Source organism: Homo sapiens, chromosome 11 (genome assembly GCF_000001405.40).
Source record: "Homo sapiens chromosome 11, GRCh38.p14 Primary Assembly".
Taxonomy (NCBI): Eukaryota; Metazoa; Chordata; class Mammalia; order Primates; family Hominidae; genus Homo; species Homo sapiens.
The window spans coordinates 38,115,455-38,403,812 of NC_000011.10; the positions used below are offsets into that span (position 1 = coordinate 38,115,455).

The 288,358-nt window shown below is 35.1% G+C and overlaps 1 long non-coding RNA gene and 1 pseudogene across 1 annotated transcript, besides 3 other annotated features; one reads left to right on the forward strand and one right to left on the reverse strand.

The window, feature by feature from the left end:
- Window positions 36,893-37,612: an enhancer, noted in NCBI's record as "OCT4-NANOG hESC enhancer chr11:38173897-38174616 (GRCh37/hg19 assembly coordinates)". NCBI's record gives its function as "activates a minimal SCP1, AML or CMV promoter by ChIP-STARR-seq in primed H9 embryonic stem cells {active_cell/tissue: H9 hESC(primed)}" and the evidence as "EXISTENCE:reporter gene assay evidence [ECO:0000049][PMID:30033119]".
- Window positions 53,665-54,864: an enhancer, noted in NCBI's record as "P300/CBP strongly-dependent group 1 enhancer chr11:38190669-38191868 (GRCh37/hg19 assembly coordinates)". NCBI's record gives its function as "activates an origin of replication core promoter dependent on BRD2, BRD4, P300/CBP, MED14 and CDK7 cofactors, with strong dependence on P300/CBP, by STARR-seq in HCT116 cells {active_cell/tissue: HCT116}" and the evidence as "EXISTENCE:reporter gene assay evidence [ECO:0000049][PMID:35650434]".
- LOC105376634 (uncharacterized) lies at window positions 75,688-221,841 on the reverse strand. Its single transcript, XR_931202.2, has 3 exons — window positions 221,383-221,841; window positions 209,721-209,815; window positions 75,688-85,594 (listed from the first exon to the last, which is right to left on the reverse strand). It is a non-coding gene; the product is annotated as an uncharacterized LOC105376634 (long non-coding RNA).
- Window positions 95,935-97,345, forward strand: DNAAF11P1 (DNAAF11 pseudogene 1; annotated as a pseudogene).
- Window positions 135,129-135,632: an enhancer, noted in NCBI's record as "H3K27ac-H3K4me1 hESC enhancer chr11:38272133-38272636 (GRCh37/hg19 assembly coordinates)". NCBI's record gives its function as "activates a minimal SCP1, AML or CMV promoter by ChIP-STARR-seq in primed H9 embryonic stem cells {active_cell/tissue: H9 hESC(primed)}" and the evidence as "EXISTENCE:reporter gene assay evidence [ECO:0000049][PMID:30033119]".
- Window positions 221,842-288,358: the final 66,517 nt, after the last annotated feature.

A 288,358-nucleotide genomic window follows, 5' to 3' on the forward strand; every position in this document is an offset into this window, starting at 1 on the left:
CTTCCTATCAAAAATCCTTAACCCAGCCGGTTTCCTAACAGGGGATCTAAATCTTAATTACCATACAAAGATCTGACCAGACCTAGGAGGAACTCCCTTCAGGACAGGACGATAGATGGTTCCTCCTGGCAATTAAGGAAAAAAGACACAATGGGTATTGAGTAGGTGATAAGGAAACTCTTGTAGAAGCAGAGTTAGGAAAATTGCCTGATAATAGGTCTGCTCAAACTTGCAAGCTGTTTGCACTCAGCCAAACCTTAAAGTACTTACAGAATAAGGAAGGAGCCATCTATACCAATTCTAAGTTAATATGAACTGAGCAAGGTCTTATTAATAGCAAAGAATAATTAAAATCCCAAACGTACAAGGTTTTCAATGAAAGTAAAGTTTGCTAAAAGTTAACAGTATAACATGAATTATTCTAACTTCTAATCTTGAGGAAATCAGACCCTATCAGTAGCCCTCAAAGCTTAAGTCCATCAGCACAGAGCCGTATAACTAATACCCCTACTTATAGGGTTAGGAATGGCTACTGCTACAGGAACTGGAATAGCCAGTTTATCTACTTCATTATCCTACTACCACACACTCTCAAAGGATTTATCAGACTGTTTGCAAGAAATAACAAAATCTATCCTTACACTACAATCCCAAATAGACTCTTTGGCAGCAGTGACTGTCCAAAACTGCCAAGGCCTAAACCTCCCCACTGCTGAGAAAGGAGGACTCTGCACCTTCTTAGGGGAAGAGTGTTGTTTTTACACTAACCAGTCAGGGATAGTATGAGATGCTGCCCAGCATTTACAGGAAAAGGCTTCTGAAATCAGACGCCTTTCAAACTCTTATACCAATCTCTGGAGTTTGGCAACATGGCTTCTACCCTTTCTAGGTCCTGTGGCAGCCATCTTGCTATTACTCACCTTTGGGCCCTGTATTTTTAACCTCCTTGTCAAATTTCTTTCCTCTAGGATCAAGGCCAGTAAGCTACAGATGGTCTTACAAATGGAACCTCAAATGAGCTTAACTAACAACTTCTACTGAGGACCCCTGGACTGACCCACTGGCCCTTTCACTGGCCTAAAGAGTTCCCCTCTGGAGGACACTACAACTGCAGGGCCCCTTCATCATCCCTATCCAGCAGGAAGTAGCTAGAGTGGTCATCACCCAATTCCCAACAGCAGTTGGGGTGTCCTGTTTAGAGGGGGGATTGAAAGGTGAAGCCAGCTGGGCTTCTATGTCGGGTGGAGACTTGGAGAACTTTTCTGTCTAGCTAAAGGATTGTAAATGCATCAATCATTGCTCTGTGTCTAGCTAAAGGATTGTAAATGCACCAATCAGCACTATGTAAAAACGCACCAATCAGCACTATGTAAAATGGACCAATCAGCACTCTTAAAATGGACCAATCAGCAATCTTTAAAATGGACCAACCAGTAGGATGTGGGTGGAGCCAAATAAGGGAATAAAGGCTGGCCACCCAAGCCAGCAGCGGCAACCCACTCGGGTCCCCTTCCATGCTGTGGAAGCTTTGTTCCTTCGCTCTTCACAATAAATCTTGCTGCTGCTCACTCTTTGGGTCCGCACTACCTTTATGAGCTGTAACACTCATCGCAAGGGTCTGCGGCTTCATTCCTGAAGTCAGCGAGACCACAAACCCACTGGAAGGAAGAAACTCCAGACACATCTGAACATCAGAAGGAACAAACTCCGGACACACCATCTTTAAGAGCTGTAACACTCACTGCGAGGGTCCGCGGCTTCATTCTTGAAGTCAGCGAGACCAAGAACCAATGTTTATACAAAAGATAGAGCTTCTAAATGTAAAATTTCAGCCCTGGATCTTCTTATTAAGCATTACAGACATCTTTAGTTTTTTTCCAGAGATTTTGTTTTGCTTGTATTTGTCGAAGTCACTCAACAGTATTGAATTTCATTAATGCAGAGAAGAAACTCCAGATGCATCTTAACATCTGACAGAACAAACTCTGTACACACCATCTTTAAGAACTGTAACACTCACCACAAGCGTCTGTGGCTTCATTCTTGAAGTCAGCAAGACCAAGAATCCACCAGAAGGAATAAATTCCAGACACACTAGGGCACTGCCTAGTGAAGCTGTGAGAAGAGCTTCTCCAGACCCCAGAAAGGTAGATCCACTGACAGCACCATGCACCTGGAGAAGCTGCATGCACTCAATGCCAACCTCTGAAAGCAGCTGGGAGGGGGGCTGTACCCTGCAAAGCCATAGGAATGGAGTTGCCCAAGGCCATGTGAGCCCACCTCTTGCATCAGCGTGACCTAGATGTGAGACATGGAGTTAAAGATCATTTTGGAGCTTTAAGATTTAATCTCAAAATTTAACGCTGGTTTCAGACTTGTGTGGGGAATGTGGCCCCTTTGTTTTGGCCAATTTCTCCCATTTGGGATGGGAACATTTACCCAATGCCTGTATCCCCATTGTATCTTCAAAGTAACTCACTTGCTCAGGCTCACAGGCAGAAGGAACTTGCTTTGTCTCAGATGAGACTATGGACTTTGACTTTTGGGTTGATGCTGGAATGAGTTAAGTTTTGGGGGACTGTTGAGAAGGCATGATTGGTTTTGAAATGTGAAAAGAACGTGAGATTTGGGAGGCGCCAGGGCAGAATGATACGGTTTGGCTTTGTGTCCCAACCACATCTTATATCAAGTTTTAATCCCCACGTGTTGAGGGAGGGACATGGTGGGAGGTGATTGGATCATGGAGGCTTTTCCTCCCATGCTGTTCTCATGATAGTGAGAAAGTTCTCATGAGATCTGATGGTTTTAAAAGTGGCAGTTTCCTTTACACTCTCCCTCTCTCCTGCCACCATGTACATAAGACAAGCCTTGATTCCCATTGACATTCTGCCATGACTGTAAGTTTCCTGAGGCCTACCCAGCCACACAGAACTGTAAGTCAATTAAACCTCTTCTTTATAAATTACCCAGTCTCCGGGAGTATCTTTATAGCAGTGTGAGAACAAACTAATACACTACCTGAGACTGGGTAATTTATGAAGAAAAGAGGTTTAAACCATCAGATCTCATAAAAACTCACTGTCATGAGAACAGCATGTGGGAAACCTACCTTCATGATCCAACAACTTCCCACTAGGTCCCTCCCCTGACATGTGGGGATTACAATTCAACATGAGATTTGGGTGGGGGCATAGAGCAAAACCATATTAGAAATCTTGCCTAATATTTTAATCATTACACACATCTAACACTTTGCCTCTGGTTTCTGAGGCACACAGTCAGTATAAGGTATACTTCTTTGAAACTCAGGTGTAATTAAAATTTTCTACTATCAATAATAAAGTATAATTCTATCTTTTCACTTTACTGATTAAAATTGAGACTTAAAAGTGAATTTAAAATCACTATTAAACTTCTTTCATAAAGTAAAAGAAAATTTAGAATTATATTGAAATTATAACATCTTTACCAACAATTAACTGGTGTGATATTTAGCTAAATATACAAGTTCAAACAGAACATGAATAGAGTAAAATTAACTCAAAAATATGAATAAAAAGGAAGAATATGCAAATCTTGTGATGATATAATTTATTATTAAAATAATGTTAGATGAATTTAGCAAGTACAATTTATTCAAACTTGTGAAAAAGTTAGTGAGGTTAACAGTAAATCTTTAGACCAGGCATGGTGGCACACACCTGTAATCCCAGCACTTAGGGAGGCTGAGGCAGGTGGATTGCTTGTGCTTAAGAGTTTGAGACCAGCCTGGGCAATATGGTGAAACCCCATCTCTACTAAAAATACAAAAATTAGCCTTGCATGGTGGCACACATCTATAGTCCCAGCTACTTGGGAGGCTCAGGTGGGAGGATTGCTTGAAACTGGGAGGTCAAGGCTACGGTGAGCTGAGACTGCACCACTGCACTCCAGCCTGGGTGAAATAACAAAACTCTGTCTCAAAAAAATACCATATCTTTAAAAACATTGCTTAAATCAAAACAATGATAAATAAATACAAAAAGGCATAAGATGAAGTTTTCATATGTATAGATAAGAACTAAACAATCATAAATGAAAATCAAGTAAATAAAATCAGGAAAAAAAATATTGTAAAGTAATATTAGCAGAACCAGGGCCTTAGAAAATCAAATTGAAAACAATAAAATGATGGGAAATGAATAACAAGGGTAATTGAATTCAAGATAACAGGAAATAAAAGAAGACAATTATAATTGGACACACAATGACAAGTGCTTGCTTCAAAAATGATATGACTTGGATTTGAGATGATGAAAATGTAAACCATAATGACCAAAATGAAGTGAAAGATAATATAAAATGATGTTGTAGTATCATAAGTGAATGGAAATAATATGCACTAAGATCAAGACACAGAAATGAAATAATTTGGGCAATGGACCAATGCAGGAGGCTGCACAAAAAAGGCTGGAATAGGTTTGAGCAAAATGAAGAAGGATGAATCCATATTGAAGTAACATAAATGGATCATATATCCTAAGAATTAAATCTATATATGATATGGCATATCTAAATAATGAGAAATAAGATGCCAAAACTTTAAGTGCCTGATGCCAATAAAAGCAGAATAAATACTGTTTAAACCATAGTAAACAATTCTCTCAGTTACATTGTTAAATATAAGATGTGATTAACCAAACAGGAAAACAAAACATTCTAGCTAAAACTATATTTGGTGACGTACTCAAAACTTCAAAGCCTCGTATGACTTAAATATAGTAAATTGCATGGGGAAAATATGAGTCATTAAGATATCTACATAAAGCAATTTAGTAAAATAAAGAAAATTATGGTGAATCACAGAAAGTAATGTTTCAGTAGTATAAAGAAATATGGTGCAGCTATAATGTACATATTCTGTTAATCAAGCAGGTATACATATTTTTGGTTGTTTATCTGGATTAGTTTTGAATTTACAATATTTTTAGTTTTTCTTTACAGTGTAAATCAAAATATTAAAAAAGAAATAAAGAGAAAAAGGGAAGGGGTGAAACAGAGAGGAATAAAATAAAAGGAAGGAAAGAAGAAAGAAAGGAATTAAGATAGTTTATTAAAATAAAATGTGTACATTGAGCTCTGCTGTGTGAATCTTATAGAGCTCTGTTAAATGCAGATCAACACATTTTCTACACTGTCAAGTCTGTTAGAATATTATATTATACATTTAAATAACCTCCTCCAACAGAGATATCTTTTCTAGGTTTTTCTGACCAATTTCTAGACCTTTCATTCTGCCACATTGTTGAGACTCTGTTTAGCCTCTATTCTAGAAAATAGTCCTTTACTCTAAGGGATGTCTTGGTTTTGGGCCATGCTAATTTATATTCCTTAGTGTTTTGTCTTTTTTGGAGGGAGAATATCCTTTAGCACATTCTGAGTACATCTACATGAGAAATAATTTTTGATATTTTTAAGGCTTACTTTTGAAATATCAAATCCTCTCATAAATTATTTTTGCTTTCATGAACTAATCTCACATTAAGTCTGCATATTGAGTAATAAATTACTGGGCATTTTAAGAATTCTTTCATTTTGAATACCCTTTTAATCACAGGCTGTCTGGACTGCTAAAGCACTTAGAATTCTCATGGTAATATTCTTAACAGTTAAAAAAACAAACATTAGCTTTGAAAATGCTCTAATTATGTCTATAAGCTAATTGCTAAATAAGATGCAAGTACAATATTGATAATAATATGCATTAACTTTTATTGAGTGATATAATGTGATAGGCATAGACATTTTGTATTCTCTATATGACTTCCTTTGTATCACTCTGCCTCCCTTTAAATAATTGCACCAAGTGATTCTAAGCAACTTGTTAAAGTGACTCACTATCACCAAAAGCAACCTTAAATTTGGCTAAACTGGGAGAGGAGTTGTGATCAGGAGTGGAGGGTCCAGTTAACATCAGTGTAAAGGTAAAGTAAATATTGCTGCAGGGACGCGAGAAATGTTCAATATCAAGCCAATGGTCATCAGAGAAGGTTTAGGATAGCTACAGGAATATGGCTCCAGCTTTAAAATAAAAAGCAAAATGAGGATCTTACACACAATTTCATTTAAAAACATAGGTAGATAAATTTAGTGAAACATTGGTCTTGAACAAACATGTGTTTGAATCTTGTGTAACTGAATAAACAACTTAAGTTTTATAAGGTCCAAATCTAGTTTCTCCAACTGAAAAATGAAGGTAACATACATCTGTTCCTAGCACCATGGAGATTCCCAGCACATGTTACTCCTTATTTGACTGATCTCTTATTCTTTATACCTTGATTTCTTGCAATTAGATGCTATAATTATGACTTTAATCTATGATTCAAATTTCATTTAAGTGTTGCCTCTACATTCAGAATACCAAATTTATGCTATCCAAAGTATGAAAAAAGGGTCCTCAGCAATCACAATTTTAAAGCCATTTAAATCTTACTTAATATTATACAAGTTATTTAGATGGATATTAAGTTTTAATTTTATAATTCACAGTGGTTTTATGAATTATCTATGAAAATGAAAATGCTTCATTCATTAGTTAATATGTAAAAATTCCTTGTTCTTCCAAGTCATATGGTGAATATATATATTTTTCACACACATACATATATATATCAATATATGTGCATATATTTATAAATAAATGTTTAATCTATAAATGATATCAATAATAAAGAACACAGGCTAGTTTTTACTGGTATATTATTTATGAATAAGTGATTCTTAATTAAGTTGTATAACTCCAATAATAAAAAAATCTATTAAGAAAGAAAATATGCTTTCTTAATTATTTGCAAATATTTTAGAGAAAAGAAATTATTATAAAAGAAATTACCTATTCAAATAAGTGGTTTGCAAATTTGCTATTAGGCACTTCCTTAACTTGCTTGAAATTACTTTATATCATGAGCAATACAGTATCTTTGCACTATGGGTTCTACACTTCAGCATTTTTGCTAAATGCTCAAGAGCTTTTTATTTTCCTAAAAAATCTAAATGGTGAGTTAATTAATGCTAAAAATTTAGATATCTAGAAGCTCTTCCAAAGCCCGTAATCCTTAGAAGTACAAAATACAAAATCACGTGTTCTTAGGATATTTGTCTGATGTAGCAGTACTTGGGCAAAATGCAATAAGACACAACCATCTTCCACCTAGTTGTCACGTGTTTTATACCATTGTGGTATATCGTCATCCTACCCTCCTGCTATCATAATAACCCATGGTTATCAGGCAAGGGTCAGCCTATGAAAGGCCCTCGTCTTCCAAATCAGAGGTGTGTACCGGGGAAGATTATTGCTATTTTTTTCACTTTGAGCTTTTGCCATCTAGCAACATTCTGTGTGAGAGTTTTCTATTTTAGTATTCTTTAATGACCATTATCAAAATATCAGACAAATGTTTATAAGTTGTACACATCTAAAAATGCAATTAGGATAATAGAAATATATGTGAAGACAATGAAATATATGCATGTTACCTTTGTGACGCTTTTTATGGTGGTTTTAAAATATATTTTCAAATCCTTTAGCATTCTTCTCTTTGAATGTTGGTCTAATTCCTTTCCTCTTGCATATGGGAGTCTAATTCCTCTCCTCTTACAATTTTCAATGCCTAGCATCTAATGAATAGAATGATTCAAAAATGACACTTCATTATTTTCAGGGTTAAATAATAATAACAAGCCACTGTTGTTGTATGCCACTAAGTTCAGGGTGGTTTTTATTTGTTTGTTTAATTCATTAGTAGATAATTCAATCACTGTTCAAAAGATATAAAATGTAGGCAATGTAGTACATCTGCACTATGGGATCTAATATCCTGTATCAAATGTTAAGTGAGATAGACCAGTCATAAAATAGAAATCTTGTGTAATTTCACTTATATGAGGTTACTAAAGTAGTCAAATTCATTGAAACAAACAGTAGAATGGGAGTTTCAAGCGATGAGAGTGGGTGCAGGAAATGGAGAGTTGTTGCTTACCGGATGTAGAATTTCAGTTTTGTTAAATAAAACATTATGGAGATTGGTTGCATGACATGTAAATACATTAACACTGATGATGCAGGATTTTTTCTTGACCCCTTCATGGGACTCGTAACAGAGGTGCAGGGGTGCCTTGTTTACTCAGCCCACCCCTGTCTATTTCTCGCAGGAGGGAGCATGCGAGCAAACAAGTACAGGAACCGGAGAAAGCTCTTTGGGCATTGGCAGGAACAAACTCCATTTACTCTGCTCACCACTCTCAACCCCTTGTAGCAGGGAGCGCATAGGCAAGTGAGTATGAGATCCAGCCAGTCTCTTTTGGGCACTGGCAGGAGCGAACTCCATAGGGGCCCTGCAGCGTCCAGGTAGGACTGCCTGTGATCCCCGAAGCCCCAGAGAGCATGCTACAATGCTCTTTCAGCTCTGCTGTCCACGGATGACTTAAGTGTTAATAGCTCAGTAAGCCCTTTGCCTCGTCATGTAGGGCGGCTGTCTTCTTCCAGTGAGGGCAAAGAGCCAGTGTGACAGCCTTTTAGGGTACCTGAAACCGGTGCATTTCAAACTCCTGTCCAGTGCCCAAGAGGAATGAGATCACACAGATGAATTGAAGGATGGTGAATACTGAGAATTTTATTGAATAAGGAAAGCAGCTCTTAGCAGAGAGGAGAGTTAGAAAGGGGATGGGAAGGGCAGTTCGCTCTCTCCTGAAGTCAAACTCCCTCTCTGCCTCTCTCTTCCAAAGTCAAGTTGCCTCTCCCTGACATCCAGCCACGTCTTCCTGACATCCAACTGCTTTTTCTCTCTGCTGCGGTCTTTATAGGCACAAGATGGGGGACAAGGTGGGCCATGGGTAGTTTAGGAAAAGGCAACATTCAAGCAGAAAAAGGACAGAAGTTCTCACTTTGGGCCGTGGGTTTCAGGCTTTTGGCTGGAAGGTGGGGTTTTGCCAGGGACCCACCCCTGTCTGCATAGAATATCTTTGCCTCCTCCCTCTATCATTGTATCACTACTAAACTGTATACTTAATCATGGTTAAGAGGGTAAGTTTTATGATATGTGTATATTACCACAATTAAGAATAATAATACTTTTTAAAGAGGTTTTTGATATTACTTAATCCAAAAGTATAATGGTATAGAATTAACAATAACCTGCCAGATTCTGATGGATTCATCTATTAGAATTTGGTATTTAAGTAAAATTAAAGAAAAATCTATATAGAGTCTTAGCATGTTAGAACTGGAAGGGACTCTAGAGACTGAACTCCCATTTTCTGTATTTAAGAAAAATAAAATACAGATTAAGTTACAAAAACTTAATAGAGATGAAGACCAACCCCAAGGTTGATTATGGTTTTCAGTAAATATTAACAGGGAACAACACATCGATTGATATACCTAATAGGCAGCTTTTATCAATAAATGCAAACTAATGAATGTTATTTAGAAGAGCAAACAACCCCAACGATATATTTTTCTGTCCTTTATGTATGTGAGATTGTGAAACTGTTTATTTTGAATTATGTTGTGCTGTTGCTTTCCCCCATGATACAGCAAAGCAGCCAGACCATATTTCAGCAGAAAGACTATGGAAGAAATGAAAAATAAACCTTGATGAATTTGTTGACATGGATGTCTTCTTTCCCACTCTATTGGAATAATTCCACCTGCTTCTAACTCTAGTGAAATGAAACCTTCAATCCTAGGCTTTACTGAGACTCTTAACAAAATATTGCTACAAGATAAAAAAGAATGAAAATGACTGTAAGAGTCTCAGACCATGTGGTTACAACCTGGATTTATCATTGTGGAAAACTCACACAGTTATTCCTTCCTGCACTTATTAGCAGATGTTTAAATATGTGGATATACTATAGAAAACAATGAACAAAATTAATCACTTTAGTAACTCTTGGCACGTCAATTATCTCAGAGTTCCCTGACTCTGATAAGATGCTACCTTTCTTAATTAGATAAACAAGTTTCTCTTTTCCTTTTGCAAAATATTAAATGAACTCTCTAAAAGGACTTGGGGAGTTACATTTCAATGTGTCATTAACTTTGCTGCTTTGCCTAATTTCTAATAAAATATGTCCAATTAAGAAGTAATTTACTTTCAAATATGTTTCCAAATGCATAGAGATTGTTTGCCAAAATATTATTGGAAGTCCTCTTTGGATTAACAACTGTTTAATTTAGAATGCTCTTTTACCTGCATGTGCCTGCAATTAGGGAATCTTCCAGCAGATAGATTTCCAAGTTCTATAGATGGGTAAGTCTCTTGGTGTAGATATTGATACGTGAGGAGATAAGATTAACATTTAAAAATGCCTGTCTACTAGTTGTTTCAAAATATGTATATAATACAATATATATTCAAATAAATGCTCATCTTAATATGTTGTGTAGAAAATCACAATTATATCAATTCAAAGCATGTATTTATAATGGAATATTTCCCCATTATTTTGAAATGACTATGACTAAATGCTATAATACTATTTGCCTAATATCAACTAGTATCTCTCTTTCTTTAGGGCACTTTGCTGTCTTTAATGTTTATCAAGAGCATCTGGAATATGCATTAAAGAATGAGCTTCCCTAGTTTAAAGTGTTGTGATTATAAATACACGATATTCGCAAGAATTACTTGTAAATCAGAAGAAAAAGTTCAGAGAAATATAACATCTGACTTGTAATCAGAAAACTTGAATATAAACTCACCTCTGATGTTTATTTGTTACCTTTTGTTCATTAAGGATACAAACTTCTTTTAGCCTCAATAACTTTGCTTATAAAATATGGGTAACCATTCTACCTTGAATGCTTGTAATAAAGACGGTGTCTGTAAATATCCACTTAACTCATAAAAACATGCCACAAAAATGTAAGTATCATTAATATAGAGCAAGTGCCAAGGATTTCCTTTCTTATTACATGGCTTTATTGAGAGCATAGTAGACCTATCTCTAAGAGTTTTTCTTTTTAGAAGTGACCACTACTTCTGCAAGCTATTATTATAGTTTATCTTAACTGCACAGGAAAATACTATCTGTGATATGTCTGAAGTTACCTCTATTAGCTGCTGTAAAATCATAGAAAATCTAAAATGTTGTTAGGTATGTGACTGCTTCAGTCACCTTGTGTGTCTACTATCGCCTCATATGACTGTTTTCACTTTCTTACACTTTTGATATTTTTACACATTTGGTAGTAACTTTGCTGTCAGTAGTGGTCTCTAAACAGCAGCCTTTTCTAATGCAACAGTTGTTCAAACTGTCATCTTTTTATTAACCATTAAATATTCAAACTTTAAAGAAAAACTATGAAGATTTTTGTTATTTAGTATTTTAACAAAATAACTAATTATTTTTCCTATGCAACTTTAGTAATTATGAACATTTTGGGAAACACCTCTGATACAGTTTCAAGCCCTGACTTTGGTTTTGTTATATTAATTTATTCATTCAATACATATTTATGGGGCTCCTAATATGCACCGGTGTTGTTATGGGCTCTCGAAACTGAGCAGTGAATTGAGCAATTCCATACAGTTTGGAATATTTGTTCTAAGCTCCAAGGTATGAATATGAATAATGTATAAATATTACTAAAAATTTTTGAAAAATGTAAGAATGTAGACAATATAGCACTCCTATATACCTTTTTAAAATTAGAAAAAAACAAAAGAGTTCTGGACAAAATCCAGACAAAAGTATATGGACAACAAAGATACCAGAGATAAAGCCATTAAGGTAAAAGAACAGCTATTGAGCATTTTATCCATATAAATGTAGAATTGAAACAACTGGGAAATTATTGTTACAAGAGCCCCCACAAATAAAACCTACTAACGTTATGGAAATGGATGGTTTGGGAAAATGGAGTATGAGGAATATGTGTTAATTTCTTAAATACTGGTGGTATCTAAATTCTAAGTGTATAGTTTAAAATCCATGATGACAACTGCATATTTCAGAAAATTTCCAAGAATCTCAGATTTCATTCAAATTCATAAGATTGTCTTTATCTTTGGTTAAATTCACATCTATTCAAATTTAATATTTTATAAAATGTATTATGTAGTAGGATTCAAATTCTCTAAAATTATTTCAGTGGTATTTATATACATATATATACAAGCACATATATGTTTTCCTATATGTATGTTTGTATGTATGCATGTATCTAACTATCTAACTCTTATGCCCATAGGTAGGTGACTCAGAGAATATTAGTTATTTTCATTTTCATGATTAGACTTTCTCTAGAATAAATTAGTGGTTGTAGGTAATCTGAGAGCATATGTGAGGTTGATAATTATGAATTTATAGTAACACCAGTTTTACTAGGCTATTCTTGCGTTGATATAAAGAAATACCTGACACTGGGTAATTTACGAAGAAAGGAGGTTCAATTGGCTCAGAGTTCTGCAGGCTGTACAAGAAACATAGCATCGACATCTGTTTCTTCAATGGCCTCAGGAAGCTTTCAATCATGGTAGAGGGTAAAGGGAGTGCAGGCGCCTCACATGACGGGAGTGAGAGAAAGATAGAGAGTGGGAGGAGGATAGAGGTGCCACACTTTCTTTTTTTTTTTTTTTTTATTATACTTTAAGTTTTAGGGTACATGTGCACATTGTGCAGGTTACATACATATGTATACATGTGCCATGCTGGTGCGCTGCACCCACTAACTCGTCATCTAGCATTAGGTATATCTCCCAATGCTATCCCTCCCCCCTCCCCCCACCCCACAACAGTCCCCAGAGTGTGATATTCCCCTTCCTGTGTCCATGTGATCTCATTGTTCAATTCCCACCTATGAGTGAGAATATGCGGTGTTTGGTTTTTTGTTCTTGCGATAGTTTACTGAGAATGATGATTTCCAATTTCATCCATGTCCCTACAAAGGACATGAACTCATCATTTTTTATGGCTGCATAGTATTCCATGGTGTATGTGTGCCACATTTTCTTAATCCAGTCTATCATTGTTGGACATCTGGGTTGGTTCCAAGTCTTTGCTATTGTGAATAATGCCGCAATAAACATACGTGTGCATGTGTCTTTATAGCAGCATGATTTATAGTCATTTGGGTATATACCCAGTAATGGGATGGCTGGGTCAAATGGAGGTGCCACACTTTCTAACAACCAGATCTTACAAGCATTCACTCACTAACGTGAGGACAGGACCAAGCCATGAGTGATCTGCCCCCATGATCCAAACACCTCCCACCATGACCCACCTCTCACACTGGGGAATACATATCAACACAAAATTTGGAGGGGACATCAACACTATATCGCTAGTGTACTCTACTCTGTAATTTTGTTTCAGTAGACCCTGCTATCATAATATATACACAAAGCAAGAATATAGAATACTTGAATCTTGGTTTGGAACTTCACTAGATGAACACAATAAGAAAAATAACATGATTTACAGAACTGGAAAAATGTCAAAATAATAAGCTAGAAGATCTTAGCTGAAAAATATGAAAGTAAAGAAAGACGAAAGATCTTGGAATATAAGAAAGTAGAAATTTCAAGAGACTGAATTATGTAGATATAAATAAACAGTCAAATTAAGGTGGAAGAAATACAGTTTCTGGTAAAAAAGTTAGGTTACTTACCACTGATTATAGAAGTTTTTTTTTTTTTTTTTACAAAAGGATAAACACAAGAATCAGGACAAATGAAAGCTATCTAATCTGTAGTGACAAGGAAATCAATTGCTTGTGATGAGGGAGTGAAGAAGTAGAATACTGTTTGAGATATCTGTATCAGATGATGGAGTCATTGAGGATGATAAGACGACTTGAAGTGGAAAGAGAATTAAAGTGGTAGAGTGGTAAATAAAATATCACTGTGAAGAAGTTAGAGAAGGTATTATTTTCATCTCTAATTTGCAGAAATGCAACCTGAGATTCAAAGGAGTTATGTAACTTATACTTGATGACTTAATCTAGCTTCTACTTCCTCATTTTCTTTTATGATCTTATATATCATAAAGCTCTCTGAACTTGGAATTTTAGTATTTTCTTATACTTGAATTGGTTATCTTGGAAAAAGTTTGTTACATAGTTAAAAAATTAATTATACATGTGAACTATAAGGGGCTGTCACTCAGACAGTGATTCATGGGACTGAATGAACTCCATGAATAAATATAGTGTATTGCCCTAACTTTGGCTCTTCATATCTCACCAGCATACAATATAAGAATGAATTTAAAGTGAACTTCATAAAACAATGCATTTTCAATGTACTGACTAATGAATGAGGGCTACTTAATATTACAATATAATCTCATGCATAACAACAGAAGTCTGAAGGATGAGCCCACAGAACAAGAACACTGAATGCATGTGTCTCCCTTATAGTTGAAGTTGAGCATTGAAAGTGTTTATGAATTGTAGTACCAATGCATTATTGTAACTTTTGCAGATGCAGATGCCCAAAGACAACCTTCAGGCTTTGAAGAGCTATGCACAGATGTCAAAATGATCTCAGACTATAGTGGGCCAATTGTATATTCCTTGATCACTATAAATTCTGTAAGCAACTAACAGACAAAAAGATAACGAGTTAAAGAAACAAAGAATTAAGGTTTATCAAAAAAAAACCATAAAAGCTAACATTTATTGAGCCTTTACAATGTGTAGGAAACAATTCTAACTACTTCATCAGTTATTATCTTGCTTAATCTTCAGTCATTATAAAATGTAGTTATTATCCCACAGATAAGAAAACTGAAGCTTACAAAGTTAAAGAGCTTGCCCCAAACACATAGTAAGAGTCAGAATTAGACCATCAGACTCCATGTGTGCACTACTGTATACTGAGTTCTCCTATGTACTAAATACTTTATACCATATATAATATGACTCATCTTCTTCAACTCCCTACAAGCTAAATATTATGATCTTCATTTTACATATGAATAAATGGAGACTCACAAAACTAATAACAGCTTGAATCAGAATTCAACACTGACAGCAGGTGGCATTTTTGACCCCATTTTTGATTCATAAAATTTTGTCTTCATTCACAGAAATTAAGCATAGTGATAAATCAGAAAATTATTTTATCACATTCTTCTGGATTGCAATGTAATTTGCATTATAAAAATACTATTGTCAGTTCTAATAGAATCTCCAACAGTGTTCTGAATGCTGTATGCTTACACTTAGCTTGACAGTATACATTGAAGGTATTGTTAGGTAAATGGTCTGAAGGGATTACTTTATTATGTGACATATAAAAGCCCAGAGTAATGACAGGATGATGTAGACTATCACAGGAAGAATCTCACTCATCACTTCCAGAATTATAAAAATACATCTGCTGAGTCAAGAAAAAAAACACCCTCAGTGTTTTAATTATGTCTAGGTTTATACAGTGTATGCTTTTAAAACAAGGAAAAGGTGAGCATAATTCAGTGCTATGTAATTAACTGAATAACTGGCCTAGTACATTGCTCAGATTAACTAAAGGATTGGAGCAAACGTTAATAACAGACTTGGCTTTTAGAATTGATAAAATTTTTTTCCTTTGATTTTGGAATTTCAGCTGAGAGATTTCACCAAAGTAAAGGGGGATATATTTTCCCTTTTCTTCTCCTTAAAAGGATTCAACTAGGCTTCCAAAACAGCAGAGGGTCGGGTTAATCTGCAGCTTCCTGGAGTGTTTAGAATGAAAGGTCAGAAGTACAATGTCTGAGCATATTAGACTTTCCAAGGAAATAAATATCACTTTCAGAAATAGCCCCACAACTCTAAGGACAGTTGTTTATTTTTTAACATATGTTATCATCGCTCAGCTCCATCAACACAACTGTTACATCCCTAATTTATTTCCATGCCACTTCTGCCAAACATATTTGTTCTTTATTTTCCTTATTTTTTTACTTTATTTTCTTTATTTTTAACAACAGAAACTCAAAAAACAATGCCCTTCATTGTAATCTGTGTAAAAAGAAACACCTACCTTTTAAATCATTTTTTATTGATTTTATTTAAATTAACACTCCACAGTCTCAGATGATAGTTTATAGAGGGTTTGGGGGCACGGTCTGTACTTCTTTTAGAACTTCCAAGAGAGTAAGAAACATAAAATTGGCACTTACAAGAGAGAGTAGATTCTGCAGCTAAAGCATTTCCCAATTATGATGGCTATAGCCACATTTGTCTATGTAAAAGCAAACTATCTAATTCATCACATCTGGTCCCTATTTATCTTTAAGTCACATCTGCTGACTTTACCAGCAAAAACATACTGTTGTGCTATATTTTGTTCCTTGCAGTTGGCATAGCAGAGCTGATACAGATGAGGCAGACTCTGAAGCCATTGCTGTTTCTCTTCCCTCCCTCATTCTCAGCAACATCCTCACATAAAGCCAAATACAATTCTTTATCATGAGGGGCCAGGAAGGCAGAAGAAGAAACTACATTTAAATTGTATTCCATGTGGAAGAATGATTTTTATAAAGAAATCCCAATCAATTAATGGATATGTCCAATCTCATGTAGGTGCATCAATTAATGTGTGCATTTTTGGCATATGAAATATACCTTAATAAAGCTAATTTTAAAGAAGAAATTACCATTATCTTTGAAATTTCTGAGAAAGTCACAATTACATATGTAGTATCATAACTAAGGGCACAACTTGCCTTTCAGCTTGTCGAACATGTAAAATAAATGTCAAATTAAAGAGAACATTATTCTGCAGGCTCTTCTTAGATGGTTCCTCTGAGATTAAAAAACAACGACAACAACATAAATACATATATGAGTTTTTTTGTATACACTTCCTCCAAACAGTTGCTAAAATACTTCTCAAGCAAAACTGGAGAAAATGGTGTATTTATGAAAATTCCTGTTTTAAAAATATTTTTATTTCTACCATTATTCATTCAATTATTGGAAAATTAATATTTCATTTTTAGGCCAAGCGTGGTGGCTCATGCCTCTAATCCTGATACTCTGGGATGCCGAGGCAGGTGGATCACTTGACTTGAGGTCAGCAGTTTGAGACTAGCCTGGCCAACATGGTGACACCCCATCTCTACCAAAAATATAAAAAATTAGCTAGGTGTGGTGGAGCTCACCTGTAATCCCAGCTACTCGGGAGGCTGAGGCAGGAGAATCACTAGAACCTGGGAGGCAGAGGTTGCAGTGAGCTGAGATCATGCCACTGCACTCCAGCCTTGGTGACAGAGCGAAACTCTGTTGCAAAAAATAGTAATAATCATTTCTATAATCCTGTATAAATTATACAGGCACATATAAATAGTTTTAATTAAATTGTCAAAACAATATTGAAAGGTGACTATTATCTACCTGGTTCATTGTGGAAAAATATCAAACTTAGAAAGGTAAGGTATATAGGCCAAGATTACATAGTTAGTGTCAGAGCTGGCTTTTTCCCATCAATGTGCAAAAGTCACAAGCATGTCTATACACCAATAACAGACAAGCAGAGAGCCAAATCATGAGTGAAGTACCATTCACATTTGCTACAAAGAAAATAAAATACCTAGGAATAAACTTACAAGGGAGGTGAAGGACCTTGTCAAGGAGAATTACAAACCACTGCTAAAGGAAATAAGAGAGGACACAAACAAATGGAAAAAAATTCCATGCTCATGGATAGGAAGAATCAATATTGTGAAAATGGCCATATTGCCCAAAATAATTTATAGATTCAATGCTATTCCCATCAAACTACCATTGACTTTCTTCACAGAACTAGAAAAAACTATGTTAAATTTCATATGGAACCAAAAAAGAGCCTGTATAGCAAAGACAATCCTAAGCAACAAGAGCAAAGCTGGAGGCATCACGCCACCTGACTTCAAACTTACACTACAATGCTACATTAACCAAAACAGCAAGGTAATGGTACCAAAACAGATATATAGATCAATGGAACAGAACAGAGGCCTCAGAAATAACACCACACATCTACAACCATCTGATCTTCAACAAACCTGACAAAATAAGGAATGGGGAAATTATTCCCTATTTAATAAATGCTGCTGGGACCTGGTAGCCATATGCACAAAACAAAAACTAAACCCCTTCCTTACACCTTATACAAAAATTAACTCAAGATGGATTAAAGACTTAAATATAAACCTGAAACAATACAAATCCTAGAAGAAAACCTAGGCAATACCATTCAGGACACAGGCATGGGCAAAGACTTCATGACTAAAACAGCAAAAGCAACTTCAACAAAAGCCAAAATTGACAAAGCGTATCTAACTAAACTAAGGAGATTCTTCTCAACAAAAGAAACTATCATCAGAGTGAACAGGCAACCTACAGAATGGGAGAAAAATTTTGCAATGGATCCATCTGACAAAGGTCTAATATTCAGAATCTATAAGGAATTTAAACAGATTTACAAGAAAAAAAACAACTCATCAAAAAGTGGGCAAAGGATATGAACAAACACTTCTCAAAAGAGGACATTTATGTGGCCAATAAACACATGAAAAAAAGCTCATCATCACTGGTCATTAGAGAAATGCAAATCAAAAACCACAATGAGATACCATCTCACACCAGTTAGAATGGCAATCACTAAAAATTCTGGAAACAACAGATGCTGGTGAGGATGCGGAAAATAGGAATGCTTTTACACTGTTGATAGGAGTGTAAATTAGTGCAACCATTGTGGAAGACAGTGTGGCAATTCCTCAAGGACCCAGAACCAAAAATACCATTTGACCCAGCAATCCTACTACTGGGTATATACCCAAAGGATTGTAAATTATTCTACTATAAAGACACATGCATGTGTATGTTTACTGCGGCACTATTTACAATAGCAAAGATTTGGAACCAACCCGAATGCCCGTCAATGATAGACTGGATAAAGAAAATGTGACACATAAACACAATGGAATACTATGCAGTGATAAAAAAGAATGAGTTCATGTCCTTTTCAGGGACATGGATGAAGCTGGAAACCATCATCCTCAGCAAAGTAACACAGAAAGACAAAACCAAACCCGCATGTTCTCACTCATAAGTGGGAGTTGAACAATGAAAACACATGGACACAGGGAGGGGAACATGACACACCGGGGCCTGTCGGGGGATTGTGGGGAAAGGGGAGGGAGAGCATTAGGACAAATACCTAATCCACATGGGGCTTTAAAACCTAGATGATGGGTTGATAGGTTCAGCAAACCACCATGACAAATGTGTACCTATGTAACAAATCCACATGTTCAGCACATGTATACCAGAACTCAAATAAAACAAACAAACAAAAACTGGCTTTTTATCTCAGAATCTAAGTCAGTGTTCTTTGTCTTACTTTGTCTTTGCCATAGTTTCTCAGCTTTAATTTTTATTGTTACTTTGTTTGCCCAATATTTTAAAATAGTGGCCCAAAGTGAAAATACAATGGCACTTTCTTCCTTCTGTTACAAAAGAATATTTCAAGTTGAAAATTTAATTTAGGAAAATAAAATTTAAAGTATCTTTAAATAATGATATAAACCTAACATATTTTTACTTTGGGAATTTGGTGATTATGGCACAACTGTAGATGAAATAAAAATTATATCAAACAGAATGTGATGCAGCAATAACTGTGGGTAAAGTCCACAGCTACTTTCACAAGAAATGGGAAACCTTTACATTACAGGCTTTCTTATTACCTCCTGGTTTTTATTTCATCAACGAATATTTTTAATATATCTGTAGAGCCTAAATGGGCAACATTATAGACTAAAGAACTGATAATACAGCCGGGCAAGGTGGCTCACGCCTGTAATCCCACACTTTGGGAGGCCAAGTTGGGCAGATCACCTGAGCTCAGGAGTTCGAGACCAGCCTGGCCAACATAGTGAAACCCCGTCTCTACTAAAAAAAAAATGCAAAAATTAGTCAGGCATGGTGGCGGTCACCTGTAATCCCAGCCACTCAGGAGGCTGAGGCTGGTGAATTGCTTGAAGCCAGGAGGCAGGGGTTGCAGTGAGTTGAGATCATGCCACTACACTCAAGCCTGGGTGACAAAAGCAAAACTCCATCTCAAAAAAAAAAAAAAAAGATAAAACGAAGAACTGATAACACTATAGACTAAAGAACTGATAATACTACATAGACATAATGAATATGAGTAAAACCAACTAATCACTAATTCCATTTTGTTTCATTACCACACAAACACATGTACATACACACACACACAAGCTGTGTATTTCATGCTACTTATGTTTCATATCTAGGCTAATAAACTTTCTCTATCACCTGCCATTTGTTTTAATCCAGAACATTTTCATCTGATGAGTAAACACATTCTAAACAAATAGCAGTACGTAGACCCTTTATTTCAAAGGAAACTTGCTCCTGTACCTGGCATTTTTTCTCTTTTTTTAAACAAAATATAGTATTTTACATATTTTGACAAATAATGTATCACTTAATTTTTTATATTTTAAAAGTGAATGAACAAATATATAAATTTGAATTAGAAACATGGCTAGAGTGTAGAAACCTGATTCGTAGTTTATAAGAGGTTGATTTGTTCTTTTGGATAAATGCTTAACATGGAGGAGATAAAAAGACTTTCACAAAAGTCCACTATTGGGATAAATGGCCTATTGGTGTTTATTTAATTGTAAATGTTGGCGTTGTATTTAACTATTTAAATAATTAGTGTTGTATTTAATTATATAAAAAAGAACTCAAAATAGATATAATTCAAAATTTGACTCAAAACATTATCATCGACCAATATCTAGGGTGACCATACAATTTATTATCTAAACCTGGGCATTTCTGAGAGTAAAGGTTCATTCTTTAAATAAGTAAATGAATATAATTTTTGAAAAATCCATTTATCAAACAACAACTTATTTTTACTACGTTGAAATTTACTATTCTCTTTAAAAAGTATTTTCCAAAATATTTGGATGAAAAAATATGTATACTGTGTATTTATACATATATATACAAAATAGAACATAACAAACATCAAAATGAATTGATTACCTCAATGTTTAAAATAAGTAAAATGTTGTTCTAATTATCATTCTTATTATTAAAAATAGGTTCAATGAGACTGACATTCCTAAGATGGCAGAGTAAAAGTTTCCAATCCTCATGTACCCACAAAAATAGCAATTTTAACAATGACCTGTGGACAAGAATACCTTTGTAGAAGGCTCAGATTCTGGCTAATAGGTTCCAGTAGCCCAGTAATACAAAATACCTGAAAGTGAACTCATTGCAGGGAGTGAGAATAGCAGTTTCACTTTTCCTGCATCACCCCTACCCCAAAGTAGCACAACTTGGTACCAAGAGAGGTCAGCTAGTCCCTCCACTCTGCCAGTCTACAGTTTTCTCCCACAGAGGAAACTGAAAGCAAAGTCAACGCCCAAATTCCCGAACCTTTTAGGATGCTGCCCAGAGGGCCCACCTCTGTCTCACTCCACTCAGAACACTGATGGCACTGACATGACCGAATTATCTGGGAGTATCTTGTAGCAAGGAAAAGAAGTGAGAGTGCATAGCCACTGGCTCTTGGTTATCAACAGCCAGCCATTGATCTGCTAATCAGCTCATGAACTCCACAAAGGAGCCTAACAATAAACCCCAACTTGTCTGCAGAATCCCTGCCAAGCAACATGCACCCCACACTTCCCTACTCATGGATGAGACTTTGCATGTCTCTGCGCATTGATGTCATGGACTCCCGCAGATAGCACATAAGCACAACAGCAGGTGTGGATTATAGCAGCGAGTTTGATTTTGCTAGTGTAGAAGAAAGCGCCCCTGGAGAAAACATTTGGGAGATGTCAGCACAAGGACTTGTTTTCCATGATCTATAGAAAACACTCAATTCTGAGACATTCTGCATAAGAGGGAACAAAAGGAGGAGAGTATTAACATCCCTAAAAACGACTGGAAAAACCCTCGGTATCTTTAGCTAGTTTCACTGGGGAAAGCCTTCCCAAAGCCGCTTAGTAAAAATAGGAGAAATTGGCTCTTCTTCATAAGTGAAAACAGCATAACAAGGCATCAAAAACACACAGAGTCAAAGAAATATGATAATTCCAATGGAACAAAATAAAGCTCCCATGGCTTACCCCCTCAAAAATAGATATCTATGAGATGTCTGAAAAAAATCCAAAATAATCAAAGAATAATCAAGGAAACTCAATGAGCTATAAGAGCACGCAGACAACTAAATAAAATAATAATAATAATAAAAACGTAGCCAGGAGTGGTGGTGCACACCTGTAGTCCCAGTTATTCGGAAGGCTGAGACAGGAGAATCACTTGAACCCACGAGGCAGAGGTTGCCAGAGGATTGCACCACTGCACTCCAGCCTGGGTGATAGCATGAGACTCCATCTCAAAAAAAAAAAAAAAAAAAAAAAGATACAGAAACCATGAAAAATGAAGCAAAAATAAATCCTGGAGCTATTGAGTATGATGGCTGAAGTAAAGAAAAAAAATTACAATAGAGAGCTTTAATAGCAGACTTAATCAATCAGGTAAAGAATCAGTAAACTTAGAGACAGATAATTTGATTGCCCATTTAGAGGAACAAAAGAGAAAATGTATAAAAAAAAAGAGAGGAAATACTTCAGGATGTATGGGACACCATCAAACAAGCCAATATACATATTATGGGAATCTCAGAAGGAACAGAGAGAGAAAGAGATAAAAGTATAAAGATCATTTGAAGAAGTAACACAAAACTTTCCAAAACCAAAGAAATGAACATACAGATCTATGTAGCTCAAAAATCTCCAAATAGATTGAGGGCATGACAAAAAAATTATAGGTCAATATTCCTGTTGAACATAGTTGTGAAATCCTCAACAAAATACTAACAAACTGATTCAATAGCAAACTGAAAGGTTTATAAACCTTGATCAAGTGGGATTTATCCCTGAGATGCAAGGATGGTTTAACATAAACAAATCTATCAATGTAATACACCATATTAACAGAATGACTGAGAAAAATCATATAGTAAACTCAATAATCATAAAAATATATTTAACAAAATTCAATGCCTTTTTGTAATAAAAGCTGTCAACAAATTAGATATAAAAGGAATATATCTTACCATTATAAAGGTCATATGTAATAAGCCCACAACAAACATTATACAATAATGAAAACCTGTAAGGTTTTCCTCTATGATGAGGAGCAAGATAAGGATACCTACTCTCACCACTTCTATTCAACATAGTATTGGACGTCCTAGCCAGAATAATTAGAAAATAAAAAAAGAAATAAAAGGCATTCAAATTCAAGAAAGAAAATAAATTTTTATGCACCCTTGACATAATCTTATATATTGAAAACACTAAAGACTCTACCAAAATCTTAAAACTAATAAATACAGTAAAGTTGTAAGATACAAAATCAACCTACAAAAATTGGTAGCATCTTTCTACATGAAAACAAATTACCCTAAAAAGAAATCAAGAAAACAATCCCACTTATAATAGCCTCAAAAAGAATAAAATACTTAGGTATATATTTGACCAAGCAGATGAAAAATATGTGCACTTAAAGTTATAAAATATTGATTAAAAAATATACTAGACCCCCGAAAATGGAAAGATATCGATGTGGTGGAAGAATTGACAATAGCTAAATTGTACATTATAAAATATTGATTAAAATATTGATTTTAATTTTATAAAATATTATTTTAAAATTATAAAATATTGATTAAAAAATATACTAGACCCCCCAAAATGGAAAGATATCTGATGTGGTGGAAGAATTGATAATAGCTAAATTGTACATACTACTCAAAGTGACTTACAGATTCAATGCAATCTCCATCATAATTCAAATAGCATTTTTTACAGAAATAAAAAAATCATAAAATTAATTTGAAACCCTCTACTCTCTCTCAAACAAAAGCAAATAGTCAAAGCAATGTTGAGCAAGAGCAAAGCTGGAGGTATCACACATCCTTATCTCAGGAATTTTAGGATTTTTAAAAAATTTCTGTGTTAAATACTGTTGGAATTACGATAGGGATTGCATTGAATCTGTAGATCACTTGGGTATTGTGGACATTTTAACAATTGTCAATTCTTCCAATACACTGGATAGCTTCCCATTTATTTGGGGCTTTTTTCTTTTGTTCCTCTGAATGGGTAATCAAAACAGTATAGTTCTGGCACAAAAGTATACACATAGACCAATGGAACAGAATAAAGTGATCAGAACCAAACCTACACATATATAGCCAACTATTTTTCAACAATGGTTTGACGCACACACAACTTGGAAAGGATAGTGTTTTCAATATGTGGTCCTGGGAAAACTGTATATCCGCATGCAAAATGATAAAAATCAACCCTTATATTTAATCATGCACAAAAATAAACTCAAAATGGATTAAAGACATAAATATAGGTTTTAAATGATTAAAACTCATAGAAGAAAACATAGGGAAAATGCTCCTTTATATTTGTCTTTGCAGTAATAGTTTGTTAATGACACCAAAAGCAAGCACAAACAACAAAAGCAAAAATAAACAAGTGGAATTACAGCAAACCAAAAACTTTCTTCCCAGCAAAGGAAACAATCAACATAGTAAAATGCAACAAGTGGAATGTGAAACAATATTTTCAAACCTTTTATTCATTAAGGAGCATATGTCCAAAATATACACGGATTTTGTACAAGAAAATAGCAAAAATACAAATAACCTAATTTTTTAAATGGGCAAAAAAACTTGAATAAACGTTTATCAAAAGAAAACATAGAAAAGGCTACTTGATATACGAAAAGGTACTCAACATCACTAATCATCAGATAAATGCATATCAAAACCATAATGAATATTACCTGACATCTGTTAGGTTGGCTATTAAAAAACAGTTTTGGTGGCGATGATGTGAAGAAAAGGTAATCCTCTGACACATTGTGTGGGAAAGTAAATTGGTATAGCCATCATGGAAAACAGTATGGAGATTAATAGAACTACAATTTGATCCAGCAATCCCATTTTGGGTTATATATCCAAGGGAATTGAATCAGGATCTTGAAGAGATATGTGCACTTTTAATGTTCATTGCAGCATTATTCACACAAGACATGGAAAAACACAAATGCTTATCAATTGAGAAATGAACAAAGAAGAGGTATTATATACATACAATGGAATATTATTCAACCTTGAAAGAAAATAAGATTCTTCCATTTACAACAAGATGAATGGACCTGAAGGAGAGTATGCTAAGACACAAAAAGAGAAATACTATATAATCTCACTTACATGAAGAATCTAAAATAGTCAAACTCATAGAAGCAGAGAGTAGAATGGTGATTGTCAGGGTTTGTTGGAGAGGGTGGTGGACAGAAGAGTGATCATTAAATATATTATACAAATGTTCATGTATTCAAGATTAAGTAAATTTAGTAGATTTACTATACAATATAGTGCCTATAGCTAACGACAGGGTACTGTATACTTAACCTACACGTTAAAAAGAGGATAGATCTTACCTTAAAGGTTCTTACCACAAATAAGTTCTAAAATATAATAATGATACTAATAAAGGGGTTTGAGGAAATGTTGGGAGGTGATGGCCTTGATGGAAGTGATGGTTTCTTGGGCGTATGCTTATCTTGAAACTCATCATGATGTATATATTAAATATGTATATATTTTTTATATGTCAACCATACCTCCAAATATGGGTTTAAAATATGGTTATTACTTCTCCATTCTTATTATTTTTAATCTTTCTCCTCTAGTACTGAATCACAAGAATTTTTCTCAAGAATATTTTTCAGTTTCTATTAGTTAATTTTTTAATTTGCTTCAAAATATTATGGTTTACAGTTAACAAATTTGAAGTGCTTGACACTGAATTGCCTCTTCTTTTTGGAAAATAATATTTTGACTTGAAGCAATACTTTATCCTCAGATACTGTGGTTTTTGCTATACTCATAACCAAAATGCGAATATAGAATGTATTTATTCCATTTTATTTTCATTGTAGATATACACACATATTATACACACACATATATGATTATACACACATATATAGTGGTAAATGCCTTCAGCTACCACTATTATGTGAACTGGAATAAATTGTAGCATCCAGTTACAATATTATTTTGGCTTGGCTTACTGATATGTTCTACTGATGAAGCAGAAGGAGAAGGTTGTGTGTGTGTGTGTGGGGGGGGTGTACATCTGTGTGTGTATGATTTCCAGTATTTCTTAAAAAGGGAGATGTCAAGATTCTTCATCCCTTTATTCTTCTCGTCTGTATTGTATTTTATTTTCAGTCAAGTATTGAAGTATCAGTTCAAAAGCCATATTTAACCATGAGGTGGCTTCCAGGCTAGCAGTTCACGATAGTAAAAAGAAATGTACTCATTGATACTGTTGAGCTATTATACCAACCCTTGATTGTCTATTACCTATGAGAAAGAAATGAAATTTTGTTGTGTTTATTTTGGAGTTTCTTAATACAAATAGCCAAACAATTTTCATTTACATATGGGTACACATTCAATCAATAAATACATAAATTTCTTTCTTAAATAAAATAATGTTAAATTAACAAAGCAAGCATACACAAAGGAATAAAATGCTATCAAAGAGAAGGGAAGTAGATCTTTTGTTTCAAACTTTCATAAAAATTTTAATATTGGAAAGAACAGCAGTAGCAGAAAGGAACAGAGACATTGATGTCAGATTGGCAAATAATAATCAGTCTTATTCCAATAGCTGGACATATTTGAAAAAGCCAAGTACAATCTCAGCTGCCAGATCTACCAGGTTCAGTCTACTGCACAGAATGGTAACTATAATAAATATATTTAAAATGAAGAAAAATAAATAAAAACAGGAAAAATTAAAATAAATCTATTTAAAAGTAAAAGAACAGTTTTACAGGAGCAAGAATGATAATTACAACAAATTTCTTACCTGAAAATATGCCAGCAAAAAGACAGTGGAGTAAAATGTTTAACGATGAAGAAAAAATTACAATATGAATTTGTAATTCTATGTTCAATGAAATTATCCTTTGAAGTAAAAGAGAATAAACTTATTATCAGACTAAGACTAAAGGGAGTTATTGGTAGCTGACCTCATATGCAGAAATGTTAAAAGATTTTCTTCAGAAAAAAGGAAAGGAAAGTTATATAGGTCAAAACCTGTATCTACATAAAGAAAGGAAGCCTGTTAAAGAGACAAAATACTATCTTTTAATTTTCTTATTTTCTTTAACTGCTATAAAATGTAACTGTTTTCTTAAAGCAATAATTATAGTAACAATGTATTTGGTGCTTACAGCATATGGAGAAATGAAAAAGAAATGTCACAGAGATTGGAGAGAGGAATTATAAATCCCCTCTCTAAGTAGCCTCTCTCTGAAAGCTACCTACACTACGTGGGAAATAGAATACTATTAATGGTGGTGAACTTAGAGTAATTAAAAATGCATATTGTAAACTTAAGGCAATTACCAATAAAAAGAGAAGAAAATAATTATGTTGATATAATAAGAAATAAAAATGAAATCATGTAAAATGCTCAAATAAAAATAGTGAATGCAGATAATGGAGCCTCTGACAAACATGCAAACATGGGTGATATCAATTCAAATATTTCAATAATTATTTTATATATGAATGATCTAAATACACTAATTAAAAGACAGAAATTGACAAAGTGGATAAAAAACAAATTTCCACGTACTATCTACAACTCGACATATTGTCTACAGGAAACCCAATTACATATGAGGCCACTGAGAGGTTAAAGTTAAAAGGATAAAGACAAGTATGCCACGCTAACATTAATCAAAAGAAAGTTGTAGTAGCTATAATAATTCCAGACAAAGTGGATTTCAGAAGAAAAAATATTAGGACCAAAGAGGAGTACCATATCATGCTAAACGGAATAATTCCCCAAGAAGAAAGAATATTAAATGTCTATGTACCTTACTACAGAATGTCAAAACAATATATGGCAAAAACTGATAGAACAAAAAGGAAACATTAGTGTGAACTCATGTGAACTTAATATAGATACATATGTTACACATAGAAATATGTATATTTATGTGGATACATACAGGTTATTGTATACACATAGATCTCCTTGCTCTGTAACTGAGAAGGCCTAGGAGGAACAAGCACACCCAACATATACACACACACACACAGAATTATTTTAATTTATAATGAATTCTCAGGTGGTAAATAGGCCGATTTTTACATGGATATATAGCATGATGCTAAGGTTTGGAATAGGCATCCTATCACCCAGGTAGTGAGCATAGTACCCAATAGGTACTTTTTAAACCATTTCCCTCTCCCTACTTTCCTTCTCTAGTAGTCCTTATTGTCTACTGTCCCCATCTTTATTTTCATTTGTACTCAAATGTTTAGCTCCCACTTATAAGTGAGAACAAGTGATGTTTGGTTTTCTCTTCCTGTGTTAATTTGCGAGGAATAATGGTCTCTAGCTGCATCTATATTGCTGCAAAGGACATTATTTTCTTCTTTTTCATGGCTGCATAGCATTCCATGCTATATATATACCACAGTTTATTTATCCAGTCCACCATTGACAGGCAATTTGATTGATTCCCTGCCATTGCTATTGTGAATAGTATTGCAATGAACATAGACGTGCATGTGTCTTTTTGGTAAAACAATTTATTTTCCTTTGGGTATATACTGAGTAATGGGATTGCTGTGTTGAATGATAGCTCGGTTTTAATTATTTGAAAAACCCCAAAACTGCTTTGCATAGTGGTTGAAATAATTTACATTTCCAGCAGCAGTGCATAAGTGTTCTCTTTTTTTTCCCAAAGCCTCACCAGCATCTGTTATTAATTTATTTATTTTTACCTTTTACTATTAGCCATTTAACTGGTGTGAGATGTTATCTCATTGTGGTTTTGATTTGCATTTCTCTGATAATTAATTATTATGACCACTTTTTATATGTTTTTGGCCAATTGTATGTCTTTTTTGAAAAGTGTCTTTGCCCATTTTTTAAACGGGGTTATTTACTTTTTGCTTGTTAATTTAAGTTCCTTATAGATTCTAAATATCAGACCATTTTTGTATGCATAGATTGCAAATATTTTCTCCCATTCTGTAGATTGTCTGTTTACTTCTTCTTTGATAGTTTCTCTTGCTGTCAGAGGCTCTTTAATTTAATTAGGTCCTACTTATCAATTTTTGTAGTTGTTGCAATTGTTTTGGGGACTTGGCCAAAAATTCTTTGCCAAGGCCAGTATTGAAAATAATATTTCCTAGGTTTTCTTCTAGGATTGTTACAATTTGAAGTATTACATTTACATCTTTAATCCATACTGAGTTAAATTTAATGTATGGTAAAAGATATAGGTCTAGTTTCATTCTTCTGCATATAGATAGCTAGTTATCCCAGCATCATTACTGAATAAGAAGTCATTTCCTCATTGCTTGTTTTTGTTGGCTTTGTCAAAGATCAGATAGCTGTACATATTAGACATTATTTCTGGATTCTCTATTCTGGAATATTGGTTTAAGTATCTGTTTTTGTACCTGTACCATGCAGTTTTGCTTATTGTAGCCAAATAGTATATAGTTTGAAATCAGGCAGTGTTATGCCTCCAGCTTTGTTCTTTTTGTTTAGGATGGCTTTGGCTATTCAAGCTGTTGTTTTGTTTCCTATGAATTTTAGAATAGTTTTTTTCTCATTCTGTGAAAAATGATATTGGTAGTTTAATAGGAATAGCATTGAATCTGTAAAGTGCTTTGGGCAGTATGGCCATTTTAAGGATATTAATTCTTCCAATTCAAGAGCCTGAAATTTTTTTTCATTCATTTGTATTGTCTCTGATTTTTTAAGCAGTGTGTTTTAGTTCTTCTTGTAGAGATCTTTCACCTCCCTGGTTAGCTGTATTTCTAAAATATTTCATTTTTGTGGCTATTATAAATGGGATTGTGCTTTAATTTTGACTCAGTTTGAATGTTATTGCTATATATAAATACTACTGATTTTTGTACATTATTTTGTATTCTTAATACTTTGCTTGGATGTTTGCATTTCAGTTTTGTTCAATTCTTTTCTAATTGTACTTATTTATATTTCTTTTCTTCTATTAGCCTTGCAGTGGTTTGTTTTCTTTTTCTAGTTTCTCTGGGTGCAATTTCTTAATTGGAGATCTTTCTAATTTCTTGATGAAGGTGTTTAACACTATACACTTTTCTTTTAATACTGCTTTACCTACAACCCAAAGATTTTGGTAAGTTGTGTTTGTATTTTCATTCATTTAAAACAGTTTTTGATTTTTGTCCTAATTTCAATGTTCAATCAGGATTTATTCAGAAGCCAGTTCTTTCATTTCCATGTATTCATGTAATTTTGAGAGATTTTCTTGATAATGATTTATATTTTTAATTAGAGTTTGCTTGGTATGATTTCAGTTCTTTTAATGTATTGAGATTTGCTTTGTAACTGGGCATGTGGTCAATCTTAGAATATGTTCCATGTACACATGAGAATATATATTCTGTGATTGTTGGGTATTCTGTAGATGTCTATCAGGTCCACTTGGTTAAGTGTTGAGTTTATGTCTAGCATTTCTTTTTTAGTGTTCTGCCTCAATAATCTGTCTAACACTGTTAGTGGGTATTGAAACCTCTCCCTAATATTGTGGGACTGTTTGTTTTTGTAAGTCACGAGGGACTTGTTTAATGAATATGAGTGCTCCAGTGTTGGGTGTATATTTATTCAGGATAGTTAAATCTTCTTGTTGAGTTGGACTCTTTTTCATTATGTAGTGCCCTTCTTTTTCCTTCTTAATTGTTGGTGGTTTAAAGTCTGTTTTATCTGATATAATATTGAATCCTCCTCTTTTTTTCTTTTTTGTTTACATGGTAAATCTTTCCCCATCCATTTACTTTGATCCTGTGGGTCTCGTTAAATATGAGATGGGTCTCTTGAAAACAGAAGATGGTTGGGTCTTACTTGTTTTTTACTCACTTTGCCACTCTATTCCTTTTAGGTGGGGTGTTTAGACCATTTACATTTAGGATTAGTATTAATAAGTGAGAATTTGATTTTGTTATCATGTTGTTAGCTGGTGGTTTAGTAGACCTAATTGTGTATTTTCATAGTATCTTTGGGTTATGTGTTTATGCTTTTGTGATAGCAGGTGTTGTTCTTTTGTTTCTAGGTTTAGCACTCCCTTAAGGACCTCTTGTAAGGCTGGTCTAGTTGTAACAAATTTCCTCAGCATTTGCTTGTCCAAAAAGGATTTTATTTCTTCTTTTCTTATGAAGCCTAATTTAACAGGATATGCAATTCTTAGTTAGATTTTCTTTTCTTTATAGACACTGAAAATACCTTCCCAGCCTCTTCTGGCTTGGAAGCTTTCTCCTGGGAGGTCCACTGCAATCCTGATGGCATTCCCTTCTTAAGTGAGCTGACTTTTTCTCTAGCTGCTTTATGATTTGATTCTTTCACATTGACTTTAGTGAATCTGATAACTGCATAGTTATTCATCTCCTTGGGGAGATACAGTACATGTATGTATATATATGTGTGTGTGTGTGTATATATATATATATATATATATAGCGTGTGTGTATATATATATAGTATGTGTGTGTATATATATAGTGTGTGTATATATATATATATATATATATACATGCGGTGTGTATATATATATATTGTGTGTGTGTGTGTGTGTGTGTGTGTGTGTGTATATAGTATCTTGCCAGGGTTCCCTTTATTTCTTGAATTGCATGTTAACCTCTCTAGCAAGATTGGGGAATTTTTTTATGGACTATATACTCAAATATGTTTCCAAGTTGCTTACTCTCTCCTCTCTCAGAAATGCCAGAAAGTCATATGTTTGGTCTCTTTACTTAATCCCATATTTATCTGAGGTTTTGCTAATTTTATACAACTATTTTTTTCTTTATTTTTATCTGAGCTGATTTTTCTTTATTTTTGTCTGAGTTGATTTAAAGAACCGAATTCTTGAGCTTGAAGATTTTTTTCCTTAGCTTATCTATTCTGCTGTTAATACTTTCAATTGTATTATAAAATTATTGCAGTGAATTTTTCAGTTCCAGAAGTTTAGTTTGACTCTTTCTTAAAATGTGCATTTCATCTTTCAGCTCTTGGATCATTTTACTGAATTCCTTGGATATCTTGGACTGGGTTTCAACATTTTTTGGAATCAATGAGCTTTCTTGCCATCCAGATTCTGACTTCTATATCTGTCATTTCAGTTTGGTTAAGAACCATTGCTAGAGAGTTAGTGGGCTTGTTTGGAGGTAATGGGTTGCAATGGCTTTTTGCATTGCCAGAGATCTTTCACAAATTCTTTCTCATCAGAGAGGATTAGCGTTCCTTTAACTGTGTTGTAACTTGACTATCATAATTTGGCTTCATTTTTTGGTTGCTTTTTGAGGGCCAAGGCTCTGTACAGAATCTTTATTTGTGGCAGGACGGCAGGATTCTTCCCAATGGTTTCATCAGGTTTTTTTTGACAGAGTTTCACTCTTGTTGCCCAGGCTGCAGTGCAATGGCATGATCTTGGCTCACTGCAACCTCTGCCTCCCAGGTTCAAGCGATTCTCCTGCCTCAGCCTCCCAAGTAACTGGGATTACAGGCACCTGCCACCATGCCTGGGTAATTTTTTGTATTTTTTTTCATAGTCATGGGGTTTCATCATGTTGGCCAGGGTGGTCTCAAACTTCTGACCTCAGGTGATCCACCCACCTCGGCCTCCCAAAATGTTGAGATTACAGGCATGAGCCACGGCACCCAGCCTCATTGGTATTTAATTGGCAGAATGTTTTTGGTGTTGCAATTATCCACGGCAATCCAGTGGACAGTGCTTAAGAGTAATCGCTGACACATAGGTTTGTACTCGACCATGCTGTACTCAATCATTTTGTACTTCCACACATTCACAGCTGTAATCTGCGGGTGTGAGTTAAGAGATTGTCTTCCACTAGTTTGCTCCTGGGCCTTGGGAGAGCTTCTCTGATCACTGGCGCTATGACTGTATTTCTTTTTCATGTGTTCCTGGCTGCAGGGCCCCTTTGAGCACAGGACTTGGTTGGGAGATAGGTCACACTCTTCCCGGGCCAGCCCTGTGAAGGGAGGTATGCCACACTCCAACACCAGCCCACAAATTTATGCATCTCACCATTCTCAGTATTCTAAGAATGGAGGTTTCTCTTCAACTTGAGTGCCAGCTGAAGAACTCTGCTCAGTACTCCCAAGACACACATTGCAGCCCTGGGGTGCCAGGTCCAGCCGGCAGCTCTGTCCTCTGGAACCTCAGGACTAGTCACTGGCTGTGCTAGAGGATCTGAAGTACTTCCAGGCCACTGAGAAAATATTCAGCTGGAGGTGATGGCAAAGTACCCAGGCTGGACAACAGAGGCTGCACTATGTGCTTGCTCCTATGGGGCAGCTAGGCAAGAGCCCTGGGAAGGGTTGGAGGGAAGGAAGGCCTATAGAACAGACATATCCTAGTCCCAGGAGAAGCCAAACCTGCCCTCACTTGGCCCAGTGGCCAGCTGAGGCTAGAGATACTCAGAGAGAGATAGACAGCCTTGGAAGATGTGCACTTATGGCTACATTCCACCGCAGCTGCCCTCTGTGCAAAGACCCTGGGTTTCATGCATGCTGGAACCTTATCTATGTCTACTCTCTGGACAGATCCCTCTGCCACTCCAAAGATCTGAGGGAGTGTGGAATCTCTTGTTACTTGGATCCCAAAGGTCTGCAGTGAGAGTAGGCTGTCCCTTTGTCCCCTCATTCACTCTTTCCCTAGGAACCATTCCAGGCCTAGAACTAGCTCTAGTATTTGGCAATCCCATGCAGGTTTCCCAGCTTCTTCCCACTTCAGCTTCATTGTCTATGTCACCTATCAATTCTTGGTATTTTCTCACCAGCGAGCTGCTCAAAGTATGTTGGTCTCTCTTGGTGAGGGTGGCACTTCCTGGCTGTGTCTAGTCAGTCTTTTTGTCCCCTTCAGAACTTGGTTTTTAATACTGTCCTCTAAAAAAATCATGAAGGATTCTTACAGAAATGACAGATTCTAGGGCTAGAGCAGAAAATCTACAGGTAAGCTTGGCGCTTGTTGTAGTGTGAGAAAATAAGGTCTTAAAAAAATAAAAAAGCAATACCTTCACATCGATTAGGGTACATTAAATGCACACCAGAGCCAACAGAAAGGGCTCCTGATGGCCACTGTCAGCAAGACAATACATTAAATTCTGTGGTATTTTAACCCAAAATATAAAATAAATGTCAATGAGTTTTGTACTAACATCATTAATTAAATGAATAAATATATAGGGAAGAACACACAAATCTCCTGTTCAGAATTCCAAATAATTTATGCACATATCCTTACTCCAAGGATATGGGATATACCTGTTCACTCCTTAAGTGCGGGCTATGCCTTGTGCCTTCCTTTCTAAGAGTACAGTATGGAAATGAGGGAAAAGGAGAAATATCTTTTCAGTAGAGAATCCTCTCCAGGCAAGGGATTTCAATTAATAGCAACAGAGATAAGTCATATTAACAGTACGTATCATTGAATTAATGTCAGGAGAATAGCACTTTATCTCTGTGGTCTAACTTCCAGGAACACATTAGCCCAATCAAATCATGAGGAAAATATCAGTCAACTCCCAATTGATGGACATTTTACAAAATACCTAATTTCTCAAAACTGTTCAAACAAGGAAATTGTAGAAAACTATCTCAATAAAGAGGAACCTAAGGAGATATGACTACTAAATGTAATGTGGCATTCTTTATGGAATGCTGAATTAGAATATATATGCACATATGTGCACATATATAATAATTCCAATTTTAATGTGTATTATATATACATACATACATATATGTACATATGTATATATACACGTACATACATACATATATGTACATATGTATATATACACGTACATACATACATAAATGAGGAAAACTGAAAATCTAAATAAAGTGTAGAGTTTAGTTAATAATGCCCCAATATTGGCTCACTAGTTGTGACAAACATGCCATATTAATATGTCATTAATAATAGTGAATACTGGATGTACCAGAATGGTTAAAATTAGAAAGAATTACAAAGCCAACAGTTGGTGAGGCTACACATCAAAAACCAACCAAACAAAAAATAAAAATAAAACTCTCATTCATTGCTGCATGTACAGTAAAGGGTTACATTCACTTATATTAAGGGCGAAAACAAAGCAATTTTTACAGGACTAGGAGGCAGTACTGTGTTTTCTTTAGCAAGAAGAGAGGATTGAGTTATTAGAAGGTCATATGGTATGGATCTGTGTCTGCACCCAAGTTTCATGCCAAATTGTAATCCCCAATGTGGGAGGAGAAGCCTCGTGGGAGGTGATCGGATAATGAGGTCAGAGTTCTCATAAATGGTTTAGCGTCATCCCTACTGGGTAATGTTACTGGGTAATGTATAGTGAGTGAGTTCTCATGAGGCATGGTTGTTTAAAAACGTGTAGCATCTCTCCCCTCCCCTCCTCCTGCTCCTACCACGTAAGACGTTGCCTTCTGCTTTGCCTTCCGCCCTGAGTAAAAGCTCCCTGAGGTCTCCACAGAAGCAGATGCTGACATGTTTTTGTATATCCTGCAGAACTATGAATCAATTAAACCTTTTCTTTATAAATTACCCAGTCTCAGGTATTTCTTTATAGCAATGCGAGAATGAACAAATAGGAGGACATACAAGGCCTACTTCTAGAGTGCTAGTAATTATGTTCTATTTCTTGACTTGGGTGGTAGTTGTATGGCTGTATTCATTTTTTAGTGATGTATGGAGATGTATAATTGTTATATTTTCTTGAATGCACAATGTACCACCACAGAAAAGTATACTAAGATATTTTCTTATCATCACTATATCCTTATTTACAAATATGTAGAATGACATTTTTTAACTTTGTATTTGGAAATAATTTTAGATTTGACAGAATCTTATAGATGATTACAAAATTATATAGACAATCCTTATATATAATTCTCTGAGCATTTGTAATGTGTGTGTGTTCAAGTGTGTGTATATATAACCATAATGCAGTTATTAAAACACACATTAATAAAATCAGTATTTTCACAATAGTATCAATTAAATTATAGCTTCTATTCACATTATACTAGGCTTTTCTACTTAGGCACTTTATGTTTTCAGAATTTATTTCCGGTTCCTACCTTGCATTTAATTGTCATTTCCTTTGTTTTCTATAATCTATGATGGATTCTCAATTTGTTCACTACTGTCACAGTTTTAAATATTGCTCGTCAAGTATTTTGTAGAATGTGGGTTTTTCTGATTTCTTCACGGTTATGTTGAATATCATAGAAGTAATACGCCCTTCTTAGTGCATCATATCCTGGAGTACCTAATCTCTACATATCTTACTATTGCTGAGGCACATGGTAATCAATTAATTAAAGTGGTGATTGTTGGCTTTCTTTATGGCACGGTTGTCATTTTTATTTGTCTAATTAATATGTATCTTGAAGGAGATACTATGAGAGTATGCAAGTACTATGTTTCTCTGGGAACTTTCACCCACTGATTTGAGCTTCTATTAATCAATCAATCTTGCCTGCAACAATTATTACCATAGTGTTTGTCTAATGGTGTTTTGAATTTCCCTTATTATGATAGGGCAAAGAATATATATTGGGGGAGGGACATGTTTTTCAATAAATTATCCTGGAAAAAATGAATATCAATTGGCTGAGGAATGAAATTGGATCCCTCTCACCATATACAAAAATCACCTCAGGATGAACTAAAGACTTAAATATCAGATCTCAAACTATAAAACTAGTAGAAGAAAACATACAAAAACACTTTAGAACATTGGTCTACACAAAGATTTTATGACTAAGACCTCAAAAGCACAGAAAATAAAAACAAAAAAGGACAAATAAGACTTAGTCAAATTTAAAATCGTCTGCATAACAAAGGAAGCAATCAACAGATTGGATAGACAACCTTAAATGGAGAAAATATTTTCAAACTATTACTCCAATAAAGGAGTAATATTCAAAATATACAAGGAGCTCAATAACTCAACAGTAAAAAACAAAGAAAAACTCATTAAAAAGTGGGCAAAGCACATGAGTACACATTTCTCAAATGAAGACATACAAATGGCCAATACATAGGTAAGAAAAAATCCTCAACATCACTAGTCACCAGGGAAATGTAAATCAACATCACTAGTCACCAAGGAAATGTAAATCAAAACCACAGTGACATCTCATCTTCCCTTAGTTAGAATGGATACTATTAAAAAGACAAAAACAAAAACAGATGTTAGCAAGGATACAGAGAAGAGAGAATGTAAATTAATGCAGACACTATGGAAAACAATAGCAAAGATGTGGAAGAAACCTGAGTGCCCATCAACAGGTGAATGAATAAAGAAAATAAGTACACACACACACACACACACACACACACACACACACACAATAGGATACTATTCAGCTATTAAAAAAATAATGTCATTTGCAGCAACATGAATGAAATTAAAGTTATTATGTTAAGACACAGAAAGATAAATTTCCCATATTCTCACGACTCATTATATGGGAGCTTAAAAAGTTGATATCATGGAGGTAGAGAGTAGAATGATAAATACCAGAGTCTGAGTAATTTACATGGGTGGGAGGAAGGGAAGGATGAAGAGAAGCTGGTTAATTAGTACAAACATGCAGTTAGATAGGAAGTATGAGTTCTACTGTTTCATAGCAGCATGCAGTGGCAATACTTAATAATCATGTATTGCGTATTTCAGAATAGCTGGAAGACCTGAAATGTTCCCAACACATAGAAACAATTAATATTCAAGGTGATGGACACTCCAAATACCCTGACTTGATCATTACATATTCTATGCATGCAACAAAATATTATACATACTCCACAGATATGTAAAACACTATATATCAATAAAAATAAATGAATAAAAATAAAAAAATGGGTTGGTTTTTTCTTGAAAATATACAATTCATATAGTCCTGACTTTACTAACCTATGAATTCAGAATATAGTGTTTATTTTCAGACCTTCTGTCCTTTTTTATGCTATGGACTCTACTGGACTAATCATTGGAAACAAATTACCTCAAAGGGATTCATTAATATTTCACAGGATTCCAAGGCATGTTACTAAATGTGTGCCAAAGGACAAGCCATATATTCTTTTTTCTAGTGTCTATATCTTTATATCTTGCTACCCAGCTGTCTCAATTGATTATGAGCCTCATGAAGTTTTCTTTCATTTGAACACATCTGTTTTTAGATTTTGATGTCCACTGATAAATTCATTCCAGAATTGGACTACGCCTTCAAAAATATGGGAAAGGAATTTCAACTTCTATTAGATACTGAAATCAAAGAAAGTGAACAGACTGTCATGATTGTATCTTAAGTAGTTTTGTGGCCAAAGAGCCACAAAACGCCTAAATGCCTGTAAGATGCAAAGCAATTTATTTTGATTTTGAAACACCTTGGGATATAAAGAGATGAGCTAATCTTTGTGGTAAGAAAATGCAGTAAAATGCTTGGTTTACTGTATGTTAGTGTTACTTGGTGGCAGGCTTTCCCCTTGAATATCTGTGGGGCTTTGTGGTGGGTCTTTAAAGGAGTGAGAAAAGAAAGTGAAAGGGTGAATAAAGGACTGACTCAAGGTTATTTCTGTTCTGAACCCTCTCAATTCTTATCAGCATGCAATATTTTCTAACAAGAGTTTCAATCTGTTGATAAATGTAAGACAATGAATAGAGGGCAGTGCAAACCTACTCTCATATAAATTTTAATGTATCTCTTAAAACTATAAGTAGATTCCTTGTTTTCAAATCCAATACAGGAACTTGTAGACTCAGTCGTTTTTAATAATAAGTTTATTTAAGTGGAATGTAAAGTATTTGTAAGAAATAAAAACTCCTATCATGCCTTAATCTTATATATATTTAGTCAGAGTAACAAATGATGTAAAAATGTATGTGACTAAATTCTTCTTTAACAAAAGGAGAAACCTCAGGTGCTGAGGCCACTACTAGTTAGAATTTGCCCTGCTGGAAACCTCAGTCAGACAGGGACTTAGGATATTACTAGTCCATGAGTTGCAAAGCAAAAAATAAAGATATAAAGAGGGCAATCATCCAAATTACATGTCAGTAAAAATAGCCTGAACAAGAATGCTCCTTGAGAGTAGAGAATAAAATAAAATAAAATAAATAAAATAAAATAAAATAAATGAAATAGTTAAAAACGTTTGCCTCTGAGGAACAAAACTGCATGAAGTGAATACAGAGACTGGTGTTTGTTAAGACTTTTTAGTGTATTTTGATATTTTTAACCTTGACTTTAAATATTTTGCTATTTTCACAATTAACTTGTTGAAAAATATCAATATGTGTTTGTTCACATGGACACAAATACTACTAATCAATAAAGACTTAAGTGTGTTATTTTATGTGAATTATCAGAAGAGAGTTCACTCTTGGAATAAATAAATGAAATAGAATACAATAGTATGAGCTCTGAACTCAAAGGACTCAGGTTCAAGTTCAAATCCTGTCATTGACCACTCTAGATAAATATTTTTCTTCTAAAAATGGTGATAATAAAAGGCTGCTAACCTGTCACTGGAAAACATTATCGTTGTGTGGATCAAATGTGATATTGCAGATTTTCCTTTGGGAATTGTAAAATCTACTATGAATTATTATTCTTACCAAAACCATAAAAATTTAAGATATGCAAATGTTATATTATGATGGCAACCATTGTTGGGTGTCATTACCTGGACTATATCTTGCTAAGCTCATACATGTTGTGTACATAATTGATTTCCAGATTGTCCTTTCTTTGAATAAGACTATTATTTCTATGCTACTTAATACTTAAGGCTCTTTTTGTCTCAGAATAATACCATACTATCTTGCAATATATTGTTTGCCATCGGTTTTCTTCAGATATTTATGACTATATATATGTTAATACATTTTGGTCAGTCTCTTTTAATTTGCAAATGACTCCTGTTATCTTTGGTCTCTGGAAAACTTTTCTAACATGGTGACCCAAAACATAGAGTCTTTTTTTCATTACATGTTTAAAAGTCCCGTAAAGTACTTATAATGATGGGCTACAATTTACCTTCCAAAAAATTCTCCTCTCTGTCTTTGAAGTGGTCCACTGCCTTCATAGAAAATGTGATTTGCTAATCCATGATTTGGTGTGCACATCCAGGTTTGCAGACTTAGCTCATATCCCTCACCTATCAAAACTTACATGAAAGTAGCATATTGATAAGTGTGAAATCTCAATCTTACACATTACTAACTATAGCACACATAAAATTTTCACAGAGTGGAATAGCACACCCTGGATACTATGAAGAAAAATTAGCAGGAAATAAATTTCCATAAATATATGGTTCATTTACTGACTTTGTCATGATTTATAGGCATTTGACAAAAATAAGAGGAAGCTGCTCAATAACTCAGTAAGTTAAAAATCAACACACCGCAAGGCAGTATACTTTAAATGTTCTTAGGAACTCTAGTCCTGAATAGTTAAGTCAATGGGTCAAAACTATAATGAACATTCTTATGATTCTTCCTTTTTTCTAATTCCCATAGTTTTCTGGAAAAGGACAAGAAGGCAGTCCTTTGAAATGAGTCTTTGAAATGAGAAAGGAAAAGATAATTTATTGTAGAAAAGTATGACTGACCTGTCTTGAGAATTAAAAAACAAAGTAAAATAACCTTAAAGAACTAGTCTTTCATATTTACATTGATAGCTATCTAGATCAATGCTACCAAATTCTGCTAACCTATATTTCCTTTGGATTTGAGAATATGTTTTAATCATCATCATATAAAATTTAAAACTTTGGTTAGACAGACCCTCCGGTACTAGAGTAAGTTATTATTTATAAGATAATAGCACAAGTATGTGGAGTTAATTAAAACCTATTAGTTGGGCTTTATATCTGCTCATAGCTAGTTGTATATTTTGCACAAATCAATTTACTTGCCATTTTCTTCCTGTCTAAAATGAGGAAGTTGGTCAGGCCCAGTCGGGCTTTATATCTGCTCATAACTAGTTGTATATCTTTGCACAAGTCAATTTACTTGCCATTTTCAACCTGTCTAAAATGAGGAAGTTGGCCAGGCCCAGTGGCTCATGCTTATAATCCAGGCACTTTGAAAGGGCAAGGAAGGTGTATTGTTGAGCCCAGGAGTTTGAGACCAGTCTGGGCAACGTAGTGAGACCTCATCTCTACCAAAAACACAAAAATTAGCCAAACGTGGTGGCATGTGCCTATAGTCTCAGCTACTTGGAGGTAAGATCGCTTGGGCCTGGGAGGCAGAAGTTGCAGTGAGCTGATATCGTGCTACTGCACTCCAGCCTTGGCAACAGAGCAAGACCCTGTCTCAAAATAAAATAAAATGAGGAAGTTGAATGAGATGGTGTTTAAGATAACTCTCAGCATCAATAGCTGCTGTGGCTTGGGCAAAAAATATGTTTACTTTATTATGATTATGGTATAAGCAATAAATATCTTAACCTTACCCTATCAATCTTTGAAACTAAGTAGTATCTCCTTAGCAACTGAGAACGATAAAGGAAGTCACATGAAAGGCATATTGATTGACAAAATAGATGTCTCAAAAATTCTACTACAAACTACATGCTGTGGGCATATATATATGAACAATTAAATTCAGAATTTATGTAACACGATACAGACAATAATTTTAAGATTGATAATCTGCTTTGTATGTGAAAACCAGATTAAAAGAAACAATTGATCATGTAGAGAAAAAAACTAAAATAGGCAGGTGCATTCATTAAGCAGACAGAAGTAATAGCATGTAATGAAAGAAAAGGCAAGAAAAAAACAAAAAGTAGACACAAGGAAACAGAACACAGTGAACACAGAGATAATCAGCATATTAAGAGAAAAAGGGCTTCACAAAAGACTGGAAAATAAAATAAGTGTATTAATTAAGTTCAAAATTAAGAAAACAGGAAAATGATTAATACCTGTTAGCAATTTTATACAAAATGGTTGAACTTTTAAAATTTATGCTAACTGATTTGAAATCACAGAATTAAGTACTTTCTAAATGTATAAAATGGATGCAGAATTTTCCACTATAATTATGAAGATACTTTGGCTGAAAAAGATTATATATATTTCCAAAGTTCACAGAAGCGGTAAGCAGAAGTAGGGTTTGTACTTGTTTCTCTCTCATTTTAAAATATGGGTATTCAGAAAAGTCACCAATCATGATTCAAAAAGCAGAGAACATGCAGATTATTGAAAAAAATTTGCAGAAAAAAAAAACTCCCCTAAATTTTGACAGCTGAAATTATGTAAACATTTAAATATTTACAACAGTGTAATACTATAGAATGGAAAACTCATTAATATGTCTCTGCAAGTTTAAATATGAAATTGTGCCTATGGTTTATGAATCTTACATGATCCCAGCCATTTTCTTATTATGGACTGAATTGTGCTGCTCTTTCCTCCTCAATTCCTATGCTGAAGTCCTAACCCCCAATGTAACTGTATTTGGAATAGGGTCTTTAAGGTGGTAATTAAGGTTAAATGAGATCATAAATGTGGGGCCCTAATCATGTATTTCTGGTGTTCTTATAAGAAGAGGAAAAGATCACAGATATCTCTCTCTCTCTCTCTCTCTCTGTCTCTCGCTCCCTCTCTTTCTCTCTCTCTTGCTCCACACACACAGACAAAAAGCCATGTGAAGACATAGCTAGAATGAGTCTTTCTGCAAGCCAGGAGGAGTGCCCTTACCAGAGACCAAACCTACTCGACCTTCATCTTGAACTTCAGTCATTTACAATTGCAAAAATAGAAATTTCTGTTGTTTAAGCCACCCACTCTGTGGTATTTTGTTGTGGAAGCCCAAGCAGATGAATATATTCCCAATTTCAAGTTGTGTGATACTTCCCTTTGACCCTGGTGCACTAGCTACAGTGGGTTCCTTTCAATTCTTCAAAAACATTAAATTTTTCCCACTTCACTTGTGCATCCTTATTCCTCTACCTACCTGTAAAGCTATGACTCCCCCAGTCTTTAATTTATCCCTATCTTCCTTCACGTTTTATTTTAATGGCACTGTTTCAGAGACATTGTCCCTAACCCACAAATTAACTATAATTTTACATGTCCTCTTTCATAACACAAGTCTTTCCAAACCAGCATGTATCACAACTTGTAATTATGAACTTACACCTATACACTTCATTGTGTGTTTCTCTCCCCTCTTACATATTATAAGCTACACTAGAGCCAATTTGTTCCGCTCTGTCTTCCTGTATTCTCACATTATTTATTACAATGTTAGTGCTTAACAATATGTGTTGAATAAAACAATAAATGACAACAGATGTGAATAAATGATTGAATAAAATAGTCAGAAAATTAAGAACTGTAAATGTTTATTAGAGAAAAAAAAAAAGAAATCTAACACTAAAAAGCTCTTCGTAACAGAGAATCTTCCAGGTATATTCTGAGAGAAAAGAGTAACAGTTAAAATGCTTATTGAGGTTAGGGTCTGCCCAAAAGCTGAGAGAGAATGATGTCTGTCGGAAAATTCCCTCTCACATTTGTTGGGAGCTTTCACAGCTGAGCAGACAGAAGCACAGGCTGGACTCTGGCCTTACAAATCAACACCACTCAGCTTACAAGGAGTTGGTTAGCATCTGACCAAGAAATTACAATTTTGAGTCAGAGTACAAGAACCTTATATTTGGTAAAGAATGGAGAGATGGCATATATTCAGTAATTGAAGATTTTTAAAGAATTTGAACATAGCAAGGAGTATGTCTTGGATATGGTTTAACATGGTTTCAATCTGTGTTCCCACACAAATTTCAAGTTGAATTATTATCCCCAGTGTTGGAGGTGGGGCCTGGTGGGAGGTGCCTGAATCATGAGTGGATTTCTTATGAATGGCTTAGCACCATTCCTCTTGGTACTGTCCTTGAGTGAGTTTTCATAAGATCTGGTCATTTAAAAGTGAGTAGCACCTTCTCACCTGCCCTCTTGCTCCTGCTCTTGCCATGTAAGACACCTGCTCCCCCTTTGACTTCCACCATGATTGGAAACTTCCTAAGGCTACCCCAGAAGCAGAAGCTGCTATGCTTCCTATACAACCTGCAGAACCATGTGCCAATTAAACCTCTTTTCTCTATAAATTACACAGTTTCAGGTATTTACAGAAATGCAAAAATGGACTAATACATGGTTCTTACTCATCATCAGCCCCAATCAGGCTGCAGAGAGAGCTAGTCCTGCCCAATAGACTTTCCAAAAAAGAGAGTAAAGGAAGGGAGTAAACCAGAAATAAATGGGACATGAGACATTTATTAAAATAAAAGTGCTGTAAAGAAAACCTGTGAGTATATTCAGACCAGTCACAGAGCAAAGTGCATAGTTAGTAGAGATCTTACAATAAATGACTTATTGAATTAAACTATCATTTTGTTCCACTTATCTCCCTATGTAATCTCAGTAATGCTTTTAAGAGTCCTGTTATATAACTATCTTTTAGCTCTTTTCTTCAGAAAAATTATCAGGATAGAAAATTTTAATAATTTTCACAAAAATTACTCCTTGCTGGATTTTGATAAAATATTAATATATGTTTTAATCCAAAATTCATTTTTTCCTTAATAATCACTGATTATTAAAATGAAGCTATGCTCACACCAATAGAACAGTGACTCCTATGACACAGATATGTGGCTAACTTTCATGTATGTGCATTTCAATATGTTTTCATGTAATAACGTAAAAGCATGATTTGACATAATAAGATTTTAATATAGTATGAATTATGGACAATGGATTAGAGGACCATATGTGATGCCCTTTTACATATGATTGAGTTTATAACCCTCACACATAACTCTGTAGATTAAGTATTATTATCATCCTCATTCCACAAGTGAGGTAACTGAAGAACAGAGACATTAAGCAATTTGCATGAGGTCACACAGCTAGTAATTGGCAGAGACAGTATTCAAATACAGGTACAGCAGTTTCAGAGTCTCTGCTCTTAAGTACTAGGTGATACTGACTCATATGTAAGCAGCATGATATCAACCATGCATAATGTTAAGTAATATGTTTCCTCATACTTATTATTATGTAGGTTCCCTTTAGGTGTTAACCCTAAACCTTTATTGAGTGAACCATGTGGTACTGGATTAAAATGGAGGCATCATTATAACTTGCATTTAGCTTAATAGATCCTGATGAAAATACATAGAAAATATACAGGTATAATTATTTGTGCAAATACATATTTCCTAGCTCTGCCTGCTGAGATATCATTCATTTAACATTGGGTACATCTAGCACACAGATCTTGGTTTCAGATAGGATTCTTCAATAAAGGAGCCAGGGCTCTTTAGAGAAATAGCTGATTCTAGGGTTGGGGAGAATAATATGCAAGATGAGACCAGAGTATCTTATAGTTTCAGAAAATAAAGAAGTGCTCAATATGATGGGGATATAACAAAGAGACACAGAAGCCAACTAAATGAACTCCAAATGGTCAACTATAGAATGTCTTGAGCAATAAAATAATGTAGCATTAAATGATAATTTATGGTATAAAATAAATATGCATCAGTCCATATTGATATAAATGAATGATTGAATTAATAAATTAATTGAGGGTAGGATGAGACAAATCTTCCATGCATGCAGAAAAATTCCAAATAACTAATATAGATTCTGTTCTCAGGGATGCGGGGCATAACTTTCAACCCTTTAAGTGTGAGCTATACATAATAACTTCCTTCCAAAATGTATGGTATGGAAAGGGAAAAAATAAGCAACTTTACAATAGAGAAAACTGACAAAAACTGCCTTTTACTAGGTGATTAAAGTTAACATCATTAGTGATAAGTCAAGCTGATAAAGGGAACTTTTGCTTTGTTGGTCTGAAAATGGCACTTAACCTCCATGGTCATCTTTCTAGAAACACATAACCACAGTGTAATTATGAGAAAAGCAATAGACAAATCTCAAATAATAAACATTCTACAAAATACCTAACAAGTTTTTTTTCCACAATTGTCAAGTTTATCACAATCAAGAAAATATCTGATAAATTATCAAAGTCAAAAATAACCTAAGGAGACATGATGACTAAAAAGTAATGTGGTATCCTGGAGCAAAAACAACAACAAAAAAGTTAGGAAAAAACTAAGAAAAACTGAATAAAGTATATGGTTTAGTTTATTATAACCTGCCAATATTACTTTACTAGTTGTGACAGAGGCACTATAGTGATGTAACATGATAACAAGAGTGGATACTAGGCATGGGGTAAATGTGAAACCACTGTACTATATTTTCAGATTGTCTAAAATTAAAAGTTTATTGAAAAATTATTCAGTAGCTTAGAGGGGCCACCCAAATGACACTGCTGAGAAAACAAACATCTTACAGCAAATTAACGTGTTTTCATCACAAATGGAAATATTCAGTTGAATATGTACAGCAAATAAAAATTAGTGCACATATGGGCAAAAATAAAAACACACAAAAAAAAACAAAAGCAAAAACTCAGTTTTCATGTATCTCTTGCTCTTACTCCTCAAACAGTTGCTTTTGTAGAAAACCCGATAAATGATTTTGGGGTTGCAAAACTTTACATTCTAATATAATTCCGGTTTAAAAACCAGATTTGGAACATACATGAATTGCCAGACTATGCCAGCCTCAGGTTCAGTTATAATCTCAGTGGGTGAAGAAGTGTTAGTGAGGGAATTAAAAACAGTTTAGAGGCTGATGGTTTACCAGTGTCTACTCTCTATGAATCCCTAGGGATGGTGGTGAGAAGAAACCAATAATAGGTTTGGGGATCTGAGGGCAGAGGAGATGTGGGTCAGCACCGAATTACATAATACATTGTGAAAAAGCCACATGATCCCAGAGTAGACAGGGCTATCTAGTGAACATTTTAGGGGGTATTTTTGGGAGTGTTGCAACAGATAATATTCATCAGTGGGAGACCCATCTTTGTCACCCAATCAGTGGAACTTAAGTGGCATTTAAGTAATTGGTGACAGGTAGGGAGCAGGAGCATTCAGGAGAAGTCTAAACGAACCAATTAGTAAAGGCAAGATATAACAAGAATGTCTCAGCCAATGACAATTTTTCTCTTCCTAAAACCCATCACACCTTCACCCTCACCCTTCTACTCCTGTTCTACCCAGTATCAATGAGTAAGCCATTGTAACCTGTTTGTGATTCAGGAAATGAATAGAGAAGGTCAATTGACCAAGACTGAATTTTACATAACTCTTAGAATTGGGACTCATAACAAATAATAAAAATTACAAAAAATTAACACAAGATGGATTAAAGACTTAAATGTAAGAACTGAAACTATAGAAATCCTAGAAGAAAACCTAGGAAAAACTCTTCCGGACATTGGCCTAGGCAAATCATTTACGACTAAGACCTCAACGGCAAATGCAACAAAACCAAAAATAGACAAATGTGACTTAATTAAACTAAAATGCTTCTGCATAACAAAAGAAATAATCAACAAATAGACAACCTAAAGAATGGGATAAAATATTTGCAAACTACACACCCAACAAAGGACTAATATCCAATATCTACAAGAAACTCAAACAACTCAGTAAGAAAAAAACACACAACTCCATCAAAAAGTGGGCAAAAGATATGAACATATACTTTTCAAAAGAAGACATACAAGTGGCCAAGAAACATAGGAAAAAAATGCTCAACATCACTAATCATCAGAGAAACACAGATTAAAACCACAATAAGATACAATATCACACCAGTTAGAGTGGGTATTACACAAAAAAAATTAGAAAACAGGAGATGTTGGCAAGCATGTGAAGAAAATGAAGGCTTATACGCAGTGGGAATGTAAATTAGCACAACCCCTATCAAAAGCAATATGGAGATTTCTCAAAGAGCTAAAAATAGAACTACCATTTGATCCAGCAATCCCACTACTTGGTATCTACCAAAAGGAAAAGAAATCATTAAGAAAAAAAGACACCTGAGCTCATATGTTTATTGCAGCACTTTGCACAATAGCAATGTTATGAAATCAACCTAAGTGTCCATCAACAGATGACTGGATAAAGAAAATGTGATATATACATACCCAGAATACTACTCAGCCATAAAAAGAATGAAATTATGTCATTTTCAGCAACATGGATGCAACTGAAGGCCATTATCCTAAGTGAAATAAATCACAAACAGAAAGTCAAATACTACATGCTCTCACTTGCAAAGGTGAGCTCAGCAATGGATACACATGAACATACATAATGGAATAATAGACATTAGAGATGTAAAGGTGGGAGGCTAGGAAGGGGGTAAGGGATGAAAATTACTCATTAGGTACAATGTTTACTTTTTTTATTATTATACTTTAAGTTCTAGGGTACATGTGCACAACGTGCAAGTTTGTTACATATTTATACACGTGCCATGTTGGTTTGCTGCTCTCATTAATTCGTCATTTACATTAGGTATTTCTCCCAATGCTATCCCTCCCCCATCCCCCTACCCCACAACAGGCCCTGGTGTGTAATGTTCCCTGCCCTGTGTCCAAGTTTTCTCATTGTTCAATTCCCACTTATGAGTGAGAACATGCAGTGTTTGGTTTTCTGTCCTTGCAATAGTTTGCTCAGAATGATGCTTTCCAGCTTCATCCATGTCCCTACAAAGGACATGAACTCATCCTTTTTTATGGCTGCATAGTGTTCCATGGTGTATATGTGTCACATTTTCTTAATCCAGTCTATCATTGGTGGACATTTGGGTTGGTTCCAAGTCTTTGCCATTGTGAATAATGCTGCAATAAACAGATGTGTGCATGTGTCTTTATAGTAGCGTGATTTGTACTCCCTTGGGTATATACCCAGTAATGGGATGGCTGGGTCAAATGGTATTTCTAGTTCTAGATCCTTGAGGAATTACCATACTGTCTTCCACAATTGTTGAACTAGTTTACAGTCCCACCAACAGTGTAAAAGCGTTCCTATTTCTCCACATCCTCTGCAGCACCTGTTGTTTCCTGACTTTTTAATGATTGCCATTCTAACTGGTGTGAGATGGTATCTCATTGTGGTTTTGATTTGCATTTCTCTGATGACCAGTGATGATGAGCATTTTTTTCATGTGTCTGTTGACTGCATAAACGTCTTCTTTTGAAAAGTGTCTGTTAATATCCTTTGCTCACTTTCTGATGGGGTTGTTTGATTTTTTCTTGTAAATTTGTTTAAGTTCTTTGTAGATTCTGAATATTAGTCCTTTGTCAGATGGGTAGATTGCAAAAATTTTCTCCTATTCTATAGGTTGCCTGTTCACTCTGATGGCAGTCTCTTTTGCTGTGCGCAAGCTCTTTAGTTTAATTGGATCTCATTTGTCTATTTTGGCTTTTGTTGCCATTGCTTTTGGTGTTTTAGTCATGAAGTCCTTGCACATGCCTATGTCCTGAATGGTATTGCCTAGGTTTTATTGTAGGGTTTTTATGATTTTACGTCTAACAATTAAGTCTTTAATCCATCTTGAATTAATTTTTGTGTAAGGTGTAAGGAAGGGATCCAGTTTCAGCTTTCTACATATGGCTAGCCACCACCATTTATTAAATAGGGAATCCTTTCTCCATTTCTTATTTTTATCAGGTTTGTCAAAGATCAGATGGTTGTAAATAAGTAGTGTTATTTCTGAGGGCTCTGTTCTGTTCCATTGGTCTATATCTCTGTTTTGGTACCAGTACCATGCTGTTTTGGTTACTGTAGCCTTGTAGTATAGTTTGAAGTCAGGTAGCGTGATGCCTCCAGCTTTGTTCTTTTGGCTTAGGATTGTCGTGGCAATGTGGGCTCTTTTTTGGTTCCATATGAACTTTAAAGTAGTTTTTTCCAGTTCTGTGAAGAAAGTCATTGGTAGCTTGATGGGGATGGCATTGGATCTATAAATTACCTTGGGCAGTATGGCCATTTTCATGATATTGATTCTTCCTATCCATGAGCATGGAATTTTCTTCCATTTGTTTATGTCCTCTTTTATTTCATTGAGCTGTGGTTTGTAGTTCTCCCTGAAGAGGTCCTTCACATCCCTTGTAACTTGGATTCCTAGGTATTTTATTCCCTTTGTAGCAATTATGAATGGGAGTTCGCTCATGATCTGGCTCTCTGTTTGTCTGTTATTGGTGTATAGGAATGCTTGTGATTTTTGTACATTGATTTTGTATCCTGAGACTTTGCTGAAGTTCCTTATCAGCTTAAGGATTTTTTGGGCTGAGACGATGGGGTTTTCTAAATATACAATCATGTCATCTGCAAACAAGGACAATTTGACTTCCTCTTTTCCTAATTGAATACCCTTTATTTCTTTCTCCTGCCTGATTGCCCTGGACAGAACTTCCAACACTATGCTGAATAGGAGTGGTGAGAGAGGGTATCCCTGTCTTGCGCCAGTTTTCAAAGGGAATGCTTCCAGTTTTTGCCATTCAGTATGATATTGTCTGTGGGTTTGTCATAAATAGCTCTTATTATTTTGAAATATGGTCCATCAATACCTAGTTTATTGAGAGTTTTTAGCATGAAGGGCTGTTCAATTTTGTTGAAGGCCTTTTCTGCATCTATTGAGATAATCATGTGGTTTTTGTCTTTGGTTCTGTTTATGTGATGTATTACCTTTATTGATTTGTGTATATTGAACCAGGCTTGCATCCCAGGGATGAAGCCAAGTTGATCATGATGGATAAGCTTTTTGATGTGCTGCTGGATTCGGTTTGCCAGTATTTTATTGAGGATTTTCGCATTGATGTTCATCAGGGAAATTGGTCTAAAATTCTCTTTTTTGGTTGTGTCTCTGCCAGGCTTTGGTATCAGGATGATGCTGGCCTCATAAAATGAGTTAGGGAGGATTCCCTCTTTTTCTATTGATTGGAATAGTTTCAGAAGGAATGGTACCAGCTCCTTTTTGTACCTCTGGTAGAATTCAGCTGTGAATCCATCTGGTCCTAGACATTTTTTGGTTTGTAGGCTCTTAATTATTGCCTCAAATTCAGAACCTCTTATTGGTCTATTCAGGGATTCAACTTCTTCCTGGTTTAGTCTTGGGAGGGTGTATGTGTCCAGGAATTTATCAATTTCTTATAGATGTTCTAGTTTATTTGCATAGAGGTGTTTATAGTATTCTCTGATGGTAGTTTGTATTTCTGTGGGATCGGTGGTGATATCCCTTTATCATTTTTTATTGCGTCTACTTGATTCTTCTCTCTTTCCTTCTTTATTAGTCTTGCTAGTGGTCTATTTTGTTGATCTTTTCAAAAAACCAGCTCCTGGATTCATTGATTTTTTTAAACTTTTTTTGTGTTTCTATCTCCTTCAGTTCTGCTCTAATCTTAGTTATTTCTTGCCTTCTGCCAGCTTTTGAATTTGTTTGCTCTTGCTTCTCTAGTTCTTTTAATTGTGGGTTAGGGTGTCCATTTTAGATCTTTCCTGCTTTCTCTTGTGAGTATTTATTGCTATAAATTTCCCTCTACACAACTGCTTTAAATGTGTTCCAGAGATTCTGGTACATTGTGTCTTTGTTCTCATTGGTTTCAAAGAACATCTTTATTTCCGCCTTCATTTTGTTATGTACCCAGTAGTCATTCAGGAGCAGGTTGTTCAGTTTCCATGTAGTTGTGCGGTTTTGAGTGAGTTTCTTAATCCTGAGTTCTTATTTGATTGCACTGTGGTTTGAGAGACTGTTGTGATTTCTGTTTTTTACATTTGCTGAGGAGTGCTTTACTTCCAACTATGTGGTCAGTTTTGGAATAACTGCGATGTGGTGCTGAGAACTAATGTATATTCAGTGTTTACTATTTGGATGATGGGTATACTAAAAACCCAGACTTGAGCACTGTGCAATATATCCATGTAACAAAACTGCACTCGTACCTCTAAATCTATAAAAATAAAACATAAATAAAATTTCAAAGGAATTTAAAAAATAAATACAATCAATTATAGAAAAAATGTAATCCTTGCACATCTGATTTCTGTACTGTGATTTTATCCAAAGTTGCTCCTAATATCTGCAATTTTAAAAATCTTAGGGCCATGTGTGCAGTGGAGATGACTGATTTTTTGCTTCTCTAAACCCTATATTCTTAACCTCAGACTTACAGTGTCAAAGAAGAAGTTACGCAAAACCTAGGAGGAATGACATCTAGTGCAGTTGAAGAAAGTAAAACTGCATTTGGATTTGCCTCTTCCCCTAAGATGATCCTATATTCTTAAACTCTGAAGAGACCTCCCATAGACTTTAAGATATATTTTACTTTATAGAAAGTATTATAGCTCCAATTAAGCAGCTATTTTGCCAAAAGCCGAACAGACTCAGTAGGAACTCATTGATGCACTAGCTAGTCATCAGATATTTATGTGTGCTGGGTCAAATTAGGTTGTATGATACTGTGGCCCCAATCTGAAAATTTGAGTTCAAGTTCCACATTTGCCACTAATGAGCTATGTGACCTTGAGAAATCAACTTAACCTTTGAGAACTTCAATTTCTTTTTCTGTAAAATTGAGACTGGATGGAGAGTAAAGTTCTTTTTATCTGTGAAAACACCCTGATTCTATTTTTTCCCCAAACACAACTACCATATTCAGTCAAAATCTGTTATAACACATTGATCTCCTAAAAAGGCTGGCTTCTTCTGCTTATCTGGCTGGAACATCCTTACCTCAAGCACCAGCATTATAAAGGGATTTATATACAGTATTATTCCTGAGAAGTGTGTCTTTGGCAGAGGCAAATAGAAATTGCAAAGCAAAATTAGGTTTGTGCATATTTTGCTGGAGAAAAAAAAAAAACAACCTCTCTTCCTCTGTGGCCTAGCTTTTAAAATTTCAATTTTTGCCTCCACTAGCCAAAAGAAACTGAACGTTGTGCAGTTATTCAGTGAAAATGCAAGTGTTGAATAGAAAAATCTGGGCAGCTCCAAGATTTCATAAACTATGAAGGTTTTTTTTTTCTCAAAGAAATATGGTTTTAAACTTAGGATGCTGTCTATAGTATTTCAACAGCAATAAAAGACAAACAGCTAAATTAAAGACTCTATATATGGAGAGCGTCTACACACACACACAATTCTCTGTCATATGTACCTGGATAAATCAAAAAGGGATAGGATTTAAACTGCTTTCAAGCACTTAACATTGAGTTGCTCAGAATACAATCATGTGCTTTTTTTCTTTTTCTCCTTCTTCTCAAGGGAATCTCTTTCATTCTAGAGATAAATAACCTTTTTAGCTGATGCTACTCTATTAACTTACATCTGAATAACAAAAATATGCATCAGTGCTTGACTATTTTAGATGATTCTGAGTTATCTCAAACTTAATTTAACTATAAAATGACTTTGATTTCCACTGCCTCTGCTTTAGGCATTCCTACCATAGAAAATGAAGCCACCACATTACAAATACTCATACCTGAAGTCTAGATGTGAATGCCAACTACATGCTTTTCCTCATTTCTACATCTCATCCTTCAGCATATTTTATCAGTTCAGTTTGCAAATCAGGTCTCGACTGGGTCCTGCTCTCCACACCCATTCCACACTGTTCTATCATTATCCAGGCCAGTATTTTCTCACTCTTGAATACTCTCAGTCAGCGCCCATTGTAATCCATTTATAATTAAATAGTAAGAATTAGTTCCTTTAAAATCTAAAGGTAAGTCTGTTGCTTCCTATTTAAATATTTCAATGGTCAGCCAATGGATAAAAATAAGCCTGGAACTTCACTCCTAAACCTTCAATAAGCCAGCTCTTTATTATATGACTCATTGTTTATTCACGTCTATGTTGCATAACTTCCATCTTTACTCATAGACTGTCACCTTTTTGATCTTATTTTTTTTTAGATTTTGAAGCATACTTAGCTCTTTGCAGCTCAGAGATTGTTGACCTGATGTTACTTCTGTTTGAAAGATTCCCCTCCTCCTCTCCCATTTGCTTGTTTTATTTCTTAATGTTTTAGCCTAAATGTTATGTTTAACAGAACTTTTAGGGTGTTTAACAGACACCCTTCCTAAAATAAATCTCGCCCACCTCATACTATTAACTTTTTCTACACCAGCACTTTGTTTTCTTCTTTATAATATTGTTATAACATTGTTATAAGTGATTATATAAGATATGTAAACACTATATCAATAGTTTATTCACTTGTCATTTATTTTTGCATCTAGAATGCAAACTCCATATGGTTAGATTATACCTGTACTAAACTCATTTCCTAGCTGGAAGTAGCTGCAAATAAGCATTTTCTTTTTTTGAATATTGAATAAAAGAATTATCTTGCAAAGAGTGTGGAGTTTTCATCCTGAAGTGAAGCAACTGTGATGTTTGTATCTGACTATGTGGGATTCAGTGTTGGATGTGTAACCTAAGGGCTGCTGTTTGCCACCCCAGAAGACAAGGGATAGATGGTAACTTAAAATACCATCAAGCTTTCTTCAGGCCCAGTGTCTATAGGCTACTTAAAACATAAACTTGGCCAGACACGGTGGCTCACGCCTACAATCCCAGCACTTTGGGAGGCCGAGGTGCGCAGATCACAAGGTCAAGAGATTGAGACCATCCTGGCCAACATGGTGAAACCCTGTCTCTACTAAAAGTACAAAAATTAGTTGGGTGTGGTGGCACGCACATGTAATCCCAGCTACTCGGGAGGCTGAAGCAGAGGAATCGCTTGAACCCAGAAGGCGGAGGTTGCAGTGAGCTGAGATCACGCCACTGCACTCCAGCAGCCTGGGCGACAGAGTGAGATTATCTCAAAAAAAACCAACAACAACAACAAAAAATTAGCCATGTGCTCTGGCACGCACCTGTAATCCCAGCTACTCAGGGGGCTGAGGCAGGAGAATCGCTTGAACCTGGCGGGGGTGGAGGTTGCAGTGAGCCAAGATCGCACCACTGAACTCCAGCTTGAGGGACAGAGTGAGACGCCGTCAAAAAAAAAGAAAAGAAAAAAAAAACATGAACTTGATCATTACACATACTACACATGTAACAAGTACTCATATGTACCACATATATATATATAAAATATTTTTTATTAATGAAGCAAAAAAAATAAACTGACTTCTCCTATAAAACATTCCAACAACCACTATGATTTTTCACACTGTGCTTTCAAAATTGGATGCCCGTAATAACAACAGAGGGAAGGAAATAACAAAACAGACACATCAGTTTCCTCATCAGAATAAACAGACTAAAATTATTTACTGTTTGTAGTGTTAGAACAAATTTCCTCATAAGTTTCCATTTGCACATTTCAACTGACAGCAGAACAATATCAACATTATTTCCACTAGGAGTGGAAAATGAAAGTGGATATTAGACACACAAGGCATTTGGAATTGAGAAAATAAACTGGTTTGTGGAATTGATGGCTATCAACAGTTCACATGCCCTTTGGAGAGGATTCAGTCTATGAAAAGAGGTTTATCTAGAATGCAGAATCTTTTATACTATTCCCAGGAAATGAAAGTGTTTGACCACTCCCTGTGTAGATCTTTACCTCTTTCTTCCAGACATTCTCAGTGCTCACCCCTGTGAATAAAAGAATGTCATGACATTTACAGAGTCTAGAACTGTGAGATGTTTTACATTTTGAGAGTGTCTACTATACAACCTACCTATACAGTGGATTGAGGGTTTTTAGTCTAGCTACAGACCAATTAGAATTTAGCTAATTTATCTCCACTCCTGATAAAGGCTGCACTTTTTCCCCTAGCTTGACTTGGAAAGCTGTAAATAGAAGCTCAGATTCCTGTGTGTATGTGTGGGCCTGTGTGTTTCAATATACAGAGGAGCTGTAAAAGAAAACAAAACTGATCAAGTACATTTTATATGCATTATTTCCCTTTTACCCATTAAGTGACCCTAAGAAGTAGGTATCATCTTTTTAGGAAATGAAGGATAAAGAAGGACGTTATATAACTCATTTACACAATAAAACATTTTTACTCTTACTTGACATTTTATATAGATTGTATATATGTTTTAAAGAAAGCAGTGTTCACTATAACCAACTTTTATTTCCAGTTTGACTGTTTCATCTTCTAGAACACTATGCATATTGGTTTCTTTAATTATGTAGGTGGGATTTAAGATATTTGCCAATCTCTTAAAATCAAAGTGATTTTTTACAATCTTCGCTCTGTAGGGGAAGAATGAATGACAATATTCATTTTTCCATGACCTAATAAAGAATATCTCAGTTGATTCCATTTTGGGGCAATTATGAATAAAACTGCTATTAACTTTTGTACACAGGATCTTGTGTAGATGTAAGTTTTCACTTCCTCTGGGTAAATATCAAGCAACGTTATTATTGGATCATTTAGTCAGAAAAAATATGTTCAGTTTTTTAAGAAACTGACGAACTGCCTTCCAATGTGACTGAGCCATTCAGCATTTCTACCAGCAATAAATAAGTATTGTCAGTGTTGAATTTCAGCAATTATAACAAGGGTGTAATGATCTCTCATTGCTGTTTTTATTTGAAATTTTTTAATGATATATGATGTTAAATATATTTACATATACTTATTTGCCATCTGTATTTTCATTAGTGAAGTGTCTGTTAAGGTCTTCCGCCCCCTCACTTTTTTTTTTTTTTTTTTTTTTTTTTGACAGTCTCGCTCAGTTGCCGAGGCCAGAATGCAGTGGCTGGATCACAGTTTACTGCAGCCTCAAACTCCCAGGCTCAAGCGATCCTCCCACTTCAGCCTCCTGCGTTAGCTGTTTGGCCCATTTTTTAATTGGGTTGTTTTCTTAGCGTTGAATTTTAAGAGTACTTTTTATATTCTGAATACCAGTCCTTTATCAGACATGTGTTTTGCAAAAATTTTATGTGGCTTCCTTGTCCTCTCTTAATTGTGACTCTCACAGACGACGCATCTCTAATTATAATGAAGTTCAACTTAGCAATTTTTTTTCATGGCTTACATTCTTGATATATCTAAACACTCTCTGTCCAACCAAAGTTCAGTCAGATTTTCTCTTATTTTATCTTCTAGAAGTTTTATCTTTTTGTGTTTGGCACTTAGATCTGTGTTCTATCTTGAGTAAATTTTTGTAAAAGGTGTAAGATCAGGGTATAGATTCACTTCCTTTGCATGTGAACTTTCATTTGTTCCAACACCATTTGTTGAGAAGACTATCTTTGCTGTATTGCACTGCTTTTGCTCCTTTGTCAAAGATCAATTGACTATATTTGTGTGAGCTATTTCTAGGCTATTTTGTTCTATTGATTTATTTGTCCAATCTTACACTGATATCACACTGGCATTATTACTGTAGCTTTACAGTAAGTCTTGAAATCGAATAGTATCAGTCTTGTGACCTTGTTCTGATTCTTCAATATTGTGTTGACTATCCTGGATCTTTTGCCTTTCACATAAATTTTAAAATCCATTTGTTGATACCCTCAAAGTAATTTGCTGCATTTTTTTATTTAAACAATATGAATGTATAGATCAAGTTGAGAAAAACTGACATTTTAAGAATATTATTTTCCTATCAATAAATATGAACTATCTCTTAATTGAATTAGTTATTTGATTCCTTTAATCAGAGTTATAGTTTTTCTCATATAGATCTTATACATATTTTGTTATATTTTTATCTAAATATTTCGATTTTGAGAGTGTTAAGGTAAACAGAATGTATTTTTTCCTTTAATTTCAAATTTCAATTGTCCATTGTTGGCATATAGGAAAGTAATTGACTTTTGTATACCAACCGTATATCCTGCAATCTTGCAATTATTGCTTATTAATTTTAGGAGTATATATGTATGTGTGCGTGTATATACATATATATAGTCATATACTCAAGAGTTATCTAAAGATGTAGATACATTCTGAGAAACGTGTTAGGTGATTTTGTTTGTTACGTGAACATCATAGTATGTACTTACACAAATTTTGATGGTATAGCCTACTACACACCTAGGCTATATAGAAATGCTCCGGGATTCAGGAGGATGAGAGAGACCTCAGATTGAAACAGGAGAATCTTTATTGAGCGCAGTCAGGCCCAGCTGACTTACGTCCAAAAAATTGGGCCCGGAATAAAGACAGCATCTGGCTTTTATACACACTTCACAAAAGTGGGTGGGCTAGCTTGAAGCAAGCTTACCGTGGCGTGAAAGCGGGGATGCAGAGGCAGGACAAAGGCAGGATTGCATATGACCATTGCCAAGCAACCCAGATGTTCGTTATCTAGGTTTGGATATGGGCTTATCCTATAACTTTCACTATGGTGCCCAGGCAGCTGTAGGTCAGGCTTCTCATGACCTTCGTTGTACTTCTTAGATGAAACAGAATATTTGAAGTCACTAGTTACAGAGAACAAGAATCTATAAACTCATTCCATAAAACAAAGGAAAATTTGTTTTTCTTCTCCCTATGTTGAGGGAGTGCTGGGAGAGTCTCCAGAGTACATTAGATAATATTATCAAGACTTTTCCTGGGTCTGGGCTGTGCCTCTTGCTGCCTCTGGGACAAGTCAGCCTAATACAAGAAAACTTATTTCTCTTTCTTTTTAATTTTATTTTTCTTTAATTTCCTGCCTCATTATGGCCTATGGCTTCTAGGCCACAAACCTGTACAGCTTGTTACCATGCTGAATAATGCAGGCAATTATAATACAATGATATGTGTTTGTGTACCTAAACATGACTAAACATAGAGAAGGTACAGTGAAAACATGGCATAAAAGATTAAAAAATGGAACACCTATTTAGGGCAGCTGCATTATAAACTTATGGGACCACTGTCATATAGGCAGGCCATCATTGACCTAAATGTCATTATGTGACACATGACTGTGTGTGTGTGTATGTGTATATACACATAAATATACACACATATACAAACATATATGTTTATTTATATATAAACATATATATGAATATTTATATATAAACATATATATGAATATATATTCCTTTGTATATAAAGGTATATTCACATATATAAACATATTATATATTCATATATAAACATATATATATTCCTTTGAATATTTTATATAGACAAAACAAGACAGTTTTATTTCTTCTTTTCTGTATGTACACCTTTTCTTTTCTTCCCTTATTTTATTGTTTTAGCTAGGATTTCTAGTACAATGTTGACTAGGAGTGGTGAGAAGACCAATTCCACCTTGCTCCCAACCTTGGGGGAAAATCATCTATTTTCTCACCATTAAGTATCATGGTAGCATGGGCTTTTTTGTAGACCTTTTTTATAAATTTGAGGAAGTTCCCCTTTATTCCTATTTTACTGAGCATTTCTGTCACAAACATGGGTTGAACCTTGTTAAATGTTTTCTTCTGCATATACATATAAATGATTTTTCTTCTTGAGTCTGTTGATGTGATATTATTTTTTAAATAATGAAGAAGACTTGCATATCTGGAATAAATCCCACCTGGTCACAGAGTATAATGATTTTTAAGCCTTGTTGGATACAATTTACAAATATTTTGAAGATATTTGCATCTACCTTCATGAGAGATATTGGTCTGTACTTTTCATTTCTTTTAATGTTTTGCCTTTTTTAGGTATTAGATAACTTTAATGATTTAGAAAGGATTTCCTCTGCTTCTATGCTCTAGAAAATATTGCAGAAAATTAGTATTATATTTTTTAAATGTTTGGTAAAATTTACCTATGAAGTTATCTGAACCTGGTGCTTTTGTTTTTGAAGGTTATTATATATAGATTCATATTATATTTTCATATTTTTAAAACACAGTTTGATATCTCACTTTCTATAATTTTTCCAACATAAAAGCAATTAAACTGAAGTTTCAAAATGTAAACAGAAACTGAAATAATCATTATTCATGAAGTTGTAAGGAAAAAATACATCCTTGCTCCTGAAACAGAAATATCCTTTGCAAAAGGCAAATATTATGGACTCATACAAACACATACACATATCAATCACTACAGACTCTCTGTTTAAAACTTCTCAATGTTTTCTCCTTCCTTATAGGATAAGCACAAGATCCTTACTGTGGTCTATGAATTCCTACATGATTTGCTTCCTACTACCTTCTTAAATTGCATTATAGGTAGTCTTTTCCTTAAGTCTTAAGCACCATGCTAGTTATATCTTTCTCTCAAACCTGCCTAGACCCTTCCACAGGGCTTTTGAAAATACAAGTCTACAGGATGTTTGCACATGGAATGTATTCCCCCTATTCCTCTGTCTAGTATCCATTTCTTTCTTTGCTATTCTTTATTTTTCTTTGGTAAACTTTGTTATGCCATGTTCAGGCTCCATCATTAAATACTCCTATTAAACTGATTACTTTTCCTTCACAGAATTTTTACCACCTGTACATACATATTTCTGCAATTATTAGATAGTATTTGTTTAATTTATAAAAGAGTAAGACCAAGGAGAATAAGAATAATATTTTTCTTTATTGCTTATTATCTATATCCAGGATATTGTGTAGTGTCCAGCATATACTATCCACTTAAGAGCTGTTAAGTAAACAAACAAATGAATAAACAAGGAGATATTCTATTAGGACATTCAGGTAGATCTGATGATAATCTAAATTAGTAATAACTATCATATGTGTATCATAATAATGACAGAGACAGGAGGCAGAGAAACTCTAGGCAGACAGAAGCGGGTTCCTGGTGAAGCCCCACCTTCAAGCCAAAAAGCCTGAAACCTGTGGCTGAAAGTGAGAACTTCTATCCCTGTGTGCCCACCCTCTCCTGATAGGTTCTTTCTAAATAATATCTTTTTACCCATCCAATGTTGCATTTTCCAAAACTACCTTCAGCCCACCATGCCCATAACCTCTACCTATAAAGACCCCGGACATAGCTGGCAGAGAGGAGAAGCTGCTGAACATTGGGAAGAAGGGCTGGATGTCAGGAAGAGGTGACTTTGACTTCAGAGACAGCAGCTGGATGAAACAACTTGACTTCAGGAGAGAGAGAGAGGCAGCTTGACTTCCAGGGAGAGCGACCTGCACTTCCTATCTTCTTTCCATCTCCCCTCTCCACTGAGAGCCTCTTTCATCAAGCAGTAAAATTCTCCACATTCACCATCTTTCAATTCATCCATGTGACCTCATTGCTCTTGGGCAATGGACAAGAATTCAAGAGGCACCAAGTACAGGTACCCTGAAAGGCTGTCACATTGGCCCTTTGCCCTGCTGGGAGAGGTCAACCACCCCACGTGATGACGCAAAGGGCCCACTAAGCTGATAATACACTACTATCTGTGGATGGTGGGGCTAATAGAGTATTGTAAAACGCCCTCTTGGGCCTTGGGGTCGCAAGCACCACAATGGGATGCCGCGGCGGGGACTGCATGGACATTGCTCCTGCCAGTGTTGAAGTAGCTGGCCAGTTCGTGCACTTGTTCCACTTGCATGGTCCCTCCTACATGGGGTGGAGCCCTGCAGATCTGAGTGAAGGGGAGTTTGCTCCTGCCAGGCCACCTGCCAGTTCTTGCACTTGCTCGCTCCCTTCCCCTCCCTCACTGGTGTGCTCCCTCCCCCGAGGGGTTGAGCAGGGTGGGCTGAGCGAACAGGGCACCCCTGTCACGAGTCACTTGAAGAGGTCAAGAAAATATCCTACATCAATAATATCACCTTCTTAATACCATAATTTGCATAAAACAGTGAAGCTTTTAAACTCCATACTTTCTTTTTCTATAGAAAATGTAACACCTAAATATGTTGAGAAGTAGGGCTTGTTAATAAAGCAAACAATTGTGTTTTGTTTTGTCTGAGGATACATCTAACCTCAGTTATTATTACCCTTTTAAAAATTTCCCATTGCTTCCTATGACGGTCTCAATTCTTTTGAGTGAATATTTTGAAACACTTGCAAGAAGAACAGAGCGAGAAAAATGCAGGTGTACCTCAAAGGGGTAAGAAATCAAAACTCCTTTTTGTTAAATGCCAATGAAATGAAATAAAACTTATGAGACATGCATTGGTAGAAAAGTATATTGTTATAGACACAAAGAATCCAATACTACCTCATTCAATATTAAGTTGTAGTGTTTCTCCCATTATGTCAAGGTTTAAGCATACACCACAGTGTATTAAACGTGATCCATAGGTATTTTTGGCAGAAGCCGGAATGAAACAGACAGTAAAAGCATTTTCAGAATTGCAATAATGTTTGTTAAGCATTCTCAGATCTATCATAAGGTATTTTTCTTTTCTAAATCAGTGCAGTTGGCTGAATCAGTAAATTTAAAATGAGAAATAGATACTGGTTTACTACAGTTGCTCTCATCAACCTGATCTGTTCACTATGGGTGTAATATTAGTAGACTAGTTCAATAAGAAATATAACGGGGATGTGAATTTCTTAACGTTTATGCAAAAAATAGACAAACAAAAAAACTGTGAAAAGATAGGTGTGTCCTTATGTCATATGTGAAAAGACTGCATAACTTTCTAATCAATTAGGTGTTTTTTTTTTGGCCATGTTTTATCAGTCTTTTTTATTTTTATTTTTTGAGACGGAGTCTCTCTCTGTCACCCAGGCTGGAGTGCAGCGGCGTGGTCTCGGCTCACTGCAAGCTCCGCTTCCCAGGCTCACGCCATTCTCCTGCCTCAGCCTCCGGAGTAGCTGGGACTACAGGCTCCCGCCACCACACCCGGCTAAGTTTTTTGTATTTTTGTAGACAGGGGATTTCACCGTGTTAGCCAGGATGGTCTCGATCTCCTGACTTCGTGATCCACCCGCCTCGGCCTCCCAAAGTGCTGGAATTACAGGCGTGAGCCACAGCGCCCGGCCCCAGTTTTATCAGTCTTATGCTACCTGCATTATTTTAATGTAAAGGCTTTAGAAATCTTAGTGCCATACTGAGTGAATATTTTGAATAAACAGTCTTCTGTTTGTTGAAGAGGAAACTTTAACAAAAGCTAAATCAGACTGGATCTACAAAGTTACCTGGAGAATCTAACAAGCTGAAACACACACACACACACAGACAAACACATTGCACAGCTACAAGATACAACCTGCTAAATGATGTACAGCGCTGATACTGTCGTTTTTACTTCTTAGTATACCTTATTTGCTAAAATCACTAATTACTCATGTTGTAAATCCAATAATTCACAGAAAGTCTTTTCACATTAAATAATGCTATTGGAAAGTTACAGTTCATTGGCTCTAAGGTGGAGCTGGTGGTGGTCCATCAAGTTTAAATGAGTCTTCCAAACTCTCACGACTAGTTAGGAACAGTCCTTTTACTGAAAATCAGTTCCTTTATCTCCCAAAAAATAATATTTAATTTATGATATAACACTATCTCCCTAGATTTATGAGACATAATAAAGTTATTTGAAATCTTTCTCCTCCCGATGACAGTTTCACACTTTTGTTTTGAATCCTCATAATTTACTCAAATATTGTGGAGATAAAAATTCAATTTATGAGTAAAACTGTATGTACTTGCAATAAAAATTCCAAAATGTAGGGATGTCTACATTCCTTAGCAAAAAGGTATTGATGAAATAATTCCATTCTAAAGAGTCAGAGATAAAGTAATATAAATAGCCAATTTTATTGTTTCAAGTGTACAGAAGCTACTGTAGACAGTAGGTTGAAAACTGAAGTTTGAAAATTATTTTCTTTCAGTAACCACTTTTATAGAATTAGATTTCTAACTTCATGGGGCTATGTTAAAACTACATGAGAATAAAAGTTTTATAAATGCTTCCTTTGCAGAACAACGTATCTCCAAATCAATAAAGACTATGCGCAATCCCTGATGATTGTGGTTTTCCCACTTAACTTTTTTGTTTATTTTAGCTCTATCATCTCTTCTTGTTTATAAATTAAAAAAAATTTAAACAAAGTTCATAAAATGTTCTGTAGTTGTTTACGTTTTTCTATATCATGTTTCTCCCATTTGGTTTCTACAATTTTCCAAAATGCATAGAGACAGAGGAACCTGTGGCAGCATAGCATGATGGGAAGACCATGGCTTTGACATTGGATGGCCTGAGTTTAAACTCTGCTTTCATCACTTCACAGATGATCATTTGAAGCCAGTCATGAAATAGCTCCATTATGTTACTTTATATTAAAAAAAAAAAAGAGTGAGGTTGCCTAGTCATATATGGTGAGGATGATATGAATAGATATTTATTTATGGCACTTGACAGAGTGCTTTGCCCATAAAAGTATTCAGTAAATTATCTATGGTCAGCACAAATTAGAGAAAGTTCTCCTACCTTCCATTTCCAAATTTACTAAGTCACATAATATATCTTCTGAAAAAGGCCAGGATGTAGTAATACTGATGATTATGACAGTAATGACAACCACAACAAGGAGAATAAAAAGAAGGAAGAAAAGGAGTAAGATGGGGAAGAAAATATGGGTAAGGGAGGGAAGAGTTGAGATTTTTTTTTTAACAGCTGACTCTCACAGAGTTAAGAATAATTACATTATCTCTTTTACATGCATTGCCATTTTACAAATAAGGACATAACAAGCTTAGAGAGTGTGGTGGTTTTAAAGTATGCCTCAAAATTTAGTGATACCCTTTCCTTCCACAGGTGAAATTTAATTTTCTTTCCCTTTAATTTGAGATGGACTTAGTGACTATTTTGTAATAAACAGAATATGGTGGAAGAGGTGTCATGCCACTTCCAAGACCAGGTTATAACAGAAATAGTGGCTACTTCCTTGCTCTCTTTAGGATCACTCACTGTGGGGAAGCCAACAGCCATATCATGAGGACACACAAGCAACCTTACGGACAGAAACATATGGCAAAGAATGGAGACCTCTGGCCAACAGAGACTGAGACTTCCTGCCATCTTGACTGCATTTTGTATGAATCCTTATGAGAGACTTGAGTGAAAACCTCCTTGCTAAGCCACTCTCAAATTTATGACAGACAGAAAAGGTAATAAGTATTTTAATCCATCAAATTTTTTATTGTTGTTTCTGTGGATTGTTTTTTTTTCTGTATTTGTCATTCAGCAATAGATAACTAATACAGAGTTTATAAAATTTGCCTGTTACTGAGCTACTGAGTTGTCAAAGAACAATTGTAAACCAGATACATTTGAAACCAAAAGTCAGTAACTTTTCCAACACAATAGGAAGGCCTCTTGCGAAAAGTTTTGGTGAAAGGAAACTCCCTAGAGCTAGCCATCTCTGAGGGAGGCCACCCTGCACATTGCTTTGAAAGATGGCATTCAAAATTTCAAAAGTTGGGTTACGGGACCCCCCCCAATTAAAAATCTGAATGTAAGTTATTTTTCATCCTCACCAACAAGAAAATAATTAAAAAGAAACTTCAATATATTTCCCCATTGTTTTTGTCATTTATTCCCAATCTTTTATATTATTATTATTGTTTGTTTTATTGTTATTTTGATTTACTTATTTTTTCCTGAGTAAAAAATATCTACACACTTCCTGTCTCCATGGGCCCCAGCCCATATAACTCTGTTATAAAGTATCTTTTTGCTCTCCCAGGCATACTTAATATATCTTCTCAATACATCTTCTGTTTTTCCATCATAGCTTGTTCATGATGTTGAGGTAGCCTATTGTCACCCTGTGTTGCAATTATTTCTGTTTCTGTCGGCTTCCTTCTTAAGAATTTGACATACTCATTCTTAGCTTCTTGTGATGTCTAGCCTGTAGCCTGACACAGAGCATTTTTTAAGATGAATAAACTCCCCTCCCAACTTGGCTCACTGCATTATTTTGCCAACTGGCTTTCACACATTAAAGAAAACCCACTGTAAACACTGGCAATGATCCAGGCTTAAATTAACCTAAGGCCAAAGTAATAGATATTTTTCACAAGGCCAAAAGAAAAAAAATGATCTGTTAGAACATCATCTTTCTTAGTGTGTCATAAGATGGGTTAAATTATGTTAGTGTTTAAATAGGTAATATCACCCAGATCTAGAGAGTATCTGTGTGCAGGTGTGTGCGTGTGTGTGTGCGTGTGTCACAAAAGCTTCTTATGTGTTTTGAAATGGCAGGAGGCAATAAACAGGTCTCTGTAAGACAAATCATACAAACTACTGCAAATCTGGAAGAATGCATCTAGATTCAGCTGCAAGAATGAATGTTAGAGAAAATGGTTAGCAATTACAGTGCAAGGTTGTATTTGACCAACCTTTGAGCCAAATTGCCTCTGTACTTAGGAATAAAAGGGCCATGGCAAACAGAAAATACCTGGTTACAAGACTGAAATACAGTTGTGTAACCAGAACAAAAACATATTTATGCATCAAAGTTACTTGCATATATTATAGAAACTACCTCTGAAATGCAGAAAATATTGTTACCTTTACTAATAGTAATTTGGGTCCCCATTTGACTGCTGACTCAACTCAAACTCAACCCTTTCTTCCCAGTCATCTTCATCTAGATATGGTCACTGGGACACCATGCTTGGAGGTGCAGCAGCAAAAGAGAAAATATGAAATCCACACAGGAGGAAGAAAAAGACAGAAAGATCCTGGATCACTATCCAGATTTTTGAGCCATGGCTCCAAACTGCCTATTTTTAGACTTCTTGTGATGTAGACCAAAAAAAAAAAAAAACAAAAAACCCTATTGTCCAAGGGTGCAGGGCCAAAGTTCTCTAAACCAGGGAGGTTCTGATTAATAACTGATTTTAGATAAGAACTTAGAAAACCATCACATGCACTCTGGGTTCTATGAAACTTTGCTGGATTCTGTGAGACTTTGCTTTACTCTAGTTCCAAAGCACTTTTTTTTTTTTGAGGTAAAAATGTACTTTCATCTCAGTAAGGGAATTCAGCAACCATGCAGAATGGAAAAGGTGGGTCAGATGGTTGCCTTTCATAAAGCAATATCACCTCCAAGGCTTCCAAATGTTTGCTTTATAAACTACCCTCAGCCTGTCACTTACAATTTCCATTTTCATTATAAATCAGCAGCAAAATGTGCCGACTGTCTGTGTTGCAATAAAACACAGCTGTTTCCATTTGCTCTCCTATCAGTTTCATTCTCACATCATTCTGCATTGGAATTGAATTGAATCATTCATCCCTAGTACAAGAAATGTTCTGCAGTTTAGTAGCAGGCAAATCTTACTCTTTAATTTCACTTTCTTTTGGGTTTCCCAATAGACTAGAATTGGGACTTCAGTTTTCCACTCTGGCATTTGTAATATGGAATGTGTTAGTCTTTAGTACAAATAAAACAAACATCTGACTGCATCTTACTCTCACATGAAATTAAAAGAAGTTTTGCTAAGCCCTGTGTTTCAAAATGTAGTAAGGTTCTTCAATTCCAGGTAACTGCATAAAGGAATATGAGTTTCTAAGACAGGAAAAAATGTGGTTTGTATGTGTATTGTAAGAGGTAAGGAATAAAAGATTAAATGTGAATTATGATTATGTTACTTCCAATCGAAGAAAGCTTGCAATTTCTAGCCTGTAGCCTGACACAGAGCATTTTCTTAGATGAATAAACTCTCCCTCCCAACTTGGCTTAATACATTGTTTTGGATATTATTTAATAACCATTTTGTTCATAGTGTTGTAGATTTTTCAGATATTGACAACATAGTATCTCAGATTTTTAAAATATATTCAGGTAGACAATTATTATCAACACCTACTTATACATAATGAAAGTGTGAATTAGAAAGATTATTAATATTAGCTCAACATCATATAATCCAGTGTCTGGAACATCAAAAATGCTTTTTTGAATGAATGAATAAAGATATCAATTAATTAGTTTTGGAGCTGGAATTCTAATTCATGCCAGTGCTGCTTTTCCACAGTACAGTTTCTTACCCCTGTTTGCATCACTAGTTTTTGGAGTTAGGCTCTGCTTGATACAAAGCTGGTTATACTCTCATTTATGTCCTGTGTTATTTCTTTGCCTGCGATTTGTTCTCACGCTGAAAATGTGAAGTATTCCAGCATTCTCAGGTAAATTCCGACCCACAGGCATGGGGCCTGTCGCTTATTGTTCATGGATACCTTTTTTGTTTTGTTTTGAGACAGTCTCGCTCTGTCTCCCAGGCTGAAGTCCAGTGGCATTGCATCCATCACCTCCTGGGTTCAAGAGAGCATATCTGGCTAATTTTTGTATTTTTAGTAGAGAAAGCGTTTCACCACGTTGGCCAGCTTGGTCTCAAACTCCTGACCCCAAGTGATATGCCCGCCTCGGCCTCCCAAAGTGCTGGGATTACAGGTGTGAGCCACCACACCGGACCCTGTTCATGGATGCTTTTAATGTTATATTTGCCATGAGGATATTAAAGGATATAGTAGTCTCTCAAAGTTTGGCAGATAGTTACGGGTTAAGGATATGTGGCATGAGCCAGGCATCAAGTCCACTTCCAGAGACCTAAAATTGTGTGACAGCTCTGAGTACAGTCAGCTTCCCCTGGATTACAAACTGAATAGATGGCTGGAGAGGACTTTGTTTTACTGCTTCTTGAAGTTAGTGCTTTTTACAGAAAATTTTATCATTCTAACTCAGCCCCAAATATTCTTTCTCAGAGATTTATTTTTTTCTGTTCTCTCCACTTTTTTCTCCCTGTTCTGTCTTTGTTTCTTATCCACACTGTTCCTCATTATGAAGATCAATTGCACTCCCCTCATTTTTTGTCAAAATAATACTTAAAAACACATCAACAAGAAGCCAATTGCTCATCAAAACCAGGGTAAAATAATAATCAACAGAAAGTTCTGAAACTCTTTTTGAGAATAAAAAACACAAAGCATTCCTTAACTTGGAAAGAAGAATAGTATTTTTGGTCTTTCTCAGAGAAAATCAAAATTTTTACTTTTCTACCAATAACTGGGCCTCTAATATAGCAAATTAAAATAAAAAGATTTTTTTAAAAAATTTTAACATTTTTATTTTACTATCCAGGATTATAAAAAATAGACTTTTTAAAAGAGCAGTTTTAAGATCACAGAAAAATTGAACAGAAATTTCAGCATTCCTATATATCCCCTGGCCCCATACATACATAGCTTCTTCTGTTGTCACCATCCTGCACTGGAGTGGTATATTCATTACAACTGATGGACCCACATTGAGACATCATTATCACTCAAAGTCCATTGTTCATATTAAGGGTCTCTCTTGGTGCTTTAGATTAAATGGATTCTGACAGTTGTACAATAACATGTATCCACCTGTGAATCATACAGGATAGTCTCACTGCCCTAATAATCCTCTGTATTCCTCTAATTCTTCCTTCCTCCCTTTCTTCTAACTACCGGCAACCACTGATCTTTTTACTGTCTTCATAGTTTTGCCCTTTCTAAAAATATTATATGGTTGGAATCATACAGTATGTAGCCTTTTCAAATTGGCTTCTTTCACTTAGTAGTGTATGTTTAAGTTTCATCCATGTGTTTTTATGGCTTGAATCCTCATTTCTTTTTATCACTGAATAGATTCCAGTGCCTGAATGTATCTCAGTTTATTTATCCATTCACCTACTGGAGGGCATCTTGGTTGCTTCCAAGTTTTGGCAATCATGAATAAATCTGCTATTAACATTCATGTGCAGGTTTTTGTGTGGACACAAAAGCCTTTGTTTTTCAAGTCCTTTTCGGTAAATACCAAGGAACACAGTTGCTGAATAGTATGCTAAGAGTATGTTTACTTTTCTAATAAACTGCCAAACTGTCTTTCAAAGTGGCTGTACCATTTTACATTGCTTCTAACAATGAAAGAGAGTTCCTCTTGCTCCACATCCTTACCATCATTTGGTGTTATTGGTAGTCTTCATTCATTTTGTGCTGCTAAAACAAAATACCTGAGACTGTAATGTATAAAGAACAGAAATTATTGTCTCATAGTCTTGGAGCTGGAAAGTCCAAACTCAAGGTGCTGGCAGGTTCAGTTGTCTAGTGAGAGCTTCTTTCAGAAAGGATGGCTTTTTTGCTACATCCTTGGACGAAGAGGAATGCTGTTTCCTCCTATTGTGATAGGCAGATGGGCAAGCTAACTGAATGCTTCATAAAGTCTCTTTTAAAAGTTTCTTAATCTTATTCACAAGAAATGAGCCCTTATGGCCTAATTAGCTCTTAAAGGCCCCACCTCTTAATACTATCATATTGGCAACACCTGAATTTTGAAGGTGACACATTTAAACCGTAGCATCAGTATTTGGAATTTTGGCCATGTTAATAGGTGTACTGGGTATCATTGTTTTAATTTGCAATTCTCTAACGATATATCATCTGGAGCATCTTTCCATATGTTTATTTTTCATCTGTATATCTTTTTTGGTGAATTTTTCATTCAGATATTTTAACCATTTATTTTCTTATTGTTGGGTTTCAAAAATTCTTTGTATATTTTGGATAATAGTTCTTCATCAGACATGTCTTTTGCAAATATTTTTTTCCAAGTCAGTTGCTTATCTTATTTTCTTGACAGTGTCTTTTGCAGAGCAGAGATTTTTAATTTTAACAGAGCCAAGTTTAGCAATTATTTCTTTCACGAGTCATAGTGTTGTACCAAAAAATTCATCATCATACTTAAAGTCATCTATATTTTCCCTTGTTGCCTTCTAGTAGTTTTATGGTTTTGTGCTTTACACATTGATCTATTATCCATATTGAGATAGCTTTATAAAGGGTGTAAGTTCTGTATCTTAGATGTCCAATTGTTTTAGTACCATTTGTTGAGGACTGTCTCTTCTCTAGCATATTACATTTGCTCCTTTGTCACAGATCAGTTGACTATGTGGGTCTATTTCTGGACCCTATTCTGTTTTATTTCACTTATCTTTTTCCAGAAATTTTTATGTTTATCTTGTGCAATGCTAACAGCAAATGGATAAGATAGCTATTATTACATTTATTTTGTAGATGAGAAAATTTAGGTCTTCAGGGGAAAATTACTTTGCCCGGTACCTGACCAAACTATGTTCAAATTCAGCTCTGTGTTGCTCCAAAGATTTTGCTCATTCTACTAAACCAAATTCAACACTTATACAGAGGAATTGGGGTGGAGTACACAATAAAATGATGATTAGAATGAGTTCAACATTATTTTATCCCACATGCAGTGGTTCCGTTCCTTTTTGTTATATCATTCTTTATTCCACTCACATATTCTCAATCTTTAGCTGTGTTTGGATCAATGAAAAATGAGGTTAAGAATTATAATGGCTATCATGAGTGTCTGAATTATAAAAGTGGCAACATCTGAAATTGCTCCATATTTAGAGCAAATATAGTATGAATACCGTGACATATTTGCATATGGGCACATTATTCCACTTATTTCCTGAGCATAGGACCAAATAAGATACTAATTCTATTAAGAAATCTCAGCCGGGCACAGTGACTCACTCACACCTGTAATTCCAGCACTTTGGGAGGCCAAGGCAGGCAGATCACGAGGTCAGGAGTTCAAGACCAGCCTGGCCAATATGGTGAAACCCTTTCTCTACTAAAAATACAAAAATTAACCGGGCATGGTGGCGTCTGCCTGTAATCACAGCTACTGAGGGGGCTGAGGCAGAGGAACCGTTTGAACCCGGGAGGCGGAGGTTGCAGTGAGCCAAGATCGTGCCACTGTACTCCAGCCTGGGCAGCAGAGTGAGACTCTGTCTCAAAAAAAAAAAAAAAAAAAAGTAGCCTCAAAAAGAACAAGATCAATTACTTGCTTTTATAAAGTTCTTTATAATTCATAATATCATGGGAGGAAAAAAAGTTAGTTAAATGCGACCCAGTTTGCAAAAATAAGGTATCGCATGTGCTTTTACTACTGGCCTATTTTTGTACACACCCTCATTGGGGATACTGCTTGACAGATGAATCTGTCACTGAGAAAAAAGATAATCATGTTATTAAAAAGTATCCTAAGAGAAATCAGAAAACTTCTTGCAATAATGCAGATTTATCTGAAATAAGATCTACAAGAGACACATTAATATTTTTTGAGATAAAGTGCTTTATTTCCTTATCCTAAACTGTACACCAATAGAAGTTTAAAGAACATGTTATTTATTCGGAAATGGTATTTTCTCAATATAAATGAAGTATTTTGAACAGGAACAAAATGGTGTTAATGGCTTAAAAAAAGTCAAATGGTAAGCCAGCTTTATTATTCATACTCTATATTATGTGAACTACAGACTATAATGATTTCAGGGAAATTAAAGCATTTAATAATCATTTAATTCCACATTTTTTGATTTTCTACTTCCAGCAGATATTGAGATTAGCTTTTTTTTTCTGTGTTATTTACTGGCCTATTTCAGCATATTCAGAAACATGAGAAGTGAATCAAGGACTAGATACATCAAAATAAAAGTGATTGTTGACTATTGAACTTGAATAGACTGTTAATGAATCTTAATTGAAGTACTTTCTCAAATTTTAGTCTGCATAAATGTGATTATAGTTTGAAAAGCGATTATAAAATTGTGTACTAGAATTTTGAAGTGATTTCTCAAGTGTTTCCCACATTATATTCACCCCTCTCTGAAGTAAATTGACACTTTTCCCTTATTCTCAGTTTTGAACATTACATTTGGACTTTAAAACCATTTTAATGAACTTCTTACAAAATATAGTTATTCTTTTTTTAAATGCTTATTTCTTTTCTTTCTCACTTTCTTCATGTCAAATTAAAGAGGAAAATTCTCAATTCATTTTATCTGTCAAAATACAGTCAGTTTTCTTCATTAAAATATCCTAATTAAGCATAATAATAACAACAATTTTAGGGGTAATTATTTTGTTTTAGGAATTTTGCTAAGCCCCTTTATATGAATTATTTCCTCCATTGCTTCGTTCTACAATTTTCGAAGTCATCCTTTTAAGAATATATTAAAGAGAGTGGCTATATAAGGAAATAATATTGACCAAATATTTGATAAGAATTCATCCTAATTAAATGCATACTTGATTTTTGAAAAAAATGCACTTCTTTTAAACAGTCTTAAATAAATACAGGTAAAAATTGCATAAGGTTGATTAAACAGAGAATAATTGTAGGTAAATAATAAACTTCCAATAGGATATAATCCAGGCAACATGGAGCTAGCTTGGACTGGCTAATGCAGATGGCAACAACTGGCTGGAATCTGAATAATATTTTTATATAATGTCCATAGTAGTATTTTAAGGATGATGAGGCTACTAGATATCTAAAATAAAAAGACAAAGCTGATTTTATTGTTCACTATAACAAGAGAGAGCTATGCTTGTCAGTCATAGTCTCTGTGAGCAGAGCAGAGCAGAGAAGACTACTGATTTTATATAGGGATTCAGGGAAAAATGGAGTTCAGGGATTGGTAGATTTTCCTTCTAGAAGTTTCAGTAGATGACATCATTTGTAGAATTGCAGTCACTAGAATGAGACTGTTGTTGCCTGGTTGGTATTCAGAGGCACACTACTTAGAGCTAGTATGTTCACTGTTGACCGGGTGACTTTTTCAGAAGCAAGAGACTCACTCAGCTCCGCTGGATGGAAATGTGTTTATTTAACAGAGTTGCCATTGATTATTGAATAGGTTGTATTAGTCAAGCTCAGACACAGAGGCAGAATATGTGTAGACATATATGCAAGTCCAACGTCATATATAATAGGTAGTTAGAAAGGAAGAATCATGCGTGGGCTGAAATTTCATGAGTATGGGCCAAGCTATTGTCAAAGTGAGTCTCTTTCTCTCTCCCCAGGGAAGTAATAAGCCTTTTTCTACGGGGTTCCAACTGAGTAAGTAATGCCCACCCAGGATAATCTCTCTTAATTAATGACCATTTTTTACGGATTTTTGTTACATTATCTCTTCACTACAACAACCTATATTAGTGTATAATTGGATAAGGAAAAAAATGGATGTGCATGATACAAAATGGTTATTTCTCCCTTCCTTCTTCCAACTTTTGTAAGACAATAACTCTTGTAGTTCACCCCCCAAATAACATATGAGCAAGGAAATTCCAGAAAAGAAAGTTTAGTCTACCCAAGGTGAAAACACAAAATCATCACACATGTTTTCTATGGGCACAGAACAATCAATCTTTTTGTATGCTTGTAGGAACTTTTGAACTGATTTTTTCCACTCTTTCCTCCTTTCTCTAATTTTCCTTTTCTCTTTTTTTCTCATAGTTTTTGTCATCTTTCACTTACTACATCGGGGAATGTATGTGCCATAGCAGAATATGAGAGCAAAATACTTTGTTTTTGCCATTTTTTTTTTTTTGGCCCAAAAGCAAAGGCCCTTGAAGAACCAAAAGCATTACGGCAGACATAAATAACTTTGAAGAAGATATCGTGAGGAATATCAAGCCTTTATTATTCCCAATTTCTGTCTTTTAATTTGAAAATAAATATTTTGTGGAGAATAGGCATAGAAGGAAATATGGTCTAAATGGAAATGATGAGTGTATAAACAAAGGTGATTCTAGTATAGAAAAGAGGTAGAGCACTGGAGAGCTGGCATAACCCTATATAAGTTTATGGGATTCAAGATGAGACAGAAGTTTTATATTCAATTTAGGATAATGTTATACAGATGAATTGAGACATCTGGGATGGGAAAATCACTATATCACATATCTTGTTAGGTAAGTTGCTTAGATTAAAAGACATTTTCTATGCCCGGTCGAAAGAAAGTAGATGTCTCCTATGCTTCTGAATAGCACAGAAACAGCAGAGAACATTTCTGAGCCTCAAGGAATATTTAAGAGTATGGTCTGTGTGAACTTAGGACTGAGGGTCAGATGAGTTAAAGGCACCTTGTTGAAAGCTTGAGTGGATCTTTGGCTTTGATAAATACATCCAACCTCCACTCCCAAGTAAAGTTAAAAAGAATTAAAAACTCAGACATAATCTGATGGAAAGTGTGGGAATCACTTTCAAAATAATACCAAATTTGTGTCATTCTGCTAGGAAAATGACTTAAAATAGAAATTAGAACTTATAGCAATAAAATTCTATTTATTAAAATTCGAATACATAAAATTGTCATATACTTAACAATTATCAAATTCTAAATTGTAATACTACTTACCATCCTAATGTTTTAAATCATTTATATATAAATCACAAAAATGATTTTCATATATTGCTTATATATGTAAATTACATAAATGATTCATATATACATAGCTTATATACAAATGACATTAAAAATTGATATATTCCTACAATAATATAAATTATATATAACTGAATGGTGACTTTGGCCCTGATCTTTCACTTTTTTGCTCTAATATAGTTGGTAGTGTCTAAGAATGCTGCCTGAAATAAGATCCTTCCCATTTTTTTTTAAGAATTTCACTCTTGTGAAGCATAAAAAGAATAGAAGAATATAAGATTTTAAATCCTTCCACATTCTGCTGGTCAAAGAATATGTACTATTGTATGTAATAATACCTAAGTCATTCTTCCTCTCTGAACTCAGTCCAATTCTATTATTTGATTTTGGAAATGGATTTTGAACATGGGCCTGTTTGTCTAATCAGATTATTATTTTCCTATTCTTTTCTATTTAAATGCTGAGTGGCAGAGCTATATTTGGGAAGGCAATGATTTCATTACACCAATAGAGGGAACTGCCTTTCCAACAAAATAGCAAAAGCCAAGTTGGCTAAGCAAGAATATTTCCCATTAAACTGAAGAAGCCACAAGAGAAATGCCGACAAAATGTCACCTCAAACACAATGACAACAGGATTACAGAAATCTAATTAGCCATTTCATTAACTGAATCCTGTCTGTGGAGATGGCAAACAATGGGGACTCAGAAACATCCATTCATTAGAAATATATGGAACTGTCAAGAAGATTATTCCATAATTTGTTTCTTGTTTTTTTTTTTCAGATGGTGCAGATGGAGTTAGGGTGGCGGAGTGACTTATTAAAAGGTCGTATTTCAGAAGGTTGTAAAAACTGAGGACACTTTCAGGGAGCTAAATTTACTATTGTAGATATATTGACAATGACACCTTTGAAATCTTATTTCTTTTTTTCATCCCACATAAGCTAATTAGGTACATTTATAGACACGATGTATAAGAGTCATATCTTGACAAAAATCATTAATAAGATGCTATTGAGGGAGGAGCCAAGATGGCCGAATAGGAACAGCTCCGGTCTACAGCTCCCAGTGTGAGTGACGCAGAAGACGGGTGATTTCTACATTTCCATCTGAGGTACCGGGTCCATCTCACTAGGGAGTACCAGACAGTGGGCGCAGGACAGTGGGTGCAGCGCACCGTGTGCGAGCGGAAGCAGGGCGAGGCATTGCCTCACTCGGGAAGCGCAAGGGGTCAGGGAGTTCCCTTTCCCAGTCAAAGAAAGGGGTGACAGATGGCACCTGGAAAATCGGGTCACTCCCACCCTAATACTGTGCTTTTCCAACAGGCTTAAAAAATGGCGCACCAGGAGATTATATCCCACAACTGGCTCGGAGGGTCCTATGCCCACGGAGTCTCACTGATTGCTAGCACAGCAGTCTGAGATCAAACTGCAAGGTGGCAGCGAGGCTGGGGGAGGGGCGCCCGCCATTGCCCAGGCTTGCTTAGGTAAACAAAGCAGCCAGGAAGCTCCAACTGGGTGGAGCCCACCACAGCTGAAGGAGGCCTGCCTGCCTATCTAGGCTCCACCTATGGGGGCAGGGCACAGACAAAACAAAAAGACAGCAGTAACCTTTGCAGACTTAAATGTCCCTGTCTGACAGCTTTGAAGAGAGCAGTGGTTCTCCCAGCACGCAGCTGGAGATCTGAGAACGGGCAGACTGCCTCCTCAAGTGGGTCCCTGACCCCTGACCCCCAAGCAGCCTAACTGGGAGGCACCCCCCAGCAGTGGCAGACTGATACCTCACACGGCCGGGTACTCCTCTGAGACAAAACTTCCAGGGGAACCATGAGACAGCAGCATTCGCGGTTCACGAAAATCCGCTGTTCTGCAGCCACTGCTGCTGGTACCCAGGCAAACAGGGTCTGGATTGGACCTCTAGCAAACTCCAACAGACCTGCAGCTGAGGGTCCTGTCTGTTAGAAGGAAAACTAACAAACAGAAAGGACATCCACACCAAAAACCCATCTGTACATCACCATCATCAAAGACCAAAAGTAGATAAAACCACAAAGATGGGGGAAAAACAGAGCAGAAAAACTGGAAACTCTAAAAAGCAGAGTGCCTCTCCTCCTCCAAAGGAACGCAGCTCCTCACCAGCAACAGAACAAAGCTGGACGGAGAATGACTTTGACGAGTTGAGAGAAGAAGGCTTCAGACGATCAAACTACTCCGAGCTACAGGAGGAAATTCTAACCAAAGGCAAAGAAGCTGAAAACTTTGAAAAAAATTTAGACGAACGTATAACTAGAATAACCAATACAGAGAAGTGCTTAAAGGAGCTGATGGAGCTGAAAGCCAAGGCTCGAGAAGTACCTGAAGAATGCAGAAGCCTCAGGAGCTGATGCGATCAACTGGAAGAAGGGGTATCAGTGATGGAAGATGAAATGAATGAAATGAAGCAAGAAGGGCAGTTTAGAGAAAAAAGAATAAAAAGGAATGAACAAAGCCTCCATGAAATATGAGACTATGTGAAAAGACCAAATCTATGTCTGATTGGTGTACCTGAAAGTGATGGGGAGAATGGAACCAAGTTGGAAAACACTCTGCAGGATATTATCCAGGAGAAGTTCCCCAATCTAGCAAGGCAGGCCAACATTCAAATTCAGGAAATATAGAGAACACCACAAAGATACTCTTCGAGAAGAGCAACTCCAAGACACATAATTGTCAGATTCACCAAAGTTGAAATGAAGGAAAAAATGTTAAGAGCAGCCGGAGAGAAAGGTTGGGTTACCCACAAAGGGAAGCCCATCAGACTAACAGCTGATCTCTCGGCAGAAACTCTACAAGCCAGAAGAAGAGACTGGGGGTCAATATTCAACATTCTTAAAGAAAAGAATTTTCAACCCAGAATTTCATATCCAGCCAAACTAAGTTTCATAAGTCAAGGAGAAATAAAATACTTTACAGACAAGCAAATGCTGAGAGATTTTGTCACCACCAGGCCTGCCCTAAAAGAGCTCCTGAAGGAAGCACTAAACATGGAAAGGAACAACCAGTACCAGCCACTGCAAAATCATGCCAAATTGTAAAGACCATCGAGGCTAGGAAGAAACTGCATCAACTAACGAGCAAAATAACCAGCTAACATCATAATGACAGGATCAAATTCACACATAACAATAATAACTTTAAATGTAAATGGACTAAATGCTCCAATTAAAAGACACAGACTGGCAAATTGCATAAAGAGTCAAGACCCATCAGTGTGCTGTATTCAGGAAACCCATCTCACGTGCAGAGACACACATAGGCTCAAAATAAAAGGATGGAGGAAGATCTACCAAGCAAATGGAAAACAAAAAAAGGCAGGGGTTGCAATCCTAGTCTCTGATAAAACAGACTTTAAACCAACAAAAATCAAAAGAGACAAGGACATTACATAAGGGTAAAGGGATCAATTAACAAGAAGAGCTAACTATCCTAAATATATATGCACCCAATACAGGAGCACCCAGATTCCTAAAGCGAGTCCTGAGTGACCAAAAAGAGACTGAGACTCCCACACAATTATAATGGGAGACTTTAACACCCCACTGTCAACATTAGACAGATCAACGAGACAGAAAGTTAACAAGGATACCCAGGAATTGAACTCAGCTCTGCACCAAGCGGACCTAATAGACATCTACAGAACTCTCCACCCCAAATCAACAGAACATACTTTTTTTTCAGCACCACACCACACCTATTCCAAAATTGACCACATAGTTGGAAGTAAAGCTCTCCTCAGCAAATGTAAAAGAACAGAAATTATAACAAACTGTCTCTCAGACCACAGTGCAATCAAACTAGAACTCAGGATTAAGAAACTCACCCAAAACCACTCAACTACATGGAAACTGAACAACCTGCGCCTGAATGACTACTAGGTACATAATGAAATGAAGGCAGAAATAAAGATGTTCTTTGAAACCAACGAGAACAAAGACACAACATACCAGAATCTCTGGGACACATTCAAAGCAGTGTGTAGAGGGAAATGCATAGCACTAAATGCCCACAAGAGAAAGCAGGAAAGATCCAAAATTGATACCCTAACATCACAATTAAAAGAACTAGAAAACAAGAGCAAACACATTCAAAAGCTAGCAGAAGGCAAGAAATAACTAAAATCAGAGAAGAACTGAAGGAAATAGAGACACGAAAAACCCTTCAAAAAATTAATGAATCCAGGAGCTGGTTTTTTGAAAGGATCAACAAAATTGATAGACCGCTAGCAAGAAAAATAAAGAAGAAAAGAGAGAAGAATCAAATAGAAACAATAAAAAATGATAAAGGGGATATCACCACCGATCCTACAGAAATACAAACTACCATCAGAGAATACTATAAACACCTCTACGCAAATAAACTAGAAAATCTAGAAGAAATGGATACATTCCTCGATACATACACTCACCCAAGACTAAACCAGGCAGAAGTTGAACCTCTGAATAGACCAATTACAGGCTCTGAAATTGTGGCAATAATCAATAGCTTACCAACCAAAAAGAATCCAGGACCAGATAGATTCACAGCCGAATTCTACCAGAGGTACAAGGAGGAACTGGTACCATTCCTTCTGAAACTATTCCAATCAATAGAAAAAGAGGGAATCCTCCCTAACTCATTTTATGAGGCCAGCATCATCCTGATACCAAAGCTGGGCAGAGACACAACCAAAAAAGAGAATTTTAGACCAGTATCCTTGATGAACATTGATGCAAAAATCCTCAATAAAATACTGGCAAACCGAATCCAGCAGCACATCAAAAAGCTTATTCACCATGATCAAGTGGGCTTCATCCCTGGGATGCAAGGCTGGTTCAATATATGCAAATCAATAAATGTAATCCAGCATATAAACAGAACCAAAGACAAAAACCACATGATTATCTCAATAGATGCAGAAAAGGCCTTTGACAAAATTCACCAACTCTTCGTGCTAAAAACTCTCAATAAATTAGGTATTGATGGGACGTATCTCAATAAGAGCTATCTATGACAAACCCACAGCCAATATCATACTGAATGGGCAAAAACTGGAAGCATTCCCTTTGAAAACTGGCACAAGACAGGGATGTCCTCTCTCACCACTCCTATTCAACATAGTGTTGGAAGTTCTGGCCAGGGCAATTAGGCAGGAGAAGGAAATAAAGGGTATTCAATTAGGAAAAGAGGAAGTCAAATTATCCTTGTTTGCAGATGACATGATTGTATATCTAGAAAACCCCATCGTCTCAGCCCAAAATCTCCTTAAGCTGATAAGCAACTTCAGCAAAGTCTCAGGATACAAAATCAATGTACAAAAATCACAAGCATTCTTATACACCAATAACAGACAAACAGAGAGCCAAATCATGAGCGAACTCCCATTCACAATTGCTTCAAACAGAATAAAATACCTAGGAATCCAAATTACAAGGGACGTGAAGGACCTCTTCAAGGAGAACTACAAACCACTGCTCAATGAAATAAAAGAGGATACAAACAAATGGAAGAACATTCCATGCTCATGGGTAGGAAGAATCAATATCATGAAAATGGCCATACTGCCCAAGGTAATTTATAGATTCAATGCCATCCCCATCAAGCTACCAATGACTTTCTTCACAGAATTGGAAAAAACTACTTTAAAGTTCATATGGAACCAAAAAAGAGCCTGCATCGCCAAGTCAATCCTAAGCCAAAAGAACAAAGCTGGAGGCATCACGCTACCTGACTTCAAACTATACTACAAGGCTACAGTAACCAAATAAGCATGGCACTGGTACCAAAACAGAGATATAGATCAATGGAACAGAACAAAGCCCTCAGAAATAACACCGCATATGTATAACTATCTGATCTTTGAGAAACCTGAGAAAAACAAGCAATGGGGAAAGGATTGCCTATTTAATAAATGGTGCTGGGAAAACTGGCTACCCATATGTAGAAAGCTGAAACTGGATCCCTTCCTTACACCTTATACAAAAATCAATTCAAGATGGATTAAAGACTTAAACGTTAGACCTAAAACCATAAAAACCCTAGAAGAAAACCTAGGCATTACCATTCAGGACATAGGCATGGGCAAGGACTTCATCTCTAAGACACCAAAAGCAATGGCAACAAAAGCCAAAATTGACAAACGGGATCTAATTAAATTAAAGAGCTTCTGCACAGCAAAGGAAACTACCATCAGAGTGAACAGGCAACCTACAACATGGGAGAAAATTTTCACAACCTACTCATTTGACAAAGGGCTAATATCCAGAATCTACAATGAACTCAAACAAATTTACAAGAAAAAAACAACCCCATCAAAAAGTGGGCAAAGGACATGAACAGACACTTCTCAAAAGAAGACATTTATGCAGCCAAAAAACACATGAAAAAATGCTCACCATCACTGGCCATCAGAGAAATGCAAATCAAAACCACAATGAGATACCATCTCACACCAGTTAGAATGGCAATCATTAAAAAGACAGGAAAGAACAGGTGCTGGAGAGGATGTGGAGAAATAGGACCACTTTTACACTGTTGGTGGGACTGTAAACTAGTTCAACCATTGTGGAAGTCAGTGTGGCGATTCTTCAGGGATCTAGAACTAGAAATACCATTTGACCCAGCCATCCCATTACTCGGTGTATACCCAAAGGACTATAAATCATGCTGCTAAGACACATGCACACATATGTTTATTGAGGCACTATTCACAATAGCAAAGACTTGGTTTCAACCCAGATGTCCAACAATGATAGACTGGATTAAGAAAATGTGGCACATATACACCATGGAATACTATGCAGCCATAAAAAATGATGAGTTCATGTCCTTTGTAGGGACATGGATGAAATTGGAAATCATCATTCTCAGTAAACTATTGCAAGAACAAAAAACCAAACACCGCATGTTCTCACTCATAGGTGGGAATTGAACAATGAGAACACATGGACACAGGAAGGGGAACATCACACTTAGGGGACTGTTGTGGGGTGGGGAGAGCGGGGAGGGATAGCTTTAGGAGATAATACCTAATGCTAAATGACGAGTTACTGGGTGCAGCACACCAGCATGGCACATGTATACATATGTAACTAACCTGCACATTGTGCACATGTACCCTAAAACTTAAAGTATAATAATAATACAATAAAATAAAATTCAAATGTCATTTCTTCTGAGAAAAAAAAAGATGCTATTTATCTCAATTGCAACTTTACATAGCACTTACACTGTCAATGGATTGTCTGATTAAATGTAAACTCTTTGAAGACAGGTGTCTCATTTTTCTTGTTTTTATAGCCACAAGTTTTAGTGTCTGAGAAATTTTTAAGGTAACAGATAAATGAATGAAACAATTTTTTTAAATAAACAGAAAAATTTAACCTCAAGAAGAACAAAGTGGTACGAATCCAAGGGAAGTGAAAAGAAATTGACGGCAGGATTACAATTTCTGATTGATTGAAAAATTCACCTGTTCATTAATGTAATTTCCTGGTAAAATATTAAGAATCGTCACTGAATTTTGATGAAGATGTTATTGCAGATTAAAAGCATTGCAATAGACGGCAGTCAAGTTTCTGCAGGTTTTACCTTTTTATTTTGGACCTGGTCAGTGTATCTTCAATGGCTACTGTACATTATCAATGCACACAGTGTATTATCAAGCCAAATTCCTTGTGGAATTTGTGGCTGCTATTTTGTGACTTGGTTTCTCTCACTTGAAGGACAGGATTTTCCTCTGGGTCCATGGTGAAATCTTAGCCCATCTGCCTGTAGGGTGTGGTTTTCAATGCCTCAATGAAGGGTATAGTTGTATTGTTTAACAGAAAGATGAACAGACAGAGGTGAAGGTACATTCTTTGTCCTCAAAAACAAACAACCTTCACCCCCTCAGCAAAAAACAGATTGTTATGTAAAAGTCTAAAAGACAGAGGTAAGAAAAGGCCTAGACAGACTTGAAAGATGTTAAGAATGGCCCTTCAGATAACCAAGACTATCAGCTGAAAACACTTTTAAGCTATCTGGCTTCATTTATACAATTGAAGATATATTACTTTCAGCATAGTAAAGAAAAATTTGCTGACACTAAAGTTGTGGGGAGTTATTTGATTTTAGGAACACAGGTTCACAGGATTACCAGGATGCCGAATACACTTTCATTCAAGGGTGGCTCCATATACAAAGTATGGGAGCTGCTGCTGTGTATTGCCAAGACACAATTACAACCTGAGATGGTCAGATGAGCAGGTTGGCCATTTTGGTAATAGGACTGATTAATTAGTTGACTGATTTAGGGGGTGGTAATTGTTTAGGCATCCTGAGGATAATGCAAAGGTTTTTCTCTTTAAGAACAAAACTTCAGCATCCCATCCTACATTGTATCACAGAATATACCACCAGACATAACAAAAAGCCAAAATTCTAACTAATTAAGGAACACATATCTCTATGAAGTAACACTTTCGAGAAGAAGAGGCTGTAATTCAACTCCATAAGCTTAAGATACTGAAAACTTTAAAAGTTTGCCCATAGAAAAATAAAATTCTGCAAGAACAACACAATGGTTATTCAGGACATTTAATTTCTTTCCACATATATTGAATTTGTTCAAAAACTAATTTTCCACCCAGACCAGAAGCCACAGCAAACAAACAAACCTAATAAAAGAATATTGGTTTAGAATACTAAACAATGAGATTAATGAAGTAATGTATTGTATTGGAGAAAACAACATTAAAATACTTTAAATAACAGAATTGGTTATTTTAAATATAAAACTAAAGAAAAATATTTTTTAAAAGTTTTCTTCTTTAGTGTTTACATATTGTCAGAAGAAAATGCCATTTTAAAGACTGAACTTGAGCTGGTATCTTTAAAAAGGGATTATCTATTAGTTACTTTATTGACTAGGATTAACAGTGACCTTCTTCAGTTAAATACAGTTACTTGTTTTTTTGAACTGAGGTCTCAGATATTGTCCTGTAATTGATGTTGATCAGTATGAGTTTATGAGCTTAAAAATAAAAACATATTTCTCAGTGAAAATCGACCTAAGACAATATTTTTGTTCAATTCCAATTCCCATATGAGACTAAATCTTTTTAACAAAACACTAGTCTTATGAAAAAAAGCCTATTATTATGTTCAAAAAATAATAGTCTCAATTTATTAATCTAGAAAATGGGGCTAATAATATACACCTTTTTAAAATGTTATACAAATGCTACAGAAAACTAATACAAAGAATTTGGCAACAAAATTATATAATTTTCTATGTCACTAATTTAAATGACCGAGGTCTTTTTAATCAAACTATCCAGCTAGCTGGAAAAATAAGAGCTCCCCTCTGTGAAAAGAAACTGACTGGCTGGGCCCCGTGGCTTAGGCCTGTAATCCCAGCACTTTGGGAGCCTGAGGCAGGTGGATTATCTGAGGTCAGGAGTTCGAGACCAGCCTGGTTAAAATGGCAAAACTCTGTTGCTACCAAAAATACAAAAATTAGCCAGGTGTGGTGGTGGGCACCTGTAATCCCAGCTACTCAGGAGGCTGAGGCAGAAGAATGGCTTGAACCCAGGAGGTAGAGGTTACAGTGAGCCAAGATGGTGCCATTGCACTCCAGCCTGGGGGACGGGGGGAGACTCCATCTCAAAAAAAAAAAAAAAAGAAAGAAAAGAAACTGACTAATGCTTGTAGCATACTGCACACTCATGGCAAGTTATGCAAGGGCTACACTTTACTGCAATGCTTCTCAAATTGTAGTCCAGGAAGCTGTGGATACTCTTATTAATATATTATTAAAATATATGCTTTTAGAGTATCTACAAGGTCAAACTATTGTTTTAGTAATGATAAAACATTAATTGACTTTGTTCACTCTGTTGAAATTTACACTGATTTTGCAAAAGCAAATGTGGTAAAATTGTTGGTGTCATAGAAAGTATCATAGCAGAGGAGACTTTCAGTTCCAAAATGGCAGCTGGCTTCCCTGCTACCCACAGAAAACCAAAAAAATGTAAGGCACTGAGATTGTCACCGGCAATATTCCAGAACTCAAAGATGAGGATAAGTCATTTCCCAGCGCCACAGAAAGCTTAAAAACTCTGAGCAGACAGTAAGATAATTTAATTTCCTATATGCAACAACTATCCCCCCAATCTGTCTAGCACCAAGAGTGCAAAAAATTTCCCCCAACTTACCATTTCTACACTGGAAAAAGTGAGATCGAGGTGGACGATCAGCTTCTCCACCAACTTGAGTCCTTCATCAGGAGACCTTTTCATGCCTCAATCCATGAGAAGTATTGTGAGTACCTGAAGGGAGACAAATCTTTTTGTTTGTTTGTTTTTTTGAGACAGAGTCTTGCTCTGTCTCCCAGGCTGGAGTAAAGTGGCCCAGTCTCGGCTCACTGCAAGCTCCGCCTCCCAGGTACACGTCATTCTCCTGCCTCAGCCTCCCCAGTAGCTGGGACTACAGGCGCCCGCCACCACGCCCAGCTAATTTTTTGTATTTTTAGTAGAGACGGGGTTTCACCTTGTTAGCCAGGATGGTCTCGATCTCCTGACCTCGTGATCTGCCCGCCTCGGCCCCCCAAAATGCTGGGATTACAGGCGTGAGCCACCGCGCCCGGCCAGGGAGACAAATCTTTGAGGACAGCCAGAGAGAAAGGGGAAAGGTGGTAACATCATCCCCATCTCTGGAAACCCTGCTCTGTAACTTGGCCAAAGGAGATCACAAATCAGAATAGGATTTCTATTCATATTCAGCAGCATCATGCTGTAGGAGGTACATTCTGTAAGTGTCCTGGGCTCAAACCCCTAGCTGGCCTTTTTATGCTCCCAGGATATCCCATTTGTGACCTCCCCTATTCTTGCCAGGAAGCACTTATGATTTGCTAGAGCTGAGGCAATCCTGAGCTTTAGGTAACATCTGGTGCCAAAAAGTAGGCAGTGACCTAGGAAAAAATTAAGAAATTTCACAGGTAAATTATAAAGAATCTCTAAGCAAATATAACCAACAAAAACCAAAACAAGCCAGATAGAGAATACTGGAATAAATAAATAAATCTTCAAAGCAAAGACGTTGATGTACAATACATTTACAAGAAACAACAGCTATCAGGGAACTATGACCACCAGAAACAGACAAAGCAAGGTACCAGTAACTGACCTCAATGAGATGGCAATATGTGAGATCTCTGACCAATAATTCCAAATAAAAGTTTTAGGGAAAATCAGTGATCTCCAAGGATAACACAGAAAAACAATTCAGAAATTTATCAGAGAAATTTAACAAAATGATTAAAGAAAACAAAAACCCAGAAATTTAAAACTGAGAAATACATTTGCTACACTGAAAAATTCACTGGAGGTTTAAAACAGCAGATGGGCCAAGCAGAGAAAAATAAAAAATCAGTGAGCTCAGAGATAAGCTATTTGAAATTATACAATCAGAAGAGAAAAAAGGAAAAAAAGAATAAAAAGAAATGGAGATACCTAATAAACATACCTCAAAAGACCAAATCTAAGGATTATTGATGTTAAAGGGGGAATTGAGCAAGAGCAAGGAGTAGAGAGCTTATTAAAAGAAATAATAACAGAATACTTTCCAAAACTCGAGAATAACATGAATGTCTAGGTACAAGAAGGTAAGAGAACGCCAAACAGGTTTGCTAAATATAGAACCTTAAGGCATTTGGTAATCCAACTCTCAAAGGTCAAAGGCAAAGAGAGGATCCTAAAACAGCAAGATTAAAAAAAAAATGCAAATAACATATAAAGGAACTCCAACTCATCTGGCAACAGACTTCTCAATGGAAACCATACAGACCAGAAAGGAGTGGGACCAAATTTTCTAAATGCTGAAAAAAAAAGAGAAACTGATATTTAAGAATACTTTATTCAACCAAGTTAGTCTTTTATTATGAATGAGAGGTAAAGTCTTCCTGAAACAAACAAACCTAAGAGAATTTATAACCACCAGGTCTGGTCTTACCAAAAATGCTAAAGTGAATTATTCAATCAGAAAAGAAATCACTAATGTGCAGGAAAAAAAAATGAAGATATAAAACCCACTGGTAAAATTAAGTACAAAGACAACTCCAGAATATTCACGTACTGTAACTGTGGTGTACAATCCACTTAAACTCTACCATGAAGCCCAAACAAGTCTATCAATAACGACAATAGCTATAGCACTCTGTTAACAGACAGGCAACACAAAACATGTAAATTGAGATAAACAAACATCAAAATGGGGAGACTAAAGATAAAGTATAGACATTGTTTGTTTTTGTTTACTCTTTCTGTGATCTAAGTTTTTATCTATTTAAAGTTATGTTTTATGTCTATGTTTTTTGTAAACCTTGTAGTAACCACAATTCAAAACCTGAAATAGATACACTAAAAATAAAAACCAACAAATTAAAGCATAGTACCAGAAAAAAATCACTTAACCACCAAGGATGACAAAAGAAAAAAAAAAAGAAGAAGAATAGAGGGGATACAAAACAATGAGAAAGCCAGCAACAAAATGACAGTAATAACTCCTTACTTATCAATAATAATACTGCATGTAAATAAGCTAAATTCTCTAATTAAAAGACACAGAGTGGTTGAATGGATGCGGGGGGGCGGGGGTGGGAGGCTGGGGGAGGGAAAGCATTAGGAGAAATACCTAATGTAAATGATGAGTTGATGGGTGCAGCAAAACAACATGGCACATGTATACCTATGTCAAACCTGCATGTTGTTCACATGTACCCTAGAACTTAAAGTATAATAAAAAAAAATACCCAACTATATGCTCCCTATGAAAATCCCATCTTACCTATAAAGATAGACATAGACTGAAAGTGAAGAGATGAAAAAAATGTATTTCATACAAATGAAAACAGAAAAAAACAAGAGTAGCTACACATATACCAGATAAAATAGACTACTTGTCAGAGACTATAAAAAGAGACAAAGATCATTATATAATGCTAAAATGATTACATAGCAAAAGATGTAAGAATTATAAAAATCTATGCACTACACACTAGAGCACCCATGTATATAAAACAAAATAATAAATCTAAAGGGAGAGATAGACTGAAACAATAATAGCAGGAGCGTTCATCACCTCACACTCAGGAATGGACAGATCGGGTAGACAAAAAAATCAAGAAAGAAACATTGAATTAAATTATACACTAGACCAAATAGGCCTAACTGACATCTACAGAATATTTAATCCAACCGATACACAAAACACATTCTTTTCATCAGCACATGAAACATTCTCCTGAATAGATCATATCTTAGGTCACGAGGCAAGCCTCAACAAATTCAAAGAGTAGAAATCATTTAAAATATTTTTCAGATCATGATGGAATAAAGCTAGAAACCAATAGCAAGAGAACCTTAGAAACGACACAAACACGTAGAAATTAACATACTTTTGAATGACAAATTGGTCAATGAATTAATTAAAAAGAAAATTTAAAAATTTCTTGAAACAAATGGAAATGAAAATAAAAGATACAAAAATCTATCAGATACAGAAAAGCAGTACTTGCAAGGAAGTTTAGAGCAATAAACACCTACATCAAAAAAGCTGAAAGATTTAAACACACAACCTAGTGATATACCTCAATGAACTAGAAAGGCAAGAATAAATCAAACTCAAAGTTAGTGGAAGGAAAAAATAACAATAATCAGAGCAAAAATAAAAAATTTAGGACTAAAAAAGCAATATAAAAACTATCATCAGAGTGGACAGGCAACCTACAGAATGAGAGAAAATTTTGCAATATATCCATCTGACAAAGGGCTAATATCCAGAATCTACAAGGAACATTAACAAATGTACAAGAAAAAAAACCCATCAATAAGTGGGCTAAATATATGAACAGACACTTCTCAAAAGAAGACATTTATGTAGTCAACAAATGTATGAAAAAAAGCTCATCATCAATGGTCATTAGATAAATGCAAATCCAAACTACAATGAGGTACCATCTCATGTCAGTCAGGATGGCGATTATTAAAAAGTCAATAAACAATAGATGCTGGTGAGGCTGTGGAGAAATGGGAACACTTTTACATTGTTGGTAGGAATGTAAATGAGTTCAACCATTCTGTAAGTCTGTGTGGCCATTCCTCAAGGAACTAGAACAAGATATACCAGTTGACCCAGCAATCCCATTACTGGGTATATACCCAAAGGAATATAAATTGTTCTACTATAAAGATGCATGTACACATATGTTTATTGCAGCACTATTTACAGTAGCAAAGACAGGGAACCAACCTAAATGCCCATTAATGATTGACTGGATAAAGAAAATGTGGTACCTATACACCATAAAACACTATGCTGCCAGAAAAAGGAATGAGATCATGTCATTTTCAGGGACATGGATGGAGCTGGAAGCCATCATCCTCAGCAAACTAACAGAGGAACAGAAAACCAAACACCACATGTTCTCACACATAAGTGGGAGTTGAACAATGAGAACACATGGACACATAGAAGGTAATACACTCAGGGGCCAGTCGGGTTTCGGGGGCGAGGGGAGGGAGAGCAACCAACAAATTAAAGCATAGTACCAGAAAAAACTCACTTAACCACCAAGGATGACAAAAGAAAAAAAAAAAGAAGAAGAAGAATAGAGGGGACACAAAACAACAAGAAAGCCAGCAACAAAATGATAGTAATAACTCCTTACTTATCAATAATAATACTGAATGTAAATAGGCTAAATTCTCTAATTAAAAGACACAGAGTGGTTGAATGGATGTGGGGGTTGGGAGGCTGGGGGAGGGATAGCATTAAGAGAAATACCTAATGTAAATGATGAGTTGATGGTTGCAGCAAGCCAACGTGGCACATGTATACCTATGTATCAAACCTGCATGCTGTGCACACGTACCCTAGAACTTAAAGTATAATAATAAAAAAAGACCCAACTATAGGACAAATAGCTAATGTATCCGGGTTTAAAACCTAGATGATGGGTTGATAAGCGCAGCAAAACACCATGGCACATGTATACCTATATAACAAATCTGCACGTTGTGTACTTGTATACCAGAACTTAAAGTAAAATAAGAAAAATAAAAAATAAAAAAGATAATAAGTTTGTTTTTTGAAAAGATGAACAAAATCAAAAACTCTTTAGTTAGACTATGTAAGAAAAATAGAAAGAAGACAAAAATAAAATCAGAATCAGAAAAAAAACAAGACCACAGAAATGCCAAAAAAAAAATCATTAGAGAATTTTATGAACAACTATATGCCAATGAATTGGACAAGCAAGAAGAAATGGATAAATTCTTGGATTCTTGGACACATACAAGCTATGAGGGGGGAAAAAAACTGAAAACAAACAAAAAAACACCCAATAATGGATAATGAAGGCCAGGTGTGGTGGCTCATGCCTGTAATCCCAACACTTTGGGAGGCCAAGGCAGGCAGATCACTTGAGGTCAGGAGTTTTCAAGAACAGCCTGGCTAACATGGTGAAACTCTATCTCTACTAAAAATACAAAAATTAGCCAGCATGGTGGCATGTGCCTATAATCCCAGCTAATCAGGAAGCTGAGGTGGGAGAATTGCTTAAACCTGGGAGGTGGAGGTTGCAGTGAGCCGAGATCATGCCACTGCACTCCAGCCTGGGCAATAGAGCAAGAATCCATCTCAAAAAAAAAAAATGAGTAATGAAAAATAAGCCATAATAAGAAGTCTTTCATCAAGCAATAGCTCAGGGTCTAATGGCTTCACCACTGAATTATAGCAAATATTTAAAGAACTAATACCAGTTCTACTCAAACTCCTCAAAAATAATTTTAAAAATGAGTACTTCCAAACTCATTCAAGGCTAGCATTAGCCTGATGCCCAAACAAGACAAGGACACAACAAATAAAGAAAAGTATAAGCCAGTATCATGGACATGCTCTCAGATTCCACATTGAAACTAACCTTTAGTAACCTACTCCTTTGTGTGTTTCTTTATAGAATCATAAATAAATATCCAACGTTATATGAACAGGAATTTAAAATACTACTCCCATTTCCAACTATATATATGTATGTGACACTTTTAAAAATATATCTCAACTAAGTAGCACATCACAACAGATTGCATGCATCAGCAAATATGAAAATCCAGTCTTCTGTTATAACAAATACATTGTTAAAGAGATTTGCCAAAAAAAGTCTCTTTTCTCACTAGTTCTTTAGAAAAATATAGCTTTTACATAATATGTTACTTACGTTGACCATTAATAGTTTGTTATTATTTAAATAAATAAGTACCTTAAGTTTTTTAGTTTTAATTTCTAATAAGGATAAGTGGTAGATACAAACAAATGCAAAAAGATGTTTGGGATCTTCAGTAAGACTATGGACTATAACCGGTCTTGAGACCACAATGTGTGAAAACTGTTTTAAGCTTGTTTATATATGTTTGTTCCCTCCAAAAAGTATCTTTACTATTTTCTAAACCAGTTAATGTCAATTTTTCTCATTATTATAATGAAGTAATTAATAAAACATAATTCACATTGTAGAATTAATGGAGAGAATGTTCATTTCCGAGTTTATATGAAAATTAAGTTAAAATTAAAGAGCATCTTTAAAAATTTATAAATTAGATATGAGTGAAATAAATGTAAATTACTAGAGGGAAATATTGCAAACATCTCAAAAAATCTGTCCTCATTTTTTAATATCTTTAAGTTCTTACTACCACTTGAAAAAAATTCAAACTAATTATCTTATGACACATTAAAATATATATCATGTGAGAAAAGTGATGCAAAACTCTAATTAGCAGAACCACGTGCAGTGGAAATCAAAACGACTTGCCTTCAATAAAAAAAGACTGGTTAATGACAGATTCTTTATAAATTTCAACTAAAAAGATATTTGAAGTATATATGTGAATTGTTTTTAACTATACTTAACTATTTCTTTTTGAAATTGATTGGCAAAACGCTAATCATGCTAGTACTAGTATTGAGATTTAAGTGTTAATACAGTTCACAGAATTCACAATCCTCCAGCATGGGTCTTGTAATTACTATACAACTATTTTTTTTACACAGAAGTGCTATGTTTCACTATTGAAATCAACTTAAGGGATTATCTACATAAAATAAAATGCACTCATTTTAAGTATATAGTTTAATACAGTTTTGATAATTATTACCAGAAGTAATCATCCCACGAATCAAGAAATAGAACGTAGCCATTGCCTCAGAATAAGCCTGCATGTGTAAATTCCCTTAGTCTCTACCAGATAGAAAACCAGTGTTTTAATTTCTATTGACGTAGATTCGTTTTGCCTTATACCACATTTCACACAAATACAATTATATTCTATTTGGGTCTCACTTCTCTTAAGCAAATTCTTGTCTGTATTATTAGTTTATTCTTTTCATTGACAAGTCGTATTTCTTTGTACAAATGTACAATGATTTGTTTATCCATTCTGTTTCTGATAATGATTAGGTATTTCCAGTTCAGATCTATTAAGAATAATGTCACTTCAAACATTTGTAAGCAAGTCCTTTTGTAGATATATTTTTTTCTTTTCTCTTGGGCATATACACAGGAGTAAAATTGCTGAATCCCATAATAAATATACATTACACTTAAAGGAAACTAGTAAACTTTGAATCAACATGATTCTACAATTTTATATTCCCACTAGCATTGGATAAAAATTCTAGCTGCTCAACATTGTTGCCTAAAGTTAATATTGACAACTTTTTATCTTTAATTTTATGTTGGTCATCTTATTTCTTGGAGATTTAATTATCATTTACCTGATGATTAATGTAGAGCATCTTTTTATGACCTCTTAAAATATTAATATATTTTCAAATGCTATGACTTTTTATTGTTATTATTATTTAGTTATTTTTATATATTATAGATACATCTGTCATATGTTTATCGCATGGCATATGAATGTGATTTGAATATTATAACAGCATTTTATTAATAACATTTTATTTTAATAACATTTTATTCATCACATCTTGTAAAGACCAGGGCTTTATTTTAATGAAGTACAAATTATTATTTCAATTATTTTTATGCTTGTTGTTTTATCTAAGCCAGTTTTGCCTATATCAAAGTTATAAATGGAGAAATAGTTTTGCTTTACCTTTTATGTTTAGATGTATGGTCCATTTTGTATTATTTCCCAAGTGTATAGTGACATAAAAGGGAACTTTTTTAAGTGTTGTCTTGGCACCATTTTTCAAAATATTATTTTTAGTTGAAATACTTTGGCATCATGATTCACTGTAATTTACCATGAGACATTTCAAGGCTATAATATTAATGATAGCCATAGGAGCCCCTCAGTAGTCTCCTAGGGCCTACACTTCAAATCGTTTAGCAGTATGATGCAATTTTGGCTGGAGATTTCCAACCCTGACCTGGGAATTTCTAGGAGAAAAGGCCACCTCAGTTTCTCATTCACTCTGTTAAATTACTTGCTAGAATTATTCGAACAACTTTTGTCTTACTAACTACATTTGTATTAGATTTGCTGCTAGGAATGATTTCAGGAAATAAAAATGATTAAAGTCTGACATTAGTTTTATGATCAGTAGGTATATGTGATATTAGTAGTCAATGATACCATAGATATGCAATAACTTATAACATACAGTTGTATAGAATGGTATAACTATTAAGCACCAAGGTTTGGGAGACCAAGATGTTGAAATGTGGCTAAATGATAGTAGCCTGAATGGTTGTCTTTAATTTCACTGAGATGGTAAAGATATAAAATAACAACAAATTCAAAGCTTAAAATCTTGATTCAATGTCCATTAGAGAAACAACAAGCATAAAATACTGCTCTTAAAAAATCTTTTATATATTATGAAACAATGCTAATTTATCTGTAAACCAGAAACAAAGACTTCTTTTGATGTCAGAATTAAAATATAAGTTGAAATCACTACTTTATTAAGCATGACCTGTGGAATTTAGGGTATTAAATGGTAAGAGTGGAATCCAGGACATTGTAGTGAGGATATTTGAGTGAATGTAGTTAAATGAATAATTATAAATCACAAATTCTCTGAGACTCGCTTGCTAGCTTCTCAGCCTTTTCATATATCTTTGAGCTATATGTTTACTTTTTTTTTTTTTTTTTTTGAGATGGAATCTCTCACTCTGTCATCCAGGCTGGAGTGCAGTGGTGCGACGTTGGCTCACTGCAACTTCTGCCTCCCAGGTTCAAGCTATTCCCCTGCCTCAGCCTCCCAAGTAGCTGGGATTACAAGTGCCTGCCACCACACCCAGCTAACTTTTGTATTTTTAGTAGAGACAAGGTTTCACCTTGTTGGCCAGGCTGTTCTCAAACTCCTGACTTCAGGTGATCTGCCTGCATTGACCTCCAAAGTCCTGGGATACAGGCTTGAGCCACAACACTCAGCTTAAGCTATATGTTTAAGGAGACCATAATGTTTTTATTAGAGCCAGAATGTTTTCAAGAGGCTACTGTTCTGTGGAAGATCCACTTACAACTCGAGACTCAGCTAGAGTCAGACATCAGCTTTCCTCATTGCCCTCAAGATGAAAATTTTGTTTATATATAGAGAGAAATGCACACACACATACAATTATTCTATGAGGAAGCACTGATCTTCTAGCTAAACTCTACTAAACAAAATGAAGTTTGAGAATATTTACTTAAGTATGTATGAAGGGAACTATTATGTGAATTAAAAATAAATTAGCATAAAAAGACAGATATAGTGACTTATCAAACCTTATGTTTAGTTTTGTGTGGACAGGGTGAACACATCCAAGTACAAGACACAGCTACACATGGTTAGATGAAAGCATAATATTGTTCTTGTTGTGTTCAAAAGTTAACTGCAGCTATAAGGACCACTATAGATTATTATGGGAGGAGATAACTCTGCTCTTTTGTTCTCCATAAACCCTGGTTCCTTTTCTGCACTCATAAGAATCACAGTTGCTGGAAACATAGAAATTACATTTCTTAAACTCTTCTGTCAGCAGTAGATTCAAGTTTAGGTTACAGTAAAAAGAGGTACTCCCAGAATGAAAGAAAAGTAGAAGAAAGATAAAAATGATTATTGCACAGGTGCATGCATGTCATGGGATGACTTAAAATTACATTTTAATAGAGACTTTGTGCTGTTTCTTATAGGTACCCCATGTGCTCACTTTGAGTGTTACAGAAAGTTAGTGGTGGCAAGTCTTCAACAATTGAGGTTTGTGATGGTTAAAAAAGGAAGATTCGGCCAGGCACAGTGGCTCAAGCCTGTAATCCCAGCACTTTAGGAGGCCGAGGTGAGCGGATCACAAGGTCAGGAGTTTGAGACCAGCCTGGCCAACATGGTGAAACCCTGTCTCTACTAAAAAAATACAAAATTAGCTGGGCGTGGTGGTGAGTGCCTGTAATCCCAGCTACTGGGGAGGCTGAGGCAGGAGAATGGCTTGAACCCACGAGTCAGAGGTTGCAGTGAGCTGAGATCGTACTACTGCACTCCAGCCTGGGTGACAGAGCAAGACTTCATCTCAAAAAAAAGAAAGAAAAGAAAAGAAAAGAAAAGAAAAGAAAAGAAAAGAAAAGAAAAGAAAAGAAAGAGAAAGAGAAAGAGAGAAAGGAAAATTCAGGAATTGCAGAAATATCTAATAATTGAACAAAAAAGTTTATTGTCTCAAATCAAAGACAAAAAATGATTTAAATAAAACTTCAAGAATAATATAAAAACAAAGACAAGAAGAAAAGAGGTGACTCATGTTTTGACAGGCATTGGTAGACAGATTTTGTTGCTACTATCCCAGCTTCTATAGAGAGCAAAGACCACCAGACATTAGAAGCATGAGAAGAACACAACCACAATAAATTAGATGTAAACATAGAAAACCTGAAATTCTGGTAGAAGCCTTCTGAGTTTATTCCTAAATTCATATTGGAAACTCTTAGATATATGAGTTGGTAAAAATGATATGGTAAAATGATTGAAAGATCCAGAAAAATTAAGTGATATAAACAAGTGTTAAAGCTGTCAAAATCAAAATGGAGTCACATGTGTTAGAGAAACACAAAAGCAAAACTCTGACAAATAAAGCTAGGGAAAGCTATAAAGAGAGGATTACTCATGCATTAATGTCTGACAATGAAAAGTATCACAAAAGATTCTCCAAAACCACACTCTTGAAAAAGGCTACCACCACCTTACACAAAAACTATTTCTGCAAGGACATTTTTGTAGTAGTTGCCTGCACAGTGTCAGAGTAGTGTTACCCTTGTTATTGATTCTTGTAATCAAGAATAATTATTTCAGAACAATTATGTAATCCTCCTCATTTTCTCTATAAAATCCTTTGTCTTTTATTACCTCCATGAATACTTAGTAAACTAATAGTTTACTAAGGCACACATATTTCAATGCAATGCCTTGTTCCCAAAGAAATACCATTTTCTTCTTGAGAGCCTTGCTGTGTTTCTATTAAGGTTAACAGAAGAAAGAGAAAACACTCAGAACTTTGATCATTGAAAGTGGAAAAGCTCCTAAAATAAATGAACCTTACCTTGACTTCCATGTGATGAGTGATGAAAAATAGAGAAATGATCCTATACTTTGCTTTCTATAGGTATATGGATATCTTTTTAATTGGTATCAATGTGCAGCCAGCGTATGTTTGAGAAACAAAGAAAAGTCGTTTCAGATTGTACTTCTCTCAGGAGTAAAACTTGACAGTATCTATGGTAGATAATCTCAGACAATGGGGTATTTAGTAATCTGCATGCCCAAGATAGGAGAAGTAATTATAGATGGAAGAAAAGCATCCATGTCTGTGAAAATTACCTTGGATATTAACAGAGAGCAAACAAACAAAAAAGGATGCATAATGAGAAACTAGAAGTAGATTCTAGCAAATGTGCATTTCCTGATGTAGCTAATTTAATTCAAAAGGAAAAATACACACCCAGAAGAGTTGGATCTAAGTCAAACTTATACCAAGTTAGGAAGTTACACACTTTGCAGATAATGTGTGAAGGACTCCATTGATTTGAAATATCAGGCTGCATTATTGTTGCATTTGTCTTGTGAGACTCAGTTTCACTTAGTGCAAGGAATGTATGCAGAGCACTAGTTTTAAAACTGTTTCAAAATTAAAATATGTACCTTCATTCGCTATGGCTGATTATTGGTCCTTGCAAGGTGCTAGCTAGTGAAAATGCTCAAAAATGACTATCAAAACTTTGTAGAATCTTTTGGAATTATCTTCTGTTTTTGAACATATACATAACTTATAATGCAATAATTTGACTTTTTATTATGTACCTGAGAGAAAAGCATAACTCAAAAGAGACTTGTAGAAGAATTTCAGAGGAAAATAGTATTTCTAAAGGACAAATATATATACATATTTTATATATATAGATAAAGAAAGCATAAATGTCCATGATACAATCATAAAAATGAATGAACCTTAGATATATGCAAAAACATGGGGTAATTTCATATTACATTATATTACTAAGCACAGGAAGTCAAGAATTATATATAATCATGTATATAGCTATTAAAAATGTAAGAATCTGGAAAAAATAAAAGAAAATAAATCAACATCTACAACATCAACAAAAAAAATCCTTTTTTACGAAGGTTTTTAAAAACTGGCAAATTAACCTTCACTGTTAAATTTTAGGGTATTGGGGGATTTTTTGGATAGAAAGCAAGAATAGTAATTGAGGGAAGACCAGGGGTGTCTGAGGCCCTCAAAATGTTTTATGCATTAACCTCTTTTGAGGTTTCACAACTGTGCATGTTTGGATAATTTATGAATACATATAGTTATGTGTTGTGTCCTTTTTATGTGTGAAAAAAAGAAAATTTACTTAAAGTGAAAAATTTGGCATTAATGTATAATGTCATAAAATGTCAAGAAATACATATAAGTAGTGATTAGTCTTTAAGTTGTCACTGTTACTTAGAGAATAATTGCAGAAATTCTCAAAAGCCAAATGGCCTGAATTCTAATAGACTCAAGTTTCTCTTAGTTTTGTGCTTAATATTTCACTCTAAGTTAAGAGCAAGAACATTGCTTAATATTTTTAAAAGTTATTCTACTTAATGCACAAAGCAGCTTTATAATGGATTCCCTCAGCAATTTATGCTAAACCAATCCCTAATTATTCTTAAGAAAGGAATTATTCTAATGTTTATCTGATGCATTTTCAAACAATTCGTTAATTTTATTAGTGTCTTTGCTAAAGATTCAAAAATCTATAAATACGTGGATTTTTCCCTATTGAGTATATATCTTGTATATTTATGTATTGCACTTACCCCTCCATATTCTCATTCATCTAGTACCTGACTGTAGAATGAGCTCCTACATGCCCAGAAGTAAGCCTAATTTGACTGTGTCGATCCAGTATCCAATATTTGTGACACACACATACACAAACCTTATATTTTGAAAGATTCAATGTTGAATGGTATCTAATTGGTTTGGATTCAGGTTGATAATAATATTTCTAATAAACTCAAATTTATTCTTTGATACTAAAGATTTTAAAACTCTGTCTACTACTTAAAAGCCAAAGCAAAAATATCCCATGTTTCAGAGTCACTTAGTAGTGCAGCTCACACCTAGCATAGAATGGAGCTATCATTTTCTTCTTTATTAAAAATGCATTCTAGAAGTGCCATTTGAAGAAAAGCAAGAAAGCTAGCTTATATATAAGCCTGATGTTTAATGTCTATTTATGAAAAACAATAAGTAACATGAATTATTAATTGTCTTTGTAGTTAATATTTTTAGAGTATATTACAAACTGAAAGCTGTAAAAACTTTAATAAAGGACTTTTACATAAATTGTGGGTATACATTACACATGCATAAATACAAAAACACTATACATCATGGGGAACTTTCACATAATACATTATGACATGTACTCCTCATTTCAACATAGCAAAGCATGTATTAGTCCCTCTCCAAAGATAATAAGTTTAAGACTCAGATGGGTAATATTTTTTTAATCAGGGGGAAGCCAGTGGGGAATGCTTACTTTGTGCCTGACCCTTCACCATGGGCTTTTATACAATGTTTTGTCTAAATATACATTCACTCACTTCATATACATTCACAGATCTATGAGTCTTACTACTATTCCAGTTTTGCTAGTAAGAGAACTGATACTATAAGACTGATTTATAATCAGACAGAGCAGGGTTCAAATTTCTATCTTCATTGCTATTACTAGATACTTAAGCTCTTATAAGTTTATTATTTTATAGATGTGATAATATATTTGATCAGTTCATTAGATTCTTGTGATAATTTAAGGAAATAATGAAAAAATTGGGGTAGCAGGGTACATGACACATAGTGTTTAATAAATGCTATTTTGCAAATCATAATAATAATTTGTACTTTCCATTTGAACAAAACACTATTACTAAGGTATCTTTGAGATATGGATTTTTGGAGTACTTTTTAAAATTCAGTTTGTGTAAACAAAACCCAATTATTTTTCTATTTTCCTTAGCTAAATTACACATACTAATGCAGGCTTACTTTTTAAAAATTTCTATACTGAAGACCAAGACACATTTTTAATTTATACTTTAAGCTCCATTAAAAAGAATATAACAATGGCTAATGTAGTTTTAATTCATTTATCTGGTCAAGAATTACTTATATTATAATTTTGAAAAAATTAACTGCACTAGCAAAAATCATAAAATCTTAAAAATATTAAGACAGATAATAAAAAAAACAAAATACTCTCTAAGAGACTCAATTTTTTACTTAAATATGTTCACAATATACACATATATTTGTAGAGAACCAATTTTTTGCTTAAATATCTTCACACTATATACATTAGAGTAAATGTTTACATTTAAAGGAGATTGTTTCTTCTTTCTTAAAATATTTCTGTTAGTATTTGTGAGAATTGTTATAGTGTTTTTAGTGGCCTGCAATTGTTTATTATCATTTATATTCCTTAACACTTCTAAAGCTACCTATGATTGTGACAGAGACAGTTTAAGAAATATATCTTCATTCCACCCCTGGTTTACCTGATACAGCAAAATATTTTTCATTTTTATGGAAAACCAACCATCAGAGCTTGGGTCAAAAATGGAAGAAATTATTATGGTGTGGATAGTTGTGTCTTGATTATTCCTGATACTACCAGATAATTCTGTGAAATTAACAGCTTTTAATCACTAATGAACTTTGGGTTTTAATAAAATTAGAAAGCTAGAATTAAGACACATTCTGACATTGTTTTGTTCCCTAAGTCAGCCAGATTCCTTCAAATACTTTTGAAAATGAATGTTCAAGGCTTTGGAAATGGTGATGTTGAGATATTAAGTCTCATTTCATTCCTTAAAAACGTAAAAAGGTTTAAAGTGTCTCTTTTCTCTAAAGACAAATAATCTCAAGATAAATTTTAGCCCTTTATCTCAAAGTATTTTCAGAATGAAAATGGAGGAAGTTAAAGATAAAAGTAGGGGTTTGGGAATTGATTTATTGGCACATTTGTTTTTATTCATTAGTTAAATTACTTAAAGATCGTGAAAAAGTAAAAGCAACCTATAATTTTTTGAGCATCTACTAGCCAAAATTCGAACTCCATGTTCCACATATTACCTAATGTAATCTTAGGTATAGCTAACCTGTACTGAAAGCTTACTCTGTGTAAGGAACAAGGCTAAGCACTTTACACACCTAATGGTATGTAATCCTTACAACAACCCTGTGGAATACTCTATTTTGCTACTATTTTATATATGAGTAAAATAAGTCTTATAAATATCAAATAATTTTCTGAAGGTGTCAGATGTCTGAACTCTTGTGTATTTCACTACATTGCCTATTTGGGAAGTAGGTATTTGGTTCCTTTCTTTTAAAAGCACAGAAACTGAGTCTTTAGAAAAACAAGAACAAAAATCTAAGGTTATGTAGCCCTCTATAATGGTGCAGCCAAGGTAAAATTTATTTTCCATTTGATTCCCAAATCTCTCCATACCACCCTACTGTCAAAAAAACAATAACAATGAAATAGCCTGGGTAAGGAGATATTTTACTCACTCATTCATAGCATCTATGTTTCCAAAAGAAACAAGATGTGAGGCACATGGCATACTAAGGCACTTCGAAATTGTGTGTGATAAAAAAAATTGTCAGTTATATTCACAGACTTTACCAAGATAGAGGATAAGCACATACATTTGAAGATTTTTATTAGCAGGGTTAAAATACAACACATTTTAGGAAAAGGAAAAGTAAACTAAAAAAAAAATTTAGTAGATCTACCTTAATCAATATTCATCTATTCAGGTGATTTACATTCCTTTTCCCTGGATTTTTAAGGAAATTTTCTGTCAGATTGATAGATGAATTCCAATTAGGACCAAGATTGCAGAAAAAGTATAGAAGACAAAAGAGAAGCTGACTTGTAATTCCACCACAGTCTCTCTCTCTCTCTTTTTTTTTTTTTTTTTTTTGAGATGGAGTCTTGCTTTATCACCCAGGCTGGAGTGCAGCAGTGTAATCTTGGCTCACTGCAACTTCCACCTCCCGGGTTTAAGCCATTCTCCTGCCTCAGCCTCCCAAATAGCTGGGATTACAGGTGCCTGCCACCATACCTGGCTAATTTTTTAATTTTTAGTAGGGATGCGGTTTCACCATATTGGCCAGGCTGGTCTCAAACTCCTGACCTCAAGTGATCCACATGCCTCAGCCTCCCAAAGTGCTGGGATTACAAGCTTGGGCCACTGTGCTCGGACCATAGTCTCATTTTTATTACACTTAAGTGATGGTGCTTGACTAGATATACTTAGTATTTGTTTAGGTTTTACCATTTCAGAATTGAAGTATTTAATTTAAGCAACAGAAAAGCAGAAAGAAAAAAAACAGTGTATGTGAAATGGATTTTGGCTGTGATGTTTATTTTTGTGTGTCAACTTGACTTAGCCATTTGGTGCCCAGATACTTGGTCAAATATTATTCTGGGTCTGTCTGTGAGGGTGTTTATGAATGAGATTAACACTTGAATTTGTAAACTGAGTAAGAGGTTGCCCTCCCCAATATGGATGGGCCTCAAATAATCAAGGAAAGGCCTAAATAGAACCACAAGGCTGACCTTCCCTTTCATAAGAGGAAACTCTTCCTCCTGACTCCCTTGAGCTGGGACATTAGTTTATTTCTTTTTTTTGATTCAAACTGAAGCATCAGCTCACCAGTCCTCAGCTTGCTGTCTTTCAGACTGAAATGATACCATTGTCTTTCCTGGTTCTCAGGCTTTCAGGCTTGTTGTATCACTCCTCCTTGGTCCCCAACTTGCTGACTGCAGATCTGACCCCTCAGCCTCCATAATCACTTGAGCCAGTTCTTATAAGTGAGCCAGTCATATGTAAATATGTATCTGCAAATATGTATATCCACACACATATATCCTATCAGTTCTTTTTCTCTGGAGAGCCCTGACTAACACGTGGCTATGTAAAAATTTCCTTTGTTTTTCCAATTATGTATGATAATCTTCTATGGTGCTTTATTAAACATATTCTCTCTTTAGATATACTTTATAAAAATGTACATGTTCTCTAGATAAATTATATGCTTATGTGTACATATGAGCAGGTGTTAATATATGTATTTATAAGGGTGTAAAACAGCCTCGTATAAAGTAGATAGTCAATTTTTTTTTAGTATTCACTTATTTTTCTTTTCTAACCAACTTTAATCAGGCATAGTTTATATATAAATAAATACATTTATTTTAAGTGTACTTAATGAGCTTAAGCTATTGTATACCCTCATGCAACCACCACCACAGTCAGGTTCAAGAACATTCCCATTATTGCAGAAAGTTTCTTCCTATCCCTTTGGTCAGAATCAAACCACACAATTAAACACATTTATATTTCTACACTGATGTATATGGATATTGACATTAAATGGTATAAAAGAAAATTAATACCTATCTTAATATTGTATGCCATATTGGGCCAGATTTTTCTGCCATAAGCTTCCAGAAAACTTTTTAAAACATTTTGGATTTTGAAATTATTGATAAGAAACTGTGGACCTGTTTTAAAACGAGTTATATGATAATGAAAAGGATATAAACATGATAATTATTCTTACATATACATGTTATTTGCTTGTATTAGAGACATCCTGGACTTACGACAAATGAACTTATGAACAAAGAACTTTTTGAATAATCTTTGAAAGCTAACTTATTTTAAGAAAATTTATGAACTATTGTATACTTTGTACCTAATAGTATACTTGGCACATAATAGGTACTCAGTAATACATTTTGTTTTGCTTTCTGATAATTCTTCCCAACTTACCCCTGTATACTCCTCTTTGTTAATTTAAGCTCTAATTTTTTCTACTTGTTTAAAGTCTGGCAAATAATCTAGGACTGTGCTGTTCAATAACGTAGTCATTAGTCACATATGATTATTTAAATTTAAATTAATGGCAATTAAAATGAAAAAGCCATTTCCTTAGCCACGTTAGCCACACTGACTTGCTTGATAGCCACATGTGGCTCATGGCTACTCTATCAGATGCGAATATTCTTATGTAAATCCTACACACAAACTTTTTCCTAAAATTATCATTGCTTATATCTGTTTGTTTTTAAAAAACAAAAAGAAAGAAAAAGAAAATGAACTTATTTTGGAAGTGATCTCAGCTAGTTCCCAGAGAATAGCTGGAAGGATCTAACTTCATTTTAGAGATAAAGAAAGAGATGATAATTAAGTACCTTGCCCAAGGTCACAAACCTACAGTGGGGTGGAGTTGAGATCAGTCTCCAGATGGCCTAAGGTAACTCCATACTCCCTTGGATTACACCATGCTGTCTCTCAATTTTTACAAGTTCAGGCTCTTAGAGGGTTTCTATTTGCTTGTTTGTTTTGTTTCTTTTTTAGTCACTTTGTAAGATTTTGGGCTACAGCAACACCTGCTACAGTGATGCTCCTTGCTTGCCAGTTCTCTGGGATGGCTGGCCACGTAAATGATAGTTGATTATCCTGTTGGCACAGTTTTGTGCTTCTAGCATCTCTGCCATATGGTCGTGTTTTCCCATTGGAAAATCTGACTAGTTTGTAAACTTCTTTCCTCAAGAGCAGAGACCATGACTCCTGCTTCTCTGACATTTATTTTGGGCTGAGGAGAGTGCACCCAAGAGCAAGAGCTTGATTAACATAATGGGGATTCAGGCCCCTCCACTCATCCTTCTGTCTAGCTAGCAATAATGTTCCTGTATTAGCTTCTACTGCTACTGTACCACAAATTTAGTAGCTTGGAACAATGCAAATACAGTATCTTCCAGTTCTGGAGGTCAGGAGTCTGAAATGGCTCTTACTGAGCTAAAAGCAAGGGGTCATCAGGCCTGCATTTTTTCTAGTGGCTCTGTGGAAGAATTTGTGTTCTTGCCTTTCCCATCTTTTGGGGGCACACCACAGTCCTTGCGTTTCCATCTTCCAAGCCATAAATGGAAAAGTAAGTCTTTCTCACATCACATCACTCTGACACTCCGCTTCCTTCTGTCACCTTCTCTGACTCTGACTCATCCTCCTCTCTCAAAGTACACAGTGATTACATTGAATTTACCAGATAACCCAGGACAATCTTATAATAAGATCTACTAATTAGAAACCTTAATTCCATCTATAGCCTTAATTCGCCCTTGCTATATAACATATTCACAGATCTGAGGATATGGGTGTGAACATGTTGGGGATCTATTCTGCTTACCACAGTTCCTTTTATCATTTTGTAGTTTTTTCCCTTATGTATATGTCTCCACCATCCAAGTGTGACCTTTTTGAGCATAATGTTCTATTCTATCTGTTTTATACACATCCATCCTCACATGGTTCCCACAACATAGAATATATAAAATAAATGTTTGATGTAAAAGTGGAAGCATAGGCCAGGCGCAGAGGCTCATGCCTATAATCCTAGCACTCTGGGAGGCTGAGATGGCAGATCACCTGAAGTCGAGTTTGAGACCAGCCTGACCAACAGGGAGAAACTCTTTCTCTACTAAAAATACAAAATTAGCTGGGTGTGGTGGTGCATGTCCGTAATCCCAGCCACTTGGGCGGTTGAGGCAGGAGAATCACTTAAACCCAGGAGGCAAAGGTTACAGTGAGCCAAGATTGCGTCACTGCACTCCAGCCTGGCCAACAAGAGCAAAACTCTGTCTCAAAAAGAAAAAGAAAAAAAAAGTGAAAGCATAAAGAAATATGCTGCTTAAAATACATCTTATCTGGAAACAGAAATATACTTTAAATGTAAACATCATTTTATTTATTCAACAAATGTCTTGAGTTCTTACCATATACCAAGATCTGTTCTAGGCTTTTGGAGAAAACAACAGAAATCCTTGAATTTAGGTTCCAGTGGTTGGTGTCAGAAGTAAAGTTCAGAGTCACAAAGAAAAAGAGCACTTAAACAAAGAACTTCTCAGCAAGGAAAATTTACTTCTGCAGAAGGGTGCTTCTCACAGGTCTGGTTTCCCCAAGAGCACACCAAACATAAGAGAGAAGGGGTTTTTATTTCTAATGCAGCTTGTCCCTGCTACTGTGTCCTGCCTCCATTGGCTGGAGTTGGACCACACAAGTTAAGCTGAATCCAGTTGGCTAACTTGAAAAGTGCAGGAATGAGGTAACACTGGCGGGAAGGACAGTTTTGGCAGGAAGGGCCGTTGTGACAGGAGGGGTAATTTACAGAGTGAGTAACAGATTTGGGCTCTGTAGATAAGGACCAGTGGGAGAGTTGTTTACTGAAAGCAAGACAAGGGGGCACAGAGAGCAAGGAAGTTTGGCCTTGAAAGTAGAGAGCAAAGAACAAGGAAACTAAACAACTTAAACCTTTGAAGAGGTACTTTTTCTTGTATCTAACAATTCCCCCCTTTTTAATTTTTATAAGTATTCCTCTTCAAACCTTTTTAACATATCTTGACTTTGTTGTTTTGCTTGGCCTTTTAAAAGAAAAAGTCCATTTGAATAGGGAGGGGGGAATTGAGGGAGTTTTTGGTGAGAGCTGTTTCAATAAGCTTTTGTATTAATCCCCAGGCGCAGGGTATGATACAGCATCCTATGAGAATAAGTACAACTATGACAATTGCAAAAGAGGTTAGTGTTGAAGACATGAGCCCTTTTCCATTTACTGAACCACCTTTTCATAAAACTTGTGAAGGGGTCATTTTTCCCAGAATTTTTGGCCAGTTTATTTGATAGTGAGCTGAGATTTTGTTAAGTTTTGGTAATTGTTCCATCAGGGGCTGTGTTCTTGGGGATAAATGTACAACATTGGATTTTGGTCATAACACAGACTCCACCTTTTTTTTTGCTAGTATCATGTTTAACGCTATTTTATTTCCCCAAGCCATTTGACTGTTGGATTTTAATGTTTCAGCTATTCCTTTAATGGCATCCCTGGCATAATTAACAAATCATTGTTGATTATAACATATGTAATTTATCCAATCTACATTTTTATTTATTGTTGACCACCAGAACAACATGGACTTAAACCCTGTAGCTATTTGATTTTGAACTTTAAATTCATTTGGTACCTCTCGTGGGACTCCAATAGCATTTGTGTAAACGTGAGGGTTAAAATATCTGGGTGGAGTGCTTCTTCTAACTCAGTCTTGATTTTTTTGCTTACTGTGTTGGAGGAATTCCAGGGTGAAAGGGATGGCCAATTGGACTACAGCGTAAGTGCTGCTCCAGTTATTTGACAGAGAACTCAATAGTAATTTCCCGTAATACCACCATACGTCTGTTTGGGAGTGAACAAGGACAGATTGACTGGTAAGCTCTCGGAAAGGCTTAGTTTCATTGAACCCTTTTAGGTCTCCAAGAGACGTCAATTTCTGCCCCTACCGTGAGAGACAAGAGGTAAAATTAACATCTGAGGCCGGAGGCTGGATGGCTCTTGGGGGCTGACCCACAGAGCCTTTGACTTCAGGGAATAGTAGTGAGAGAGTCTTGCTCACCTTACTGCCCCAGGCTGTGGGGTTTTGAAAGAGACTTACCATGCAGCTGATGCCCAATCGGTCAGAGGACCATCCAAGTGGGAAAGGGGCTATTTGAGCTTCTGGCCTGCCTGCTGCACAAGTGTAACAGTAACTTTTATTTATATGTGCAAATAGAATATTTAATCCATTTCAACCAGGCATTTGTACCTTGGTATCCTGTTATCACTGTCAAAGTTTGTTCTAAATTTGTAATTTCTACAATGTCGACTATGGCTTTGTTATTGGAAAGAATACCAGTTTGATTGAGAGAAAGTTTTGGGGAAGAAGAAAGAGAAAGGGGTGGAGGATCAATGAAGCACACTTCAAAAGATCCTATTGGGTCTGTCGCTGAATGAAAATTAGCTGTTAGGCCATAGAAGCAACTTAGAGTGGGGTTAGTTTCGGTGGAGGTGGGGACAGAGATGGAGACTTGCAGAGGGTTACACCGCTGAAACTGACAACTAGAGGGAGTTACTCTTGGTAAACTGGATTTAGGGTTTTAGATCAATGCAGCCTCCTCTTGCAGAGGTCCAGCCCTGATATTTGGTGGTCCAGATTACGTCTCCCCAGTCATAACAGAACCTCCACCCAGTGCTTCATGTACTTCTGATACAAGCGTCACTATTAAGGCAGTCCTATTTATTCTAGAGGGGCAGACATACTTGTCAACAGAGGCTAGCTTTCTTTGGTTTTGGATATCCCCATAGGGTAGAACGAGACAAGCATCAAAAGTGATAACTTGAGATAGGCTTGATCTAGTTACATTAATAATAAAGTGACTAGCTGTAAAGTGAGGAAAGGTGACAGAATAATATACTAGATATAGGAAGGTTAGGTTTTGCTTAGCTTTAGTTTGGTAGGGCTTTCTCCTGGAAGGATGGCCCATGATCCTGGAGGGGGTGATGTTTTCTTGACTCAGGTATGATGAGTCCATCCTTTTTCTGCTGTTCGGACTGCGGTTTCAGTGGTCAGGAGCACTAGGCAAGGTCCTTCCCAATCCGGTTTGAGTTCTTCTTTTTTCTACCCTTTAATGAGGACATGATCTCCAGGGGTGGCGCCTATGCTAGGAGACCTTTGGTCTTGAGGGAAGAGAAAGTGGAAGATAATAGACCAAGTATATAGTTTTTTAGAAACTGATCTTTTGTTTCAAATGTAGAAATGTCAGTGGTGGAATGTAAATAAGGCAGCCCATATAGCATTTCATAAGGAGACAAGCCGACATCTTTCTGAGGGGTGGTTTTGATTCTTAACAAGGCAATGTGGAGACATTTAGTCCAGGGTAACTGGGTCTCTAGGACTAATTTGGTTAGGTGGCTTTTTAGAGTCTGTTTATTTTTTCTACTTTTCCTGAGGAAGATGGATGTCAAGGGATATGCTATTCCCATTTTATGTCTAGCACCTGGACTAAGTTTTTAATGACATGAGCCATGAAGTGGGTTCCATTTTCTGAATCAATGTTTTCTATTAGTCCAAACCTGGGTACGATGCTTTTAATTAATGCCTTAATTACATTACTGGTGGTTGTGTTTGAGAAGGGGATAGCTTTTACCTAGTGAGTAAAGTGGTCTACTATTACCAATAAGTACTTCAGGCGACAGATTGGAGGCACTTTAGTGTAGTCAATTTGAACACTTTGGAATTGCCTTAGGCCTGTATCCCTTTCCCCAAGGGGTGACATTTTTTTAATTTGCTTACTAGTTTTCTTACATATCAATCAACTCTCTGTAACCTGTTTGGCTAGGGTATAAATTCCTATACACCTACAAACTCTGAGAACTGCATCACACATAGCTGGGGTCCCCAGTGGGCTTTTGATGTAGTTGAGACAAGACCTCCCTATTCTTCTTCAAAGGCCATAAGTGGAATGATTTCCTTCTTTTTCTCCCATTCAGGATATTCTCTCTTAAAATGACGTACTCATCCACTTGTGAAACATTTATTTTGTCCTTCCACCCTTCCTATGTTCAGGTTCCCTGGCCCCACCTCCTTATGCTCTTTGTATGCCCTGGCAAGTGGGGGCTTAAATTTCTTATGAGTCCTGGGTCCTTGGATACTTTGTTTAGATGTGCATGGGCCTCTGGGTGACAGAGAGTGGTATCGGTGGACCCTATTTTCTGGGACCCCCTGTTGGAAAGTAGAGAGCATAATTTTTGCCTTTTTTTTTTTTTTTTTTGCTTTTTCTCATCTCTTCTTATATATACTTTTTGGGCTTCCCTTAGAAGTTCTCCTATGGGTTTATTTTTTTTAATTTTCTATCTTTGGCAATTTTTTTAGAGATGTCTGGCCAACTATTAGTAGTAAAATAAAGCTTTAACATTCTTTGCCCTAGGGGATCTTCTAAATCTAGACCCGCATATTTTCTCTTTTTTTTTCAGTCTATCTAAGAATTGTATAGGTCCTTCATCTTTCCCTTTTTGTATATCCAATACTCGGGAAAGATTTTGGGTCTGAATCCCTTTAATTATCATTTCCCCAAGGTCTTTCATGTTTTTCTGGTGAGCTGCATTGTTATTGTCCCACTGGGGGTCTTGGGCTGGGAATTTTCAATCTATTGCAGGAATGTTTTGACCAGGAGGATGTTCACATTTCCAGACTACCATAGTGGCCCTGCAGATCATGCTTCTTCCTTTCCCTGAAAAGAGGATGCCCAGGATGGACATCAACTCAGCCTAAGTATAGAGTTGTGGCACCAAAAATTGATTAATTTGATCTGCTACCCTATAAGTGTTATCTAATAATGGCTTGAGTTGCTTTTTTAAATTTTGGACCTCTGAGCTGGTTAAAGGGGTATTTACAAAGCCAATGCCTCCTCCACTAAGGGGTACTTCCCTTAAGGGTAAGAGAGTTGGGGTTGATTCCTTAGAGGTGGAGGGGAAAGGGAAGTTTTGGATATCTTTTTTACATTGTTCTATCTCACGCTGGAGCTTTTGTAGGGGAGGCACATGCTCAAGCGTGTGGCTAGGGAGAGCATGGGGCATTGATTCAGGATTATATGAGGAAGGAACTGAGTGAGGGAATTCCTGTGTGCCCACTTGGGCTGGGGGATTTGGAGGAGGCAGGTGGTCTAGTGGGTTCTAGATGTTAGTGGGATGTTTGGGGGTAGAGACCTCACTCCTTTCAGAGGAGTTGGTTTCTGGCTTGCCCCCTATAGCCTTTAGGGGGTAAAGGAGGACAAGTCCCTGCCACCAACACAGGGCATAATCTATTTCCTGCTGGGAGATGGGACTCTTGTCATTAACATATTCTATTAGAAGTTAACAAATTCAATTTTCATTTGACCCAAACTTTGGCCAGAAAACTGAGGGTGTGAGAATGGGTTCTTTGGTCCAAATGAAACAATATTTTATCATTTGCTGTTTTTTTTTTTCTTGTGTTTAGGCCTTTCATTATCCCTCCAATATTTTAGCATGAGGCCTAGGGGACTGTCAGGGGGAATTTTACTACCCCTTTGGCCCTTTTTGTTTCCTACTTTACCTGGGGTATTTCCTATTTTGAAGGCTGCTGAGGCTCAATCCCTCATATTAGGGATTTCTTGCCCTCTCCTCTCTAGAGACTGGCTGAGGGTCAATCCCTTGTATTAGGGATTTTTTGTTTTCCCTTCTCTTAAAGGGTTAACCCCCTCTACCAGAGGTCTCTTGATGTCACACCCAAGGAATACTTTAACACCCCTGTGGCTTTTCTTGCCTTGGTATGTCCTACGGAATACTTCACCAACCCTGCAGCTTTTCTTACCTCAGTCCCAACCAAGAAATACTTCACTGCCCCCGTGCTTTTCTTACCTTGGTCTGTGCCCAGAGTTACCTGGTCTCCGAAGTATCTACTTGTAGGCCTTTTATTCCGACATTGCTGAGAGTCCGGGTTTATTCATCATGCCGGATGGGTCTCAATCTCTTACCCCTGAGGCCAGTGCAACAAGGCAGCAGGACACATCTCCTCACAAGAGATGATCAGAGACCCATCCCCAGAGGAGAATGAGATCCTGGGTGGGCCCCCAAAATTGTTGAAAGTAAAGCTCAGAGTGGCAAAGAAAATGAGCATTTAAACAAAGAACTTCTCAGCAAGGCAAATTTACTTCTGCAGAAGGGTGCTTCTCACAGGTCTGGTCATCCCAAGAGCACACCAAACAAAAGAGGGAAGGGGTTTTTAATTTCTAACACAGCTTGTCCCTGCTACTGTGTACTGCCTACATTGGCTGGAGTTGGACCACACAATTTAAGCTGAACCCGAACCCAGTTGGCTAACTTGAAAAGTGCAGGAATGCGGTTACACTGGTGGGAAGGAAAGTTTCAGCAGGAAGGGTCATTGCACCAGGAGGGTAATTTACAGAGTGAGTAACAGATTTGGGTTCTGTAGATAAGGACAGGCAGGAGAGTTGTTTACTGAAACCAAGACAGGGAGGCACAGGGAGAAAGAAAGTTTGGCCTTGAAAGTAGAGAACAAAGAACAAGGAAACTAAACAAGCTAAACTTTTGAAGAGAAACTTTTTCTTGTATCTGACAGTTGGTGAAAGGCAACAAGTAATTAGCAGAATAAATAGCATATTTATGGTTATGTAAGAAGGTGATATATGCTGTAAAAATGGGGTATAGAAAAAATGAGCACATGTCCACACAAAAACTTGCAAATGAAAGGTCATAGCTTTATTGTTCATAATGTCCAGAAAGTGGAAACAACCCAAATGTCCATCAACTAGTGAATGAGTAAACCAAATTGAGGTATATCCATCTAATGCAATACTCTTCAGCAATAAAAGGAAAATAATACTGATACATTCTATAATGTGAATGAAACACAAAAACATCATGCTGAGGAAAAGAAACCATACAAAATAATTGGCATTTTAACACTGGATTTATATTAAATGTCCCAAAAAGCAAATCTATACAGATGGAAAATAAATTAGTAATTGCCTAGAGATGGATTTCGGACAGGAAAATAACTGTAAAGGGGCATAAGATTTCTTTGTAATGTTATTAAAATGTTTTAAAATTAGATAGTGTTCATGTTGTACAACTCTGTAAATATACTAAAAATCATTGAATTGGGCACTTAGATAAATTTTTGCCATTTAATTATACTGCAAACACCTTGTTAACTAAAAAAAGTTCGAGGAAAGAAAATGTGGTAAGGGAAGGGTGATCGGGAGCGTTGCCTGGGTGCAGGTGTAACTTCATTAAGGTAGTCAGATTTAACCTCACTAAGAAGGAGATAGTGATCCAAGTGTTGCTATCTGAGGAGTATGGATTCCAGCTTGAAAAAAAAAAAAAAAAAAAAAAACCCCATGAAATGTTTCTGAGGCTGGAGGGTATGTGGGGAGTTGCAAGAATACCGAGAAAGCAAATGTGACCTAAGCAGATAAGTTGAGTAGATGAAGATGTGTTAGAGAGAAAGGATGGGGCACAGAGTGGGCAGGGCCTTGTAAGTCACTGTAAGGGATTTGACATCAATTTGAATGAAATGAGAAAATGCGAGATTTTGAGATTAGGAGTGATCTGGATTCACTTACACTTTTATGGCATCTTCGTGACTTCTCTGTTAATTAATCATTGGAGGAAGATAAGGGTGAACATAGGAGAAGCAAAGAGATAAGATATGACTAATTCAGTAATCCTATAAGAGAATTTGGGGTTTGGAACCAGGGAAGTAGCAGTGCATATAGTTAGAGGTCATCTGAATTTCTGTTTGTGAGCATGTGCATTTTATTGCTAAGGAAGAATATTTTTAGCTTTACAGAAAGAACATGATGACATCAATATCTTTTCACCTAAGAAGTTGGAATTGATTTTGCCATCCTACTCTAGACCTTCAGACCATGAGTTGTCTGGCGCTGGGTGATTTCCTTACCTTGGAAATCACTTGGTTCTATAAAACAGCAATGATGCATACTTAGAAGCCATTGTAGTGATGAAAAATGAAATAGGTATAAAAACATGAAATACTTTCAACTTTGATCAAATGTAACATATTTTAGATAGTTGATTAATCTGTTAGGTTCATGGGACAATCTGAAGAAAAAGAAAACAAGGCAAAACTTTCAGATTTTAAATAGTAATTACCTGAATTCTTATATAAGCATATATATTATAATTTAGTTTTCACTTAAAATAGCTGTACATATTTATATTCTAAAATTTTTGTAAATTTTAGGAAATGACATCTACTGCATAATTTCCTATCAAGAAAACCTTTAGAAAGGTTAATGAATGGTTTCATATTTAGGCAAAATTCAAATTGTTTTAGAATTATTTGAAAAATAAAATTGGTCCTGCTGAAATTTTTCAAACTTTAAATACCAATATTATGTTTAATTAAAAAATGCATTCTGGAAAGTGTGTAAAAATTTCCCATTTGAGACACCCTGCTGGTAATATCCTGATGCTATAATGTGAATGTTTGTGTCTTCACAAAATTCATATATTGAAATCTCAACTGTTAAAATTGTGACATTAGGAAGTGGGACCTTTTAGGAGGAGAGTAGGTAATGAGTTGTAAGACCTCATGAACAGAACTAGTGCCCTTCTAAAATAGGCCCAAGGGAGTTTATCCATTCATTCTACCCTTTGAGGAAACTGCAAGAAGGTGCTGTTTTATGAGCCAGAAAAGAGGCTCTTCCCAGAGACCAAATCTGCTACTGTCTCGGTCTTAACTTCTCAGCCTCTAAAACTATGAGAAATACATTTTGTTTTTTATAAACTACTCAGTCTATGGTATTTTGTTATAGCAGCCTGAACAAACTAAGATGACTGAAAAAACATGAGGACTTTTTTCTTCCTTACATGAGAGATTTGCATGAGGATATGTATGTATACATGTACCTCCAAATGGAACTATTCAAGCTTTATTATTTTGAACTAAATTCTGACACACACACACTACATTTGATATTTAACAATAGAAAATTATTGTTAAATAAAGAGAACCAGGGTATATCAATTATTAATAATCTATATATTAATATTATCTTTGATCTCTTTACCATAGCCATTTGTTTGCTATGATTTATAGGTAATAAATACTCAATATTAAAGAGAATTAAAATTATATATATAATTAAAGCTGTAATCATGTATTTAAAGTTTGTTTTTTTGTATAAGAAATAAATCATGGTTGATAAAAGTACATTATAATAAAATATAATTTAATTTTTCTTTTAAAGTAAATTATATTTTAATTTAACTATTTAAAATTAATTATAAATAGTTAAATTTATTTTGAACATTTTTCATAAACCCTCTTGGCCAGGCATGGTGGCTGACACCTGTAATCTTAGGAGGCCACGGCAGGCAGATTGCTTGAGTCCAGAAGTTTGAGGCCAGTCTGGGTGACATGGCAAAACTCTGACTCTACAAATAATACAAAAATTAGCTGGGCATGGTGGTGCATGCCTGTAGTCCCAGCTACTCAGTAGGCTGAAGCGGGAGAATCACTTGAGCCCAGGAAGCAGAGGTGGCAGTGAGCTGAAATCTTGCCACTGCACTCCAGCCTGGGCAACAGAGTGAGACCTTGTTTAAAAAAAAAAAAAAAAAGACAAAACAAACAAAAAACACTTCATGATCAAAAAAAAAAAATTTTTTGTCAGAGCTTATTTGATTAACACTTTTATTTTCAAATCTTACAGTACTATTTTAATGTAAGCATAATTATTTTGTGATGCCATTTTAAAATTTAGAGTTAAAATTAATCCAGTAGGTCTGTATGATACTTTCCAGTTTACATTGAGGATTTAAATCTGAAAAATATTTCAAATAAAATTTCTAATTACACTGGAGCTTTTTAACATTGTATGTTACTAATATTACCTTTCATGGAAGTGACAGCTTTTGAGATGAATGTATTATAATGAATCTAGCCCATGTTAAAGAACATCATAAAAGAGTTTTAGTGGGTGAGTTAATAAAAAATATATATATTTTATCTTTCCTTTTATGACTGAATACACAGTATTAATTGTATAACCAGCTAAACTAGTAATATATTCAAAAATGAGTTAATATAAAATTATAAAATGATTCATAAGTCCACTGCTCTTTCCCAATTAGTAGAGGATTCTTGGTTATGGTAGCAGGTGGTTTCAGTTGTCTGATTTTTCATTTCTAGCTTACTGTTAAGCAAAGTTATGAAAAACTCTGCAATGTTTTCCCCAATACATCATAAAACCAATGTACTCAGGAGTAGAAACAAGTTTAACAATCTGGTGTTAGAAAAACAATACAGGGATCTGAATTACTATCATAGAAAGCCAATTTATTTGGACGTGTTCCACATAAGACAGTAAGGCACTGTGCACTCAGAATAGAGTGAAATATGTCACTTAACTTTAGGTTCTTTTATTGAGCAGCTAGGTGGAAAAGTGCAACAAATGTGCCAAAATTTCAATGTTATAACCCAATAGAAAGTGCTTCTCACTTGCAGGACCAAACAATACGGTGTGCCTGTTCAGTTGGATCTCCTTGGAATTCCCACTTAAGTGGTGACTCAGGAAGCCTAAATCTTCCTGTACCTTGGTTTTATTATTTCCTTAAATATTGGAGTCCTCTGCTAGATTATATGCATTTAGGCAGTTCATGAGAAGGAGAGAAAGTATGAAGCATTTCAGGAAAATTTTAATTGCCAAGTCTGAAAATAAAATACATCACTCTGCTCACAATTAATTTATGAGAACTCAGTTCACCAGAATTTTCTAATTGCAAGGAAGGCTAGGAAATTTGTTCTAACTCTGTGTCCAGTGTCAAAAACTGAGGAGCTTCTGGATGTCTCTGCTACAGGGTCTATGGTGTCTCTAGGATCATAATAATAATTTTAAAAAGAGGCTGCATACAAGATGTGAATACAGGAAAAAAGAGGAAAATAATGTTTGGGAATACTGTCATCTCAATAAATGACTCCCAAGTTCACTATGCTTACAATAGGGTTTAGTTTTTGTGTGCTGTTACTAGTTTTGCCTAACACAAGGTCACTAAATTTTCCTAGAAGGTTTTCTCCTACTCATTTTTATTTTAACTTTTACATTTAGATTGATAATTCATTTCAAACAATTAAAATATACCATTCATGACATAGACATGAACAAAGAGTTCATGACTAAAACACCAACAGCAATGGCAACAAAAGCCAAAACTGACAAATGGGAAGAGGTTCTGCACAGCAAAAGACACTACCATCAGAGTGAAAAGGCAACCTACACAATGGGAGAAAATGTTTGCAATCTAGCCATCTGACAAAGGGCTAATATCCAGAAACTACAAAGAACATAAAAAATTTACAAGAAAATGCATGGCTGGTTCAATATACGCAAATCAATAAATGTAATCCAGCATATAAACAGAACCAAAGACAAAAACCACATGATTATCTCAATAGATGCAGAAAAGGCCTTTGAGAAAATTCAACAACTCTTCATGCTAAAAACTCTCAATAAATTAGGTATTGATGGGACGTATTTGAAAATAATAAGAGCTATCTATGACAAACCTCAGTCAATATCATACTGAATGGGCAAAAACTGGAAGCATTCCCTTTGAAAACTGGCACAAGACAGAGATGCCCTCTCTCACCACTCCTATTCAACATAGTGTTGGAAGTTCTGGCCAGGGCAATTAGGCAGGAGAAGGAAATAAAGGGTATTCAATTAGGAAAAGAGGAAGTCAATTTGTCCCTGTTTGCAGACCACATGATTGTATATCTAGAAAACCCCAACGTCTCAGCCCAAAATCTCCTTAAGCTGATAAGCAACTTCAGCAAAGTCTCAGGATACAAAATCAATGTACAAAAATCACAAGCATTCTTATACACCAACAACAGAGAACAGAGAGCCAAATCATGAGTGAACGCCCATTCACAATTGCTTCAAAGAGAATAAAATACCTAGGAATCCAACTTACAAGGGATGTGAAGGACCTCTTCAAGGAGAACTACAAACCACTGCTCAACGAAATAAAAGAGGATACAAACAAATGGAAGAACATTCCATGCTCATGGGTAGGAAGAATCAATGTCATGAAAATGGCCATACTGCCCAAGGTAATTTACAGATTCAATGCCATCCCCATCAAGCTACCAATGACTTTCTTCACAGAATTGGAAAAAACTACTTTAAAGTTCATATGGAACCAAAAAAGAGCCCGCATCGCCAAGGCAATCCTAAGCCAAAAGAACAAAGCTGGAGGCATCACGCTACCTGACTTCAAACTATACTACAAGTCTACAGTAACCAAAACAGCATGGTACTGGTACCAAAACAGAGATATAGATCAATGGAACAGAACAGAGCCCTCAGAAATAACGCCGCATATCTACAACTATCTGATCTTTGACAAACCTGAGAAAAACAAGCAATGGGGAAAGGATTCCCTATTTAATAAATGGTGCTGGGAAAACTGGCTAGCCATATGTAGAAAGCTGAAACTGGATCCCTTCCTTACACCTTATACAAAAATTAATTCAAGATGGATTAAAGACTTCAATGTTAGACCTAAAACCATAAAAACCCTAGAAGAAAACCTAGGCTTTACCATTCAGGACATAGGCATGGGCAAGGACTTCCTGTCTAAAACACCAAAAGCAATGGCAACAAAAGCCAAAATTGACAAATGGGATCTAATTAAACTAAAGAGCTTCTGCACAGCAAAAGAAACTACCCTCAGAGTGAACAGGCAACCTACAAAATGGGAGAACATTTTTGCAACCTACTCATCTGACAAAGGGCTAATATCCAGAATCTACAATAAACTCCAACAAATTTACAAGAAAAAAACAAACAACCCCATCCAAAAGTGGGCGAAGGACATGAACAGACACTTCTCAAAAGAAGACATTTATGCAGCCAAAAAACACATGAGAAAATGCTCACCATCACTGGCCGTCAGAGAAATGCAAATCAAAACCACAATGAGATACCATCTCACACCAGTTAGAATGGCAATCATTAAAAAGACAGGAAACAACTGGAGAGGATGTGGAGAAATAGGAACACTTTTACACTGTTGGTGGGACTATAAACTAGTTCAACCATTGTGGAAGTCAGTGTGGCAATTCCTCAGGGATCTAGAACTAGAAATACCATTTGACCCAGCCATCCCATTACTGGGTATATACCCAAAGGACTATAAATCATGCTTCTATAAAGACACAGGCACACGTATGTTTATTGCAGCATTATTCACAACAGCAAAGACTTGGAACCAACCCAAATGTCCAACAATGACAGACTGGATTAAGAAAATGTGGCACATATACACCATGGAATACTATGCAGCCATAAAAAATGATGAGTTCATGTCCTTTGTAGGGACATGGATGAAATTGGAAATCATCATTCTCAGTAAACTATCACAAGAACAAAAAACCAAACACTGCATATTCTCACTCATAGGTGGGAATTGAACAATGAGAACACATGGACACAGGAAGGGGAACATCACACTCTGGGGCCTGTTGTGGGGTGGGGGAAGGGGGGAGGGATAGCATTGGGAGATATACCTAATGTTAGATGAAGAGTTAGTGGGTGCAGCGCACCAGCATGGCACAGGTATACATATGTAACTAACCTGCACATTGTGCACATGTACCCTAAAACTTAAAGTATAATAATAAAAAAAAATAAAAAATAAATGTCAGAGCCAAAAAAAAAGAAAGAAAAAAAAACTTTACAAGGAAAAATCAAACAACCCCATCAAAAAGTGGGCAAAGAATATGAACAGACACTTCTCAAAAGAAGACATTTATGCAGCCAAGAAACATATGAAAAAAAGCTCATCATCACTGGTCATTAGAGAAATGCAAATCAAAACCACAATGAGATACTATCTCATGCCAGTTAGAATGATGATCATTAAAAAGTCAGGAAGCAGATGCTGGAGAGAATGTGGAGAAATAGGAACACTTTACACTGTTGGTGGGAGTGTAAATTAGTTCAACCATTGTGGAAGACAGCGTGGCGATTCCTCAAGGATCTAGAACCAGAAATACCATTTGACCCAGCAATCCCATTACTAGGTATATACCCAAAGGATTATAAATCATTCTACTATAAAGACACATGCACATGTATATTTATTGCAGCACTGTTCACAATAGCAAAGACGTGGAACCAACTCAAATGCCCATCAGTGATAGACTGGATAAAGAAAATGTGGCACATATACACTATGGAATACTATGCAGCCTTAATAAGTGACCAGTTCAGCCAGGTGCGGTGGCTCACACCTGTAATCCCAGCACTTTGGGAGGCTGAGGCAGGTGGATCACCTGAGGACAGGAGTTTGAGACCAGCCTGGCCAACACGGTGAAACCTCGCCTCTACTAAAAATACAAAAATTAGCTGTGCGTGGTGGCACACACCTGTAATTCCAGCTACTCCAGAGCCTGAGGCAGGAGAATCACTTGAACTTGGGAGGTGGAGGTTGCAGTGAGCTGAGATGGCACTATTGCACTCCAGCCTGGGCGACAGAGCAAGACTCCATCTCAAAAAAAAAAAAAAAAAAAAAAAGGATGATTTCATGTCTTTTGCAGGGACATGGATGAAGCTGGAAACCATCATTCTCAGCAAAACTAACACAAGAACAGAAAACCAAACACCGCATATTCTCATCCATAAGTGGGAGTTGAACAATAAGAACACATGGACACAGGGAGGGGAATATCACACACTGGGGCCTGTCGGGGAGTGGGAGGATAGGGGAAGGATAGCATTAGGAGAAATACCTAATATTGATGACAGGTTGATGAGTGCAGCAAACCAGCAAGGCATGTGTATACCTATGTAACAAACCTGCATGCTCTGCACATGTATCCCAGAACTTAAAGTATAATAATTTAAAAAAAATTATTAAAACAATTTTTTCTTTTTTTTTCTGTGAGGTTGATATGGCTTGGCTGTGTGTCTCCACCCAAATCTCATGTTGAATTGTAACTCCCAATGTTGGTGGAAGGACCTGGTTGGGGGAGATAGGATCATGGGCACAGATTTTCCCCTGCCTGTTCTTGTGATAGTGAGTGAGTTCTCATGAGTTCTAATAGTTTAAAAGTGTATGGCACTTCCCCCTTCACTCTCTCTCTCTCCTGTCACCATGTGGAGATGTGCTTGCTTCCCCTTCACCTTCTGCCATAATTGTAAGTTTCCTCCTGAGGCCTCCCCAGCTATGCTTCCTGTGAGTAAATTAAACTTCTTTGAACAATGAGAATACTTGGACACAGGGTGGAGAACATCACACACCGCGGACTGTTGTGGGCTGGGGGGAGTGGGGAGCCATAGCATTAGGAGATAAACCTAATGTAAATGACGAGTTAATGGGTGCAGCACACCAACGTGGCACATGTATACATATGTAACAAACCTGCACGTTGTGCACATGTACCCTAGAACTTAAAGTATAATAAAAAAAATAAATAAACTTCTTTTGTGTATAAACTACCCAGTCTCAAGCAGTTCTTTATAGCAATGTGAGAATGGACTAACACAGAGATAGGTAGACCATTGCCCATGCAACATTATTTGAAAAGACTATTTGCACTTGCTAAGTAAGTTATCTTAAAGATGTGTGTATATAATCATGTGTACCTTTTTACGGACTCCCTTGTCTTCCATTAATGTGCTTGTCTATCTTCACATCAATACCATAAGTATTTTATGATTTTAATGTCATTGAAGATGGTGTTTGATGCTACTGTAAATAGCATCATCTCTTTTTTTCTCTATTTCTGCTTCTTCATGATACTTCTTACCATCTAGAAAAAACTGTTTTTTAAAGAAGTATGGGACTTATATTTTCAAGCCTTGTTAAGTACATATTTTAGTTCTGATAGGAGTTTTATAGTTACCTTAATATTTTCTGCATAAACAATTCTGTCATCTACAAACTTTCGGAAAATGTTTACTTTTTCTCCAATCTCTGTATGCATTTTACTTATTTTTGCAATGGCTGGAACATCTAGTAAAATTTTGAAGAGATGTGGTTGATAGTGGTGTACAAGTACTCTATATTCTTCATCTATTTGTCATAGCAATTAATAAAAACAGTTATTAAATTTAAAATTATTTTGTCAAATTTTTATTTTAAGTTCAAGGGTACATGTGCAGGTTTGATACATAGGTAAACTTGTGTCATGGGGGTTTGTTGTACAGATTATTTCATCACTCAGTTATTAAGCTTAGTACTCATTAGTTAGTTTTCCTGATCTTCTCCTTCCTCCCCCCTCCACTTTCTGATAGGCCCCAGTGTCTGTTGTTTCCCTCTATGTGTCCATGTGTTCTCACAATTTAACGCCCACTTATAAGTGAGAATATATGTGGTATTTGGTTTTCTGTTCCTGTGTTAGTTTGCAAAGGACAATGGCATTCATTTCCCTCCATGTTCCATTCCATGTTCCTGCAAAGAACATGACTTTGTTCTTTTTTTTTTTTTTTTGAGACGGAGTCTCGCTCTGTCACCCAGGCTGGAGTGCAATGGCGGGATCTCGGCTCACTGCAAGCTCCGCCTCCCGGGTTCATGCCATTCTCCTGCCTCAGCCTCCCAAGTAGACTTTGTTCTTTTTATGGCTGTATAGTATTCTGTGGTGTATATGTACTACATTTTCTTTACTGAGTCTGCAATTGATGATCATTTAGGTTGATTACATGTCTTTGCTATTTTGAGTAGTGCTGCAATGAACATATGTGTATATGTGTCTTTATGATACAATTATCTATATTTTGGGGGTATATATCCAGTAATGAGATTGCTGGGTTGAATGGTAGTTTTTTTTCTAGTTCTTTGAAAAATCACCACACTATCTTCCAAACTGGCTGAACTAATTTACCCTCCACAAACAGCGTATAAGCATTCCTTTTCTTCTGCAACCTCCCCAGTAACTGTTATTTTCTGATTTTTAATAATAGCTATTCTGATTGATGTGAGATGGTATCTTACTGTGGTTTTTAATTGCATTTCTCGAATAATCAGTGACACTGAGCTTTTTAAAAAAATACGTTTGTTGGCTGCATGTATGTTTTCTTTTAAAAAGTTTCTGTTCATGTTCTTTGCTCACTTTTTAATGGGATTTTTTAAATCGTAAATTTGTTTAAGTCCTCTATAGATGCTGGATATTAGACCTTTGTCAGATGCATGGTTTGCAAAAAATTTCCTCCCATTCTGTAGGTTATCTGTTAGTCTGTACATAGTTTCTTTTGCTGTGCAGAAGCTCTTTCATTTAATTAAGTCCCATTGGTCAATTTTTGTTTTTGTTGCAATTGCTTTTGATGGTTTCATCATAAAATCTTTGCCTTTTCCTCTTTCCAGAATGGTATTGCCTAGGTGGTCTTCCAGAGTTGTTATAGTTTTGGGTTTAACATTTAAGTCTTTAATGCATTTTGAGTTGATTTTTGTATATGGTGTAAGGAAGGGGTCCTGTGTTATCTTCTGCATATGGTTAGCCAGCACCATTTATTGAACATGGAGTTCTTTCTCCGTTGCTGGTTTTTGTCGGCTTCATTGAAGATTATATAGTTATAGTTGTGAAGCCTTATTTCTGGGCTTTCTATTCTGTTCCATTGGTCTATGTGTCTGTTTTTGTATAGTATCATGCTGTTTTGCTTACTGTCGCCCTGTAGTATAGTTTGAAGCTTAGTAAGGTGATGCTTCTAGCTTTGTTCTTTTTGCTAAGAATTGTCTTGGCTATTCAGGCTTTTTTTGTTTCATATCAATTTAAAAATAGATTTTTCTAGTTCTGTGAAGAATTTCATTGGTGGGTTAATAGAAATAACATCGAACCTATCAATTGCTTTGAGAATAATGACCATTTTAGCAATATTAATTCTTTCTATCCATGAGCATGGAATGTTTTTCCATTTGTTTGTGTCATCTCTGATTTCTTTGTGTCATCTCTGATTTCTTTGAGCAGTGTTTCGTAGTTCTCCTTGTAAGAATCTTTTACTTCCCTGGTTAGCTGTATTCCTAGGTATTTTATTCTTTTTATAAGTATTGTGAATAAGATTGCATTCTTGATTTGGCTCTCAGCTTTGCTATTGCTGGTTTATAGGAAAGCCAGTGATTTTTGTACATTCCTTTTGTATCTTAAGACTTCGCTGAACTTGTTTATCAGCTGAAGGAGCTTTTGGGCTGAGACTTTGGGCTTTTCTAGATGTAAGGTTATGTTGTCTGCTAACAGGGATAGTTTGAGTTCCTATATTCCTATTTGGATGCCCTCTATTTCTTCTGCCTGATTGGTCTGGCCAGGACTTCCAATACTATGTTGAATAGGAGTGGTGAGAGACGGCATCCTTGTCTTGTGCCAGTTCTCAACGGGAATGTTTCCAGCTTTTGCCCATTCAGTATGATGTTGGCAGTGGGTTTGTCATAGATGTCTCTTGTCATTTTGAGGTATGTACCTTCAATATCTAGTTTGTTGAGAGTTTTTAACCTGAAGAGATATTAAATTGTATTGAAAGCCTTTTCTGCATCTATTGAGAAAATAATGTGGCTTTTGTCTTTAGTTCTGTTTAAGTGATGAATCACATTTATTGATTTGCATATGTTGAACCAACCTTGCATCCCAGGGATAAAGCCTCCTTGACTGTGGTAGATAAATTTTTGATGTGCTCCTAGATTTGGTTTGCCATATTTCGTTGATGATTTTTGCATCAATATTCATCAAGGATATTGGCCTGCAGTTTTCTTTCTTTTCTTTTCTTTTTTTTTTTTTTTTGGTTGCATCTGCCAGGTTTTAGTATCAGGATTATGCTGACCCTATAGAATGAGTTAGGGAAAAGTCACTCCTCTTTGATTTTTTGGAAAAATTTCAGTAGGAATGGTACATGCTCTTCTTTGTACATCTGGTAGAATTGAGCTCTGAATCTGTCTGGTTCTGGGCTTTGTGGAGTTGGTAGGCTGTTTATTACTGATTCCATTTTGGACCTCATTATTGGTCTGTTCCCGGACTCAAGTTTTTCCTGGTTCAGTATTGGGAGAGTGTGTGTATCCACGAACTTCTTCATTTCTTCTAGATGTCCTATTTCATGTGTGTAGAGGTGCTCATATTCTCTGATAGTTATTAGTATTTCTGTCTGATCAGTGGTATTATTCCCTTTGTCATTTCTAATTGTGTTTATTTTTATCTTCTCTCCTTTCTCCTTTATTAATCTAGTTAGCAGTCTACCTATTAGTTAAAAAAATCCTGCATTTGTTAATGTTTTGAATGGTTTTTCATGCTGCACTCTATTTCAGTTAACCTCTGATTTTCATTATTTCTTCTCTTTTGCTACCTTTTTATTTTTTTCAGATGTGATGTTCCATTGTCAAATTGAGATCTTTCCAACTTTTTGATGCGGGTACTTAGTGCTATCAATTTTCTTCTTAACACTGTCTTAGCTGTTTCCCAGAGATTCTGGTATGTTTTATCTTTGTTCTCATTTGTTTCAAAGAACTTCTTGATTTCTGCCTTAATTTCATTATTTGTCCAAAAGTTATGGGGGAGCAGATTTTTAAATTTCCATGTCATTGTATGGTTTAGAGCAAATTTCTTAGCCTTGATTTCTAATTTGACTGTTCTGTGGTCTGAGTTGTTGTTATTATTTCAGTTTACTGCATTTGCTAAGGAGTGTTTTATGTTCAACATTGTGACTGATTTTAGAGTATGTGCCACCTGGCAATGACAGAAATGTGTATTCTGTTTTTGATGGGTGGAGAGTTCTGTAGATGACTATCAGGTCCATTTGATCAAGTGCTGAGAACCAGTCTTGAATATCTTTGTTAATTTTTTGTCTTGATGATCTGTTTAATACTACCAGTGGGATGTTTAAGTCTCCCACTATTATTGTGTGGGAATCTAAGTCTCTTTGAAAGTCTCTAAGGACTTGCTTTATAAATTTGGATGTTCCTGTGTTAGTTGTATATATATATATATATATGGCATAGTTAGGTCTTCTTCTTGATGTAAACCCTTTACCATTATGTAATGCTGTTCTTTTTTTTTTTTTAGTCTTCTTTTCTTTAATCTTTTTTTGTTGCAATTTCTGATTTCTGTTTTGCATTTGTGTGGTAGATTTTTCTTCATCTCTTTATCTTGAGCCTTTGGTTGTCATTGCATATGACATAGGTCTCTTCAATATAGCATACCAATGGGTCCTGGTTTTTTATCCAGCTTGCCACTCTGTGCCTTTTAACTGGGGCTTTTAGCCCATTTACATTCAAGGTTAGTAGTAACATGAAAGGAGTTGATGCAGTCATCATGATGTTAGCTAGTTATTATGCAGACTTGTTTATGTAGTTGCTTTATAGTGCCAATGGTCTGTGTACTTCAGTGTGTTTTGTAGTGGCTGGTAGTGGTCTTTCCTTTCCATATTTAGTGCTTCCTTCAGGAGCTCTTTTAAGGTATGTCTACTGGTAATTAATTCTTTAGCATTTGCTTGTGTGACAAGAATCTTACTTCTACTTTGCTTATGAAGCTAGTCTGGTGATACAAAATTCTGGGTTGGAATTTCTTTTCTTTAAGAATGCTGAATATTGACCCCCAATCTCTTTTAGCTTGTAAGGTTCTGCTGGAAATCCCAAAATATTACCAAAGGTTTTTCTCATTTCTCTCTTTAGTTTCCTCTTTATTTTTTTGTATCTTGAATTTCTTTATTAGATACATACATACTTATTTTTCTAATGTGCTTTGATGAACTTATTTTTTCTATCATTAGGAAATGTTCATTATTCTGAAGTCTATTTCAATATTACAGCCCAGGTTTTTAGAAAATTAATGTTCAAATGGCTTTTCTACTAACTTTACTTTTATTTTTCTCAGTATTTTTCTTAAATGTTTCTTGTAGATAGCATATTGGTGGATCTTGCTTTCCTATCAATATGCTTCTATTTAAATTTACCTCCTTTTTATTTGATTATATATGTATACTATATGCTGTTTCTTTTTTCCTTCCTTTCTTTGTTTTAAACATTGTTTTACATTTTTATTTCTTCCCCATTATTTTATCTGTTTTTCCTTCTAATTTCTTCTGCAACTCTAATGATGTATATATGTAGCCTCATTGATACTGGCTCACAAAGTTCAGGGTTTTCAGCCATTTTTTTGTATTGCATTTTAGGTCATTTCTTTTGCTATGTGGTCAAGTTCACCAATCTTTTCTGCTATGTCTAATCAGCTGTTAATTTCAGTAGACTTTTTAAAATTTTAGATATTATATTTTTTACCTCTAGATATTCTGATTCTATTACATAAATTACCTTTTGTATTAGTCAATTTTCATGGCAATAAAGACATACCTGAGACTGGGTAATTTAAAAGACAGGGGGTTTAATTGACTCAAAGTTCTGCATGGCTGGGGAAACCTCTGGAAACTTACAATCATGGTGGAAGAGGAAGAGGCACAACTTACATAATGGCAGTTGAGAGAGAGTGAGCAAGAACAGGAATCTGATTTATAAAACCATCAGATCTTGTGAGAACTCACTCACTAAAATGAGAACCGCATGTAGGAATCTGCCCCCATGATCCAATCACCTCCTACCAGGCTCCTCCCTCAACAAATGGGGATATGGTAATTACAGTTCAGTATAAGGCTTGGGTGAAGACACAGCCAAACCTTATTATTCCACTTCTACCACCTTCCAAATCTTATCTCCTCACACTTCAAAACACAGTCATGCCTTCCCAAAGGTCCTTCAAAATTTCAACTCATTTCAGCATTAACCCAAAAGTCCAAGTCCAAAGTCTCATCTGAGACAACACAATTCCCTTCTGCCAATGAGCCTGTAAAATCAAAAGCAAGTTATTTACTTTCACAATACAATGGGGGTACAGGCATTGGATAAACGCTACCATTCTAAATGGAATAAATTGGCCAAAACAAAGGGGCTACAGGGCTCATGCAAGTCCAAAATCCAGCAGGGGAGACATCAAAATTAAAACTCCAAAGTAATCTCTTTTAACCCCATGTCTCACATCCAGGACATGCTGATGCAAGAGGAGAACTTTAGTTGTTTTAAGCTATTCACATCTGTAGCCATTGGCTACTGCAACATAATCTAGCCTGCCCTAACTGGTACAGTCAGATTTATCCATGACAAATTTAAAATACTATCTATGCATACCTTACTCAAATCTATAACATAAAACATAATTTGACAATTTAGTTCATGCATGGATTCAAGAACAATTGTTAATTATGGACACTACAGAAATATGAATACAACTTAAGCCATATTTAGTTCTTCATTTTAGAATTTTAATCTATGCTGTTAAACTTATCAGCTTATAAGTTTTATTTTAAAAGATCTTGCAACTTAATAAACTATAATTTCTACCTAGTAGGCACTTTAAATTTTTAAAGTAACTATTTTCTTCTAAAAATCCTTCCTTCAAATACCTATCATTATTCAACTATAAAATGTACTGAATGATAACATATTCATTGTACACTTTTTGTTTACTTACCTTATTTATAGAAATTTTCTGTGTCTCTTCAAAAACTATAAATTCTATTTTAAAAAAGATTGTTCCATTCATTGATGCTTTGCTCTCTAGCTACAGAGATTTGACAATCTTACATTGCAAAATAAATTCATATTTAGTTATTCTCTTAAAAGATATAAAATTTAATTCACTTTAGCCCTTCAGCACATTTTGTAACTTACAACAAAATATTTTGCCTGTTTTTTAAGAAAATACTTTTAATATACATTTAATTTCAATCTCTCTTTTGATAGACAAGGATGGTTCTTCTAGCTGTTACTTTATTCCAGAAGTCACATAGGCTACCTATAACGAACAGACCTCCTAAAAAAATGTTAAACACTAACCTGGCTGCCTGAGAAGACAGATTAGTGCAAGGTGGTGGTAAGGCATTTATTTTTGTCTTCTGAGTTTGTTATTTCTATCTCCATCATCTTTTATCATGTGTTAATTAGTTCCTGACTCATTCTTGTATCTATCTTAAAGAGATAAAAGAGATGTTTTCTTCTATATTCAAATCTACTGATTGTTTATTTAAGTATTCTTTTTTGTTCTATCTAATTATACTGTTCTTATAAAAGGAGCTTGTGTTGGAATTGTGCTATGGACACACCATACAAAAGCATTAGGAGATATACCTAATGTAAATGATGAGTTAATGGGTGCAGCACACAAACATGGCACATGTATACACATGTAACAAACCTGCACATTGTGCACATGTACCCTAGAACTTCAAGTATAATAAAAAAATTAAAAAAATAAAAATAAAAAACATCTAATTTCAAAAAAAAATTTTTTCCTAAAAACTATGTTCTTTGGATAATATCTTATACAAGCAGTTTAGATATATTTACTATAAGATATTTCAGAGTACATTAAATGTTCTACGTCCAAATGTGACTTTTTACTTGGGGGTACAGTGTCCAATGTTTTCTGCAATCATTTGACCTTAGGGTCTTTCATTTATAGAAATCTTGCATAATATTCACTCTTTAGATCTTCTTTAACAAATAGAATTAAATTAATGGCATCGTATTTCTAAAAGGAGAAAGTACTTTTTTATCATTGAATAAATTATTTGTCACCCAGAAGGAACATCCTCTTTAACACAAATAGCTCCCTCAGGAGTGAGGTGTGACTGTACCTCCTACTTGAAGGATTGGTAAGATTTATATATCAGTCTGAACTCTAAAACCACTGAAAACTATATTGTAACAGCTTGCCCTAAAATAAAACTAATTATTTTATCCACACTTGTTATGCAATGTAATGAGAATTGTTCCCACTAACTTCAAAAATTATTTACCTCCAATAGTCAGGTTTATTTAATTTCACAGAAAATAGTAGTTCTTTTAAAAAATTTTGTTTTAAAATCCTGCCACTATCCATCTTGTTAATAGACAATTGTAGTTTGCTGTCTCTATGCAAACTGGCATCTAGTATTTTCCTTTTATTATTCACATCAGATAAACAAAAATCCCATGAGTTTATAACTTCTGTCTAAAATATCTCTGGCTTATCAAACAATTGAGATAAATGAGTTTCATTTTCTTTATTCTGAGCTGGGTGGGTAGACATTTATAATATTGTTCATCTTTTCAGGCACAATTCATTAAGGAGACATACCCAACTCAGAACACCAAAAAAAAATACCCAAGTTTTTCTGACTATATTTTTATATCTTTTCCTTGGCTTATGTTATAAGCCAGTGTAATATGGGTTTTGACTTTGATAATTGAAGGTGTTTGATATATAATATTTATTTGTTCTCTTTTCTGTCTCAACAAAACCAATAAGTATTGTGAGTGCAACATCAAAGTTCATCTGCATTTCTCTAATTTATTTTTGTTCTGGACACTGTTATTCATTTCGTAGATTTCCTTCCACCAACCACAAATGCAATTTTCTTTTTGTAGTTACATCATTTTCTTCACCACAATTCCCAAAATGTTGTGATTTGGAGTCTTTATCAAGTCAAAAAATATTAGCAAGGGAAAGATACTGAACTTCTATAGGAAGTGGAAATCTAAAGGTCTGGCTGTATTAGATAATATTATCTTGACCACTTGCCATCAACATTAATCCTTTCTGTACTTTTCTGTACATTAAGAAAAAGGAAAATCTAGAAGAAACTGATCCTGGTTTAAACTAGGCATAAGCTAGTAACAGTGAGAATTTGGGGAATGAATATGGAGCAGTTGTTCTTCCCTTAGTTCATGGTTTAATGGGTACAATATTGTCTGTTCTAGAATTATTCAAAAAAATCCAAGATAAGCATTTCATTTTAAATATTTTTTTTTATTTCTTTCCTTCTGGAAATTTCTTTGCATCATGCAATAGAATATTTATTTCAGAAAATACCTTTTCTGTTATATTTCAAGCATGGAGCCAGTGCTTCTATCCCATCATTGATATTCTTAGCATGCAATTTTACAGAATGGCAATTAGGACTGAGAAAGGTCATATAATTTTTCCAACCTCACCAAATAAATCAGTATCAGAATTTTCACACTGAAGATTGTGTTTTTCCACTTATTATTGATATTCCAACCCTAGTTCTTTATGAGTAATCTGCTAAGGAAAGGACTATATCTGCATTGAAAATTATTCTTATCATCTAAACTTGCTGGGCTATATATATGGCCCATTTGACTATTCTCCTGAGACTGCTAATCATTTGATTCCTTGTGTGTAAAACCCAACCTAAATGAAGACTGAAATATTTAATCTGTGAAAGAAACACTATAAGAAAGCAGTGCAATATCATGGATCTGGAAACTGGAATAATATCCCAAATCATTGGGTTGTATTTTTGTTTTGATGTAGCTTTATTAAATCTTATAAAGAACAGTTGAAGGAATCAGAAAAATAAGAAAGATATCAGAAAACAATAAAGGCTAAAGCAGGCTACATATATCATATAGTCTAACCTTTTATTTTACACACAAGGAAACTACTTCAGAGAGATTGTGCAACTGTCAAAAGGTTTAAAAGAGAGTTTGGAAACTTTTGATTTACAACTCAAAGGTATTTAGCAGATACGTAGTATGTTGCTTGTTTCATTGTCTTGGGCATTTTTCTGGTGAGTCAAAGAGTCAAACAATAATTTTAAGTATCTAATATGAATCTAGCACTGTTCTAGATGTCATAGATCAAGTTTATATATATATATAGAGATCTTTAAACAATATACATATATATTTATATCTATATATCACTATAGATAAGGATATAAATCAGACGTGGATCAGTCACAAATACAATACCTATTCCAAATATTTCAAACAGAAAATTATTTATTACAAGAATTCACTTGTTTTCAGGAGACTGAAAGACAGAAGACATAAATGTAAAAACTGCTATTACATCTCTGATTTACAGGTACATTTTAGGGGATGATAAGTGATGATCTCAGCAGATTCAATCACTAAGTCAGGTAATTTACAAAAAAAATTGTTTATGCAAAATCTCACATCTGCTGAAACCCATTCATTTGCTTTCAGTAGCCAGAATACAAATATGGGTTTTGCCTCTCATCTTCTTTCCAAATTTTTTAAGCCCAGGGAGCAAACATTAGGTGGTTGAGAAAAGACATTGACTGATACCAACTAAATTAGTCATACATATCTGCTAGATAATTGAGTTTCCTCCGCAGTGGGTCCCTTTACATTTTGTCAATTCCAAGGGATACATCCATATTCTTTAGGAAGATTTACTTGTCAACAATTCGCCAGTCCTAGTCTTGGTGAATGTTTTCCTATTTAGATTTTACTACCTTTCTTGCACTTTACCTTACCCTCTTCTATATAAATGTCTGTGTGTGTGTGTGTGTGAGTACCTTACCCTCTACTATATATATATGTGTGTGTGTCTATGTGTATACACAAACACATATGTGTATGTATACACACAAACACGTATGTGTATGTATACACATATACATTTTGCTAATACATAATTACATGTTGCTAATTCCAAGAGATATATCTGTATTCCTTAGGCAGATTTACTTGTCAACCATTCTCCAGTCCTAGTCTAGGTATGTATTTCCTGTTTAGATTTTATTACCTTTCTCTTGCTTTAACTACCATATGTATATATATGTGTATATATACACATTCATGTATGTATATGTGTATTGTGTATGCATACACACATATGTATATGGGTACATGTAGATATATCTGTATGTATGTATATATATACACACACACACATATGTAAATACAGATAGATATATCTATACTCACACATATATCTATACGAACACACAGAGAGAGAGAAGGAGAGACAGATTTATTTGTAGGAATAGGTTTATGTGATTGTGGGGTTTGGCAAGTTCAAAATCTGCAGAGTAGGCTGGCATGCTGGAGATATATGGAAAAGCTGATTTTTGCAGATTGAGTCTGAAGACTGACTTCACATAGAATTCCTTCTTTCTAGAGAAACTTCAGTTTGTATGTGTGAGTGCTTTCATTAAGGCCTTTAATAGATTGGATGAGGCTTACCCACCACCCACATTATAGAGGGTAATCTACTTAGAGTCTACCAGTTGAAATGTCAATCTTCTTTTAAATAATAATCACAGCAGTGTCTTGACTAGTGTTTGGCAAAATATCGTGATATCAAGGCCTGGACAGTTAACACATAATTAACCATCACGGTTCCACTAAGTCAAGAAAAAGGCAAAGAGTTGACTGTTTACTGTAATTGAATACTGCATTGTATATTAGCTAGTGTGATTATTAAGGAGAAAAACTTGAGGCATAATAATTGGAAAATGGATAAAACTATCTCTACTTGCATTCCATATTATGTGCATCTGAAAAACACAAAAAATGCTAACACACAAAATACAGACATTAAATAACATAGAAGGAAACAAAATTATTTTACAAAGATAAATATTTTTATTTTTACAAACAACAGTTGTACAATGTTGTAGAAGAAAAAAATTAAAATAGTAAAAAGTATAAAAATATTTAGTGATAATCTCAATATAAAACATACAAAAGCTATAGGATAAACTTGAAAATGCAGCATAACGTAGGCTTATCCTTACCAAATGAGACCCAGAATAGTACACAGTAGAAAATATGTCAGTAATGTTATTTATACCTTAATTTAAGAAAAATTATCTGAGTAAAAAATCAAACAAACAGACTTTTGGCAAAATAAGTAAAGTACCTATACTAATCATATTATTTTTCATCTTTTTGACAATAATATTGCATGTTATTCATAATTATGATGAACATCAGTCATACACCAGGCTACATGGTGGCTTGCCTTTTAGGGATTAAAAAATCTGACTAGTCTCAGACATCCTCACAGTGCTGAAACATGAGAAAGATGAACAACAAAGACTGTGTGAGCCAGGGAAATTAAACAAAATTAACCTTCAAACAAAATTAACCTTCAAGTGATAAAGCTACTGACAAACCACTTTTAAAATAGAAGAGCTTGAAGAATATAATTCTCATGAGTTATTGCTAATAAAACTTATTAGAGACCAAATTGTAATTAATCAAAGTATGACAAGAAAAACTTTGGTAAAATACTGGTAATAATAAGCAATGGGTGTATTTAAATGTAGATCTAAAAGTAAGAAAAACAACAATAGTAACCATAAGATTGGTAGGATAGAACAAAAATATTACATAGTCTTAAATAGATGAATAATGTAACTTACAAAGTATGAAAGTGGGAGAGATGATATTAAGTACAATAGCTCACAAATTGCCTGATGTATAATGGCTAAAAATAAAAGATATTTTAAGTTGAAAGAAAAAAAACTACTGGGAAATTTTTTGAATATTGAATTAGCACAAAGGTAAAAACTAAGATAAATAATAACATTTTAAAAGATTGGGTGATGGAGGAAATGGAGAGGAAAAGGAGAAAATATAAGAGTAATAATATTTATGTTCATGGTAAGGAAAATATAGAATGTCTAAAGAAAGAGGAAACTGAAGAAAGCAGAACATTTTAATATAATAAGTGTAAAATTACACAACTTTGGTAAAGCAGAAAGTATTGAAGAAAATATAGGTCTGTTTGTTACTTGAAGACGTCTTCACTTTAAGAGGTGAAGAGTAAGCAACAATCATAGTGAGCAGAGAAGGCAGAGTGCCCTAAAAAGCTTGAAGATTCTCTGGGGATGCAGGCTAGGGAACAGTAGTACTTGGCACCTGCAAAGTCATTTCTGAGGACAAGAGAGACTTCCTCTAGGGCCCTCAGATATTTTGGGGAAAGAGAACTATAGTCATGTAGTAATGCAGATGAAGGCTTCTAAGCCATTCAAAATTGGATATTTTTCCAAATGTGTTGTTATTTGTGTCAATGAGTTTAATAATGATAGCTTAAGAGACCTAGGAGAATTTGAGATAAGTAAAATCCTGTGACATTAATACCTTCATATACATGTATGTGATGAAAACCACCACACTTCCACAAGATCCTCAGGGTGTCACTTTTCCAGCTGGAAACCTCTGTGGCCAGTGAAGCCTTTGCTCGAGTTTTGCTCAGGCCCACTGGGCTTGTTCCATCCACTCAGCCTAGTAAGCTGTGCTTGGCTTGCACTACTGGCTTGGATCCCATGCCTGCCAAGGGCAAGACAGGTGTGGAGCAGTGAGGAGTGTGTGAGCAAATGAGCACGGGGTCTGGCCACTGTGGACAACCAGGCACACTGGCTGCTGTGGAGGGGCAGGCAGCTCCAGGCACTGGCACAGGTGCCAGCTCCATGCAAGCCTGCAGCTGGATCAGACGCACCACAAGTGGCTTCTGCTATGGGCACCTGCATCAGGGTGAAGGGAACGTGGTGGTACCCAGAAGCTTTGAGATGGCAGAAACTGCAGACCCCCAAAGAGGGTTTCATAGTCTTAGCTCAGAGACTCTCTATATCTGGGCTCCCCAAAGGGCCACAGCTCTTCTCTTCTTCTTGTCGCCCACAGTGTGGCAAGTGGGGGTGGGGGTAGCGTGTTTCAGCCCTGTTTGTGTTACAACTCTACCAGTCCCCCATTTGGCAGGTCCTGAGTTCCTGTCCCATGTCTAGAAATAATCAGTATGTGGACAACTGGAGCATGAGCAAGGCAGAGAGGAGCTTTATTGACAGAACGGCTCTCCAGAGACTCAAATTGAGTAGCTCCTTTCTGCAGACAGGTTGTGCCGATGAGTGTCCAACTCTTGGTAGAGAGGAGACCCATAGTGGGTAGCTAGCTCCTTTCTGCAGGCAGGTCATCCTGACATGTCCAGGAGACGCAAAGTGGGAAGCTCTTTCCCACAACTGTTAGTCCCAATGTCTGTGTGAATCTGGCTGTGTCTGGGGTTTTTATGGGCTCAGAAGGGAGGACATGTGCTGATTGATTCATGGGCAGCCATGCGCAGGCCAGGAAGAAGTACCATAAATTCTCACTCTGGGCTGCAGACTCCACCCAGAACTGGCAGCCTGTCCCCTAGACTTCAGGTCATACTTACCTTGAAGATGGGGCTTCACTGGGCACCCTCTCTTCTCCACCCAGGAACCTGTCTGTCTCCCGTCACCATCAACATGCTGTACACAGCACCCAGGCTATTCATGCCAAGGAGCGCCTGCAGGCCCATGCCAAGCCACCCTCAGCACCCTGAGCATCCCTCCCATGATTGTCAGCACCCAAAGTCTGGAGAGGGTAAAGTCAGCAGGGGTCTAGCATGTCAGTGATACTCCAAGTGTGCACACACCTGGCTGGGTCATGACAGTGCCTGGGCTCAGCTTCCACTTTGCTCCAAAATCATAGCAGGTGCCTGGAGCAGGGAGAGGCCAGAGAGCAGGAGCAGAGCCCCTTCTCAGTGGCCCAGGAAGCCTGCCTTTCCCCACTTCTGAGCCTGCAGGAGCTTCCTGGGCCCCTAAGACTGCAGGGATGCCCGAGTCTGGAACTGCAGCTGGCTGGCTTCAGCTGTACCCGGGAGCATGGGGCTCCCATCCCACCAACTCAGTAGGCGGCAGGGTTCCCACGTGTTTCCAGACCCTGACTGCTCCATGGAGCACTCAGTCCTGGCTACACCTTCCTGCTGCATCTGGTGTCTTCATTACTGCTGCTCCAACTGGCTGCCACTGCCATCATTAATTTACAAATGCATATACACATTTAAGTTATACATATCTATGTAAATGGCCTTCATCCGTTTGTGCTGCTATTACAAAATACTTAATATGAGACTTGGTTATTTATAAAAAACAGGCATTTATATCTCACTGTTCTGGGGGCTAGGAAGTCCAAGATCAATGTGCCTGCAGGAGATTTGTTTATCTTGTAAAGGCTGCATTATTCTGAGGGGAGAAATGCTGTGCCTTCAAGAGGCAGGTGGAAGAACAAACTAAACTGAATGCTGCATGAAGCCTCATTTATAAGGGCTTTAATCTCATTCACAATGTAGGAGTGCTGTTGGCCTAATCATGTCTTAAAAGCCCCACCTCAGCGGGGCGCAGTGGCTCACGCACTTTGGAAGGCCGAGGCAGGTGGATCACAAGGCCAAGAGATCGAGACCATCCTGGCCAACATGGTGAAATCCCATCTACTAAAAATACAAAAAAAAAAAATTATCTGGGCATGGTGGCATGCACCTGTAGTCCCAGCTACTTGGGAGGCTGAGGCAGGAAAATCACTTGAACCTGGGAGGCAGAGGTTGCAGTGAGCTGAGATCGAGCCACTGCACTCCAGCCTGGTGACAGAAGCGAGACTCTGTCTCAAAACAAAACAAAACAAAACAAAAAAAACAAAAAGCCCCATCTCTTAATACTATCAATTTGGCAACACCTGAATTTTGAAGGGGACACATTCATATAATTAATATAATTATACATACATACATATGGGAAAAGTTCAAGGACAGCCACATACTAAAATGTGAAACAGCTTCGGTCTACATCTACAGAGTTGTATTTCTATATATTTTTATTAGTGATACACAATAAAATTGTTATTGGTTTCTAATTTAAAAGCTACTGATCCAAGACGCAATCCTGAACTTACATCATCTGTGTGACTGTGGTGACTATGCACTTTAGGGCCTCAGTTTCTTTCCTTGCACATAGACACTAATAATAGTGATAAGAATGATAATTACCCAATTGTGTAGATTGAATTAAGACACACACAGAAAACCTCTGGGCAAAAATGCTGGACACATGGGTGTTCAGCATTTTGTCATTGAATTAAAGTAATTACAATTTAATGTTAATGAAACTAAGGATAAAGAGTTACTTTAATATTATTTCAGCTGCTTTTACCTAGAACTGTGCTCATTTCCCTGATCCGTATTCTGCAACCTAAAGCTTCCTGTAATATACTGGCAACTAACCAAATGTGAAGTATAATTCATGAGAAAAATAATTGTCCTCTGCAAATTCAACCCTATCTGGTAGTTAAAATATCACATTATGTCTTCTTTTTTGCACACTTTCTATCAAAAGCATTGCTTCCATTTTACTGTGTTTAACCAAGTGTGGAAATATGAGTAACTATTTTAGCAGTTTTGGTCTTGCTTCATCACTCTGTCAGTTTTTTGTTCCAATCATATGACCTAATGGCAGCTGTCAGGTTAGAAGTGCTGAATGATTTCCCACCATAAAATGCCTTCTTAGAATCCCAAGCTGAAATGCTGTCAGCTGGGCTGATTATGAAACTTTTACAATTTTGACAAGATAAAAACTACATGATTTGTCCAACACAAATATATGAATGAAATAACTGGTTTGGCCAATCAGTTTTTACTCTCTCAGAAAACCTACTAGCCAAATGACAATCCATAGAAAATGAAGGCTAGTGCAGCCTCACGTTATTAATAATAAAATAAATAAAATTGAACATCAAACCAATTTTTATTTACAATGATAATTTAATCTACCATCTCTGAAAAGAGTAATGTAATGACAATATTTAATGTAATGAGCATGTGGTGAAACTGTCATTATGCTGCTATTGAATAATGTAAATTCATAAATTCTTTCTACAAAAAAATTTAGCAACATTTAATGATAGGAATACATACATAGAGAGAGACAGAGAGAGAGAGAAAGAGAGAGAGAAGAGAGAGACAGAGAAAGAATAAACCTCACAACTTATTATAAGGAGTTGTTTCACACAATTATGGGGGTTGAGAATTTCTGCTATCTATCATCTGCAAATTGGAGTCCCAGGAAAGCCAGTGGTTTAAATTCCAGTCTGAGTCTGAATGCTTGTGAAGCAGGATCACTGATAGTGTAAGTCTTAGTCCAAGGGCAGAAGGAGACTGATGTCTCAGGTTATGCATTCCAGCAGAGAGACAGAATTCTGCCTTCTTCCACTTTTTTGTTCTATCCCTGGCCTTCAAAAGATTAAAAGATGCCCACTTACCTTAGGGAGGGCAATCTATTTTACTTACTCCATCAATTAAAATGTTGATATCTCCTAAAAACACCCTCACAGGCACATTCAGAAATAATATTTAAAACAGATATCTGGGCATCTGTAGCCCAATGAAGATGGGCTTAACCATCACATTCCCCTATAAAATGGGCCAACATTTTCCTATAAGATTTCTTTATATCAGTTAAATGCAATAAATTAATATTCCATAATTTGGTAGAAATTAAATACATTCGTCCCTAACCTTGTAGCTTCCAAAAGAACCTTATATCAGATTTACCCTTCTGCCTCTAACAAGTAGAAACTTTGGAAAAGAATCAAATGCACTAACAACTCTTTGAAGACACTGGGAAGCAAACAAAGCAGGCAGAAACTGGAGGTGAAATGGCTCTTGAAACCAGGGGAACACAGAAATATACATTTATCTTACTTTTCCCTTAAAGGAACTCCACAGTCCACAAAGCTAATGGAGGGTAAGAGCTCAAGTAGGAGGACGCTAATTTAATGGGCTGAGGACTAAGAGGTCAGAGTTTCCACATGGTGGAAAATGTCAGGAGAATAATGAAAACTGTCAAAAAAATGTATAAAATTAAAATTCTAAACCTGAAAATATGCAATACCTGAAACCAACATTTTAATGAATGGGTTTAATAGGAAATTAGACAATGCATAGTAAAATATCTGTGTACCGAAGGACAAGGCAATAGAAATTATGCAAATGGATTTACAAATAGACTGAAAATGTGAAAGCGAGCTTTAACAGCATGTGGGAAAGGATTGAGCCATTTGACATATATCTAAATCAAATACTAGATGAACAGCAGAAAATGTCTGAGACAGAGGACAATATTTAAGAAATAGTGGCTAATAATTTTGTAAATTCATGAAAGTATTAAATCCATGAAGCCAAGAACCTCAGCAAACACCAACAGAATTAATACAGAGATAACTGCAGATAGACACTTGATAGCCAAAATGCTGAAATACAAAGATAAAGATAAAATCTTACAATCAGTCATAGTAAAATGACACTCTTCATGTAAGAGAAAAATGAAAAAATGTTAACAAAATTTTAATCAGAAAATTAATAAAAATAGTATTTGTAGATTATGAAATTGCATATATTGTAAAAATGCAAATGAATTATTTCTTTCTTTATATATCCCATTTAATAATTCCCTCGTATACTGAGTGCCTTATTATTTGCCTTGACCAAGTTTGTATAAGCAAATGTCACACATACAGAAGCTTGTAAAAGCACTTGCACATAGGGACTTAAATTCTTGCTATTCTTGGAACACGGCTGCCATGTGTCAAAGCTCAGTGTAGTCTACTGGATGATGTGCTATACGTATGAAGAGATAGATGGCCCAATTGCCCTTGTCATTGCAAGTGAAAAAATATCAACCACCAGATGTGAATAATGCCATCACAGACTATGGAGCCACTAGCTTACCTGTCACAGATCCAAAGATCTAATCAGTCAATATATAGAATCATAAGCCAAATATAGAACATATAGAATCATAAGCTAAATATAGAACATACAGGAATCATAAGCTAAATTGGCACTGATCAGCATGCAGTGTCTGTAAAAGCAATGAAAAATACTGTTGCCAAAGACTGGAAAAAAGGCAAGCACAGCATTAGCAGAGGGTGGAAAACTCAGAAAGAAACTGATACAGTATGCTGGAAACATAACCTGTGTCATATAATAGTGTAAATATATTGGCAAAATTCTTGCCTTCGTGAATTTTGAAGACAGAATATGTATTTAATGTACTTATATATCTTGCTAAGATGATTTTCAGGTAGAATGTTGAAAGTGCCAGAGACAGTACTTGCTAGGTTAGAAAATAAAATGGTTTCTTTTCCCAGGTCTTCCCAATGAGACTGCTTCCTGCCTTAGAAATTTGGAAGCCAAATAGCATTTTGAAAATTTAAAAAGTCTCAGGTTCTTTGCATCAACTGCTAGTGGTGCTCTGCTGATATGTCCCCCTTAAAATACAGGGCTTCTATTTATAAAAAAATAGTTAAGTCCATTTGACAAAAGTTTACCCTATGATTCTCTTTGAGACAAGTATCTCTATGTTAGTCAACATGACAGGCTATTGTGAGAATGCTCTTAATATTCTTAGATGTGTTTTTTGGGTCACTGAGTTTCTACCGTGCATAGCCTTAAATATTTAGAGTTCTTAAGAAAGAATCTTATCTCTACATCCTTCATGTGATCTTTGGGATTAGATTTCTTTCCATTTTGAAACTCTTAAATACCAGTGTTCATTTTCAACACTTGTTAATTTAGGACCTTTTATTGCTTGGAAGCTTTGTTCCTTTGGAGGAGGAGGGTATTTAGAAACCAGTACCTACATGCTGTATATGCTCATTGCAGCTAGTGTGTCATTTCTTCAGAGCTTTTTCAGTAGTAGAACAATTCAATTTGTATTTCAGAAACATTACACTAGCAGTACTGTCCTGGGCATACAGAATGCACAGAGTATGTCAATTACATAAAAATAATTATGACCAAAACAAAAGTCTTCTTGTACTAAGTTCCACATATCTGCCATGTGTACCTGTGAACTGGACATAGTTTATACATATTTAAATTTCCTCAGTATGAATAAATGTTTAAAAATAATATGGTATTGAAGTAGGTGGAGGATAATGATAGAAAAATAGAAATAAAAGTAAGGCAGTATGACCCTGGGGTCTACTCAAATGTCTTTACAGAAATCAAATTATCAAGGAGGAAATTCTACAAAAGCAGCTGTAGGATTTAAATGACTAATTGAAAATAAAGGGGCCATTTCAACAGCAAAACTGTAACCAAAAGTGTTTGTGCTATCTTTGAAAATAGAGGCATCATGTAAATCACACACACACACACACACACAGAAACACACACACACTCTACTTTTTATGAATTGGAGGAGTTATGAATAGCTCTACATGCAAAACAACAAGGTGGATAGCTAGGTCAAAGCTGATAATCCCCTGTGGAATGCTAAGAAAATAGTTTTCAGGTAACATTCTGCCTATTGAGTTGGTTGCTAATGCAAATTTGTCCTGCAGAATCAGTTGTTGAATGTCAAAAAGCTAACATGGTAAAACACAGCTGCTTTTTTTACCTTTTGTAATTGAGATTGTTTGTAGACTTCCCTAAATTATATGGCAGACAATAAAAATTGATTCTAAGTAAAGTCATTATCCTTTTAAATGAGTTACATAGCTCAGACATTAAGATATTTGCGAGACAAAGTGATTTCCAAAAAGTATTGATTTTTAACTAAATAAAGCTAAAGGAGAATCAGCATATAACTTCAAAATTGCAATATGCTATCATCTCTGTAGAAATGAGTAAGTTCAAAATGTATATAAAATTTTCTTCTTTATAATTATTTTTGCTAATTATTGAGCACTTTAAAAAATTGCCATAATATAAAATAACGTATACTTACTAATCCATGCTAAGAAATGTAACCATGTAATGTATTTACCTACAGATAAAGTCATCTTGATTTGTGTATATATTATACATAAATAATAAATGTTATACAAATGAGCACAACTAGACTTTCAAGGAACACGTAATTCCATTGATGCATATGCTATTTCTTAGTGGGTTGCCTCCTTTCTAATCCCTTTGTTGAGCTGCAAACAAACCTTCCCACCACCTGTGCAAACTTTTCCATGGAGAGAAGATAGATAATAGAAAGACAGACAAACAGATAGTTAGATAGATAGATGATAGGTAGATGATTGATTAGATAGTTAGATAGATAGATGATAGGTAGATGATTGATTAGATAGATAGATAGATAGATAGATAGACAGATAGATAGATGATAGGTAGGATTGATTCACCTCTGCTTCAGAGACACTATTTTTATCTTCCAAGGCAAATATCCTTGAAAAGATAGTCCAGAACAAACAACTGTCAGTACCTCTGATTGCTAGAAATACAGAAATGAAAGCTATCCATGAGAATTGCCTCCCAACATGTTAGGAAGGACTTTCAAAGTGGTGATGACTGGTTTCACTATAATATCAAACAAGAGGTTCTTTTACAGAAATTCTCTTCATCTAAAATAAAAAATTTGCTCAAATATTATTTTTCCTTTCTAGAATTATTTTTTAATGTTGAGGCCATTAATCTTATTTGAAATATAGCCTAATGCTATATCAGATTAATACAAAATTAAATTAACTTAAAAATAATACAATTTTTTCTGAGAATCTTCTTAAAAATTATTTCTGTATTTTAAATAATGCATAATTGTACATATTTATAGCATACAGTGTGATGTTTCAATATATGTATACATTGTGTAATAATCAAATCAGGATGTTTAGTATATCCATCACCTCAAACATTTATTATTTCTTTGTGGTGAGAACACTCAAATTCTCTCTCCTGGCTACTTTGAAATATATAATATAATATTGTTAACTATAGTCACCCCACTGTGTAGTAGAACACTAAAATATTTTCCTCCTAATTTTAATTTTGTACCCGTTGACCAATCTCTCCCTATGTGTGCCTCTTTTCTTCCCTTTCCAGGCTCTGCTAATCACTATTCTAACTCTACTCTATGAGATTAATTTCTTTAGATTCCACACAAGAATGAGATCGTGCGTTTTTGGTTTTGCTGTGCCTGGCTTATTTATTTAACATAACATCCTCCAGGTTCATTCATGTTGCAAATATGACGAGATTTCATTTTTTATGGCTAAACAGTACTCCCTTGTGTATATTCACCATATTTTTGTTATCCATTTATCTGTTGATGGACACTTAGGTTTAGTCCATATCTTGGCTATTGCAAATACAACCACAAGAAACATGGGGTGGAAGACATCTCTTTTACATACTAATTGTATTTCCTTTGGATATATACCCAGTAATGGAATTGCTAGATCATATGTTAGTTCTATTATTAGTTTTTTGAGCAACTACTGTTTTTCAAAATGATGGTAGTAACTTACAGTCCTGCCAAGAGTATTGTAGTGTTCCTCTTTCTCCACATTCATGCCAGCATTTGTTTTTGTGTATATTTTTCTATCCTTTTAACAATAGTTATTCTAATTAGGGTGAGGTGCTATCACACTGTGGTTTTAATTAGCATTTTCCCAATGACTAGTGATGTCATGCATTTTTTCATGTACCTGTTTGTTGGCCATTTGTATTTCTTCTTTTGAGAAATGTCTATTCAGTTCTTTGGAACATTTTTAAATTGGATTCTTTGTTTTTGCTATTGAGTTATTTCAGTTCCTTATATATTTGGGGTTAATAAGCATAGCTTGCAAATATTTTCTTCTATTCTACAGTTTATATATTCATTCTACTGACTGTTTCCTTTGCTGTACAGAAGCTTTCTTAGTTTGATGTAATTTTATTTGTCTAATTTTGTTTTTGTTGTCTGTGGTTTTGAAATCTTATCTGAAAAAGTCATTGCACAGAGCAATGCCATTAAGCATTTCCCCTATGATTTCTTCAAGAGGTTTTATTATTTTGGATCTTACATTTAAGTCTTTAATCTGCTTTGAGTTTTTTTTTTTGTATATGGCTAGAGATGGGGTCTAGCTTAATCACACAGCATGTGAATATACAGTTCTTCTAGCATCCTTTAATGAAGAGACTGACAATTTCCCAATGTGTATTATTAACACCTTTGTTGAGAATCAGGTGACTTTAAGTGTATGGATTTATTTCTGTGACACAATGTTTCATTGGCCCATGTGTCTGTATGCCAGTATCATGCTCTTTGGTTACTATGGCTTTGTAGTATATTTTGAAGTCAGTTAGAGTGACACCACCAGTTCTGTTCTTTCTGCTCAAAATGTATTTGGCTATTTGGAGTCTTTTGTGGATCTACACAAATTTTAAGGTGTTTTTTTTCCTATATCTTTGAAGAATATCCCTGATATTTTGGTAGGGATTACATTGAATTTGTAGCCTTATTGGGTAATATGAACATTTTAATAATGATAATTCTTCCAATCAATGAACATGAGCTATCTTTCCATTTATTTGTGTTTTCTTCAATGTCTTTCACTATGTTTTATAGGTTTCATTGTAGACATCTCTTACTCTCTTGGTTAAATTTATTCTTAGGCATCTTACTTTTTTTTCTATTGTAAATAAGATTGCTTTCTTGATTTCTTTTTCTGATAGTTTGTTTTCAGTATGTAGAAATGCTACTGATTTTTGTATGTTAATTTCATACCCCATAAGTTTACTAGATATACTCAGTTATAGAAGTTACTTTGTGGAGTTTTTAATGTTTTCAGATATAAGATTATGTCATCTAAAATAGAGATAACTTGACTTCCTCCTTTTAAATTTAGATGGCATTTATTTACTTTTTTGCCTAATTTTTCTGGCTAGGATTTCCAGTACTATCTTGAATTAAAGCGGTAGAAGTGGACATTCTTGTCTTGTTCCAGACCTTAAAAAAAATGTTTTTAACTTTTCCCCATTCAGCGCTGGGTTTGTCATATATGGCTTTCCATGTATTGAGGTTCATTCCTTCTATACCTTGTTTGATGAAAGTTTTTATCATGAATGGATGCTGAAATTTATTAATTGATTTTTCTGTATCTATTGATATGATTTTTGCCCTTAATTAGATTAATGTGATGTGTTACATGTATTGATTTGCATATGATGAACTATTCTTATATCCCTGGGATGAATTTCACATAATCATGGTAAATGATCTTTTTAATGTGCTATTGAATGTGGTTTGCTAGTGTACTGTGGAGGATTTCGGCAAATAATTCATTGGAAATATTGAGCTGAAGTTTTGTTGTTGTTGTTGTTGTTGTTGTGGTCTTCTCTGGTTTTGATATCAAGATAATTTTGGCTCCATAAATGAGTTTGGAAGAATTCTCTTCTCTTCAATTTTTTATAACAGTTTGATAAATACAGATATTCATTATTCTCTAAGTGTCTGGTACAATTCAGAAGTAAAGCCCTCAGGTCCTGAGCTTTTCTTTGGTGAAAGACTTTTTATTATTGATTTAATTTAATTACTTATTACTGGTCTGTTCAGCATTTCTAATTCTTCATGATTCAATTTAGTGGGTTGTATACGTCTGGGAATTTATCCATTTCTTCTAGGTTCTCAATTTGTTGGCATATAGTTGTTCATAATAGTGTCCTACAATCCTTTGTAATTCTGTGATACCAGATGTAATATAACCATTTTCATTCTTATTTTTAAAATTTTTTTAGATGGAGTTTCACTCTTGTTGCCCAGGGTGGAGTGCAATGGCACAATATTGGCTCACTACGACTTCCGCCTCCCAGGTTCAAGCGATTCTCCTCCCTCAGCCTCCCAAGTAGCTGGGAATACAGGCCACCACATGTGCTGCCATGCCCGGCTAATTTTGTATTTTTAGTAGAAACTGGGTTTCTCCATGTTGGTCAGGCTGGTCTTGAACTCCCGATCTGAGGTGATCTGCCCACCTTGGCATCCCAAAGTGCTAGAATTACAGGTGTGAGCCACCGTGTCCAGCCTTCATTCTGATTTTATTTGTGTCTTCTTTTTTTCCAGTAGTCTAGCTAAAGGTTTGTCAATTTTATCTTTTCAAAAAGTAGCTCTTTGTTTTGTTGATTTCTTAGTTTTGTTTCTTTAGTTTATGTTTTTTTATGCTCTGGTATTATTTCTTCTATTTGTGTTTAGTTTGTTCTTTTTTGTTAGTTCCTTGAGGTGCAATATTAGGTATTTTATTTGAGATCCTTCTTCTTTTGTAGACATTTATTGCTTGATATTATTTGGATCTTTGTCCCTTCCAAATCTCATGTAAAAATTTGATCCCCAATGTTGAAGATGGGACCCAGCAAGAGGTGATGTGTCTTGGGGACAGGTCTCTCATGAAAAGGTTGGTGCTATTCTCCTAAGATTGAGTGAGTTTTTACTCTTAGTTCCCTTGAGATTTAGCTGTTAAAAAGGGTCTGGCACTTTCATATTCTCTCTCTTCCTGCCTTGCCATGTGATATGCAGCTCCTTATGCATCTCCTTTTCATTTTTCACCATTAGTGGAAGTGCCCTGAATTCCTCACCATAAGCAGATGCTGATGCCATGGTTTTTGTACATCCCACAGAACAATGAGTTAAATGAAACTTTTTTCTTTATAAATAATTCACCCTACAGTATTCCTTTATAGCAAAGCAAATGGACTAAGGCATTGCCGTAAACTTTCCTCTAAGAACTGCTTTTGCTGTATCTCATAGGTTTTGTTATGTTGTATTACCATTTTTATTTGTCTCAAAAAACTGTATTTTTATGCCCATTAATCATTGCCTCTTCCCCTTTTTATCACCTACCTCCCCACTACCCTTTCTAGCCTCCGGTAATCATTATTCTACTTTCTAACTTCATGAGTTAAATTTTTTTGTTTGCACATATGAGTGAGAATATGTGATACTTGTCTTTCAGTGCCTGGCTTATTTCACTTAAATAATGTCCTCTGATTCCATCTATTCTGTTGCAAATGACAGAATCTCATTGTTTTTTATAGCAGTATAATATTTTATTAGGTATATGTACCACATTTTCTTAATTCATTTATTCATTAACATACACTTAAGTTGATTCCATATCTTGTTAATGGCGCTGAAATAAACACGGGAGTACTGATATCTCTTTGATATATTGATTTCCTTTCTTTTGGATATATACCCAGCATTGATATTTCTAGATCATATGGTAGTTTGATTTTTTTGTTTTTGAAAACCTACATGCTCTTCTCCATAGTGGCTGTACTAGTTTATATTCCTACCTACAGTATATGAGGGGTCCCTTTTCTTCGCATCCTCATCAGCCTCTGTTATTCCCTGTCTTTTGGACAAAAGCCATTTTAATTTGGACAAGATGATATCTCACCGTGGTTTTAATTTTCATTTCTCTAATAATTAGTGATGTTGAGCATTTGTATATATCTGTTTGCTATTTGCATGTTTTCTTTTGAAAAATGTGTTTTTAGAGCTTTTGTCCATTTTTAATTAACTTATTTTTTCTATTGAGTTGTTCAAACTTCTTATATATTGTGGTTCTTAATCCCTTTTCAGATAGGTAGTTTGGAAATATTTTCTCTCATTTGGAGGTTTGTCTCTTCTCCTTATTGATTGTGTCCTTTGCTGTGCAGTTTTCTAGCTTGATATGATCCCATTTGTTCATTTTTGCTTTGGTTGCATGTGTTTTTGAGTTCTTATTAAATGAATCTTTGCCCAGACCAATGTCCTGGAATGTTTCTCAAACTCCATGTCTTTTAATTGGAGAATTTAATCCAATTATATTTAGGGTAATTATTAGTAGGTAAGGACTTACTACTGCCATTTTGTTTATTCTTTTCTAGTTGTTTTACAGATTCTTTCTTCTTTACTTTGCTCTTACTATCTACCTTTGAGATTAAATGATTTTCTCTAGTAGTATGCTTTAATTTGTTTCTTTTCAAGTGCATCTTTTATAGCCTTTTTTTGGTGGGTTACCATAAGGTTTTCAAAAAGTAAGTTACAGTTATAGCAGGTTATTTTAACTGACAAGAACTTAACTTTGATTACAAAAAATAAGAAAAAAATGATTGGGAAAAAAGTCTACTCTATCTTTTCTTCCTGTCTACATTTTGCATTTTTAATGTCACAATTTATATCTTTTTATATTGTATATTTCCTAACAAATTATTGTAATTATTTTAATGGTTTTGTATTTTAAACTGAAAAGTCTTCATTTCTCCATTTCTGAAGAACAGATTTGCTGGATATAGTAATATTCTTTATTGGTAGTTTTGTGCTTTTTTATTTTCTAGACTGAATATGTTTTCCTACTCTCTCCTTATCCGTAGAATTTCTGCTGAGAATTCTGATGTTAGATGTATTGGTACCATCTTATATGTTATTTGTTTGTTTTCTCTTGCTGTTTTCAGGATTGACTTTTCATCTTTCATCTTTAACAGTTTAATTATAATACATCAAGGGGAAGTTTTATTTGATTGGAATCTAATTAGAGACATAGGCTTCCTGTATCTGGATATTTATATCTTCCTCTAGGTTTGGGAATTTTTTCCTTTATTATTTCTTGAAATAAATTTTCTATCCTTTTTCCTTTTTCAACACACTCTTGAACATCAATTACTTATTCATTTGCACTTTTGACTTTGTCTCATAAATCTCATAAGTTTTTTTCATTACTTTGTATTCATTTTTCTTTTTTCTCCTTTGAGTGTATATTTTCAATTAACCTACCTTCAAGTTCACAGATTGTTTCCTCTACTTGATCAATTCTGTTGTTTATGCTCTCTTTTGAAATTTATTTTATTGTATTTTTCAGTTCCAGGATTTCTGTTTAATTTTTTTTTAAAATATGTCAATCTTTCTGTTAAATTTATCTGATAAATATCTCAAATATTTCCTTGTATTTTGAATGAAATTTGCTGGGCCTCCTTAAAGCTGCTATTTTGAATTATTCATCAAGATGCTCTCTCACTGCCCATTCAGGGTCAGTCACTGACAACTTCTTTTGTCTACTTAGTGACATCATGTTTTTAAAATTAATCTGGATCATTGTGGCAGTGTGTCAATGTCTGCACATTGACATAGGCACCTAATCCAGTCTTCCTACTCTGGCTTTGTTGGGATCTTTCTTCAGCAGTAAACCTGTTCAGACATTTCATGCAAGTTGGTTGATTAGGCATTCAAGCCTGCAAATTGCTTCAGCCATTGCAGCAGTAGGGGATGTCCTAAGCTGAGGACTACTGCGCTGGAATCCTTTGGCCACTGAGGCTGACAAAGCACTGGGTTAGACACAAAGTTTATGACTACAGAGAACAACGTAGCACTGTGGCACACCTAAGGCCTGCAGCTGCTGCAGCCTGTTCTCTACCATGGCTTATGCAAGGCTTTAGGTTGCTGTAGTTAACCAGCAGTGATGTGTGATAGATCTCCAGTCCATCTAGCCAGGGCCATGGATTCCTGTTTGGTATTAGGCCAGGTCAAGATCCCCCAAATGTGGATACCTTCTGGTGTCAGGGGCCGTGGAATCTGCTCATTGCTGGGTTTCAGTGGGGTGGGTACAGTACTTAGTTGCAAGGCAAAGTCCTATACTTACTTTATTTTGCTTCCTTTAAGCAAATGGTATCTTCCTTTGTGCTATGCTGCCTATGGTTGTGGAAGAAGTGATATGGTTAATGTAAAACTCTTCTTTAGACCCTCTTTAATGAATCTTTTCTTATTATGCTAACTCCAGGAAATGGGATCTCTCACTGGGTTTTTTGGAGCTCTTGTGAAGGTATTTTATGAATGGTTATTCAAATTGATGTTATTTGTTTGTTTTATCTTGTTGTTTTCAGGACTGACTTTTTGTTTTGATCTTTAACAGTTTATTTATAATATATCAAGAGGTAGTTTTATTTGGTTTGAACCTAGGCCTTCTTTGGGGGAGCAATCTTTGGAGTGTTCTCCTCTAACATATTGCCCCTCCTCTTTATCTTCTTCTTTTTTTTTAAGTATGTACTTTTGCTGGCAAATAGGCAATTTAACCCAAAGCATGGCTTAACTCTGAAGACCTCTGAGCATAATCTAGAAATGAAGGAATTAAGGGACTAGAGGCACACACTGGGTAAGAAGATATGGAGACTAATGCCAAACTGCAAAGATGCATGACAACAACCTTACTTTATTCAGATAAAATTATGAAATGTTTAGCCTAAGTTGCTATACATATTATTTTCCATCAGGTTGTTAAGGAGCATTAGGCGAAGTTACCTATGTCAAATTTAGCTTGGTTAAAACAGCCTTAGCCATTCAATTCAAATGCTCAGAGTTGGAGCCAAAATAAAATTAGACAATTTCTTCTTGACCTAAGTTTTAATTATATAAAACTATTAAAAAAAGAAGAATTTAAGCCTAGTTCAAGTAGAAAATAACAAAATACTTAATAGGAGCAGACATCAATAAAATTGAATTCAAAAAAAATCATAAAGAACATTAACAAAACCTAAAACGGTTATTGAAAAAGATGAATAAAATTGGTATATCTATACAGAAATTAATCAATTTGACAAAAAGAAGAGAGAAGAAACAAATTGTCTACATCAAAACAAAGAAGGGACATCACTATTGATCCTGTGGACTTTAAAAGGTTAAGAAAGGAATGATTTCCACAAATATATGCCCATATATTTGTAATGTAGATGAAATAAAAATTCTTGAAGGACACAAACTATAAAAACTCACACAAGGAAACATCAATAACCAGGAAGATCTATATGTATTATAGCAATTGAATGAATAATTATAACTCTCCAATAAATAAAACAACAACTCCAAATTTCAGTGGTAAATTCTACAAAATATTTAAATAAGAAATGATACCTATTCTCCAAATTAACTCCCAAAACACACAAGCAGAAATAGCACTTTCTACTTATTCTTATAAGGCCAGCATTATCCTATCCAAAACTAGATAAAGGTATTACAAAAGAGGAAATCTATAGTGCAATGGCTCTAATAAATATATATGCAAAAATGTTCAACCAATATTAACATATCAATCATAATATATCATATCAAAAAATCTATAGAAAATTTGTATACCACAAACAAGTTGGATTTATTTCATTTATGTAAGGTAGGTTTCATATTCAAAAATTAATTGATGTAGCCTACCATTTCAAAGGGATAAAGAAAAAAAATTATATGATTATATAAATTCATGCAGAAAAAGCACTTTAAAATATCATCCATAGTTGATTAAAACCCTCGGCAAATTAGGGATAGAAACAAGCTTTTTCTACTTGATAAAGAACCTCTTAAGAAAAAAAAAGCAAGAAGCCAACAGCTAACATAATAATTAATTTTGAGACATTGTATGCTTTTCTCCTATTCAATATCATACTTGAAGTCCTAGATCAGCAGTCCTTAACCTTTTGGCACCAAGGACTGATCTTGTGGAAGACAGTTTTTCCACAGACAGTGCTGGGGGAAATGCTTTGGGGATGAAACTGTTCCACCTCAGATCATCAGGTGTTAGATTCTCATAAGGAGTGCAAAACCTCATGATATGGTTTAGCACTGTGTCGCCACCCAAATCTCAATTCAAATTGTAATCACCACATGTTAAGGGAGAGACCTGGTAGGAGGTGATTGGATCATGGGGGTAGATTTCCTCATGCTATTCTCCTAATAGTGAGGGAGTTCTCACAAGATCTCATGGTTTAAAAGTAGCAGTTTCCCCTGCATCCTCTCTCTCTCCTGCTGCCTTGTAAGACGTGCCTTGCTTCTGCTTTGCCTTTTGCCATGATTGTAAATTTCCTGAGGCCTCCCCAGCAATGCAGAACTGTGAATTACTTAAACCTTTTTTGTTTATAAACTACCCAGTCTCAGGTAGTATCTTTATAACAGTGTGAGAGCGGACTAAAACAGCTCACATGTGCAGTTCACAATAGGGTTTGTGCTTCTATGAGAATCTAATGCCACCACTAATCTGACAGGAGGCAGAGATCAAGCAGTAATGCTCGCTCACCCACAACTCACCTCCTGCTGTGTGGTCATGTTCCTAACAGGCCACAGATCATTACCATCTTGGGAACCCCTGTCCTTGATTATGCAAGAAGACTAAAAAAGCAAATATATGCATATTGGAATGGAAGAAATAAAACAATCTCTGTTCACAGATGACATGACGTCTATGAAGGGAATGCAAAATGTTACAGCCATTTTAGAAGAAAGTTTTGCAGTTTCTTACAAAGCTAAACACAGTCCTACCATACAATCCAGCAGTCATACTATAGGCATTACCCAATTTATTTGAAAACTTATGTTCATGCAAAAACCTACACATGAATATATACCAGCTTTATTCATAGTTGCACCAAACTGGAAGCAACTATATGTCCTTCAATAGGTTAATAAATCAATAAATACCCTTTTAAAACCCTGGTAGCTCTATAGAATGGCAAGTCCTGAATGTAGAATTATTTTCTCATAAATCATTGTCTCCTCAGTTTACTTTTTCATTGAGAGATCTATAAAAGAACAATATATAACCCACCAGAGTATGTTGAAATTTAATATGACATACAAAGGTCTCTGTTTTGTATATATGCATGCCTATATAGATTATCTTTCTAGAAAGGATATATCTCTGGTTTCTCATACCTGGAGATCCCCCCTGACACACACACACGTATACATTTATGACAAAGGCTCACTGAACAGAACAAAAACATAAATCTCAGCAAGCATTGGAGCCATGGTATTTCTTGTTTTCACTTAGTGTTTCTCTCTTTTTATTTATTTAATTTAATTTAATTTAATTTATCTCTTTGAGATGGAGTCTTGCTCTGTAACCCAGGCTGGAGTGCAGTGGCACTACCTTGGCTCACTGCAAGCTCCGCCTCCCAGGTTCACACCACTCTCCTGCCTCAGCCTCCTGAGTAGCTGGGACTACAGATGCCCACCACCACACCCAGCTATTTTTTTTTTTTTTTGTATTTTTAGTGGAGACGGGGTTTCACCGTGTGTTAGCCAAGATGGTCTCAATCTGACCTTGTGATCCACCCACCTTGGCCTCCCAAAGTGCTGGGATTACAGGCCTCTCTTTTTATTTTTGAAACTAATATAACAAGATAGCTTTCAACAGAGAGAATTCAGAAGCCCAATACCATCTCAACAGGATTCTGAAAAATAGCTCAAAAACCTTGAATACTTATGTTAAATTCATTTTACATCTAAATCATAAGAAGACTGAAACAGATCACATCTAAGTACCAGTCTTTTATATGTCACTGGTTCCAATAAATATTTAGTGTAGACAGCCCAAAAAGAAAAGAAACGGCTTTTCCAAAATAACAATATTATCTATTATTGTTTCTTAAATTGCATGACCCATTAGTTTAGAAATGACTCCAATTTGAAGGCATTACTGAGTATGTAACAGTTTGGAGTATTGTATTGTGAGGTAAGTTATCAGTGTTCCACAGAGATTCCAGGGTAACATGGAAAGCAAAGTCCTCTTCATATTTATTTAGATTATGGGACATCCCCTTTTCTTCAGGCATAGAAGAGCAGAAACATTTGCTGTCCAATTGCATTAGTTCATTCTCACACACTAAAAAGAACTGTGACTGGCTAATTTTGAAGAAAAGAGGTTTAATTGACTCACAGTTCCATAGGCTGTACAGGAAGCATGGCTGGACAGACCTCAGGAAATTTAGGATTAAGGTAGAAGGCGAAGTGGAAGCAAGTACCTCTTATCATGGTGAAGTAGGAGACAGAGAAAAAGGGAAAGTGTGACACACTTGTAAAGGATCAGATATCATGAGAACTCACTCACTATAATGAGAACAGCAAGGGGAAAATCTTCTCCCATGATCCAATCACCTCCCACCATGCCCTTCCTCCAACACTGATGATCATAGTTCAACATGAGATTTGGCTGGGGCCACAGAGCCAAACAATATCACTCTGCCACTGACCCCTTCCAAATCTCACATCCTTTGCAAATTTCAAAACACAATCATGTCTTTCCAACAATCCCCCAAACTCTTATCTCATTCCAGCATTAGCTCAAAAGTCCAAATCTACAGTCTCATCTGAGACAAGGCTAGTTGCTTCCGCCTATGAGCCTGTAAAATCAAAAAACAAGTTAGTTACTTCCAAGATACAATGGGGGTACAGGCATTGGGTAAATGCTCCTATTCCAAAACGGAGCAAATGGCCAAAACAAAGGGGATATAGGCCTCATGTAAGTCTGAAATCCAGCAGGGCAGTCATTAAATCTTAAAGCTCCAAAATGATTTCTTTTGACTCCATGTTTTACATCCAGGGCACACTGATGCAAGGGGTGGGCACCTAAGACCTTAGGCAGATCTGCCTCTATGGCTTTGCAGGTTACAGCCCCCATGGCTGCACTCATGGGCTGGCATTGAGTGCTGGGGACTTTTCCAGGGACATGGTACAAACCGCTGGTGGATTTACTATTCTGGGATCTGGAGGATGGTGGCCCTGATCTCAATGCTCCACTAGACCGTGCCCCAGTGGGGACTCTGTGGGGCTCCAACCCCACATTTCTACTCTGCACTGCCCTAGTAGATGTTCTCAATGTGGGCTCCACTCCTGCAGCAGAGTTTTGCTTAGACATCCAGGGATTTCCTGCATCCTCTGAATTGTAGGTGGAGGCTCCCAGACCTCAACGTTTGCCTTCTATGTACCTTCAGGCCAAACACCATGTGGAAGCCACCAAGGCTTGGGGCTTGTACCCTCTGAAGCAATGGCCAGAGCTGGGCCTTGGCCACTTACACATGGCTTAAGCTGGAGTGGCTGGGATGCAGGGTACCATGTCCCAAGGCTGCACAGAGCAGCAGGGCCCTGGGCCTAGCCCAGAGAACGATTTTTCTCTCCTAGCTCTCCAGGCCTGTCATGGGAGGGGCTGCCACAGCGAAGGTCTCAGAAATGCCCTGGAGGCAGTTTTTTCTATTATCATGGCTATTAATATTTGGCTCTTTTTTACTGGAGTGTTGAATTCCTCCCCAGAATTTTTTTTTTCTTTTCTACCTCATGGTCAGACTGCAAATTTACCAGACTTTAATGTTTTGCTTCACTTTACACATAAATTCTGGTTTCAGGTCATTTATTTCTTTATGCAAGTGAACATAAGGCTTTTAGAAGCAGCCAGGCAACCTCTCAAATGCTTTGCTGCTTAGAAATTTTTTCTGCCAGATACTCTAAATCATCTATCTCAAGTTCAAATTCCACAGATCTCTACAGCTGGGGCATATGCTTCCAGTCTCTTTGCTAAAGCATAACAAGAGTGACCTTTACTCCTGATCCCAATAAGTTTCTCATCTCCATCTGAGGCCACCTCAGCCTGGACTTCACTGTCAATATGATTATCAGCATTTTCATCAGAACCATTCAACAAGTCTCTAAGCAGTTCCAAACTTTCCCACATCTTCCTGTCGTCTTCTGATCCCTCCAAACTGTTTTAACCTCTGCCCATTATCAAGTTTAAAAGTAGTTTTAAGGTATTCTTGCAGCAATGCCCCCACTTCTGTGGTGCCAATTTTATCTATTAGTCTGTTCTCATACTGCTATAAAGAACTACCTGAGACTGGGTAATTTATGAAGAAACATGGCTTAGTTGATTCACAGTTCCACAAGCTGCACAGGAAGCATGGCTGGGAGGCCTCAGGAAACTTACAATCATGGTGGAAGGTGAAGGGGGAACAAGCATGTCTTAGCATGATGTAGTAGGAGAGAGAGAGCAAAGAGGAAAGTGCCACAAACTTTTCAACCATCAGATCTTCTGAGAATTTATTCACTATCATGAGAACAGCAAGGGGAAAATCCACTCCCATGATTCAATCACCTCTCACAGCGTCCCTCCTCCAACACTGAAGATCATAGTTCAACATGAGATTTGGATGGGGACACAGAGCCAATCCATATCACCATGTTTTTCTGACATGTAATATTCTTTGTGACATGCTTAGTGTATTAGTCCATTCTAGTGCTGCTATAAAGAACTGTCTAAGCCTAGGTAATTTATAAAGAAAAGAGGTTTAATTGACTCACAATTCCACATAGCTGGGGAGGCCTCAGGAAACTTACAATCATGGTGTAAGGGGAAGCAAACACATCCTTCTTCACATGGCATCAGGAGAGAGAAGGAGTGCCACCAGGGGAAATGCCAGATACTTATAAAACCATCAGAATTCATGAGAACTAATTTACTATCAGAGAACCGCATGGGGGAAAATGCCCCCATGATTCAATTACCTCCACCTGGTCCTTCCCTTGACACAAGGAAATTCTTACAATTCAAGGTGAGATTTGGGTGGGAAAACAGAGCCAAAAAATATCATTTAGCAAGAAAAACTTGAGGTCCTGACTATCTTAAGCTTTCCGAAGCTCAAATCAACAACTTACAATTGATGGTCTCAGATTGCCTAAAATTATACTATCAGAAGGAAATGTAGACCAGTATTAATTTCATAAAAGATCAAGCATGAGAGATATGAGTAATAAATACAAGGAACTAAGATAAGAATTTAATTTAATTAGAAGGAAACATGTAAATTCTATAGGCAGGTACATGTAATGAGACACAACATACTCCTCAGGTAATACTTAGGTCACTAGTTGTAAATGTTAAAAGTGTGTTAAAATATTTTATTGTTTGCACTTAGTTTAGTGTTTGATTATCTCTTATCATTATGTATCAATATACCTTACTGCTTGGAACAAACAGAATCATAGAATATACATGGTTTTAGGATATAGATTGTGAAACTTGCTGAAAGTAATGTAGAAGACCCACAAATGGAATTAACGTGACCTTATATACATTGAAGCCCAACAATCAAAACCTTTTCTCTTTACAATATCTCTGGATATCCACTCTTTCCCAAAATATTTCTCAAGGGTGGGTATTCTTTAAAACTCCTTGAAATTATTTGAGTCTTTCCCCCTAAATTCTCTTAAGGCAGAGAGAAAACCAAGGTCTAATTTATAACTCTGAAGACCAGGACCTAATTTATATCTCTGAAGTTAAGTGGAAATTTTAAGATACAGCAGTCTCAGGTCACTGGTGACTGAATGAAAGTTCCTCCCTTATATTTTAGAAACAAACATTATATTACAGTCATATTTAGCCCAGCTGGGGAAGCCTAATGTAGCTTGAAATAAGTTTTGTTATGATGAAGTAGTGATTTTGAGTTGAAATGCCTGATCTTGTGGGCCATGGCTGTTTATAGAGCCTAGCACCATCATGGGAAAAGAAATTTGAAATAAAGGCATGCGTTGTAAGGGATTATAAATACTGCTTCAGCTGCACCCACAAGGTTTTGGTTTAATTTGTTTCGGGCTCTGTTCTTGTCCAGCACTTTCTCTTTCTCCTGTACTACTAACTTGAGCCTCCTTGGTTTCCATAGTGATGCCCCCAGGGACACTCTCTTTGACTTTTCTATTTGGCTTACTATTGTTGATTTCTGGTCTTACGGTGCATCATAAACCCATTTTCTGCTGCATATCACTGAAAGGTGTTAGAGAATCAATTGGAAGAATCAGTTTGTCAGTCTTCTCTATTTCCCAAACCGGATAAGGCTTGAGCTTCTAAAATATACCAATTCTTCTAAAAGCATCAGGATAAATCCTTAAGAGCAGGCTGTTTCACATATTTTCCAATAAATGCTAAAATAAAAAGACATTTATTTATCCAGACATTGTTCAAATACCTCAAAAGCAAAACCAATCAATCCGTAGTGATTAGCTAAACTTTTTGATTAGTGATTACTGAGGAGCTCATTATATAATTTAAAATACTAATTTTCTTTCATTAAATAATATAATTAATACATTTTAGAGAAAAAAAGACATCACAAAAACCATCGTGTTAGGCACTGTGGGGAATGGCATGGGGTGGAATGAAAGTTTAACAGTCACGGCTCTAGTCCCCTGATTTAGTCAGAAGTGATGTGATCTAGGGCAAATTACTTAATCCCTTTGAGTAAATACATTCGCAAAACCATTTAAATGAGTGTTCTAAGTACATTGCAAGCATTAAACAGATATCATTTTCCCTATTTTTAAATAAGGAAGCTGAGTCACAGAGTCTAAGTGACATATCCAGGATCAGACAATTGATGGAAAGCTTAATTCTAATAATGAAATGAGCTTTTAAACAAGTTCAACCTCACAGTCACCCTCTTAACCATTACAGTCATATGTTATTTGAATGGAATAACCAAGGCGTATAGAAAAGGAGACTGAGTTTAAATAAGTAACTCTGAGGGACACATAGTAGTTGGTGATTTTTTTTTTTTTTTTTTTCTTGACAGAGTCTCGCTCTGTCCCCCAGGCTGGAGTGCAGGGACGCAATCTCGGCTCACTGCAAGCTCCGCCTCTCGGGTTCACACAATTCTCCTGCTTCAGCCTCCAGAGTAGCTAGGACTAAAGGCACCCGCCACCAGGCCCGGCTAATTTTTTGTATTTTTGGTAGAGACAGGGTTTCACCGTGTTAGCTGGGGTTTCACCGTGTTAGCCAGGATGGTCTAGATCTCCTGACCTCGTGATCCACCCGCCCAGGCCTCCCAAAGTGCTAGGATTACAGGCATGAGCCACAGCGCCCGGCCAGTAGTTGGTGATATTTTTCAGATCTACACTTTGTATTCATTTCTCAAATACACAGTACTATAAGAATATTTACATTTTAATATTCAATTATACTTGTTCTTTAAGAAAGTGAAAAGAAAAACTTCACAATTAAATTCTTACAAAAAATTGATGCAAATTTTGTAAATGTACACAAGATTTTTTTCTAACAACTTGAAAGTATTTAAAGAGGAAATTTAATCTTATTCTCAGGGATTATTTTCAAGAATGTATGATTGTTCATTTAGGGTAAAGACTTTTTTAAAAATAAATTTTACTTGAAAGAGTTGGCGTGAATTACTAAGTGGTAATTTACATATTTATGGAATGTGTCACATAGTTCTTGCTCACTCCCTGCCAATTTCACAGCTTGTCTTTTACTTTGTTTATTTTTGTTGTAGCTAGTTTCACCCAGCTGTGACCTAGCATCTTGATTTGGCTGAACCTCCTTTATCTGCCCCAGGTTATTTCTGATGCTTCACTTTGGGTAGGCTAGACATCTGCTGGAAACTGCCAACATTCACAAAGTCATGATGTTTGGAAAGGAGGTACTGGACCAGTGGGGAAACACTGCTCAGCGTTGCTGGAAATTACTTTACCAAATAAGTTACATGCATGCAATCTCTTGACTGCATCTCTGGTTTCTATAGAAACCCAAGCAAACCTGAGGTTAGAAGGTTCCAATATTATATTTTTGTATTCATTCTTATTTCTTCCTATGTCAAGAAGGTACATAGTCTATATTTTCAAAATGTATACAGACATTTTTATCCTTGAATGGGTTAATTATGAAGTTCGTTTCAAGTAATCATCTGAAAGGTACTATTAATCAAAATCTTCATAATTTTTTGATGCTATGCTTTGGACAAATTTTTTTATTTATATAGAAATATTCTCCAAAATATAATTGTAAATTTTAAAATGAATGTATCTGTGTACATATTATATATAGTATATAACACATTATATATATATATAGTATATACTGTAATACATTATATACATGGTAAATAATGTTTTAGTGTTTGTCAAACCTGAACTTTTTGGATTATATTAAATCTGAAATTAAAAGACACCATGAAATAAACAGTAGTCAATAGATTTCAAAAATACTTCTACCTTATTCAATGCAGGGTCTAGCAGTATCCGGTCTATGGTATTTTGTTATGGTAGCCCAAACAGACTCAGACAGGCATACAGTTTGATCTTTTTGCACTTTGTTTTTTTCATATTTAACATGTTGGTAATATCCCTAACTCACAGTGTGTGAGCATTCATGAGAAATTCAACATTGGGAACACATACAGTATTTAACACAGGGATAATAGTATATAAATACATATCTATATCTATGTATACACAAAGACATAGTCCATTTACACATTTACATATAATTTAATTACTTCAATTACTGATGTAGTTAGGTTAACATACACGATATTATTATTCATTTTGTATAGATACATATTTTACATTTCTTTGATTTTGATTTCTTGCCTTCCTTTAAACATTTTTGCGATTCTTACTTTCTTCTATTTGTTATAGATTGTTTTATTATCTCTTTAATAACAACTCTAATGATTACCATATGCATTGCTGATTTAGTACTGTCTGATACAAAATTTTCTTCGGCACATCCCTGTCATTATTTAAAATTTTCCATTTTGTATTGCATGGCTGCTGACAATAAAACCCCTCAGTCTTTGTCTATCCAAAAACATATTTATTTATCCCTTTTTGAAGGATACAGGCTCAGTTTTTCAATGCTGGGTTGGCAGTTACATTCTTTCAGAAATTTAAAGATGTTAATACACTGCCTTCCATCTTTCCTTATTTCTGTTGAAATTCCAGCTGTCGATTCTATTTTTGCTTCATTAAAAGTAGTGCCTTGTTTTCTACTGGGGCTTTTTGTCTTTCTTCCCCCAGTCTTAGGTCTTCAGCATTTACTATAATGTGCTTTAAAAAGTTATTTTCGAATCTATCCTGCTTGCAGTATTCTATGTTCGCTGAATCTGTGGATTGATACTTTCTTTTCTTCCGTATGCAAGATACACGTTTATTTAACTCTGACCTAGTCTTTTCTTTTCATCTCTATTCTCTCTCTCTTTCCTTTTCCTATCTTATGTTTCCTTTTGTGTTATTCCATTATCTTGTTTTTGTGTTTAGTTTCATTAATTCAGCATTCTTCTGTGTCCAAACTGCTGTTAAATGTACACATTATGATATTAATTTCAGGTATTGCATTTTTTCAATTCTAGAAAGCCCATTTTAATAGTTTAAAAAGTTTAAACTTTCTAGTAGCATTTTCTATATTTCCATCTATTTTTCTTCTGTTTCTATATCATATTTAAAACATTCATTGTAAAATCCTTTTCTCTAATATATGAATTTTTTATTGTTCACTTTCTGTATTGATTATAAATCTCTGCCTCTACTCTTTACCTGTATATTTTATTGTATATTTGACATTGGGTACAAAAGAGCTGTAGAGTCACAAAACAAGGTTATCTTCTATTTTAGATAAATCGGAAGATTTTAATAACTCTAATTTAGCAGAAGCTGAATTAAAATAGCATTAAATTGGAAACGTATAATTCTCCTCTGACATAAGGTAATACGTTATCTAGGGTTTTGGTTGTGAATTTAATTAGTCATAAATGTTTTAGCCCTGAAAATTTTTTTAAAACCCAGGCCAGAGTTTCCTGCCCATACTGTTATTACAAAGAGCTTAAAGATCTGAAAATTTTTTTCAGTGGGTATCCATTTTGTGGTTGATGTGGCTTACTGGAAATTACTGCTAAAACCATATGTTATTTTTAACGGGAAACATACTGTCTGTGCTATTAATGCAGGACATTTTAAGCACTGATTAGATTTTGCCAACAGGATAATATTTTCAATGCTACTTCCTTTCACATGGAAATATGCAAATATTTCAGCCCAAATGTTTTCATGGATACTGAATTTTGCCTTCATGTAAAATTCCTTTTACATAGATTTTCATAAGACAAAACTCATCAAATAAGTACTATTTATGACTTTCAATATTCTACCAAACTTTATTACTGCAAAATTAGTTTCCCAACTCTATATAATTCTGGGGGAAAAACCCTAAATCAGTTTAATTTTAAATAGTAGCTCCATTAAAAGATTATTCCAAGTATTTATATTTTAAATTTTCAAAATAAAAAGTATACTCATTTGATTTTTCTATATTTTTCACATCCTACATTGATTTAGTAAGTATAAATTTTAATGACATACTTTTTAAATTATCTTTAATTAAATCTTCAAAGCCAAAATTTTTGGTACTCTTTTTGTTGAATATTTGAGCTTAAGATTTCCAACAATTTTTAAATTAAAAGGCGAAGAAATTTAGAGCGTTCTTTATAAGCAAGACCTCTTTCAAAGCTATCGCAATAGGAGAGAAAGACCAAAGTGAGTCCAAACTGAACAATACTAAAACAAAGTGCTGGAGAGATTTTACAACCTTAAGTAAGGAAAATCATAGGCCATCTGTGTTTGTTACTTGCCCTTAACCAAAGGAAAAAAATATTTCATATTATAATTTCATGACCGAAGGCAGTTATACAACTTGGAGTAGGGAACATACATAAGTTAGTTGTTGTTTCCTACAGACACTGAGAGAAAGAGAGGCATTACTTTCTTTGACAATTATATTTCAAAAGGATGTTTCCTTATTCCTTGAGAAATATGGCAAGGGCTTTTAAAAAGATTTATATCTCAAAGTTTCAGAGAAGGAATTTGCAATTAGAACTGCCCTAAAGTAAACGCTTTGCTTTAAAAGTAACAAGGTGAAATCAGGGGCTCAGAGGCAGAAAGATGACTGTCTAAAATTTGGTCAAGCTGAGGAAAATATGGTTTTCTAGGTTATTATCCTTGGCAACCTGGGATATCAGATCATTGTAGCCAAAAATAATTTTCTATGTTTCTTCACAATATTTATAATAGGTATTGCTAATGTGTCCAGAATTGGTGGGTTCTTGGGCTCACTGACTTCAAGAATGAAGCCGCAGACCCTCACTGTGAGTGTTACAGTTCTTAAAAGATGGTGTGTCCGGAGTTTGTTCCTTCTGATGTTTGGACATGTTTGGAGTTTCTTCCTTCTGGTGGGTTCATGGTCTCGCTGGCTTCAGGAGTGAAGCTGCAGACCTCTGCGATGAGTGTCACAGCTCTTAAGGCAGCACATGTGGAGTTGGTTTGTTCCTCCCCTCTGGAGTTGTTCATTCCTCCTGGTGGGTTCGTGGTCTCACTGGCCTCAGGAGTGAAGCTGCAAACATTTGCAGTGAGTGTTGCAGCTCATAAAGGCAGTGCAGACCCAAAAAGTGAGCAGCAGCAACATTTATTGCAAAGAGCAAAAGAACAAAACTGCCACAATCTTGAAGGAGACCCAAGCAGGTTGCCACTGTCGGCAAAGGCAGCCTGCTTTTATTCCCTTATCTGGCCCCACCCACATGCTGCTGATTGGTCCATTTTACAGAGAGCTGATTGGCCCATTTTACAGACAGCTGATGGGTCCGTTTTGATATGGTGCTGATTGGTGTGTTTACAAACCTTGAGCTAGACACAGAGCACTGATTGATGCATTTACAATCCTTTAGCTAGACATAAAAGTTCTCCAAGTCCCCACCAGATTAGCTAGATAGAGAGTGCTGATTGGTAAATATATAATCCTTCAGCTAGACATAAAAGCTCTCCAAGTCCCCAATCAACTCAAGAGCCCAGCTGGCTTCCCCTAGTGGATCTCGTGCTAGGGCCCCGGGTGGAGCTGCCCGCCAGTCCCCCGCCACACGCCCGCACTCCTCAGCCATTGGGCGGTAGATGGGACCGGGTGCTGCAGAGCAGGGGGCAGCGCTGTCTGGGAGGCTCCGGCCAGGCCGGAGCCCACTGGTAGTGGGGGGCTCGGGCATGACGGGCTGCATGTCCTGAGCCCTGCCCCGTGGGGAAGCAGCTGAGGCCTGGGGAGCATTGGAGCGCGGTGAGGGTGGGCCGGCAGTGCTAGGGGATCCGGCGCACCCTCCGCAGCTGCTGGCCCGGGTGCTAAGCCCCTCACTGCCCAGGGCCAGTGGCGCCGGCCGGCTGCTAGAAGTGCGGGGCCTGCCGAGCCCGCGCCCACCCAGAGCTCGCGCTGGTCCGCGAGCACTGCGCGCAGCCCCTGGCGCCCGCCCATGCTTTTCCCTCCACACCTCTCCATGAGCAGAGGGAGCTGGCTCCGGCCTCGGCCAGCCCAGAGAGGGTCTGCCACAGTGCAGCAGCGGGCTGAAGGGCTCCTCAAGCGCGGCTAGAGTGGACGCCCGGGCCTGAGGAGGCGCCTAGAGTGAGCGAGGATTGCTAGCACGTTGTCACCTCTCACTAGTAAAGATTTTTCTATTATATATTTGTAGCATTCTTTGTTTAATATTTCTTTATTGCCAGATTACTTGTTTCTATTACTTTGTTGTTTAAATATGTCCTAAGTGTGCACTGAACTTTCTATGTTGCTCACACGCACTTCTTAGAGAATGCACCTCTATAAATTAGTGCTTGTGTTCGATGTACACCTCCACAACTGAATCCATACAAAATGATTCATCTTAATTTATGCTCAATGGGATAGAGTGGAATCAAGTTGAAAAAAATTTCATCCAGAGCCTGTCAGAAAACTATTATTCCTTAATCCAGAATAAAGTGATTAACTGTTACATATGAATTCCTCTCTTGAGTTAGAACTTGTGCAATAAAAGAATATTGACAATTAATTGCGGTAAACCGTCCTAGACTCAAAAGTTAAGCAAGCCATTTTAAACTCTATGATAAATTTTAAAAGATTTATTAAGAGCAAAAAAAATGGGAGAAATACCAGAAGAATTAAAAAAAAAACCAAACACACAGAAGGCAGAAAAGAATAGTTTGTTAATTTGCAATTCTTCCTGAAGCTCATTGGGTTGTTTTTATATGTTTGTTTGATTTTATTTGTTTTATTTTACTGCTGGCACATTTATCTATTCAATGAAACAACCTATTTCTCAGCCCCTCATTACGGCATAACTTAAGTACTATTCTGCCTTCTACAAACGTTAAGGGTCATATTTAGAATATCATGTAAAACAGCTCATTTCCTCTATGTTTTGCATTATTTGAACATAAAAAAATATACTTAGAAGTGTGTTTCAAATAGAAGGAGGTATTTTCCTACAAAAATATTTCCTAGTTTTATTTAGAGAGAGAGAGGATTAAAACTAATGGATGGACTGTTTGACTAAAAGTGATTTGCAGTTTCCCTTTATTATTTTAGTAATATATAAATAAAACTTCTCACTGTCCACAATTTATATTTAGTGAGAGACCTGCTTAAATGTGAAAGTATATTTGAAGTTTGCTATTTAAAAAAATAATAAATTTTCTTTACATACTTATATAGCCGCATACCATCTTAATAATTAGATTTGAACTAGAGCAGAAAAGTATATTCAATTTGACATAACTTTGGAGTGCATCAAATGGTGATGAATATCTCATGTTATCTAATTCTATTTGACTTGTGAAAATTTCATTTATGTAAGAAGTTGAAAGCAACATCTAAACTTATTGGAAAAATAGAAACAGCCCATTTCTAGGTTGATCAGCAAGAAGGTAATGTAAAATATATGCTCCCAGGGATATAAGCCCGTATGTAGTTCTCAAATGCTTTTATTGCAGTTGAAAATAAAACATCGAGGTGTTCGTAGTAGTTTCTGATGGTTATTTTTATTTCTGTGGGGTCAGTAACAACATTTTCTTCATCATTTCTAATTGTGTTTATTTACGTCTTCTCTCTTTTCTTTATGAGTCTAGCTAGCCAACCTATCATTAATTTTTTTAAAAAATGAATTCATAGATTTTAGTGATCTTTTGAATGTTTCTTTGTGTGTGTGTCTAGATTTCCTTCAGTTCATCTCTGATTTTGGTTATATATTAACTTCTGCTAGCTTTGGGGTTGACTTGCTCTAGCTTCTCTAATTCTTTCAGTTATGACTTTAGGTTGTTAATTTGTGATCTTTCTAAGTTTTTGACGTGAGCATTTAGTGTTGTAAGTTTCCCTGTTAACAGTGCCTTAGCTGTTTCCAGAGATACTGCTTTTATTTTTGTTCTCATGGGTTCCAAAACACTTCTTGATTTCTGCTTTAACTTCTAGACTTTTCAAAAGAAGACATACATGTGGCCAACAAATATATGAAAAAAAGTTCAATATCACTGATAATTAGAGAAATACAAATCAGAATCATAATGAGATAGCATCTCACACCAGTCAGAAGAGCTATTATTAAAAAGTAAAAACAAATAAAAACAAACAACAAACAACAACAACAAAAACAGATGGCCGGGTGCGGTGGCTCAAGCCTGTAATCCCAGCACTTTGGGAGGCTGAGGCGGGTGGATCATGAGGTCAGGAGATGGAGACCATCCTGGCCAACATGGTGAAACCCCGTCTTTACTAAAAATACAAAAATTAGCCAGGCATGGTGGCATGCGGTTGTAACCCCAGCTACTCGGGAGGCTGAGGCAGGAGACTCTCTTGAACCAGGAGGCAGAGTTTGCAGTGAGCAGAGATGGCACCACTGCACTCCAGTATGGGCGACAGAGTGAGACTCCGTCTCAAAAAAACAAACAAACAAACAAAAAACCTGGCAAGGTTGCAGAGGAAAGGGAACACTTACACACTGTTGGAGGCAGTGTATATTAGTTCAACCATTGTGGAAAGCAGTAATGCTAATTTCTGAAATCTCAAAGAGCTGAAAGCAGAACTACCCATGCAACCCAGCAATCCCATTACTAGGTGTATACCCAGAAGAATATAAACCACTGTACCATAAAGACGTGAACGCTAAGGTTAACTGCAGCACCATTAACAACAGCACAGACATGGAATAAACCTAAGTATCTATAAGTGATGGTCTAGATAAAGAAAATATGGTGTATCTATACCATGGGATACCATACAGCCATAAAAAAGAACAAAATTATGTCTTCTGTGGGAACATGAATGGAGCTGGGGGCTATTATCCTTAGCAAACTAACCCGAGAACAGAAAACCAAATACCACATATTTTCACTAAAGGATGAGAACTGATGCACACAAAGAAGGGAGCAATAGGCACTGGAATCTACTTGAGGGTGGAGGCTTTGAGAGGAGGGAGAGAACAGAATAGATAACCATTGCATACTGGGCTTAATATCTGGGTGATTAAATAATCTGTACAACAAACCCACATGACACGAATTCACCTATGTAGTGAACCTTCACATGTACCTCCGAGCCTAAAATAAAAGTTCAAAAAAAAACCCATATTATTCATAAAGTTAAATGGTCCGTAACTCTTATCCTTGAAGATACAGTTTCTCTTTGTTCTTTTGTTTGGGGAATAAGAATATCCCTCTTAAAAGATCTTTGTCAAATTCACAGTGATGGACTCTGGCAGCAGTCGTGTTTAGTTGCACTTCACTACTCTACTTCCGCTAAATTAATGGTAGGTTTGAAGTAAAGTACACTTTCAAATTGGCAGCTGTCAGGCGGGTCCCAAAAACTCCTATTAGCTGCAGACCACTTAAGCTGGTCACCAGGTGTTGTAATCAGCATCCCATGATTTTCCCATGTGTATTCGACTATAGTTGGGAGATGGGGCTAATCATAACCTAACATTGCAAATTTGGGCGTCTCATTTTAAAACACTTAATTTAAAGGGGTCTGGAAGATCATAGCCACAAATATGCTCTTGCCGATAATTTCCTCACAATATACTCATTAGTGTTTTAGGAATACAAATTCTATCAGATCATGTTTGCTTTGCCACCAAATACTGGAAATGACAGTCGATATCTGTTCAGAAAATCACATTTGGATTACAAAAGCTGCGTGAACTATTGACAGTTTCACCATCAATATCACATATGAATATATGAGAAATATATTTAAAAAATCAAGGACAGTTTCACTATCAATATCACATATAAATATATGAGAAGTATATTAAAAAAATGAAGGTCAGAACTGAAGTCAAGTACACGAGACACGTTATTTATCTTAAAGAGTTTTCTAGTTTTTCTACTGATTTTTTGCGTGACTTAGCAATTAATACAAATGCACCAAATGAACAAATTTGGCATTTTGCCAACTGCCTTTATTTCTTTTTATAATAAATCTTCTTTATTGAAATCTCTAGAGTATCGACTTGTTAGCAATAGAAACAAGGCTGATTTTGTTTGTTTGCTTGTATTTGTGTGTGTACACCAGAAGTTATTTCCATGTCTGAAAAAAAGCCAATTTTTACATCATTTTATTTATTCCTCTCCTACTGAATAATAATAATTAGAATTTTTGGCCTCTTTTTTCTTTTTTTTTTTGAGATGGAGTCTTGCTCTGTTGTCCATGCTGGAGTGCAATGACACGATCTCGGCTCACTGAAACCTGTGCCACCTGGATTCAAACGATTCTCCTGCCTCAGCCTCCTGAGGAGCTGGGACTACAGGCATGTGCCACCGCACTCAGCTGATTTTTGTATTTTTAGTAGAGACAGGGTTTCACCATGTTGGCAAGGCTGGTCTCGAACTCCTGACCTCATGATCCACCCGCCTCGGCCTCCCAAAATGCTGGGATTACAGGCGTGAGCCACCACGCCCTATTTTTAAACAAACTAAAACATTGTTATTAGAAATAGATCTTGTTTCAAGTGTCTTTACTGAGGTAAAATATTAAACTCAAGGCTGTAAAGGATAAAAATTGATATAAATTATTAAGTCTCTGCTATGTGGTTGTAAATGTACTAAAAGTTTATATACATAATCTAATTATATTATTATAATATATATAAGAGTATTAACTATCAACATATAGATAGAGAAGTCTTATTAGAAATATAAAATAATTTGTCAAAGCCACAAAATTGATAGCAGCTATAATTTCATTCTAATCTTTATTTATTTAACTTCAAAACTCAGACTCTTAATCACTGTTTTATACTATGTGTGTCCAGATATAATGAGAAATTAAACAGATATATTAGAATGATGGCCAATACTGGTATTGGATTTTTAAAAAACTTTGGAATAATTAAATAGCATATTCTCCCATTTCCAATTCTCTCTTAAATATAACATTATTTTTCTATATAAAATTTAATACTGTTTTATTTTATATTTAAAATATTTTTATATTTTTTTAATTAATTAATTTTATATTTAAAATAAAACAGTATTAAAGTTTATATTTAAAATAAAACAGTATTGAATTTTAAATATAACATTGTTCTTAGGTATCAATCATAGCAAATGCCCTTTCACAAGTAAGGTAATAATGTGAGAGTTGTGACCAATATTACATTTCAAGTTATGTTACTTAAATCATAATTAGATATGTGGAAAATTTTTGCTTAGAATTAAGATATGAGAAAGCCAATTTTTTCAATACTAATTGGCTAGGTTTCCTTAGGGAGGTGAGGTGGGATTATATCTACCAGCAAATATAAACGTAGCCTTGTTTGGGGAAACAGGACCTAAAAAAATAAATTATTAAATTTTTAAAAAGTGGTATCTACTCTTGAATTAGCTATTCCACATTAACTAACTCTAAGTTTGGATGAAACACATCAAAAAGCTTTTTTCTGATATTGGAAATAGAATGTGAATTAATTTAACAAAAAAATGAGGGGGAGAAAAAGCAATAGGGCACATTAACTCAAGACAGACCATAGATTCTTATAAACTAAAATTAAGTTGACTTAAAGAGTATTAGAATATCTTTGTCACTTTATGGTAGTCACAGACTTCTGAGAGCACAGAAAGGCTAAAACTTAAACATAAAAGAACAAAGTGATAAATAATCTCGGCAGTTCTTCCCTATAGCATACACTGAAAACACAAAATATGGACCTGTAACTAATATTCCAGAAGTAGATATACAATATATAAAATAGTATATAATACACAATTAATTTAAAGATAGTAGAATAAAGAAAAAAGCAATGGGGCACATTAACTGAAGATCATAGATTGAGTTAGACCATAGATTCTAACATGGAAACTAAAAGTACAAGTTGTCTTAAAGAAAGAGTAGGATAATATCTTCATTACTTTAAGGTAGTCACAGATTTCTAAATGTGCATAAAAGCTAAAACTTAAAAGAAACATAAAAGGAAAAATTGATAAATTTGACTTCAAATTTAAAAAAAAAAAATTCTCAAAAGTACTGAAAAACAGGATGACGTTAGTAGAAATGGTAAAGGAGAAAATTCTGAAAGTCCATCTTTCCACAAAAGCAATGAACAGACATAAAAACTGTCAGAATCACCTTTTTTTAGAAATCTGGAGTCTAATCAAAAGCTTACAATAACGAGAAAAACTCTAAATCCAGGAAAATAGCTGACTGTTGATAAGAGAGGTTTGTGGTGATTTGACTTCCTCTTGTATCATTCTCCACTTCCAGTTTTGTGGCAGCCTTGAGGACAGCCTTCATTCCTGATATGTACCTAATACCTGAGAGATCAGGTGATTTATTTTGACCTGGCCAATGGCTCCCTGAAGGACCAGATAAAGCGCTTGCCTTTATTTCATCTGACTTGGAACTTATCAGTTACTACCATAGGTTAAGCCACAAAATATGTCTCAATCACTTTAATAGATTAAAATCATAGCATATACCTTCTTCAACAAAAAGAAATGAATCTTAAAATCAATAACAGAAAGAAATCTGGAAAATACACAAGTATGGGGAAATTAAAGAATGCTTAATTTAAACAAATAATAGATCAAAGAAGAAATCACAAGGGAAATTTAAATTATATTGAGGTTAATGAAAGCACAGCATACTAAAACTTAATGCAATGCAGTGAAAATCGTGTTCTTAGTGAAATTTACAGCTGTTAATGCCTCCAAAGAGAAGAAGGATTACAAATCAATAATCTAAACAAAGACTTTATGAAGTTAGAAAACAAAGGGGAAACTAAACCTAAATCAAAAGAAAAAAAGAAGTAAAAGATATGAGATAATAGATAAATGAGACAGAACACACACAAACAACAGAGTCAATGAAACCAAAAGTTGGGTCTTTGAAGAGATCAAAAAAATTGACAAATCTTTAGCTAGACTGACCAAGAAAAGTAGAGCGAGGACTCAAATTATTAAAAACAGGAATACAATTTGGGATATTACTACCAACCCTTAAAAATAATGAAAGTGTTATAAGATAATATTATAAGCAATTGTGTGCCACTAAATTAAATAACCTAGAAAAATAGACAAATTTCTAGAAACACACAAGCTGACACAAGTGAAAACAGTCGATATCTGAATTAACTTTACAGGAAGTAAAATGACTGAATCAGGAATCAAAAACAAAACAAAACAATTCAACAAAGAAAAGTACACTGCAAGTTTGTTTCACAGGTAAATTCTATGAAATGTTTAAAGAGAATTAGTAAAGTCTTTCTAATACTGTTTCAAAATAAAATAAAACAAAAAGGAAGAAAGAAAATAAAGGAAAGGATTAGGGAGCTCCCTACTTTATTCTAGCATTACTTTAATACCAAAATGAAACAAAGATGCCACAAGAAAACAAACACTGTAGACCAATATCTACTATAAATGTAGATGCAAACATCATCAAAAATGCTATAAACAAATCCAGCAATATATTAAAAAGTTTATACATCATGACAAAGTAAAATTTATTTCAGGAAAAAAAAAATGGTTCAACATATGGAAACCCATCAATTTAGTATACCATATACAGAGTATAAAGGGGATAAAACATGTGTTCTCAGTGGATGTAAAACAAAAGCATTTCACATAATCTAGTTCCCTTTCTTAATTTAAAAAATGAAAACTTTTTTTGAAAGAAGGGAATTTTCTTAACTTGTTAAAGGTCATCCATGGTAAAAGACCAAAATATTTTGTCTTAATATCAGGAATAAGACAAGATTTCCATTCTCTCCCTAAGACCAAGAAAAAATGTTTATTCTTGGCATTTCTATTTAACATTATCCTGGAATTCTAATCAGAACAATTAGATAAGGAAAAAAAAGCATCCAAATTAAAAAAAAGAGCAATAAAACAATCTCTATTCACAGATAACATCATCTTATATACTGAAAATCCTAAATAATCTATACATACACACACACACACAACAATTTTATTTTTAAATTCATCAGTATGAAAATTTAGCCAATGAACTGTAAGACTTGTATGCTAAAAGCTATCAGACACTGTTAAAATAAATCAAAGAGCATCTAAACAACTTGAAAGACATCCCATGCTCATGGATTAAAAGACTTAATATTGTTAAGATGACAATACTACTCAGATTAGCTATACATTCAATGCAACCACTATTAAATTCCTAACTGCCTTTTTTTTTCTTTGCAGATACGTAAAGCTGTTTTTTAAGTTGATTGTGAAATTATGAGGTTCCCCAAATGGCCAAAACCATCTTGAAATACAAGAACAATTTTGGAAGACTCACACTTTACAATTTCAAATATACCACAAAGTTGCAGTAATTAAAAAGTATGCTACTTGCATAAGGGCATAGATATAGATGAAAAGAATCCTGAAATAAACCCATATTTCAGTAGTAACTTGACATTCAACCATGACGTTAGACCCAATTAATGGGAAAAAATGGTGTATTTCACAAATGCATGCCACATGCAACAATATGAATTTGGAACTCTATCTACCCCATGTGCAAACAATTAATTGAAAATGAATAAAAATACCTAAATATAGGGGCTAAATTATAAAACTATTAACATGAGGGGTATAAATTTTTACGATCTTGAATTGGGCAACAGTTTTTGAAGTGTAACACCAAAAGCACAAGAAACAAAATTTTAAAAAGATTTTGATTAAGTAGACTTCACCAAAATTAAAAACTTTTTAAGGAGTCTGTCAAGAAAGTGAAAAGGCAATAAAATGGGAGAAAATATTTGCAAATTATATACCCGATAATTATCTAGTATTAAGATATCAAATACTCTTACAACTCAATAACAGAAAGACCAACAACCTCATTTAAAACTGGGCAAATGACTTGAATAGACATTTCTTTCAAGAAGATATAGATATTTCTAACAGGCATATGAACAAATGCCTGTATCATTTGTCTTGAGAGAAGCACAAACCAAAATCTCAATGAGATACACCTTCACACCCATGAGGATAAATACTCAAAGAAACTGAGAATAACAGGTGTTAACTAGAATACAAAAATTAATAATCCTCATCTAATACTAGTGGGGATGTAAAATGGTATAGCCACTATGGAAAACAGAAGTATATCAAAGAGAAATTAAAATAGTTGTTAAAAAAAATAAAGAAAAATATAACTAGTGCATTGGTGTTAGTTCATTCATTGCAATATTGTTAGTAGTAGCTTACACTGAAAACACTCCAAAAGCCCATCAACTGATGTACTGATAAACAAAATGTAGTATACACATATCAAAATATTATTGATCATAAAAAAGAATAAATTTCTTATTTGCTACAACATAGATGAACCAAATTTCTGAAACAGACACTTCATAGGGTCATAAGCATATAAACGTACTCAAAATTGTCTTCAGCCTAAGTAAGTCATCACATTATTCTGAACAATGTAAATTTTGCCATATTTGTTCTGTTTTGTTCTTTTCATTATACACTCAGAGGCAATCATATGTTTCTAATAATGTTTCTTAGATCTTGGGGCAATTTTGTGGCCAACAAATATATACCTGTATCTCTCTTTTCTTTTCCTTTTTTTTTTTTCTCTTTCACTAAACTTCACCTTTTAAAAGTTGTTAACATCATTTACAAAAAATAAATAGTTTACTCTTTTAGGGTGTATTTGCTCTAACAGTATAACCTCTTAGGGCATACTTAACTTTGTAATTCACTTAATATCTTTACTTATAAAAATATATAAACACAGATAACATATGGTGACAGTTACTACAAATACATTCAAGACAGATACTATTCAAAGCTTTCAATTTTTGTGTCGAGGGCGTGGGGCTGTAGAGACAGGCCATAAATTACCGTAATTCACCAAATGAGGTTAATGGACCCATCATGTGGCATGTGAGACACTCTGTGAGTGAAAATACCCATTATATTTGTTTCTTAAACATGTTATTTTCTTCCTTTCCCTTCTTAAATGCTTTACTTTAAACAAATCTTGTCCAACCCGTGCCCCATGGGCCGCAAGTGCCCCAGAATGGCTTTAAATGTAGCCCAACACAAATTTGTAAACTTTCTTAAAACATTGTGTTTTTTTTGTGATTTTTTTAGCTCATCAGCTATCGTTAGTGTATTTTAGGTGTGGTCCAAGACAATTCCTCTTCCAATGTGGCCCAGGGAAGCCAAAAGATTGGATACCCCTGCAAACTATTAGAATAGCTGGTATAAGACATGAAATAATGGTCCAGGTACCCTGATTCTTATATTAAATTATTTTAATTGTATAATGATTAATTAAATTGTTATTTATTTCTTCTCATACTAAGAATACCATATCATACTTTTTGGTGATGAGATTGAGCAGTTAGTTGTATTATAGAAAAATCCACATAATAATATTTGATCGAATACATCTTAGATTTAATTAAATATTTGTACATGGAAATAGCTCAGTTTTTTTCACCAAAAATTAGTTTGGAAAGAAAACATGCTCTATTAAAAAGTAATTCAGTTGTGTGACTCATAAAATATTTTAAGATACACAAAGAAGAATTGGTTAAATATTCTCAAAACTCCTTTACAGTTGACTAAAGAAGACAAAATATTCTTATGAGAAATTTTGCTACCAGTTTCTAATAACATTAACACTCACTGCATCATGAGCCTAAAATTCATGATTCTGCCTATAAACTAGAGCCAATACTTTGCTTATCTTCTTTTATTTTTCTGTGTAAACACTGTCCTGATTTCCTTCATATATTTAATCAATGCTTAAGCACTCCAGGTTTCTGTAGCACTTTTCATACAACTACATTAGCTTTTCTTATTGTGATAATTATTTAAATATGTGTCATCATTTTGTTGCTTGGCATAGTGCTTTCTACATAGCTTGCTAACACCCAATTGCATTTGGACAGAATCAATCGTATATTTGATGATTCTAAGAACACAGGATAGAAGAATCCTGAATTAAGGAGACAATATGGAATGGACTTTAAGGAAGCTACATGCAGGGTATAAGTGTAGTTTTAGTGCCTCATTTGTAGCTCCCCTCTTCTTCACTCTAAATTGTCCCATTCATGCACAAGATTTTGTTAATAACCAGTCCCCCTGTCTCTTTTCTAGATACTAAAGTATTCTTTGTAATGCAGCCATAGCAGCCTTTTGAATTTCAAATCTTAGTAACTGACATTCCCACCCTCATTTGAAAATCTTTAATAGCTTCCATTTGGCTCTTCATGAAGATAAAGATAGTAATAATTATTGTAATAGTCTCGCATAATCTATCTCTTAAGCTACATTTAATTTCACTCCCTATCCCCTGCCTTGTCAACACTTTCTATCCTGTTGCCATACTATGTCTTTTATCATGTAAGTCTTTGTAATTTTCCTTGATACAATGTATCACAGTTGATATTTTTAAAAAGGATAGGAATTTAGTTTAAAAAATCTTCTTTTGGATAGGAGATTACAATTGTACGTATGGTGATATGCATGCAATTTGTATCTTCCAGAAAGAAATAAATTACACAATGTTTTTAAGGAAAATATTTTAGGAAATTCAAAATGGATTAAAATGACCAACATAACTCTAAAATATTATGCCTTTGACTGAAACTCAGTTTGAAGCTTAAAGAAAAACTCTAGTGTTTTCTTACTTTCTTCCCAATCTGCTCAACACCATGCCATGATGTGAACCAGATATTATAATGCAAAAGCTGAAAAAGGTTCTTTTCTCTCCTCTCCTCCTGGAAGCAATGACTCCCTCTCCCTGACCCTTCCCACCAAGTGCACCTCACTTTTAAGCTGCTCAGAAACCCACTGCTTTTTTCTTAATTAAATTATTCTTCAACCGTAACATTTTTGAGGAACACATGAGGTCTCTATGTGAGTCACAGGAGGGCTTTTAATTGGCTTTCAAGAATGCCGATAAACAGCCTTTAATGTATTTTAAATACCAAGGGAGAATGCTAAAGAGTTTTAGTAAGAGCTTTGAATTTAGAGTCAGACTTGAATTTCTTACTGAATGAAATCACTCATAAGCGTCATGTTACAAATAAAGTACCCACATGATCTAGATATAAAACACTGCCTTTTCTTTCCAGATGTAGTTGGGCAATTCTTAAGTAATGCTATGAAAGCAAAACCTAGCATAGACAGTAAGTGATTAATTTATGTTTGAATAAATATAACATAGACATTCTTACTTCCATTTTTCTTGCACTTTTTCCATTCATGGACAACTGATGTTTTACTTGATTTTAACATTTCAAACATATTAGATTCACAAGGAGGATGCTACTGTTTCCCCCCAGGCACAAATGTCCTTAAAAATGGCACTGCTAATGCTCCCAACAGACAGAAATCCTTTTCAGATTTTAAATGACACAATGTCCTTGTATTAGTCCGTTCTCATGCTACTATAAAGAACTTCCAAGACGGGGTGATTTATAAAGAAGAGAGGTTTAATTGATTCACAGTTCCACATGGCTTTGGAGGCCTCAGGAAACTTACAATCATGGTGGAAGGAGAAGCAAACACATCCTTCTTCATATGATGGCAGGAAGGAGAAGTGCCAAGAAAAGAAGGAAAAAACCCTTACAAAATCATTAGATCTTGTGAGAACTTGCTCACTATCATGAAAACAGCAGCATGGGGGTAGCTTCCCCCATGATTCAATTGCCTCCCACCAGGTCCCTCCCACGACACGTGGGAATTATGGGAACTACAATACAACATAAGATTTGGGTTGGGACATAGCCAAACCACATCAGTTCTTATTGTTCCTTTCCCCCGATCCCAGGAGTAAAACTTATTCTTAGATGTTTTGTATACTGCAGTCTGTGTGTGTGTGTGTGTGTGTGTGTGTGTGTGTGTGTGTATACAACCAGCTTATTACATTACTACTTTAGATGCGCTACTTGTACAACATGAATACTTGAGCAGTTCCCTCTAGTCTTAAAAGGGCTGATTTTTATAAACTCATTGTGGAGGCCTACAAGTCAATGTCCCTGCTGCTTACTTATCAGAAAACTCCAACACCCTTTCCAGCTTTGGTGATTTTCACGTAAACTTCTCCCCATTCTCTAAACATGGCCTATCTTTCCAGAACTTTATCAGACCTTCTTAAAACTAAATGTAGAAACCTCTGTCTTCATTCAGGTTGCAATTTTTATCCCCTGACTAGGAACATGACAACAACTTGACAGGCAATGGGAGGGCTATAAAGATATTCTTTCTTTAGCCTAAGGATTGGCAAACTATGGCCTTTCAGCCAAATCTAATCTTCATGTTTTTGTACAGCTATGAACTTAGATAATTTGTTCTTTTCAAATTATTTTAAATAATCAAAGAATATTTTGTAAAATGTAAAATTATATAAAATTCAAATTTCCACATCCAAAAATACATTAGAAAATAGTCATGCATAATTATTTACATATTGTCTGTAGTACAAAATATAAAGCTGAATAGTTACAACAAAGATTATATCCCTGTGAAACTAAAATACTATCTGACCCTATAGAACAAAGGTTGCTGATACCTTCTTTAAAAAATAAAATTGACTCTTACAGATAAAGGTGAAGATAACCTTAAGTGATAAGGAGAAATACCATTTTATAGTGTTCCAGTATTAAAATTATCAAAAGAAAAACAAAGGGACTTTTGGTTTACGATACTTACAGCCAGGGTAACAGAGTGCTGAAAGATCAGGGACTCCAACGAGAAAAGATGCGACCAGAGGTACTATTAAGCAACAAGAGCAATATGCATGGTATTACTTAGGTAGCTACTGGACAAAATGTCTAAAGACCATTCAGATAGCAAATGTAGATACCTTTATCTTGTGTTTGGAAAAGCACCTTAATGGCTTGAATTTAAAAACAAATATGATATTGGAGGGAGAAAACATTAAATCTGTAGCATCAGAATATGCTCATTATTTGTCTTGACTTTGTAAGCATAGAATCAGTGTCAACCTGAGAAGTGGAAGATTTTTCATAGGAAGAAAAAGCAAAAACTACGTTGCATTTACCTTTCTGTCATGTCTAGAGGGACAGATGAAATCTTATTTCATTTTAAAAATCAAAGGAAATTCTCAAAACATTCATTAAAGATCAAAAACAAAAATCATGTATGAATTATGTGTTACTATGGCTCAATATATCATCTTAATGAGAAAAGTGATAAATCCAGGCTATCACTAGTTTTGTAGCACCTGGAAGCATCAGCATTGCACATGTTAAAATGTATTGTTTTGGATCTATCTAAGACCAGTAAGTAAAAGAAGAGTGGTATGATGAAATTAACACTATCTTGATAACAGACAAGCTTGTAAAAACTCACTGAGCTTTGGAACATTGCATATTATAGATGGAGAGAGGGGGACAAATTGCTTCAACTGCAAACAATGAAGAGTAAATTTTCGGCAGAAAATATAAGAACAGTAATAAAAGCCATAACAGTTAGACTGCTTTTTATTATCTCCAAGAACCAATACATCTTTAAAAAGTCATTGATAAAATACTTTTCCAAAAATATCTTTCCTGGTACTACATTTTAATCATTTGCTCTTGTTACGGTTAAAATTATATAGAGATGTGCTTCAAATTAGCATATCTTATTACTATCCTCTAGTAAACATTTTATTCTAAATATAAGTTAATATAGGCAAGTTCCACTTATACCGACAACACCTAACCCAATATCTGGACTCATGTACGTGAATTCACTTTACGAGTGAATTAGCTGGCTAGAGACAGTTTGTGACTCTAACCTCTGTAGCCTTATATACTTCTGCTTATATGTATATACATACAGTATACATGTGCATACATAAACAGTATGCATAACAATAGGTTACAGTGCAAAGTAAGTAATGTTAATGGTTGTAAAGACAAGAAATATAACTAGAATTATTCAATTTACTCAGTGTGACCACTTAGAAATTTGCTTTTAAAATTTGAACCAGAGAAACGTAGTGAGAACTACCCATGAGATATTATGAATTTGTAATCACTACGTACACATTTGAGCTTACATATTAAATGCTTTGGTGAATTTGAATATCTTTAAAATTAAAATTGTTTCTACTTTTTATTTGTTTTTGGCAATTATGCTAAATGATATAAAGCACTTCCAGGATGGCAAAGTGAGAGCCTTTTTAAACCCATTCCTCTATTAAAGTAACAAGAACACTGTCAAAAATTATCAAAATCAACTTTTACTATACTCTAGAAGTTATACAAAGGCTTGGTAAATTCTGAGAGGTGTTTACTAAAGAAAGATTGCATGGCCACTAAGTACAGATAACTTCATGGCCTTTTAACTTGACTTAGTCACATCTTCCTCTCCCCATCTCCATACAAACCTTGAAGAGAAGCAACCTCACAACCATAGTGGCTGTGAAAACCAGACTTGCAGCAATTGACAGGGAAGATTGGTTTGGAGTTCTTCAAAGATTTTTATCCACAGAGCATGACATGATTTCACCTTTCTTATAACTGCTTAGAACATCCTCATTTATAGAATATTGCCATTATTTGACTTGATGCAAAGTTCCCTCCAATATCGGGAAAGCCCTATCTCCAGGAAGTTTGTTGAGAATAATCAGTGGAAGTTGTCTAATATTACCGCTTCCTGAAGCTGTAAAACCACTTGGAGCAACTAGATTCTGAAAAAAACAAAACTTAAGTAAAATATTTGGCAAATAAGATGTCTATATAAGAATTTAAAAAATTCTATAATACTCCTGAAGACATTGAAGGTGGTTCACATGCCCAGGAAAGATCTTAGAGGGGCCCAGTCTTCCAACTCTGGCTTAGCCTGAGGTCCTGAAAAGAAGTGTAGGGTAAGGCAGAGATGCATACTGCCTGATTGGTGAATGTGTCCCAACATACATGGAGGTCTCAGCAAATAATTAAATAATTATCGATTCAAGATATTCAAGGATATCCCTCATTGATCATTAGCTACTGTTAACCCAACAACGTCGAGTTGTCAGTAGCTGCACACTACAAGAAATGCAAAGTTCAGGAATGTTAGGAAACAAAGACAAACAAAAAGGATAACAAACCAAGTCCTGCAGAGAGAGAGCAGAGAATCCTGCTTTCCAGAGTTTCTACATTATATTATCTAAATTGTTTTATTTTCAACCAAAAATTACAAGCCAAGTAAAGAAACAGGAAAAATTGGCCAATATAGAAAAAAAGTAGTCAATAGAAAGCTGTCCCTCAGGTGGTCTAGATATTTGACTTACTAGACAAGAAGACTTTAAATCAGCTATTTTACACATTTTCAAATCCCTAAGTAAACCATGTCTAAAAATTGAATAAAAGTATAGAAACAATGCCTAACTAGTAAATAGTATCAATAAAGGCATAGACATTATAAAATATAACAAAATATAAATTTTGGAGTTGAAAAGAACAATACCTGAAATGAAAAAATTACTAAAGGATCTTAACAGCAAGAGTTGTACTGGCAAAAGACAGAATCAGTGAACTTAAATACAGGTCAATTGAGATTATCCAGTATTGTGTCCGGAATTGGTGGGTTCTTGGTCTTGCTGACTTCAAGAATGAAGCCGCAGACCTTCATGATGAGTGTTACAGTTCTTAAAGATGGTATGTCCGGAGTTTGTTCCTTCAGATATTCAGATGTGTCTGGAGTTTCTTCCTTCTGGTGGGTTCGTGGTCTCTCTGGCTTCAGGAGTGAAGCTGCAGACCTTCGCGGTGAGTGTTACAGCTCTTAAAGGTAGCGCGTCTGGAGTTGTTCGTTCATTCCGGTGGGTTCGTGGTCTCGCTGGCTTCAGGAGTGAAGCTGCAGACCTTTACGGTGAGTGTTACAGCTCATAAAGGCAGTGCAGACCCAAAGAGTGAGCAGCAGCAAGATTTATTGCAAAGAGCGAGAGAACAAAGATTCCACAGTGTGGAAGGGGGCCCCAGCGGGTTGCCTCTGTTGGCTCAGGCATCATGCTTTTAGTCCCTTATCCGACCCTACCTACATCCTGCTGATTGGCCCATTTTACAGAGAGCTGATTGGTCCGTTTTACAGAGAACTGATTGGTCCATTTTGACAGGGTGCTGATTGGTGCATTTACAATCCCTGAGCTAGACAAAGAGTGCTAATTGGTGCATATACAATCCTCTGGCTAGACCTAAAAGTTCTCCAAGTCCCCAGGGGACTCAGGACCCCAGCTGGCTTCCCTAGTGGATCCCTCACGTGCTGCGTGCCTGCACTCCTCAGCCCTTGGGTGATCGATGGGACTAGGCACCTCGGAACATGGGCAGCGCCTGTAGGTCAGGGGAGGCTCGGGCAGCGTGGGAGACCACAGGAGGGGGGACGCGTGGGGGAGGGGGCGTGGGGGGGAGGGGCACGGGGTGGTCGGGGAGGCTCGGTATGGCGGGCTGCAGGTCCCAAGCCCTGCCCAGCAGGGAGGCGACTGAGGCCCGGGGATAATTCAAGCTCGGTGCGGGCAGGCTGGCAGTGCTGGGGGACCCAGCTGCACCCTCCGCAGCTGCTGGCCTGGTTGCTAAGCCCCTCACTGCCCTGGGCCTGCGGCTCTGGCCAGCCACTCCCAGTGCAGGGCGCTCTGAGTCCACGCCCACCCGGAACTCGCACTGGCCTGTGAGCGCCTGCGAGTGCCGCACGCAGCCCCAGTCCCTGCCTGCGCCTCTCCCTCCACACCTCCCCGCAAGCAGAGGGAGCCGGCCTATGAGGCACCGCGAGCGAGGACTGCCAGCACGCTGTCACCTCTCAGTATGAAAAACAAAAGGAAGAAAAACAATGAGGAAAATTGAACAGGTCCTTAGAGACCTGAGGGACATCATCAAGTGTACCAACATCTATAGGACTGAAGTTCTGGAAGGAAGAGAGAGAGAGAGAGCCAGTGCAAAATTATTATTTGAAGATATAATGGCCTAAAACATTCCACATTTGATTTTAAAAATTAATGCGCCCTTCCAAGTTGCTCAATAAACTCTACATGGAATAAACCCAAAGACATGATACCAGATACATCACAATCAAACTACTAAAAGAAAAAGACAATAAAACATCATGAAAAGTACAAGAGAAATATGATTTATTACATAAAGGTATCCTCAAAAAGATTAATAGCTGATATTTCATTAGAAATCAAGAAGACTTTAAGTCACTGAAATGACATAGTCAAAGCATTGAAAGAAAAAGACTGTTAACCTAGAGTTTGACATTCAGCAAAACTATCTTTTAAAAGTGAAGAAACTTCAGTCTACCAAGATATAATAATACCATTTCTCCCAGGTTTTTCTCTTTACAATTAAAAATGCCCTGGACATAACACAGTAAATAAACATTAAATGTCAGAAGTCTGCCTAAGTACCTAATTATTACCTGAGTACTCACTGCAAGAAACAAAATTACAGTGAGTTTCCTGTTTTGTTTATTTCTTCCCATACATCCTTGAGAGGGCGCTGCAGAAGACACCAACACAAGTGGTAACAGGAATTGGGAAATAAACAGCAGCAGCAATAACAACAACGAAACTACAAGAAAAACTCATTCCCTTTGTGAAAAACATGACCTAACAACAGAACACACATTTTTGACAATACTCATTTATATCTTTAGCCAAATCCTGGTTGAAAAATTTCATAACCTACTCTACACAGTTTCACTAGGCCTAACAACAAATTGATCTTCCACCCCACACCCTTCACTTCCTATGGAAGCAAGTAGTGCAATCAATTCCTCTGCTGGATGGTGTTTGTAAGGTTAAAAGGGAGCTAATCATTCATCCCCTGGTGGGAGGAAGCAAACAGTCCTTCTCTCCCCCCACTTGAGCAGTGTTAGCACTTTGAGCAGGGAGCTGCACCACCTGGGTGAAGCAGGCAGTGCTCTGATTCCTTTAGCAGGTAGTGTCAGTGTGGTCCATTGGCAAACTGAGACCCACTCCCACACACTAGCAGTAAGACTTAATGAGGTAATGAGAGATGGAACTAGTCACCATTAGGCTTCACTCCCACTCCATGTCAATGAGGTTCAGTGAGACAGTGGAAGTTTCCCTTCCAAACCTCTCTGTCATCAACAAGGCTGAAAAAAGAGGAGCAAGACAGGACTAAAAATCACTTCACATTCCCCTTATCCCTAGTGTTATCAAGGCCCAGTGGGAGAAATAAAGACCCACATCAAATTGGTGGCAATGAGACTGAAACAGGACTAATTGGACCCCCTATTTTCCCTTCCCCTGTTAGCAGGGCCAGTGGGGAGTACTGGCTCCACTTCCGCCTGACATCAGTGAATAAAAATACAGTGGTGTGATTAGCATTCTTCTCTTCCTCCCTCTGCTATCAGCAATGTTCAGTAGGAACTTGAGACTTCACACTCACCTAGCACCAATAAGGAAAAATGAAATGGTGGTGAGAGGCAGGGTATGGGATAGTACAAGGTACATTGTTTCGCACATTTGTAATATATGTGGCTTCTTTTGCCACAGTCCACATTTTTTTCCTGAAAAATACCTGATGATATATAGAAGTGTGTGTATTTTGCACATATATTTATATATACACACATGCACATTCATTGAGGTCGTTCTACACTGTAAGATGTAAAGGTCTATGGGTTTTGATAAGTGAATATTGTCATGTATCTACCATGAATTACCATATAGCATAGTTCCACCTCTCTGCTCTGTGCTTTACCTATTAAAGCCCATCCCTTGCTCCATTAACAACTCATTTGTTTACTGTCTTTAGGTTTTCTTTCCCAGAATTTTATATAGAGAGTTATACAGCATGTAGCCTTTCCGATTGAGTTCTTTCATTTAGCAATATGCATTTAAGGTTTATTCATGCTTTTGAGTGACTTCAACAGTTATTACTTTTTATCACTGGATACTATTTCATTGTATGGATGCACCACATATTTTAATCCATTCACACATTGAGGAATATCTCAGTTGTTTACAGTCTTTGGTAATTATGAATAAAATTCTTATAAACCTGTACATATATATTTTTGTGCAGATCTAAGTTTTTCTACTCACTTGTGTAAATACCTAGGAGTGCAAGTGCTGGATTATATGGTAAAAGTATGTTTAATTTTGTACAAAACTTCCAAACTGTATTCATGGTGGCTGTACCATTTTGCATTCCCACCAAAAGTGAGTAAGAGTTTCGGTTGTTGGGCGGGTGCGGTGGCTCATGCCTGTAATCCCAGCACTTTGGAAGGTCGAGGCAGGCAGATCACAAGGTCAGGAGATTGAGACCATCCTGGCTAACATGGTGAAACCCTGTCTCTACTAAAAATACAAAAAAAATTAGCCAGGCATGGTGGCAGGCGCCTGGAGTCCCAGCTACTCAGGAGGCTGAGGGAGGATAATGGCTGAACCCGGGAGGCAGAGCTTGCAGTGAGCTAAGATCGCACCACTGCACTCCAGCCTGGGCGATAGAGACTCCATCTCAACAAAAAAAAAAAAAAAAAAAAAGAGGTTCGGTTGTTCTGTTTTCTCCCAAGCAATTAGAATTGCCAGGTTGTTTTGTGTGTCTGTGTTGATTTTTGTTTTGTGTTATGTCTGTGTGTTTGGCCATTCTAATAGGTGTTTAGAGGTATCTCATTATTGTTTTAATTTGCATCGCCCTATGACATGATATTGAGCATATTTTCATATTATGATTGAAATTTGTGTATCTTATTTGTTGCGGTGTCTGTTCAGATCTCTTTCCAATTTTTTAATTTGGTTGTTTGCTTTCTTGGTTGGGTCTTACAGTTATTTGAATGTTTTAATGCAAGCTCATTATCATAAAAGTGTTTTACAATTATTTTATCCCTGTTCATGTCTTATTTTACTTTTTTATAGTATCTTTCACAGAGCAGACACTTTTACTTTAAAGAACATCCAACTTATCTATTTTTTTAATATAATGGATCATACTTTTGATGTTGTATTTTAAAATCATCATCAAACCCAAGGTCACCTGGATTTTCCCCTTTGTTTTCTTCTAGATGTTTCACAGTTTTGCATATTACATTTAGGTCTATGATCCATGTTGAGTTGAATTTGTAAAAGGTCTAAAGTCTATGTCTAGGTCCTTTTTTTTTGCATATTGATATCAAATTCTAGCACCATTTGCTGAAAATATTTTTTCTGTTGTACTATCTTAGTGACTGTGAATAATAAGCTGACTGTATTTCTGCAGGTCTATTTCTGTGCTCTCTATTTGGTTTTATTAATATTTATGTCTTTGTTTTGACAATATAACACTGACTAGATTCATATGCCTTTATACCACATCTTCAAATTGGTAGTGTGTGTACTCTAACATTGTACTTCTTTGTTATTGTGTTATTTTAGGTTCTTTCCTTTTCAAATAAAGTTTGAAATGAGCTTATAAATATCAACAAAACATCTTGTTGATATTTTGAATTAGATTTTATTAAAATTGTAGATCAATTTTGGAAGCATGGGCATTTTGACAATATTGAGTCTTCTAATACATGACCTCAAATATCTCTTTTCTAATTTAGATCTTTAATGATATACATCCATGTTTTATAGTTTTCTGCATATAAACTCCACACATATTTTGTTAGATTTATACCCCAAAATTTCAATATTTGTTGTTGCAAATTGTATTGTTGGACAATTAAATTGCTTCTACATAGACAATAATGTTATCTGTAAAGAAATACTTTTTTCTCATGTTACCAATATATATACCTTTTATTTTCTTCTCTTGCGGACAAAATAGATCTTCCAGTACAATGTTGAATAAGAGTGGTGAGAGAAGATATTTTTAGAATTGAAGGAGCGCCAAATATCCAGTCTGCTACCAGTGTTATGTAAGCTGTTTTTTTAATAACCTTGAGGAATTTATCTTTGTTCCTAGTTGTTTTACCTTGAATTGAAATTGTCAGTTCTTTTCTGCATTAATCAATATGATCATGTGATTTTTTTTTCTTTTTAGGCCTTTGCTATGGTGAATTACATAATTAATTTTCAAATATTGAGCCAGATTTGCATACCTGGAATAAATTAATTTATTTTAAAGAATTGAAAACTAACTGCACATTCTCATATTCATACCTATTAAGGTTCATCTTACTGAAAGCCTAAGTCTTTAAAATATTATTATTATTCATATATTTCTTATTATCCAGTGCATGTCATGTTTTATACAGCTTCAGCTTCATGCGTATGCCTTCTATATTCTTTTAAGTTATATTGAGTATGATAGAGGCTAAGGAAATCTTGAATTAACAGAATTCTTTTTTTGGTGCATTTTCTGTCACTTATTATGTGTATGAAATTAGAGAAGAATGTTATTCCACTAAACTTCAATATATGGAAAAATGTATTTGGTAAATATGAAGGATTCTATTAATTGTAACTGCTAGTCCTAATTATTTTTATAAATCAGTTTTTAATTTTCTAATAATGCCTGAACATAACCTCCTACCTCATTTTTATCACCTTATTAACAATGATATCTGAATAAGACTTTACAATGCTTTGAAGTCACAATGCACTCGCTATGCAATTCCTTTGATCTCTCAATGAAGGATATAAAATGAATTTTACAAGATATATTCCTTATGAATTCTTACAAACCTTCGATCTCTCGTTTTCTGTTTAATGTTTTGGATTGTTGTTGTTGTTGTCACAAACCATCTCTTTAGTAATTTATGCCTACAATTAAAGTTAATAACTCATCCACCTAATAAGTTCAACATTTTCTTTTATAGTGGGAAGTTTTATATATTTATAATATCTTTTGAGTTTTCCTGCATTGCTTGTTTACATTTTGCTGAATCTGTTATAATGAATCAAGGATACTATTTCTGTAAAGATATTTTTGTTGTCAATGACATAGTAGTATATAAGAAGAGCTTTGTCAGAGGCTGAGCCAGAAATTTGTAGAATATTTCTCTCTTTCGAATGTTTCAATCCTTCTTCCAGAAGTTTCATTGTTTTTTTCACTAACATAATTTCCAAGTGATCATTAAAATTACCTGACAAGGGTACTAGGGTTTCTCACATTTTGCCTTTATTACTTTTCCAATTTTCTGTCCCTTGAGAAATCATATTAAGTAGTTTAATCAGTGCTGTTTTACTACTGGTTATAATCACCACAATAAAATCGCTCTTTATTTCAGATTCACTCCAAAAACTAACTAGATTTTTATTTTCCTTACTTCTTATTTTTACATCTTATAGAGGATGCTAGGTCTTTTGTTTCAATGCATGTAATTATTTATATCAAGAAACTTATTCAGATAACAATGGACTAGAACGGAATATGCTATTATCCCCACATATTACCGTTTAAGATATTTTGAAGAAAATATGCACACTCTCACAGACATTTACATTATCCATTGAAAGAGAGAGAGAGAGAGAGAGAGAGAGAGAGAGAGAGAGAGAGAGAGAGATTCTACCTTCTTATTCATTTCCTGCTGAAAGAATATCACTATTTTGATTTACTTTTTTGAGAGAAGAAACGTAATACTCTACAAATAGGAAAAGAAAGTGTTTCTACCTCCAGTATGATTTCACTGTTACTAGGCTTTTCTATAGATGTACTGTGTGAAATATTTAAGATTTGAAGTTTAAAATTTTATTTATTCTGCGACTGTTTTAAGCATAGACAAAGGATTGAAGCCATTTGAATGAAATTGTCTGTGTCTAATGCACTATATCTTTACTATAAAAGTCCCATTTTTGTTCACTTAATATGCCTAGCCTGTCACTAGGATGCACTTGGTATCTGTGAAATGCCATTTCTTGTCAATTTTGGCTTCATTGCCAGAGGAGAAATTACTATTTTCTTGTCTACAAGCCAGATGCTGTTTTGACATATTTTTAATGCAAATGCCCTTTATCTACTCCTATATATTTAAAAATAAGAAATTACAAAAAGAAATGTTCTCCATACATCCCACTCCATCAAACTTCCATTCCTAAGCTACCTAGTGTTCTCTCCTCTGCCAAAAGTTAGCCTTTAAAACTGAATTCCTGTTTCAACCAACCCACTCATACTGCATTCTCTCATTGTATGTTTGGCTTATTAATTCTTGTAAATTGGTGAAACCTGAAATTGTACCATAATTGCTCCACACTTTTTTCAATCCACTCCACTAACCTTTTCCTTATCTTACTTATCCTATCTGTCATCCTGGAGATAAACTCAGCACTTGAACATTTTCAGAATTTTCCCAGTCTCTTCTCCCTATTTTTCTCTGAAGGATGGCTACAACCTCTGAATTTCACCAGTAACTATAAGCTCATATATCTAAAGTCTCACGTTCAGATCTTAGATTACCTCTCTCTTTGTAAATTGTAGGGAAGAGTGCTGAGAGATTTGGGATAGTTGAGCATACTGAAATCCATTTTCATGGTCAGGAATATGAAGAGGTAAGAGAGGACTGGAAAACAACTAATATGGCCACATGTCTAGACAAATAGTAGGGATAAGGAGACTCTTATAAGACCCATAAAATTTTCTGTAGTGTCATTCTTCAACATTTTAAATTTCTTTATGTGTAAATTATACTAATCACAATCCTTTATTTTGACATAGTCCCATCAGTTTCTTCTTGGGCATGTTTTATTGTTGATTTTTATCCTTTCCTTTATTATTATTGTTTTTGACATCGTGTTGAGAGTGCCCAGGACCATCCCCATGTTTGATGATTTATTAGGAAGGTTCACAGGACTTAGCATACAGAGGTCCTCTTGAATAGGATTTGTAAAAGGATGAAAAACACAATCAGCAAAGAAGAAAGCCACATGGAGCGAGCTCCAGAAGAAACCAATTGCAAGCTTCCAAGGGTTGTCTCCTGTGATGTCGTGTAGGACATGCTTCATTCATCCAAATTCCAATTGTGACAATATGTGTGAAGTGTTGTCTACCACAGAAGCTCTATTTAGAGACTCAGTGCCTGGGGAACATTTTGGGGGCTTGTCAAGTAGGCACCCTCCACCTCACAGGTTTCAAAATCCAGATTCCCAGATGGAAGGCTGGTGTTCAGCAAAAACCACATTGAGGAGTCTAGACATAGTGTGCCACTCTCATCGCTTAGGGAAAGTATTATATCCGTGTTGGAAATTATTTAGAATTCATGTTCCCAAAATTCGGCAGAGGAAATTTTATGAGATTTTTTTGCCTGTTTGTTTTTCCAAACAAACAGAAATCTACCAAAGTTTATTTCAGAAAAGGAGAGTATGTTATTTTGAAACAAGCAAGGGCTTTGATGTCAGAATGACTTGATCTTGACTCCAAGGTTCTTCACTCCTTGTTTTGTGAAAATGAACAAGTTATTTCACTACCTTAACCCTGCTTTGAGCCCCAGTTTCATCATGTAAAATATATAATAAAATTCACACCTTATTATTTTGTGCAAGCATTAAATAAAAATAAATACGAGCAGTACAAAAGGAAAAGTTAAGTTTCCCTTTCTTTAATCTTCTACTTTGTTTCACTTCATTGTACTATTCTGGACATTTTTGTACCTAATTCTATTTCATAGTGAGAAAATGGGAAATAAAGAAAATCAAACAGAAAATTAAAAGAAACAGAATCAAATATCATTACCTTATAAAATGAATAATAGTAAAGCATATTTTAAAGACAGTATCTGATATGCAATTTTACAGAATATTAAAAATCATTATCACATTTACCCTGTCAGGACTGACACATCAGAAATAAAACCTTTGCCATTTATATCATTATTGAAGAATTTCAAGATAGTAATTAAACTTGAATTTCTAAATTTCTTAAAAAATAGTAAAGCCAGCTATTTAATACAATCACAATTTATTGAATACTTCACCAAAGAATATGTTTGGAGATCAGGAAATGAATAGAAAGATATTATAGGAAAACCTCAATAGTTAATAATTCACTCTTGCTCATTTTAAAGGCAACAAATCATGTGTTATTATGATAGCACTATTATAATTAAATCTAGAATTTTTATTTTATTTGAACAGGCCAAGTCCACTGTAGCTTTACTTTTCAGATGGTTGCTGTACATGAACTAAAGAGAAGCAAAACATGCAAAATTGCCATTGCCAAAAGGCAGTCCTTTGAGGGACCCATTTTGTTATTTAAATCTTGCTTAGTTTGCATCAATCTGATGAATTCACAGCCTGAGATATTTGGCTGGAGGCCACGTTAGATAATATTTCAAAATTCTTCCGTCCAAGTTCTTTCTTTAACCTATTTAGCAGCAAGAAACCCAAAATTGTCTGCCCTACATATAATTAGAGGTTTGATCTCTGCATGAGCTTTCTATTTTAATTTTTCTTCTATTGTAGATGTTTTCTTTGATAAGTTTGTTTGAAAATTGCCATTATGTGGGTACCTGGAATCTTTATTAAATTTGGAGAATTCATGAGGTTGCTGGGACTGTGCTTAATATTCTAGGGCAAATCAACCCATAAATAAATCAAAAGAGAACTAATTATTAAGAATGTATATTACAAGAATGTATATTACTTCTGCTGGCTATGAAAAGAAGAAAAATAATTCAAAAACAAATGTGTGTGTGTGTGTGTGTGTGTGTGTGTGTGTGTGTGTGTCCTGACCTTGGCCCTGCTGGTCTGTAATTTCCTTTCCTTATAAGTGAGTTATTGGGAATGATGTTGTAGTAGTCAGTTGCTAGGATGGCGCCCAATGGTCTCTCCTTCCTGGTATTCATACCTTCTGTATTCGCCTTCCGCATTGCGCTGACAACATAAGCCTGAAGTTAGGCCATCATTTACAAGATTAGCGCAATTTTAAGGTGCAGTTTTCATTACAAGCACGTGCTCACTTTCTCTCTCTTTTGGTCTTGCTATGGAATCACTTGCTCTGTGAGAGATTCATGTGGGAGGAATTGAAACCTCCTGCCAAAACCACATGCATGAACTTGGAAAAAGAACTTCAGGCCCCCCGTCATGTCTTTAAAGACTACTGTCCCTGTCAACAGCTTTTCTACAACCTAATGAAAAACACTAAGCTAAAAAAACAGCTAAGCTGTCCCTAGGTACCAGAAAAATGTGGAAAACCAAAAAAAAAGAAAAAAAAAAAAAAAAAAAAAACAAAGAAAGCTGATAATGAAACGCTCAAGGGTTTCTATTACGTATTTTTTACACAAGTGATCACAATGACAGATATGCATAAACATGTATTCTTGAGAGCCTGAGTGGTAGAAATATGTCCCCTGACACAAATAGGGAATTCTCTTTGGTTGTATATTTTACTTTTTATAGCACATGGGAAACTTTTATTGAACTTAATGATATATAATGATTGGATTTAACAAATGTGAATTATTTTGTCGTTAAATTACATGCTTTTTCTCCTTCCAAAATATAATTTAAATGTACATTTCCGAAGCTAGAACAAATGTTTATCCTTTTGCTTAGAACTGATGGATGCTGTACCTCAGATAGAAATTTTATGGTATAAAAGATTATAAGGTGAAATATTTGCCAGTATCCTAATACCCAAGTTTCACATCTCTGATCATTGCAGAGTATTCATTCTGACTCACAGCAACTCTGTAAAACTTTGTTTCCCCTTCAGTGTAGTTCAAAAAAATATGGCCTTATAGCTCTTTCTTTCTTTCTTTCCCTTTCTTTCCCTTCCTTCCTTCCTCTCTCTCTTTTCTTCTTTCTTTTCTTTCTCTTTTTTCTCTTTCGCACATACATATACATTCCCAAGTGTCAATGTTACATATTAAATATTTTTTACAAGCTTAAAATGTTAGCATTATAAATACAGAACAATGATTTTATTGATGGCAATTAAAAAAAAAACTAGCTAAGAAAATGACAGCTGAGGATTTTCTTAGGACTTTGTCTGTCCTGCTCAGAATTACTAATAAAACTTATTGTAGCACAAAGAAACACTTATCAGGCCTCAAAAATAGCAATTTGTGTTTAATGGGGCCTTTAGAATTCTAATACCAGGATTAGATTAAATTAATAGGGAAAGCTGTTCCAGGCACTTCAGTGACTATTAAATAGTTGGCAAATTTTGTTATGGATACCTTCAGGGAAACAGACAGGAATTTAAGGCCTGATTATAGAAAACATGCACAATCAAACAACTCTTGAATATTTGCTTGTAGCTCAAGAAGGACAATGGGCGATAATCAATCAAAGTAGCTCTGTCTTCGTAGTTCAAGATGAGGGCATTAAAACCAATATAAATGCAACCCAGGCTGCAATAAACCTCTTGAGGGTTATCATAATCATCAACTGGGTGTCTTTTAGGCCCGTCATAGATCCAGCAAAGGCAACCAAACCTTAGAGATCAGTAAGGTATAGCCTGGTAGTTTTATGACCAGAATTCTGCTTTCTGGCAATAAAGTGCTAATATAAAATTGTCTTCCAGATGTGCAGATTAAACCCTACCAGAGAGTATTACAAATTAATGTTACTAAACATAATATTGTGAATATACCATATATACAGCTATAATTGGCAGTGATACATGTGGATAATGGTGTTGGGGTGAGGAATTCCCCTCACAAAAATGGCCAGAGAATCAAAATTCCAAAGTACTAGTTACCTTGAATAATTACTCTTTCCTAAATTAAACTGACACTGATTATAAACTTTAACACACTTTTAGGATTCCATCAACTCATAAAACACATGAACTGTTTGTTTGGCTGATTAAGTCATGTATTACACAATCAATCAGTGTAACGACTGACACTATCCTGTCCTGTTGCAATACAGACATAAAGCCTTTGCTATTAAAATAGTTTCCAGAATGGATAGAACTTTTTCTTTCCAGTGTATTTTTCAGTATGTTTTGCTAATTGATTTCATTGCTCTACATCTGAATTTCTTACTTCCTTCTTCTGCTATGTTTCCTTCTGTGTCAGTGAATATTCTAGTAACGGTTTCAGAGGAGATTGTTCAGTTAATAATTTTCTTGGGCCTTACACAATTGAAAAAATCAATTTTTTTAGTTTCTCACACGTAGTTTATGATTTTACATAATTCTCTTGTTGAAACCATATGGAAAATGAACATATCATAAAAATACAATGCTATACATTTTTGTATAGAACCACTATACAGATAAAGAAAAAGAATATTTTCAGCATCCTATAACCTGCCTCATGCTTCCTTTGAGTTACAACAATACCTTGGGCAATCATTTTCTTGATATGTAATATAATACCATATGTTAGTTTTTAAAGTTTATACAAATAAAATGACAAATGGACTATTTTGTGTTTGGCTTTTCTAATTCAGTGGTATTGTTTCAGAAGTACCTGTAATTTTTCATTCTCAATGGTGAATAACATTTTATTATGTGAATATCTTACAATTACTTTATCCATTCTGATCTTGATGGATATTTGGTTACACTGCCATTTTGAAGCTTTCACAGTACTATAAGCATTTTTATAGATATTTTATGTACACATTTTATTGAGAAGATAGCTGGGAATAAAATTGTTCATGATGGTATGTGCATTTTTTCAGCTTTAGTAGACATTAGTAAACAGATTTCCAAGGCAAGTGTATCATTTTATGTTTCTATTTTTAACAAAGGGAAGTTCTCATTGCACCACATGTTTATCAGACTTGGGATAGTTGGTATTTTTTTTAATATATATTTTCATCTTAGATTTGAGGGGTACATGCGCTTGTTTGTTGGGTATTATATACATAATGATGGGGATTGGGCTTCTAGGGTATCCATCACCCAAATATTGGACTTCGCACCCAGAATGTAATTTTTTTTCAACCCTACCCCTAGGGTAGTCAGTCTTCTTAAATGTAGCCATTCTTCTGGATGTGAGGTGATGTTGCATTATGGCATTTATTTGCCTTTGCCTTTATTGATAACAAATACTATTGAAAACCTTTTCATATGTTTATTGGCTATCTTGATAAACTCTATTGTGAAGTGTCTTTTAAATAATTTTGTCCTTTGAAAATAGGTTGTATATCTTTTTTATTTGTAGGAATTCTTTATATTCTAAAAGTCCTACAATATTCTAAATATTCTAAATTTTGACCTTCATTATATTCTAAATATCAGTCCTTTGTTGCTTATGTGTAATACAGATATCAGCTCCCACTGTGCGGTTTCCCTTTACACTCTTTTAATGGTGTTTATTCTTAACTATAAATAAGTTTAATTTATCAAGGTTTCATTGGTCCTAATCAAGAAGGCTTTGACTACATTATCATGAAGACAATTTTCTTCTGTAAGTTTTACTGTTTTACTTTACCTTATTATTTAGATCTGCTATACATCTGTAATTGTTTTTAGCATGATGATAAGTATTAATATTATACATGTAACTATAGATATAGCTCTTATATATCACATCATGTATATTATATATAACTATATATGTACATGTGTGCATGCATAGATACATAGATGGCCAGCAAACCCAGTACTTTTTATTAAATAAACCATCCTTTCAATTGTACGATAATAAAACTTTTGCCCTACATTAGGTAATCATACATTTCTGTGTCTCTCTCCTAACTATTCTCATCTATTGGTCTACTTGTCTCTCCATGTGCCATTACCATATATTTATATTCATAGAGGAGGTATGCGATGCTGGCAGCTAATCTGATAGTCATATTTTTACTTTCTACTAAGGTGTTTCAGGACCTTCGGGGGCCTTCTCCACCCGAGGTAATAAATAGGACAGTATAAGTGCAATCTGGGCAATTATAACCTCTCTTCCAGAGAAAAGGACCAAGGGACTCTAACATGTTTTAGTCACCATAGAAACCTTTCTTCTTAGGTTCCTTTTATAAGAGATAAAATATCTTATTGTTTAAGGCTTTTAAAGTCATGTATTTAGTTATTTATAGATTTAAATATTTTAATTGATACTTATTATAAAAATAATTCATGTTCAATTCTCTCAGGATTTTGCAGAAATTGCTTTATTTTCTTCTTTAATTTGGTGAGGTAAATTTAAAAAGTATCAAGTCAATTTAATGCTTATTTATTTTAAGAAATGCTGTTTTAGTGTGGGTGTGAGTGTGGGTATAGGTCTCTTTTCTACTTCTGAATGGTTTGAATACTTTTTCTTATCTTTGATGTTGTAAAACTTAGCACTTAAGGGTCCATCTGATTTGGAAACTCCTAGCAGTTTTTCATTCTGGACAGTGTTCCTCCATTGTGGTCCCTTGTTAATAATTCTACTATACCTCACATAGTAATAGCAAGCTTGGTAAACTTAGGTTGTATAGACAGCTGAATAATGGCCACCCAAAGACAACGCAGCCTACCTCCCGGAACCTGCAAATGTTACCTTACAAGGACAAAAGGTCTTTGTAGATGCGACTAAATTAAGAATCTTGATAGAGCACTATTATTCTGAATGATCTGGTGGGCTCTAAGTGCAATCACATGTAAGGGAGAGGCAGGGAAAGATTTGCTATCGACAGAAATAAAGAAGACAGATACTCAGAGGAGAAAAGTGATGTGAGGGTGGAGCAGAAAGAGATTTCAAAATGCAGGTCTTGATCACAAGCCAAGGATGTTGGCAGTCACCAGAAGCTAGAAGAGGCAAAAAACAATGTTTTCATTTTCCTAGAGCCTCAGAAGGAGCGTGGCCTGACAACACCGTGATTTGGGCCTAGCAATGCTGATTTCAGACTTCTGCGCCCCAGAACAGTGAAATCATAAATATCTGTTGCCTTAAACAATGAAGTTTGTAGCAAGTTGTTATAGCAGCCACTGGACACTAATATATGTTCCTATTTGCTTTTTGAATTTACACCGTGAGCTATTAAGCACTTTTGTGCTTTTACTTTCCTGGTCTGTAACTTCTTCTGAAATACAATTCTGATTCTTGCCTTTTAGAGATTTTATGTGGTTTCGAATCAACCAAGTTTTCTTTCTCTGTCTTCTACCATTCTTACATTTTTATGCCTTTTAATGAATGTAATATGAGAGAGGGGATTTAGAAGGAGTGTAATATCATTGTCTATTTTCTTTTTCTACTATTTTTCTTCTAGTGTTTACATAGATGCACGAACAAAAGATATTCCCAGCTGGGCACAGTGGCTCACGCCTGTAATCCCAGCACTTTGGGAGGCTGAGGCGGGCGTGGAGGTCAGGAGATCGAGACCATCCTGGCCAACATGGTGAAACCCCGTCTCTACTAAAAATACAAAAATTAGCTGGGCATGGTGGCACGTGCCTGTAATCCTAGCTACTGGGGAGGTTGAGGCAGGAGAATCGCTTGAACCAGGGAGTTGGTGGTTGCAGTGAGCCAAGATCATGCCATTGCACTCCAGCCTGTGTGACAGAGCAAGACTCCATTTCAACAAAAAAAAGATATTCCCCATGGTATTAAGTTATTTTCTTTCTATTATTTTGACTGTCAAGTTCATGAGATACACATGTGTTTGCATGTGCATGGATGGGGTACATGTGCATATATGTGTATGATATTAACCTAAATATCATAAAGATTTTTTGATACAATTATATTTTATTTCCCATTTTTACCCCAAAAGAAGCTACAAAACTATTCTTGATCCCTGAACAGTAAGGCGAAAAGTATAGTGTCATTGGCCTGGTAACAAAGGAAATGTGAAAAGAAGATTCGGTTCAAGAACATTATTATTATTGTAACAAAAGTTACAACTGCAGCAACAGCAAAGTGTTTAAGTTTTATTTTGGTCAGACTATAGTATATGTGTGACACTATATTCTCCTTCACACATTGGTAACGTGGGTACTACTTGCCTATTTATAGATTATTAAACTGAGATTCAGAATCCTACCCAAGCTAACAAAATGGTGAAATATAAAAATTTAGGTTCATTCCTTTACATTTTATTTCCTCTCTTACTTTAGCATTTATTTAGAACCAAGAAGAACACACCCATAAAAACAAGGAAGACTTTCTAATTCCCTCCTTTCTATACATTTCTTTGGTTTAATATCTTAGGTTCACTTTCAGTTTTGATTTTCTCTTTTTTAGATATAAATCACATTAAACAAGTCATATCCCTGTGATTTACTTTGAGTATAAATTGGTAAAATGTAGCTTTTTCATTCTGGTTTCCTGAATTTCTTTTATTTAATAGCTAAGATTATTTTGGTTTAATAACTCTTGTTCTTACTAGGATCTAGCATTGTCCAAATATATTACAATTTCCTATTTATTAAAGAGAAGTGGGTAAATTTGTCTCTACATTCCCTCTTATTTTTCTGTACAAAATTCATTGAGACAAAGGTTGTTAATTAAAATACTGTCTCCAACAGCTGTTAGCTTCTGGGAGTTATACGCTAAATGTATTATTTTAGGAAAATTATGCATAATTGAAATATAGACTAACAACAGCAATTTTAAAATTAAATATGAAATATAGCTTTATTCACAGCTTGTGCACACATGTCACTTGGAAGTTAAACAGAATTTCATCAGTTCTTTCTTGTTTTTATCACTCTCATCTACTTTTAATGGTCCTAGATAATGAGAAGTTTCAAGCCTGAAGCATAAATGAGCCCCTATTTTATAAGGAGAGTAAGAATAAAAATAAGTTTTCTTCCCATATACTGTTTCAATATCTTATCCAAATTAATGGACAAGAATATCTAGATAAAGAATTTATTTTTTACTTTTCTCTACCATCAGTCTACCAACCATCTACGACCAATTATAGATGTAGATGATTATCAGGGAAGAAGAAACTTACAAAAAAGTTCTCATTTCCCAGGTCATAACATCCAGCACAGTCCTGTGTTCACTGTGAACCTGTGTAGTCCAATTATCTTAAGCAAGAGAATTGGTACAACTCTACATTAGCAATCCCATTGTAAGTACCATATACTTATCTTCATAGAGGAGGTATGCAATGATGGCAGCCAATAGTACTTCTACCATACAAGAAACAAGAATATTACTTCTACCAAACAAGAAACAACTATAATTTGAAATAGAAAGCAAAACATATGTGTGTGTGTGTGTGTGTGTGTGTGTATTTGTGTCTGTAAAATCAAACATCAGGAGGTTTCTGAGACATATTTTATTTACAGAATAAGCCCTACAGGTCCAAGGAATCATGAAAAGAACTATATAATATAAAACATCTAATAACAAATAGGTTTTATGGTTTATAAAACCTATAAGTAGGTTTTATATTAGAGCCTTTGGTGTAGATGAAGGAATTCGCCCCAAACCACAATGTTCTACTCCTGTTCCTATCCATCAGTTTCCTACTCTGTAAAACGAGTATACAAATATCACTTTACTCATAGAGTTTGTGGCTCATTTATCCATGCAAAATGCTTAAAAGAATGCTTGGAATCTATTATCATTTAATAATTATTATTGCTGTTATAATTATAGAGTTATTTCTTAAGAAGTAGATATTGATGCTTTAATTTTATTGATGAGACTCAGAGGTCTTCAGTGACTTACACAATGCCCCACAATGAAAAGATAGGAAAATAGTAATATACACTATTTTCCAGTCTGATATTAAATTTCCATTAATGTACTATACTGTTTCCTATGATATTAGGAAAGGGGTATACATATGCTATCGGCATGTATCCGTGGAATGCCAATATTCATTACTCCACATATGTTGGGCTATCTGCAAATCAGTTTTCTCCTGTGTAAAATGATGAATTGGAAAAATAAGTGACTTTTTTTTCTCTATGGCATGGAATAGTACTTTTCATTTATTCAAACAATTCTAACTAGTCTGTCAAAGTTCATTTTATATACACACTTTTAAGCAGCTTAAAACTTCCTTTATAAACCTCAGCAGTGAAAGTATTTTTTGCTAAAGGTCTTCACTTGATTATCTTTATACTGCCTTGAAACATTCTGTAGTAGTATGGAGAAGACAGAATATATAGCTTCTCTGGGAATCACTGAAGCAACTATAATTGATGTTCAAATTAGGTGATTTTTACTCATTCTATGTAAAGAAAGAAAAAAGTTAAGGAGAATTGTTGGTACTTGGAGTTATTTCTTTCTTGAGCTGAAAGAAGGGAGAAAAGATCCACATTCTAATTTTTTATAGAGAACTCAAATTAGGCTTAAAAAGAAAAGTGCTTCTTTTCTCTGTTGGCAGCTCCTTGATTTTGTTAAGTTGGCACTTGTTCTCTTTTTCCTATTAAGTCATTCATCAGTTGGTAAACTGGGGCTTACTACAGACATATCAAAGTGAGAGCAAAAACCTGAAGACATTATCCAGGAACCTGAACATAGCAATGGATCAAGCAACTTTGCAGAAACATATTCCCATGAGGCACAGAGGGGTCAATTAAATACCACCCCAGGTGGCCTTACAGTTCTGAATTTATTTTTCCTCTTTGACTCTTTTAAGTAATATTTAGGTACCTCAAAACACTCTGAGGTTGGGAACATACTTTTTTATTATCCCATTTTTAATTATGGAGAAAGAGAAAGATCAAACTTAACATTCACATAAAAATGGGAGCTGCGGTGGCTCACGCCTGTAATCCCAGAACTTTGGGAGGCCAAGGTGGGCAGATCACGAGGTCAGGAGTTCGAGACCAGCCTGACCGACATGGTGAAACCCCATCTGTACTAAAAATACAAAAATTAGCCAGGTGTGGTGGCACACGCCTGTAATCCCAGCTACTCCGGACGCTGAGGCAGGAGAATCGCTTGAACTCAGGAGGTGGAGGTTGCAGTGAGCCAAGACTGTGCCGCTGCACTCCAGCTTGGGCAACAGAGCAAGACTCCATCTTAAAAAAAAAAAAAAGGATCTACGGCAAAGAGGCATGGTTAGGTACATCCCTATAATATAAGTAAAGGTACTTCTCATAAAGGGGACTGGACAGCAGTCCTTATGTTTCACTAAAGCAAACTGCTATTAAGATAATCCATTTTCAAACTGTTAAATACAAATATAAAAGGTACAGTTCTAGTGGGCCATGAGGAGGGCTAGGGATGATACACAGAAAGCTTGAGAATACAGGTTCTAAAAAAAAGAAATTCTTTCATCCCTGGACAAAGAGGCAGAGCAAGATAGGTAAATAGAAGCCTCCAGTGATCATCCCTCCCCAGAGTAACACCAAATTGAACAAAAGTCCACAAAAACATACCTTTATGAGAAGGAAAAATCAGGTGAGGACTGAGAAGAGTAGGCACTGAAGAGAGTAGGAAAGACAGTTTTTAATCACCTATACTATCCCTCTCCCACACCCCAGCAGTGGTCACATGGCATGGAGATAAAATCTGTATGTATGAGGTAGAGACAGCACAGTGATTATGAAATCTTGCATTGGAACTCAGTACTGCCATGTCACAGTGGAAAGCAACACAGGGCAGAACTCAGCCTATACTCCCGGAGGGAGCATTTAGACAAGCCCTAGCCAGAGGTGAGTCATGTATCTCAGTGGTCACAACCTGAGTTTCAGTAAACCCAGCACTATGGGCTAAAGTGCTCTGGGATTCTAAATGAATTTGAAAGGCTGTCTAGGCCACAAGGATTGCAAGTCCAGGGCAAGTCCTGGTGCTGTACTGGGCTCAAAGCCAGTAAACTTAGGATTCACACAACCTAGTGAGACACCAGCTGGGGCAGCCAAGGAAGTGCTTGTGCCATTCCTCTTCAAACTCCATGCAGCACAGCTAGCAGCTCCAGTAGAGACTCCTTCTCTCTTCTTGAGCAGAGGAGAAGGAAGAGTAGAGAAAACTGTGTCTTACAACTTGAGTATCAGCTCAGTCACAGAAAAATAGGGTGCCAGGCAGAGTCCTGAGGTCCCCATTCTAGGCCCCAGTTCCCAGATGACATTTCTAGAGATATATTGGGCTAAAGAAAGTGCTCTTCCTTGAAGGGAAGGACTCAGTCCTGGAAGGATTTACTACCTGCTGACTAAAGAGCCCTTGGACCTGAATAATCAGCAGTGGTAGCCAGGTAGTACTTGCCACAGCATGGGGTGAGAATCAGTATTATGCTGGCTTCAGGTGTAACCCCACACATGCCAGCTATGGTGGCTATAGGGAGAGACTCCTCCTGTTTGAGGAAAGTAGATCTAAGAGTAAAAGGGACTTTGCTTTGCAGCTTCAGTACCAGTTCAGCTACAGTGGGGAAGAAAACCAAGTGGGATCCTGGAGTCCCCAGTCTGGGAATTGGGTCTGGATGTCTGGATGCCATTTCTAGACCTGCCCTGGGTCAGAGGCAAATCCACTTCCTGTAAGGAGAGACTCAGGACTGGCAGCATTCACCACATGCAAGCTGAGGTACTCTTAGACCATGTGTGAACATCAGCAGTAACCAGGTGATACTTGCCAAGAACCCAGGGTGGTGGTAGTCATGCTTAGAAACTCCTCTGCTTGAGGAAAGGGGAGGGAAGAGAGGAAAGAACTTTTACAGCTTGGTTGCCAGCTCAGCCACAGTAGAGTAGAGCACTAGGTAGATTTCTAAGGACGTGGCTCTAGGTTTTGGTTCCCAGATGGCATCTATGGACCTGCCCATTGCCACGGGGATTCACTTCCTTTAAAGGAAGGACACAAGTCTGGCTTCATTCACCACCTGTTGACTGTAGAGCCCTCAGGCCTTGAGTAAACATAGGCAGTAGCCAGGCAGTGGTCATGGTGGGCCTTTGATGAGACCCAGTACTGTGCTGGCTTCAGGTCTGACTGAGAACAGTCCCAGTGGTGGTGACCACAGGGGTGCCTGTGTTACCCCTCACCCAGCTCCAAGCAATTCAGCACAGAGAGATAAACTCTGTTTGTTTGGAGGAAAGTAAGGAAAAAGAACAAGAGTTCCTGCCTGGAAATCCAGGGAATTATCCCAGATCTTACCCAAGACCACCAAGGTGGTACCTCTACAAGTCTGCAAAAGCCACAGCGTTACTGAGATTGGGGTGCCTCCTAATGCAGATACAACTGCAGCAGTGAAAAACTCAGATCACAAAACCCAAGTCCCTTTGTGTACTTGGAAAGCCTTCCTCTGAAGAATGGGCACAAACAAGCCCAAAGTGTAAAGGCTAAAATAAATACCTTAATCTTCAGTGCTCAGACACCAATAAACATACACAAGCATCAAAACCGTTTAGGAAAACATGACCACATCATGAACTAAATAAGGTACAAGGAACCATTCCTGGAGAAAGAGGTATGTGACCTTTCAGACAGAGAATTCTAAACAGCTGTGTTGAGAAAGCTCAGTGAAATTCAAGATAACAGAATAGGAATTCAAAATCCTATCAGATAAGTTTAACAAAGAAATTGAAATAATTAAAAATAACCAAGCAGAAATTTTGGAGTTAAAAAATGCAATTAAAATACTAAAAAATGCATCAGAGTCTCTTAACAGCAGAATTGATCAAGGAGAAGAAAATTAGTCAGCATGAAGACAGGCTATTTGAAAATACATAGTCAAGGGATTAAAAAAAAGAATAAGAAAGAAAAAGCATGCCTATAAGATCTGGAAAACAGGCTCAAAAGGGCAAATCTAAGAGTAATTGGCCTTAACGAGGAGCTAGACAAAGAGATTAGGGTGGAAGGTTTATTCAAAGTTAGTTATATTAAGAGAGAACTTCCCAAATATTGAGAAAGATATCAATATCCAAGTATAAGAAGGCTATAGAACACCAAGTAGACTCAACCCAAATAAGATGACCTCAAGCCATTTAATAAGCAACTCCCAAAGTTCAAGGATAAAGAAATGATCCTAAAAGAAGCAAGATAAAAGAAAAAAATAACATAAAGGAGTACTAATATGTCCGGCAGCAGACTTCTCATTTGAAACCTTATAGGCCAGGGGAGAGTGGCATGAAATATTTAAAGTGTTGAGGGAAAAAAAATCCTTATACAATAGTATAATATAAAATAGTATACAATATACAATAGTATATCTGCAAAAATATTATTTTAACATAAAAGAGAAAAGAAGACTCCCAGACAAACGAAAGCTGAGATATTTTAATGCCATACCTGTCCTACAAGAAATGTTAAAGGGAGTTCTTCAATCTGAAAGAAAATAATGTTAATGAACAATAATGAAACATCTGAAGGTGCAAAACTCACTGGTAATAACAAATACACAGAAAAACAGAGAATATCAAAACACTGTAATTGTGGCATGTAAACTGCTCATATTTTGAGTAGAAAGTCTAATAGAGGAACCTACCAAAAATAACAGCTATAACAACTTTTTAAGACATAAACAGTAAAATAAGATATAAATAGAAACAACAAAAAGTTAAAAAGCAGGGGATGAAATTAAAGATTAGTTTGTATTAGTTTTCTCTTTGTTTACGCAATCAGTTTTAAGTTGTCATTGGTTTAAAATAACAGTTTATAAGATATTATTTGCAAGCCTCAACCTCAAATCAAAAACAGATACATGGAATAGTTTTAAAACGTTAAAACATACCACTAGAAAAAATCACCTTTACTATAATGAAGACAGAAAGGAATGAAAGAATGAAGAGAAAACCACCAAACCACCAGAAAACATAACAAAGTGGCAGGAGTAAGTCCTTACTTATTAATACGACATTGAATGTAAATGGACTAAACTCTCTTATCAAAAGACACAGAGTGGCTGAATGGATAAAATAAATAAGACCCAATAATCTGTTGCCTATAAGAAACAGGTTTCATTCGTAGATATAACATAGACTGAAAATAAAGGGATAAATAAAGATATTCTGTGCAAATGGAAACCAAAAAAGAGCAAGAATGGGTATACTTATATCAGAAAAATACTTTTCAAGCAAAAGAAAAAACTATAAAAAGAGACAAAAATTGTGATTATGTATTGAATGCCAAAGGGGTCAATTCTGCAAGAAAAATAATAATTGAAAATATATGCACCCCACATTGAGCACCCAGATATATAAAGCCAATATTTGTGGAGCTAAAGAGAGAGACAGACCACAGTGTAATAATACCTGGGAATTTTGTCACACCACTTTCAGCACTGGAAAAATCATCAAGACAGAAAATAAATAATGAAACACCAGATTTAATCTGCAATATAGACCAAAAGGACCTGATTGATATTTACAAAACAATTTATTCAATGGAAGCAGAATACACATTTTTTTCCTCAGTACATTAAACATTCTCAAAGGTAAGCCATACATTAGGCCATATAATTTCTTTAAAAAAATTTTTAAAAATGAAATTATATCAAGTATCATCTCTGATCACTATGGAATAAAACTAGGAATCAATAGCAAGAAGAATTTTGTAAATTATCAACCACATAGAAAATTAAACAATATTCTCTCTCTTAATGGCCAGTAGGTCAATGAAAAAGTTAAGAAGTAAATTTTCAAATTTCTTAAAACAAATGAAAATGGAAATAACATAACAAAGCCTACGAGATAAAGTGAACACAGTACTAACAGGGACATTTATAATTAGCAATAACTGCCTAAATCAAAAAAGTATAAAAACTTTAAACAAACAACCTAATGATGCATCTTGAATAACCAGAAAAGCAATAGCACACCAAACCCCAAATTAATAGAAGAAAAAAATTTATAAATATCTAAAGAAAAATAAAAAGAGAAGGTCCAAATAAGTAAAATCAGAGATGAAGAAGGAGACATTACAACCAATAACACAGAAATTCAAACAATCATTAGAGGCTACTATGAGCAACTAAATGACAATAAATTGGAAAACCTTGAATAAATGAAAAATTCCTGGATGCATACAACCTGACAAGAATTGAACCATGAAGAAATCCAACACCTGACTAGCCCAGTAACAAGTAATGAGATCAAAGCCACAATAAAAGTTTTCTAGCAAAGAAAAGCCAAGCACCCAATGGCTTCACTGTTGAATTTTACAAAATATTTCGATAAGAAATAATACCTCATACTCAAACTATAAAAAAATAGAGGAGGGAATACCTCCAAACTCATTCTGTAAAGCCAGCATTACCCTGATAACATAACCAGACAAGGAAACATCAAAACAACAACAACAAAACTAGAGGCCATTATCCATGATGAACATTGATGAAAACATTCTCAACAAAACAGAAGCAAACTGAATTCAACAACACATTAAAAAGATCATTAATCATGACCAAGTGAGATTTATGCCAGGCATGCAAGAATTGTTCAACATAGGCAAATCAATCAATATGATACATCATATCAACAGAGTGAAAGACAAAAACCATATGATCATTTCAATAGATGCTAAAAAACATTTGATAAAATTCGACATTCCTTCATGATAAAAAAAAAACCCTCAAAACACTAGGTATACAAGGAACCTACATCAACACAGTAAGAGCCATATACAACTTCCCCACAGCTAGTATGATGGCAAATGGGGACAAATTGAAAGCCTTTCCTCTAAGATCTGGAACGTGGAAAGGAGCCCACTTTTACCACTAGTATTCAACATTATACTGAAAGTCCTAGCTAGAACAGTCAGATAAGAGAAAGAAATTAAAGCACATTCAAATTGGAAAGGAATAAGTCAAATTATCCTTGTTTGCTGATGATATAATCTTAAATTTGGAAAAACCTGAAGATTCCACTAAATTATTAGAACAGATAAAAATTCAGTAAAGTTGCCGGATACAAAATTAACATACAAAAATGGGTAGGACTTCTATATGCCAAAAGCAAACAATCTGAAAAAGAATTCAAAAAAGTAATCCCATTTACAACAGCAACCAATAAAATTAAATGCCTGGGAATAACCTTAACCAAATAAGTAAAAAAAAATCTCTACAGTAAAACTGTAAAATATTAAAGCAAAAAATTGAAGAGGACACAAAAATATGGAAAGATATTCTATGTTAGTAGATTGGAAGAATCAATATGGTTAAAATGTCCTTACTATGCAAAGCAATCAACAGACTGACTATAATCCCTGTCAAAATACCATGACATTCTTCACAGAAATAGAAAAAATAATCCAAAAATTTATATGGAACCAAATGAGGCCCAGAGTAGCAAAAGCTATCCTTAGCAAATAACAAAACTGAGGAATCATGCTACCTGACTTCAAATTATGCTAGAGAACTATAGTAATCAAAACAGGATGACACTGGCATTAAAAACAGACACACAGAGCAATGGAACACAACTAAGAACACAGAAATAAATTTATATATCCACAGTGAACTCATTTTTAACAAAGGTGCTAAAAACATACCCTGGATAAAGAAAAGTCTCTTCAATAAATGATGCAGGGACAACCAGATATCCACATGAATAAAGAAATTGTTCCCCTATCTCTCACAGTATGCAAAACCAATCAAAATGGATTAAAGACTTAAATCTAAGACCTCAACTTTAATCTTTTAGTCAAAGGACTAAAAGAAAACATTGGAGAAACTCTCCAGGACATTAGTCTGAGACAAGATTTATTGAGTAATGCCCCACAATCACAAGTAACCAAAGCTACTTTAGACAAATGGAATCACATCAAGTTAAAAAGCTTCTTCACAGCAAAGGAAGCAATCAATAAAGTGAAGAGACAACCCACAGAATGGGAAAAAATATTTGCAAACTAGTCATCTGACATGTGATTAACAATCAGAATATATAAAGAGCTCAAACAACTCTATAGAAAAAAAATCTAATAATCTGAATAAAAAGTGGGCAAAAGATCTGAATGGACATTTCTCAAAATAAGACATACAAATGGCAAACACATATAAAAAGGTGCTCACCATCATTCATCATCAGAGAAATGCAAATTAAAACTACAATGAGATATTATCATATTCTAGTTCAAGTGGCTTTTATCCAAAAGACAGGCAATAATGAATGCTGGTAAGGATATGGAGAAAAGGGAAACCTTGTACAGTGTTCGCTGAAATGGAAATTAACATGACCATTATAGAGAACAGTTTGGAGGTTCCTCAAAAAACAAACAAAAAATAGAACTACCATATGATCCAGCAATTCCACTGCTAGGTATATACCCCAAATAAAGGAAATCAGCATATGAAAGAGATACCTGCACTCTCATGTTTATTGCAGAACTATTCACAACAGCCAAGCTTTGGAAGCAACTTAAGTGTTCTTCAGCAGATGAATGGATAAAGAAAATGTGGTACATATACACAATGGGGTACTATTCAACCATAAAAAGACTGAGATCTTATCATTTGCAACAACATGGATGAAACTGTAGGTCATTATGTTAAGCACAATAAGCCAGGCACAGAAAGACAAACTGCATGCTCTCACTTATTTGTAGGGGCAAACATTGAAACAGTTGAACTCAAGGAGATAGAGAGTAGAATGATAATTATCAGAGGCAGGGAAGGGTAGTTGAGCTGGGGGCAGTGGGGATGGTTAATGGGTACAAAACAGATGAAATGAATAAAGTCTAGTAGTTAATAATACAACAAGATGACTACAGTCAGTCAAATATAATTTATTGAAAATTTTAATATAACTAAATTTATAATTATATCTTTGGAACACAAAGGAGAAATGCTTGAGGTGATGGATACCCCTTTACCGTGATGTGATTATTATGCATCTTATGCTGCATCAAAACATCTCATATACCCTATAAATATATACACCTACTATGTACCCACCGAAATTAAAAATAAAAAAGGGAGAAATTCTTTTTATGGAAGTAGTAAATGTCAAATCCCTTTATCTCAGCATAAATTAGTACAAAAGCCATACCATCCTTATTTATCACTACCTTTCACAAAATACTTTTTTCTTTTTCCTGAGGCAAAAACAAAATGTCTTGTATATTAATGGATAGCTTGTGATATTTGGAAAGAAAAATATCAAAAAGCGATCTATACTTTGATTCTGGGCCTTACCTCATAAAACCATCACATGCCATATTCATTTGTTAAATAATTATTTTTGAACACCTAAATGCCAGGCAATGTTCTAGGGCCTACACATACATTATCAAATAAAACAAAACAAAACAACAGTCATACTAGAACTTACATATAGAGAGAGACAGACAATAAATAATGAACAAAATTCCATAGTATATTTATATAGGAAAATCCCCATAGAAAAAGTAGAATGGTGTGTGTGTGTGTGCGTGTGTGTGTGTGTGTGGTGGGAGGTGGTCAAGGTGGAAGCTGGAAAACTAGCTAAAAAGTTAGTGATAAAACATCAAAATAACAATTTCTTTTGAAAGATGAGCCACCGTGTGTTTTTTATACATTTGACATGGTATGGAAGAGAAAGAGAGATAACAAGAATAAGCTCAAGCTTTTTGATGGAAGCAAATAAAAGATTGAGTTCCCATTGGATAAACTGAGAAGGTTGAGGGTAGAGCAGGATTTGAAGAGGAAATTTAAGAGTTAAATTTTAAATGAGTTATGTTTGAAATATGTGTTAGATACCTAAGTGCAAAATCAAGTATGCAATTTAGTATATGACTTTGACATTTAAGAGGAGCTGAGATATATACTGAAGAGGTTTTCAAGATACTAATGGTATTTTATTATAGAATAGTCAATTAGCTCAATAGAAAAGTGAAGATAATATGCACAAGATAGCAGACACTAAGCTCTGGGTTTCTACAGCTTGAAGTGTTAGGGAGAAATTTGGGAACCAACTAAGGATACTGACCATAAGCTGTGAACAGGAGAAAAAACAAAAAGGCTGGTGACTTGCATGCCAAAGAAAGAATATCAAGGCCGAGAGAATGATCAATTATGTCAGATGATACTGATAGGTCATATAAACATCTAGAAAACTCTTCTGTGCAGGTTCAAAACAAACAAATAAAAATTGACCACCAAATGCTTCAACCAAAAGTACATATGGAAAATAAATACAGAAAAATAAAACTAATTGATTTCACAATATATGGATTATTTTTTCTTACTTTTCTTATTAAATGTTCTTCATTATCATTGTAACATTTTTGATAAAAAGAATGTGTTTACATTCTCCAATGGGCTCCAAGTTTACATGCCTATAATTATAGATGTACTTCTGTTCACAGTTTTAGAAAATTGCTTTCATACTTTCTTGCTTCAGTGGCTCTGTTTTCAAGATATTTTTGTAAATACTTTAACATCATCATCTCCTGGAAGCCCCCTTCATAGATCCAAAACCATAGAAACCTTTTTTTTCTCCAGGTATCATCCCAGGTGGCAGTGGCAGCATTTCTTCCCACAGTCTTAAAAGGATTTTTGTTTTTTTCCCCAGCAAACTCAACCATCTGTAAGGTACATGGATGTGCTTTGGTTAAGGAATAGGCTGAGTCAGACATCTAGTCAAGAGTGACTCAGCAAGTTTAGGGTGCAGGCACACACCTCCACTTGTTATATAACCTGTTTGTGTAAACTCATACTTGCCTTGGAGCCACTATTGTTTAAAAAGGTATAACTGCCCTGCTGATGCTGTTCACAGGGCTCAACATGTCTCAGGTGCCCCTGGTGCCCAAAGAGAGAATAATGCTACTGATTCCTGTAAGGGATAGCTGGTTGCCTTGGAGGTGGTCAGGGGGTAGCCAGAAACCAGCTTGCACCCAGAGGGAAAGAGTTAAGCTGCTGACCCTGTAGCTGGCCTTGCAGGCCAGGGAGTGCAGCTGCACCCATGGGGTGGCAGAAGCCGCAGAGCCAATTGCTGAGAGGAGCCTCAGAGCCTGAGCAGATAGCCAAGATAAAGGAAGACAGTGTAAGAAAGCTGCTGATGAGACAGCTGCTGAATAAAACCACATTTCACCTGCCTACAGTCCCCATGAGTGTTCTTTCAGCTATCTGCCACACACCTGCTCTGCTTGAACCTCAGCATGACCTCGAACCTGACCCTGAGCATGATATTTGGCATAGTCACGGACCTAACACCATGCTTATAAGGAAAAATACCTTCTTTGTCTCTAGAGGACCCTAATGCAGTGGCTACTTTTAATGAAATTAGAGTAATTTACTTTTCTAAAATAAATTACACAGGTGATTCTAGTGGGAGTTTCTATCTAAGGAAGATGAAGAGAAAAAAACTACCATCCCTACCTGCAATATAGATTAAACCACAGGAGTGCCTCCCCTCTACCAGTGCCTTACATTCTACTCATTTCATGTAGTCTCCATACTGTGACAAACAGGATATATTTTTCTTATTTATACCCGCATCTTGAGAGATGAGCAATCTGCCTTGAACATAGAAGGAGCTCAGTATCTGTTGAGTGTGGACTGAATCCATAAACATATTATATCTACAATGCTTTGAAGCCCATTCATTTGAAAGAGGCTTGTAGACATACCCAATTTCACACGTAGATCATAGAACTCACCTTGGGGATCTTGTCCAGGCCAGGGAAGAGGACTGCTGTCTCTGATGGTGAAGTTCTGGCATCAGAAATACTTTGGTGTGCCACTCTGGACTGCCCTTAAGTGAAAATGAACATTGCAAGTAAGCAGGTTTGGACTGTGCTGGCAGCGCTATGCAGGAAAAAATTACACAGCCTATTACTAACCAATTCCAGGTGCTTGATGAAGTTGTTTCAGTCTCTTTATTTCCTCAGCATCAGCACACAATAAACCCAGTATTACCCAACTTCAGAAATTCAGAGAATCAGTGTATGTTGCCTCTCAAATGCCTTTGAGAAAATTAGCAGTATTTTTTTCTCATCTACATGTAGGTATACCATTATTTGGAATGTACATGTAGATAGTCTGAGAACCTAGGCTTTGAGAATAAACATTCATTTGTAAGTGATAATTTTTTTCACTGATACAAATGTATATTATTTCAAGATTATAATGAAATCTGTACATGGAGCTATGGCTATTTAAGAAAAAAATTGTTAAAGCATTAAAATTTAAAAATTTATATTCAATGTGTAATTTACATAAAACAGAAAGAGGATACAAATTATATATATTGAATCATCATCCTTTTTGTTAGAAAAAAATTATCTACATTTAGAAAATAATGCTAACAGTAAATACAATAAAATAGATAAAGGTAAATACAATAAAATGTATATAAATAAAAATAAATACAATAACATATATAGACAAAATAACCATGGTTCTACAACTATTACTCAAGGTCATACATATGACCATATAAATATATATGAAATAATATGCATTTGAGCTCACTCAAGGCAGAGTACTCATCTCTTAAGATGAAAATATAAACAAAATATATATATCCTGTTTGTCACAGTATGGAGGCTGCATGACATGAGTAGAATGGGAGGCACTGGTAGAGGGGAGGCACTGCTATGGTTCAAGGTTATACATATGACCTTGAGTAATAGTTGTAGAACTGTAGTTATTTTGTCCATTTGTATTTATTTCATAATTATTCTATAATGAAAGTGAATTACCTTCAAAGTTACTACAAAATTGTCCTGAATTAAACATTTGAAGAATTTTCACTTTGAATTGTTGGAAATGTTACAAAGGTTTTACTAAGAATTTAGAATCTCTCTCCTTTTTTCTTCTAGCAGTAAGTTTTAAGGAAAGTAATTATATAGAAATAAAGAAAGCAATTATATGGATAAAAGAGACATCTTGTTTTCCCTTCTATCTCTGTAGAGTAGTTAAGCCTGAATAACAAAATGGCTTTATGAGTTAAGATGAAATTGCAAGAAACTTCAGAAATGCCTTTTCTCATTATCTCCCTCAGACATCTGTCAATATTTATCTGTTAATAGACTAAGCGATCAGCCTCAGTAAACAAAATATCAGATCCAAATATATATGTATATCATGTAAGCAATTAGAAGGATGAGTGGGGATAGCATATTAGCATGACAATTACATCAAATACCCTTATTTATATGGATCTTTCCTTCACAAAAGTTAATAGATGGTGAAACTAGCAGAACAGTAATGACATTCCTCAGGTTTTCTCCCCATTGTCAACCACTTCACTGATATTCATGAGAAGCCTAACTGGAAGCAAATTCAGAAATAAACAGACTCCAGTTTATAAAAGTAGGGCAAAAATCAAGGTCACTTGGGTAATCAAGTAAAACACAACTAGTACTCACATTGAAGCCACATGCTTTCTGTGACTTTGGTAAAGTCTGACTTTTCTTAGTTGACAGTAAAGTGGGATACAACTGCATACCGGCCTTCGACTTACTAGTTGTATAAACTTGAGGAGGTTACTTAAACTCTTTGAAGCATATGCAAAACATTTTCAGAATGAGATTATGAAATAAATTTCATATAACTTGATGATATGGTTTGGCTGTGTCACCACCCAAATCTCATTTTGAATTGTAGCTCCCATAATTCCCACATATTGTGGGAGGGACCTGTTGGCAGATAGTTGAATCATGGGGGCCATTTCTCCCATACTGTTCTGATAATAGTGAATAAGTCTCATGAGAGCTGATGATTTTATAAGGGGTTTCCCCTTTTGCTTGACTCTCATTCTTTCTTGCCTGCCACAATGTAAGACATGCCTTTAGCCTTCTGCCATGATTGTGAGGCCTCCCCAGCCACGTGGAACTGTGAGTCCACTAAACCTCATTTTCTTTATAAATTACTCAATCTCAGGCATGTCTTTATCAGCAGCATGAAAACAGACTAATACACTTGGTGTGATAATTTTGAGAAAAAATGTGTAAATTACTCAGTACAATGTCTAACATTAAATAGGTTTTCAAGGCTTATTACTTAGATCACTTAAGAATATTAAGAGAAACTTATATAATGCAAACAAAATATACTTAGTAAATGATCAGTTCCTTAAAAGCAATAGTCCTTCATCTATTCTGTAAGACGATGATGATAATTTAATGAAAATCTGAAATAGTCTCAGCATTTTAAACAAACCTATAGTTACATGCAGCTGTGCATTTGAGTATGTTCATATTAGCCCTGGCTCTACTTTTGAAAGATGCAGTTTCTGAGATGTTTTTCCTTCTCTAGGCACGTGGTAAAATGGTGGTTAAAAATGCAAAGTACAAAATGCAGGAAAATACAGAAAATAGAGGATGATTTCACAGTAAAAAATTGTTATAAAATTCTATTCATCAGCTCTGCTACTTTGAATATCCACACCTTATCTTAAAATTGGTGATAATTATAACAACTTCACATGGTTTTTGACAATATTTAGTGAGTTAATACATAGGACAGGTACCTGTCACACAGTAGGTTATTAATAACTCAGCTCCCTACTAATACTCTACCTACCTTTTGCACACACACAAAAAACAAAACTTCAAATTAAAATTGTCTTCAGCAACTAGCTCTAGCCCAGGTTAATGCAATATTATAGATGAGAAAAACAGTTGATCATACATGGTAATTTGTGTGTGAAAATTTAATAAACCCCATCTGAAAAATGTCTGAAGTGCAACATGGAAGAAAGATTTGGTAGAATATTTATTATTTCTGGTAATTTAAATGTATATTATTATAAGCTAAGGATTTAGGGCAATGCAAACAAAATGTAACAATTCGTGAAGTATTGATAAACTATTAAATATTTTATGTTTTAATGACTTTACATCAACCAGTCATTGCTTATATCATGCAACATATAAGTATAGAATACTTCAGTAAATGTGAATTATATTATACTAAATTCAAGACCATTTTGTTGGAAAACTGGTATAAAGTTTTTCCTGTAAAGAAAAATATCAGTTCTATCTATATAATTCTTTTTACAAGCTACAGCAAAAACTTTTTAGATTTTTAAAGATGAAGCTTCTTTCTAAAATACTAGAAAATAAAATGGTTAATACAGGCAAAAACGACTAAATTCAGTATCATCATAAACAAAACAAAAATGCTTGGAATTTGTGCTTGTTGCTTTGGTATCATTAATTGCATGAAAAATGACAGCTTCTTTCAATGTAAATGAAAGTATAGAGGTGGCTATCCTTAGAGTACATACATGATTATGAACTTGCATTCTAAGATCTGAGATCAAATTTTAACCCCTATGTTATTTCTGCATCTGATTTCTTTGTGCTGTCTCAAATATAAAATGAAGCTCTTTTCCAGATCCCATTATTCTGAATCCTCACAGGAGTCAGGGATTAGCAGTCACATAAAACCAAATTTCTGATAGTTACTCTCATGTATAAAACTACAGCACAGATTTGAATTGTAAATTCTTCATGGACATGTCATAAAATTGTGGTAAAACTGTATAATGTAGTTTTGTTACATGTACAAGTTATCATGATATATATCAGATTGTTTAATGTATTATAGACTAAGAAAAATAAGAAACTTAGCATCTAATCAGTAGTAGAATTTAATTACAAAATCAGATTAACAACACATTCATGAATCACATTTAATCACTGAATTTTGATATCAGATTATAAGTATTGATTAATATGCATTTTAATAACTTGGGAATCATTTTAAGACACAGATTTTCATTCAGTAGTTCTGGGATCCACAACCTAGCAGAAACCTAGGTAATGCCTAAGTTGTTGGCCTGAGTACACACTTTAAATCTGATGATTCTAACCTACTGCTATCAATAGCACTCTCTGTCATGATGAAACTATTCTATATCTGTACTGTTCAATAGGATGCCAGTAGCCACATATGGCTATTAAGCTTTTGAAAATGTCTAGTGTAAATGAATGACTGAATTTTAATTTAATTCATTTTAAATTTAAATTTAAATAGCCTAGCCATGTGAGACTAGTGGTTACTGGTTATTGGAAAAGACAGGTCTGGAGGATATAAACAATTTATCTTGATGATATGGGAAGATACTTAAGGCAAAAAAAAAACTTCCCAAAAAGAAACTCATAGTAATAAATATTGACTTATTTCATGTTAATAAGTGTTTATCAATTCCTTCAAATGCGTCACAGTTACACTAACCATAACTGTATGACATTATAAATCCACATAGAATAATAATAATTAGCATCAATGGTTTCAAATCACTGCTGTGCCACTTACTAGCTGTGATATCTTGAGTAAGTATTTGCCCACTTTGTGCTCCAGCTTCCTCATGTTTAAAAGGGGATAATAATAGTAATATTATTTTAAGAGTTAAATTAGTTGCTATTTGTAAAGCATTGCCACAGTGTCTAACACAAGCCTACATATCATTTTTAATAAATTTTAGCCAACATTTTGCACGCAAAAATTACTTTGAATGATTACTCTGAATTTCAAGAACTAATTTGGCATAATTCACACATAGTAAAATTCATAGATCTTAAGTGAATTGTTAGATAAGTTTTAACAGATACATCACTGCAGAAAGTTCCTTAATCCCTTTCCTCAGATTAAACCACCCAGCAAACACAGCCTTTTTATTACCAGAGATTAGTTTTGTCTGTTCCAGAACTACATATAAATGCAGTCATACATATTCATTCTTTCTTCTTTCCTTCCAAAGAATATTTTTAAGTTTCATCTATTGCTCTGTACTCTATTGTATAACTCTATTCTACTGTAAACTTTTTTATCCATTCTCCTGTTGAGCCGTTTTGGTTAACAATAAATAAACCTGCTGTAACCATTTTGGTACAAGCATTTTGTAAACATCTATTTTTATTTCTTTTGGATAAATACCTAGGAGAAGAATCACTGGGTTACAGGAAAGGTATATGTTTAACTTTTTAAGATATGCTCAAAAAGTTTTATCAATTTGTTGGGAGAATATTTGCCAGAGGCCTGTCACATTTTGGAATGTTTGGGAGCAGAGGTACTGACTGCTTTTGTCCTGGACTATCTTTTTAATGTATATTGAAAAACCTTGGGAATTAGAGATAGTGTACCTCAGGAGCAAAGGGCAGATTTGCTTCCTGTCCATATAATAAAAAAAAATGTTTCCTTCCAGGGCAAACCAACTGTTCATTATTTAAAATTCAGTTTCCCTAACCTCAAAGTTCTTGTCTTCTAACGGATTCCACTGCCTGTACAAGGATCAGCTGACCATATTTTCACCACCCTGTGGAAAGTGTGGCTCAGCGGTTCTGCACAACTGCTGGCCTCTCATGGCTGCTGATCTTGCTGTGAATAATCACTTGTCCTTTGTCTCTGACCCAGGAATCTTTTGCTTTCTTTCTAGAATCTGTAAAACTATGGCAGGCTTGGTTGTTACTTTGCAAGTCGAGTAAAATATCAAATCTTTCACAGTTTTTGATAGTTTTGTAACAGGGATAGATGTTAACAGACACACAGAATGCTAGAAAAGGAAAGATGAAGGCCTAGATTCTTTTATGTGATTTCAGAGAAGTGCACCAGAATACCAGTAACATGTTGATCAAATCGTATGGTTAAAAATGTGCTTACAAGGAGACACTAGTGAGGTGCTTGCAGCTGAGTACCAGAAAGGAGGTCTGAAGACAATTGTCTAAATGGTGCCCTGACTGTGCTAACTCTACTTTGGGCAGGGAGATTTCCTCACTGATCTGGTAATCATCCTTGGGTTTATCTCGTTATTATAATTAGTACAAAGATTTGATTAGATTGGCAGATACTTCTACATCCCCCACCACATTTTACACCATATTTACAAAAACACACAGCTACATTGTGACAGCATTTTTCACAATTGCTATGAACATAAATTGGGCCCCAATTGTTAATTTTTTGTCAGGTTGCTTGAAGATGAAGAGATGGAAGTATATGATGCTTGATAAGAAAGAATAGTAAGAACTCAGCCTCTTTTGCAATCTATCATGCCAACCTGAGATGCATTTGAACAAGAAACTAAAAGGTTGCAGTGTTACGTTTTTGTTTTTCTGTTATTGTGCTTTGTTTTTGCAGTGGGTCCTGGGTGCCATAAGGAAGCTTTGACCCACTCAAAGAGAATTGTCTCCCTGAGAGAAAAGAAAAAAAAAAAGCATTTTGAGAAAACAATAAATCTAGTATGCAAGCTTATACTGCCCTAGATTGCTAGGCTTATAAAGCCGATAAGGTGACCAACTAGCAAATGCGCCAGTTTTATGTTATCTGTGATTCCACTTCTCATATACTATTTATGTCGATGTTTTGCGTGATTGTACTATGAATGCTGATATGGTTTGGCTGTGTCCCCACCCAAATCTCACCTTGAATTGTCATAATCCCCATGTGTCAAGGGCTGGGCAAGGTAGAAATAATTGAATCATGGGGGTGGTTTCCTGCATACTGTTCTCGTGGTAGTGAAAAAGTCTCAGGAGATCTGATGGTTTTATAAGGGGCTTTTCCCCGTTTTCCTGAGGCCTCCCCAGCCATGCAGAACTGTGAATCAATCAAACCTCTTTTCTTTATAAATTACCCAGTCTTGGGCAGTCCTTTATAGCAGCATGAAAACAGACTAATACAAATGCTTATGGGTAAAAGAGCGATTTGTTTACTCAGTGACCATGGCATGTAGAGAACTGCTGATAAAACATGTAAGTCACTCCTCAACCTGTCTCACTGTCCTCATGGAGGAGGTCCAACAGAAACAACATAGTATCTTAAGAAGAGAATGGGAAATCATAGCCTTGCTTAGGAACTTAACCACATCACAGAGAGTATGAAATGCAATATCTCAATACAACCATATACGGTCAGTTGTGAAGATGAAGGGAGCTGGAGTTTCACAGTACAAAACTAATTGAATTCCGTTTTTGCACCCATAGTACTAGTTGTTGCAAATATTGAGACTGTGAAGATACTGCAATATAACTGAATTTGTTGCACAAACTGGTAGCATTTTGTATGCTGTTTCAGACACTGTCAGCTCTTTCTTTTCTATCCCAAAGGCACCTAAGAACCAAGACCAATTTGCATTCATTTGACAAAGCCTCTAATATACATTTGAAATATTCTCACAGAGGTATCTAAACTCATGCCATTTGCCACCTGTGTCTGGGTCAGGATTTGGCATGAATGTCTACAGTTATGATGCCCAAAATTTTCAACTACACAGTATAAATGATGTCCTGTTGGTTGACAAGTTGACAGTCTCATTCTCAAAGGTCCCGACTGTGGTGATATATTTCCTCCATCAGTAGGAGTGGTTAATGAACCCTGACAATTTTCAGGAGTCTACTCACCAAGTAAATTTTCTTGAGACTATGTGGATGGCTTCAAAACTGTTAGTTCCTCTGGCATTCAAAGAAAATTGCTCTATCCTGTTCCCACAACACTACCAAAAGGAGACCCAGCACTTTGTTAACACTTTTAGGTTTTGGAGACAGTTTGTGACTCACTTGGGCATTCTATAATATTTGGTCTCTCATATTGGCTAAACTGCAAATTAGCATCCTTTGATTGGAGACCAAATCACAGGTTACATTGTAAACTGCTTAATGAACTGCAGCATGCTTTTTACCTTTGGATCCCCACAACCCCAATTACTACTTCGAGTAATATGTTTTCATGACTGATGTGGAGCCTCAGGCAATGGATGTCAGCTTCTATCCTGCCTTGTCTCCACCGCGAGCTTTTGACTCATCCCCTTCATGACATGGCTACAAGGTACATCCCCAGAAAACAGTTATTAGATAGTTACTATGCTCTTGTTAGAAGGAATGTCTGTCCCAAGAGGGCCCGTGCCTCTGGCCTGATATTCCCATTTTGGGGTGGCTCAACTCAGACTTACTGACTATCAAAATGGGAAGGGCCCATCGAAATGCACTTGTATACTGAAAATGGCATATTTGAGAGCATAGCTGGCCAGATTTTCCTAAATGCCTAGTCCTGTTTTACTGATAGTTTATCTAAACTGAAATGCAATGGTATCCACTAGGCTGTTGCATCTGTTCAAACCCAGCACCAGCTATGCAGAATTGAAAATAATGGACATTGTTGCTCTGCTCATTGGGCAGAACTCTTAAGTTGTCCTTATGGCACTGGCCAACACTCCCCTTGATGAATTTTACTATATTTTTACTGAATATTGGAGTACTGCCAATTGCCTAGCTGTTCAGTTTACTACTTGGAAAACTACATTAACAAGATTAAAGTCACCATTGTTTATGTGTCCTCATCTTTTCTAATTATTATAATATTTAATCATGATAATTTTATCATTATTGTTTTGACATTTTTTCCTTTGGTTAATGCTTTTTGTGGTTTCTTTAAGAAATTTTTGCTTACCCTAAAATTGTAGTGCTATTATACTGTTTGCTGCTAGAAGCCACATAGCTTTAGCTTTTATGTTTATGTCCATAATGAATCTCAAAATAACTCTCTTAAAATGTAAGATAGGAAAATAGGGGTTCATTTTTTATAATATTGCATTGTGTCAATTATATTCATTGAAAATACTTTCCTTCCCCCATGAATTGCATATATGACCCTATTAAAAACCAATACTGTATATGAGGAATGGCTAATTTTTTAAAAAATATATTTTTATGTTTTTGTAAATAGGATTTCTTAATCAAGGCAGGAAAAAAAAGCTAAACACAAGAAGAAAATATTGGCATAGTTTTAAAAACAAACTTTAAAACTTCAATTAATCAAAAGTGCATTAAAGAAAAACCAAGGTATACATGCAACAGATAGCACAATGAATGGAATCATACCTCACGTCTCACTACTAATATTGAATGTAAATTGCCTAAATGCAAACGGTCACCAAAAGCAAGCAGTAGTAGCTATTCTTATGTCAGACAAAACAAACTTTAAAGCAATAGCAGTTAAAAGAGACAAAGAGGGACATATAAATAATGTCCCTCTTTATATAAAAAAATTTATTTATTTAATCTCCCTCTTTATATATAAAAGGCCTTGTCCAACAGGAAAATATCACAATCCTAAACATATATGCACCTAACACTGGTGCTCCCAAATTTATAAAATAATTACTAATAGACCTAAGAAATGAGACAGACAGCAACACAATAATAGTCGGGGACATCAATACTCCACTGACAGCGCTAGACAACTCATCAAGACAGAAAGTCGAAAAGACAATGAATTTAAACTATACCTTCAAACAAATGGACTTAATAGATATATAGAGAACATCTCATTCAACAACTGCAGAATACACATTCTATTCAACAGTGCATGGAACTTTCTCCAAGATAGACCATATGATAGGCCATCAAGCAAGCAAATCACATAAGAGTACATAAATATTTTTAAAGCAGATCCAAGAAATATATGTGTGTGGTAAAAATACATTAACCAGTAAGAGAATGATAAATAAATGAGGAACTCATGTTACCACTTGGTGGAGGAAGGCAGATAAGAAAATGGAGATATACATGTCTAGATGCAAGTTATTTATAATGGGTTAGTTTGAGGAATAATAATTTCAACACTACTCATTATAATATTTAAAATAATTATGTGAATATATATTTAATACATAAACATTTGAAAATCTAAACATAAAAATAAAAAGATAAATGCAAAATTTAATTATGATACTGCATTATTACCAAAGGATAACTGAGTTCTGTGTATCTGATCCCCTGTCAAAAAGAAACAACAGGCAAAAAAAAAAAACACAATAAAAGTATGTTTTGATCACCAAGGTTGAAGCTACTGTGAAAGCAAAAGTCTACACCTTGTATTAGTTTTTCTACTCTTCGTTGTTGAAATACTTAAGGCAATAATAAATGACTTGCATGTTGAACATCAGTAAAAACATGGCAGCTAAGTTTCCGCAACTAATATTTAAAGCAGCACAAATGGCCAAGGCTTTGTGTTTGCACTTCTGTGTAGGTCATCTCTTCTATGAGCATACTCTGCAGAATGGCCAAGATTAAGAGTGAATTATTGTTTTGGCTTTTAATTTTCACTTTTTATTTATTTTACAAGAGTGAATTACACAATTTGACAACTTGTATTTTTATTTTTTTAATTTTTTAATTAATACATAATCATACATATTTATGGGGTACATATGTTATTCTGATAGCTGCATACAATGTGTAATGATCAAACCAGAGTATTTTGATATGTATTGTCTCAAATACCTATCATTTCTTTGTAAGGGAACATTTCAAATCTTTTCTTCTAACTATTATGAAATATACAATATATTGTTAACTATAATCAGTCTACTCTGCTATCGAAAGCTATGACTTATTCTTTCTTTGTAAATATATGTTTGTACCCATTAACTAACCTCTCTTTATCCCCTCTCCAACCTTCCCAGGCACTGGTAACTACAATTCTATTATCTACCTCCATGAGATCAACTTTTTCTGCTCACCCATATGAAAAAAAATATAAAAAATATGTTTATTAGTCAGAGTGTGCTCTCTTTAATCCTGGCTGTCTGAACACCATGCATCTCCACGCATTCTGCACAAATAATTTTAGACACTGGTAAGTCATAATTATACTCTTAGATCTCAAGCTTGTTGAGGATGTCATTGCTTTTGACATGTAAAAAGAGTAATGGCACCAGGGAAGATTATAGAAACATAAAAGTAGATGCTTTGTGTTGCTTCTATCTATTTGTGACAAATCCTGGCTAGTAAATAACATGAAAAAAGATGAATTTCCAAATAGATAATGACAACTTGATCAAAGGAAGAAAAAAAATGAGTCATACACAACAGGTTTAATCAGGTTAATTAGAATCTGGGTTGCATTTTGGACCTGGGAATACTTATCAACAGGCTGTCATTGGAAGGATTATCTTCATTTAGTCTAAGGAGCATGGCAGGTGTGTAGCATTTGGATATAATGTCTCGCACTAGCTCTCTGGGAAGAAGCTCTCTCACAGAGTTGCAATTTAGCAGGCTGCCTCAACATAAACTGAACAATTCCTGGTGCTCTCGCTGTTATAATGTCTGGAAGCATCATTGACTGGTGGAAATGTTCATGGGGTTACAAAGGAAGGAAGAGAGGAGGGGATAGAAAAACAAAGAGAAAACGGGAAAAATAATGGTAAGGAGGACATGTAGAGGAGGAGAATGAGAGAGCAAAGGAGGGGAGTTACAAGAGGAAGGAGAAGTGGCCAAAAGAAGACAAGAAAGATATTGTGGAAGAACTTCAAGCATCCAGAATCACAATAAATTTATAAATACACAGCAAATGACTTTCAAATAAAACACTAACCTCACTTTGGGGAATGCAATCTGGTAAGACAGTTTTCTCTTGATTTATCTTTTATTTAAAATGGTCCCTCGGTTTCTTTTTCTTTCTTCGTCCTCCTCTTCCTTTACTCAGTTCTCCAATCCTCCTCCTTCTTCATCTTAATACATGCACTATTAGAAATGTCAGGCCGGGCGCCGTGGCTCACGCCTGTAATCCCAGCACTTTGGGAGGCCGAGGCGGGCGGGTCACGAGGTCAGGAGATAGAGACCATCCTGGCTAACACGGTGAAACCCCGTGTCCACTAAAAATACAAAAAATTAGCCGGGCGTGGCGGCGGGCGCCTGTAGTCCCAGCTACAGCTACTCGGGAGGCTGAGGCAGGAGAATGGCGTCAACCCGGGAGGCGGAGCTTGCAGTGAGCGGAAATCGCGCCACTGCACTCCAGCCTGGGAGACAGGGAGACTCCGCCTCAAAAAAAAAAAAAAAAAAAAAAAAAAAAAGTCAGTGAATCCAAAACACTTCCTTAAGCTGCAAGAAGTACACATTTTAACTCAGCCATAAACAAATGACAGGGAAATTGAATGACATGATATTACTAATTTCTTTGCAAATATCATACATTCCTTGAAGGATAGAAGCTGGTTCAATGGCTTGTATCTGCCTCACCTGAGGAGGCATTAGTGGTTGTAAGGATAACAAGAGAGGCATGTGACATGTAATTAGAAAAAAGTAACCAAAAAATTTCAGTTGCATAGAGCACAAAGGAAGAAACAAAAAACTGTTTTTGCCTTCATAGGCACTAAAGGTATTTTTTAATTGCTGTGTATTTATGATATAGTTTGTTCATTTCTATTTTTTATTTGGTTAGACATTTAAATGCTCATCCTATTCCACTAATACAAAACACACTCAACATACACACATGCATATATGCAATCCTGCTAGATAAGAGGGGACATGGAGAAAAGTTTTATTTCTTACTTATCTTCTAGTTTTCTATTTACTAGAACATAATAGATTATATGCACATATTAGATTCCAAAAATTAGACGTATAAACCTTAAAAACCTGTATACCTCCAAAATAACTTAGTTTACTATAAAATTAATATTTTGGACTAAAATGTAAAATCTTAGACAATAATATTGTCTGAAAGAGACAATAGATGCCTACTTTTAATTAAAAGTCAATTTTTCAGCAATCTCATTACTGGGTATATACCCAAAGGAATATAAATCGTTCTATTACAAAGCTACTTGCACACATATGTTCACTGCAGCACTATTCACAATAGCAAAGACATGAAATCAACCCAAATGCCCGTCAATGGTAAACTGTATAAAGAAAATGTGGTATATATACACCATGGAATACTATGCAGCCATAAAAAGGAATGAGATCACGTCCCTTGCAGGGACATGGGCGAAGCTGGAAGCCATTATTCTCAGCAAACTAATGCAGGAACAGAAAAGCAGATACCACATGCTTTCACTTAGAAGCTGAAGGATGAGAACACATGGACACAGGGAGGGGAACAACACACACTGGGGCCTGTTGGGGAGGGCAGGGTGGGGAAGAACACTGGGGAAAAGACCTAATGCATGCCGGTCTTAATACCTAGATGATGGGTTGATAGATGCAGCAAACCACCATGGCACATGTTTACTTATGTAACAATCCTGCACATCCTGCACATGTATCCTGGAACATTGAAGAAAAAGTCAATTGCTATAAAATAATACAAATTGTTCTATTACTATTCATCTAGCACTGCAAGTCTTTTGACAAAACTTCAAGCACCTCTCCTTCCTTTCCAGTTCTCTGATTTATGAAGACATTCTCTCTCAATAATTAAAAAATGTTTTAAGTATTATTTTCTGATATTGATAATTTTATTTCAAATATGATACTTAAAATATATTTATTGATTTTAAAAAATTATATTTTTTACTTTACTAACTTTTTATAATTTAGTTCTTCTATTAATACTTTCATATTTATATCTATACCCTCAATCATTCCCATATGCTAATATTACACATTAATATTTTGTTACAAAATTCAGTAATTTTTAAAATTATAGAATGTATTAAGTATTGTGTTATATTTATTAAAGCAAGCATTTACAAGTGAGCTGCATAATACATTCTGAGTATGTCATTTGCTTAAGTCTCCACTTATTTAATATTTTACTTTTGTTATTCTCACATTTTTTTTAGATTTCATCAGCAAATTGTCTCTAAACTCTTCACTACATCTCTAAACAGTTTCATATTGTGATCATAACATTTAATAGATTGCTTCCTATTTATTTCATTGATACCATTCCTCATACAGCTGACAATCCTCCTGCTTCAATCTCAACATTCAGCCAAAGAGATAAGAAAAGGTATGACACAGAAAAAATGGAAACATAATTTTAGAATAAAAGGAATCATCAGAGGATACAAAGCACCTCATTCAAGACAGAAACGAAGTACTCAGTAGAAAAGTTGGAAGTTAGGTAAGTTATCCTAAAAGATAAAGAGAAACACTAAATGAAAAATAGTAAGTAAAAGATGAGCACCTTCCTTAGTTAATGTATTAAACAACTTGCTGGTATACCACGGCAAGCAGGCACCCCAGAAACCAACAGAATGGATTCAAAGAAGCCCTCATTGTAATAAAATATAGCTTGAAATATGTCACGCCTTCAGACATCTGATGATTTTCTTTTTACATATAGAACCAAAGTTCTCATTGAGTTTGCAATTTACTTTGGAAAATAGACAAGTTATCAAACTGTGTGAAGTGCTATGATAGGTGAGTAAACAGAGTGCTTTCAAGGGGTAAATTGTTTTTTTAAAAAAAGAGCTATCCTCAGCCCGAGAGTGTGGGTGGACATGGATAGAGAAATCGAGTGAAGCTTCCTGATTGGGCTGACCCCCTGTGTTAAAATCTGAAAGAATGAACAGGAGTTCGTCTGATGGAACAAAGTGGGAGAAAGCTTTTCTAGGTATCAATGTTTCCATCATGACTCCTGCACGTCTCGCTGAGTTGCAGTTGTGGATTAAGGGCATTGGATGCATTGTGGAAACATGCTGAAAAATCAGTGGGGCTCATGACAAGTTTGGACAATATAAACTGTCACATAATTGATGAAAATCGTTCATTTGATGAATTTGACCAGATCAAGCAACGTGTGACTAATGTGATGCCAGAAGTGTGCAGGAAAATAAGACATCCTCTCTGGGAAAGGGGAGGAAAATGACTTTCCATCATTTTCGGAAATATGACATGCCTTCTCAAGTCACTGAATTCTCATTATCCACCTGACAATCTTCCAGCACTAATACACCTGTTGGAATAATGTGGATGGGGACTTGTTCTAAGCACAAAAGAGACTGTCACTTTTCAGAGAGCGCTAAACAAATGGTCTGAAGCTATTAGAGAATGTTCTGCCTTTCTATATAAATACTTTCCAGAGAGATAATGCAGTTTCACAAAATGACGACACAACAGAGGGTCTTAAATGTTTTATTTACAATAATATGAGGCAAATACCGTTATTTTAGAAAGTTTCACAGAGACAGCAATATCTTAATTCTTTGCCTAAGTGTTTAAGACTTGTGAAATAATGGCATAGAAAGCTCAATCGTAAACTGGAAAATCTTTCATGATTGTTCCATCCGTTCCCTACATGTTTGCACCTAAACATTGAATTTGCAAGAATCTCAGATATGACATTTAATGAAGGACTCAAAATTGGACTAAGAAGTGGAAAAATTATGTTAATTACCATTGCTGATCAAGTCTAATTTTGAAGAGATGAATATACCTGATAAAACAAAAAGATGCAGTTTCTGATATGCAGAGAGGTTAAGAAATGTGATCAAAAATAAACAAAAGGAATTCCTATGTCAAAAATATTCAGTTTCAATACAAAGAGTGCACATAGGAAAGCATTGCAACTAGGAACAAAATGCAAAGCTATTAAAGTAACAGGTTGAAAAATAAATACAAGATATGCACCCAAACATGCCATTATCAGAAGCAACATAAGCGGTCAGATAGCTAGAAGCAAAAAGGTAAGAAAATTACATATCCATAAAATGAGATTTCAAGTGCATTTTGAAATCACAATGGAGTACCCTCAATCAATAATAATATCAAATTTTAAGAAAGGCCCCAAATGAGCAATTTTATAATTGTAGCATAAGTAATATCATTATTTCAATAGTCTTTGCCAAATCAGAACAGGTAACATTTCCTCATAGCAGAACCTAGGGCACATAAAAAAGTTTTAAAGTATATAATTTGCAACAAGATACAAATACTATGGACAGTTGAAATAATATTCCATGTTGCAAGACTTAGGAAATAGTAAAAGAACAGCACCCTCAGGATTTGAATGCTAATTTTAACCAAACAGTAAGAAAATGAAATATATAAGAATACAAACTTACAAATACTCTCCTAGCATAGCTTTCTTCTTCTTTTTCAAAAAAAAGGAACTTCTCTTAAAGGTACTCTTGGATACCTTTGAATAGCAGATTACTTAATATATTTTTTATTTATTTCTAGATATTTTATGATTGGTAGAAAGAATTGAGAATGAATTAATATTTCGAGTGTCTTTCACATGCCAGTAATTCTTTTTCTTTTTTTTTTATTATACTTTAAAGTTTTAGGGTACATGTGCAAAACGTGCAGTTTTGTTACATATATACACATGTGCCATGTTGGTGTGCTGCACCCATTAACTGGTCATTTAACATTAGGTATATCTCCTAATGCTATCCCTCCCTGCTCCCCCAACCCCACAATAGGCCCCAGTGTGTGATGTTCCCCTTCCTGTGTCCATGTGTTCTCATTGTTCAATTCCCACCTATGAATGAGAACATGTGGTGTTTGGTTTTTTGTCTTTGTGATAGTTTGCCGAGAATGATGGTTTCCAGCTTCATCCATGTCCCTACAAAGTACATGAACTCATCCTTTTTTATGGCTGTATAGTATTCCATGGTGCATATGTGCCACATTTTCTTATGTTTATTGCGGCACTATTCACAATAGCAAAGACTTGGAACCAACCCAAATGTCCAACAATGATAGACTGGATTAAGAAAATGTGGCACATATACACATGCCAGTAATTTTTATGCACATTATATTATTTATTCCATATAACATTTGAGGAGGTAATCATCATTGTCTTCACTGTGTATGTAAGAATCTGAGACACAGATTGCTTAATGAATAAAGGTCAGTGATAAAAAGGGTGCTGTAGGTTTAAAAGGCCTGTGTTTTATTTTGACTCTGCCACTTTCTAGCTGCTTAACTTTGTTCAAATTACTTAATGTTTTTCTGTGACCAAGTCTTTTTCAGAAACAATAGCACCTACCTTTTAATGTTGTTAGGGTAAATTTAGTTTCTGTAAACTACCTGGGACAATGCGAGGCAGCAGTTCTCAATAAACACTGCCTAGTTCTTAACTTTCCATAATGTTTCACATCTTGTGAATACCAAGCTGAAAGTCAAACCCAAAATCTATCTAACACTGAAGTCTGTTTTCTTTCTTTCTTGTCATGCTCCTGCCCTCTGCAGGGAAGCAAACAGGAGGTGAAGTTAGGAGGTCATCAAAGGAGCGCGAATACCAACAGAATCATAAACATTATTGTGTATTTGTGTGGTGGATGGGTAAGCCCAGAAAAGAAATAAAAATAACTGAATATCTGTGAAATTACATTCAATTCAAAATTCGTGGAATAAACCTGTTTTACTTCCTAAAATTTGAATGTGGGACAGACATTTTAGCTCAGCCCTTTAAAGATGGGTTCATTATTGTCTTTCAAAGATACACTAAACCATACCAATTTCCTGTGCCATTTCAGGTAACAGGCTGAGAAATGTGTGAGCTTCTCAGTTGTCCTTGAGTAGGCCTTGTAGATTTCCCAGTGTTCAGAATGCCAGGATTAAGGTTCCTGCCCTTATATGTCCATAGAATCTCACCGTAACTCTACTATACCCTTGCTGAATTGAAGTGTCATATAAAACTGAACTTTAGCCTAGTTTCCTTGCTGTATTTCACTGTCTACTCTGGGGGCGGGGGGAAATTCTACCCAAATTTCATTTTAGTAGGGTAAAGAGGGTGAGTATGAGGGCTGAAATCTTCATATCATGCTAAGCCTTCTCCTGAAATGTCACCTGCAGTTCCACCCAAACCGCTTAGCTTACTTAGAGTACAAAGTGAATAGGCAGGTAGTTGGCTAATTTTCCATATTCCTCCGCAATCCAGATTTTCACTCCTCTGTCTCATCTGTCATATTAAACCTCCCTAGTACAGACTTTGTACTATCTATTTGTTTATATATTTATTTTATTTTTGACAGAGTCTCACCCTGTCACCAGGCTGGAGTGCAATAGTGTGATCTCGGCTCACCGCAACCTCCACCTCCTGGGTTCAAGTGATTCTCCTGCCTAAGCCTCCTGAGTAGCTGGGATTACAGGCATGCACCACCATGCCCAGCTAATTTTTTTGTTTGTTTGTTTGTTTTTTTAGTAGAGACAGGGTTTCACCATGTTGGCCAGGCTGGTCTCGAACTCCTGACCTTGTGATCCACCCACCTCTTCCTCCCAATGTGCTGGGATTACAGGTGTGAGCCACCACGCCCGACCAACTTCATCCAATTTCTTATGTCCGTTTTGATAATCAAGTAATGGAATGTCCATATGCCAGCTGAGATCCTTTCTCTACACTCTCATCCATTTTTACTGTCTTTGTAGTGTCCTGTCCCCGTAAGATGAGTTCTAGTCATAAGATCTCAAAGTTATGACTAAATTATCTTTTTTTTTTTAGAGACCCAAGTAGAGCTTGAAGAAATACTTTTTTAAAGTATTTAATTATTTCGAGGCTGGGCGCAGTGGCTCACACCTGTAATCCCACCACTTTAGGAGGCTGAGGCAGGTGGGTCTCTTGAGGTCAGGAGTTCCAGACCAGCCTGACCAACATGGGGAAACCCTGTATCTACTTAAAATACAAAAAATTAGCTGGGGATGGTGGCGGGCACCTGTAATCTCAGCTACGTGGGAGACTGAGGCAGGAGAATAGCTTGAACCTGGGCGGCAGAGGTTGCAGTGAGCTGAGATCATGCCACTGCCCTCCAGCCTGGGTGACAGAGTGAGACTCTGTCTCAAAATAAATACATAAATAAATAATTTAGTTATTTTGAGTTCATATTTATACAAAATTGCCATTACCATTAACTACAAATGTATCCATATATATTTTAATGATAAGGGATATAAAATATCATTTTATAATTATTATGCTAGTTATTTGTTTTATGCATGGGTGTATGTATCTTTAATTTCAGCACCCTTTCCCATTATATCACTAGTATTAAAAGCTCTAATCAAAAAGCATAGGGTGCAATTTGAACAGAAAAGTTAATATTATATGTAAGCTGTATCCATGTAATCCATTTTATCAGCTGTCTCTGTGTTTCCTAATCTCTTCTGCTTCTTTTTATGACAAAATATTGTTATCACTGCAGACCTAAAAATTCACAGCAGACTGAGCAGAATCCTAGCCTGCCTCATACATTATCTAAATTATCAGTTAATGTTAAATTTTTCTGATTTTTTATAGGTAGCAGGAGGTGAAAATATGGAAGTTTTTGTTTATTTTTTCCCAGATTCCAAACTGAGGTTTTCAACATTGAGAAAACTGAAAAATAGCCATCTATTTCTAGTGTACTTGTCATCTACATAAATTGAACATAAGAGTCAATGAGAGAAAATTAATTTATGATCTATGAAATTTATCATATCATAGTCTCTGACTTTAATAAAGCCCCTGACATTTTAAAGACATTTCTCGAAAAAGGAAACTTATACAGATTTTGTTTAGAAAAAAAATGGGTACTGTTAAATGTGGTTACTAGGAGATGTAAGTTTTAATTATTGGACTCTTTTTCTTGAGTGTCATTTAAGGAGTAATACTGATAATCCCTGCCTCCAGATTAATTGTGGATATGGTCACAATAAAACCAATATTTTTCTCACATACTCTCCTGTGACAATGAGGAGTCTTATTATTTTAAACAACATTTAGAGGCACATAGTATTTTTAAGAAATACCTTGCCCTTAAAAAATAAAGTAAAAGGTACATTACATTTTCAGCTATGAATTGGAAACAAGAAAGTGTGAATGATGTTTCTAAAAATGCTGATTTACCATGCCATTGAAGGCCTCCCACATACTATTTTCTCCAGTCTATGTATCCATCTTTATCCCCCCTGCTTTCCCTGATAAAGTTCTTTCTCTTAAAATGTTCTGTTTATTAACCACTAAATACGCATCTTGCTCTTCTAACTTTTTTTACTCTTGTGTCCCGGAATGCCTTGCTCCTTCCTCATTTCCAACTCTGATACTATTAGTTAGCCTGATTTCTCTACTCTGCTCCAAAGACAACCTTTGGAAAATATCAGGGATCCTTTTGTCCTGGAGCTATGGTCATCGCTTTCCTTAACGTCCACGAGATTCTTCTCCTGAACTTTTTTAGTGCACTTTTAATGCTTTCCACAAACTGCCTCTCATAGCTTGTCATTGGAATTCATGTTATGGCTTCATAGTCTTAGAGTTTGTAGCCTCTTGCTCAATCTCATTAGATCAGAGGAAAATGAGGCCTGAAGAGGTCAACTTACCTGTTTACTTTCACATAGCTAGTTTGTGAGAAAGCTGAAAATGAAATCCTTCCATATGATTCATAGTCCATTTCTACTCTGAAAGATGCAATTTTGCTTTATCTATCTTGTGATGTCAGTTCAAATAAGTTATAATCTACCCTTTTTTCTTTCAGGTTCTCCACTGGGCCTTGCTCATTTATTGCACTTGTGCTAATTATTGATTCACTGAAATCTGTATATAGAATTTGTGTTGCAGCTATAAAGTCAACAGATATCCTAATTTTGAATATTGGTTTGGTATACTTACTGTATAACTAAGGTGACATATTCCAGGCCTACAAGGTACAAAGAAATGAGATTGCTTCACAATTCTATTTATATTTTGACCGGGTGTTCCCCTAAGACAATTGGGAGCTATAAAATAAATTGGACAATTATAGACATAATATGTTAAGTGAGTCTCTGGTTTCCTAAAACCTAGGGGATATTGTAGCACAAATTGTTCTATTTTCTAATATAAAAATATGAAATTATGAAAGGAGAATGTGTGAGCTTCTTATATTTTTGCTCAAATCTAATTGCATTACAAAATGAGCATCTAGCTATTGAAAGTAGGGTCTGCATACATATAGCCAGACGCTTTTTTCCACTTGGACTTTTCCATAATCACCTGATAATACATTATCCCTCTTTGCATGATCTGTGTCAGTAAGAAAGAACCAAACAATAAAATCTCCATATGATATATCTGTCTCTTTTTATGCTTTGAAAAATGCTACGTTTTACAACTTTAGGCGGTAAATATTATTTTAGAGATATCAATGACTCATGCATGAAATGCTCTGTGCATGTACTAGTGGGCATGTGTATGGTAAAATACTATTAACTCTCTTAAATAAAATAATTTTACTAAAGTTACTTACACATAATTTAAGTATGTCAGCTAACGTGTCATCTATTAATCAATGTAAACATCAATCAAAAATTATTATTATTATTTTTTGAGACAGAGTACTGCTCTGTCGCCCAGGCTGTGGTGCAGTGGCGCAATCTCTAGATCTCGGCTCACTGCAACCTCTGCTTCCTGGGTTCAAGCTATTCTCCTGCCTCAGCCACCTGAGTAGCTGGGATTACAGGCGCGGACACCATGCCCAGCTAATTTTTGTATTTTGAGTAGAGACAGCGTTTCGCCGTGATGGTCAGGCTGGTCCCGAACTCATGACCTCGTGATCCACCCACCTCGGCCTCTCAAAGTGCTGGGATTACAGGCTTAAGCCACCACACTCAGCCAAAAATAAAATTTTAAGTGGGATAAACAGAAAAACTTTTTTTTAATGGTCTATACTTCTCATTGTATAAACTTCTGTTAGTCAGCTAGCAAAAGGATTAAAAAATACTAAGCTTCACAAAACATATAATTATCAGGTTATTCTCTGGAATTACACAATTAATTGGGGGTACGGTGCTAGAAGTGAAAACATTTCTTTGAAAGTTTCGTAAAGCTAAGAATTTGAGAAAATGTAGGCAAATTGAGATGAACATTCATTTGACTAATATCTGTAGTCAATACCTTAGAACTTTCTACTGTGTTCTACTTGTATAATCTATGTAACTGTTTATATTTTAACAATGTTACAAGGTCAATGTGAAAAGTTTTTTTTATTTATTATAGTTTTTAAAATTGTATTTTTCTCAGGAATTTTTCAATTATATGAAATAGTTACTTAATATGACAATCTGGCACTATTTGAAAATAACTAATTTGAATAATTTATCATTGCCTACTTTCACAGAATTTCACCTTATAGGAAATATAGTGTGTGTATGTGTTTTTTGGTGTATGTGTATATATATAGTAGTTGATATATACATATTTCTGTATAATAATTGATATAGATATATAGATATATGGTGAATTCCCAATCTAGGGGAAGCTTTGGATGCAACATCTATCATAAAAGACACTGCAGTGGGATTATTTTTTTCATTAAAAACAAAAATAAGTCAGATCGATATCCAATATTTGTTTAATTATGTACATATTAGGACTGAATATGGCTGCAATTAACAAAGTATCTGATATCTGAGGAACCACAGTATGTCAATATGAAGTATTCCTTATCTAATCTTACAAAAAATTTAAAATAGAAGATTGCTTGTTCAGTCCCTCTCTGAACATTTCAACTTTGATCTAGTATTTGCTCTAGCGGCCACTGGATGTCTAGACATCACACATACTTCACTGTATGCAATGGCAGAAAGTAGTGGGAAATTCAGGGAAAAGGGGAAGAGAGTAAGTGGAGGGATGTAGAGATAGAGAATGAGAAAGTAAAAGAAAGAGCAAGAGAGATGTATTCTCTTTACATATTCTTTATTTTTTACACCCCCTCCCCACATTTTATAGATTTTCCTTCACATCTCATTGGCCATAAGTGTACAATAGACACTCTAGGTACTAGAAGCAAGCTTTGATTTTACTTGCTTTTATTTTGTGAGGTGGTGAGAAACAAAAATTTGGGGAATGCTATTGCATACAAACCAAGGGTTTCTGCCAAATATTTTCAGAAGAGAGATATCTCAAATCATGTAACAATCTTGTGAAAGCTTTGCCTATTAGATAGTTCTTTCTTGTAACATCAATGTCTATGAATTTAGATATGCCCACCTACATCATATTCAGATTATTTTTAACATGCAATAATGTTTTAAAGAAGCTTTCATAATTCAGTGTGAAAGTAAATATTTTTATCTGATTTCAAATTTTAGGTTTCATGAACTTATATTTTTCTTCTTCATTAAAACATTAAATTGACAAGTAACAACTGTATATTTATGATATATAACATGATGTTTTTATATATATGCATAATGGAATAGCCAAATCAAGTGATTTAGCATATACATCACTTCACATACTTATTATTTTGTGAGGAATACACTTGAAATCTACTCTCTTGGCTAAATTCAAGTATATGGTTTATTATTATTAACTATATTCACCATGCTGTATAATAGATTTTTAGAAATTATGCTCCATAACTAAAAGTTTGTTCTTATTGATGAACATATTTCCATTTCCCCCAATGCTTAGTCTCTGAAATCACAATTCTGCTCTCTGCTTCCATGAGTAAGACATTTTTCTATTCCACATATGTATTAGGCCATACTTGCACTGCTACAAAGAAATACCTGAAGCTGGGTAATTTTTTTTTTTTTTGAGATGGAGTTTTGCTCTTGTTGTCCAGGCTGCAGTGCAATGGCACGATCTCAGCTCACTGCAATCTCCGCCTCCCGGGTTCAAGTGATTCTCCTGCCTCAGCCTCCCAAGTAGCTGGGATTACAGGCATGCACCACCACGCCTGGCTAATTTTGTACTTTTAGTAAAGACGGGGTTTCTCCATGTTGGTCAGGCTGGCCTTGAACTCCTGACTTAAGGTGATCTGCCTGCTTGCCTTCCCAAAGTACTGGGATTACAGGCATGAGTCACCGTGCCTGGTGAGGCTGGGAAAGTTATTAAAAAAAGAAAAAAGAAGTTTAATTGTCTCACAGTTCTCTAGGCTGTACAGGGAGCATGGTGCCAGGCATCCACTTGGCTTCTGATGAGGTCTCAGGAAGCTTACAATTATAGCAAAAGGAGAAGGGGGAGCCACCACTTCACATTGGTATAGCAGGAGGGAGAGAGTAGGCTGGGAGGTGCTACACACTTTTAAACAACCAGGTATCGCAAGAACTCATTCATTATCATGAGGACCGAACGAAGAGGGAAGGTGCTAAACCATTTAGGAGAAAGCTGCCCTCATGATCCAATCACCTCCCACCAGGCCCCACCTCCAACATTGGGGATTACAATTAGATATGAGATTCAGGTGGGGACATATATCCAAACCATATCATATATGCTTTTAAACAACCAGACCTCTGGGAATTTATTTTCATTATTACAAGGACAGCATCAAGGGGATGGTGTTAAACCATTCAAGAGAAACCACCCCCATGATCATCTCCCACTAGGCTCCACCTCCAACACTAGGGATTACAATTCAACATGAAATTTGGGCAGGGACACAGAGCCAAACCATATCATTCTGCCCCTGGTCCCTCCCTTCCAGATCTCAGGTTCTTCTCACATTGCAAAATAAAATTATGACTTCCCAACCATCCCCAAAGTCATAACTCATTCCAGCATTAACTCAAAAGTTCAAAGTCCAAAGTCTTATCTGAGGTAAAGCTAGTCTCTTTCACGTAGGAGCCTGTAAAATAAAAAAATCAGTTACCTCCAGGATACAACGGGGTTATGGGCATTGGGTAAATAGTCTCATTCCAAAATGACAAAAAAGGGGGTCTACAGGTTCCTTGCAAGTCTTAATCCCAGCAAGGTGGTCATTAAATCTTAAAGCCCCCAAATAATTTCCTTTGACTGACTCCATGTTCTATATTCAAGATACACTTGTGTGAAAGGTAGGCTCCCAAGGCCTTGGGTAGCTCTGCCCTTGTGGCTTGGCCATAGTTAGCCCCTGGAGCTGTTTTTATGGGGTAGCATCGAGTGTGTGCAGCTTTTCCAGGTGCAGGGTGCAAGCTGTTGATGGATCTACTATTCCGGTATCTGAAGAATGATGGCACTCTTCTCGCAGATCCACTAGGCAGTGCCCCAGTGGGGACTCTGAGTAGGGGCTCTAACTTCACATTTTCCCTTCACTCTTCCCTAGTAGATGTTCTCCATGAGGATTCTGCCTCTGCAGCAGGCTTTACCTGAGCAACCAGGCTTTTCCATACATCCTCTGAAATCTAGGCAGAGGATCCCAAGCCTCAACTCTTTTACTCTGTGCACCTGCAGGCTTAACACCATGTAAAAGCCACCTAGGCTTATGGCTTGCACCTTTTGAAGCAGCGTTCCAAGCTGTACCTGGGCCCCTTCGAGCCACAGCTGGAGCTGCAGTATCTGGTATACAGAGAGCAATATCATTAGGCTGTGCAGGGCAAAAACCATTCAGCCTATAAAACCATTCATTCTCCCTAGCCTTCCAGGCCTGTGATAGGAGGAGCTGTTGCTAAGGTCTCTGAAATGACTTTGAGACCTTTTCCCCATTGTCTTGGTGATTAACATTTGGTTCCTTTTTACTTATGTAAATTTCTCTAGCAAGTGATTACTCAGCATCTTACTTGAATTCTTCTGAAAATGGGCTTTTCTTTTCTACCACATGAACAGGCTGCAAAATTTTCAAACTTTTCAAACTTTTATATTCTGCTTCCTTTTTAAATATAAGTTCAAACTATAGATCAATTGTTTGCTCATGCTTATGAACATAGGCTGTTAGAAGCAGCCAGGTTACTTCTTGAACCTTTTGCTGCTTAGAAATTTTTTCTGCCAAGTACCCTAAATCATTACTCTCAAATTAAAAATTCCACAGAGCCCTAAGGCAGAGACAAAATGTGCCAAGTTATTTGCTATAGCATCACAAAAGTGCCCTTTGTTCTAGTTCCCAATAAGTTTCTCAGTTCCATCTGAGACCTCAACATTCTGGCCTTCACTGTCCATAACACTGTCAGCATTTCAGTCACAAGCATTCAACCAGTCTCTAGGAAGTTTTGAAATTTCCCTCATCTTTCTGCCTTCTTCTGAGCCCTCCAAACTCTTCCAACCTCTGCCTGTTAAGAAGTACCTGAGAAGGGGTACTTTATAAAGAAAATAGGTTTAATTGGCTCACAGTTCTACAGGCTATACAGGATGCATGGCACTAGGTATCTGCTTGTCTTCTGATGAAATCTCAGGAAGCTTACAATCATGATAGAAGGCAAAGGGGGAGCCAGCACATCACATGGCAAAAGCAACAGCATAGAGGGGAGGTGCTACACAGTTTTAAAAAACCAAATCTCATGAGAACTCACTCATTATCAGGAGAAAATCATCAAGGGAATGATGCTAAACCATTCATGAGAAAACACCCCTATGATTCAATCACCTTCCACCAGGTCTCACCTTCAACATCGGGGATTACAATTGAACATGAGATTTGTATCAGGACACAGATCCTAATCACATCAACATATAAGTGAGCATTTGTCTTTCTGTCTATTCTGTACCTGGCTTATTTCACTTAGTATAACAACCTCCAGATTCAGTCATGTTGTCACAAGTGATAGACTGTCCTTTCTTGTTAAAGCACAACAGTGTTCCGTTAGGTAGATACACCATATTTTCTTTATCCATTCCTCTTTTAGTGAACCCTTAAATTGTTTCTGTGTCTTGGCTATTGCAAATAATGCTGCAATGAACATAGAGGTGCAGAAATCTCTTTCACATACTGATTTCATTTGCTTTGAATGTACATATGCTCTATGACTTATGACAAAATTTTATCTTAACACATCCATAGTAAATTGAAAAGATCACAATTTAAAAATAAATTTAATACCCTGATAAGCCAAACATAAAGTAAACAAAAATCATAAATTAAATAATTTTAAGTGGGAAGCCATCCATAGATCCAAAATTGAAATTGCTGGATTATATGGTAGTTCTACTTTCAATTACTTAAAAAGCTTCCATATTGGTTTTCATAATGGTTGTGCTGATTTGTCTTTATACCCACAGTGTACAAGTGTTCCCTTTTCTTTGCAACCTAGCAAACTCTTGTCTTCTGTCTTTTTCATAAAAGCCATCTAAACAGGTATGAGATTTCATCATATTCTGGTTTTAACTTCCATTTCTCTGATGATTAGTGATGTTGAGCATTTTTCTACAGACCTGTTGGCTATTTTTTCTCTCAACTTTTGGGAATGTCTTTTCAGTTCTATGGGATGTTTTTAAATAGAGTTAGTTGTTTTCTTGCTATTGAATTGTTTCAGTTCCTTATATTTTATGGATATTAACTCTTTATTAGTGTGTAGTCTGTAAATATTTTCTACGATTCCATATATTGTCTTTTCATTCTGGTGATTGTTTTCTTTGTGGTGCAGAGCTTTGTAGTTTTATATAATTCTATTTGGCTAATTTTGCTATTATGCTTGTGCTTTTGGAGCCACAAAAAATTTGATAAGGCAATTATCAAGAATAGTTTACTCTAGGTTTTCTTTGAGTAGTTTTATAGTTTCCATTCTTACAATTAAGTATTTTATCCATTTTGAGTTGCTTTTTATATGGTGAGAGATAAAAGTCCAATTTCATTTTTCTGTATGTGTATATCCAATTTCCCCAACACCATTTATCTAAGAGGCTTTTCTTTCCCCAGAATATGTTTTTGGCACCTTTGTCACAGATCAGTTGACCTTAGACATATGTATTTATTTATGTACCCTCTACTCTGTTCCATTCGTGGATGTTTTTATGCCAATACATTTATTGTATTGATTATTATAGCTTTGTAATATACTTTGAAATCAGGTAGTGTGATGCTTTCAGCTTTGTTATTTTTAATCAATATTGCCTTGGTGTTCAGAGTGTTTTTATCATTTCATAAACATTTTAGAATTGCTTTTTCTATTTCTGTGACAAATATTGGAATTTTGATGGGGTCTAATCTGTAGATTACTTTTAGTTGTCTGAACATTTTAATAATACATATTATTGCAACCTATTAACATAAGTGTGATAGTTAATACTGAGTTTCAACTTGATTGGAATGAAGGATGCAAAGCATTGTTTCTGGGTGTGTTTGTGAGGACGTTGCTAAAGGAGATTAACATTTGAGTCAGTGAACTGGCAGAGGCAGATCCACCCATAATCTGTGTGGGCACCATTCCCTTGGATGCCACTGTGGCTAGAAAAAGCAGGCAGAAGGTGGAATGAGCAGACTTGCTGAGTCTTCTGGCCTTTATCTTCCTCCCATACTGGATGCTTCCTGCCCTTGAACGTCAGACTCCAAGTTCAGCTTTTGGACTCTTGGACTTAACCAGTGGTTTGTGAGGGGCTCTCAAGACCTTCAGCCACAGACTGAAGGCTGCACTGTCAGTTTCCCTACCTTTGAGGTTTTGGGACTTGGACTGGCTTCCTTGCTCCTCAGCTTGCAGACAGCCTATTGTAGGACTTTACCTTGTAATCATGTGAGTCAATACGCCTTAATAAATTCCTTCTCATATATACATATATCCTATAAGTTCTGTCCCTCTAGAGAACCCTAATACAATAAGAAATATTTCAATGTATTTGTTTCTTCTTCAGTTTGATTCATCAATGTTTTAAGGATTTTAGTGTACACATTTTTCACCTTGGTTGAATTTACTTCTAAGTATTTTTATATGCTTTATGGGATTATTTTCTTGTTTCTTGACAGTTCATTGTTTATGTATAGAAATGCTACTAATCTCTGCATGCTGATTTTCTATTCTGCAACTGTACAGAATTTATTTACTGGTTCTAACAGGTTTTTAGGGAGTCCTTGGGATTTTCTCTAAATAAAGTCATGTCATTTGCAAACAGAGACAATCCACTATCAGCAGATTTTTCAGAAGAAACTTCACAGACCAGGATAGAGTGAGATGATATATTTACAATGTTAAAAAAAAAGACAAAACTGCCAACCAAGAATACTTGCCAAGTGAATCTGTCCTTCAGAAATGAAAGAGAGATAAAGAGTTTCTCAGACCAACAAGAGCTCAAGCAGTTTATTACCACTAAACTTGTCTTATCAGAAATTGTATAGGGAAGTCATTAGGCTGGCAAAAATATAATAAGTAATATTAAAACACATGGAAATATAAAAACTTACTGGTAAAAGTAAGTACTTAGTGAAATTCAGAATACTAGTACTGTAATGGCACTGTGCAAATAACATTTTTAGGATAAGTGTTAAAATACAAAACTGTTAAAATAATTATCATTAAAATGAGTTTTAAGGGATACAATACATTTAAAAAATCTATAAATTGTGGCCTCAAGAGCAGCAGAAGGGTAGAGATTTTGTATGTCATTGAGCTTAAGTGTTATCAGATTAAAATAGGCTATTACAAATATGTGATGTAAGCCTCATGCTAACCACATGTCAAAACTCTATATTAGTTACACAAAAGATAAGGAAAAAGGAATCAAAACTTATAACTATAGAAACCAATCAAATCATTAAGGAAGACAGCAAGAGAAGAAGAAAGAAACAAGGGAACTATAAAACACTCAGAAAATAACAAAATGACAATAATAAGTTCTTACCTATTAATAATTATTTGTATGCAAAAGTATTAAATACTAAAATCAAAAGACATACAGAGGCTAAAGGGATAATAAAAAGCCAGATGTGAGAATTTACACTAAGAATATACATAGACTGAAATTGAAAGCATGAATAAATATATTCCATGCAAACATTAACCAAAAGGGAACCAGGCTATCTATACTTCTATTGGAAAAAAATACATATATACTTTAAATAAAAAACTGGAAAAAGAGGCAAAGATTATTTTATAATAATAAGAGGATCAATTTATCAAGTACTTATATATACACACACTATATATAGTATATAGTATAGTATAGAGTATATGTATATACACATGCACATACACTACATATAGTTATATATTATATAGTATAGTAAATGGTATATATATTATATAGTATAGTATTATATATACATATATAGCGTGTGTGTGTGTTTATATATATACATATATATACATATGCACTTAATATTGTAGGACCTAAGTATATAAAATAAATCAATATATATGAAGGGACAGATAGCAATGCAATAATAGTAGGAAACTTTAATGTCCTACTTTTAACAATGGATAAAACATTTGGAAAGAATATCAATAAGGAAATAATGGACTGAACAATGCTGTAGACAAAGTGACTCTAACAGTCACAAACACAGCATTCCACCCAACAGCAACAGAATGCACGTTCTTCTCAAGTGCACACAGAACATGTTACAGTACAGATCTCATGATAGGCCACAAAATGAGTCTTAACAAATTTATGAAGATTGAAATCTTCATAAAAATTGATTTATGAAGATTAGAATCATGTCATTTATGTTTTCTGGATACAATAGTAAAAAAGTAAAAATCAATAACTGGAGGAACTTTGGAAAATTCACAAATACATGGCAAGTATGGCTCCTGAAAAACCAATGAGGCAAAAAAGAAATTGAAAGTAATTTTTTAAGAAAAAACTCTGAAATAAAAATAAAAATACAACCATCAGATCTGATGGAATATAGCACGAGCACAGCTAAGAGAGAAGTTTACAGCAGTATGTACCTATATGGAAAAAGAAGAAAGATCTGAAGCAAGTAACAATGTTGTATCTCAAGAAATTAAAAAAAAGGAAAGAAAGCTAATACTTAGCAGAAAGTAGAAAATAACAAAGATCAAAGGAGAAATAGAGATGAGAAAAACAATAGAAAAGATCAATGAAATTTAAAGTTTTTCCTTTATGTTAAAAAATATACAAACATTTATCAAACCTAACAAAGAAAAAAGAGAGAAGATTGAAATAAAATCAGAAATGAAAGAGGAGCCATTACAAATGATACCAGAGAAATACAAAGGACCATAAGACATTATAAAAAATTATACCCCCTAAAATTAGATAACCTGGAAGAAGTGAATAAATTCCTGAACACACACAAATTACCAAAGCTGAATCATGAAGAAACTAGAAAATCTGAATAGATAAATAATAAGTAAGAGGATTGAGTCAGCAATAAAAAACTTTTCAACAAAGAAAATGTCAGGACTGGATAGCTCCATTCCTGAATTCTACCAAACGTTCAAAGAAGAACTAACTCATATTTTTCTAAAATTTTTTCAAAATATTGAAAAGGAGGGTACACTTGAAAACTATTTTCATGTGCCCAGTGTTATCCTGATATTAAAGCTGGACTAGGACACTACAAGAAAGTGACAAATTTCAATAATACAAAATTATTCCATACAATATTAGCAAACTGAAATCCACAGCACATTAAAATTATTATTCACTAGGATTATGTGAGATTTATCCCTGGAATGCAAGGATGGTTCAACAAGTGCAAATCAATAAACACAGTATACCACGTTAACAAAATAAAGGAAAAAAAACATACATTCTTCTCAATAGATTGAGAAAAAACATTTGGCAAAAATTGACATCCTTTTATGATAAAAACTATCAATAAATTGGGTACTGAAGAAACACACTTCAACACAGTAAAGGCCATATATGACAAGCCCACGGTTAGCCTTGTATTTAATGTTGAAATGTTTACTTTTCTCTAAGATTAGGAACAAGACAAAAACCTACTCTCATCATTTCTATTTAATATAGTACTGGAAATCCTAGCTAGAATAAGTAGGTGAAAATTAATAAATAAACAAACAAATAAAAGGCATGAAAATAGAAAAGGAATAATTTAAATCATCTCTGTTTGCAGATGATATGAAGCTTATAATTTAAAATATGTGACTTAAAAATACATTTTTCTCAAATTTGACTATCAATTTTATTAAGAAAAAATAAAATTTTTTCATAATTATCAGATTAGCATATAATCAAAAATTGTCTAAGATTAAATAGCATCAATTCATACTAAATATTTAATAATTGTTAATAATTCTTAGCGATTGGCATTTCTTACTAAAATTGACGGAAATTCTTTGCTGATGACTTAAAAACAACTTAAGAATGGCTTCATTAAAACATATTAAATTGTAGTGTGTTATTTATGCAACATTATTTAAGGAAGCACATTTTACTTTGACTTGATTTATCAGTAATTCAAAGTATACCATTTAATACAACAAATATGCCTATTAAAATTGTGAGATTAACTTGTTTATTTAAAATCCTAAAGTCATTTGCCTTCTTAAAGTTAGGATTCTATAGAAATTAACATCTTTCTTGTGAACAAGTTCAAATTTTAATTCATTTATTAATTCCAACTTTCTGCTCATCCCCAAATTATTTTTTATTACTCTCTTCCACAAAACTTATTCTTACTAAACTAAGAAATATACAATTGTGTTCTGTTTTCCAGCAACAGACTATCTTCTTCCTGTCCACTCATTTTGGATACAAAATCTAAGATGATATCTCCTCATTTTGTTCAATCTAGTTGTTAGGAAATTTGGAATTATAGGTGCAAATAACCTAGCTCTTTCATGTTTAATTAAGTTTAATAAATTATTTTGAATAGTTTTAAAATCACATCAAATAAATAAAATGGGACCTAAGTCCATGACAAAAATTTTGAAAAAATCTGTAGTCTAAAACACAATGATAAAAATAAACAATAATAAGAAAATTTCTGCAAATATTTACTTTTAATAAACAATATACTTTCACTGCAATGGTTTCTGGAAAATATATTTTAACCAGAACACCCAAAAAAATCAAAGGGAATATTATTTTTTTCCATTTATCAATGATCTATTTTGATTTATTATTCTATTTTTTGAATTTGATATATCTATTTAAATTTTTACATTTAACAATAATGACTAGACTATGCAGTTACAAAAGCTGTAAATGGGCCAGGTTCAGTGACTTACACCTGTAATCCCAGCTCTGTGGGAGACCAAGGAGGTAGAGTTGCTTGAGACCAAGAGATCAAGACCACCTGGGCAACATAGATCCCATCTCTACAAAATGAAACATAAAAAAATTAGTTGTGCGTGTTGGCATGTGCCTGTAGCCCTAACTACTTGGGAGGTTGAGATGGGAGGAACCCTTGATCTCAGGGGTTCAAGGCTACAGAGAGCTGTGGTCATGCCACTGCACTCTGGCCTGGGCAAAAGACTCAGACCCTGTCTCTAAAACAAAACAAAACAAAGCAAAACAAAAACAAAAATGCATAAAGACGATATAAGTTGGATTTTTTGGTAGTTTTTATCCTATTTGCATTGGGTGAAGAGTGTTAAGGAAAATCTTTTCTTTATAATTACACAATGGTTTTGTTTTACTGTCAGCGGGAATTCTTCCTGCAAGTAAAATATTTCAATAATTGAAATGTTCGAGAAAAAAAGTCAAATGTGACTTTGAAACAATAAAAGTTTGAGTGTCTCTTTAACTGACAAGGGTGTATAAATGTCAACATGCCTTTCAGATAAATCAGTTCCAGTTCAAAGATCTTGACAATACTTTGGAAATGTAATAGAGATTCTATGAAGCTGCTACTGTGATTCTGGAGAGGCAATGTGAGAGAGGTAATGAGAGGATTGTATGTGCATAGCAAAGATATTCTAGTATGCTTCAATTTAAAAACTAAAACTTCTTTTCAGGACTCTGCTCTGGTTTTATATTGTAATAAATAGTGTCCCTGCTAGAGGTGACATTTATAGCTCCTTAGAGGTCTGCCAGTATGAAAGAATGCTATTGTTTCTTAAATGGCTGTTGTACCAACTATATTTCATTTTCCATAGTTTCTTCATTGTGGCTTTTAGATACACTTTTCTGACTGAAAAAAATCATGGAAAGAAGTCATTAAAATATATGTTGGAGAACAGTATATGTTGCTATCACAATAGTTCAAAAAATTCCCTTCCATACTTGCATCCTGATCAAATCTAGAGTGAACTCAAGCCTCAGTTAAGAAAAATATTCCAAATTGTGAAACACTAAAAATTTGATCTTGATGCAACTTTCAATGATAGCTAATAAATTACTGTTTCTGAAGTAAATTCTAAGCACTCTATAATTCAGATTAATTCTGATTACTGATGTTTAGTTTGAGGAGAAATAAAAATGCATTTACATTTGTAGCATTTTCCTCAAAAAATTTCTTTGAACTTAAAAATTCTTACTTATAAATAGGATATTGACATCTTCTCCTGTTTTCTATCATTTGTCTTGGCTTTCCCCTGAAGTAGCAAACTCAATCAGACATGTCTCTCATGATCTCTTGCACTAGCCCTTGATGTGTGTCCAGTCCCAGATAATAATACTACAGAAATAGATTGCTAAATAAATAGTAATAAAAGTTTCTGGGTAGAGGCAAGGCAAAGAGTTTGTTCTATCAATATATATCCAATGCATAATATTTTTGTTATTTTAAAGCAAAGATCAAGTTCTTCAATAGAAATAATTTCTTGGATGGCTTTCACACATTATTCTTGATTTTAACTGTACTAAATATGATTCTTTACTGGATTCCTTAACTTGACATTTCTCCAAACAAAAGTTTTCTGAAATATAGACTTGAAGACTATAATGTACAGTGGGAGAGGAATATTCTTAACACCTTTCCCAGATATAGGCTAAGCATTTCACCTCCTAGCAACATAATACTTTCAAGAAATTATGTTATCACACCAGTCTTTTAAAACTTATGGGATGACATTTTTGACAAAAAAGAGTAAGTCTCTTTTATTTAAGATGTTTTATTCATCATATAAATTATGTTATTTACCATTTAATTGCATGGCAAGAGATGAAGTTTATTTCCAAACAAATTTGATATATGCAATAATGACATTTTATTTACTTTAGATTACTTTAGCAAATTCTGAAATTGCTCATACTATGAGCTTTTAAAAATGGCATTCAATATTATGTATTAAGATAATCTATCTTAATAAAAATATTTTTATCAAATTATTTCTACCTCTATATAGGCAAGATATAAAACTTTTTATTTTCAAATTTCTGTATATTCTTAAAATATACATTCCAAAATAACAGCAAATAATATTTTTCTGTAAGTTTCTTACTTTTAAGAAACTATAATAGTCCATGAGCAACAGAAATTAATTCAGTGCTTTTTGCTGGAGCTGCCAATATTTGTACCTTCCCCTTCTCTTATGATGACTTTCTTGGCAGAAAAAAAAAAAAGAAAAAGTACTGTTAAGTAAGACCCAGGAGTCAGAAAGGAAAAACTTGGTCTTCAAAATAAAAATCAGAAGTGGCAGATATAATAACCCTTATGTACATGACATGCATAATAAAATTTGGCTGACAGACTCCAGCAGTGATTCCTTTTATTCCATAAAACCTTTTAACCACTGTTACCAACTGAATTTTGTTTCACCAAAATTCATATGTTAAAGTTCCTAATACTTGATATAAGTGGATTTGGAGAATGGATCTTTAAAGAGGTAATTAAGGTTAAATGAAGTCATAGTAATGGAGCCCTAATTGGATAAGATTGGTGTCCTTACAAAGAAAAGGAAGAGACAAAAAGGATTTGGGATGTGCGACACGGAGTAAAGACTGTGTGAAAGGGCATGAGAAGGTGGCTACCTGCAAGCCAAGCTGAGGCTTCAGGGGAAACCAATCCTGCTGGCACCTTGATCCTGAAATTCCAGCCTCTAGAACTATGAGAAAATACATTTCTATTAATTTTGCTAGACATTCTGTGGTATTTTTTTATGACAGCCCAAGCAAACTAATGCAATCAAAACTGATAAATCCAGTGAGAGGGAGGGAGGGAAACCTTAACAATGGGACAGTTGAAATAACTAATAATTTAAAAAATTGTGTAAGTAAATGGGAAGGACAGGAGGGGGTTGTTTGTTAACTTTCTATACTACTATATTATATTGGAATAATTTCAAATTGAAATTATAAATTTGCTGAAATTAATTTGTTAGCTCTAGCAAAGAAGTGATCAATATAATATATGATTTTGTTGATGTTGAAAATAAAAAATTTAAAGAGTGCTAAAAATTGAGAAAAAAAAATCAGAATCAGAAAGGGCAGATACATTAACCAACAACTCAAGGCTAACTTGTTAACAATATTACAGAGAAGAGTGATTGATAATAAGCATTAAAACCACACACTAGTTGGCCATTTATTATAATTTACTATGCTTTTCACTACATATTTTAATAGAAAATAGATGAATGATTCTGTTTAATCTTAGGACTATAATTTTCATGGCTATAGTTTGAGTGCCTTTTTATTAACATGTGGGCACAATGAAGATGAAATCCAAGTCTGTGAGAAAAATAGTGAGTCTGATTCTGGGATGGCATTCATGCATTCAAATGTCTACTGCTCTTCATGTTAGGTAAAAGAAAAACAGTCCTGTTATTGTGTTTATGTCACTGTGATGGTTGATATTCAGTGTCAACTTGATTGTGTTGAAGGATGAAAAGTATTGTTTCTGGGTGTATCTGGGTGTTTCTGGGTGCTGCCAGAAGAGATTAACATTTAAGTCAGTGGACTAAAACAGGAAGACCTACCCTCAGGAAGACCCACACACATTATGGGTGGGCACCATCCAGTTGGCTTCCAGCTAGCTAGAAAAATCAGGCAGAAGGTGAAAGAAGCCGACTCACTGAGTCTTCCAGCCTTCATCTTTCTCCCATGCTGAGTGCTTCCTACCCTCGAACATCAGACTCCAAATTCTTGAGTTTTTGGACTCTTATACTTAACACCAGTGGTTTGCCAGGGGCTCTCAGGCCTTTGGCCACAGACTGAAAGTTGCATTGTCAGCTTCCCGACTTTTGAGGTTTGGGGACTCAAACTGGCTTCCTTGGTTCTCAGCTTGCCCACAGTTTATAGTGGGACTTCACCTTGTGATCATGTGAGTCAATACTCGATAAACTCCCTTTCACATATACATCTATCCTATTAGTTCTGTCCCTCCGCAGAGCCCTGACTAATACAGTCACTGTAACTTAGAATGTTTATATTATTAGATGAACACTATTCCTAACTCATATACCCTCTAGCGCTCCTGAAGGCAAGCTTCTTTTTCTTTAACATGTCACATATTATAGATCCAGGAGGTAGAACTGGTGCACCCTTTCAACCATATTGCCAATTCTAGACCATTACTATCATTCTATGCAGCTCATGTGAGAATCACAGCATCTAGATACATCTTCTTCTTCTTGGTGAATTTTACACACCTCCTGGTCACAGTGCCTTTTTCATTCATAACTATTTGTTCTACTAACATTCTTTATTTTCTCCCACCTGTCACAAAGATGAAACACTAACAGTCTAATCTCTAAGTTATATAATGTGCTCATTTTCATTGACTTTTATCTGTAATATTTAAGTTGTGGTAAAATATACATAACATAAATTTTACCACCTTTACAATTTTAAGAGTACAGGTCAGCGTCATGAAATATATTCACAAAATTGTGCAACCATCACCACCATTCATCTCCATTACTTTTTTATATTCCCAAACTGAAACATTGTTCCCATTAAGCACTACATCTCCATATCCCCCCTTCCAACTCCCTAGCAACCATTATTCCATTTTCTATCTCTATAAATCTGACTACATTGAATACCTTATATAAGTGGGATCATACAGCATTTGTCCTCTTATAACTGTCTGATTTTACTTAGTATAATGTTGCTTAGGTTCATTCATGTCGTAGCATGTGTCAGAATTTCTTTTGTTTTTAAAACTGGATAAAATCTCATTGTATGTGGATATCATATCTTGTTTATCCATTCATGTATTTGTAGACACTTGAGTTGCTTCCACTTTTTGGCTATTGTGAATAATGCTACAATGGTCATGGGTGTCAGTATTAGAAATCTACTGCCTTAAACCTCAATCTCATTTTGTTATCATTGGACCACTTCTAATAACTTGATTTAAAAATTTATTTTAAGACATGGGTTTCTATTATTTCAGTTCTTGTCTTAAAGTTCTACAATTCCAAACTCACTGAGATCTTTATAACTATATACTATGTCTCAGATAGTTCCTCTGTGAACCTGTCTTTTTTTTTCTTATGGTGCTTCACCATTCATCAAAGCCCTTCCTCTTAGTTTATGTGCCTAGCAAACCTAAAAGTTGCCCAACTGTTCCTTAACATTTCTTCTTGAAATAAAATCTTAAAATAGGATCATATGCTACATGCCACATGTGTCTAGAGCTCAACTCAATAAGTACTTGTTGAGTAAATGAATTGGTAAGCTTTGAATAAAGTCACTAAGGTGGTGTACACAGCTTAGGGATTCAAAATTCTCTCTATAAGGTAAAAAATAAAACTCATTGCTATTCTTTGAGAAAATAGTATTCAAATGATGATAAAAAGTATTTGCCATGGCAAATCTCTATGTGCTACCCATCAAAAGAGAAGCACATATTAAGAAAAATAAAAAGGCTACCTAATTCTCAAAATAATAGAAGTTTTTATTATTTTGTTTAGTTTTTGCATATTTCTTGGAGAGAAAGGATTTAAAAAGAAAAAAATAGATAGCAAGTCACACATTCAATACTAAGATTTTTGTATGCTACTTGACTTATTTTTCTTTCTCTTTAAACACAATGAACTATAAATGTATTCTCTGCAAGTCTTGTTTTAGAGACAGAGGAATTCCATCAAGTTTAGGTTCAGGAGGATCATCCTACAAAAATAACAGAAGTTGAATTTGAACAACAACAACAAAAAAAAAACCAGAAAGAAGATTATCTGGAGAGTGCTAAACAAAAAGGCAAGTGAATCAATGAAGTCTCTGACCAAGTCATCTAGAAGCAGATTCAATTTATGTGTCACCAATAAAATAAAATTTTCCATTGTTGTTAATAGTGGTTTCTGAACTCTGTAGCTTCTTATGGCAACACCAAGTAGATCAGAAAGACAACAGGAGTCTTCACTAACAGCCAATTTCTACAAAATTCAAATATAGAGTCATACCATCTAAATAAACACAGTAAATATTTATCATAAACCTTTAAAGGTAAAAGTGCAGGAATATATCTTCCACATTCAATCAATTGAAAGTGACCTTTGTTTTTTTTTTCCAAAATGTTATTTTTTACTAATTTCCTTTAATTTAGTGCCAATTCCAAACCAATTTATTACTGCTTATCTGAACTATTATAAGATTTTTCAAGCATTTCATATCTCTAAAATCACTCTTTTGCAATTTAAGTAGGAAAATAGTTGGAGAATAATTTTAAAAAAATAATTATCTAATCATGGCATTACTATATTCAAAGCGCTTACAGGGCTCTATTATTTTTATTTAGCATTGTGTTAACAAGTTGTTGTTGTTGTTGTTGTTTTTATTTTTATTTTTTTCTTTTTGAGACAGATTCTCGCTCTTGTAGCCCAGGCTGAAGTGTAACGGCTCAGTCTCGTCTCACTGTAACCTCCCTCTCTTGGGTTCAAGCAATTCTCCTACCTTAGCCTCCCGAGTAGCTGGGATTACAGTGACCACCACAACACCTGGCTAATTTTTTGTATATTTAGTAGAGACGGGGTTTCACCATGTTGGCCAGGGGGGTCTTGAACTCCTGACCTCAGGTGATCCGTCTGCCTCGGCCTCCCAAAGTCCTGGGATTACAGGCATGAGCCACTGTCCCTGGCTGTTCTAGCAAGTATTTTTAAGGTGTACTAAATGCTAAGCACTGTGCTAGGTGTGCAAAAATAACTGTGGAAAAAAAAACAGAGCTAAGAATACTTGGAATTTTATTTCACGGTATAATTTTTTATATCCCAATTTTCTCATAAGTACCCTCTACTCAACCTCTACTCGGTGATTATTATCCCATGACTGCATCTAGAACAGAGGTTGGTAAACTTTTCCTGTAAAGGGCTGGTTATTACATGTTTACGCTCTGTGGGCCATTAATTATAGATCACAACTATCCAACTTGTCATTGTAGTATGAACACAGCCATACACAATACATAAATAAATAGACGTGGCTGTGTTCCAAAGAAAATGTATTTGCAAAAATTGGTAGAGAGGTGAATTTGGTCCCTGGGGCCATAGTTTGTTGACCTATGGTCTAATTTATTCTATAATATCAGCCTCATTAGTCAACATTTTTGAGTTCCAAATGAAGTGTTATGGCTCTATGAACATGGTAAAACCACACTTCACACTCTTAGCAATGTAGAGTAACATGACTCTTATATTTCCCATTAAAAAGGCCACATGTTTACATCCTAGTTCTAATATATATTAATATGGCATGAACTCATTACTCTTTATCACTGGACCTCAATTTCCTCACATGTAACAGAAACATAACAATACCTATTTTGACATTTATGTGATGACACAAAGGTTTAATTGTGTAAGTTACCTAAACCTGTTAAGGCTAATTGCACAACTGCCCAGATCTGCTGAAGAGCGCTTTCCTGATCTGGTTCTTATTAAAGCTGACAGACTTCTTGGTAACTTGGCAAATGGATAGAGCACAATTAACATTGTGAAATACGCTACTTCTGAAACCCAGATGGGCCTACTAGAAGTGGTGCTTCCTTCTTAGTGATGAGAGACGCAAAATGCAATAATGTGTATGTTACTTTAATGGACTATTTTAGCATGCCTCACACCACTGGAAATCTAAAATCTCACTGAGGTAAACACAGAAACTATGCTGTGTTTACCCACACTTTCTGAGCTCATACAGTCTGAATAACATGAGATTATTGGCCAAGGGGGTCAATGTACTATTTCATGGAATATCCAGACAACCCAAGCTCTGCCTGGCTAGCTCTTGCAACGTTTTCATATGCAACGTCCTTCCTTCCTTTAGCAGGCCCAGTACTTTGTCTGCTGAGTTACAATATGACTTGGCTCTAGTTTAAATCTGTTGGACCAGAGAGGAGTCAGAGCCAGATCCTGAATGAAACCTGTGTTGTTCTGTGAGAGATAAGCCTTTGCTTCATCTGAAAGCAAGAGGTACATCTTTGCTTTAATAGGGAGGAGTGAGAAACTTCTGTAATCTCAGAAGGTTTGAGCAAAACTGAGATTTTACCATTTTCAAGTGCATCAATCCATACGCTTCATCTTAAACCTTAGGTATCCACCCTTTCTCAATCGGAGTCCTCATCTTGGTATACCAGAACTGCCAGAATTAACAATTCAACATTTCTTGGAGATCTCTAGTCTTATAATTAAGGTTTGGTCCAGATTCTCAGTCTCTTTCTGTCCCTGGTTTTTTATATGCTACTAAGAAGTCCTCTGGCATTCTCAATCTGCTTTATATTAATCACCCTTATACTTTTTTTTTCTTTTCTCCTGTCATCATCACTGGCCCTTAGAAACAGCTATGCAATTCAATAGACTTCATTGTTATTACTACCAAACTTATCTTGAGATACTGCACTTACCAGTGCATTCTTTAGCACAGGTATTAATCCTAGCTCATTACCATGGAAAGTTTTAGCAAATGCTCTTAAATCATGTATCAAGATCTTTTAGCTCTTCACCTACTGCAGGTGATGAAGTCTTCGTTGCCAACTAGAAGGTAAGTAATCCAGGTTTAAGTCGACTTCCTAGGACATCTGGTAATGCAGTAGTTGATTAGTTTCCATAGAAAACAGACTCTGAAACTCTTGAATTTATATTCGCGACTTTTATTGGGGATTGATTTGGAAACAGTATCTGTGAGCAGCAAAAGAAATAATATTGGGAAGAAAGATAAATTGAACTGGGGTACAATTGGAACAGATGCCTCACCAGTCTTAAAGGGAGCAGAATACTCCAACTGAGGCAAAAATAAGCCTGGTCTTTAACTTACATAAAACAGTCATTAGACAAGGGCTGACTCCAGGGACTGCACACAATCTTAGTTGAGGTGGTTTCCTCCACTGAAGGAAAATTCCTGAAAAGGGCTTCAGGAATGAGCAAATTGACTACCATCAACTGGGGAATGAGTGCTTTAGTCTTGGAGGGATATCTACCGTACTCAATTCAGTGCTAAATACATCTTAGCTAAATCTAAAACGTTTTGTGTGCTGAATTCAGTATACTTTACTGACAACCACCTTGTTTCTAAGGCTCTATTAAAAATGAATGCCCTTTTATGTTGATAATTATTTTTGATGGAATTAGAGAAGATACTCTAGTAAATACAGACATTTTAATCTCCTATAAAAGCTAACCTGTGGTTAATATGCCATTTGTAAAAAAACAAAACAAACAAAACACACGTTTTTGCAGAGAAAATGGTAGGTTTCTACAATTACTTTGGAGAGCAGTGACAGCTCCACCTTTACATAACAGGTTGTGAAGGATCAAGGGAGCATTACCTGAACCTGAGATTCACCTAGCTGTGGATTTTTAGTCAGGCATTTTCTAGTATTATCTAGAGATTCTTTAGGCATTTAATCCTGGAATTTTCAAAGTTACTTGTAAATGATTAAAAGGGAAATGCCAATTCACAACTCTCCTGGAACATAAAATGGGTAGTTTGCACTATTAAGGTATCTTCCTTGAAATCCCTTGCTTTCTTGAACATTCTGCTTACTAAACCGTGGCAAGTTACTTTTCTCCCTAATTGATGCTTGTACTCATGAAGTGTATCATCATCATTAACAAGATCAATTAAGTACCTACATGAGCATGGCCTTCCTCCTGGGTCCTGGTTAATTTGCACAAGATCTTCTTGTGCCTTTCTGTTAGGAATTCAGCTCTATTAACAGTACCACTCTTCTGAGAATATTCCATTTGCAAAGTTAAACTTTCAGTTGATGAGAAGAAACTTAAGGAAGCAAATAATTATTATGTAGATTGAAGATGTCATTAAAGGAGCACATTTAATCAAGGCACTGTTTGCCCTTCATGGGTAAAAAAAAAATAAAGCCATTGTAAACACTAATGTATTCAATAATGTTAACTTGGTAATGTGGAGGTTAGTTTTTGTTCCATTTAGATAAACTCTTCTCAGTGACACCTTTGGCTCTGATCATGTAACTTCTGGGACTAAGAGTGAAAGCAGTTTTACCCAGCATGGGGATAACTTTGTTTTAAGGCCTTAGACTTAAGAAAGGAATGCATATGGAGAGGAGCCTTATTTCAGTTGAGTAAAATCCAAGCGATTGAAATGACCCAAGAAGCACAATCTGAGGCTTTGGATTGTAACACAAGATTTTTGATTCTCACTACCAATCTTCACAATATTTATGAAGTAGGATAGTCTTAATAAATGGCAGTGGTTGTCTCTGAGTTACAGAAATAATTACCTTCTCTCTAGAGGTATAGTATGATATCAATATTTGAGAAGTTTATAGGGTATATCCAATGATTTTATGTATATTAATAAAATTTCTAGTGTATTTGACATAGCAGACAACAGTTAAAATCTTTAATAATCAAAAATATGAATATATTTATATTAATTACTCTAAATTGATATACTATATAATAAACATAACATTTTATGTAATACTTAGAATATTAAATCCTATATTAGTCATACCACTGCAGTGAGCTATCTAAAATAATTAAAGTATTAATAAAAATAGTTATGGCAATTGAATGCTTATTGAATCATCACTATGTGGTAGACACATTTGTAAGTGCTTAACATGTGTAAACCACTTAATCTTTATTACCTTGAGAAGGGCAATATTCAGCTATTCATATTACATGAAGGAACTAAGTCAATGAGAGTTCAAGTTACTTGCTCTAAATCTCATTTCAAGGAAGAATCCTGGGCTTGAACCCTACCAGCTGATCCCAGAGCCTATGTAAAATAATTTAGTTAAAATATAATAATTAAACATACAAATACATTTTCAGACACTTTAGAAATGATCATGAGATGAGCTTATTGGATAACTTGAAAACCCGAAGGAAACATTGGAGAGATTCCGTTTTCGTTCTCTCATGCACATTCACTCCTCTGGGATCTCTTTGAGATCAAAAGTAAGGGACCCCTGAAAAAGAATTCATAAGAGTGGAGGAAAGCAACAGCCTGAGAAGACGACATGATTTTCTTGTCTTTTTTTTTAGTGTTGTAGGTTAGGAGTATGGAACGTGTAACTGGCAGAGCATAATAAGTGGAATATGCTCTGGGTCAAGCTCTTGTGTGTTGCGAACTGTCTAGAGACCAATGGTCAAATCCATGATATTAATTAAACATGATTACCAGCCTTCATTTTGTATAGATCTTATAGTTTTCAATAACTCAACACTTTCTTCTTTGGTGATCAAAATAATTTGAATATTATTATAATAGTTAAAAAGTAAACATGTGAATACTCTTACTCAGATGTTATTAAGCATATATATATATATACCTACATAGGATTGTTTTTTCCTCACTCTAAATATCACAATAAGAACTAGTTATATAGACCATAACTATCCAATACAATTTTCTTCAATAATCTCTGCTGTTCAATACAGTTACAATTAGACTCATATGGCTACTGAACATTAAAACTAAAATGTTGCTAGTTTGACTAAGAAACTCAATTTTAAATTTATTTTAGTTAATTAAAATTAAAATTAAATTAAATGTTAAAATTAAATACAGGAGGGCAGTGACTACTTATTGAAGAGCACACATATAGAATTTATTTTTTCTAAGACAGTACTATTAGAGCACGTTTAAAAACAAGATATAATTTTCTACAATTGTAAGTCATATGAACCCAGCATGAACCCAGCAATCTCACTTCAATGTATTTACCCAAGAAAAATAAAAGCCTTTCTTTACAAAAAGACTAATTCACAAATGCTTTTAGCAGCCTTTATGCAAAACAGCCCCAAACTAAAAACAATCCAAATATATATCAACAGATAAATGGATTAACACATTATATTATTTGTATAATAGAATACTCAATGGTAAAAAGAAACAATCTGCTAATACAGAAATACAGTATAGACTAATCTCAGAATGAATCTTACAGAAAGTTTACACATGTATGTGAAATTGTAGAAAAGAAAACTCACTAACCTTTAGTGACAGAAATTAGATCAGTTGGTTTCATGAGGTCTGGGAGTGAGGTGGATTTGGATTCACTGAAGGAAACATGAGGGAAGTTTTTGAGGTTCTGAAAATGTACTATATCTTGATTTTAACTTTATATGTTTGTTAAAATAATAAATCTTTATATTTAAAATGTGTAGATGTAAGTGTATATAGATATTTTAATAAAATTGATTAAAATCAATAAGAATATAAAAGACAGATCAAAATATCAATCAACTTGACATAATTGAAATGTGGAAAACACTTCCAACAACAGAAAGAGAGTGCATTGTTTTATTCAAGAGCATATCGAACAGTTGCCAAAATACATTATAGTTATGAAATAAGCCTCCTTAAATTTCAGTCATACAGAATATGTTCTCTGACCAAAGCAACAATAAGGAAGGAATGAACATCAGCAAGATAGTCCAAATTATTTCAAAATTAGTAACACATCTAAATTTCCCATAGGACAAATAACGTCTCTACATTAATGTGTAATTGTTCTGAATAAAAAAATAAAGAACACCAAATATAATAATTTGTAATGTGAAGCTAAAATATGCTCATAAGGTAACTATAAGATTAAAATGCTTACATTTAAAAGAAGACGGGTTTAAAGTCAATGATCTGGGCTTCTACCTTAGAAAACTAGAAAAGAGGAGCAAAATAAAACCAAGTTCAAAAACAAAAAGAAATAATAAATATAATGGAATAAATAAAGTACTTTTGCCATAGAAATAAACATTAGTCTACTAATACCATTTATATGACAACAAATTGGATGAACTATAGAAATAGATTCATAGAAACGTACAACTTACCAGGACTGACTCATGAAGAAATAGAATATCTGAACAGACAAATAAGAGTAAGACAATTCCATCATTAACCAAATGCATCCTAACAAAAAAAAATTCCAGGACTTGACTGGTCTCACTGGTGAATTCTACCAACCATTTAAACAATAATTTGTGTCCACCCTTCACAAGAGATTCCAAAAAAATGAAGAATAGGCAAGACTACTAAACTCATTTTTTGTGCCGTGGCTTAAGATGGTATCATCACTTAAGATGATACCAAACCATGCTAAAGACACTACAAGCAGCAAAATTACAAACCAATAACCATTATGGCTCAGATATAAATATCCTTAAAAGACACTAGCAAACTGAATTCAAAGCATATTAATAGGTTCATTCACCATGACCATGTGAGATTTTTTTCCTGGAATGCGGAGTTCAAAATATGCAAATCAAAAAATGTGATACACTACATTAGTGGAATGTAAAATAAAAACCATAGGATCATCTCAATAGGTCCAGAAAAGGCATTTCACAAAACTCAACATGTTCACAATAAAAACTCTCAACAAATTAGGTATAGAAAGAATGTACCTCAACATAATACAAGTCAAAGATGATAAGCTCAAAGTTAACGACATACTCAACGGTGACAAGCTGAAAGCTATTCCTCTAAGTTCGGGAATGAGACAAGGATGTCCATTCTCACTACTTCTATTCAGTGTAGTACTGGAGGTCCTACCAGAACAATTAGGTGAAGAGTAAATAAATAAAAGACTCTATTCAGAACGGAGGAAATGAAACTATTTTTGTATGCAGATGATATCATCTTACATGTAGAAAAACCTGAAGACTACATCAAAAACATTTTAGTACTAGTATAAAATTCAGTAAAGTTGGAGGATATGAAATAAACACACGACTAGCTGTGCTTTCATATACTAACAGCAAATTATCAAAAATGAAAATAAAAAAAACAATTCCAATTACAATAACATCGAAAAGGATAAAATGCTTAGGAATAAATACAACAAAGAAGATTAAACACCTGCACACTGAAAACTACAAAACACATTTGAAATAAGTTAAAGACACAAAGAAATGGAAACATTATTTGTTTACACATTACAAGAAATAATATTCTTAAAATGTTCATAATACCAAAGCAATCTACAAATCAGTGCTATCTTGCAAAACTCCTGTGGCATTTTTCACAGAAACAGATGAGAACAATCCTGTAATTCATGTGGGACCAAAAAAAAAGTCCAAAATAAACAAAATTACCTTGAGAAATATAAAAACAAACCTAGAAGTATGACATTTTTGAAGTTAACCTATGTAACAAAGCTATAGGAATTAAGGCAGTATGATACTAGCATAAAAACAGTAGACAAATTGAACAGAATGGAGAGTCCAGAAATAAACCGACCCATATACAGTCAACTGATCTTCAACAAGAATGTCAACAATACACTATGGGGAAATTATGATCTCTTCATGAACTAGTATTGAGAAAACTGGGTATCCACAGGCAACAAAATGAAATTGGACATCTATATTACACCATGCACAAAATCAATCAAAGTGGATTAAAGATTTAAATGTAAATCCTAAAACTGCAAAACTAGTAGAAAAAATCATGTGGAAAAACCTTCTTGACATTGGTCTTGGCAATTTCTTTTTTATATGATACCAAACACAGGCAACAAAAGCAAAAATAGATAAGTGGGACTGTATAAAACACACACAAAAACCTCTTTATAGCAAACGAGATAACACCATGAAGAAGTAACATACAGAATCGGAGAAAAATATTTGCAAATCACATATCTGAAAAGTGGTTAATATTCAATATGTATAAGAAACGATTACGACTCAACAGAAAATAAAAGCTTCAAAAATGGGCAAAGTACCTCAATAGACTTTACTTCAAAGAAGACATATAAATGGCCACTAGACATAAGAAAAGATACTCAACACCAATAATCATGAGGGAAATTCAGATAAAACTTACAATGAGATATTAACTCGTATCGATTATGGCAGCTATTATTAAAACACACATATGGCTGGGCGCAGTGGCTCACGCCTGTAATCCCAGCACTTTGGGAGGCCGAGGCGGGCCGATCACAAAGTCAGGATATCGAGACCATCCTGGCTAAAACGGTGAAACCCCGTATCTACTAAAAAAAAATACAAAAAAATTAGCATGGAGCAGGGGCAGGCGCCTGTAGTCCCAGCTACTGGGGAGGCTGTGGCTGGAGAATGGCGTGAAACTGGGAGGCGGAGCTTGCAGTGAGAGGAAATAGTGCCACTGCACTCCAGCCTGGGCGACAGAGCGAGACTCCGTCTCAAAACAAAAACAAAAACAAAACAAAACAAAAAAGCACATATATACACAAAAGTAAGTGTCAGCAATGATGTGGAGAAATTGGAATATTTGTACACTGTTGGTGGGAATGAAAAATAGTGATGCCACTATAGAGAATGGCAAAGGAGATTCCTCAAAAAATCAAAACTACAACTGTTAATGGATCCCACAATCCCACTTCTGGGTATATTTACAAAATATACCAAATAATTGAAATCAGGATCTTGAAGAGATGTTTCCCCTCTTACGTTCATTGCGACATTTTTAAAAATAGCCAAGATATGGAAACGGTCCATAGACAGAAAACTGGATAAAGAAAACATGGCAAATACATAAAATGGAGGACTATTCCACTTTAAAAAGTAACAAATTCTACCATCTGTGACAACATGGATAAATCTTGAGATTATGTTTAATGAACTAAGCCAGCAACAGTGGGATGAATACTGCGTGATTCTTCTTATATGAGGTATCTAAAATAGTAAAACTTGTAGAAGCAAAGAATGGAATGGTGGTTGCTCGGGTCCGGGAACAGAAGAAAATGGAGAGCAAAATTTTACTCAATGAGTATATGCAAGATGAATAAATTCTTTTAGAAGTGTGCTGTACAACATAGTTAGCAATACATAATTGTGGACTTCAGAATTTGTTAAGAAGTTCACCCAACTGTAGTTTAACCCAGCTATAGGCTAATGTGTTTTGAACATATGTAAGGTAGGCTATGATAAAATACCATGTTCAGTAAGTTAGGTGTATTAAATGCATTTTCAACTTACTGTATTTTAAATTATGATGGGTTTATTGGGACATAACCCCATAGATAATTAGAAAAACTACTGTATATTAAATGTACAGTTTTTAAATATCAATTGTACCTCAACAAAACTGTTAAAGATGCTATACTTAGAAATATATTCAACACAGAGGATAATAGACATTTTCATCTTCACTAAAACTGTAGATTATATTATAGGAAGATTAAATGATATTTTAATAAGTAGAGTGAGAAATCATGTCCATGCACACAAACTCAATATCTTATCTTTATTTATGTTTTATTCTAGATTCTGGGGTACACATGCAGGTGTTACAAGGATATATTGCATAATGGTGAGATTTGGACTTCTAGTGAACCCATCACCCAAATAGTGAACATTGTACCCAAGAGGTAATTTTTAGACACTCATTCCCTCCCACTCTCCCTTTTTGGAATCCCCAGTGTCTATTATTTCCATTCATATGTCTATATGTACCCATTATTTGGTTCCCACTTATAAGTGAGAATATGTGGTATTTGATTTTCTGGTTCTGAGTTGTTTCACTTAAGATAATAACCTCCAGCTCCATCCATGTTTCTTCAACAGACATGATTTCATTCTTTTTTAATGACTGCATAGTAATCCATGATGTATATATCCCATTTTCTTTATCCAATCCACCAATGATGGACACTTAGGTTAGGTTGATCCCATAACTTTACCATGGTGAATAGCACTGAAATAAAAATACATGTGAGGGTATCTTTGTGACATAACAATTTATTTTCCTTTGGGTAAGTAATCAGTAGTGGTATTGCTGGGTCAAATGTTAGTTCTATTTTTATTTCTTTGAGAAATTTCCAAATTGCTTCCCACAGTGGCTAAAAAGTTTTGTATTCCCACTAACAGTGTATAATCATTCTCTTTTCTTCATGGCCTTGCCAACATCTGTTATTTTTCAACTTCTTAATAACAGCCATTCTGACAGGTATGAGATGGTATCACGTTGATACCAGAAGACAATAGACATCTTCACATAATTTGCATTTTAATTTGCATTTCTCTGATGATTATTGATGGTGAGCATCTTTTCATATGTTTGTTGGTGGCTTTCATATGTTTGTTGGAATCTCCATCCATGTTGCTTCAAAGGATATGATTTCATTCTTTTTTAATTGACCGCATGGTGTATATATATTAAATTTTCTTTATCCAATCCACCAGTGATGGACACTTAGGTTGATTCCATGACTTGATTGATTCCAATCAGCCAGGTCATGGTCGATTCCATGACAACATGGATGGAGCTTCCAAAAAGAAGACATACAATGTTATGTTTTTTTCTTGTTGATTTCAGTTCTGTACAGGTTCTCGCTATTCGTCCTCTATCAGATGCAGAGTCTGCAAATATATTCTCCCATTCTGTAGGATGCTTGTTTGCTGATTTTTTAATTTAATTTTATTTTCTGTGCAGAAGCTCTTTCATTTAATCCTTTGTCTATTTTTGTTTTTGATGCATTTGCTTTTCAGGTCACGGTCATAAATTCTTTGTTTAGGCCAATATCCAGAAGAGTTTTTCCTAGGCTTTCTTCTAGGATTTTTATAGTTTCAGGTCTTACATTTAAGTCTTTACTCCATCTTGAGTTAATATTTGTATATGGTAAGAGATAAAGGTCCATTTTCATTCTTATGCATATGGATAGCCAAATTTCCCAGTGCCATTTAATAAGGTATCCTTTTCTCATTGTTTATTTTTGTCAACTTTGTTTAATGTCAGTTGGTTATAGGTATGCAGTGTTTTTTTCTAGGATTTCTATTCTGTTCCATTTCATCTATGTGTCTATTTTTGTGCCAGAACCATGCTGTTTTGGTTACTGTGGCCTTGTAGTATAGTTTGAAGTCAGGTAATATGATGCTTCCAGCTCAGTTCTTTCTGCTTAGGATTGCTTTGTCTGTTTGGGCTCTTTTTTGTTTCATATGCTGGCTTTTTCTAATTTTGTAAAAAATGATGATAATTTGGTAGAAATTGCATTGAATCTGTAGATTTCTTTGAGCAGGATGGTCATGCCAATGATATTGATTCTTCTATTCCATGAGCATGATATATTTTTCCATTTGTTTATGCCATCTATAATTTATTTCACCCATGTTTTGTAGTTCTTCTTGTAGAAGTCTTTCATCTCCTTGGTTAAATGCATTCCTAGGCGGGGGTGTATGTATATGTTTATGTGTGTGTGTGTGTGTGTGTGTGTGTGTGTGTGTGTCTATTGTAAAAGGGATTGAGTTTTCAATTTGGTTCTCAGCTTGAGTGTTGTCAGTGTATAGGCATACAACTGATTTTTGTTCATTAATTTTCTATCCTAAAACTATATTGAAATTGTTTATCAAGCCCAGAAGTCTGTTGGAGGAGGCTTCAGGGTTTTCTAAGTATAAGATTATGTAATTAGTGAATATAAATAATATGACTTTCTGTTTTCCAATTTAGATGACTTTTATTTATTTCTCTGCCTGATTGCTCTGGCTAGCACTTTCAGTACTATGTTGAATGGTACTGGTGACAGTGAACATCATTGTCTTGTTCTAGTTCATAGTGGGGCTGCTTTCAACTTTTCCCAATTCGGGAATGATGTTTGCTGTGACTTTGTTTCAAAATTCAGTATTTTAATATATGACTTTTCTCCAAATTTATCTTTATATTTAACACTGTCTGAATCAAAATTATGTCCATATTTTTGTATAAATTCATATTTTTTCCTAAAACATACTTAAAATTTCAAAAGACCTGGAAAAATTCTTGAAACAAAAAAAAGTTTGGAGAAACAAGAGAACTAAGTCAATAGAATGGCATGCTTGCAAATAAACTACATTAATATAGAGAATTAACTTTTACAAAAATGCCATAGCACTTGAAAAAGGAAAAGAAAGTATTTTCAATGAATAATGCAGAAACACTTTGATAACTAGTCTTTTAATAATTATTCTACCTTATACCCCACACATATTATTTTTTATAGGAAAAAATAACTAAAAATAAAAGGCTAAATTTATAAAGCCTTAAAGGTATCTACTGGAGGATATTTGGGTTTGCAAAAATTTCTTAGGGAGGACACAAAAATTACTAATAAAAAAGTGGCTAATTTTCTTCAAAAAATTCTGCTCACTTAATAACATTTTAAAACGTACTAGAAGAAAGAAATATTGTATATATCTGACATTTACATCTACAATATAACCAAATCAAAATCACCCAATATGAAATTAACAAAAGACCTGTGCAAGTCTTCACAGGTTCATACACACAAAAATAAAGATACAAAAATAGCACATGAAATGATGCTCAAAATCCTTAGACAGTAGGGAAATACAATTTAAATCAGCATACAATACCAACACATTAGAATGGCTACAATTAACTAAGACTGATATTAAGTGTTGGTAATGTTGTGGATCAACTGAAGCTGTCACTTGACTTGCTGGTAGGAATTAAAATGGATACAACTACCTTGGAAAAGATTTTGAAAATATCTTCTAAATTTAAATTCATTTATCATATGACTCGGCCATTTCACTTCTTGTTATTTACTAAACATAAGCAAAAATATTTATCCACATTTTTTACAAGGATGTTTCTAGCAACTTCATTCAAAATATACAAACAGTGGGAAAAAAAAATCTAAGAGCTTATTTCCAGGTAAATAGATGAAAACAATGTTATTTATACAATAAATGGAATACTAACCTGCAGCAAATAGACACAAACTACTGTTGCATTCAATAACATGAGAAAAATCCAAAAAAATGTTGTGTGAAAGAAGGCATACAAAAGAGTGCATGCTATATTATTTCATTAATATGAAGCTCCAGAACAGGTTAAAATAATCAAAACAAATGATAGAAATTAGAATGATGCTTACCTGGAAGATGTCATGGGATAAAAATAATCTAAATATTGACCAATGTGCTTGTTATATATATACATATATTTATTAAAACTCATCAAAGTGTACCCTTAAAAATCTGTACATTTTATTTTATGTAAATTATACTTCAATAAAAAATTAAAAGGTTTGATTCTGACAGTTAATTTAATATGACTATTAGCTGTTCTATTGAAGGTGTTAAATAAACAGATCTATGAGTCTGTTGTTCTTTGAGAGTTCCATGTTATTGAAAACATTTAAGAATTATTCACAGAGATAGAAGGAATAGATATTATCCTCTCTTTCTGAACTCCTTTCTTGTCTATAGCTATGAAGGCCATGTAAGATCCAAGCATTCTTCATAAACTTATTGCAAACCCTCCTCTACCATGGATATTCTTTTCAGACAATAACCACTTCCAATTATACTGGTGAATTATTCTAGTACACTTTTGTGTTTGAAGGAAATAAGTGGTAATTTGGAACTTTACCCTTTTTTCTAATGAGATCCTGCTTTCTCGGAACACAGTTTCTGATTACCTCTTGGCCCTTTCCTGCCATTTTATTTTTCCTTTTTTCTTAGTTTTGATCTGCCTTTGACTAGTAGGAAGGTGGATTTAAAATTGTAAAACTTACTTAATATTTACAGTAAGTCATATTAACCAGCATCAACTTTATCAGAATAATGACAAATATAATTTTATTTATATATATATATTTATATATATATATATATATATATATATATATATATATATATATATATACCTATTAACCCTAATTTAGAAACTTTCAATGGATTATAAGCTTGAGAGGTCAAATACAGCATCACTCATTAGCCACTAAAACTTCAACAGAGCTACCATATCCAAATTCCGATTCTCTGTATTTTACCAATTCTAAATATTAGTTAGTTTGCATATTTGAAGTACTTTACAACTCAATGAAACATTGAGAATTTGGAAGTAATCTGTGAAAAAGCCCTTTATTCAAGACTAGCATTAAATCTCAGAGGTGAGTGATACTGTTTAGAAAGACAATTGACAAAACTTTCTATGGAGGACTGTATGTCACTGTATATCAATTCTTCCATGTGCTATTCATTAATTTTCAAAAAATATATTAACATTTGTTACATTATTGCTAAAGAAATACTATAAAATGTTGGGGCCTATACTCTGTGACCACAAGGCTATTAGGACATAGATTGTTTAGAAGTAGGCAGAAGACAGAAAAAATAAATATGAAATATGGAATTATTTTGGTTTGTTAAGGTAATATTGATGACACTGCCAATGATTTCTTCTCTTATTGAAGGTGGTGAGTCAGGAAGGCATAAGTTTTTTTTTATATTTAAACATATAACACAACTTTATGATGAATATGAGCATAAAATTGCAGTTTAAGATATCCTTTGTGTATTAAAAAATACAAAGCCAAGTCTCAATGTAACTATTTAGCAATGTAGTATAATTGGAAAATTTATAACAGTTCTCAGCACAAGACGAACAGTGTTGTGATTGTGTTCCTAACTACTCATAATTGTTTCTTCTAATAATTATCCATCTCTTTCCCCTGACTGTTCCTTTCAAATGATTTGTATATTTTATAAAGCTTCTTGATTCTGTGTGCTGATTTCTTAGTAAGGGTTGCTTTGAACGTGCAAATAAATATTTTGAGTGGAAGTTTTCTTTCACATGTTTATCAATAAAAATCTATATGTTTCCTTGAATTTTTTAATACTATTGTTTTCCAACTCAAAAGTATAGAAAAGACACCATGGGATGTTAATAGTGGTATAGGTTGTGTATATGTGGGGATGGGGGTTATGTGGGAACTCTGCACTTTAGGTTCTATTTTGCTTGAACCTAAAACTGATGTAAAGTGCAAAGTTTATTAATTTAAATACATATGAAAATATATTTAAAGCTCTTTTAATATTTATTGCTGTAGAAAATTGGCAACAATAAAGTAGTTGTAAGATTTGTCTATTGAGAAAATAGCATCACACAATAACATTTTGTGAACTAAATGTATTTACATTTACCAAAATTTATTTTGTGTTAACCCAAAGAAATCTAAGTGAACTAAAAATACTTATTATTTTTAATTAAAAATAAATTAGAACATTATAACACTGAAGAAATATGCAGACATTTTCTAGTCGTAAGATGACAATTCTTTGAAGAATAAATACCTTCATTGTTATTTTGATAAGCTATTATTTGATAAGCTGTATCTTTTTATGGTATGTAAATAAATGTTCCAGATTCAATTATATTTATGCAATCTATAAGTATATACAGAAGTTTTATCATAACTAAGACTTTGAAGGAAAATTGGAATGAATTTGAGGGGAAAGAGGAGCAATTCTACGTCTATTAGCCTCTATGTTATTTATTTAAGTCACTTCACGTCTCTGGTTCTGTTTTTTATTTTTGATGTAAATATATAACATCTTAATCTTGGTATACATGGACGGGTGGTAGAAGATTTATACAATCATGTAACTAAGTGCAAAATTCAAAGAGAATGTACATTTTACAGAAGAGTCTCTATACTTATATTCAATGGCAGCTATAGAATTTCTATATAACAGGAGAGAAAATGTATTTAATTAGATTGAATGTTTAACTGATATGGCTTAGGAAGTATGACAATAGCAAGTGTTTGGTGATCAAAGCCTTATACTGCAAGCAGCCCTGGACAGTATCATTGCCTTTAATGATTTTAAAAGTGATTATTGAGGAGAGAATAGTTTAAAAGCATTAGTCTAGATAGGTCTAAAGCCTTTGAGAAAGAAAGCATGAATGAATGAACATTTTAGTACATAATCAACATCAGAAAATATACAATAAAATTTCCAGTTTTTAAATGAATGGGCCTGGCACATTCCAAGCAGAATGGAAGGAAAGCCATACAGAAAGTCAGAAGGCCAACATGGGAGACCCATCTCTGCTACAAACCTCAAGTTGCTTCGGTCTCTGAAATTCAGTTTGCTTATCTAAAGAACAAATATTCAGGTTGACCCAGTCATATATAGTTTACTTTATTAATCTTTTTTTTTGAGTAGCTACCACTTGGCAGTACTGCATGAAATGTAAGAGGTATAAATATAAACAGAAACAACTGCTGCCTTCAGGAAGCTGTTGCCCTTTGAATGTTTTCTCTCAAAGCAGATCCATCTAGCTTAGGGAAAGTGGACTTCTTTCTTTTTCTTGTTCTTACAGCTAGGGATATTCTTTATCTTTCCTTAAAATTCCCTCATGCTTTCAACTTACTTTTCTACATACCCTTAGCTCATTTCTTTGTGGCTGTAACTGTCCCAATCTTGGGGCTAATTTCCAGAATTAGAAAGAAGTTTTCATCATTGAAAATTAGAAAATTTTAGAGGTATCATGACAAACAATATAAAATAAAGAAACTTTTAGCAAATTTACAAAGAGTAGATGCTTTTTTCCTCTCAATATCTGCTTCCAATCCCCTTCACACTCCCCATCAGTCTTATCATCTCTTATTAACAGGACTAACAACTAAAACATGTATAAGAATATCAAGAGTGGGGGAAAGTCATTTTTAGTGTGTCCCCTTCTGGCTCACATTTTACTTCATATTTTATATTATAATCTTTGTATATTTTGATTGACAAAGTCACAATTAGCACAATAAAATAATAAGATAATTTTCTCTATTCTGTGCACTTCAGTAATAACATGAATAAATCTCACATAAGAAAACAGGGATAAGGTAAGGAATGTGTATTATTCTACATAAGCATAGATGATTAAGTTTAACTAGCCTCAACCAAAGAAAAATAAAAACTGCTTCAGGTCCAAAATACCAAAAGTCTATTTGTAGAGAAATCAGGGTATTAAATAATTATAAAATTGATAAAAGAAAAGAAATATTTAGCCAAGACTACTCCATTTAGACTTCTGTCTTTAAAAACTTGTACCCAAGTTTATCAATTCCAGTTTTTAATTCTCAATTCTACCAAATTCCAAAGTTTAAAACACTACAAATTTTAAAATAAAACTCAAAATTAGCCAAAGTTTGTTATAAAAATATAGCTATGATTCTGTCTCAGATTCTTTGTGGGTTTTTAGGTAAAGGGCAAAAATATAAATGAAAAGAGGTAACAAAAATGGTGCAAATTTAAGACAGCTTATTTTTCTGACATTCTGGTAATTTTAAATCAAGATAGAGAATTGTTAGCAGAAGTGCCAGAACATAAGATCTGCTAAATAAAATGATGCTACATTTAAAGTGAAGATAAAAGACATAAATTACAGTAGACAGAAGGATCCCTTTTGGGAATTAACTTAGAAATTGTATCAGACTTTGAAATAAGAACAAAATAAGAGTGAAAGAAAAAGGATGATGATTTTAACTTCTAAAGCTTATTATAAAATGTTTGAAAAATGTCATAATTGTAAAGATATTTAAATAAAAATATTTAAATATATAATTAAGATAGATATAATAGATAAACAGACAGGGATGGATGGATACATGGATGGATATGTAGATACTTGGATGGATATATCATAAATGACACTCGAACTGAAATAACCTTGTTGGTTTTTTCAAAGTCAGTTATTTTATATGGATCTTTGGGTCCATCTCTCACAGCAACTGTCTACTTGGGGACAACGACATCTATTTTTTTTTTTTTTTTTTTTTTTTTGCTCTAAAAGACATATCTTACTGATTCTGCAAGGAATTGTCCTTCAAAAATTAAATGGTAAAGAAACTAAAAAGAAAAAAGGAACTATGGTGGGCCTATTTTTTTTCTATTTGTATAGCTAGATAAAAATCACGTTTACATTGGGACATAGGAACTATTCCATTTTCTTTGAACGCTAAAAAATGTCTTGGGCATGAGGAGAATGATAAATGAAAAAGCAGACCCAGCATGATATACCCAAGTGAAGCTCTCTCCACATGCCCTTTTACTCCTCCATCAGGGCATAAAGAATGACATTATAAAAGTTGGGTTATCTTGACCTTCTGCTTACTGTGAAACACATAGTTGATCTTTTCTTCTATTCATCAGACTCTTCCCAAGTACGGCTATTGGATTTTTTGACTTGACACTTAACAATGCTCTTCACAGTAAATGCTAGTTAGAGCTTGTTTACTTGAAAGTTACCAAACTCAATTCAAGTTGACTAAAACAAACAACCAAAGGAATTGTTTTCTCATTAAGTCAAACTCAGTTCAAGTTGACTTAAACAAACCACCAAAGAAATTGTTCCCTCATTAAGTAGTAATTTATTTATTTTGTTTTGTTTTGGTCCATGTGGACAGAGGATATCTTGCTCAATATTTTTCAGCACTTCTCACTGTGTGTTGACTTCAGTTTTAGAAAGTCTCTCTCTTTTGAACCTCTAGATGACAGACAGCAGCTCTAGTGACCACATTTACCCCAAGTCACTCACAACAAACAGTAAGTAATTTTAGTCTAGAATTCCCAGTGAATAGTACTGGCATATATGCTGATAGATTTAATTTATACTGCTCTCTTAACCAACCAATGAATATAAGTCATACAGTGTGTTGCTTGGCTTAGGCCTAAATTATGTGCTCTGCTCATAGAAGCAGTAGTGATCACAGAAATATAAATTATCCCAGGGTGCCAATTTTGCCAACTGAGTTAGAAAGTAATATAATAACTGCTAATACCTACTCTTCCAGATAGCTATCTGATGTTGATTCATGCATTAAACTGGATCAAAGTAGTTGTAATAGGTACAGTACTTCTGGACAACAATCTAACTCAAAAATATAAAGAAAAACAAGACAAGCAAAATGCTTTATTTCTACCCAGCATTTGAATCACTGGGTATTTGTTTTAAAAATTAAACATAAAATTTAAAAAATAATAATAAATTATGCAGGGTTTGCCTATTTAAACAGATGAATTTAAAACAACAAAATTTTGGAAGTCAATATCCATGAGAGAAAATTGTAGTGCATCCTCACACTCATTGGTAGGGGAGTGATTTTTAAATACTCCCCATTATAAAACTGTGTATCAAAACAAACTGTGAGGCTATATTCTCCTAGTTTTATACCACCTTTTATCTCTATACCTCATCTGCGACCCTGAAAAATTGCAGCCTTAATGAATCCCTATGATGCTGGCAGTATGTCACAGCTGTCACTTCTATGAGCCATGTTATTATAGGAAAATATTTGTAAGGAGTTCTATAAATAATATATTACACAGCAATTTACATGGCAATTCTGAAATCTAATAAATGAGAACTATTTTATAGTGTAATGTTAAATTAAAGAAAAAGTAGGCTAGTCCATTGAATACATACCTTAATGGCAATCATAAATGCTGAGCTATGGATGCTAATTTAACTTGGGCTAAAGAAATGAAAAGAGAGTTTCCTCTATTTTATTTATTTTCTATTATGTAATATGGACCTAATAATATATCAGCATTATTCTTTTATATATTTATTTCTATTATATACACAGGGCAGAAATGATAATTATAATTTTCTTTTCTACATAGGTATCCACATATATAAGAGAAAACTAATTTAATAAACAACCAAATTGTATACTGCCTTATTCATATATTAATAAATTACATTTGAAAGTCACACAGAAAAGCCAATTCCACAATGATATCATGATACTCAATAAAACCAGCTACTTAAAATTCCTTAAAATTTAGTAAATTTTTTTAATCTAAACCTATTAACACTAGGGTATTTTATCATGTTCAATCACTAAAGAAGAGTCTAATCCTGTAAAGTAAGATTTCCAAAATGAAAGCAGGAAATTAGAATGACTACTTTGCTGGTAAAATGCCTGCTGGCTCGTAATGCACAATATCCGAAAGGTGATCAGGCCACACAATGACTCAATCTTGATTGTCTGCTTTTATTTAAAGTTATTGCTGCTAGGAGACTGCTCTCTCGTAATCGTGCCTTGAATTTCCTTGAAGATGGACAATTCCTGGAACCTGCCAACTTGGTGAGGGCATTGGGAAAACAGAGTGTGCATTTAAGGAGAATTTATTTTTTTCAAATTTTTACTGCATTCTTTACCCAAGAAATATAAACAATACCATAACATTTGAAGTTCAGAAGGTGTAAGAACTGTCTTGATGAGGACTTATATTTTGGTTTTAGTGTACACAGAGAGATGTGTAACACTGATGTATGTGTTGGGTAGCTGTGAAGCAATAAATTCTTAGAGTTCTTTACCCCTCAGGGGAAAAATCTGGATAAGCAATTGTTGCCATTGTACAGACCACAGGGCCATTTTCAGTGGCCCAAGACTATACAATGGGCACAATATCCAATGTTAAAATGATTTTTTGAAGTTTTGGGAACCAGGCCCATCCTTGGGTCTCTTCCTTTATCAGTTATCCTAATCTAGTTAAAGGGTAAAAATTGGCAGCCTTCCACTCAGCATCATCATGTGTGATGGTGGCACTACCATCTGTAAAGTGTATGAACTACCTTTGCTATTCACTCGTGATCTCAAAGGGCTCCACAGGTGACCAAAGGGTCTTGGAAATGGATGACATCATTTGGCATCATTGTATCTGGAAAAGAACTGAGGAGAGATTAGGTCACCCCTTTATACAGGTGGCATACATCAGAGTGCCTAGGTTGGGCTCTATCCTACGGTTAACACTTCCATTTGAACAGGAGGTTATGATGGTTATACAAGCTTATGGCCTAATATTTCCAAATACAGGCATGAATAATGAAGAGCCTGCAAGAGTCTCCATCTCCAGAAGAGCCCAATATGTGGCTGGCTTTCACTCTATGTTGTATAATGTGGGACTGAAGAGGGTAGTTTTATTATATAGGAACCCTGAGGAATTTGTAGCCATTGTAGGTGATCTAGAGACTTCAGTAAGCATGAAGAGAGTTTGTTGAAACTTGTTTGTTGAGAGTTTGTTGAAGCAGTCTCTGGTGGTCACTAATGAAAGTTCCTATTATATTGCAATGGAGTGCCTACTACATTGTAATGTGCACGGATTCTAGAACCCATTGTTTGAGGGGTTGTCTAAAGTAGGCTGATTTGAAGTAATAAAATAATAGAATTATATAAAATTTGCATACAGGAAAGGCAATGCCTCCAGAATCCAAAATGTTTCCAAAGATATTGAATTTATAATTATAATTAAAATGTGATTTCTGAGCAGGTCAATAACTCTTTCTTGACATTTTCTAAGATGGAGTAGCCCTTGAGAATCAAATGATGCCAAGAATTTAGTGAAAGTCACATGCACTTCTACATTGGGCAAAACCATATCCCACCCATTTTTGTGAGATCATTTGTGAGTATTAGTCTGTACTGAATGAGTTTATCAAATGAATCTCCCTGGGGAGGACAACGTCAATGTAATGCCCATATCTGTTTTCTTCAAGAATGCTGGATGAGGTTAAGATGCTGCTTGCAAAGATTGAGTGTGATAGCAGGGCTGTTGAGATTCCTCAGGGGTATCCTAGGGAAAGAAAACAGTACCTGAGAGGCATTGAAAAATGCAGGGAAACAAACATTTTAGACAAATCTGTAATAACATAACAATTACCAGCTGATGATTCAATGGAGTCACTAGCTTCAATAAGATTTACCATGAAAAATTCAGTGGTTGAAACAATGGCAATAAAGTTCCAGCAATTCACCATGAGACTCCATTTATTCTCTCTATGTGTAAGAATAGGCCAAAAGGTGCTATTAAACAGAGAAGCAATGGAGATAATCATCCCTTTTCTAAGCAGGTCTTGTTAGAATTCTTGAAGGTCCTGTTTTAATTTCAGCCGTGTATTGGTATTCTACAGCAGCTGTGATAACCACAAAGTTAGTTACATAAAACAATATACATTTATTATCTTATAGTTCTGTAGAGTTCCATTTCCCAAACTGGGCCTCACTGGGCTGAAATCAAGGTTTTGAGAGGGCCAAAATCCCTTCTGAAAAGTCTAGGGGATAATCTTTTCTTTTGGTTTTTCCAGAATCTAGAGGTTGCCCACATTCCTTTAGTCGTGGCCCTCTTCCTCAGTATTCAAAGCCAGCAGCTGTGGGTCAAGTTCTTCACACATTACCTTAACCTTCCCTTTTGTCTCAGCTTCTACATTTAAGAACCCTTGAGATTATGTTGACCCACACAGATAATCCAGGATAACCCTATTTTAACATCAGCTGATTAGCAGCCTTAATTTCATCTGCTGCTTGAATTCTCCTAGTAATATAGTATAATAATTAATATAAAATAATGTATAGGTTCTAGGCTTAGAAAACGACATCTATGAAGGACCATTATTTTCCTTACCACAGCTTATGTTAATTATTTTAACCAGAAGGGAAGGCCATGGAATTCCATTTTATACACATGGTTTTGAGTGTCACATTTATAGAAGTGTACATTTAAGTGTACATTTAATTTTATTTAATGTATTATAATACTTGTTATGTCAGAATGTTATTATTACTGAATATATTATTTGTTCTGTCAGAACCCATGTCCTTATTATGGGGACAACGAGCTCCATGAATATAGAAAATTTAGGCAAAGCAGTAGTTCTGATGGTTAATTGCAGCCATTCCTGTTTGCTATTTTGTTTGTTAACTCCTCTGTGAGGAGAGGGGATACATCACATTCTCAGATTTTTCCAAATGTAACTGTCATTCATGTTCTGGTGTTGATAAAGACACAGAAGTTTTGCCAATTGGTGTATTTCAGCAGATGTTAAAGTAAATACAGAACCCGAGTTTTGAAGTGCGAAAGCCATTCAATGCCCTTTTACGTTTTTGCTGTGTTAATTATTTTAGCATATTCTGGATTTCCAGTTTGGGAAAAATCATTGATGTTTTTTACAAAGATTTTTTTCTTCCATTTTAGTCAGTTTAAAAAAAATGTATCTATTGCTTATTCATTTTTACTATGTGGTTACTGGACATACCTCAAAGGGCAAGTCCTCTCTATCCTGCTAATATTTGTAAGTTTTTTTCCTTTGAGGAAACTCATCATGGTTAGAGGTCTTCTCCATGGCAATTGTTGCTTTACTGGGCTTAGGGATCCCAGACTTAATTCAGGTTTAATTAACCTCTTGGCTGTGCCATGTGGGTGCCATGTGCATTTTCCTTTATAAGCCTGAGTATTAGGAACATCAAAGGCATTTTGAAGGGTGATTACAGCCATCTCCTTTTAGAAATGTGGACCTCAGAGTGCCATATGGTGACTATGTTTCCTACTGACCACATGACTGGCCTGTGTGTGGCATAGGTTTTCAGTCTCTCCCTTAAGCACTGTACAGAATGAAAGCCAATGCTTTGTTAAGACAAAAAAACAAACAAACACAGTCACAGGCTAAAGTTGCTCCCCTAAGCCAATCATCAGTCATGGCTTATGCCAGAATGAAGACACATGATTCTATCTAAGACAGAGATAGGACTGGGCCAAGACACACAACTAGGGCCATATTCATGATGGCCCCAATGTCATACTCTAGCCCTTAAATGCCAACTCTAGAAAGTTCCAATCCAGGATAGTTAAGTTAAATCTATAACAGAGACTTCTCAGGACTCAGCAAATGAACACAGCCCAAATCACAAGCTCTGAAGTAGGCAGCAGCACAGCTCAGAAAGCATACTAGCACCCCAAAGTCCATTCTCCCCTGCTGGCCACAGAGTCTGTTAGCAAACAAAAACAATAGAAGAAAGGTCCTTGGTTGTGGTGACCATCACTTGTGTGTCCTGTTCACCTTGCCAAATGTTTACACTACCCCACAGTAAATATAATCGATTCTGTACCCAAAATTTTGTTTGGGTGTAAGGACTGATGATGTCCCTTGCTCAGTGTATGAGCCTACTCAGGCTGCTATAACAAAGCATCATAGACTGGGTGGTATAAACAACAGAAATTTATTTCTTAAAATTCTAGGGCTAGAAAGTCCCAGATTAAAGTATCAGCAAGGTAGGTTTCATAATGGGGTCTTATCTCTTGGATTTTAGGTGTCAACATCTCCCCTATGCTCAAATGTTTTCCTTGTTCATGTGTAGAGGGAGAGAGAGAGTAAGCTCTCTGGGGTCTCCTCTTAGAAAAACACTTATTCTATCAGAACAGAGCCCATCTTTATGACCTTATTTCTTCTTAATTACTTCTTTAGAGGCTCCATCTCCAAATACAGCCACACTGGGCTTTAGGGCTTCAAAATAATAATTTTTGGAAGGACACAAACTTTCAGTCTTTAACATTCATCGAGAACATATCAAAAGATTTATTACTCACAAAATGAGACTTTCTGGGGACATTAGGTTGAAAGGCCATGTGGATCTCTTTTCCCAGAAATCCTAGTTGAGGGCATTATAAACTTACATACCAAACCAACTCACCTCAGATGTACAAGTGAGCTCAACCAAGATTAGCCAGTCAAGATTTGGACTAGAACAACTTTGCAACTGCTCTCATTTCAAATTGCTAATCGGCAAAGTTGTGAATTTAAAAAGCTATTGATTTAAACCATTCAGTTTTAATTTCATTAAGTATTCTTAATTGAATTTTTCCCTACTTATAAACTAATGCATATTATTGTTGTCTACTTATGTCAAAGATTGAGATTTGTAAGTATGCATAAACTCATATTCTCAAATTACTTGTACTCTATCTCTTTTCTATGTTCAATTCATTATTAAAAATGTAATGTACTATTATATTACTTCCTCTAGACAATCTCCACTTTAATTACTGGTTTTGATTCACATACCATGAAATTTGCAGCCAGATTTCTACCATTATGTTATTATTTTCGCCAACATACTGTTTTGCAACTACATTTACAACACTGCTAAATTAAATTTCCACATCGTGCTATTTTTCAAAACTTCATAATGATTACTTTATGCCAGCCTAAAAAAGTAACTCCAATTTACCTCTTAATACACTCTGATATATGTCTTCAACATTTTTATCATGAAGATTATTTAAGAAGTAATTCATCTAAACTATTTTATGTCTTATGCTGTTTATTCTCATAAACAATAAAATAATTAATTTAAAATTATTATTTTTCAGGAACTCTGTATATACAGTTCCATTTTATTCTGATACCATTGTTTTGTAAGTAAATTCTGAAGATGGGGAGATGTTCATTTATTTAATAAATTTACTCTTTTTTGTGAAGACTCAATGTTAGTTACTCTTTCCAGATATATTTTTATGTATACTCCTTATTTTATATATTGTTCTTTTATATATTTTCTGCTGTCTATAGACACCATCTTCTTTCTCATCTTCTTTATTGTTTTGCCAGCCTTAAAAAGCAGAAATGTTAAAATTTGTTACTTCATCATCTCCAAATGTTTGATTGAAGTTTCATTCTGAATTTGTCTACTATTAGTTCAATATTAACTATGTATTTGTGTATACAATATGGACTATATAGGAAAGCATATATGTAAAGTAACATCTTTATATATTTAAAACTCAAACACATTACCAGATTATATCTAATGTGGTACAGCATATGACTCACAAACATTCACTCTCTTTTATTAACCCTAAGAGGGGATAATCCTATAACAAACTGTTAGTTGGATGTGACCATATGATTTATCTTCATCAGTGAAATGTGAAAGGATATTATATATGACATAGCTGAGCAAAAATATTTTACTGTTATTAAGAAATTTGGTTCAGCTTCTTGCTCTCATATTTTTTGTGTTCACCACCAAGAAACCGTCTGTTTCTTAGCCAGAAATAAGAGCCAGAGAGCTAATATGAACCCATCCTACACCCCAGAAAAGTTATAGCAGCTGATCTACAAAAAACATAACATTTTAGGAAGATACATATTGTTGTAATGCACTGAGACTTTGAAATTATTTGTTATGAAGCACAACTTAACAAAGGGTAATTCATTGATAAAAGATTTGTTCTTTTACATGACTTGATATGGAGGGAAATCTTTTTTTTTTTTTTTTTTTTGAGACGGAGTCTTGCTGTGTCACCCAGGCTGGATGCAGTGGCACTATCTCGGCTCACTGCAAGCTCCGCCTCCCAGGTTCACGCCATTCTCCTGCCTCAGCCTCCTGAGTAGCTGGGACCACAGGCGCCCGCCACCACTCCTGGCTAATTTTTTGTATTTTTAGTAGATACAGGGTTTCACCCTGTTAGCCAGGATGGTCTCAATCTCCTGGTCTCATGATCTGCCCGCCTCGGCCTCCCAAAGTGCTGGGATTACAGGCGTGAGCCACCGTGCCTGGCCTATCAAGGGAAATCTTAAATCATCAGAATAGACTTTTAATAAGACTGACAAGGATTTCTTCAAATATTCCTTTATTATTTTTTTTTTTTGCACAAGCATTTTACTTTATTAAACTTCTCAGCGATAAAATGTTGGACTTTTATTATCTGCTCTCTGTAGACACCATCTTCTTTCTCATCTTTTTTATTGTTTCTCCAGCCTTAATAAGCAGAGATATTAAAATTTTTTCCTTCATTATCTCCAAATATTTGATGAAGTTTCATTCTGAATTTGTCTGCTATTGGTTCAATACTAACTATACATTTCTTTAATGTTGATAAAATATTATAAACGGTTTTTATATTTCATTTTATTCCTTATTAATTTCTCCTTGTAAATTCTATCTTAATTTTTCTTCCTAGAACTCAGGCTTTCCTGAACTACATTTAAAAAGGGTTAAGTTCTAAAATGTACTGTATAATCTAAATATGACCAATTTTATTTCTTGAATGGTACGTTTTCTAGACTTTACACTAAAAAGTCTAACATGGAATCATAGATTTTTTTTTGAAATACACTAGAATTTAAGTCTATGTTAATGTTTACCCATATTGAAAGCATATGCATACTGTTGTCATTTAACTAGTTACCTATTTGCTTTTACAAGCATCTCTTTAAATCTTAAGCCTGAAGGGCTGCTTGTCATTGGTCCTCATCAACTTGATGATGTTCTTAAACCATTTATTTTTTGCTATTTATATGGAGCCTGAGAAGAGATAACCTTGCCCATGTTCAAAATGAAGTAATATTGGGATTATCCAAGCAGTCTGTATGTCTTCTGTTACTATTAACCCTGTTAAATATACTCCAATATAAATGCTGCCTTGAACATTCTATCAAACTTGCTAGCCTAAAGCCAGTGACTTCTGTGTTGAAAAGTTCAATGGACATTTCAACTACAGGGATACCTGAGCTCTCTGCCATCCTTGCAACAATTAGCCACTCTCTTAATCTTAACCCAATACAGTTTTTTGATACCTGTGGTATCATAACTTTCTCTTGATTTACACTTATTTCTCTGGCTGCTCATTTTTACTTTCTTCTTCTATCCTTCTATAAATACCAAGTTTTTCAGCACTTAGGCTGTAATTGTTTTACTCCGCTGGTATTTTCTTCTTAGGCTTCTAGTGCTAACTAAACATAAGGACTCAAATTTACATAGTACTTGTCTTCCAACTTAACTGAAATTTGACCTGCCCCAAATTGCATTGTATTTCCACCACACACTGAGTCACCTGTAAAATATGTATTGAAGTTGACATTTCCAATATATTCAGTAACTAACACTAGAGTGATGGGAGTTTTTAAAAACTATTTTCTGTACTTTCCTCTCAAGTCAATTTTATCTGAAAATAACTCCCCTTACCCTTGTGGCTATATAATTGTCATCTTTCCTAAAGTTGAAATTTAAATATTACTTCCTCTGGCTCTAAACTATATAGTATAAGAAAGCATCACATATAATGAATGGCTCATCATTGATGTTTAACTCATGTTTGAGTTTATCTATAATTCTTAGTAAAATAAAAATATAAAGAGTAAAACTCATAAAGAGGTCATGGTTTCAGTAAAAACTTAATATTTCATATGTGAAATGAATTAGTCTTATCATTAAATGGTCTCGATTTTGGAAAAGAATGGAATTATGGTCACATTCATGTAATTACTAAAGATAAATTTAGAATGCAAAATGTAGGCTACTTGTCCTGGTTCTTGTGTTCTTCGTTCTCTGTATGCAATTGTCATCCTGCAGTCACGTTACTTTAGTATATCTTACAGAATGAATATGCGCCCTCCTATGAAGGAAAGAATTCCTAGAGAAGAACTAACATTAGTTAAATGCCTCCTTTATATTTATTAGCTACATTGTAAATAAACCAACCCTTTCATTTATATTGGGAAATTTGTTTCACAGTTATTAATTAACATTCTCAAATATAAATTTCATTAACCATGGATTTAAGATATAAATCAAAACACATTTAATCACAAAGGCCATGATCTTCATATTATATCAGTCTATATCTAATTATTAATTATTTTAACTTCTAGGGTTAGTGAATTCTGATGAACATAGGTATGTGTGTGGTATACAGAATGAGGCAGTGTTTCCTGCAAACTGCATTCAATAAGCAAAGACTTCAATATATTCCATGTGTTTATACGTATTTTCAAAACCTTATTTGAGTCCTTTCCTTCCCTTATTTGATTTAACCAACAGAATATTTCATAAGTTAGATCTGGGGACAGCATTTTAAATACATGCCAACCAAACAGAATACCAATTACAATTTTAAACAGTTGAATTAAGGAGAACTAAATGCAACATAAATAATTCAATGTTCATTTTTAGAACATTTTCTATAACAATGAACAGGAAAAACACTTAAAAATGCAAGGAATATAATGGATTGTAGAAAAATCAATGTTATAGTTTGTTAATGGATTTGGTAACTTGCACTTCCAGGGAACAGAGAAAATTGAAGTGGAACTAAGATTTCATTATGACATATTTCAAACTCTCTTAGGCTCTTAAGATTTTCCATTTCATTGGCTGCTTTGAATTTCATATGCTAATTTTAGAACTGTTACAAATCAGAATTTAATATTTGAAAAGTGTATTACAATTAGTAATAATCCAGTGTGTTAATTCAGTGTTATTGTACTAGATTTTTAAAAAATGAGTAAAATGTATGGACAATTCATCACAATAACTAATAGGATATGCCAAAGTAGGTGTCTCTACCTACTCAACTTAAATGTTTATTAACTCAATTTATTCTGTCAAATTTAATAATACAATATGAAAATAACTATCAAGGTATTTAGCAACAATTAGATAATTGACACACTTCAAAGAAATGGAAGTCGTGAATGATTTGTCTTACTTTTCAAATAGCTGTATTAGTGCTGAATACACTTTGAAAAAGTTATTTTTTTTTAAACATGGGCATCTTACCTGTGAAAAGTTAAGATTTTGGGGGGAGGTTGTTGCTTTTTAAACAGTTTTAGTAAGATATAGTTTACATATCATACAATTCACTCATTTAAAATGTACACCCCCGTGTATTTTAGCATGTTAACAGAGTTGTGTAACAATAACCACAAATGTAGAACATTTTCATCACCACCCTAAAAAGAAACTCCATAACGATTCATAGTCATGATTGATTTCTCTTCCTGTCCCCATCTATGCTCTCCTTTCTACCCCCAGGCCCTGGCAACGACTTTCCTACTTTCTATCTCTATAAAATTTTGCCCCATCTGGATATTTAAAAATATTCCATTTAAAATATTCCTTTTTCCTAATTGTAATTATAAATCCTTTAACCAATATCCCCTACTCCTTCACTCCCCACTAACCAGCTCAGCCTCTGTTAACCATTATTCTGTTCACTACTTCTATGAGATCAACTTTTTTAGAAAGCACATATATGTGAGATCACATGGTGTTTGTCTTCCTACATCAGGCTTATTTCATTTAATATAGTGTCTGTTAGAGTCTTCCATGTTGTTACAAATGACAGGATTCTGTTCTTTCTTAGGGATGAATAGTATCCCATTGTGTATATTTTACATATTTTCTTTATTCATTCATTTACTGATGGGCATTTAGGTGGATTCCATTGTTGTTAATGTTTTTCAGGAAGTGGAAGTCTTCCTGAAAAATTAAATACAAGTGTGACCTTAAACATGTTGCTTTCTCTCTATTAGCCATAGCTCCTTCGTATTCAAATAAAATGGTTTGACCAAACCAGCATTCCCCAATGTGATTTGTGCATATTAGTCATGGAGAATACTCTGATACAAAAATAATTTCCAGCCCAAATTTGTTTTTAAAGGTCTTTGTATTAATTTCCCTTTTGAAGTGTCACAAAGAACTTTTAAAATTTTATGCATCCTGGCCAGGCACGGTGGCTCATGCCTGTAATCCCAGCACTTTGGGAGGCCGAGGCGGGCAGATCACGAGGTCAGGAAATCGAGACCATCCTGGCTAACACGGTGAAACCCTGTCTCTACTAAAAGTATAAACAATTAGCTGGGCGTGGTGGCAGGCGCCTGTAGTCCCAGCTACTCCGGAGGCTGAGGCAGGAGAATGGAGTGAACCCGGGAGGCGGAGCTTGCAGTGAGCCGCGATAGCGCCACTGCACTCCAGCCTGGGCAACAGTGCAAGATGCTGTCTCAAAAAAAAAAAAAAAAAAATGTATGTGTCTTGTATTTCATTCAATAAATATTGCATGTTATTTGTTAGGTAGTACAGGTTACATATTTTTATAATAGCTCTGAGAAATACTAAAGCATAGAATAAAATATGATGAAATTAATTTTAAACCATACTTCATTTGGCATTCTTTGAAAGTAATGATCACGGAAATATTTTTAGTCATGGAAAAATCCTCCTTTCATCCCTCTATCCCTCCATGGAACATATAGTAGAAAATACTAGGTAATCTTTAAACTCCATCCAAGTTCAAAATAGTACGTTTGGCAATCTCAAAAGCCACTTCTATATTGTATTTGTAACATATGATATGAAGATCGAATATATATAGCTGTTTTCTTTTACCTTTTCCTTCAGAAAAAGGGGGCCATACAAATCACAGAGTTTCAAATATTTGTAATATAAGTAACAGATTTAGGGTTCCCTGATAACTTATTACATTCTAACTTACCTAACTGTCTTTGCCTTGTCATCAAATTCTATAACACCAGTCATAGACTCATATCACTGTTTATAAGGATATAGAGTCATAGAGTACATATGTGGTTTGAGTTCTTAAGTTTTCACTTCTTCTGCATGGTTTATGATTTATCCTATTTGTTGCTTTTTTATTCATTATCGATATTCTAATTTTTCTTTTATACCCTGTTCATCATAAGATCTTAAATGAATTTAAGCCACAATAGCAGTTTTCTGAGCCCCAGTAGACTCACCCATCATTTTGATAGTAAAAACAGGTAATATATGTCATCACTATGCTAAAAAGTTTATTAACCCATTTAACCTTCATAACAATTCCAAGAGTCAGATTTTCTACTGAAATTACCCTCTTACTTAGGAGAATTGTTATAAAAAATTTTAAGGAAAAATGTGCATAATCTGTATGAAATTCTTTCCACACAGTAGGTATCTAAATGGTAATTATAATGATGATGATGATTTGGATTTTGAATCACTTACTATAAACCACTGTTACCTGGACTGTGTTGATTGTACAAAGGCAATTAGCTTCAAATAATCAAATAGATCTTGTTCAGACCTATTGCAAGGGCACCTTGGCAGGTGACTTTATTGCTTTAGTTCTGAAGTAAACAGAGTATAACTGCTTATTTTCACTGCTACTTTCAGAGTACTTAAAGGGATTTATATTTTAAAAAAGTGATTGACTTCAGGACCAATATTTAGTTAGCATTAATTACTCAGTAACATCTTATTTGATACAATATGTAGATCCCTAGGCATTTTTACAAATCTCTGTTTTTGTCAAAAAGTTGTAGATTCAGAATCTGGTTGGAGAAAAAACTCATTGACCCTAGGGGATAAATTGAGCACATTATACTATTAAAACATTTATTGACTTAGTCTTCCATGTATATGTCTCTTCGGCCAGAGCCAGTTTCCTAAAACTGAATAAGCTATATCTAGTATTGACTACTGGATCAGTTTCAAAAAGGAAAAAAGAAAAAAAAAATTTGAATGCGACATGAAAAAATGGTAAACTAAATATTCAATTTAAAAAGATTATGAAGGATGATTCTAATAAAGGTAACAAAAGGATGACCACACTCTCCTTGGAGATTACTTTGAATGCACTGCATTATTTTCTCCTGAGCCCTATAACATACACAATGGCACATGTCCTTTAATTTTATTAACATGGTTTAAAGGGCATTATGATATATGCTGCACAGTTCGCCAAAAAAATCTAAAGAGATCCTGAGGACTTGAACACATTTTTTTTCTATGCTAACCTCTTATCAGTGACTTTTTTCAGGGATTTTCCCAGGCAATTAGTTATATGGGTTTTTGCAGGTTACATAGTATTTACCATGTGAAAATATCGGAAAATAGGACAACTACAAGCCTATAGAATGAAGCTGGATTAACATAAATTACAAACTCTTACTACAAATGTGAAACTGGACTTTGAGAATTCCTGAGACTATTCCCCCATAATATTTAACATTCTGGTGAGAGCCCCTTCATTTTCTTTTCCTTTTTTAAAAATGTTAAGTTCAGGGCACATGTACAGGATGTGCAGGTTTGTTATATAGGTGATATGGCTTGGCTGTGTCCCCACCAAAATCTTATCTTGAATTGTAGCTCCCTTAATTCCCATGTGTTGTGGGAGTGACCTAGTGGGAAGTAATTGAACCATGGGGGCAGGTCTTTCCCATGCTGATCTTGGGATAGTGAATAAACCTCACGAGATCTGATGGTTTCATAAAGGAGACTTCCGTGACACAAATTCTTGCCTGCTGCCATGTAAGACATGACTTTGCTCTTCATTCTGCTTCTACCATGATTGTGAGGCCTCCCCAGCTGTGTGGAATTGTGAGTCAATTAAACCTCTTTCTTTTATGAATTACGCACTCTCAGATATGTCTTTATTAGCAGTGTGAATGCAGACTGATACAGTAAATTGGTACCAGGTAGTGGGGTGCTGCTGTAAAGATACATGAAAATGTGGAAGTGACTTGGGAATGGGGTAACAGGCAGAGGTTGAAGCAGTTTGGAAGACCTAGAAGAAGATAGGAAAATGTGGGAAAGTTTGGACTTCCTATAGACTTGGAGGGCTCTGAAGACAGGAAGATGTGAGAAAGTTTGGCTCTTCCTAGAGACGTGTTGAATGGCTTTGACTAAAATGCTCATAGTGATATGGACAATAAAGTCCAGGCTGCAGTGGCCTTAGATGGAGATGAAGAACTTGTTGGGAACTGAAGCGAAGGTGACTCTTGCTATGTTTTAGCAAAGAGGCTGATGGCATTTTGCCCTGTCCTAGAGTTTTGTGGAACTTTGAACTTTAAAGATATGATTTAGGGCATCTGGTAGAATAAATTTCTAAGTAGCAAAGCATTCAAGAGATGACCTGGTTACTGTTAAAAACATTCAGTTTTATGTTTCACAAATATATTGTTTGTAATTGTAACTTACACTTAAAAGGGAAGCAGAGCATAAAAGTTCAGAAAATTTGCAGCCTGACAATGTTTTCCAGGAGAAGAACACTAAGATTTTTGAAGACTTGAATGTTGAAAATAATCACCCAACCTCTACGAAGTAAAAATGACCTTATTATGAGTATTGTAGGAATAAAGGCAAATTCAGAAAGTAGTGGTGGGCCATCAGAAAGATTCACACTTCCCAGTATTATTGACTGTGATAGTGGTCTTTAAATAAAATTAGTCTTGCCTATTATTAAACCTCTTTACTCAGATTGCATCAGAAATCCACATATGAGTACAACCGAAATAAAATTGTGTGTATGGGTGTGTGTGTACGTGTGTGTGTATGCTATTACACATCACTCCAATAGGCATTCTTATCATTTCAAGCAGCAGAATCCTAACATCACCTATCTTTCTCAAATTTTGGTACATGCAACTCTTGAGGCTCTAAAAGTGTGGCAGAAGCTTAAAAAACCAACTACTGATGATAGTTTTTATCATAATGGATAACATAATCTCCATTTTTACATGTGAGAAAACCAAGGCAGAGAGGTGAAAGCAATTTGCCCCAAGTCACAGAGCTAGTACAGAATGGTGATGACATTTCAGCTCAGCAGTCTCATGGCAGAATCTGTAATCATAACCGCTCTACTATACTGAATCAAAACATTGTAAATATTCTTGGAGCATCAATTTTATCTGAGGATTTGAGAAAAACATATTACTTTTATATTAAAATAAGCAAAAATATATTATAGAGCAGAATGCAAGAAGTATGTGAATTTTTAATATGAAAAAAGCGACTTCATAGAGTGTTCTTATATCTGGTTTGCTTCAGGCAAAGGCACTTGATCTCGGTGGGGGGGTATGCGTTCATTGTCCTGTGCCAGTAGGAATATTTCAGTGAAAAACATAAAAATTTATTACATTACACAAAGTCTCTCCTTGCTGGGTGTTGAGCCTGTTTATTTATAACTTTCTTTTAGGTATGTGGTTAGACTAAACTCTTCATAACTTATAAAAAATTATATATATATATATGGAAGGAACACACAAATATATAAAGACAGTTGCATAAGAAGGTTTTCCATTATCCAAGTTCATAATTTTACTTTCTGTATCAGATTCTTAGTAACTTTGCAGGTTTCAGTGGACCTAAAATTTCACTACCCACCAGGAGGATGACAGGAATCCAGACTTGTCTATTGGTAATTCCTTCTGCTAAGCCATAGACTTATTTTAAACAACAAAGTTATCTTTTTAAATCCTAAATGTTTTTGATCATCTGCTTCTTGTACCACTAGGAAGCCAGGTTACTATAAGGAAAAGGAGATACCTGATTAGGAACAGCTAATTAGAATTCTTGGAGATATCTCCAAAATACCATTAACGAATTGTGATGGTGAATATTGAGTGTCAACTTCATTGGATTGAAGTATGCAAAGTACTTTTTCTGGGTGTGTTAGTGAGGGTGTTGCCAAAGGAGATTAACATTAGATTCAGTGGTCTAAGAAAGGCAGACCCACCCTCAACCTGAATGGGCACAATCTAATTGGCTGCCAGCACAGACAGAATAAACACAGGCAGAAGAAAGTGAAAAGAATAGACTGGCTTAGCCTCCCAGCCTACATCTTTCTCTCGTGCGGGATGCTTCCTGCCTTTGAACATCGGACTTTGAACAAGGTCTTCAGCTTTGGGGCTGGGATTGGCTTCCTTGCTCCTCAGCTTACAGATGGTCTGTTGTGGGACCTTACCTTGTGCTCATGTGAGTCAGTATTCCTTAATAAACTCCTCTCTATATAGGCATCTATCCTTTTAGATCTAGCCCTCTAAAAAACCAATACACCAATGATATATATTACATGTGTATATGTGTGTGTGTGTGTTCCCACATAGAGAATATTTGTATACTCAGAGGGGTCACTGGGAAGACATCTTAACCTTTGACTTTCAATTTTCTTATTTGAAAAATGGGCATATTACACAGATGTAAAATTTTAACTTAGAATTTATATAGTAAAACTTAAAAGGTAGTATTTGCTTGCTGTATAAATTCATTAGGTAAGTTTGATTTATTTGCACATTTATATGTAATTCAGCTTATAAAAATGAAATGTTCCACATGACTATTGAGAGATTTATAAAGGTTTGAATAATTATCATTAGGAAGTAGCTATGGCACTTAGTTCAACAGCACGTTGGTTACTATATGCCATAAACGCTGCCAAAACATTAGCATTTTATCTCTCACACATCCGAACCAGTCAGCCATGTCTGTATCATCTCACTTTTACAAATTATAATAATAAAATATAGGGAATTTGAAAATTACTGAAGGTCACAGAGATTGTAACTCTCAGAGGATGGCTTTAAACCTGTGATAGCCTGATTCCAAAATATTTGTTCCTTCTAATAAATCTTCAAAAACTTGAGACACAAGAAGTGTTTCCCTAGACTTCCTGAAAATCCACCATAAAGTTTTCTCATTGGCCCTTATATGGGTTAATACACCTATGACAATGCTATACATATCCTGGAAATGTACGTGTAGCTTCAGTGAATTCCATGTTACAGTATCATAGCTGATAAATATACCATTTCCATTTTCCAGATTTGTATGTTAGAGCAGTCAACCTAACATTTTCACAACTTGTTTTCTGAAGTGTGTGAGTAACATTAGGTCTGCTTCAGATAGAAAATAATGGGTCTGAAGGATGGCTTAAATATTCTAACTGACCTTTGGGGAAGTCATCTTAATAGTACTTTTAATATTGATGATAATAAGAATGAGCTCTGTAGAAAATCTTTATATTCTAGAAAATATGCTGAAAAAACTACTCATTTCCTCTTTGTAACACTCTCTGAGACAGGTGGGGAAAGTTTATCATTCTCATTTTAAAAATGAAGAAGCTGAGACTCATAATGATGAGGTAATGTGCTCATTAGCATAGGATCCTGGCGTGGAAAAGCCTATTTCAATCCATTCTTTCAGTTTCATCCATCACACTATAAAAAAGTAAATGTAAGGACTAACTTCAGCCATATAAGATTTATATTCTGGTTCAAACAATAAATATATATTAATGTAGCTTTTATATCACTGGACTATTATGTACATTTTAGGTCATTTTAACCATTTATTGCTTGTGTATTTGAGAGGAAAGAGACCCTAGGGATGTTTTAATGTACAGAGTGTCAATCTGAGTTGCTCAAGTTAAATCTGCATAGAAATATACAATGTGCTAAGTGACCTTTATATCAGACAATGTCATCTAAGTCCTACAACAGAAATAACTGATTATAAGAGAACATTCTTATGTATTATTATGAGTATTATTATTAGTTTTGAGATAAGTTCTCACTCTCTTGCCCAGGCTGGAGTGCAGTGGCATGCTCACAGCTCAATACAGCCTCTACCTCCCAAGCTCAAGCAATCCTCCCACCTCAGCCTCCCTAGTAGCTGGGACTACAAGAGCTCACCACCACATTCAGCTAATTTTTGTACTTTTCTAGAGATAGTGTTTAGCCATGTTGCCCAGGCTCATCTCGAACTCCTGGGTTCAAGACTGCCTCAGCTTCCCAAAGTGCTGGGATTAGAAGCGTGAGCCATCGTGCCAAGCCAGAGACCATTATTCTTTAAGCCACGGATTCCCAGCTCTGGCTTTTTAGCTCCTCAAGTTTCCTTCAGATGTTTCAAGGGTAAAGAAATGCTTCAAAGCAGATAATTATTCACATTTTAGATTTTTATGTTGTCATAATTGTCTTCGTGTGGGGTAAGAGAAGAAATGGAAAATCTTGCATTTAATGTTAGTGTGAACAGTTCTGCAAGTGGAGTTTTTCTGGCCTCATGGAGTTATAGCACGTATTAGCAAATCCTCCAAAATGCAAAATAAAGTTGGTAGTGGAAAATATTGCTACATGACGTTTCTAATCCAAAAGTCATTGTACAAAAGAGAAAATGTTTCTGCTGACTTCAACATTATGTCTCAGATGATCTCCTGCTTTATATATTCACAGCTACTGCCAAATTTAAGCTGTGTTTTGTTTTACTTTTAATCTCTTAATTGGCTACTTCAGCGTTCCCTGATTTTCCCTCCCTCCCTTCTTTCCTTCCTTCCTTCCTCCCTTCCTTCCTTCCTTCTTCCTTCCTTCTTTCCTTCCATTCCTCATCCTCTTCCTCATTCTCCTCCTCTCAACATCTTCTGTATGAGATGTAAAATTTCGTTTTTTTTAACAGCTTATTGAGGTAAATTAATGCACAAAGCATTGCAGTTATATATGTGTACGATTTGATGTCTGAACATATACAAATACCCATGAATCTATTGCCACAATCAGGTAATAGACATATTTGCCACTCTCAAAATTTCCTCAGGACTTTGTTTTTCTTTGTTTGTTTTGTGGTAAGAACACTTACATGAGATCTACTCTCAAAACTAATTTTGAATGTGTAATACCATATCGTTAAATACAGATGCAGTGTTTTCATGAATGTATTCATCTGGCATAACTGACACTTCGTACTTATTTTACAAATCTCCAATTATTCCACCTCCTACCTCTGTATCTGCTGACAGCAACTATTATATTTTCTGCTTCTATGAATTTGACTATCATAGCTACCTCATATAAATAAAACCGTGGAGTATTGGCCTATGACTGGACTTTTTTTTCACTTAGTATATTGTCCTCCAACTTCATCAATATTGTCTCAAATGCCAGGATTTCCTTCTTTTGTAAGCTGAATAATATACAAGTGCATGTGTGCCTGTGTGTGTGTGTGTTTGTGTGTGTGTAATATTTTCTTTATCCATTCATTCTTTGATGGACACTTAGGTTGATTTATATCTTGGCTATTGTGACTAATGATACAATAAACGTGGAGTGCCAATATCTTCAGGAGGGGATGATTTCAATTCTTTTAGGATATGTAATCAAAATGAAAATGCTGAATCATATGGTAGTTCTATTTTTAATTTTTAAGGATATTTCATAATGTTTTTCATAGATGCAATACCATTTTACATCCCACCAACAGGATACAAGAGTTCCAATTTCTCCACATTATGGCCAACACTGCTATTTTTCATTTTCATCCTAACTGGTGTAAAGTCATATCTCATCAGAGTTTTGATTTGCATTTCCTGATAATTAGAAATGTTGAGCATATTTTCAAATACCTAGTGCCCATTTGTATGTCTTTTTTGGAAAAATACCTGTCCAAGTCCTTTGTCCATTTTTAAATAGGGTTATTATAATTATTATTATTATCATTAATTTTGATACTGAGTTGTAGGAGTTTCCATACATTTTAGATAGAACTGCTTATCAGATATATGGTTTATAAATATTTTATCTGATTTCATAAGTTGCCTTTTAATTTTGTTGACTACTTTCTTTGTGGTACAAAAGCTTTTTAACTTGATATAGTACCACTTAGCGATTTTTGCTATTGAGGCCTGTGCCTTTGGCA